The following is a 232,897-nucleotide window of genomic DNA, read 5'->3' as shown; positions in this document are numbered from 1 at the left end:
TATAAACCGTTTTACTAGTAATTTGTCCCATTTATGGTTTATGCAAATTTGCCATTGTTTATGCAAATTTACCATTGTATCTCCAGACATAATAGTAACTATACTTTACTTTATAACTAAGAAGGGATTAATACTAATAATTTTATTGTCACAAGTGGGCTTACATTAACGCTACAATGAAGTTACTGTGAAAATTCCCCAGTCGCCACACTCGGTGCCTGTTGTAAGGTGCTTTGAGGTACTAATTGGCTTATTCAAATATTAAGAGTGCAGAAAAGACTTGAATAATTGGTTCCACAGAAGAGGAACTTAAGGTAGATTAATAGATTGGAGAAGCTGGGGCTGGTTTTAGAAAAGAGAAGTTTGCAAGGCGATTTGATATAAGTGTTCAAATGAAACGAGGAAAAGCAAGAACTGGGGGATTTAACTGACACATTAGAGGACCAGACAATAGGAAATTACATCAGCAAATGACCATCACCCGTAAGAAATCAATCAGAAACTGATCATGCACCATATAAACCAATCAGACTGCTTTCCAGCTGCCAGCAGAAGGTCACAGAAACAATTGGGAGAGAGACCACATGTCACCTTGCACCCTAGGCTGAACGTGGAAGCAAGAACCACATTAAACCAATAAAGTCTCTGCCTAGCTTTGTTAAACCTTTTCTTGATTAATAAATATTTCCTGAGTTGTGTCACTAAATTGTTATTGCTTGAATGGTTAAAGTTTCAAAAGACTGAGTAAATACAGACTCCATGGGCGGGATTCTCCACTCCCGCGCCGAAGTGCCCGCGCCGTCGTGAACGCCGTCGAGGTTCACGACGGCGCGAAACGGCCCCGAACCCGACCGATTCAGGCCCCGACAATGGGCTAGGATCAGGGGCGCGTTATCGACATGCGCCAGGTCTTGTCGCCGCGTAAAGGCGGCGCCGCATAGATGACGCAGCCGGCGCCGCATAACTGCCGTCACCCGCGCATGCGTGGTTGCCGTCCTCTCTGAGTCCGCCCCGCAAGAAGATGGCGGACGGATCTTGCGGGGCTGCAGAAGGAAGGAGGTCCTCCTTCAGAGAGGACGGCCCAACGATCGGGCACCGATCGCGGGCCATGCCACATTTGAGGTACCCCCCGGTGCAGGATCCCCCCCCCCCCTTGCAGGCCGCCCCCCCCAGCATTCCCACGCTGTTCCCGACGGCAGCGACCAGGTATGGACGGCGCCGGGGGGGAACCCGCCGTTTTGGGCCCATCCGGGCCTGAGAATAGCGGGGGTGCTGGAGGATCGCCATTTTGGGTGTCTCCGCCGATTCTCCGGCCTGTGACCCACGGAACGCGAATGGGCCGTTCCCGCCGCTTGGGAGAATTGCGGGAGGGCGTCGGACCGGCGTCCCGGGAAATTTTGGCGGCCCAGGCGATTCTCCCAACTGGCGCGTGAGTGGAGATTCTCACCCCATATTTCCCATCATTCAATAAATACTATGATCTATCTTAGATTAAAGTGGACATCACCCATTCCAACATTGTACTCCATACACATCTATTAATGATTTATTTTTTAAAGTTTTCTAAAGTTTTAAATTTAAAGGGTTCAGTCATGGCAGGGGAGTTCAAATTGGTGGTTTGTTCCTCCTGCTCTATGTGAGAAGCTGAGCACCAGCAAGTGTGCAGGAATTGTGTCCGGCTGCAGCTCCTGGAATCTCGGGTTTCAGAGCTAGAACGGCAGTGGGAGACACTGTGGAGCATCTGTGAGTATGAGAGCATCGCGGATAGCGTGTTTAGAGAGGTGGTTGCCACACAGCTGAAGGGACTAGAGGGAGGAAGGGAATGGGTGACCACCAGGCAGTACAAGAGAAACAGGCAGGTAGTTCAGAGGTCCCCTTGGGTCCCACTCGCATATTGGTATTCCATTTTGGAGGCTGGTTCCTCCAGGGAGTACAGACAGCGCCAAGCTTCTGGCACCACAAGTAGTCTGCCAATACAGGAGGGGAGGAAACGAGAAAGAACAATAGTAATAGGAGATTCTATAGTCAGGGGAACAGATAGGTGCCATTGTGGCTGTCAACATGATTCCAGGATGGCATGTAGCCTGGTGCCAGGGTCAGGGATGTCACCGAATGGCTTCAGGGAATCTTGAAGGGGGAGGGTGGTAAGGCAGAGTCATGGTATATGTTGGCACCAATGACATATGTAGAAAGAGGGATGAGGTCTTGCATCAGGAATTCAGGGAGCTAGGCAGTAGACTAAAAAGCAGGACCTCTCAGGTTGGAATCTCTCGATTACTCCCGGCGCCACATGCTGGCAAGCTTAGAAACAGGAGAGTAGCACAGATGAATTAAGAGTTGGTGCAGGAGGGAGGGTTTTAGATGCCTGGATCACTGGGACTTTCTGGGGAAGGTGGGACCTGTACAAGTGGGACGGTCTACATCTGAACCAGAGCTGGATCAACATCCTTGCTGGCAGTTTTGGTGGTGGGAGGAGTTTCAATTATTTCAGCAGGGGAAGGGGATGCAGACTATTAGCAGAATAGGGACACAGCTTAATACAATAAAGCAATCAAGTCAGAGGGACTACAGCTGTATTAAGTTTCGAGGGAGTAAGGCTAGGCTGGATGGCCTCTACTTTATGCCAGGAGTATTACAGGTAAAACGGGTGAGTTAAGTACAAAGATTGACACGTGGAACTATGATATAGTAGCCATCATAGAGATTTGGCAGAGGGAGGGGCAGGACCGGCAGCTCAATATTCTGGGATATAGAATCTTCAGGCAAGACCGGAGGGGGTAAAAGAGGAAGAGGCTATCCATTATTACCTAAGGAGTCAGAGTGGTAACAAATTATATCTTGGATGGGAAATGGAATGAAACTTTGTGGGTGGAGCAAAGAAATAAAAAAGGACAGCCACATTGCCCAGTATTTATTACAGACCCCCTGATAGCCAATGGGAAATTGAGCAAATATGTGCACAATTCAAAGAGGTGTGTAACAATAATAACAATATTAGGTGATTTCAACTTTCCCAACATTGATTGGGATAGTCATAGTGTTAAAGGATTAGATGGAGTGGATTTCTTAAAATGTATTAAGGAGGCTTCCGGTGACGGGGATGTGCATCGTACATTGGGTAGCTCTCCTCTGAAGGACAGAATAATAGGCACTTTTAGCCCTCACCCTTAACGACAAGAAATATAGCAAGAATACCAGAGAGCAGCAGCTCAATAGGCAGCAGGGACACCAGAATCTGCGGCAAGGGAGAGCGGCGAGCAAGCGGATCAGCATACCCACGAGGCAAAGGGTTCCTGGCCACCCCCGAGAGAGTGGGACTGGTGACCTGAAAAGCAAACTCCCTCACCCCCCCACCAGGTGATGGATGGAGTGCATTCCTCACCAGGGAACTGAAGGAGATGAAGGACGATATCAAGGCCAAAATAAAGGCAGCAGTCAAGGTGGGATGCGCCACGGCCCCCCTCCTTAGCTCATACCACCTGGCACCAGCTTTTCCACTAGTGTGGTGGCCCCTCTCCTGGGATCATCTGACCACCTTCTATGCCCGCTCCACTGGTATCCCTTCTATCTCCTCTTCACCATCTCCTGTGGTCTGCTGTACTCTCGCCCTCCTTTCTACGAACTGGTTCCGCTGTTCATAACAAAGCGATGCAGTCCCACACAAAATTGTCCACTGGTTTTCCTCTGCCTCCTCTGTGTCTTTATTGTTGTGTCCCTTGCTGCCTGTTTAGACTGTTCTTTTGGACAAACTCATCCGCTTTTGCAGGGGCAGTAATATCCCTTGCCCTAGTATGTTACCCAGAATGGAGGCTCTATTGATGTTGGCTTTGAACAGGTCTTTTAGTGTTGGTGAAGCCAACTTTGTGGAAGCCATCCTCTGACCCCGGATAGCGAATTTGATCTTTTCCAGGTGAAGAAATTCCGAAAGGTCTGCGCAGGAGGCGATTGCACGGGCTCTGACCCAAATTTGTAATTCCTCTCTGGCCACGGCGGAGGTGTCGGAAAATTGGAGAACAGCTAATGTGGTTCCACTGTTTAAGAAGACTTTTAGATATAAGCCAGGGCACTACAGACAAGTTGTAGGGAATCTATTGAAGAAAATTCTGAAGGAAGGAATCTATTTCTACTTGGAGAGGCAAAGTTTGGTCAGGGATAGACAGCATGGTTTTGTCAGAAGGAGGTCATACCTAACAAATTTAATTACATTTTTTGAGGTGATAACCAAGTGTGTAGATGAGGGTAGGAAAGTTGATATAGTTTATATGGATTTCAGCAAAGCCTTTGACAAGGTCCGACATGGGAGACTTATGAAGAAGTGTTACCTGGTCAGCCCTCAACAATGGCTAAGATACTGAACCAGATGTGTTTATTAAGTTTTAAGACTGTGATCGATTTGTTCCAGGAATGAAAATATAAGAAAAAGGGCTTTGATATTTTATAAAGAAAACTTCATTACATCAAAAGAAAAGAAAACAATATTTAAACTTTTACTTCACAGTTCTAACACTAACAGATTACATGCGGTTTCTTAACCTTAACACGAGTTAGTTCCCATTAAACATCACTCTAAATAACATGCAGCTCACTTTCCACTGACATAAACAGGCAAAGATGGTTCTTGTATTTACAAAGCAGTTTTCTGCTATAAGTCAAGTTCCTTCAGAACCCTTTTTCAAAGTCTGTAATCTGGAACAGCTTCCTTAGTCGTTTGACGTTTGGCGATCGGCCGGAGAATGCCTGTTTGTGCCAAAATCAGGGACGGCACCGCTTTTGCGATGTCACCCCCTCCAAAACTGCGTACTCTGTGAGTACGCCGGACGCTGTCAGGACGGCCTCAGGACGTCACTTGAGGCTCTCCCCCGATGCTCGGCCCCCGGTATGCCGAGTTCCCAACGGCGTGGAACACTTAACCTATTTTTCTTTGTGAACCCAGCGTGGCGGCTTTGGACTGAGTCCAGTGCCGCCACAATCAGGTGGGAGCCGTTCCTCAGGCAGCGGGGCTTTGGCGGGGACTAGGGGCACTGGTGGGCGGTAGTCTGGGGGTGGCGAGCCTGGTCAAAGTGGGGCAGTTTTTGGCAAGCCGGGTCCTTGATGTCATACTTTGCCAAATTCTGCCTTGCTATCAAGGCTGTCACTCTAACTTCACCTCCAGAAAGCAGGGGCTGGATTCTCCGCCCGCCTCATTTCTACATCCTCACCGGCAGGGTGCTCCGTTACGCCGGCTAATCAATGGGGTTTCCCATTGTGGGGCTGCACCACGCCGTTGGAAAACTCCTGGGCTGCCGGCATAACGGAGCATCCCGCCGGCGGAGAATCCAGCCCCAGTCTTTTGTCTATGTTTGAACCAAGGTTGTAATAATAATAACCTTTATTATTGTCACAAGTAGGCTTACATTAACAATGCAATGAAGTTACTGTGAAATCACCTCGTCGGCACACTCCGTCGCCTATTCGGATACACTGAGGGAGAATTCAGAATGTCCAATTCACCTGACAAGCGCATCTTTTGGGACTTGTGGGAGGAAACCGGAGCTCCCGGAGGAAACCCACGCAGACACGGGGAGAACATGCAGACTCCACACAGACAGGGACCCAAGCAGGAATCGAACCTGGGTCCCTGGCACTGTAAAGCAACAGTGCTAATCACTGTGCTACCGTGCCGCCCATCTCAGAGCATACCTCAGATCCCAAATGAACATTGTAATAAATGTTATGGGTTGAATATTGCTGTAGAAATAACAGTGAAAATAATAGTGATCACTGTTATTAAATTGTAATTACAAAGCAACTTCTGGTGACTACATCTGCACAGATAAATTTAATAGAATTTTTTTTATTTCATAGAATTTACAGTGCAGAAGGAGGCCATTCGGCCCATCGAGTGTAGGAGGCTTAGGGGTGATCTTATAGAGGTCTATAAAATAATGAGGGGCATAGATAAGGTAGATAGTCAACATCTTTTCCCAAAGGTAGGGGAGTCTAAAACTAGAGGGCATAGGTTTAAGGTGAGAGGGGAGAGATTCAGAAGGGCCTAGAGGGACAATTTCTTCACTCAGAGGGTAGTGAGTGTCTGGAATGGGCTGCCAGAGGTAGTAGTAGAGGCGGGTACAATTGTGTCTTTTAAAAAGCATTTAGATAGTTACATGGGTAAGATGGGTATAGAGGGTTATGGGCCAAGTGCGGGCAACTGGGACTAGCTTAATGGTAAAAACTGGGCGGCATGGACTGGTTGGGCCGAAGGGCCTGTTTCCATGCTGTAAACTTCTATGATTCTATGAGTCTGCACCGACTCTTGGAAAGAGCACCCTACCCAAGGTCCACACCTCCACCCTATCCCCATAACCCAGTAACCCCAGCCAACACTAAGGGCAATTTTGGACACTAAGGGCAATTTATCGAGGCCAATCCACCTACCTGCACATCTTTGGACTGTGGGAGGAAACCGGAGCACCTGGAGGAAACCCACGCACACACGGGCAGGATGTGCAGACTCCGCACAGACAGTGACCCAAGCCAGAATCGAACCTGGGACCCTGGAGCTGTGAAGCAATTGTGCTATCCACAATGCTACCATGCTGCCCTCGTGATGTAATAAATGTGGGAGTCAGGAAGTTTGAGTTGTCCTTCCCCTCCAATAGGTGCACTGTAACATTATCCCACCGAGCAACTCACTATTCAAACAGCATTAAGCTGCTGTCTTGTGTGATATATGTTTGTTTTATTTGCCAGAAATATTTAGGTCTTGTTCAGTCCAGTGTGGGTCATTTTTTTAATGCTATAAGTTTTTTAAAAACTGCATTTTATTCCAAACATATTCAAAAATACAAAAACATAAATAATCTGGGGAACATTCTCCCCAAGTCACAATTTTAGACTTTTTCCCCTTTCTCCCCCCCGCCCCGGCAAATGATGAACAATTCCTCAAACATGGTCACGATTAATGCTATAAGTCTTAATAACTGCAAACCTCTCTGGAAGTGAAAGGTCATAAGTGTGAAGTTTCAATCCTTCAGATTTTAATTATTGTTGGAAATTTCAAAAAGAATGTTTTTTAATATTTTCTGTCTCTTGTTTCTCTATCTTAATCCCACCTTTCTTTCCCTCTCGTATTTTGTTTTCTGTCTTGATTTAACATCAAATTAAATAGTAGAACACCTCCTGGTTTAGGTTTTGCACTGCTCATTAACTATTCTCTGATTGGTTGGATATACAAAATCACTTGTCCTGATCACATCGGTCCCAGATCCCCCATAGAGGGCACTACACAGCTTTGACCTTCTAAATTATAGCAAGTTCCAGTTACAAATTCCATAGAAATTGTGTGGACAAATACAAATTTAATGAAAGCTGATACAGTATGTACACCACTAAAAGCAAAATGATGTCCAATTAATCTAGTCTTGGGCTATGTGCTACTGCTGCCATTGTACTAGACAGAATTATCATAGAATTATCGATGAGGGGCTGGTTTAGCACACCGCAGGTGGATCGCTCCAGGTCAAAGTAGTTGGTGCCGATTGGTATGGCAAAGATATTGTCTGCATTTATGGAGGAGACAAGGGGGCGAGGGGGGCAGAGCCATAGCGGTTTGTGCATTCTGGGGAGAAGGAGTTCTCATTTTTTTCCCCTTGGTACACAAGGTGTATTCAAAGATTGATTATTTTATTATGAGTCAGACTCTTCTCATTGGGGAGAAGAAAGCTGTGGACTCAGCAGGGGTTATTTCAGACCATGTTCCACATTGGGTGGATCTGGTGTTGGAGTGGGTCGGAAGTAGCAAACGGGGTGGCAGTTAGATGTAGGCCTGCTGTAGGACTTGGGTTCTGTGTGAGGATTTCGAAGGCCATACGGAACAGAACGATAACGGGATGGTCTCGCCTTCAACTTTGGGAGGCGCTGAAGGAGGTGATCAGAGGAGTGATCATAGCAGAAGGCAAATGTTGATGGGGAGGCAAGGGTGGAGTGACAGAACCCGGTGGATGAGATTCTAGGGGGGGTATCGTAGATATGCAAGGGACCCGACCCCAGAGCTCTTGGTGTGCAGGAAAAAACGCAAATGCAGTTTGACCTGTTGTTAACGGACAGGGCAGTACACCAACTGAGGCAGGCAAGAGGGGCGTATGGGGAGAAGGCCAGTCATCTCTTGGCTCACCAATTAAGTTGGCAGGAGGTAGTCAGGGAGATTGTTCAGGTTGGAAATTCAGAAGGTAGGCTGGTCTCCGTCGCGGAGAAGGCGAATGAAGTGTTTTAGGGCGTTTTCATAGAATTTGAAAATCATAGAATTTACAGGGCACCGGTCCTTACAAAGAGCAACTTACTCAAGCCCACGTATCTACCATTTCCCCGTAACCCAGCAACCCCCATTTAACCTTTCTGGACACTGAGGGCAATTTAGCATGGTCCCTATTCTTTTTCAGGAGCAGAAAGGTGGATGCCTCCCCTTTCATCTCCAGGAGGGCGCCCAGTGCAAGAGTCACTAAACATTCCACAGGAAAACCATCCAGCCCTGGTGTCTTTCCTACCTGCATGTGCTGCAACGCAAATTTAATCTCCTCCTGCATGCCTCCACTACCTTGGGAAACTCCAAACCCCCCAGGAACTCCGCTTTCCCAGATCATTCTCCAGCAGTCCCAACAGATACAGCCTCTCATAAGGTATGGAGTGAGGCGCTACAGAGGGCAATTGCCATGTCATCATGTACAAAACTAAGCCTGATCCAGCTAAAGATAGTGTTCCCAACACACCTGAGGCTAGGATGAGTAATTTCTTCAGGGGGCTTTTGTTTCTTGGATTGATGGATCATTTTTGGGGTTTGCTTTTTTGTAATTTTGTATAAAATGTCAAAACTTTAATGAAAGGGCAGCACGATGGCGCAGTGGTTAGCACTGCTGCCTCACTGCGCCAAGGTCCCAGGTTCGATCTCGGCTCTGGGTCACTGTCCATGTGGAGTTTGCACATTCTTCCCGTGTTTGCGTGGGTTTCACCCCCACAACCCAAAGATGTGCAGGGTAGGTAGATTGGTCACACTAAATTGCCCCTTAATTGGAAAAAAATGAATTGGTTACTCTAAATTTATAAAAGGGGAAAAAAACTTTAATAAAAACATTTTCAACAAAAAAAGCGTGCCAATTGGTTGGCAAATGGACTCTAATTGCTAGAGGCAGTGCCATGGAGAATGCACCAGTTAATGGTGACTGATAAGTAACTACCAAGCATTGTTTGAAATTTAAATCAAGCAGCTTGACTCTGATTGGTGTCATGCGAGAGTGCCTTTAAGAACTGGATGTTTAAGCAATGTACCTTTAAGAAAACAGCGATGTCATAGAGTGGGTGGAGCTCAGGTCAGCCATTTTGCAGTTTAGTTTTGCAGAGTTTTGAAAAAGAGCTGGGGCGTCATTCTCCGACCCCCCGCCGGGTCGGAGAATGGCCGTTGGCCGCCGTGAATCCCGCCCCCGCCCCCGCCGAAGTCTCCGCTCCCGGAGATTGGGCGGGGGCGGGAATCCGGCCGCGCCGGTTGGCGGGACCCCCCCCGCTGGATTCTCCGGCCCGAATGGGCCGAAGTCCCGCCCAGGAATTGCCTGTCCCGCCGGCGTAAATCAAACCTGGTATTTACCGGCGGGACCAGGCGGCGTGGGCGGGCTCCGGGGTCCTGGGGGGGGGGCGCGGGGCGATCTGACCCCGGGGGGCGCCCCCACGGTGGCCTGGCCCGCGATCGGGGCCCACCGATCCGCGGGCGGGCCTGTGCCGTGGGGGCACTCTTTCCCTTCCGCCTCCGCTACAGCCTCCACCATGGCGGAAGCGGAAGAGACTCTCCCCACTGCGCATGCGCGGGAAACTGACAGCGGCTGCTGACGCTCCCGCGCATGTGCCGCATTTCCGCGCCAGCTGGCGGGGCAACAAACGCCATTTCCGCCAGCTGGCGGGGCGGAAATCCCTCCGGCGTCGGCCTAGCCCCTCAATGTTGGGGCTAGGCCGCCAAAGATGCGGAGACTTCCGCACCTTTTTGCCGGCGCGATGCCCGTCTGATTGGCGCCGGCTTTGGCGCCAGTCGGCGGGCATCCCGCCGTTGGGGGAGAATTTCGCCCCTGGTGTTTGTCTGTGTGTTTCCAGAGAGCTGCAGTTAGTTTGAAAAGAGCTTTGCAGTGAGCTGGATTTGCTGTGCTGTCTGCCACAAAACACCATCTCTGGATCATTTGGTTGATTTAAACTCATAATTGTAAAGCCTTTAACCTAATGTGATTTTGTTTAAAGGTGTTAAGTCTCTTGGAAGTTTGAAGGAACAGTTTAAGGAGTTATTTACTGTTGCAATATTTTCTGAGTTATCTTTGAAGTAAGGGGTGTTAAGAGATCCAATGTTTATTTAAGATGTTAAGTTGAGTTCATGAAATAAACAGTGTTTTGTTTTTAAAAACCTACGTGTCCATAATTGTAATCCCACACCTAGGGAAAAAGCCATGTGCTAGGAAAAGCAACAAATACATTAAAGGGGGAGGTTGGTTGAACTCCATAATACATTTTGGGGTTCTGAAAAGCCTTGCCCATAACATTGGTCACGACTTTCCCTGAGGAACGAACCAGCGAATGGCTATCATTTATTTTGTTTTGCTAAAACAGATGCAACGTATACATATTCTTTCTGTTTGCAAAGAACAGGACCGTGTGTATTAAAAATGTAGCTTCCAGGGACTTCCGGGTGCGGCGATGACCAGCTGAGTCGCACGTTTCGGCAGCTCCCGGTGAAACGGACTTTTGGGCTCTTGATAGGAGCCCCAACGGCAATTTTGACGGCTAAAAACACTGTGCGGTAAACCAGAAGGGAATCCCCCCTGGATACGGATGAAAAATGGAGAAAGTGGCCGGATTGCAGTGGATCCTTTAGAACAGAGGCAAGGAAGGCAAGCAAAAACCAAGATGGCGTCGGAAGGTGGAAGTTTAACATGGGGCCCTGAACAACAAGAGTTCTTGAAATGCTGTGTGGAAGAGCTCAAAAAGGAAATTAAGAAAGAGCTGTTGGCCCCGATACTACAGGCGATCGAAGGGCTAAAGGAGGAACAAAAGGCCCAGGAGCGGGAGCTTCGGGTCGTGAAGGCAAAGGCAGCCGAGAATGAGGACGACATACAGGGCCTGGTGGTGAAGACGGAGATGCATGAGGCACATCAGAAACGATGTGTGGAAAGGTTGGAGGCACTGGAGAACAACGCAAGGAGGAACAACCTGAGGATTCTTGGTCTTCCTGAAGGTGCGGAGGGAGCGGACGTCGGGGCATATGTGAGCACGATGCTGCACTCGTTAATGGGAGCGGAGGCCCCGGCGGGTCCGTTGGAGGTGGAGGGAGCATACCGAGTGATGGCGCGAGGACCGAGAGCAGGAGAAATTCCCAGAGCCATAGTGGTGAGATTCCTCCGTTTTAAGGATAGAGAAATGGTCCTTAGATGGGCAAAGAAAACTCGGAGCAGTAAATGGGAGAACGCGGTGATCCGCGTTTATCAAGACTGGAGTGCGGAGGTGGCGAGAAGGAGGGCGAGCTTTAATCGGGCCAAGGCGGTGCTTCATAAAAAGAAGATAAAATTTGGAATGCTGCAACCGGCAAGACTGTGGGTCACATATCGAGGGAGGCACCACTACTTTGAGACGGCAGATGAAGTGTGGACTTTTATTGTGGAAGAAAAACTGGAATGAGCGGGTTATTAAAAAGAACGTTTGAACAAAGTGGTGGGGCGAATGTGGGGGGCGAAGAGGGGGGTTAAAAAGGGGGGAAAAGAGGAGTTTTATGTACTAATCCTGCGATGTGGTAACTTTTCTCTCTTCCACAGGTGGTGATGGGGGGAGGAGGGGAGGTGGAGGAGATGGGGCGTTGGCCATTGGGGGCGGGGCCAAGGGAGAAGCGCGGGCTTGGTTCCCACGCTATGATAATCATGGCGGGAATAGAGAAGCAGGAAGGAGGGGGCGTCGCACGGTGTGAGCCGAGGTCACGGGGGGAAGCCGAGGTCGGCCAGAGTTTGCTGACTTCTGGGAGCAACATGGGGGGAGTAATTACGCTAGCGGGGGATCTAGCGGGGGGGGGGAATTACTGGGTTGCTGCTGCTGGGGAGAGGGGGGAGCTGGTATGGGAGGGGATGGGCGGGGGGGCACCGCCTGGGGGTGATACAGCTGCGTGGGAACCGGGTGAGGAGCTGGAAAAAGGGGATGGCTAATCGACAAGGGGGGGGTAGGAAGCCCCCCAACCCGGCTGATCACGTGGAACGTGAGAGGGCTGAACGGGCCGATAAAGAGGGCACGGGTACTCGCACACCTTAAGAAACTTAAGGCAGATGTGGTTATGTTACAGGAAACGCACCTGAAACTGATAGACCAGGTTAGACTACGCAAAGGATGGGTGGGGCAGGTGTTCCATTCGGGGCTAGATGCGAAAAACAGGGGGGTGGCTATATTAGTGGGGAAGCGGGTAATGTTCGAGGCAAAGACTATAGTGGTGGATAACGGGGGCAGATACGTGATGGTGAGTGGCAAACTACAGGGGGAGACGGTGGTTTTCGTAAACGTATATGCCCCGAACTGGGATGATGCCAATTTTATGAGGCGGATGCTAGGACGCATTCCGGATCTAGAGATGGGAAAGCTGATAATGGGGGGAGATTTTAATACGGTGTTGGAACCAGGGCTGGATAGGTCGAAGTCCAGGACTGGAAGGAGGCCGGCAGCAGCCAAGGTACTTAAAGATTTTATGGAGCAGATGGGAGGTGTAGATCCGTGGAGATTTAGCAGACCTAGGAGTAAGGAGTTCTCGTTTTTCTCCTATGTCCATAAAGTCTACTCGCGAATAGACTTTTTTGTGCTGGGAAGGGCGTTGATCCCGAAGGTGAGGGGAACGGAGAATACGGCTATAGCCATTTCGGATCACGCTCTACACTGGGTAGACTTGGAGATAGGGGAGGAAACAGGAGGGCGCCCACCCTGGAGAATGGACATGGGACTAATGGCAGATGAGGGGGTGTGTCTAAGGGTGAGGGGGTGCATTGAAAAGTACTTGGAACTCAATGATAATGGGGAGGTCCAGGTGGGAGTGGTCTGGGAGGCGCTGAAGGCGGTGGTTAGAGGGGAGCTGATATCAATAAGGGCACATAAAGGGAAGCAGGAAAGTAAGGAACGGGAGCGGTTGCTGCAAGAACTTTTGAGGGTGGACAGACAATATGCGGAAGCACCGGAGGAGGGACTGTACAGGGAAAGGCAAAGGCTACATGTAGAATTTGACTTGCTGACTACGGGCACTGCAGAGGCACAATGGAGGAAGGCACAGGGTGTACAGTACGAATATGGGGAGAAGGCGAGCAGGTTGCTGGCACACCAATTGAGGAAAAGGGGAGCAGCGAGGGAAATAGGGGGAGTGAGGGATGAGGAAGGAGAGATGGAGCGGGGAGCGGAGAGAGTGAATGGAGTGTTCAAGACATTTTATAAAAAATTATATGAAGCTCAACCCCCGGATGGGAGGGAGAGAATGACGGGCTTTTTGGATCGGCTGGAATTTCCCAAGGTGGAAGAGCAGGAAAGGGTGGGACTGGGAGCACAGATCGAGGTAGAAGAAGTGGTGAAAGGAATTAGGAGCATGCAGGCGGGAAAGGCCCCGGGACTGGATGGATTCCCAGTCGAATTCTATAGAAAATATGTGGACTTGCTCGCCCCGGTATTGACGAGGACCTTTAATGAGGCAAAGGAAAGGGGACAACTGCCCCCGACTATGTCTGAAGCAACGATACCGCTTCTCTTAAAGAAGGAAAAGGACCCGCTACAATGCGGGTCCTATAGACCTATTTCCCTCCTAAATGTAGATGCCAAGATCCTGGCCAAGGTAATGGCAATGAGAATAGAGGAATGTGTCCCGGGGGTGGTCCACAAGGACCAAACTGGGTTTGTGAAGGGGAGACAGCTGAACACGAATATACGGAGGCTGTTAGGGGTAATGATGATGCCCCCACCAGAGGGGGAAACGGAGATAGTAGTGGCGATGGATGCCGAGAAAGCATTTGATAGAGTGGAGTGGGATTATTTGTGGGAGGTATTGAGGAGATTTGGTTTTGGAGAGGGGTATGTTAGATGGGTGCAGCTGTTGTATAAGGGCCCCGATGGCGAGCGTGGTCACGAACGGACGGGGATCTGCATATTTTCGGCTCCATAGAGGGACAAGGCAGGGATGCCCTCTATCCCCATTATTGTTTGCACTGGCGATTGAGCCCCTGGCGATAGCGTTGAGGGGTTCCAAGAAGTGGAGGGGAGTACTTAGAGGAGGAGAAGAACACCGGGTATCTTTGTATGCGGACGATTTGTTACTATATGTGGCGGACCCGGCGGAGGGGATGCCAGAAATAATGCGGATACTTGGGGAGTTTGGGGATTTTTCAGGGTATAAATTGAACGTGGGGAAAAGTGAGTTGTTTGTGGTGCATCCAGGGGAGCAGAGTAGAGAAATAGAGGACCTACCATTGAGGAAGGTAACAAGGGACTTTCGTTACCTGGGGATCCAGATAGCCAAGAATTGGGGCACATTGCATAGGTTAAATTTAACGCGGTTGGTGGAACAAATGGAGGAGGATTTCAAGAGATGGTATATGGTATCCCTGTCACTGGCAGGGAGGGTGCAGGCGGTTAAGATGGTGGTCCTCCCGAGATTCCTCTTTGTGTTTCAGTGCCTCCCGGTGGTGATCACGAAGGCTTTTTTTAAAAGGATTGGAAAGAGCATCATGGGTTTTGTGTGGGCCGGGAAGACCCCGAGAGTGAGGAAGGGATTCTTACAGCGTAGCAGGGATGGGGGGGGCTGGCACTACCGAGCCTAAGTGAGCATTATTGGGCAGCTAATATTTCAATGGTGAGTAAGTGGATGGGAGAGGAGGAGGGAGCGGCGTGGAAGAGATTAGAGAGGGCGTCCTGTAGGGGGACTAGCCTACAGGCTATGGTGACAGCCCCATTGCCGTTCTCACCGAGGAACTACACCACAAGCCCGGTGGTGGTGGCTACACTGAAGATTTGGGGACAGTGGAGACGGCATAGGGGAAAGACTGGAGCCTTGGGGGGGGGGGGTCCCCGATAAGAAACAACCATAGGTTTGCCCCGGGGGAATGGATGGGGGATATGGAATGTGGCAAAGAGCAGGAATAACGCAACTGAAAGATCTGTTTGTGGATGGGAAGTTCGCGAGTCTGGGAGCGCTGACCGAGAAATATGGGTTGCCCCAAGGGAATGCATTCAGGTATATGCAACTGAGGGCTTTTGCGAGGCAACAGGTGAGGGAATTCCCGCAGCTCCCGACACAAGAGGTGCAAGACAGAGTGATCTCAAAGACATGGGTGGGGGATGGTAAGGTGTCAGATATATATAGGGAAATGAGGGACGAAGGGGAGACTATGGTAGATGAACTAAAAGGGAAATGGGAAGAAGAGCTGGGGGAGGAGATCGAGGAGAGGCTGTGGGCAGATGCCCTAAGCAGGGTAAACTCGTCGTCCTCGTGTGCCAGGCTAAGCCTGATTCAGTTTAAGGTATTACACAGGGCGCATATGACTGGAGCACGGCTCAGTAAATTTTTTGGGGTGGAGGATAGGTGTGCGAGGTGCTCGAGAAGCCCAGCGAATCATACCCATATGTTTTGGTCATGCCCGGCACTACAGGGGTTTTGGATGGGGGTGACAAAGGTGCTTTCAAAAGTAGTGGGGGTCCGGGTCGAACCAAGCTGGGGGTTGGCTATATTTGGGGTTGCACAAGAGCTGGGAGTGCAGGAGGCGAGAGAGGCCGATGTTTTGGCCTTTGCGTCCCTAGTAGCCCGGCGCAGGATATTGCTAATGTGGAAAGAAGCCAAGCCCCCGGGGGTGGAGACCTGGATAAATGACATGGCAGGGTTTATAAAGCTAGAGCGGATTAAGTTCGTTCTAAGGGGGTCGGCTCAAGGGTTCACCAGGCGGTGGCAACCGTTCGTCGAATACCTCGCAGAAAGATAGATGGAATGGAAAAAAGAAGGCAGCAGCAGCCGCCCAGGATCGGGGGGGGGGGGGGGGGGGGGGGGCGAGGAGGAACCAGAAGGACTCTCAGGGTTGTTAATATATACTGTATAATATGTATAGGTCGTTGCTACAGATAATTATATATTGGACTGTTAAATTATATTTTTGGAGAGTGTTACTTGTGATAAGGCAGTTGCCAATTAGGGTTAGTTTTCATTTTTGTTATTTATTATTTATTCATTTTCTGTTTATAAAATAGGTCATTGTTATTTGTGTTGTTATAATATTGTGTAAAGGATGCACAATGTACTGTGTTGGTTGACCAAAAATTTTCAATAAAATATATATATTTTTTAAATGTAGCTTCCAGTATATACAAAGTTATCGCCACACTGTGAGCACGACAAACGATCTTAAATTGGTCATCATCATAATTCTTAGCACTCTGAGCATTATTTAGTAAATGTTGCCAAATCGCAGAATCACATCTAATGCTGGACACTATGTTTTGCATTTCATCAGCTTGGGCTGGTTAGCTACGGTCTGCACCATGCCCATTATGAAGAGCTGCTAGATCCGCAGTTTGATACAATTCACCAGTCTTTGGGACGTACAGCCTACACATCTAGCATCATACTGACAAAAATTAATATACCACATTACTTATTTGTGTGATAGGCAGAATGTCTTTATTGCTTGATAGCAGCATCCGGTCAGTGGCCAATACCATTCATGTTGTTACTTCATAGTAGCAGTGTGAACATCGAGCTTCATCTGTTGCTCAAACGTTTGAGATATGGGACTTCCAATCGTGGCCATGAGCTGAGCGGTCTCACGAAAGGTGGCTCTCGTGTACGATCTTCGATTACGGCCGTTTAACCCCAGGAAATGGGCACCAAAAGTACTTCCAATCCCCCACCCCAACCCCCATGAACTGTACTGCCAAGCAAAATGGGGAAAAGTCAGCCACCAAGTTGAAAGGGCAGCAGAGACGAGGGGAGGGAAACATCCGTCTTGGAGCCTGCAGCCACACGGAGGTACAGAACGGGGGAGAGCCGACCCCGCAGAGCTCCCAGTGCAGACCCAGTGAGTGACAGAGAGGCCGATGGGCTGCCTCACCTCCAAGCTCCAGAGACACAGGGAGGAGATGAGGAGAGACCTCCAAGCAGCCGTTGTAAGGGCAGTGGAAGCTGCAACTGCCCCCATGAGGGAGGCGATGGTCAATATGGCCCAGGAGAAGATGACAAGGGACTGTAAGGCCACCATGGCCCAAGGGGACCAGATTGCGGCTCTCAAGGCCGAGGTGGCGAGCATGGTCAGAACCCAGAAGGGGCTAAAAGACAAAATCGATGACCAGGAGAACAGGTTGCATTGGCAGAATTTGAGAATCGTGGGGCTGCCAGAGGGAATGGAGGGGAGAAACCACACAGAGTACAGGCAGCGATGTTCAGGAGGCTGCTCGGCCAGGAGAGCTTTGCCAAGCCCCCAGAGGTAGAGTATGCCCACAGGACATTTCAGCAGTAGCCCAAGGCGGGGGATCCACCGTGGGTGATAATCGTGAGGCTCCACAGGTATCAAAATAAAGAGCTGATCCTGAGGCGAATGAAGAGCGCAAGAGGGTGCAAGTGGGGAAGGCATTCCATCCAGGACACTGGTGCAGACCTGGCCAAGCGCAGGGCCAAATTAAACAAAACCAAATCCGTCCTGTATAAGAGTGGGGTGCGGTTTGGCATCTCTACCCTGCCAAGCTATGGGTGACACACCAAGGCAAGGAGCACTACTTTGATGCCCCTTTGGAAGCCAACAGGTTTATCCAGGAAAATGGACTGGCCAAACAATAATGGCCTCAACGCGGAATGCAAAATGATGAGGGAGGCAGGGGCGAACACAGGCGAATGCGCAAAGAAAGTGGGGATAGGAGGGGAGAGAGGTAGATAGGGGTTAAAGAAGGGAATCTGACTAATAGGGGAGCCACTACACTAGCGGGTAGCCTGGTGTATGAGAGGACAGTGATAGAGGAGGCCGTGGTCCACCTCCGGGGGGGGGGGGGGCTGGTAGAGAGGGTTCTGGAGCCAGGAGGGATGGGGGAGGGGGGGGGGGGACTAGGAGAGGGGGTACAGGTGTAGAAACATAGGGGGGGGGGGGAAATAGGAGGTTAGAGCGCTGGTTGCAGCAGACATGTGGAGATGGCGAAAAAGAGGAAGTAATCCCAGACCTGGGTCACTGTCAGTGTGGAGTTTGCACATTCGCCCAGTGTCTGCCTGGATCTCATCCCCACAACCCAAAGATGTGCAGGGTAGGTGGATTGGCCGCGCTAAATTGCCCCTTAATTGGAAAAAAATAATTGGGTACTCTAAATTTAAAACAAAAAGAGTATTTTTGACATTTGGGGGCTAGTTTAGCAAAGTTAGCCAGACAGCTGGTTTGTGATGCAGAGCAAGGCCAGCAGCACGGGTTCAATTCCAGAACGGCTGAGGTTATTCACGAACGCCCCACCTTCTCAACCTTGCCCCTCACCTTGGATGTGGTGCTCCTCAGGTTAGAGGCTGTGGAGGTTCAACCACCCAAGATAAAATGAAATCCTCTTCTTCTCCCACATGGACAAGGCCTACTCGCACATAGATTTTTTTATCATAGGGAAAATGGTGGATACAGGGGTAACAAAGGCAGAATACCACGCACCATATTACATGGACATGCGGTTGGAGAAGGGAACGGGCACAAGGCCCCCCATGGAGGCTGGATGCAGCGCTCCTTGCCACAGGGGCTGGTTTAACACACTGGGCTAAATCGCTGGCTTTTAAAGCAGATCAAGGCAGGCCAGCAGCACGGTTCAATTCCCGTACCAGCTTCCCTGAACAGGCACCGGAATGTGGCGACTAGGGGCTTTTCACAGTAACTTCATTTGAAACCTACTTGTGACAATAAGCGATTTATTTCATTTCATTTCATTTCAATAAGGAATTCTGTCCAAAATTATCCCAAGCCATCGATGGTTATATATCCTGCAACCAGAACGGGGAAGTTTCACCCTCCACGTTCTGGGAGGCACTAAAGGTGGAGATCAGGGGGAAACCATAGCTTATAGGGCCCTTTGGGACAGGAAAGAAAGGGCAGCCAAGCAGCGACTGCTCGATTCCATAGTGGAGGTGGATCGGCGATACTCTACAGCCTCAACCGTGGAAGTATTGGCAGAGAGGAAAAGGCTATAGGTGGAATTTGACTGCTGCAGGCAGTCCACCAGCTCCACCAGGCACAGGGGACCTTCTATGAACATGGAGTCAAGGCCAGCCACATGCTGGCACCAGTTGAGAAAACAGGCAGCTGCCAAAGAGATAGCACAAGCTCGGGACAGAAATGGTAGGATGGTAGCAGACTCAAATGAGACTTTTACAAACTTTTATTGTGGGCTACACACCTCCGAACCCCCGGAGGGGGACTCAGGGATGGAACAGTTCTTCGACAGAGGATATATCGGTGATGGGTGGCATGGTAACACAGTGGTTAGCACTGTTGCTTCACAGCACCAGGGATCCGGGTTCAATTCCCTGTTTGAGTCACTGTCTGTGCAGTCTGCATGTTCTACCCGTGTCTGCGTGGGATTCCTCCGGGTGCTCCGGTTTCCTCCCACAAGTCCTGAAAGACGTGCTGCTGGGTTAATTAGACATTCTGAATTCTCCCTCAGTGTACCCGAACAAGCGCCGGAGTGTGACAACTAGAGGATTTTCACAGTAACTTCATTGCAGTGTTAATATAAGCCTACTTGTGACACTAATAAAGAATATTATTAGGAGAGGACAGGAAATAGGGCTGGGCAAAATTATGGAATGCATTAATTCTATGCAGTCAGGGAAAGCGCCGGAACAGGCTGGGTTCCCGGTAGGCTTTTACAAAAAACCTCTCAGCAGCGCCTGCCCTGCACCTGCAGATGTTCAACGACTCACTGTCAAAGGGGGCCCTGCTGCCCACACCTCAATCTCATTGATCCCCCAAAAGGACAAAGACCCGACAGAGGTGGATCATACAGGCCCATCTCTCCTAACTACTGATGCAAAAGCCCTTGTGAAAGCTCTGGCCAGGCACCTGGAGAGCTGCCTGCCAGAAGTGATTGCCGAAGATCAGACTGGGGTTGTCAAAGGCAGACAATGAACAGTGAACATCAGAAACCTGCCGAATGTAATGATGACCCCGGGGCAAAACACCAGAGGTGAACGTCTCCCTGGATGCCGAGAAAGCCTTTAATCGAGTAGAATACAGGTACCTCATGGAGGTGCTTTAATGGTTTGAGTTTGGGGCAAGGTTCATCACGTGGGTGAAGCTCCTGTAACGGACAAACGGCACCAGCTCCGAATACTTTTGGCAGCACAGGGCAACGAAGCAAGGGTGCCCGTTGTCACCGCTCCTGTTTGCACTGGCAATTAAACCACTGGTTATCACCCTTAGATCGGCGGACTGGTGAACAGGCATTCAGAGAGGGGGCAGAGAGCATAGAGTCTTGCTCTATGTGGATGACCTGCTCCTCTATATCAAACCCGCTGGTCAGCATGGGAAAGATAACATGACTCCTGAGGGAGCTCGGCCCTTTTTCAGGTTACAAACCCAACCTGGAAAGCAAAACCTTCCTGGTGAACTGCCGAGAGGGAGGGGTGGAGCTGGAGGAACTACTGTTTAAAATGACCCAAACCAAGTTCAGGTACCTGGGCATCCAAGCGACCCACACCTGGAAGAGGCTCCATAAATGGAACCTCACCAGCCTGGTGGAAGAGGGACCTGCAAAGATGGGACTCACTGCCCTTTCGCTAGATGGTCAAAATGAATGGGCTGCCTACGTTCCTCTTTGTATTTAGATCACATCCCCAAATCCATCCCCCGATCTTCATCCCCAAATCCTTCTTCACCAGAGTAACTAGTTAATTCAGCTGGGGGCGGAAAGTGTAAGAGTCCCTAAGATATGCAAGTGGGGAGACACGTGGGAGGCCTGGCCCTACTGAACCGCCTATTCTACCACTGGACAGCAAATGCGGAAAGGGTGATGGGGTGGCTAAGGGTACCGGAGGCAGACTGGGTCCAAATGGAGGAGGCCTCCTGCACGGAGATATCTCTCCAAGAGCTGGCCACTGCACCGCTCTTTCTCCCCCCCCCCCCCCCCCCCCCCAACCATACACTCTCCAGTTGCCTGGTGGTAGTTGCTACCCTAAGGACATGGAATCAGTTCAGACCTCACTTCAAACTCGGCTACATGTCCAACGGAGCCCCCATCTGCAACAACCACAGGTTCACAATGGTGAGAATAGATGTCACATTTGGGCCATGGACGGAGGGACAGTAAGAGTAGAGGACAGTAGACTGGTGACCCTGGGGGAACTCTCAGAGATGCTCTAACTCCTGACAGGGAATGAGTTTGGGTACCTGCAGCTGCATGACTTTCTCTGTAAGGAGACAAAAACGTTCGCCGGAGGTCCGGATACAAATTTCAGGAAACAATGGTAGGGCTGGACTAGGTAGGGTATGGCAAATGTGGCAACATCTACGGACGACTCCTGGAAAAGGTCAGGACTGCTGCCTCACATCTCCAGGGACCCAGGTTCAATTCCAACCTCAGGTGACTGTGTGGAATTCTCCCAATGTGTGTGTGGGTTTCCTCCAGGTGCTGCAGTTTCCTCCCACTGTCCAAAAATGTGGTTAGGTGGATTGGCTATGCTAAATTGCCCCTGGTCCTGCCCCAGATTTGGGGTTTTGGATGGACCTTTTTGAGGCTATGCCCAAGGTGGCAGAGGTCAAGATGGAGCCATGCTTGTTTGTGGTCGTCTTTGGGGTGTCAGAGCACCCAGAGCTCAGGACAGGAAAGGGGGCGGATGCTCTGGCCTTCGCCTCACTGATGGCAAGGCGGAGAGTTCTGCTAGGTTGGATGTCTGCAGCGCCACACCGGGCCTCAGAATAACTTGCCGACCTGGCCGAGTTCCTGAGACTGAAGCAAAACAAAGACGTTCTACAGACGAGGTGAAGGGTCCTGGTAATGGATGTAAATATGTGAGTAAAGCGTGTAACTCTTGCCACTAAGCAATGAGTCCCAGTAGGAACCCTTCAAAAAACGTCATAATACACACGAACACTGATGTAAATAATGCAGGATAGAACTGGGACCCCTGTCACAGACACGGTGACAGGTTGGGGCTCGTGTTGTCATTACTATTGTGTTGATTATTACTATTGTTTCTGTAAATTTCTGTATGCAAAATGCCAATAAAAATATTTATATTTAAAAAATTTGAGATACCATGCCCTTCCAGGTTAATGTGGTAGACTGGAAACTTTTTTGCGCCGAAAATGAGCATGAGGCCCATTCAGGAGTTTGCACAATACACAGCACAAAATGCAGCCTAATCAGTGGAGCCATTATCCCACAGGATGTTTTTGATGCACCCTATTTACAAGCGTGCCAATGAGGCCAATCTTATAGCATGTGTAACTATAAGAATCCCAATGTGTGTATTGACCAGTGAAGGTAGGTTTGCGGTATACCATGGTACAGAATACCCTGGCAGATTTCTCAACTAGTAGGTTGATAGAAATCAGCTTTTCTAGTTAGCTATAGATGAGATAGATAAAAGGTTTAATTGAGAACTCATTAAGAATAATTAACTGAAAATCATATTAAGCATTAATTCAACTATAGCTGGGAATTAATCAGATAAGACTCTCGATTTTCTCATTTTGCAGACTGCGAGGACAAATAGCTAAAAGACCCTATTGTGTTATAAAGAACTGGGCTGAGGTCCCAGTTCTGTTTCTATGTTAACAACCAGTCCATGGTGATAAGTCGTAGCAGAAAATGTGTTTTTCTCAGGCATGGTATGAGAAAAATGGTATGAGAAAATCAGACCTATACATTTAAATACATATCTCTCTCAAAATTGACAGACACTTTGGTCGAAATGAGTGAATTATAAATTAGTTAAAGCAAATCATGGATGAAAAGAAGGCAATACTTTAAGATAATAATCTCCTTAAAAATCACTTGTTGGGATGAAAAAAATCCCATTCCACAATCAATCTACTTCTTTCTGAAACTTATTTTCTATGCTTGCTTTTGCTAAATCGGCATCTTTCTTTTGTTTAAATCAATCAGTAATTTTGTACTGTGCATCATGATTTGAAGAATAACCAAGATTTGTAATTGAATGAAAACTCAACTACTAAAGACAATCAATCTGAACTAAGTTTGTATCGTAACCAAAGTTTACCAGTAGACATAGCTGACAAATAAAATTCAACGAAACTTTGCCAACAAGCACAGCCTGAATCTGTTATTTGGGAACTAAGAATGAATAACGCATATTCAGGGTTCCGAATAGACACAGAGATCCATCATAGGTCAAAGAAAGGGATATCATTTGACAGCTCCATTTCAAAGGTGAATTTCAGAACAGGATGGAGCCCATTAAGACATGTAAGGAAATTATTACATACTGCCATGGATCTACATATCGGATATATGCAAGAAGTAGGAAGTTAGATGTAAATCATTCAAAGACACGTTTCTCATGGATCCCAACAAACATGTTGAATTAGGCCTTGAGGGGATCCCATGACAATTCACTTTTATGTGCATACATGGTGTGTTAAGACTGAACTCAACTGCGCAAGTCACCAAGTTCATAAGCTCAATGGATACTGATTCACACAATGGTGGTGGGTCTCGATTGTCATGATACAGTATCAATGGCTTTCCTATGACCACATAGACACAACATTGCTATTGAAATGCAAGTCCTGTATGGTCTTTGCAAATGTGAAGTTGCAAATTTAGCAAGCTGCTTTGTCTTGGATGTCGATGAGCTTCTAGATATGTCGTTGTGGAAGCTACAATCATCCAGTCAAGTGGACAATATTCCATCACACTCCTTACTTGTGCCTTGTTGATGACGGACAAACTTTTGGGACAAGCCTGGAATTAGCATAACTAAACAGCATCACAATACATTTATCAACACTGAATGCACCTGCCACACCCGCACCACTCTCTTACTGTATCGTGGCTGTATATATCTGTCATCAGGTTTCTCTTGGAAAGGAAGGAAGGAATTAGACAATGAAATCCTAGGATCCTCGGTATTTGACAGCTCATAATCCAGTTTGCCTAAACTCCTAACTCACTCTCTCTGTAGCCACCTGGGTTGGCCAACTCCCGACGTAAAATGGGGAACAGCAAAGGCTGCAGGGAAATTCAGCCAACACAGGCAGAAACTAGCAGGTGCAAGTTTACTGTGTATTAAACTCTGCAAAGCCCAGACAGAATCGATACAAGCAGCTATCTGCATAATAATGTAGCAGCCATCTACATACTAATGAGCGATCCCCAGGTACAATCGAAACATTTGGGATAAACAAAGCCAAGCCAGACTCCCTGGCGCCAGCAGGAGCCAACACAAAAAAGGTTAACGGACACCTCAAGACCGCCCATCGATCAGGGAACCGCTCCAGTATTGGAGAAATCGAACCAAGCGATTGGAACGAAGTCCAATCACTTGGAACCAGGTACAGGGTCCGCCCCGAAAGGCGGGAAGCCCCTGGGGACTATAAAGTTAAGCCCCCAAGTTCGAATCGTTCTTCTTAACCGGGTCACTCAGCAACGCGAACCAACCCTTGACAGTGACCGGTGCAGCTGCCACCGATATCCAGTAAGTCTTAAGTCAACGCTCGCTACGAGATAGGTGCTCCTAGCTACCAATTCGTACCAACTTCGAATCCCGCAGACTCAGAACCCGAACAAAAGGCCTTTTGTTCCCCAGACCTGGTGGGCCAGTCCGAAGCTAAGTATAGGCCTGTTAGTTGTAGAAGTAGCTTAGAAGTAGAATTTATGCATGAGTAGCGATTACTGTGTATAATAAATGTGCTTTGATTTGAATCTTACTAATTGCTGTATTGAGTTATTGATCATTACTTGAACTTGAACCTCATGGCGGTATCATAAAGATACCTGGCGACTCGAGAGCAGAGGTTATAAAACAGAGCCAATTGAACCAACCAAAAGTTAGCAACATCTCATCTTAATCTGATCATGAAATCTGCATTCTTGATGCCTTCATCCAAATCAGGATAGGTTAGTGAAGAGAAAAGGTGCTAACATGGATCTCTACAAAACATTTAACATCGCTGCCTGCAATTCAGCAACAACTTAAAAATGAAGACCATTTCATCCATTAATGTTCACTTTCTACCTGCACAAATCTATATGAATATACAAGTTCAACCAATCTGCAATTCTGTTTAAATTTTGACCAAACGGCTGGAAAGTAATTTCACTCAAGGATACAACAGTGAAAAGAGCATGGAATGAGCAGTAAATAGATTTCTGAAATACATCCATTACAATTAGACATACTTATAATAGAAAGGTGAAATACTCAATCCTTCCTGTGAAATAAATTAACATAACATATACATGTAAAAAAATGACAATACCTGAGGCAGGCATTATAACTAATATGCAACACTGAAAATTAAACTACTGAGATGCTGTAAATATGACGAAGTGGGATATTTCATGATATGTAAATTTTATTACATAATACTGGAGTACTGTATAGGTGTGATATACAGGGGAAAATACATTCTTTAATGATAAAATAACACAAATTCACTATGTGTTTCCCAAAACACTGTGCTGTAAAAAATATCATTAGTTCTCAAGAAATTGAAGTATTGATGTAGACATTACTTCACTATATAACTACTTCACTAGAACATACAAGTGGGTAATTACAGAACTGACATTTGAGATGAACTTGTTTTCAGATTTTACCTCATCTCAATACTTAGCACCAGCATTTATTACAAGAATTAAGAAATATGCTCAACTGCATCAAAACTGATAGAAAAGTTACTAAATACAATTAGTATGTCCAGGAATTGGGGACTTACATTAAATTAAACTTGATAAAATGCTACAAAAACTTGCATCTTTTCCTCATGGTTTGTAAAGTACCATCTATGCTGAACAGTAATGTGCAAGAATGTCATCATCTGGTCATAGATGTTCTTCAGACATGGCTATCCAAGTGTTTCTTTAGCAATTAAGAATTTTCTCCAAACAATTTGTTATACTTTCCACAAACCATTATTATAAATGTAGCAGTTGATCAATTTTATTTTCAAGTATATGTAGGGAAATTATAGCGCATATTCTTTTTAAGTGTTGCATTACAGTATCTATCATGCTAAATATATTAGGAAAAGCAATACATACTGAAATTAATTTACAGAATTTTAAAAATAGGTCATGCAAACACAGCTATTTCTGTCAAAACCAACTACTGCAGCTGTCATGGTGTCTTCCTATTGAAAACATGAATGAAAGGTGAGAATTCAAGGACAAATGCATAAATAAGCCACTATATGGCATTTGGTGTAACATCCTCCTTCTTTACCTCATTAGGTGTTGATTTACCTTATTTTTTTTCAAATTTAGAGTATCCAATACTTTTTTTCCCCCAATTAAGGGGCAATTTAGTGTGGTCAATTCACCTACCCTGCACATCTTTTTGGGTTGTGGGGGTAAGACCCATGCAGACACAGGGAGAATGTGCAAACTCCACACGGACAGTGACCCAGGGCCGGGATTGAACTCAGGTCCTCAGCGCCGTGAGGCAGCAGTGCTAACAACTGCGCCACCATGTCACCCTATTGTTTTACTTTTATCATTGTACTTTTTAAAATTAGACCCTCCAAGTATATAATCTATGTTTTTGTTTGAAAGCTGGTCACTTAACTAACAAACTTTCCTACATAATTTACTTTTATTTGCCAATGACAGAGCTTACAATCAACACCTTATAGCAGTTACAAACTGTACAAAAATAGTAGAGGTTTATGCATATATCATTAGAATATATATTGAAATAAACCGATCATTGGAATTGTGACGGAATGTGGAACAAAATTTTGGTTTTCTTTGCATCACTTGTTAAGTGACTCTAACTCCATATAATAATTTACAATGGGAGAGAAAAAAGCATTGACTTTATTATTTTCTGTAGTGTAAGCTTGGAGTGAAGCAGATTAAGTAAAATATATTGTAATATTAAGCGTTGTGATACTTCTAACCCAGAGCATTTTTGATAGTATTAAGCTTATACGGATATAATTTGGCAAACTCTTGGTTACTACGAGTGAGCAGATTATATGTTAATTCTCTCTGTTGTAATGGATTTGAACAAAATCATTGTCACTTTTCACTTGTTAGATGTGCAGATGGAGACTTAATAGCATGTACCAAAACATTTCTGAAAATGCAATAAAGTAGTACCATTTTAGAGTAAAAGAAATACGATTCACCACTTTTAGATGGTACTCTGCTATAGCATGTTAACTTACTGCCAAGCTGTCAAGAGTAGTGTGATTCAGGTTCTCCAAGTGACTGCACACAGTCAGGCCATTAATAAGGCACTTCCCCATTGGAAGGGGGAGGGTACAATGTACAAAAAATAGTTTCCGTTTGAATCACAATACTGCTCTTGCATAACTCCTAGGGAGCTGTTGAGAGCAACAAAAGGACAATAAAGAAATAAGTCATCTATGCGTTTAGTCGGCCAAGGTATATTTGTGTGGCATCACAAGGTGAGGGGGCAAAGATTTTCAAATAGGGAATACTTTTTATATAAAGTTGAACAAATGGAACTGTCACTGTTAGGTTAAGGTAAAATCTAGATTTCTTCTTTCCAAAACTAATTTTCAGTGGTAACTTCACGTGCATGGAATTTTGCCCCACAACAAAGTTTGAATTAAGAAGAACTAGTTTACAAATTGACAGTAAAACTGAAGTAGATTCCTATTTCCGTCCTGCACTTTCAGCCAGTTTCTTCAGTCTTTTTTTCAGCTCCAGAGGAAATTTCTCATAGCATTTCTTACAAACTGGCTTCATGTCAAACTCTACAAACTTGTTTCTATGGAACAAAAAAAAAGAACAATATCTTACTTCCACTCAATGAAAACCGTACGGACATGTTGTGTCAAAAGGACACTTTCCATGCAGTTTTAGTTTTTAAATGCAACCATAACAGATGGAATGGAACACCATATAAATTTGGGCAGTAGTTTTCAATATTTTCTACCAAATCCAGGAAAAAAAGTTTTAAATTGCACTAAAATCTAAATCAAATGGGAATATAACAAGAACCATTACCAAAATGTAATCATCAAATATAGTTGTAACATATCTGAAATGTCAGTTCATATGTTAAAAGGTAACCCTTTAATACTACTGAGATGAACATGGCAAGGAAAAATCTGCAGTACTTCAACAGACTAACTTTCATTATTTAGCCACCTGATTTAGTTTGTATTTTGAATACTTGAATTCAACAACTTCAGATGATTAGCTCTACCCCACCTCGACCCCTTTGTTTTCATCCCATTTCATTTTAACCGTCTTTTACCATTTCTTTCTAGTATTTCTTTATATATATTTAACCCCCCCCTATCTTAGCCCTTAACTTTTCTCCCCTTTGCTGCCCCCTTCCCCCACATCTACATCTGTCACAGTTTACCATCTGATGTTAGCTTATCTGCTGTTTGGCCTTTCACACCTTATTCTCCCTATTCTCTTGGTTTCTGTGTCTATGCCTCCTCGGTCATTCTCTCACTTCACAGTATAAATATTCCCCACTTTCTCTGTCTTTTAGCAAGGGTCACCTGGACTCGAAACGTTATCTCTTTCTCTCCTTACAGATGCTGCCAGACCTGCTGAAATTTTGCAGCATTTTATCTTTGGTTTTGAATACTTGACATGTTTTAAAATCCCGGCTGTGTAATGCAATGAAGGCAAAAATGAAAATAAATGTACAAAATCAAGAGAACTGCTCTTTTTTGGATGGTGTTGAGCTTTTTGTGTGTTGTCTAAAATATTCCAATGAAATGTACTTGGTGTAGAGCCCAAGCTATGTGAGAGGGAGTTGTATAGTGGTATTGTCACTGGGCCAGTAATCCTGAGATCCAGGATAAATGTCTGAGGACACAGGTTCGAATCCCATCAGGGCAGATCACGAAACTTGAATTCAATAAAAATTGGGAATTAAAACTCTATTGATGACCATGAAAGCATTGTTGTAAAAACCTACCTGGTTCACTAATGTCCCTTAGGGAAGGATCTGCCATCCTTACCTGATCATGCCTACATGTGACTCTAGACCCACAGCAATGTGGTTGACTGTTAACTGCCCCTTCAAGGGCAATTAGTGATGTACAATAAATGCAGGGCCAGCTGGCGATGGCAACATCCCATGATCAAATACATTTTTTTTTAAATGACCATGGACAAAAGTTTGGTCTTGTCCAGGGGCGAATCGGTGATGTAGCTCCTGAACTTTATTACTACCTTCATCATCGTCATTCAATGCTTTTGTGTCATGTCAAAAACAATTTGCATTTATATGGAGTTTTTAACATTGATCTTACAAAGTATACTTCACAGGAGTGTAATCAGACAAAAATTGTTGCATAGCCAAAGAAGGAATCATTAAGATAGGTACTCGAATTAGAGACGGTTGCATTGACTTTTATATGGCTTAAGACTTACCAATTCAATTTACAAACAATGTAATCTTTTTACAAATATACCTCTGCCATAATAAAAGTCTTTTGACTTGCTGAGAGAATGGAACACATTTAAAAAATATATAAATTTAGAATACCCAATTCATTTTTTTTCCAATTAAGAACAATTTAGTGTGGCCAATCCACCTACCCTGCACATCGTTTTGGTTGTGGGGGCGAAACCCACGCAAACATGGGGAGAATGTGCAAACTCCACACAGACAGTGACTCAGAACCAGGATCGAACCTGGGACATTGGTGCAGTGAGGCTGCAGTGCTAACCACTGCGCCACCGTGGTGCCCTTGAACACTTTTATACATAAGAACCATATAGTTACTGATGGTGCAGAAACTAATGTAGGTACAGTCGGTAGAATAATCATCTTATATTCTGAAATTTCTGAGTTGATGAAAACTTACATTTAAACATCAGCTTTAAAGTGGTAAATATACACAAAGATACTTCATTGGCGAGTTATCAGACAAAATTCAACATGGAGACACATGAAGAAATATCAGGATAAGTAACCAAACATTTGGTCAAAGAGGTTATTTTAAAGGTGTGCCTTAAAGGAGAAGAGATGGGTAGAGCATTGGAGAGGTTTATGGATGGAATTCCAGTGCTAGTGGTGGAAGCAGCTGAAGGCATGATGGAGTGCTGAAAATTTGGGATGTGACAGGTCAGAATTGGAGGAGTGCAGAAATCCTAGAAGGGTGTAGGGTTGTAAGAAGTTACAGAGATAGAAAGGGCAAGTTCATGGAGGGTTTTGAAAATAAGGGTGAGAATTTTAAATTTGAGGTGTTAATGGAAGGAGAGCTAATGTAGGTTCGCAAGCACAGGGTTGACGGGTGAACAGAACTTTATGAGAGTTAATGCGCAGGCCAACAGAGTTTTGAATGAGCTCAAGTGCATAAAGAGTGGAAGATGGGAGGGTTAGGAGAGCATTGGCTCACAAAATGTGAAGGAGGGTCTAACCAGTAGATGGGTAGAGGCTGGAAGCAGAGATGGATGATAATACATTGATGGAAGTAGGTGAAACAATACAAGGATGCAACAATACAGAATGAGTCGTTTAGAACACAAGACGGACAGAAATTGAAGGTACTAACCAAGGACAGAAGAGAAGAACTAGGCATTCCTTACAGACAGATATCCATCAGTTTTTTCTTTTTCTGTTTATCTTTTGCATCTCTTTCCCGTTTAGCAAGTCTCCGTTTTAAATCTTCAGGCAATCGTTCATAACAGTGTTTACAGACTGGTTTCAGATCAATTTCAACAAATTTGTCTCTTCACAGAATGAATAGTGGACAGAAAAGGATAGAACACAGACAGTGTAATGTATGAAACAAGGAAAGTATAGAACCACATAGAAAGAAATTAAACACGTTAAAAGTTTATGAGTTGAAAGCGCATTGTGGATTACCAGGACTTAAACTACTTACTTGAGTGTCAGCTTGGTGTTGCAAGTGGAACAGGAAAAGCAGTTAACACACCAGGCCTTGTTCAAAGCAGATACAACTGTACAGGAAACATATGTTGAGATATCCAGTTAATCACAGCACTAATATTATATTTATTTGTATTTACCCACTTGGCTTACTTGAGGTGAATTAGATTCAGGTTTAAAATTGATGTTTCAACATTTAACAGCAGTTTGCAAAATTCAACGGCATGAATAAGGAATTCTGAAATTCTACCAAACTTTTAAAGTAGGCTGGTTGGTTTGTTTGAAAGTTGGGAAGAATAAATAGAAATAGTTAATATAATGTAGAAAATGTTTGAAACTATTTTATTTGCTACATTTTAAAATCAGGAAATTCCTGTTTCTGGATGGTACTGTTCCACTGAAATTCCTGATGCTTCTCCTTTACATGTAAATGTTATGTACATTCCGTCACAAACACTCCAATCAAAGTACTTTCAAATTTATCTTCTCCTGGGATGAGAAGGGGATGAAGACACTAAAAGATTTGTTTCTTGGGGGTCGGTTCGCAGGATTGAAGAAGCTGGGAGCGAAGTATGGGTTGGAGCAGGGGGAAATGTTTAGATACATGCAGGTTCGGGATTTTGACACAAAGGAGATAGAGCTTCCCGGTGGAGCCAGCCTCCACATTGCTGGAGGAGGTGCTGACAGGGGGACTGGAGAAGGGCGTAGTATCGGTGGTGTACGGGACTATTTTGGGGAAAGGCACCGCTGGAGGATCAAGGCAAAGTGGGAGAATGAGTTGAGAGGGTATGGAGGAGGGGTTCTAGTGTGACGTGCTCCGGAGAGTGAATGCCTCCACCTCGTGCACGAGGATGGGCTGATACAGCTGAAAGCGCTATACAGAGCACACCTCAAGGGCAAGGATGAGCCTGCTCTTTGAGGGGTTAGAAGATGTGTGATGTGTGTGAACGATGTTTGGGGGGGGGGGGGGTGCAATGCAAACCACGTTCATATGTTTTATATGTTTTGGTTCTGTCCAAAGCTGGAGGATTACTGGAAGGAGGTTTTTTAGGGTAATCTCTAAAGTGGTGCACGCGAAACTGGACCCGGGCCATATTCAGGGTGTCACACCAATCGTGGTTGGAAACGGGTGCGGAGGCAGATGTTGTTGGGATGGAGATCAACCTCTCCACCCTGTGCCCTGGCATGGCGGGGTGACCTGCTGGAATTCTTGAGTCTTGAGAAGGTCAAATTTGAACTGAGGGGAAGGATGGAGGGGTTCTACAATTCATGGGTGTTATTCATTATGCACTTTCAAGAATTGGATAACATCGAACATTAGGGGGGGGTTGGGGGGAGGGAGATTGTATGTGTTAGTGGTGACTATGGGTGATTCCTGATTCCTTTTTGTTATTTGTTTATGTTAACATGCGGGCTGCTGTTTAGGAGTTTGGCGGGAGGATGGGATCGTTATTACTGATATGGAGATTGACACTGTATTCGTTACTGGGTATTGTTTATTGTTGGTGGGTGTAAATTTGGGAGAAAATGTGAAAAAGAGAATAATAATATTTAAAAAAAAACTTACCATCTCCTTCAATCACACGGTTACAGTGGTAGCAAACATCACCAAACAGCTGAAATAATAGATAATTGTAAGAATTACAACGTGTGTGTATGTTATATACCAGTACACATCAAAAGTTCTAAATTCAGGATAAAAATGTTTCCTTCAGAAATCTTTTGAGACAATTTTTTCCCTTTTACCACAAAGATCAAAACTATTATGAAAGAATCAACTTGGCTCAAATTTCCAAATTAGCACTTATCTCTAGGATTTAAACATTTCACCTTGGTGCATTGTCACAGCTACTGTTCATTAGGAATGTTAAACTGAGGCAAATTCTGTCGTGTGGACAAAGAAGGTTTTGTGGGAACACTTGAAGAGCCCTTCCAATATCATAGCCAATATTCATTTTGCAGTCAACACCTCCAAAAGCAGAGTCAATTACCTCATTGCTGTTTGTGGTACATTGTTATCGGCATGTTTCTTGCTAAGTGACTGTACTTCTCACCCCACATATTAATAGGTCCTTTCTGTGGTGATATCATGGTTGTGTTGTAATTCACCAACTGACCACTAGGAGTATCATTAGTATATAAGTGAATGTTAGAGTCAGGTGACCTCAGTCGGACAGGAGAGCTGGAAGTGAGAGTTTGCTTGTGCATGCTAATACTGTTACTCATCTGTTGTTTTGTATATAGTTGACCCACAGTTAATGTTAATAAATCATTTATAGCTTTAGCTATAAAAAATCTTGTAAAATAAATCAAGCCACCAACAAGAGCATTACGTTCTTTCGAACAAATCTGTTCTGAATAAATGCTGGATTGCAACATAGTATTTAAATCTAGCTGATACAGATGTTCTGTATAAATTTAAAAAAAAATATGCAACAGTTAAACTTCCAATTAAAGACAAAACAAGGATAAGCAACACACACAAGGCTGGCTGTTTCAAATATATTAGCCCACTGAAATAAAAAGGTTGGACTCTGGGCGACACAGCTGCTAGCACTGCTGCCGCAGTGCCAGGGACCTGGATTCAATTCCAACCACAAGTCGGTGACTGTGTGGAGTTTGTACGTTCTCTCAATCTCTGCGTGAGTTACCTCCGGGTGCTCCAATTTCCTCCCACAGTCCAAAGGTGTCCAAAGGATTGATCATGATAAATTGCCTCTAAGTGTCCAAAGATTAGATGGGATAACGGGGGTAGGGTGGGAGAGTGTGCCTACATAGGCTGTTCTTTCAGAGGGCTGGTGTGGACTTGATGGGCCAAATAGTCATGATGAACATGTTCACAAAAAGCATCTAAAAAAGTATGATATACTTCCTATTGCAATTAAAAATGCCAGATGCAAAATCAAATAATGTTTCCATCCTTTAGTAATGATGACCATCAATTCAGTCGAGACAGTTTGTGCCAAAGAACAGTGGCTTTAATCAACCAGTTGTGTGCCAACCTGTAGCTTCTCCCGCACTGAGAGCCTGTCTCAGATCGGCCGGTTATATACCTCCTCAGAGGGGCGGAGCCAACAGCAGCATCAGCACAATAATTCAACAGCAACAGTAACAGCAACAACAGTAAGTATATACAACAGTGGATGTCGATGACAATAGTAATAATAGAACAACAGTGAGTATATACAATAGCCATACGTGGTTCAACCCCTGTTAAGAAGAAAAAGTCCGGCGGGGGTGAAGCGGGCTCATAGGTTAAGTCTCACAGGAGCCTGTATCGTCCGCTGCGAACGCCGCAGCCCCGGCTGCGGTGTGGGCCCAGGTGTCGAGACCATGTCATCCTCACAACAGGGCCCCGGACAGGTCGATGGCGCAGGGGCGGAGCTAAGGGACCCAGGGAAGGATATTGGTGTAGATGGGGAGGTAGATGGAAGGGGCGCAGTGGTGGTGGGCGCGGGGGTACCCGCGGGAGCCACGTCCTGGAGGGAGACTGTGTCCTGCCGTCCGTCGCGGTATGCCACGTAGGCATACTGAGGGTTTGCATGGAGGAGCTGGACCCTCTCACCAGGGGGTCGGCCTTATGGCTCCTCACGTGTTTCCAGAGGAGGACAGGCCCAGGTGTTGTTAGCCAGGACGGAAGCGAGACCCTGGAGATCGACGTCCTGGGAAAGACAAATAGCCGGTCGTGAGGGGTCTCATTAGTTGCAGTACACAAGAGTGACCAGATGGAGTGGAGCGCATCGGGGAGGACCTCCTGCCAGCGGGAGACTTCTAGATCGTAGGGCCAGAAGGACGGCCTTCCAGACCTCCCTCTCCCTCTCCACCTGCCCGTTTCCCCGGGGGTTGTAGCTGGTAGTCCTGCTCGAGGCGATGCACCTTACTGAGCAGGTACTGACGCAGCTCATCACTCATAAAAGAGGCGCCCCGATCACTATGTATGTAGGTAGGGAAACCGAACAGGGTGAAGATGCTGCGCAGGGCCTTGATGACTGTGGCAGAGGTCATGTCAAGGCATGGGATGGCAAAGGGAAAACGTGAGTACTCATCAACAACGTTGAGAAAGTACACGTTACGGACAGTGGAGGGGAGGGGCCCTTTGAAATCCATGCTGAGGCGTTCGAAGGGGCGGAAGCCTCCACCAGGTGGGCCTTGTCTGGCCGATAGAAGTGCGGTTTGCATTCTGCGCAGATTTGGCAGTCCCTGGTCATGGCCCTGACCTCCTCAGTGGAGTAGGGCAGGTTGCGGGCCTTGACGAAATGGAGAAGCCGGATGACAGAGGTCATTGTGGATAGCCCGTAATCGGTCTGCTTGCGTGTTGGCGCAGATACCGCGGGCAGGGCATCTGGGGGCTCATTGAGCTTCCCAGGATGATACAAGATCTCGTAGTTATAGGTGGAGAGCTCGATCCTTCACCGCAAAGTCTTGTCGTTCTTAATTTTGGCCCGCTGGGGGTTGTTAAACATGAAGGCAATCGACCGTTGGTCTGTGAAGAGAGTGAATCTCCTGCCGGCCAGGGAATGCCTCCAGTGTCGCACAGCTTCTACAATGGCTTGCGCCTCCTTTTCGACAGAGGAGTGTCGAATCTCAGAGGCTTGGAGGGTACACGAAAAAAAGGCGACAGGCCTCCCTGCCTGGTTAAGAGTGGCTGCCAAGGCAAAGTCTGACGCATCGCTCTCCACTTGGAACGGGATGGATTTGTCCACAGCGTGCATCATGGCCTTGGCAATGTCGGTTCTGATACGGTTGAAGGCCAGGCGGGCCTCAGCCGTCAGGGGAAAAGTAGTGGACTTAATAAGTGGGCGGGCCTTGTCCGCGTAATTGGGGACCCACTGGGCATAGTAAGAAAAGAACCCCACGCATCTCTTCAGGGCCTTGGGGCAGTGGGGAAAGGGGAGCTGCAGGAGGGGCGCATGCGGTCGGGGTCGGGCCCTAGGACTTCGTTTTCCACAACGTTGCCAAGGATGGCTAGCCGGGTTGTGCGGAAAACACATTTCTCCTTATTGTACGTCAAGTTAAGGAGTCGGGCGATGCAGAGGAATTTTCTAAGGTTGGCGTCGTGGTCCTGCAGGTCACGGCCGCAGATGGTGACATTATCCAAGTACGGGAACGTGGCCCACAGCCCGTACTGGTCGACCATTCGGTCCATCGTTCATTGGAAGACCGAAACCCCATTAGTGACGCCGAAGGGAACCCTGAGGAAATGGAAGAGGCGGCCATCTGCCTCAAATGCAGTGTATTGTCGGTCCTCTGGGCGGATAGGGAGCTGGCGGTACGCAGACTTCAAGTCTACTGTGGAAAAGACTCGGTAATGCGCAATCTGATTGACCATGTCAGATATGCGGGGGAGAAGGTACGCATCGAGCTGCGTGTACCGGTTGATCGTCTGACTGTAATCAACTACCATCCGGTTCTTCTCCCCGGTCCTGACGACCACCACTTGTGCTCTCCAGGGGCTGTTACCGGCCTCAATGATCCCTTCCTTTAGGAGCCGCTGGACCTCTGACCTGCTGAAGGCCTTGTCTTGAGCACTGTACCGTCTGCTCCGGGTGGCGACGGGCTTACAGTCTGGGGTGAGGTTCGCGAAGAGCGAGGGAGGGGCGACCTTCAGGGTCGTGAGGCTGCAGACGGTGAGAGGGGGCAGGAGTCCCTTGAACTTTAAGGTCAGGCTTCGGAGGTTGCATTGAAAGTCTAAACCTAGTAGCAGCGGGGCGCAGAGATGGGGGGAGGACGTAAAGCTTGAAATCGGCGTACTCGACGCCCTGTATCGCAAGGTTAGCGATGCAATATCCCCGGATCTGCACGGTGTGAGATCCGGAAGCAAGGGAGGTGGTTTAGGAGACGGGGAGGACCCGGAGCGTGCAGCGCGCCTTACCACATCCGGGTGGATGAAGCTATCTGTGCTCCCGGAGTCGAAGAGGCAGGACGTCTCCTGTCCATCGAGTCGGACGGTCATCATGGAGTTTTGAAGGTGATAAGGCCGGACTGGTCGAGCTGAATCGAGCAGAGTTGCGGGTGACCGGTAGCGGCAGTGGCGGGATGGTCCCAACATGGCGACCCCGCTGAGACGCACATGGCGGGCGTCGTCGAGGATGTCGGCCAAAATGGCGGCCCCCACCGGTCGCACGTGGCGTCGAAGGTGGCGACCAAGATGGCTGCCCCCACTGGTCGCACGAGGCGGACGACGCGTCAGAAGAGGGCAGGCCCGGCAGGCACGATGCCACGCTGCGGGGTCTGTGAGCCTCAGGCTGGGCCTGGCAGGCTTTTAATTTTTGGACTTTAGGTCAGGCCAGGCATACCTTAGCAAAGTGCCCTTTCTTGCCACACTCGTTGCAGGTCGCGTTTCGAGCTGGGGCAACGCTGCCTGGAGTGTTGGCCCTGCCCGCAGAAGTAACAATACGGCCCTCTGGAGCTGGCAGGCTGCTGTGTGGTGCAGGTATGGGACACGCCCGGGTCGGGTGATGGCTGCGCCTCGGACGCCCCCGAGGATGCCGCGTGGTCGGATGGAAAGGCCTCCATGCTCTGGAAGGCCACTTCCAGCGAGGAAGCTAGTTTCACCGTCTCCTCGAGGTCGAGGGACCCTTTCTCGAGAAGCCATTGCAGGATGTAGCTGGACCTGACACCTGCCACATAGGTGTCTCGGATCATCAGCTCTGCGTGCTGTACTGCCGTGACCGACTGGCAGTTACAACTCCGGATGAGTACCCTCAGTTCGCGCAGATATTCAGCCAGCGACTCACCCTGGCACTGACACCGCGTGGTCAGGAGGTGTCGAGCGAGTACCTCGTTCACTGGCCTCACAAACTGTCCGTTGAGCAGCTCCACTGCCTCCGTGTACGAGGCCGCATCCCTGATTAGCCGAAAAATCCTGTGGCTCACCCGGGCGTTGAAGAGATGCTGTTTGAGTACCGGGGAGACCACGGCGGCTGAGGAGTCGAGGTAGGCCTCAAAGCAAATGAGCCAATGCTCGAAGATAGCTGTAGCTTCAGCTGCCTGCGGGTCGAGTTCAAGACGATCAGGTTTCAGAGCAGCGTCCATTGTGAAAAAAACTAGTTGATTAAATTGATGACCATCAATTCAGTCGAGACAATTTGTACCAAAGAACAGTGGCTTTAATCAACTAGATGTGTGCCAACCTGTAGCTTCTCTCGCACTGAGAGCCTGTCTCAGATCGGCCGGTTATACACCTCCTCAGAGGGGCGGAGCCACAGGCGGAGCCAACAGCAGCATCAACACAATTCAACAGCAACAACAGTAAGTATATACAATCGTGGATGTCGATGACAATAGTAATAATAGAACAACAGTGAGTATATACAATAGCCATACATGGCTCACCACAAGTAAAACAAAACAAAATTGTTACTAAATTAAGTGTTATCGAGTATGCAGTATTACCTGATTATAGTGAGTTTCACAGTAAGCCAATCCCTTCCTTTCATAGTGACGATGACCCAGAAAAGGTTTCTCACATTTGGCACACACAAAATGCTGAAATTAGAATTGTAGCAGTTTCAGTTTGATCATCGCTATTTCAACAAATAAAGTCACTAGCTGCAACCACTGTGACTGTTCAGTCAAGTGTATGATCAAATGGTCAGGAAAAAGACTAAAGAGGGCATGAAATTGTTCAGAGCAAAGCATAACCAACAGGTACATGTTGTACTTCCTTTAACCCTATATCCAATAATTGTTGTTCTTATGAAGTAACAATTTTATAAACCCACAACAAAACTGTTGGACAGGGACAAATGTACATAAAGAAAAACAGAAGAGGCTCAGGTGCTGATTTCAATTATCCGATCTTTCCTGAGTAATGCAAGGAAAGACACTAAAATACATAAAGGCACTAGAAACCTTTGCTGTTACTTTTGCCTTTTCATTTAGTTCCTTCGGACAATACACAGGCAAACTGCTCGTAGATCTGTTTTGATGGGTGGGTGGGAGGAAAAGAAAGACATCAGAGGCAGAAATCTTGCCTGCCATCCATCCCACTCTCTATCTAACTGATAGTTTGTCCATTCTGAAACTTAAAGCCGACTCCTGTCCTTATGTGCTCTTGTCTACGTTTTGGATAAAAGTTAAATCAGTACTAAAAGCTCAGTTCATGGTAACAAATTGAGATATGTGCAGTTATGAAACCAAAGCTTTGTGCTGGAGAATATTTCTTAAAAAGTCAAAATAGCATATTTAAAACAATTACACTTAATGTTTAGTCTGGCAACACCAAACATCCCAATCTGCGGCACCAAACGCTAAGCCAATGGATGTTCAAGGACTCACAGCTTTGAATCCCATTTTAATACATTACAAAACATATTTCATGTAATTTTTGGAAATGTGGTGAGAGGAATCCTTTTATAACCTGCAATACATCTTAAATTTATATCCCTCTTGTTTTCGCATTCAACAATGAAGTACAATGGGATTGAAGCAATGCAACATGCATGGATCATCAACATGTGCTGCTATGGAGATGTAAGGCACATAATCCTCCACAGCCTAGGTCACATTGTCATGGGAAAGAGCACAATAGCTGCTTGTCATGTCTTGCAAGAAGAGGAAAATGTTTTAAAAAGCTTCAGTTGGACATCATCAACAAGTTGCTTATTAGTGGCTAGTTAAGGATGGTAGTAGAGATACAAAAGCAGATAAATTGCTCAGTCATTGTTCTTCCCAACATTTGGGCTACAGAGAAAAACGAGTCAGAGCAGGGAAAGACAGCAAGAGCAGTGGGGCACAAGGAGCAGAGAAGGAAGGTGAGAACTGTTTGAGCGGGAAAAATCAGTGGAAGCAGCAGAACTACAAAGAGCAGAGAAGGAAGATAAGAGCTCAGTTCGAGCAGGGAGAATCAGTGGAAGCAGCAGTGCTACAAAGAACGGAGAGAGGGAAGGTGAGAGCTCAGTTTTTTTGACGCGGGAATCATTGAGAACAGTGGGTCTGGGCAGTTTCCAGTCAGAATGCCGATTCGGGAAAAGCTAGGTGACTAGTTGGTGAGTATTTCTGATCTAAACTAGGGAATAACTGGGTGAGTTTCATAATTTGTTATAAAGTAGGGTTTAATATGACTAATAAGTTGCATGAAGTATTAGTATGAATCATAAATATTAGTAACATTAATTGATATTGGCAAGGTTTATTGATATATCATAAGGTTTATTACCAGTAGTAAAATGAAGTATTGGTAGGAATTATGAACATTATGCAAAGGCATATTAATAGTAGTAAGTTTTACTAGTGTTGGTAAAGCTTTATTAATATTGGTAACATTTATTACCATTAGGAAGGTTTAATCATAGCAACGCGTGTATCAATTAATGAATAGGAGAATGGCAGGGCTGCTCAAACCTCTAGCGTGTTCATCCCATGTTATGTGAGGACTCCAGGATGCTTCCCATGTTCTCAGTAACGATTTGTGCAGGAAATGTCGTAAGTTACAGCAGCTGCTGTCACTATGAAGTATGCATGAGGTTCAGAGTTATGTGAATAGCACGCAAGAAACATGAGACATATAGGATTCTCAGGGGACTTGGCAGGGTAAATGCTGAGAGGTTGCTTCCCCTTGTGGGAGAGTCTACGACCAGAGGGCATAATCTCAGGGTAAGGGCTCGCCCATTTAAAACAGAGATGAAGAGAAATTTATTCTCTCAGATGGTAGTGAATCTGCAGGATTCTTTACCAGCTGGGTCTTTAAGTATGTTCAAGGTAGGGGCAGCACGGTGGCGCAGTGGTTAGCCACTGAGGACCGGCTTCGAATCCCGGCCCTGGGTCACTGTCCGTATGGAATGTGCACATTCTCCCCATGTCTGCGTGGGTTTCAACTCCACAACCCAAAGGTGTGCAGGTTAGGTGGATTGGCCACGCTAAATTGTCCCTTAATTAGAAAAAAATATAATTGGGTACTCTAAATTTATTTTAAAAAACAAAGAAAAAAGAAGTATGTTCAAGGCCAAGATAGACAGATTTTTTTCTTTAGAGGACCGAAGGCTGATAGGGATTTGATGGAGTTACTGAAAATCAAGGAGGGATCTGGGCAGAGTAGTTAGGGAGAAACTATTCTACTCATGAAAGGATCGAGAACAAAAGCTCACAGATTTAAAGTAATTAGTAAAAGAACATAAGAACTAGGAACAGGAGTAGGCCATCTGGCTCCTCGAGCCTGCTCCGCCATTTAATGAGATCATGGCTGATCTTTGTGGACTCAGCTCCACTCTCCGGCCCGTACACCATATCCCCGAATCCCTTTATTCTTTAGAAAGGCATCTATCTTTTTCTTAAAAACGTTTAAATAAGGAGCCTCAACTGCTTCACTGGGCAAGGAATTCCAGAGATTCACAACCCTTTGGGTGAAGAGGTTCCTCCTACACTCCGTCCTAAATCTATCTCCCCTTATTTTGAGGCTATGCCCCCTAGTTCTGCTTTCCCCGACCAGTGGAAACAACCTGCCCGCATCTATCCTATCTATTCCCTTCATAATTTTATATGTCTCAATAAGATCCCCCCGCATCCTTCTAAACTTCAATGAGTACAGTCCCAGTCTACTCAACCTCTCGTCATAATCTAATCCCCTCAACTCTGGGATCAACCTAGTGAATCTCCTCTGCACTCCCTCCAGTGCCAATATGTCCTTTCTCAGGTAAGGAGACCAAAACTGAACACAATACTCCAGATGCGGCCTCACCAACACCCGATAAAAGAAGCAAATGTGATATGACGAGAACATAGAACATAGAACATAGAACAATACAGCGCAGTACAGGCCCTTCGGCCCACGATGTTGCACCGAAACAAAAGCCATCCAACCTACACTATGCCATTATCATCCATATGTTTATCCAATAAACTTTTAAATGCCCTCAATGTTGGCGAGTTCACCACTGTAGCAGGTAGGGCATTCCACGGCCTCACTACTCTTTGCGTAAAGAACCTACCTCTGACCTCTGTCCTATATCTATTACCCCTCAGTTTAAAGTTATGTCCCCTCGTGCCAGCCATATCCATCCGTGGGAGAAGGCTCTCACTGTCCACCCTATCCAACCCCCTGATCATTTTGTATGCCTCTATTAAGTCTCCTCTTAACCTTCTTCTCTCCAACGAAAACAACCTCAAGTCCATCAGCCTTTCCTCATAAGATTTTCCCTCCATACCAGGCAACATCCTGGTAAATCTCCTCTGCACCCGCTCCAAAGCCTCCACGTCCTTCCTATAATGCGGTGACCAGAACTGTACGCAATACTCCAAATGCGGCCGTACCAGAGTTCTGTACAGCTGCAACATGACCTCCCGACTCCGGAACTCAATCCCTCTACCAATAAAGGCCAACACTCCATAGGCCTTCTTCACAACCCTATCAACCTGGGTGGCAACTTTCAGGGATCTATGTACATGGACACCTAGATCCCTCTGCTCATCCACACTTTCAAGAACTTTACCATTAGCCAAATATTCCGCATTCCTGTTATTCCTTCCAAAGTGAATCACCTCACACTTCTCTACATTAAACTCCATTTGCCACCTCTCGGCCCAGCTCTGCAGCTTATCTATATCCCTCTGTAATCTGCTACATCCTTCCACACTATCGACAACACCACCGACTTTAGTATCGTCTGCAAATTTACTCACCCACCCTTCTGCGCCTTCCTCTAGGTCATTGATAAAAATGACAAACAGCAACGGCCCCAGAACAGATCCTTGTGGTACTCCACTTGTGACTGTACTCCATTCTGAACATTTCCCATCAACCACCACCCTCTGTCTTCTTTCAGCTAGCCAATTTCTGATCCACATCTCTAAATCACCCTCAATCCCCAGCCTCCGTATTTTTTGCAATAGCCTACCGTGGGGAACCTTATCAAACGCTTTGCTGAAATCCATATACACCACATCAACTGCTCTACCCTCGTCTACCTGTTCAGTCACCTTATCAAAGAACTCAATAAGGTTTGTGAGGCATGACCTACCCTTCACAAAGCCATGCTGACTATCCCTGATCATATTATTCCTATCTAGATGATTATAAATCTTGTCTCTTATAATCCCCTCCAAGACTTTACCCACTACAGACGTGAGGCTCACCGGCCTATAGTTGCCGGGGTTGTCTCTGCTCCCCTTTTTGAACAAAGGGACCACATTTGCTGTCCTCCAGTCCTCTGGCACTATTCCTGTAGCCAATGATGACATAAAAATCAAAGCCAAAGGTCCAGCAATCTCTTCCCTGGCCTCCCATAGAATCCTAGGATAAATCCCATCAGGTCCCGGGGACTTATCTATTTTCAGCCTGTCCAGAATTGCCAACACCTCTTCCCTACGTACCTCAATGCCATCTATTCTATTAGCCTGGGGCTCAGCATTCTCCTCCACAACATTATCTTTTTCCTGAGTGAATACTGACGAAAAATATTCATTTAGTATCTCGCCTATCTCTTCAGACTCCACACACAATTTCCCATCCCTGTCCTTGACTGGTCCTACTCTTTCCCTAGTCATTCGCTTATTCCTGACATACCTATAGAAAGCTTTTGGGTTTTCCTTGATCCTTCCTGCCAAATACTTCTCATGTCCCCTCCTTGCTCGTCTTAGCTCTCTCTTTAGATCCTTCCTCGCTACCTTGTAACTATCCATCGCCCCAACCGAAACTTCACACTTCATCTTCACATAGGCCTCCTTCTTCCTCTTAACAAGAGATTCCACTTCCTTGGTAAACCACGGTTCCCTCGCTCGACGCCTTCCTCCCTGTCTGACCGGTACATACTTATCAAGAACACGCAGTAGCTGATCCTTGAACAAGCCCCACTTATCCAGTGTGCCCAACACTTGCAGCCTACTTCTCCACCTTATCCCCCCCAAGTCACGTCTAATGGCATCATAATTGCCCTTCCCCCAGCTATAACTCTTGCCCTGCGGTGTATACTTATCCCTTTCCATCATTAACGTAAACGTCACCGAATTGTGGTCACTGTCCCCAAAGTGCTCTCCTACCTCCAAATCCAACACCTGGCCTGGTTCATTACCCAAAACCAAATCCAACGTGGCCTCGCCTCTTGGTGGCCTGTCAACATATTGTTTCAGGAAACCCTCCTGCACACACTGTACAAAAAACGACCCATCTATTGTACTCGAACTATATCTTTTCCAGTCAATATTTGGAAAGTTAAAATCTCCCATAATAACTACCCTGTTACTTTCGCTCATATCCAGAATCATCTTCGCCATCCTTTCCTCTACATCCCTAGAACTATTAGGAGGCCTATAAAAAACTCCCAACAGGGTGACCTCTCCTTTCCTGTTTCTAACTTCAGCCCATACTACCTCGGCAGAAGAGTCCCCATCTAGCATCCTCTCCGCCACCGTAATACTGCTCTTGACTAGCAGCGCCACACCTCCCCCTCTTTTGCCTCCTTCTCTGAGCTTACTAAAACACCTAAACCCCGGAACCTGCAACATCCATTCCTGTCCCTGCTCTATCCATGTCTCCGAAATGGCCACAACATCGAAGTCCCAGGTACCAACCCACGCTGCCAGTTCCCCTACCTTGTTTCGTATACTCCTGGCATTGAAGTAGACACACTTCAAACCACCTACCTGAACACTGGCCCCCTCCTGCGATGTCAAATCTGTGCTCCTGACCTCTATACTCTCATTCTCCCTTACCCTAAAACTACAATCCAGGTTCCCATGCCCCTGCTGCATTAGTTTAAACCCCCCCAAAGAGCACTAACAAATCTCCCCCCCAGGATATTTGTGCCCCTCAGGTTCAGATGTAGACCATCCTGTCTGTAGAGGTCCCATCTTCCCCAGAAAGAGCCCCAGTTATCCAAAAATCTGAATCCCTCCCGCCTGCACCATCCCTGTAGCCACGTGTTTAAATGCTCTCTCTCCTTATTCCTCATCTCACTATCACGTGGCACGGGCAACAACCCAGAGATAACAACTCTGTTTGTTCTAGTTCTGAGCTTCCATCCTAGCTCCCTGAAAGCCTGCCTGACATCCTTGTCCCCTTTCCTACCTATGTCGTTGGTGCCAATGTGGACCACGACTTGGGGCTGCTCCCCCTCCCCCCCCAAGGACCCGGAAAACACGATCCGAGACATCACGTACCCTTGCACCTGGGAGGCAACATACCAAACGTGAGTCTCTCACGCTCCCACAAAATCTCCTATCTGTGCCCCTGACTATAGAGTCCCCAATTACTAATGCTCTGCTCCTCTCCCCCCTTCCCTTCTGAGCAACAGGGACAGACTCCGTGCTAGAGGCCCGTACCCCATGGCTTACCCCTGGTAAGTCCCCCCCCCCCACAAGTATCCAAAGCGGTATACTTGTTTCTCAGGGGTACGACCGCAGGGGATCCCTGCACTGACTGCTTTTTCCCAGTCCCTCTTACAGTTACCCACCTATCTCCAATCTTTGGTGTAACTAATTCCCTGAAGCTGCTATCTATGACCCCTTCTGCCTCCCGAATGATCCGAAGTTCTTCCAACTCCAGCTCCAGTTCCCTAACTCGGTCTTGGAGGAGCTGGAGATGGCAGCACTTCCTGCAGGTAAAATCAGCAGGGACACTAACTGCATCCCTCACCTCAAACATCCTGCAGGAGGAACATTGCACTCCCTTCCCTGCCATTCCTCTAACTTTCTACCAAGATCTGGCTAAAAAATAATAATAATATAATAAAATATGGTACTTACCTCAGACCAATGGGTTTTATTATTAGGTTAGAGGAGGAGGGTGGGTGGGAGACACTACACGTGTAGTGTCTCGGGTTTCCTCTCCACCAGAATTTATTGGGGAGGGTCTTCCCAGACGTCCGCGGGTCGACTTCCTGTTCCCGCCTAAAAAACTAATTTAAAATTTAAAAAAAGAAAAATTCTCAGCTCCTGCTGAAATTGACTAACCAGCCAGCTGTTCTCACGCCGCCGAAATCGACTGGCCTGCCCCTGCAAAGACAAGTGCTTTTAAAGGCTGACTTACCTCCCAGCAACCTCCTTCCGCAATGCTCCCGCTGAAACTGACTCACCACTCACCAGCTGTTCTCACTCCGCCGAAATCGACTGAAACCTTTTTTAAAAATGCAGCGAGTGGTTAAGGTTTAGAATGCACTGGCGTAGAGTGTGGTGGAGGCAGGTTCAATCGAGGCATTCCAAAGGGAATCAGACTGTTATCTGAAAGGGTTACAGGCAGAAGGCAGGCGGATACCAAATGGCTTCCTTCTGCACCTTGACAATGTAACAATTCTGTGATTGAAAAGTAAAAGCAGCATAAAGCATAAAAATATGCATTTAGTTCCAAAGGTGTCCTCCTTTACAACCTCTCTGTACTCGGCTTATGTCTCAAGTTAAATATTTACAAATTGATCAGAAAAACTCTGCACCCTCCAGTTTCCTAATTCCTGACAAGCAAAATATCAGATGCTAAGTATTCCATCCATTTTTGTGGGACTTCAATTGGTCTGAGTGTATTAGTGATCACTACATGATCAAAGTGTTTTAATTGAAAACAGCAGAGAATGAAAAACAAATTGAGGGGGAAAAGCACAATCAAATACTGTTCATTCACAAGAATTAGCCTTTCAGACAATGCTGTTCTCTTCTGTACAAATGAGGAATATATTAATCAATTAATTATTGGTATGAAAAAAACTGAAACAGCATGAGATAATAAAGATTCTGTAAAAATTGAATTTACAATCCCAATATGCCTTACTGTCAAGAAATAAGAAGAATGGCTGAAAATAGAATTTCACCCAGACCAAAGACATGCAATTAATACTTTTCAAACCAGGCTGACACTGTTATGGTTTGAGCTGCGGAGGTAAGGAAATCACTGGGCATGTTGAGTGCTGTCTAAGCAACAAAAGATAACTGGGAAAGGAAGGAAAACTGTCTGTGAAAACAAACAGCCTGCAAGATATTTTAAGCCTTTTGAAGCAGTCTTGAGCTGCTGCAAAGCTAGATTATGATGCAGCTTGTTGCAAGGCCAAGAGGGTTACAAGAAATAAAATGGTAACAATGGGTTCTGTTCAACCACAGGAGACTGCAGTTACGTAAAAAATGATCTAAAATAATTTTTTTCTGTTGGCTAAATTGAGTCATCAACCATTAATAGGAGTTCCACTGGGGCAGTGCTAATGATGGATAACTCTGGTGCTACCAGAGAAACCTCAAAGAAGCATTACACTGAAAAACTACCACGAAAGATGCCAGATGTCAGAAACGTCCAACCGGAAAGGAGATTTTCCACTGCCACCTGGTCTAACTAATATTCAACTCCAAATGCACTGAGCAACTGGGACAACACAAGAACAATTAAAGAACAGTTTGGTACCTGGAAGTCTAGAATAACAGGCTGCCCAGAACAATGCAAAGTTGCCTAAAATAGGTCAGATTTCCGGCATACAGCTGATGAGGAAGTTTAGACACGGATTGGAAAGCTTCTGGATGTTCTCACTTTAAGAAGCCAGGTATGGGAAATACACGTTCATTAACCTAGTGGTCAGCAGTATCCACTACAGCACTGCAGAGAGGCCAACCAGTGGATGGAGTAGTTTGTGTTCATGCTGTTGGCAGAAATATAGTGGAGGGGACTTCTGTTGACAGCATGTAGGCGGAGGTCGCACGGTGGGTGGCTCCTGCTAGAGGGTCTGGCTTTTGACCTTTAATGCCCAGATTCACGGGCAGCTTTTGAAAGAGCTGGTGCAGGACGGTATAAGGAAAGCAGGGGATGTCGAAGACCCAGAAGACGGCCACTGGAAAGAAGGTGGTGAGTGCAAGTTTGTCGTCGAGTGAATGGGTGAGCCTGGCAGGAGTAAAGATGGCGGTGGCTGGATCGCAGGGTGGGGCCGCTGCCCTCATATGTGGAAACTCTGATCGAGGTGATGGCCGGAGAATTTGAGAGGCAGTTCACTAAGTACATGGAGGTGCTGTGGAGGGAGATGATGGCTGTGATGAAAGAGTGGGTGTATGCAGTGATTGCCCCAGTGAAGGCAACAATGTCAAAGACATCGGCTGAGGTATGGGAGCTCGGACAGAAGTTGAAGGGGGTGGAGGAAGCTCTGTCGCAGCACACTGACCAGTTTATCTCCATGGGTGAGAAGCTGCAGAGGGTGGCAGAGGCGAACAAAGGGCTCAGAGGCAAGGTGGAGGATCTGGAGAACAGGCCGAGGCGGCAAAACGTACAGATCTTGGGCCTGCCTGAGTGGGTGGAGGACCTGAGCGTGACCGAGTACTTTGCAAAGATTTTGGCAGAGCTGTGGGAACCCTCCCAATAAGAGTAGGACGGGACAAATTGGTCGTTCAGGCCCAAGCCGAAAACAAACAAGCCACAAAAGGCAGTTATAATTTGCCACCATAAGTTTCAGGTTAAGGAAAGCAAAGGCGTGAGGGGAAGTGGGAAGGAGTTAGTATTCAAATATACCAAGACTTGACAGTGGATCTGGCGAGAATGCAGGTGGCCTTCGGACAGGTGACGGCGGCACTGTATAGCAACGGCATGAGGTTTGGTGTGGTCTATAATTCGAGGGATTTCTATTTTGAGATGGTGGAGGCCGAAGGGCTGGAACTGAAATGAGATGGGACTGAGATTGGGACTTTGATGGAGGGGACTGTGCTTAGCCTTTATCTCTCTTTTTGGTTGTTTCTTGTTATGTATTTGTGAGGGGGACCAGCTGGGGTTTTGGGCTGTTTGAACGTTGGGGAAGTTGGTTTACCTTTGTTTACAGTCGGTCACAATTATACTAGGTTTTGGAGTTATGGCGGTTCTCTGGGGCACGGTATTGCACTGTTTTTCAGGGACTGGGTCATGGAGGAGGGGATTAGGAGGTGGGGATCCTGGTTGGGGCCTCCAAACTAGCACGCAAAGGTGTGGTGCGGAAGGGGCTGCGGTCGTTGGAACCTGTTCAAACAGGTTTTGATGGGCCTGGGGAGTGTGAAAGGTGGGGGGGATGGGTTCGTAAGAGTAGGTAGATGGGGGGATTCTGGGAGGAGGGGGGTGGGGGGGGGGGAGGTAAAGAACAGACAGGGAGTGTCAGGCCTGAAGGACAGGGCCTGAAATATGGTGATGGTGGACAGGAGAAGGGGGAGGGAAAGAGAGAGAGACACCCCAGAGTTGTGATGCGAGGGGGTTAGGGGGACCGGTGAAGAGATCAAGGGTTTAACACACTTGAAGAGCTTAAAAGCTGATATGGTGATGTTGCAGGAGACCCATCTGAGGGTGAGGGATCAGGTGAGACATAGGAAGGGTTGGGTGTCAGGTTTCCCACTCGGGGTTCGTTAGCAGGGCGCGGGGGGTGGGACCTGATGGGCACGAGGGCGAGGCTTCAGTTTGAGACGGTGGTGGTGGACCAGACGTGATAGTGGCAGGGACGGTAGAGGAGAAATTGGCTTAATTGGTGAGCTATTTGGCCCCAACTGGGATGATGCGGGGTTTGTGAAGAGGGTGCTGGGTGCCATCCTGGATCGGAATACGCTGGAGTTGAAAGTAGGGGGGGGATTGGAACATGATGCAGGAACCCAAGGTGGACAGGTCCCGAGGGGGGTAAGGCGTTATTGGCTGGAGTTAGGAGGTTGGAGTACTCAGCAATTGCGATTTCGGACTATGTTCTGCATTGGTTGGATGTGGTTTTCAAGAACGGGGGTGGCTCAGAGGCTGGAGTGAATGGATGTGGAACTGTTAGTGGACCAGAGCTTTTGTGATAAGACTGGGAAGATGATTGAGAAATCGAGGAATATGTGGGGTTCAATTGCATGGGGAAGGCTTTGCAGTCAGTAATTTGGGAGGCTCTGAAGGCAGTCGTGAAGGGGGAGGTGATTTTGTTTAAAGCTAAAGGTGGTTAAGGAGGAGGGCGAGGAATGCCAAAAACCCATAGAGGAGATTCTGGAAGTGGATGGGAAGTATGCAGGGGACCTGGACCTAGTTCTCTTGGTCAAGAGGAAGGAGTTGCAGGTGACGTTCGATCACGGGGTGGCACAGTTGCACAGTGGTTAGCACTGCTGCCTCACAGCTCCAGGGACCCGGGTTCAATTCCGGCCTCGGGTGACTGTCTGTGTGGAGTTTCACTTTCTCCCCGTGTCAGCGTGGGTTTCCTCTGGCTGCTCTGGTTTCCTCCCACAGTCCAAAGATGTGCAGGTTAGGTGGATTGGCCATGCTAAATTGCCCCTTAGTGTCTAAAAAGGTTAGGTGGGGTTACTGGTTTACGGGGATAGGGTAGAGGCTTGGACTTAAGTAGTGTGCTCTTTCGAAGGACCGGTGCTGCCTCGATGGGCTGAATGGCCTCTTTCTGCACTGTAAATTCTATAATTGTCCACAAGGAAAGCGGTGCGCCAGTTGAGAAGGACAAGACGGGCTGTCTAGGAGCACGGGGAGAACCCACAACCCAAATTCTGATCGGCCAGCTCTGGAGGGAGGCGGCGATAGAGACAGTTTGAGTACGGGATAAGATGGGGAAGAGTGGGGTTATTTGATGGCGGTATTGGAGAGATTTGGAACTGGGCCGAGTTTTGTGGCGTGGATGTGGCTTTTGTGTAAGGAACTGATGGAGAATGTTGGAACAGCATGAACTTAGAGTATTTTGCACTGCGCCGGGGTACGAGTCAGAGGTGCCCCAGCCGGGGGGGTTGGGGGGGGCGTGTCAGACCGCCCAAACGTGCTGTATTATTACTGGGAATAATGTGGAGAAGGTGCGGGGTTGGAGCAAGGAGGGGGAGGTGGGGTTCTGTGGGCAAAGATGGAGGCGGATTTTAAAAATGGAATATGGAGGAAATATATTTGACCATTTTATGATTCATTGTGCTGTTGGCCATGCTACTTGTGAGGAGAATCTATTAAATGTCCTGCTCAAGCATACATCGGACAGTTGTCAAAGAGCCAACTTGCCACTTTCGCCCTCTGGTAATGGGGTAATAAAAGATAGAACACGACAGAGTGTCTTTTCTTAAAAGGGCAGCTCTCGGCGTAGAGTCTGGAACAAAGTACAGGTGGTTTGGCAGACAGGTATTATCATCTTTTATTCGGCACAATGGTGCAGTGGTTAGCACTGCTGCCTCATGGCACTGAGGTCCCAGGTTTGATCCCGGCCCTGGGTCACTCTCCGTGTGGAGTTTGCACATTCTCCCCGTGTTTGCGTGGGTCTCACCCCCACAAAGATGTGCAGACTGGGCGGACTGGCCACTCTTTTAAGGTCCACCAACAAAACAGAAGAAAGGAAAACAAACTGAGGGACAAAGCAAAAAAGGGCCGCTCCTGTTAGGGGCACTGCCCAAACATAACAAAGATCTGGGTGGACTGGCCACACTAAATTGCCCCTTAATTGGGGAAAAAAAAATAATTGGGTACTCTAAATTTAAAAAAAAAAAAGAGTATTGTTGACATTTTGGGGCTGGTTTAGCCAAGTTGGCCAGACAGCTGGTTTGTGATGCAGAGCAAGGCCAGCAGCGGAGGTTATTCATGAAGGCATCGCCTTCTCAACCTTGCCCCTTGCCTGAGATGTGGTGATCCTCAGGTTAAATCACCATGAGTCAGCTCTCCCCCTCAAAGGGGAAAGCAGCCTCTGGTCACCTGGGACTATGGTGTCTTTACTTACTTACTTATTATTGTCGACATTTGACTAGCCAGTTTACCTTATAGAGCATGGGGTGGATTCTTCCCACTCAACTCCAGAACACTCTTCCTTCAATACCCAAGTGGCTCTTGATGGACAGCATAGCAGGTTTGTCCCACCTTTTGCTCAGGAAGCCACATCTGCACATTTTTGTCACTCAAGGGACCAATGAGCAAATTTCAGAAGATAAGGTCTAACACACCAATAAATTGAACTTCAAAACAAAGTTCAGGTTTTAAGGAAAAACGCAACTGCTGAGCAAAAGTTCAGCAATGTCATAGTAATAAATTGTTACATTAAAAAAGAATACGCAATAAAAATGACCATGAGATGGAAGGGATGATTACCTCGTTTATATGGGGAGGGAAGGTGGCCAGAATTAGAAAGGCGCTACTACAGAGAAGAAGGCAGGCAGGGAGTTTGGGTCTTCCGAACCAGATGTATTATTACTGGGCGGCAAATATGGAGAAGGTACGGAGCTCGGTCAGAGGAGTTGACTCCCAGTGGGTCAGAGTGGAGGAGAATTTCTGTAGAGGGTCGGGATTGAAGGCACCAGCAACAGCGCCGCTCCCGACGGCCCCGGGGAAATACTCAGGGAGTCCGGTAGTAATAGCTTTGTTGCAAATTTGGAGGCAGTTTCGCAAACACTTCGGATTAGGAGCAGGTTCAAGCGAAATGCCGATTTGGGGAACCATAGATTTGAGCCTGGGCAGTGGGAATGGAGATTTTCCGAGATGGGAGGAGAAAGGACACTAAAAGATTTGTTTCTTGGGGGTTGGTTTGCAGGATTGAAGGAGCTGGCAGCGAAGTAAGGGCTGGAGCAGGGGGAAACATTTAGATACATTTTAAGTAATGGGTTAAGAGACATTGCAATTAGTTGTCTCATTTATGTTAATTATCCATTAATTGACACTGATATGTAAAGGGGCTTCAGGTGGCCTCTGTCAGGTGGTGTGTTGTTAAGAGTTTTGTGCAGAGGCTGTGGAAGTGAAATAAATGGTGTTTGGTGAAAAGGAACAAGAACTTTAGACTCTTCATTTCACAGCAACTTAAACGTCTAACAATGGTAGCAGAGGATGGTTGCTGTGCAAATGTGAAGGTTTGAAAGATACAACTTTTCCTAATCAAACCAAGGAGTGAGAAGGAAAAAAAAAAAGATACATGGCTGAACCCAGGATAAAGATGGCTGGATATGACTATCCTCCCTTATTTTCTGAAAGGGAATCGTACGACCAATGGAGAAGTGCAGTAGTTATGTGGACTAAAGTAACTGCTTTGGGAAAGAGAAAACAAGGTATGGCATTGGCTCTTTCTCTACCATATGGCAGTAAAATCCGAAACAAAGTGCTTTCTGAGCTGGAATTGGAAGAGTTAGACTCAGAAGAAGGTCTGGAGACTTTATTACATTATATGGATAAGATTTATAAGAAAGATGACTTGTTAAGTGCGTATGAAGCATGGTCAGATGGATTTTGATAAGTTCCGGAAAATGGAGGATATCTCCATGGAAGACTATATAATGGAATTTGGCAGACTATATAAAAGGCTGCAGAAACACAATCTGGAATTTCCACAGTCTGTGTTGGCCTTTAAATTATTTGACTGTGCTAGAGTGAGCAACATGGTTAGGCTCCTGGTTTTGACAGGAGTTCAGTTTACTGATAAGGATACCTTATTCGAACAGATGACAAAAGCTTTACAAAAGTTTCTGGGGAAACATTCGATTCCGATAGGTCAGCCTGCAATAAGGCAGAATATGGGTGATACACTAGTAACAGGATGGCGAAATCGTATGGCTACGAACAGGGCTCAAGAATATAGACGGAGACCGAGACAAGGAAATTATGAAGACAGAAACCCAGTTACAACTTACAATAGGAAGATGAACCCCAGAAATGCACGGGGCATGATAAATCGATGTTTTTGATGTGACTCTCAATACCATTATCCTTTCAACTGTCCAACTTGTTATGATAGTGTTTGAAGCGACACATGACACGGAAGAATCAGAAGAGGAAAAAGATAGTGACCAGAAAGAAGGCATTGTCCTATTGACAAGCAGTTTTACGCCAGTAATGAGGGTGTTGGTTGCAGAATCCTTCAACTGTGCTGTATTGGACAGTGGCTGCACATCTACGGTGTGTGGAATTGACTGGTTAAAATGTTTCCTGGACTCTTTGAATGCTGAAAATCGTAACAAGGTTAAGGAATTTCAAAGTTCCACAAGTTTCAGGTTTGGGGATGCTAATACTCTGAAGTCGCTGAAATATTGCAATATTGCCAGAGTGAATCATTTCATTAGCATGGATGTTGTATCAAGTGAGATACCTTTGCTTCTGAGCAGACCATCGATGAAGAAAGCACACATGAAACTGGATATGGAACAGGATAAGGCAACAGTTTTTGGAAAGACGGTGGACTTACAATTTACACAGTCGGGACACTATTGTATTCCATTACTGACAAATAATATTTCAAGTAGAGTGGTTAAGGATGTGTTAATGGCAGTTGGAAATGGGAATTTAGCTGATAAAAAGCTTGTGGTATTAAAACTGCATAGGCAATTTACACATCAGTCTCCTCGGAGGCTGAAAAATTTATTAAAGGATGCAGGGGTAAGGGATGACGACTATACTAAACTAATAGAACAGGTTAGTGACCGCTGTGAAGTTTGTAGGAAGTACAGAAGAACACCAGCACGACCGATAGTAACCCTACCTTTGGTAAGGGATTTTAACGACATTGTGGCCATGGACCTTAAGATCTGGGATAAAGCAAATAATATATTTATTTTGCATTTTGTAGATTTAGCAACCAGATTTAGTCAATCAACGATTGTACGAAGTAAAGAAAAGAGAGTAATTCTGGATCAAATCGTGGAAAAATGGATAGGGACAGGAATGGGTCCACCGGCAAAATTCCTTACGGACAAGGGGGGAGAATTTGCTAATGATGAGTTTAGGGATATGTGTGAAAACATGAATATCAGAGTTATGAATAACGGCTGTAGAAAGCCCATTTAGTAATGGTGTCTGTGAAAGAAATCATGCCGTCATCGATGACATGCTTCGGAAAATTTTGGCAGATCAACCAAATTGCAGGCTAAATTCAGCTTTAGCATGGGCAGTACGTGCAAAGAATTCATTGCAGATGGTTGGGGGCTATAGTCCTTATCAATTAGTGTTTGGTAGAAATCCTAAAATTCCGTCCATTTTGGATGACTAGCCTCCAGCTTGGGAGGGGACTACAATTATCTCTGGTTTTGCTGAACATTTAAATGCATTACATATAAGATGAATTGATAGAGTAGACAGTCAGATACTTTTTCCCCGGGTGGAACAAACCATTACAAGGTGACATAAATTTAAAGGTGAATGGTGGAAGATATAGGGGGGATGTCAGAGGTAGGTTCTTTACCCAGAGAGTAGTGGGGGCATGGAATGCACTGCCTGTGGAAGTAGTTGAGTCGGAAACATTAGGGACCTTCAAGCGGCTATTGGATAGGTACATGGATTACGGTTGAATGATGGGGTGTAGATTAATTTGTTCTTAATCTAGGACAAAAGTTCGGCACAACATCGTGGGCCGAAGGGCCTGTTCTGTGCTGTATTGTTCTATGTTCTATAGCAGTAGAAAAGCTTTTTTGGAAGCAGAAGTCTCTGAAATAATTCACAGAGCTTTAAGACATAATGTACGGCCATCAGATGCCGTTTTTTAGCAAGGAGGCATGGTAGACTACAAGAGAGACAATTCTAATGAATGGAAAGGCCCAGGGAAGATCATAGGCATAGATGGCAAAACAATTATTTTGCAACATGGTAATCAAACTGTTAGGGTACATTCATCAAGGATAATGGGTACAGATTACAAATTTTCAAATTTAGACAGAGCAGACAGACATGACGAGGAACCAGAGTCATCTGGTACGCATGTGTTACAGAACTATGAGGACCAATCAACTGATATAGACAGGGTTTCTGTGGAGGAACACAACACTTCTGGTGAATTAAAACAGGCCATTTTTCCGAAAAGGCAACTGCCAAAAGTTGGTACAAAAGTGACATACTTACCTGAAGGGTCCAGTCAATGGAAGGATGCAACTGTTATTAGTAGAGCAGGGAAGGCCACTGGAAAGTATAAATATTGGTTGAATGTACAGCATTCAGGGGAAGGAGGGTTGGGACTAGTGATTTTGAAGCTATTGTAATCTCTGGTTTGAGGAAAGAATTCAGGGTTGGAAGTCAGGCTTCCGGTGCATTAAAATATATTGGACTGGAAATTGGACAGACTAAGTTAGGGACAACTTTACGTCAGCAATCTTATTTGGAAAGCATTACCCCAATAGCAATTAATCATGGCCGAGTTTCACAAAAAGACGCAATGGTTTCAAAGATAGAAAAAGAGCAACTGCGGAGTTTAATTGGGCAACTGAACTGGTTAGGTAGACAGACTAGACCGGACTTGAGTTTTGACGTCTTAGAGTTGAGTACACAATGAATGATCCCAAAGTGGAAGACATAATAAGAGCAAATAAAGCGTTGGCCAAACTAAAAATGCAGGAGTGTGTTTTGAAGTTCCCGGTTTTAGGCGACCGTAAGCACTTGAAACTCATAGTTTATAGTGATGCGTCCTACGCAAATTTATGTGATGGGGTTTCAAGCGCAGGAGGTTTTATAATTTTCCTTTTGGGGAACAATGGTAAATGTTGCCCACTTGTGTGGGAAACAAAGAAAATAAGGAGAGTGGTAAAAAGCACTTTGGCTGCTGAGATGTTAAGCCTTGTAGAGGCGGTGGATATGGCTTTTTGTATAAGTATGATATTGACAGAAATTTTGGGATTAGGGGATTTGGGTAATATACCTATTGACTGTCACATTGACAATAAATCCCTGTGGGAAAATGTGCACTCTACAAAAAGTGTCAATGAAAAGAGATTACGGATAGACATGCAAGTTTGAAGCAGATGTTGGACAGAGGGGAAATAACAAAAATTAAATGGGTCGACAGGAGTTATCAACTGTCAGACTGTTTCATGAAAAGAGGGGCGAGTTCACAGAAACTTTTGGATATTGTTAATGAAGGGCGCTTGTTTCTGTGACTGTTTTTTTTTCTTTCTCGTCCAAACAAAAAAAAAGGGGGGGGGATATCATGTGTGTGTTGAATTTCTTGAAATTTTGTTTTCACCTAATTTTTTTTTTCTCCAAGGAAGGGGAGACTGTTAAGTAATGGGTTAAGAGACATTGCAATTCGTTGTCTCATTTATGTTAAGTATCCATTAATTGACACTGATATGTAAAGGGGCTTCAGGAGGCCTCTGTCAGGTGGTGTGTTGTTAAGGGTTTTGTGCAGAGGCTGTGGAAGTGAAATAAATGGTGTTTGGTGAAAAGGAACAAGAACTTTAGACTCTTCATTTCACAGCAACTAAAACGTCTAACAATACATGCAGGTTCGAGACTTTACCAGAAAGGAGATACAGAGCTTCCCGGTAGAGCCGGTCTCCACATTGCTGGAGGAGGTTCTGACGACTGAACTGGAGAAGGGGGCAGTGTTGGCGGTTTACGGGGCTATTTTGGAAGAGGAGAAGGCACTGCTGGATGGGATTAAGGCAAAGTGGGAGGAAGAGTTGGGAGAGGGTATGGAGGAGGGGTTCTGGTGTGAGGTGCTACAGAGAGTGAACGCCTCCACCTCGTGCACGAGGTTGGGGCTGGTGCAGCTGAAGGTGGTATATAGAGCACACCTCACAAGGGCAAGGATGAGCCGACTCTTTGAGGGGGTAGAAGATATGTGTGAGCATTGCAATGGGGGCCCCCGCAAACCACGTTCATATGTTTTGGTCCTGTCCAAAGCAGGGGGATTACTGGAAGGAGGTTTTTAGGATAATCTCTAAAGTGATGCACGTGAAACTGGAGGAGGGCCCTCGGGAGGCCATATTCGGGGTGTTTGACTAGCCAGGGTTGGAAACGGGCGCGGAGGCAGATGTTGTAGTCTTTGCCTCGTTGATTGCCCGAAGGCGGATCCTGTTGGGATGGAGATCAACCTCTCCACCCATGCCCTGTCGATGGTTAAATTTGAACTGAGGGGGAAGGATGGAGGGGTTCTACAATTCATGGGCCTTATTCATTATGCACTTTCAAGAACTGGATAACATTGAACATTAGCGGAGGGTTGGGGCGGACTGCATGTGTTAATGGTGACTATGGGTGATTCCTGATTCCTTTTTGTTATTTGTTTATGTTAACATGCGGAATGCGGTTTGGGGGTTTAGTGGGAGGATGGGAATGTTGTTATTGATATGGGGATTGACATTGCATTTGTTATTGATTATTGTTTATTGTTGGTGGGTGTAAATATGGGAGAAAATGTGAAAAAGGAGGAGAATAAAAATATTTTAAAAATAAGAATAAAAATGACCAGCGTGTGAGAATGTCAGTGTTTGTGGGTGAGCGAGTGCGAGTGGGTAAGCGCGTATGGGTTAGCGTGTGGTGGTGAGAGTGAGTGAAAAACCCAAGACTGAGCATAATGCAGACTCTAACTCATTCCCACACACTTACTCAGTTACTCACTCTAGATTTTCCAGTAATTTGGTGAATCTTAAGGATGGTGGCAGGGTGGCAGGTTTCCACATATGTTGAACACCCAGCAGTTAGACTCAAAAATATATTGGTTAGATAATCAGATTTACATTGGAATTTCCTTGTGCGCCACCACTCTGTACCTAATTCCAGCATCAAACCAGGGTGACATATATGTTAGAAGAAAATTCACTGGTAAAACTGATGTTGCAATTTCTCACGTAATCATACCATCTCTGTCCAACTCTTGCTCAGGCCATTTTTGTGTTAGGAGTTTGCATGTATTGGTTATGGAGAGATGCAGGCCAAAGTCAGCTCATTCATCAGTTGCACTTAGGTGACTTTAATCCTCTCCCCTCTGGGTTAGGTTTAAATCCATCTGCCAGTGCTGAAAATGACTTTATCGCATTATATTGAAACTAAAAACACATATTTTCTTATAGTGACAAGCCAATATACTGGGAAAAAGTGCAATAATTTCAGTTGCAAATTTATGTTAAAAACATGCAGAAAATTCTTGCATTTGCACTCATTATTGTACTGAGAAAAATAATAATAAAGTTGAAACAGTAATTTGACTAGATATTAATTAGTTTACCTCCACATGCCATTGCTTGCCCATTGCATTAACTACACGTCCTTCTATTGGCCGTCGGCAGGCACCACAAATAGGAACACCCATTTTATCGTGACAAGGCAAGCAATATAATTCTCCTTTCAGCTCACGAGCTTCAGCAGTCAACTCTTTTCTGGTCAGAATGAAATATCAAAAACATACTAAATAACCGTATGTGTATATAATCTGACACAAGTAATGAGAGACTTGCTTTGAAGAAAGGTTTTTTACAGTTCCTCCTCATATTTCATGTTTTTAGTTTAATTTACTGAGCAAGGAAGTGCTCAATATTTTTGCTCAGTAGATACAATGTAAAATACAATAAAGGTTTGGTAACTTTGAGTTACAAGTTAATTTGTGTGCATTTTTTAAATCTCAACTTAGTGATGTGGAGACGAGGGTAGGGGCTCTTTTTCAGTCACTGGCATATAACCATTACATCTGCATTTAAAGCACTGAAATTACTTATTTTGTCAGAAGGAAATCTGCATTAATAATTATTACTTTAAAATGGACCATGTAGATTTGTTGTCTTTATGCAAAAAACCTGTGCTTAAATCTATTATGTTTTTTAAATTATAAAACTTAACTTAAAAATCATTCAAGTATTTTAGCGAGTGTAATACTTGTTTAATTTCCCCAAGTAGCTTTTCAATTCTTCATTGCGATTTGCCACAAATTGGATATTTTTGTTACGAATGAATTAAATAGAATTTGTCTCTTGTTCCCGTCATTTAGAACAACTCCAGAATAACCACTAAATCCAGAATGCCCATGCATCATACAATATACAGAATAAAAGTAAAGTAGGGGTAGCATGGTGGCGCAGTGGTTAGCATTGCTGCCTCCGGCACTGAGGACCGAGGGTTGAATCCCGGCCCTGTATTATAAAGGATATTACAAAGATGTGCAGGATAGGTGGATTGGCCATGTTAAATTGCCCCTTAATTGGAAAAAATAATTGGGTACTCTAAATTTATTAAAAAATAAATAAAAGTAAAGTAACATACAGAAAGATAGATGCAATTGTGGCGCAGGGGACCGGGATTTGAGGCATAAGCCAGATGTGCTAGGGATACAGTCATTCTACAAGAACTTCAAATGGCAGTGAGTGCTGACAGATGTGCAAGTTCACCCCACACCTACCCACTTCAAAGTGCTGAATGTATGCAAATAACAGGATAACAAGAGCAAAAACCGCTGTCTTAGAAATGCTGCTATTTACATCAGTGTTCAATTTAAGTTTGTATGATGTAAATGACATATATAATTTGTCAAACACAAAGCAATTGCATTGACAGGTACTGTATGTCTACAATCCTATGTCTGGATCATCAGGTTTAACTGAAGTGATACTAAAAATGTTTTCTTAGCTGTGTTCTTAATAAAGCATTCTGAAAATGGCCATTCAGCAATTTCAGACAGGAAAAACTTTTGCTCTCCACCCTTATACCACGGATTTCTTACCATGGGATTAACTGTGGTCATTTCCCTATTTTTCCGTACCAGAGGTAGGACAGGATCAGGAAATAACAGAGGTGTACAGGATACGGCTGGACCTTATCTAGAGAATACCTATCTAGGATGTAACCTTTCACCAGAGTCCACAGACTTCACTGCTCCCTTGGTGTTTCAGACCGTGTCTACTTAAGAACACGACTCACTAAAAATACATAGAATAACTATGTCCTGTTGAAAAGTAACCTCAAATGAGTCTCTCAAACATATAGAACAGACTTCTAAAGTGCACTGTTTGAAAATATCAGTTTTGAAACAAGGCCGGGACTATCAGTATTTAGACTTGAGCTTTGTGCTATCTTTTCACAACTGTATTTATCTCGTAACTGGCTCCCGAACTGCAGGAAAAAAAAAGGCCACAAAAGCTAAATATGGTGTAACATAGATTTTGATATTTAGATTAGAAGAAAAATATTACTGTGTATTGAAAGAAACTGTTGGAAGTTTAATTAATTCCCCCCCCCCCGCGCAACTCTGCAGTGTACATTTGCTTTTAAATAAAATCCGATTAAGGGAATTTAGAGTGGCCAATCCACCTAGCCTACACATCTTTGGGTTGTGGGGGTGAGATCCAGGCAGACACAGCGGGAATGGTGCAAACTCCACACAGACAGTGACCCGGGGCTGTCACCAGACCCGGGTCCTCGGCGCCATGTAGCAGCAGTGTTAAGCACTGCACCAATGTGCTGCCTCTGGATACACATTTGTGAGGGCATTATGGGCTCCCAGTATATCATACAAGTGCCATACTGCTTAAGTGAACAATGAATATTGGCAAGTATGTTTATGCTTCCTAAAGTACAAAACTGACTCAAATGTAGCTTTTGATGGAAATCATAAATTATGCAGTAATTCAGGGACGGCATGGTGTCATAGAATTTACATAGAATTTACAGTGCAGAAGGAGGCCATTCGGCCCATCGAGTCTGCACCGGCTCTTGGAAAGAGCACCCTACCCAAGGTCAACACCTCCACCCTATCCCCATAACCCATTAACCCCACCCAACACTAAGGGCAATTTTGGACACTAAGGGCAATTTATCATGGCCAATCCACCTAACCTGCACATCTTTTGGACTGTGGGAGGAAACCGGAGCACCCGGAGGAAACCCACACACACACGGGGAGGATGTGCAGACTCCGCACAGAGACCCAAGCCGGAATCGAACCTGGGACCCTGGAGCTGTGAAGCAATTGTGCTATCCACAATGCTACCGTGTCGCAGTGGTTAGCACTGCTGCCTCATGACACCGAAGACCCGGGTTCGATCCTGGCCCCGGGTCACTGTCCGTGTGAAGTTTACACATTCTCCCAGTGTTTGCGGATCTCACCCCCGCAACCCAAAGATGTACAGGGAAGGTGGATTGGCCATGCTAAATTGCCCCTTAATTGGAAAAAAATAATTGGGTACTCTAAAAATGTTTTTTAAATGATTCAGTAATTCTGTTTTGCCTTGACATAATCGATCCATGTTGCACTAATTTAGCACATACAACATGTTCAGATAATTATATCAGCTACATTGAATGGGCTAAAGAGTTTTGGAAAGTTTGAAATGCATAATAATCAGCTGAGTTAGCAGCAAGAATGCCACTATTAGCACCAACAGCCCAGGCAAGGCAAGTACATATGAGTTACAATTTCCTGATTATCCAAAAACATCTTTAGTCAACCTTTAAATAAGCAAAGATCACCAGCGGTGATGCTCATTCCATGATGCAATAGTTTTTCAATAGTCAATGAACATAGTCACGTAATAACAGTTATTTAAACATGTACTAGCATTGCAGTACATCAATGGGGTTTGGGGTTAATGGAGATAGTGGGTGAAAGAAAGAGAGAGAGAGAGAGAGAATGAGAAATACACACATATACAGAGACGGAAACGAAAAGGGGAAAAAAAGAGGGAGAAAGAAAATAAAATATAAAAGCAATGAGGCAGAGATAAAAGAGAGACAGACTAAGATGGATTGAGAGGGAGCAAATATTTATTGCCCAATTATTAATTATGGAGCAGCCTACCTCTTAGCACTTAAACTTAAATCATTTCTATCGTGGATGATAATTTTTCTAACAGATATAACCCTGTCTTAGATCCACTCTTATGCACATATACTGCATGAATATGTAATATAAAATAGAATATTCCTCACCCACAGTTTACACAGTTGAAATGATCAGGGTGGTAGGGATCATTCTTGAATATAAGGGGCTGTTCATCAATGATGGCATGACATTTCTGACAGATATATTTCCCCAGACCTCTGGCCTTTTCACGGTTATGGCAAGGACGGCAGAGATGCCTGAAGGCGAAAAGTTTAAATTATTCATGGAACAAAATATTTTCTACTCATTCTTCAATAGCAAATGTGCACTCTTAAAATTGAATAAAATGGTGATGCTGGAAGAATTTAAGTCTTTAAAACACATTAATTGTATTCTTCTGATGCTTCAGTGATTTAGTGAGGGACGGAAGCATTAGAAGATGCAGTCTATGCTGGGTTAGTTGATCTCCACTAAGGCTGTGTTACGGTGCAACACTAAGACTGGATGATGGGGAGGGGTGGGGGAACAAATGGGCCAAGAGTTTTACTCCTGACCATTATCCAGTGTCCTAGATACTTCCATCACAAGTGAATAGCACTTCTGATATTTACTGCAGCAATGTGTCCACAGCTTCAGGGAAGAAGAAAGAATTTGCAATGTGAATGCACACATCACAAACATGTGATAAATCCAATTAAATGAACAATACTGAAAACAATACATTTTTCACAGGGCCAGAGAATGTTTTCAAATAAATGAAGCAGAATAGGTAAGTACTGAAGTTTGGTAACATCCATCTGCACCAAGATCAAGTCAGAATATGATAACACGCAGTAAACATCAGATATCGGAACTGTTACATCAGACAAACACAAAATCACAATCTACAGCTGATCCACATCAGCACAGGTACATATTAGTAATAGCTTAATTAAAACTAATAACTTTAATTCAAAATTCTAATAAAATATTCAAAATGTTGATTAGTTCAAAGAATATTTAAGTCTGAATTTTGTGACACTTTCTTGATACAGGATTTTGCAGATGGGAAACGGTGCAAATCAAAAAATCGGTGCAAAGATCTCGTGAGCTGATCTTAAGAGATTTGAATCAAGGTATGCTGACTTCCAGGCTTAATCCTCTATCTCTATAGCTGCTGAAAGACACCACATGGCTGGAGCAAGTCTTAAAACATTAACGTCATACATTAACACTTCAATCATGCACGATAGCCTAAGATGCAGATTAGGACACAAGATAGTTCACTTAGCAAATGCACATGTTTATTCCAGGATTGTTTGCGAAATAATCAAATTGTAGTTTTGAGAAATAATTTAATGAACTTTAGTTTGTGTGTTCTGTCTTTCATTTCAATATTTTCAGGACCTTTTTCCTCGTTTCATTTCTCAAAATTAATAAAACCAGAAGAAATCTTGAGGGATTCACACACAGGACTTGGTTTGTCAGGAATTTGAACCTTGTTTTAGTTATGGTCTTTATTAAAACAAATTCCAAATGTTCATCTTAATAAACATATTACATATAATTAATATTTATTGTAGCCAACAGGAACCCCAGTTTATTACGAAGCTTTATTTGGTACCACAGGAAAAAGAAAAGAAAGGAAATATGTTGTAAAATACATGCTCTCAAATTGCTAAAGGATACAGTCTATAGTTAGGAAAAGGAAGTTTCTATTTGAGACTTTTGATGGAGATGCTATTCCTTACGGGAAGACATCACTACATGGAACGGTGTTCCCAGAGGAAGTGCTTCCTGCATAATCAACACTGTTGATGTAAAGCAGATTTTAAAATGTGGTATTGAAACTGCTTCCTTAAATATAGTAGACGGAATTCATAGTCAGCGCAGCAACTCACAGCTGCTACATACCTTGACACTGCTGCATAAAGGGACAGAGTTATATTCACAAAATAGGGCAGGAGTTGTATTGGACTGATCGCTCTTCGAAAAGTTGTAGATTACACCCAACAAACTGTGAGTACTATATGCCGCAACTGGGAAAAGTTTAAGTCTGCCTATTGTCAAATGTGTAAAAAGTAACCTTTGTTCTTCAGTGATCATTTTTGTATCTAATTATAGATTTTCAATAATTATAGATTTTCAATAGCTTTGCATATGAAAATATGAATATCTATCATTATAAGTTTTTAATCTTCGTTTGGTTCTTCTTCCATTTCTGCAGAATTTAATGCTCATGTATAAAGCACTAGAGGAAGAAAGTTTTTAAGTTTAAAAAAAAAATGAAAATGCACAGATTTTGAAGATCTTTCCAGGTGGAGAAATAACCTTGTTCTTAATTACAATCTACAACAGTTGGAAAGAATCATGGCTCATGATTCTCTGCACTGGAAGAACACTACTACAGCGACCACAAAGTTACAGCTGGCAATGGAACCCAATTTCAATCTAACAGTTGCAGCAGCTGAAAGACTGATTTACATTGTTATCTACAGCACTGTATTTACAGCTGGGTTAATTCAGAATAGCATCTCTGTGTGGGTCTTCTGCAGTCGTATGAAAACCAAAACTATAACCAGCATTTATATGTTGAATCTTGCAGTTGCTGACCTATGCCTCATTCTGACTTTACCGTTACGCATTACCTATCATATACTTCAAAGCCACTGGCCATTTGGGGAGATAGCCTGCAGAATCACTGGCTTTCTTTTTCACCTCGATTTGTACAGCAGTGTCTACTTCCTGACCTGCATCAGTATTGATCGTTACCTGGCAATTGTGCACCCTGTGCGATCTCTCAACTTTCGAAAAGTTCGCTATGCAAAAATAATCAGTGCAACCGTGTGGGTAACTGCTGTATTAGGAACCTTTCAGCTTGCAGTGACCACTCAAACTGTACAGGCACAAGAGAACACTACTGTGTGCTTGCAATTGTATAGGGAGAAGCCATCACTTTATGCTTCTGGTGCTCTGGTAGTTGGATTTCTTTTTCCATTTCTAGTCATTATCTGTTGCTATATATGCATAATCAGACATCTTCAGTCATACAGGCGACTTGACCACAAGCACAAAGCCTCCAGAATGATTTTCACTGTATTAACGGTCTTTCTAGTTTGCTTCTTACCATATCATGTTGCACGTTTACTGTACATTATTATGGCAAATCAACAACTGGAGTCTACACCCACAATTCAGAGCCTTGCCATCATCAACCGTGCATTCTTTTGTCTGGCCAGCATTAACTGCTGCTTAGATCCAGTGGTTTACTTTTTTGTAGGAGAAAATTTTAAGGAGTCTCTTTGCAGAGAGAAAGTGTGGAAGACCAGAACTGAATATAATGGCCAAGAAACTCACCCCAGTGTCAACACGACGACCATAGATGGTATATAAAGTACAATATTTGATAAGGAATGAAGAACTCAAGAGTCAGCTGTATTGTATAATTTTGAATTATTTCTCGTTTGTTATCTCACCAAATACCTAGCTCTATAACAGCAGCTGTCCTGCCAAAAATAAAATCAAATTAGCAATATCACTGAACAGGGTAGCTATGTGGTAAATTAAAATCACCTGAAACCACCAGTAATTTATCCCACTCCAAATTGTTTTCTTTCCTGAGATTCCTACTGGTCTACCTTTCAACCAAAAGATCAAGCAAATGAACCTGCCCCTCAGCCGAGGAACCTAATATTTTTGTGGCTTTCATTGATGGCATAGTTCTGAACCTGCATCCTACATTTGTAACAGATTAAACATGAACTAACTCACAAAATGGCTTTCAAAAGGAAACAGAAAACTATGGACCGAATTAATCTTGGGATAATATGAAGAGACGGCTTTGGTCTCATTTATATTGTTACTTTTTTGCTGAATTATGAATAATGCCCTTGCACAGCTAAAAATATTAACATTAAAACAATATTTTCTGATATTCATTTTCTGTCCTCTTACATTTTGTGATCAACTGTGATAATTTGTTAATACATGTCATATTTATCATGAAGTTTTAGGATTTGGACTTATGCAATAGAGTGTGTAGGGTTTAACAAATTAGAATCATAAAAAGGAAACAGCCAGAAGACTGATAAGAGTAAAATAGAAAAGGAACATGGAATCAGAAATGTAAACTAAACATATATGATGTAAATTGACATGGACAATCAGATTTTATACTAAATCAATTTTGAACTCACAAACACATTGGAAAAATACAACAATTGTTTTTCTCTCAATGAAGTACTGGCTATTGTTATATTAAGCCACAGAAAACAATCCCAGATTTATTTTCCAATTTGTACAGTTAGGCATTTGAATTAGAGTTCTCTGATTCGCCACTTCGATTAGTTCAATAAAAAACACATTCACACAGCCCTGATTCCCAGGGAGAATGATAACTTTAAAAAATAAATTTGAAGAATGTGTTGCTGCGATTCTTGTTCTTGTTTGAAGGCCTGCTGGTCTTTTTGCCCAAGGCGTTTTTTTAGGGGGTTGGACAGGCTAATCTCCGCATTTCTCTGGGTGGGGAAGGTGGCTAGGATTAGGAGATGATACTGCAGAGGGGTTTGCCTCCTAAATTCAATGTATTATTATTGGGTGGTAAATGCAGAGGAAATTCAAGGATGGAGCAGGGAGGGGGGACTTTGTGGCTCAGGATAGAGGTGGGCTCTTGCAGGGGGTCAGGGTTGCAGGGGCTGGCAATGGCTCCACCCCCGATAGCCCCAGGGTAGTATTTGGTCAGTTCAGTAGTGTGTCATGTGAGAGTACCTTTAAGAAATGGGTGTTTATAAATGGGTATGTACAAGTATCTGTAGTGAGAGTACCTTCAAGAAATGGATGTTTATTACGGCAGTGATGTCAGAGAGTGGGTGGAGCTGGGCTGTCTGTCAGCTTTTTACTTTCATTTTAGGCTGTTTGCTGCAGGGTGTGTTTTAGTTTCGTTTTCAGAGCTGGATAGCTGCAGTCACAGCCAGAAGGTGTATTAGAGCCTCTCTCTAAACTAAAGACTGTAAATCGATCCTGTTGATTTAAAACTAATAACAGTAGTGACTTTAACCTGATGTGCTTCTGGTAAAAGGTGTTTTAAGTCTTATGGATGTGAAAAGGAAAGCTTAAAGGATTCCTTAGTGTTGTATTCTTGGGGGTTGTATTTGAATTAATGGTTGCTAAGATATTCACTGTTTGTTTTAAAAAGGTTAACTTGAGTTCATAGAATAAACATTGTTTTGCTTTGAAACATACTTTTCCATTTCTGCTGTACCACACCTGTAGAATGGGCCGTGTGCTCCCCATACCACAATCTAGTCAAGGTTGTGGGTCAGGTGAACTCTATGATACACTTTGGGGTTCTCTAAACCCTGGCCTATAACACATGGTTGCCATGTTGAAGATCTGGAGGCAGTTCAGGCAGCATTTAAGGTTGGGAGCTTGGTCCGGGGAGATGCCGATTAGAGGAAATCATGGGTATGAGCTGACAAGGATGGACGCAAGGTTCCGGCAAAGGGAAGAGAGGTGGTTTAAGGAAATGAAGGATCTGTTTCGGGGAGGGGGGGGGGGGGGGTGCAATAAGTGAGTTTGGAGGAGTTGGGCAAGAAGTTTGTGCTGGCGTGGGCGTACATTTCAGGTATATGAAGGAGCAGGACTTTGCGAAATAAGTCTTCCCATTAGCACCTGCTTGATCGTTTCTGGAGGCAGAGGTGCGGGGGGGGGGGGGGGGGGGGGGGAGGGTTGGCTCAGTGATTTACAAGAGGATTTTGAAGGAGGATGAAGTGTCCATGGAGGGGGTTAAGTTGAAGTGGAAGGAAGAGTTGGGGGTGGTGCTGGAGGAGTGTCTGTGGTGAGGTGCTGTGGAGGATAAATGCCTTGACTTTGTGCATGAGGCTGGGACTGATACAACTGAAGGTAGTGTACAGGGCGCACTTCACAAAGTCTAGGATGATCCAGCTGTTCGAAGGGGTAGAGGATGTCTTGTGAGTGATTTGGGAAAAGCCCTGTGAACCATTTACATATGTTTTGGGCCTGCCCGAAGCTGGGAATGTTTTGGAGTCAGTGTTCAGCACCATCTTGGGGTGTGGATGTGGAACCCGGTCCCCTAGAAGTCATATTCGGGGTGTCAGACCGGCCGGAGCTGCAGGAGGGGGGCAGATGTTTTAGCCTTCACCTCGCTGATTGCTCATAGGTGAATCTTGTTGGGGAGGAGGTCAGCTTCGCCATCCCGTGCCTCGGCGTGGCGGGGGGACCTGCTGGAGTTTCTAACCCTGGAAAAGGTGTAATTTGCTCTCAGGGGGAACGAGTGATGGGTTCTACAATTGTTGGGGTATGTTTATCATGCACTGTCAGGTGTTGGTTACCGTTGACTGTTGGGGGGGGGGTTGGTGGACTGGGGGATTTTGGGGGTGTTTTTGTCAATCTGCACCGACCCTACGATAAAGCACCCTACCTAGGCCCACAACCCATCCAATCCCTATAACCCAGTAACTGCACTTAACCTTTTTGGACACTAAAGGCAACTTATGGCCAATCCACCTAACCTGCACATCTCTGGACTGTGAGAGAAAACCGGGAGGACCCAGAGGAGACCCACGCAGACATGGGGAGAAGGTGCAAACTCCACACAGTCACCCGAGGCCGGAATTGAACTCTGGCAACTGTGACACCGAGTGCTAACCACCGTGACACCATGCAACCCATGATAATCTCCAACCAGAGAGAATCTAACCATTTGCCCTTGACATTGAACAGCCTTGCCACCATTGAATTAATCCCCCACTGTCAACATCCAGGGAAGTTCCCATTGACCAAAACATAACTGGACCACCCATGTAAACACTGTGACTAAAAGAGCAGGTCAAAGGTTTGGAATTCTGTGGCAGGTACTCACTTTCTGACTACTCAAAACCTGTTCACCATCTGCAAAGCATAAGTCATGGGTGTGATGGAGTACGTTCCCTTGCCTCAATGAGCTCACCTCCAACAACACTGAAGAAGCTCTGCATCATCCAAGACAAAGCAGCCACTTGATTGGCACCCCATCCACCAACTTGTACATTCATTCCCTCCACTGATACACAGTGGCAGTAATGTATACCATCCACAACATACACTGCAACAACTCATCAAGCCTCCTTCAACAACATCTTCCAAACCCTCAACTTTTACCATCTAGAAGGACAGGTGCATGAGAACACCAACACCTGCAAGCCCCCTTTCAAGCCATGCACCAACCTGACTTGGAACTAGATCACCACGCCTTCACTCTCACTGGGTCAAAATATTGGAGCCCCCTTCCCAAAAAGCAGGATGTGCCAACACAATGCGGACTACAGGGTTTAAAAAATATATACTGTGTATATACTGTGCATATATGGGCGTTGCTGGCTAGGCAAGCATTTATTGCCCATCACTAATTACCCCTGTGAAAATGTTGGTTAGCTGCCTTCTTGAATTGCTGCAGTCCATGTGGTGTAGGTACACCCACAGTACTGCGAGGAAGTGAGCTCCAGGATTTTGACACACTGACAAAGAATGAATGTGATATAGTTGCAAATCAGGAAATAGTGTGAGACTTAAGATGGAAACTTGTAAATAATGGTGTTCCCACACATCTGCTGCCCTTTTCTTTCTAGGTGCTCAAGTTTGGGTGCTTGAAAGGTGCTGTCTAAGGAGCCTTTGTGAGTTCTTGCAGTACATCATGTAGATGGCCCTTACTGCTGCCACTGTATGTCAGGTCGGATGCCAATCATGCAGCCTGCTTTGTCCTGGGCGGTGAGAGCTTCTGGAGTGTAATTGGGGCTGCATTCACCCAGACAAATGGAGAATGTTCCATCACACCCCTGACTTATGCCCAAGATGGTGGACAGGCTTGGGAAGTCAGGAGGTAAATGGTGTGCCGCAGGTTTCCTAGTCTCTGACCTGCTCTTATAGCCACAGTATTTATGTTGCTAGTCAAGTTCAGTTTCTGGCCAATAGTAACCCCCAGGATGTTGATAATGGGGGATCCAGTGACTGTAATGCCATTGAATGTCACAGGGGGATGGCCACTGCCTGACAAGTGTGTGGCGCAAATTTACTTGCCACCTATCAGCCCAAGCCTGAATGTTGTCCAAGTCTCACTACATTCAATGTCTGAGTCGCCGCAAATGGTGCTTAATATTGTGCATTCATCAGTGAACATCCCCATTTCTAAGTTTATGATGGAGGGATGGAGGGAAGGTAACTGATGAAGCAAGCAGCTGAAGATGATTGGGCCTCGGACATTACACTGAAGATTCCTGCAACAACACCCTGGGACTGAGTGGATTGATCCCCAACAACCACAACAATCTTCCTTTGTTCAGGCATGATTCCAACCAGTGGAGAGTTTTCACCTGATTCCAGTTTTGCAAGGGCTCGTTGATGTCACACTCCATCAAGATATTGCCTTGATGTTAAGAGCAGTCACTCTCTCTTCACCTCTTTTGTCCATGCTTGGAGCAAGGCTGTAATGAGAGCAGGGGCTGAGGGTTGGACAAACAACTAAGAGAACGCCCATTCATTTTTTCAAATAGTGCCGTGGTATATTTTATAGGAGGCAAGCAGGGCTTTGGTTTAACATTTGATCTGGATTAAAACTCCTCTGACAATGAAACATTCCCTCAGCAGTGCACAAAGTGTTCTCCTAGATTGTATGTTTCAAGTCCCTGGTGTGGGACATGAATCTATTGTTAAATGCTTGTTGATTGCAGTCAGGTGGTGGTTATCAGCTGGAAATTCACTTCTGTTCATACAAATGGAAACAGATTAACATTTTGGTTGTTGGGTTTGTAATGTGTATCTCTATAAAGGTGTGTAAAGACTGGCTTCAGTTCTATTCTTACCATCAAGCTTTCTGAAATAGAACATTAATGATCTTCTGTCTCAGAGGGGAGTGTGCGATCCCTGAGCCAAGGCTATTAACTATTTAAAGCAGGGAAAGATACTGAGCAGACAATGAGGACAAATCAACAAGATTACGTTTGGAATGTTCGAGAAAATACAGACATGATGAGCCAAGTGATCTTCTCTTGTAAAATATTGTAGCTCTATCACAAAATGCAAGTGAGTTATACACAGCGGACCCTCAGGTAGGCAAACTATCCTGTACTCATAATAAAAGGACGACCAAATATACAAACCTGCCAGCATTCTTCACAAATCCAATATCCGCAAGAATCTGCTGGCAGAGGTCACAGCAAAAACATTCTGGGTGCCAGCTGTTGTTCATAGCTTTAATCACTCGGCCAATAATGAACTCACCTGCAATGAAATACAGAACTTTTAAAAAACAATTACTCTCAGGCAACATTCTTCCCTCACCCCAAGCTTGCTTTTTTGACTATACTAATGGTGTTCGCGATTAAACTATGTCGTGAAGATCATCAACATCAACCAAGCTTTAGAGATATAGGATCTTGGCATGATCCAGTTTGCTGGACTGCAAACTTTGTTAAAGGGGGCACAATGTTTCCTGTAGTACATGAATCAAACTTTATTAGAATTTTGAAGATAGGTTGACCTGCAATGTTAACTCTGTTTTGCTGCCCACAAATGCTGCCTGTCCAGCTGGGTATTTCCAACATTTATGACGTTTCACATTTCAGAATCTGCAGTATTTGCTGGTGTCAAACTTTATTACAATTGTAACAGGGTTAGAAGGCTCAAGGTTTGGTTGCCTTGTTCCTGCCCTCAGTAAGTCACCACCTCACAGGATAGAGGCATGCCGAAAAACCCATCATAAAAATTACAGGATTGAAGCGATGATGCCAGGAATTCAAATAATTCAGCTGAACATTAGAAATAATAGATATGGTGCAATTTTGAAGCATCCATAACAGCTGGTGTGGCAACTGGGAAATTAATCATTAGCAGGCTGCACTCCTGTGGTTATGACGAGAGATAATTCCTGGACTGGGAAGGGCAATGTGGCAGCAAATTAGCAGCTGGGGACCTGAATTTGAGACAAACTGGATTGTTCCGGGCCAGCGGAAATCCTGTAACTTTTGTGGATCCACAATTGGGTATATTACAAATTTAAAAATTGGGTATATTACTATGAATGAAAAAGCAGTAATATGGGTGAAGGGATAGGGAAGTGGAAAATTAAAAATGCAGAACATGCCGAAGAGGACCATTTGTCCTTAATTATTGTAGACTTATATTAACTAGTTGATCATTGGGCAAGAGTACAAGAGAGCTTGAGAATTTGCGAGAGAGAGAACATGATTCTGAACAGTGTATGTGGGAGAAAACACCAGGAGGAAAGCAGGAGAGAATATATGTGACTGAGTGAGTGTGCGGGAGAGAACACGTGGGTGAGGGAGTATGCAGGAGAGGACGCGTGGGTGAGTGAGTGTGCGGGAGAGGACGCGTGGGTGAGTGAGTATGCGGGAGAGGACGCGTGGGTGAGTGAGTATGCAGGAGAGGACGCGTGGGTGAGTGAGTATGCAGGAGAGGACGCGTGGGTGAGGGAGTATGCAGGAGAGGACGCGTGGGTGAGGGAGTATGCAGGAGCGGACACGTGGGTGAGTGTGCGGGAAAAACGCGTGGGTGAGGGAGTATGTGGGAGAGGACGCGTGGGTGAGGGAGTATGCGGGAAAAACGCGTGGGTGAATGAGTATGCAGGAGAGGACGCGTGGGTGAGTGAGTATGCAGGAGAGGACGCGTGGGTGAGTGAGTATGTGGGAGAGGAAGCGTGGGTGAGGGAGTATGCGGGAAAAACGCGTGGGTGAATGAGTATGCAGGAGAGGACGCGTGGGTGAGTGAGTATGTGGGAGAGAACGCGTGGGTGAGTGAGTATGTGGGAGAGAACGCGTGGGTGAGTGAGTGTGCGGGAAAAACGCGTGGGTGAGTGTGCGGGAAAAACGCGTGGGTGAGTGAGTGTGCGGGAAAAACGCGTGGGTGAGTGAGTGTGCGGGAAAAACGCGTGGGTGAGTGAGTGTGCGGGAGAGAACACGTGGGTGAGTGAGTGTGCGGGAGAGAACACGTGGGTGAGGGAGTATGCGGGAGAGAACACGTGGGTGAGTGAGTATGCGGGAAAGAACACGTGGCTGAGTGAGTATGAGGGAGAGAACACGTGGGTGAGGGAGTATGCGGGAGAGAACACGTGGGTGAGGGAGTATGCGGGAGAGAACACGTGGGTGAGGGAGTATGCGGGAAAAACGCGTGGGTGAGTGAGTATGCGGGAAAGAACACGTGGGTGAGTGTGAGGGAGAGGACGCGTGGGTGAGTGAGTGAGCGGGAAACAACGGGCGGGATTCTCCACTCCCGCGCCGAAGTGCCCACGCCGTCGTGAACGCCGTCGAGGTTCACAACGGCGCGAAACGGCCCCTATCCTGACCGATTCAGGGCCCCGATAATGGGCTAGGAGCGGGGCCGCGTAATCTACAAGCGCCAGGCCTTGTCGCCATGTAAAGGCGGCGCCGCATACATGACGCGGCCAGCACCGCATAACTGGGGTCACCCGCGCATGCGTGGTTGCCGTCCTCTCCGAGTCCGCCCCGCAGGAAGGTGGCGGACGGATTGTGCGGCCGCGGAAGGAAGGAGGTCCTCCTTCAGAGAGGACGGCCCGACGATCGGTGGGCACTGATCGCGGGCCATCCCACATTTGAGGTACCCCCCGGTGCAGGATCCCCCCCCCCCCCCCCCCCCCCGCAGGCCGCCCCCCCCAGCGTTCCCGCGCTGTTCCCGACGGCAGCGACCAGGTGTGGACGGCGCCGGGGGGAACCCGCCTGGCCGCTCGGCCCATCCGGGCCTGAGAATAGCAGGAGTGCCGGAGAATCGCTATTTTGGGTGTCTCGGGCGATTCTCCGGCCTGCGGCCCGCGGAACTCAACGGGACCGTTCCCGCCGCTTGGGAGAATCACGGGAGCGCGTCGGACCGGCGTCGCTGGAAAGTTTGGCGGCCCAAGCGATTCTCCTAACCGGCGCGGGAGTGGAGAATCTCGCCCAACACGTGGGTGAGTAAATGTGCAGGAAACAACACGTGGGAATGTGAAAGTCCTGGAGACAATGCGGTTGTGTGAGAGAGATGGCAGAAGAGAACATGTGCAAGAGAGAGAGAGCGTGCAAGGGACAGGGGAAGAGGGAGGAAGAACACGAGGGAGAGAGCATGGGAGGGAGTGTGGGAGAGAGAGCAATGATGAGAGTGTGACACAAACAAGGTGCAATGGAGAGAACATACGATGGATAGAACACAAGAGCATGCGCTAGGGAGACATGAACGGTGAGAGAACGGGAGAAAACAAAGTGTGGGGCAGGAGAGCGAGAGAGAATTGAAGAGTGCACAGAGATGGAGTGAGCAAACCAAATGCAGAAGGATTATTTAATTGGAGTGTCCAGGGAAGCAGGGAAGTAGTAAGAGGGACAAGATTATGGGGCAGGAGGAATGGAGGATGTTAATAGTGTTGTTTCACTGATTAACATGGCTGCATTGGAGGGGGGGGGGGGGGTTGATTTGATGCCCTGGGAGAACAATGTGAGGGATAATTTTCCTGCTCAGCTATGGGTGTGGAGCATTGAGCAAGTGTTGTAAAACTGCTCACCTTCAGACAGGGAAAGGTGGGCACTAGAATGCTGCTCTGCAGTGGGCAGCCACCAGATGTGGTAAAACTGGCGGGTGCATTCATAATCATGTATGAAAACAAACTAGTCTGGGGAGTAAGCAAACAAGCTATACTCCAGGCGGTGTGAGATTAGGTTTCCTGCGGAACATAGAAATGTCAGTGGTAGGAAGTATATTGTAGCTGTAAGAATGTACCAGATTTCCTTCCACTGAAATATTTACTTCTAACACGAATTACTCACCTCCTTTAATCACTGAACTTGCTGATATTTAACATATGCTACTCCTCACTGACACTTTTGTGCCCAAGGGAGAATCCATTTATATTAGGGTCCATTTTATATCAAGCTCGATAATTAAAAGCATAACCTTATAACCCTGAAAATGTAGCCGATAAACAATATCTGTAGAATATCAACAAATCTATAAAATTGTAACTGTCACCAAATAAAAAGGCCTTGCATAATTATAATCTTTGCAACAATACATCTATGTTTATATTCTCAGTAAACTCCAAATTTTCAAGCCCCGCCATGGATTTGCCCCATTCAATTTCTAACTTCCTTTAGCCCACAGAGATCCCTATACTCCTTCAAATTAGTTATGAATAGGTTAGTAACATTTAGCCCTTAATAAACAGCAAGTGTTCGATTCTTAATCTCAGATTCTTGTCTATTAAGACAAGAAACTCCTTGCTTTCGTCATGTTATCACAAAATCACTTTTTATACTACAGAGTATTGCAGGTATCACAGGACGTGGTACGTGCGCACACATTTAAAATAGGAAATTCCATATGGAGGGTATGCTTACATATAATTTTTCAATGGAAGATGTGACTGGGTACTATTGTTAATGATCATTTAAATTGCACAAGTAAATGAACAGTATTCAGGGCTGATTAGGAACAGATTGTAGTAATTACAAACATGACTCTGTACATCAAAACCAAATATTCCTGCCCGAACACTGAAAATAGATGCACTCTGTTTTAGTTAAAACACCACTAAGGAGTTAATCCTGCAGGAGTCTTCTTGCCACAGAGCCAAATTGCATCTTCACCTCTTCATGGGTCTCAGGCACAGCTGCCTAATAAATTCTATCATTCCACAATGTTTGACTGCTTTGACCCGTGTCAAAGGATTTCAGTGACATGTTTCTTGATCCCATGAAGGCATGTCAGAACAAAATACATCAGCAAACTAACTGTATCTGATTGCTAGCTTGGTTCCCATTTCATTGTAAATAGATGGCCGATAATCGAGGAACAAACTTTCAAATATTGTAAAGACCGAGATGAAAATCCTGGCTAGAAACCTGGCAATATATAATGATGACCACATAAATGTGCTATGTACAATATTATCCCCCCCCCCCTCTATATAGATAGCTTATTCAAATTTAGCTGTTCGGTTTTAAAAATAACTGGATTCATGAACCTACATTTTTGCCTCTCAGGCACTGTTACTGTTAGTAAAAGGAATTTGTTAAATCTAATGGAAGAAAAAGATTTTCATTGTTGCAGCACCAAACAAATTCTGCAGCTACAGCTTGAAGATTAGTAATGTGATACAACTGAAATATTATTGAGGTAATGTAGTAAAGCCAGGATTAAAGCAGCGAGAACAAGGCAACAGAGTTAGAACTACATAAATGAGAATAAGGAGGGTTTATTCTTGGCACAAAAATATACAATTTGTTAATTAATGTTGAAAACTCACCACATTGATGACAACAGGGGGCAAAAAGCATTTGAAAATCATGCTCACAATATTTTCGTCCTTCAAACTGCAAAAAAAAGCAATGACTTTTAAGTAATTATTTTACACCACATTTACTAATTTTAAAAGCATATTTAAAAATTTAAACCTTGGTCTGACTGTTTGACACAGATGGCAAGTTTAAATGAGAAAACATTGAGAAAAGTAACAAAAAGACTTCCAATTATATATCACCTTTAACAAATACCAGATGTCCAAAAGCACTTCGGAGCTAAAGCACTTAAGTGCACTCAATGATGTAATGTGAGACAGTGAAAGAACATCAATATAGTCCCAAGTCAGGATGGTGTGTGGCCTGGAGGGGAACTTGTAGATGGCGATGCTCCCATGAACCTACTGCCCTTGTCCTTCTAGGTGGTAAAGATCACATGTTTAGAACCATAAGACATAGAAGCGGAATCAGGCCATTCGGCCCTCGAGCTTGCTCCGCCAATCAATCATGGCTGATATGGTTCTCATCCCCATTCTCCTGCCTTCTCCTCATCCCCTTATTAAATCAAGAACCTATCTATCTCTGTCTTAAAGACACTCAGTGATTTGGCCTCTACAGCACTTATGCGGCAATGAGTTCCACAGATTCAACACCCTCTGGCTGAAGAAATTCCTTCTCATCTCTGTTTTAAAGGATCGTCCCTTCAGTCTGAGGCTGTGCCCTCGGGTTCTAGTTTCTCCAACTAGTGGAAACATCCTCTCCAGATACTCTGAAGGAGCTGCAGTACATTTTGTAGATGGCACATACTGCTGCCACTGTGCATTGAGGTTGGATGAAGTGAATGTTTAAAGTGGCCGTGGTAGGGGTGCCAATCAGGGAGCTGCTGTGTCTGAGAAGGTGTCAAGCTTTTTGAGTGTTGTTGGAGTCACACTCATCCAGGTAAGTGGAGCATACTCTATCGTAGTCCTGTTTGTGCCTTATAGATGGTGGTCAGATTTTGGGGAGACAGAAGGGAATTACTTGTAGAATTCCCAACTCTGACCTGCTCTCGTAGCCACAGTATTTATATGGCTGGCCCAGTTCTGATTATGCTCGATGGCAACCCCGAGCATGCGGATAATGGGGCATTCAGAGATGTAAATGCTGTTGAATATTAAGCATCATTGGGAGATGGTTAGATTCTCCCTTGTTGGAGATGGCCATTGCCTGGCACTTGGGTGAAATAAATTTTACTTGTCACTTCATCATTGCAAAGTGTGTTGTCCAGGTCTTGATGCATATGGACAAGGACTGCTTCAGTATCTGAAAGGTTGCAAATGATGCTGAACATTGTGCAATCATCAAGGAACATCCCCAATTCAGGCTTTATGATGGAGGGAAGGTCATTGATGAAGCAGCTGAAGATGGTTTGGCCAAAGATGCTACCCTGATGAACTCAACCTGAATTCCCACCCCGTCCCAGTCAGGTTAGCACCATTGACACTACCTTCCATCATTGCTGATGCTCGAGAGTAAAGTGATGGGGTGGTAGTTGGCCAGATTGGATTTGTCTTTTTTATGGACAGGACACGCCTGGGCAATTTTCCACATTGTCACGTAGATGTCAGTATTGTAACTGGACTGCAACAGCTTTGCGAGAGGCGCAGTCTTCAGTACAATTGACAGAATGTTGTCAGGGCCCATAGACTTAGCAATATCCTTCAGCCATTTATTGATATCATGTGGAGTGAATCACATCATCTGGAAACTAGAATTTGTGATGCTGGGGAGCACAGGAAGAGGTCAAGATGGATCATTCACTCGGCACTCCTGCCTGAAATTGGTTGCAAGTGCTTCAGCCTGATCTTGCATTTGTTAATTGCTTAATTGTCCATTAGTCACAACTGGATGTGTGGCAGGACTGCAGTCCTTTAATTAGATCCGATGATTGTGGAATCACTTTGCTCTATTTATAGCTTTTCGCTTCTGTTGTTTGACACCCAGTGCTGTAGTCCTGTGTAGTAGCTTCACCAGATTGACACCTCATTTTTAGGTATGGCTGGTGTTCCTGATATGCTGGCCTTCATTCTTCATTGAACCATGGTTCGTTCCTTAGCTTTATGGTAATGATACAGTGAGAGATAGCTGAGCCATGAGGTTGCAGATTGTGGCTGATTACAATTCTGCTATAGCTGATGGCCCACAGCACCTCATGGATACCAAGTTTTAAGCTGCTGTTATGCAACAGAATGGAAATTATCCTCAATATGAAGTCGCAACTTTGTCTTCACGAGGACTCTGTAGTGGTCACAAGCACAGTAATGGACAGATGCTGCTGCGACAGGTAGATTAGTGAGGGCAAGGTATGGTCAGTTCTTCCCTCTTGTCTAACAACTAATATAAAAGGGCACCTAAAGTAATTTTTTAAGAAAATAGTAAATGTGTCGACAAAGAAAACATGAGACAATTTGGAACCTAAAAACAGATCATCTTGTCGTGTTGGGAGATTGAGAGATCAAGGTGCCATAATGGCACAGTTCTTCAGTGCAGGAAATGAAGGTAAGTGCGGCCCGAAAAACCTGTTTGATAGCGGGGTTGGTCCCGGCGCTACAAGTGTCGGGAAGTACCCCGCTCAATCCGACCACAGTGGGGCTGTTTTTTTTCCCCTGTTAAATCACGCCCCAAGTGTCACAAAATGGGGAAGTCACAAGTCATCATCTGCTAAAATGGTTACAAAGCAGAAAATGATCTTCAGCATTGAGAAACTCATTTATCAAAGATTTAATGGACTGTGCAGTTGTCCCACAAGTATCTACTCACCTCATAGAAGAGACCCTCTGGGAATTGTTGGAAGCACTGAGCGCATACAAAACACTGTTCATGATACAGCTCTCCATTACTGTTCACAATTCTCTCAGCAGGTGCAAAGCCACTTTTGCATCGCTCGCACATGGCATTAGCCAGAGCATTTGCCATATTGCTGCAAGAAAAAAAAAAAGATAATATATTAAGAGTTAAACTGTTATTGTGCACCACTGCCCAGATACAAATTAACTTGCAAACATGTGGTTTTAAAATAGATTTAGGATTGAACCTGAATGACCCATGTTCTTATTTAAATTATTCTTTCATCCCCCTCCACCAAAAGAAAACAGACAAGTGTCCAGGAATTTACATATTTTTAAAGGAATCACCATTAATGTTCTAACAGCATACTGCATTGGTAGTTTAAAACACAACTGATGAGCTGGTGAGCAGCAATCAGGAACATAGCCCTGCATCTAAAGAATCAGTTTTTAAAAGCTCCATGATGCAGATTGTTAGATCAAAATCTAATATACGCAAAACATCTGGATTCTCCGCACCCAGACGGCAAAATCGCATTCGGCGATGGGGTGGAGAATCCGTTTTTGAGCACAAAATCGCAACCGGCGGCGGTTTCGCTATTCTCCGCCCCCCCGAAAATCGGCGTCGCCGAGTATCCACTGCTTCAGGCCATTGCCTGAGGCCCGCCCCTCTATTCTCCGTCCCCGACCGGCCGAATTCCCGACGGCATGGTTCTAACATGGTCTTGACTTTCGTGAACCTCACCGTGGCGGCTGTGGACTCAGTCTGGGGCCGCCACAGTCGGGGGAGGGCCGATCGAAGGTCAGGGGCGCTTCATTCGGGACTACGTGTGTGGGTGGTCGGGGGCAGGCGAGCGGCCGATGCAGGACACTATTTTTGCGGTCCAGATCCGCGGGCTGAGTCCGCCTTAGAGTATAGTCCCAAAAACGGAGAATCCAGCCCCTGATCTCCTGTAACATTGTTTACATGTAGAATGAGATTTTGAGTACAGTTCGAATATTTAGCTACTAAGATGGCCAAGACCACTCGCCAACTCTCACCATTTGGACTGTTAGGCTAATTAGGTCTTGAGGTCAATAGAAGTTAATTATTGTCACTGGAGTTTGCTCTAAATGGACAGATGCTTGGCTTCTCTCCTCGAGGGAGGGCTGCTTATCTATCACTTGAAAGTAAGATTCTGTCACTTTGGTGTAAGATAGTATAAAACAATCAATGAATCACAAGTGGATTGTGAGAGCTTTCTGGAATAAGATGGACATTCCAATTAAAAAAAAAATACAGCCATACGTGATAGAAATGACAATATAATGAGAGAGTAAACACAACATAGTTTGAAGACGTTCCACAGATTCTGCCATGGAAACATTTACAGGTGACTTTTTCCAAAAGGTTGTTTTTGGTCTTTATCATCTGGACATTAGCAACACTTGGGTTATAGCATAAGGATAAATTAGTAGGGAGGATAGCACTTTGTAGAACTCACTGGATTTTACTTCCATTCATTTTAATGCAAAGAAAATCATATCAGTTGTATTTTCAGTGTGTGATTTTCTTTTCTACAGTCTGCCAGGAAATGCTTAAACCAGGCAGTAAAAATAAAATTCTCCCCCAGTATCCCTTTTTGAGGGAAAAATACGCATCAAAATTGGTGAAAATTTGACTGAGGTGACAAGGTAAATGGATGAAGCCAAAAGGATGCCCATTTTTATTGTTTAGAATGAAGGAAATCTATTTTGCAGTGTTCTGTCAGGTGGTGCAGCCTCCAGCAGACAGAGAGCTACTCGTACGAATTTACCTCAACATCTTCCCTCCTTCATCAAAAATACTGTCAAACACATCCTTCAGTCACCTCTTCCTTACTTCTCCCTTTCCAATTGGCAGCCATTTGCTCTTTTTCACCCATCCGTAAAGCGCTTCAAGTTTTTTTAAAACATTGGAGGTTTCACATAAACAAGTTGTCTTTCCCAACACAACAATGTCCCAACTCCAGTTCAGAGCAGTACTGAAAATATTTGGAAACTCTCACACAGACAGTCCTTTGGTTTTGCATTAATCAGATATCAGCGTAGCAACAATATTAGAATCATTGGCAGTACATGGTGGAAGAGATCCAAAATTCCAACCACTCCTCATTTCCTCAAAGTTGCAACAGCCTCAAACACAGCAGCAAATTCATTATTTTCCAGGCCAGGATTCTTGGTCTATTCGATCAAATTGTTTTTGAATGTCTCCAGTCTCTTGGCAACCACTGGTAGTGTTCATTTTAATACAATTTGAACAACCAGATCAGATTTGTGATGTTTACAGCAAAAACACCAGTTTATACAGAACAATTGACAGCATGCTCCAGTGCGAACCTCCTGTTACCACAATAAAGTATCACATTTATTGTCAAAATGTTATGTGAATTTGCAGGGCTGTGTAAAAATCTCAACGCAATGTTGCATTGAAAAACAGCCATCAAAAACATTCAATGAACAAAAACACACAGCAACAGATAACAAGACGTCAAAAAACCATAATATGGAAAACAACTTACAATCTGGCGTAAAAGTCACAGAACTCCTTATATATTTTTATATCACTCCGTCTTCTTTGTAACTTAGCCACAGCTTTCTGATTTTCATTGCTTTCAATGGTTTCTGGGCCACCATTGATGGTAGTGTGGAGGACTACTTCAGTCTCTGGAAGTAGGTAGGTCAATGTTTTTTCTTCAGGATCCATAGTATATTGTTAAAATGGTCCAAACACAAATACTTTCTGTCGCTGAAGATAACCTGAGCAAACACAATGTGCTGCGCAATTTACAAAAAATTGCCTAATGACTGCTGCAACACGTTCTTCCGAAGCTGTGTAAACTTTTCCAACTCTCAGACAGAGGAGAGTCAGCATAACCTTCTGGGGATATGTTACAGCTTCAAATTAAGAGTTCTGCCAAGAGAAAAGGTCAGAATGCCATTGATGTGATTCATGGGATCTCAATGCAAAGTTGTGAAACAGCACTGCTCAGCTTGGTATAGCTGTTTTAACAACTTTATGAGAAAATGGCTGTCACATTGATTCAATAATCATTCAGAAGGTCTGAAAGATGGATTTCTTAATTCATAAAAATATAAAATAATTATGGTTTCTGTCACCATCAATGTTTATCATCCCTTTGAGGACTAAGGCAGCGTTTCTGTACAAAAAAAACTCTCATTTTAATTTACTCCAAAAGGTACAGTGAATAAAATAAATAGCCTTTTACTTCACTTATTTCTTTCATTGATATATTATGTAGAGAGAGAAAATATTTTCAGTACGCACAGAAATAATGATCTTGTATTTTCTCTGGTAAAATGGTGATTACTCCATTAAAATGGACAGCAACTTCTGGAGTCTTCACATGTGCAGACTAACACAGAAATGTAGAAGTGCCCATCAGTGGGTTTCTGCTCATCCACAGGATTCACTGTATCCATAGGATGCAAACTCCAACAGAGGGTGGTACTGAAAAGCATTGGGAGAAATCAGTGCAGTCACCGCAACTTGGAAGGGGATTGGGGAGAAGGACCCTTGCACTCAACAGGAGGAACAACATCCACCAGAGGGTAGTACTGAGAAGCATTCTGGGAGAAATCAGCGCAGTCACCGCAATTTGGAAGGAGATTGAGGACCTACCACCGAAGAACAGAATAAGCCCAAACATTTATTGCTGTAGTGTTTCCATCCCTCCCTCCTCCTCAAACTTAAAAAAAGAGAGACAGTACTTCAGGAGAGTACCAGACATGTGAGGGACAGTGTGTGGATTTAAGAAGGCAGCTGATTGGTGAATATGTCCTTGTGAGTTCAATCTATTAAAGTAATTTAATATTTAACAGAGGATTAGTCATGGCAGTTGGTGGGGCTTGGTGTTCCGCCTGCGGCATGTGGACAATCATGAATGCTGACAGCATCTCTGACAATTACATCTGCAAGAAGTGTATAGCTGCACTTGCTGACTGAACGAATGGATCGATTTGAGCAGCAGCTGGGCATACTAAGGAACAACCAAATGGCGGAAAGTGTCATAGATAGATGTTATAGAGACGTGGTCACACCCACGCTACAGGAAGATAAATGGGTGACCGCTAGATGGGGCAGTCAGTGCAGGAGCCTCCTCTCTAACAAGTATGCCCTTTTGGATACCAATGAGGGGGATGGCCCATCATGTGACAGCAACAGCAGTAGCCAGAGATCTGGCACCACGACTCGCCCTGCTGTACAGAGGAGGGGGGCAAAGCATCAGAGAGCAATACTAATTGTGGATTTGATAGTCAGGGGCTCAGATAGGCGTTTCTGTGGTCATGAAAGAGACTTCAGGATGATGTGTTGCCTCCCGTGTGCCAGATTCATGGATGTCTGAGAGGGTACAGGGCATCCTGAAATGAGAGGTCAAACAGACAGATATCATTGTCCACATTGGTACAAATGACATAGGCAGGAAGAACAGCAAGGTACTGCAAAGACAATACAGGGAGTTAGGTAGTAAGCTAAAAAGCAGGACCTCTAGGGTAGTAATTTTAGGATTCCTTCCCATGCCACGTGCTAGTGAGGCTAGGAACAGAGAGGTACTACAGTTGAACACGTGGCTGAAGAGCTGGTTGAAGGGGGAGGGTGTCAGGTAACGTGGGTCATTGGGTTGTCTTCCAGGTAAGATGGAACCTGTACAAGGACGACGGATTGCACATAAACTGGAGGGGCACCAATATCCTGGTTGGGAGGTTTGCTAATGTGGTTCGTAAGAGTTTGAACGAGTATGGCAGGGGAGTGAGAACTGAAGCAGCAGGCCAGCAAGTGTAGAGACTGGGGAAGAGCTTGAGATTAAGACAAACATAGCTAAGAGGGAGAGCAGCCAGCGGAAAGCTGCTGATCTCAGTGGGTCTGGAGTCGGTTTGCTTCAATGCAAGTATAACAGGTAACATGGATGAACTTAAGAGCTTGAATTAATGTGGGGAATTATGATATTGTTGCTATTACGCATGCATGGCTAAAGGAGGGACAGGACTGGCAGTTTAACATTCTGCGATAGCGATGTTTTAGACGAGATAGAGGGGGTAGCAGAATTGGTGGGGGAGTTGCATTACTGGTTAGGGAACATATCACAGCTGTGATGACGGAGTACATCTTGGAGGGACCCTGCAGTGAAGCATTATGGGTAGAGCTAACAAATAGGAAGGATTTAATCATAATGTTGGGGTTGTACTATAGGCCTCCCAACAGCCAGCGCGATACCAAGGAACAAATGTGTAGGGGCAGCACGGTGGCACAGTGGTTAGCACGGCTGCCTCGCAGCTGCAGAAGCGGCTGTTTGAGGGGAAAACCACATTTGATATGGGGGTCTTTTAAAGACCAGTTGATTAGAGTGCAGGGCAGGCATGTCCTTGCGAAAATGAAGGACAGAAATGGCAGGATTAGGGAACCATGAGGCCAGAATTGAACCCGGGCTTCTACACCTCATGACTGTGTGGAGTTTGCACGTTCTCCCTGTTTCTGCGTGGGTTTGTTCCGGGTGCTCCAGTTTCCCCCCCACAGTCCAAAGATGTGCAAGGTAGGTGGAGTGGTCATGCTAAATTGCATTTTAGTGTCCAAAAAGTTGGTTGTGGTTACTGTGTTATGGGGATAGGGTAGAGGCGTAGGTTTAAGTAGAGTGCTCCTTCCAAGGGCTAGTGCAGACTCGATGGGCCGAATGTCCCCCTTCTGCACTGTAGATTCTATGATCTATGATCTAGTCAGATTCTGGAAAGATGTGAAAATAGCTGGATTGTTGTGGGTGATTTTAATTTCCCCCATATTGACTGGGACTCCCTTAGTGCCAGGGGTAGGATGGGGAGCCCAGGAGGGTTTTTTGAAATAGTATGTTGATATCCAACCAGGGAGGGGTCCTTACTGGACCTGGTATTGGGGAATGAGCTTGGCCAGGTGACCAAAGTTTCAATAGAGGAACATTTTGGGAATAGTGATCATAATTCCATAAGTTTTCGAATACTCATGGATAAAGACAAGTGTGGTCCTGGAGAGAGGTTGCTAAATTGGGGAAAGCCAACTACAACAGAATTCGGGAAAAGCTGGAGAATGTGGATTGGGAGCGGCTGTTTGAGGGGAAAACCACATTTGATATGGGGGTCTTTTAAAGACCAGTTGATTAGAGTGCAGGGCAGGCAGGTCCTTGCGAAAATGAAGGACAGAAATGGCAGGATTAGGGAACCATGGATAACAGGGGAAATTGTGAGACTAGTGAAAAAGAAAAAGGAAGCATACATAAGGTCTAGGCAACTAAAGACAGACAAAGCCTTTGAAGAATAACGGGAAAGTAGGAACAAACTCAAACGGGGAGTTAGGAGGGCTAAAAGGAAATGACATTGGCAAGCAAAGTCAAGGAAAATCCCAAGGCCTTTTATGTATATATAAGGAGCAAGAGGATAGCTAGGGAAAGGGTAGGCCCACTCAAGGGCAAAGGAGGGATGTTATGGGTGGAGCCAGAGGAAGTGGGTGAAATCCTTAATGAGTACTTTGCATTGGTATTCACTAAGGAGAGGGCCATGACGGATGTTGAGGTTAGGGATGGGTGTGTGAATACTCTAGGACATGTCAGCGTAATGAAGGAGGATGTGTTGAATATCTTAAAATGCATTAAAGTAGACAAGTCCCCTGGGGCGGATGGGATATATCCCAGGGTACTGTGGGAGGCAAGAGAGGAAATAATTGGGGGCTTAACAGATATCTTTGCATCATCTTTGACCACAGACAAGGTTCTAGAGGACTGGAGAATAGCCAATGTTGTTTTGTTTAAGAAGGGAAGCAGGGGTAATCCAGGTAATTATAGGTTGGCGAGCCTGACGTCAGTGGTGGGGAAGTTGTTGGAGAAGATACTGAGGGACAGGATTTATTCACCTTTGGAAGCGAATGAACTTGTTAGTGATAGGCAACATGGTTTTGTGCGGGGAAGGTCATGTCTTACCAACTTGATAAAGAGTTTTTTGAAGTGGTGAAAAAACATATTGATCAGGGAAATGTTGTGAATGTTGCCCACATGGACGTTAGTACGGCTTTTGACAAGATCCCTCATAGCAGACTGGTCCAAAAGCTAAAGTCGCATGGGATTCGGGGTGTGCTAGCTAGATGGATAAAGAACTGGCTTGGCAACAGGAGACAGAGAGTAGCAGTGGAAGAGAGTTTTTCAGAAAGGACATCTGTAACTAGTGGTGTCCCACAGGGATCAGTGCTGGGACCACTGTTGTTTGGAATATATATATACACACACATGATCTGGAGGAAAATGCAGATGGTCTGATTAGCAAGTTTGCAGATGATACTAAGATAGTGGAATTGCAGATAGTTAAGGGGACTGTCAGAGAATACAGCAGAACATAGATAGATTGTAGAGTTGGGCAGAGAAATGGCAGATGGAGTTCAATCCGGACAAATGTCAGGTGATGCATTTTGGAAGATCAAATTCAGGTGTGAATTATACAGTAAATGATACAACTGTTAGGAGCATTGGCATAGAGAGGGATCTGGGTGTTCAGGTCCATAGTTCCATGAAAGTGGCAATGCAGGTGGATAAGGTGGTCAAGAATGCCTTCAGTGGCCAAGGCATTGAGTACAAGAGTTGGCAGGTCATGTACAGTTATACAAAACTTTAGGTTTGGCCACATTTGGAATTTATGTGCAGTTCTGGTTGCCACACTACCAGAAGGACGTGGATGCTTTGGACAGAGTGCAAAGAAGGTTTACCAGGATTCTGCCTGGTCTGGAGGGTGTTAGCTATGAGGAGAGGTTGAATAAACGTGGACTGTTTTCATTGGAAAGACGGAGGCTGAGGGAGACCTGACTGAGGTCTACAAAATTAAGAGAGACAGGGGTAATAGTTAGAAGCTTTTTTCCCAGGGTGGAAGACTCAATTACAAGGGGGCACAGAATCAAGGTGAAAGGGGGAAAGTTTAGGAGAGATGTGCGGGTGGTGGGTGCCTGGAACATGTTGCCAGTGGAGGTGGTGGAGGCAGACACGAAAGCAACATTTAAGATGCATCTTGATAAGACACATGAACGGGGAGGAATGGAGGGATACAGATCGTTTGGGCAATAAGTAGCAGGTCAAAATAAGGAATCTGGATCGGCGCAATCTTGGTGGACCAAAGGGTCTGTTCCTGCGCTGTAATGTTCATTGTTTTTTGTCCCATTGCAATCATGATCTGACAAAAACTTTTGACAGTAAATCTTGCTGTAAAAACCCATGAAAAAGTACACCTTGTTGAATGAGGTGTAACTGGATTTTTTATGTTTCACTAACTTCAGACCCCTTGTTAAACTCTCTTACTGGAATTTCAATTTCCCCCATAATGCTAACAAAAACATTTTTTCCCCCTTTGCCTAAAGTGTAGCTTCCATCTCACCACTGAAAAATGTAAATGAAACGTGCTTTTAATTTTCTAGTTTGATGTTGTGAATCCCCATTAGATCATTATTTGCTTGGTGGCAACATTGCTGCTGTATGGTACGACATCCCCTCGCCTTGGTGTCAGATTCAAACTGATTCAGGAAAGGGGGAATCCCACTTGAAAAGATTGTTAGGTCTTTGTGGGCATATTTGTTTGAGGACATTGGCAAGCACCCTTGCTTCATCTCGAACCACAAATCCAAACTAATCTATCTTTAAAGTCATAGTGTATTCAGTTCTCCAAAGCTTGGAAATTTTGTTTAATCTCCAAAATATTCCTCAGCAAGTTTGAAACATTAATTTGGGATTGATAGAAGGGAATAAAATAATTCAAAAATCTGTCGAACATTGGATGAAATTAAATTTGACTCCAAGTAATGACCATTATTTTGCACAGGAAATTTGGTGATTTAACAGAAATGGATACTGTTTATAAGCGTTATTAGACAATAATGTGCAACAAAACTAAGAAAAAATTCATATCTACAAGTTTAATATAATCTCTTCTGATACAAAGAAATGTTTTACAGCTCTCATTAATCACCTACATAGCATAAAGTTACAATTTGGTCTCCAAATATTGCCGTTACTCATTTGTATACTCTACCCGAGGAGGACTTTTACACAGTAAAGCACATTAGCAGTGATGCATTCTGAATATTTTCTGCAGTTCCACAAATAGACACACATGGTAATCACATTTCCAAACTAGGCGCTTGGTGACAACAGCTGCTTAAATGGTTTCATCTGGAAATACCCTGTCTCATGGTTTGATTTAAACAGGATATTTGCAGATATGGTGTCATTATAGTAGAATAGAATTACAGTACAATACCAATCCAATGATTCTTTACTGGGAAATTGTCTTTTTCAATGCTTACTCTTTACAATAGCCATCGGCAACGAACCAATTATCATTAAATATACATAAAAAATTAGTAGCTTCCCCCCTCCCTAACATTATTAGATTAATTGCACAACAGGCCAGGCCATGAGGGGAATACTAAAGCAGTACTGTAATATCAAAGGTGTGGTCCATCAGACAAGACATTATACATTGTAATTCCTCAACTAGTTCAATGGTATGCCATAGAAAATATAGCTAATTATGTCTTGCAAAGATATATAACAAAAAAGCCATCTTAGTACAATAAATAAGTACATCAATTCAACCTCCTTAGGACATGGGTAGTGATTCAACAGCACACGCTTGACCATAGCCCTACCTCCTTTGAGTCTAAATCAGTGGTGGGCAACCTACGGCCTGCAGACCACCTGTGGTACATCGGAGTTCGGAGTACGGCCCACAAGGCACAGAGTTTTAAAAATAAATTTAGTGTACCCAATTCTTTTTTTCCAATTAAGGGGCAATTTAGCGTGGCCAATTGACCTAGTCTGCACATCTTTTTGGGTTGTGGGGGTTGGACCCATGCAGACATGGGGAGAATGTGTAAACTCCACATGGACAGTGACCGGGATCAAACCGAGGTCCTCAGTGCTGTGAGACTGCAGTGGTAACCAGTGCGCCACCATGCTGCCCCTACCCACACACAGTTGCCACATTCCATTAGTTTCCATCCATGTGGCTTTTTCTCCACCAGTATATGCATATGAAGTGATACACATGTAAAGCAAGGGCACATAAGTGAGGTGTGTGCTGATTGCACACAACATTGGCTGAGAGCCATGGGGCCTTTGGGCCCAGTCAAGCATAAATATTTATTTTGTTTTTCCACTTGAACAGTTCTATTAATAGAATGATTATTCACTTCTACAACTTATGAAATATGAATAATGTGTATTAAATATATTCAATCTTATTCAAGGGTCATTAGTTAGTGAACATGCCCAAATTCAATCTTACGGCCCACTGAGATAAAGGAGGGACACTCATATGGCCCACCCACTAGCCTAGGTTGCCTATCACTGGTCTAAACAGCTTACTTCATTAGCATAGGAAATGTTTTGTGGAGGTTAACTATTCACCTGTGTTCCGTACCTGCATAATGTCAATTGCCACTTTCAGTAATATTATAATTGGCTCGGGGGCAATTTAGCTCAGTTGGTTGTAAAGCTGGTTCGTGATGCTGAGCGTGACCAGCAGTGCGGGTTCAATATCTGTACCGACTGAAGTTAATCATGAAGGCTCCACCTTCTCAACCTTGCCCCTCACCTGGGGTGTGGTGATCCTCAGGTTAAATCACCACGAGTCAGCTTTCCCCCTCAAAAGGGGAAAGCACCCTATGGCGACTTTACCTTACCTAATTAGCTATTTCAGTTGGTTATAATCATACAAGGGTAACAAATGAAGAAGCTGCAGTCAGGGGGTTTTCAAAGTGCAGGTTATGACTCCCGGGAGGGTGTCAGGAGACATCGGTTGCGGCGTTCCCCCAGGATCGGTACAAGCATCCGTACCAACATTTTTATTGAGAATGACGGCCGCTGCCAGCTTTTAAATCAGAAGGAAATGAGGTTACGTGCAGTCTTCTAGCCTTAAGCGGCAGCAATGAGCAGGTCATTCACCCTGAATGTACACTTGACATCAAGCACCCTCTATTTATGTGCTGATCAAGAATGGGCGCTCCTTCCATTTTCTAGCTGCTGGCAAGCAAGGCAAGAGGACTGTGAAGATGAATCGTGTTACAAGGAAGAGAAGACCAGAGACCCAAATGGCCAGGATCTCACATCTGAATCTGGAGATGCTCAGAGGAATCTATGACAGGACAGAGCAGTGCTGGTGTTAGCTCTGTACTGAGCTCCAGTGCCTCTGGTTAACAGCCTTCAACATTTAAACTCAGGAATGAAGCAATAGAAAGATGATTCCTTGAGGTATGGCTTGATCAACTGAGTTTTATATGCAGGAAAATACTGGCAAATGAGAGAAGTTTCAGATTTTGAAAGAAAAATGGTGGGTGAAAAATTCTTTTTGAGTTTGAGACTCCAGAGTCAGTTATTAACTTACAGCTGACTCCAAATGAAAATACTTCGCTTCTGCACCCAACTTTCAATGGCATGTCAAAAACACGACAAAGGTCCATAAAGCTGTCAGCATTCGGAGGTAGCATCTCTCAGAAGTATTCAGTGCTGAGTAAAACAAACATTCTGTTGCTATTGCCCTTCACGATGACCTACATATGTGAGGTTGAAGATGAAGGCGGCATAAAGGATCTGGCTGAAGTCTGCACCTGATATGCACGTTGCCTTTTCCTCCTGTGAACCTGATGGAGTGAGATCATGAAGATAAAGCAGGCTCACCCTTCATATTAAAGGTTAGCGAAAGTGGCACGTGTTGCGAAGGTCGGCCGGAGTGAGCCGCGATGATCAGCCAGTGTGGCTTGCAAAGGTCGGCCAGCGTAGGTCCCGAAGGTTGGCCAGTTGGCAAAAGTGGGTCCCCGGAAAAAAAGTTTGAATAACACTGCTCCAGTCAATACAACGTATGGTGTGGCAGCAAATCAGATCACAGAGGGGAGGACGGAAGCTATTGAGCGGGAGTGGGGTAGCGGCCGTTGTTGAGCAGTTCCCAATGACTGTCCATAACCAAATGCTCTGAAGGGGCCTCGGAGCCAAGGCTCATGTACACGCATGTAATGGCGCCTTGGCACCAAATCGCAAGACTGTTCCACCAGAATCTCTGCTCAATAGTCTTGGGGCTCACAACCCCAAACAATTGACCCACGGCCCGATTTTGGGGGGGGGGGGGGGGGGGCAGGGTGTTTGATTGATTGATATTTATTGTCACATGTACCGAAGTATAGTGAAAAGTATTTTTCCGCCACCAAGGGAACGTACAAAGAATGTAGATAGTAGACAAAAGAATAATCGACAGAGTACATTGACAAATGGTACATCACCAAATAGTGATTCGTTACAGTTCGGATAAGAGATAAAAGAAAAGGATCTGGTTGAGTGAGCTCGCACAGAGTTGCCATGCTCCTGCACCATCTTGGAATCACCACCTTGGTGTAACACATGGTTCGAGAACCCCTAACGTATGTGCTGCCATCACCACTGGATGGTCTTGTCATGTGCTGAAAGGGTAGCACATGATAATTAAAGTTTGATAATCAGGATCAAATCGCTATTTCACTATCGAAAATGTGCATGATCTTAGGACTTTCTCTGATGTTGGAAAGCTATCTATAAGTAGGTAAGCAAACTATTTGTATTTTTAAAATTATTTCATGTCATTATCAAAGTAACATGCTGTAATCAAGCATTTTATCCTGCCATCTCTCTCAGCTTACCTGGAAGCTCCTCTAAACCAGCTACCTATCTGCGGGAAAACCTGGGAGGAAAGTTTGTGTGCAGCTTCCTTATGCACATATTCCAGAGGGTTTGCTTGCAGCCACGAGCTGCTTCCACACCCGCCATTTGTGAAGTTGCACTGGTATTGGCGGGAACTACTGGAGTTGTACAAGCCAAGAGATGTTGAGGCATAAGAACGGTTAGAAAAAGAGCTGCTGTGGAATGAAAAGTGGGAGGAAGGAATGGAGTGGAGGTACAATGATTTTGATGAGGATTTCAAGACCTCAGCTGGGAGTGTCTGCAGCTAAATCAATTTAAGTAGAAAAAAAATCTTTGTGCAGTGCATGCATAGTGGAGCAGGTCAACTGGTAAATACCTACCTGACGTCTGCCTTTTACAGGTTCTCTATGATTATCTGTAAGATCATTAAAAAAATAAAAGGAGTAGGCCATTTGGCCCCTTGAGCCTGCTCCGTAATCTTGAACCTAGTGAACGATCCTTCTGTGGTCAAGAAGATCTGGAGTCGGTCTCAAATCCAGAGCCTTCTGGCTCAGAGGCTGGATTGTTACCAAACTGAGCCACATAGACTCCACATTTAGGTAGGAATTGTTTTTTTAAAAAAAGGTGCAAGAGAAAAGAATGGGGGAAAAGGGGGGAGCAAGCACACATGAAGAAAGTAAATTGGGTGGAAAAGTGAAGGTGATTGTCAAAATTTATAATAATAGGAGACAGAAGATTACAGAATTAAAACACATATGAGTGCAGAGAGTGTGCTAATTGTTAAAGCACGTCAGTTAAATTAGAAAGGGCTAGAATGGGAACTTGGCAACCATCTCCTGTTACGTGCATAATCAAGTTAACAGCACATGGTTTGTTCTTTTCTTGTGTACCTTGTTCCTTCCCCCACCACCCTACCTCTCCCTTGCTCTGTTAAAGTAGATCAAGCAGAAAATGTTTGTGTGCAAAGGCACTCAACTACAGGCAAACTGACATTTACAAGGTGGCTACAATAACATTTGCAAATTGCAGTAATTGATGTAACATCAACCCAACAAGATACTGTCCAGCCAGAGTTAGTAAACCTGTTTGATCAAACACTAGATTTGATTTCTAATGATGGAAATTCTAATTGTAAGAGGTCAATGCAAGACACCCAGTTTGGAGCTCTGTTGTGGCTTGATGGTTCTCTGAGAAGCACTTCTATGCACTTGTATTCCAAGCCAGCTGGGCCCATAGGATTGGTTTTGGGAATTAGCAGTGAAGCAACGCACTCATTGCTGACCTCGGAAAAGCGGTCTACAAATATCTCAATTTCTGTGGTGTGGACGTTCCCTTCCCAACATTGGTGTTAAATCAAAAGAGATTTCCAGGTGTCCAGCAAAAGTGATGTCATCAAGCAAGGTAAAGATCCAATCACACCGAAGCATTCTCATGATCAGGAACCCACTGAATCCCTTCACCGTTATTTCTTAAAAATGAATATAAGATTACTTTGTTCTTAAATGTGTAACTTATCATAATGGAGAAATCTGACATTCGACAAATATAAAATTACTCTTTCTAGGTCAGTGAGGCTGTTTAGCGGTAATTATTAACTTAGCACACTTAAATCCAAGTACATCACATTCAACATGTAACTTTTACTAGTGTTCTTACAGGCTGACTAAGAGGATAAGCGTGGAACTTTCAATTCACTTATTCCCAATTGGCTGTTGTCTGAGGGGACCTCAGCACACCTTCTGGGGAAACACAGGATTATTAAAGTAACTTCTGGATTTCTCTGCAATTCTGCACGTGTGGATTCAAAACATTGCTGTCATCTTAGAGGCATAATGGCAGCAAATATTGACAGTCCCATTGTTATTACTACCACAAAATCCAAGCCTTTATAATATGCTCAGCAATTCGAGCAATCATTGTAAATTCCCTGAACATAAATTAATGGATTGCTGTAGTTTAGTAACAATAAATTTACACTAGAGTACAAAATGTGATAGGTTTTCTACTCGAAAGTAAATGTGAATAATCAAAACGGGTTTGACATGAATCAGGTGAACACGATTTTTCCCTCTGGCACAATTATTAGAAAAGGAACCAGCCAAATGTAGTACTATAAAGAGACTTGTTGATGTTTCCAATATTCTGTCACTATGTAAAAGCTTAAAATAAATTTGAAGTGGGTTAACTCAGTATTGATGGCATGCAACAGTAGAGATAATATGAACTCTACAACCTTCACAGACAGTGAAGGAAGAATGAATGAAGACATAAATTTATCTTGGATTACAGAAATATACACCACACAACACCAGCCTGCCCATCATGTCAATGCTGGTCGAAAAACAGCTAACCAGCCTAAACTCACTTTCTAACTCTTGGTCCACAGCCGAATTGTAATGACACTGTCATAATCATCTGGTTCATGTCAATGTATTATGTTAGGAATGGGTTAAGAGACATTCCAATTAGATATCTTGTTGATGTTAAGTATCCAATAATTGACACTGATATGTAAAGGAGTTGCAGGTGGCACTTGTTTGGTGTGTGGTGATAAAGTTTTGTATAGAGTGTATTCAAGGAAAATAAACATGTCTTGGGAAAGGAGCAGAACTCGTGACTCTTTATTCAACAGCAGCCAGAAGCTAACATATTAGAGCAATTTTTAGTTTTGGGAAGATTGAATTTGAATGGGTATGATAATTAAAATGCTTCAAGATTGACAGAACATTGCAAGACCTGGTTACAGTGGCCATCCCCACTGCAACAACGCACCTAGCTTCTCCAAACACTGCCCCCACCCACCTTTGCTGGGGCCTGCCTAACTGGCAGTATCCCCAGACCACTCTTAGCTGGTTGTGATTGTGCAAGCCCAGCAATCCACCCTCCTCCTCTAGATGCAGCAGCAGCGGGGCCACCACAGCTGGCAGCACTGCTATGTTGCCAGCTCTCTAATGGGTCTGCAGTCCTTGGGGGCTGGTGCGCGGAAGCAACCATCCTGAATAACTAATTGGCTGCCACTGGCAAGATGTGTCCCTGGATACCGATGACGCCCTGTCCCCCCCCAACCCCACATCCAGCACGAAATTCCCCCCATACTTTTTCAATCCTCTCAAAAACAGCAACCATATTGCAAGGCTTAGAAAATAGAAAGAGATTGGGATGAATTGGAAAGATCAAGAAGGACTCGGCACATGCATAATGAAGATAAAAGGTTTCCTACTGTGGTATATTATTTTTATGACTAATTAACATATGCTCAGATAAGATTAGATATGAATTATTAATGCACTGCATTAAGTGAACGTTCAGGAAAAAAGTTATCAGACACAGTTTTGTGGACAGCACAGTAGTGAGGAATTGAACTGAAGAAAAGAGCATTAGACTGGGATGACCAGTTAGAATGGTGCATTATGGACATTAATTCAGGTTGCAGGGAGTGAACAAAGAGATGGGCAAAACATGGCGTGAGGGGGAGGGATGGCTATCAGGACTGGCTCATTGCACAAAGGATGCTACAAAGGATGCTGGGAGGCAGAGGCACAGAGGAAGGGAAGGAATGTGTAATGAGCCTATCAGAATCAGTGGCAGTTAGATTATATGACCAGGTCAAGGAAAGGGCCTATCGGAATCTTGTATTCGTGTATGTGGAACTTGATACTGCATGAATGTATACGAGACCACGTGTGTTGCCTTCCTCTGTCTCGCTCGCTCTGGGAGTTTCAAGAGACATGGGTCTCCTGCCTTCATCAGAGGGAGTGTAAGCTTGCAAGCTATTTAAAATAAACGAAAGGAATTTCTAAATCCGAACTCAGCTTTTGATTGAGACCAGACGGGACAGAAATAACTCAATTTCTTCATTTGGTGGCAGCGGAGGGATTTCTACAGGCGACCACCGGTCATCTGCGAAATTAGAATGAAACTGATCTCGGACGGCGAAAGAGGAAATGGGCCCACAACGCGAGTAGCTGGAAAATGACCATGTCTGTCTTCCTCTGTCTCGTAGTCTGATGAAGTTTAATCACTCGCACATAGTCAGGTAAGGTCATCTCGATGAAATCAAAGGTCTGTCTGGCGGATTAGAAAACTAATTTCAATCGATACAAGTACGATTGAGGGCTATTAAACTGAGGGAATTCGAGGGGACAATTCAGCTAGGGCCTGAGGGAATGTGCCTCATAATTCAGTTTGCATGTTGTAAATTAAAATTGGTTGTATTGAATTACACTATAATTCAGTTAAGTTCTTTAACGGGTTGAGGGAATGTTATAGACAATTCAGTTAAGACCACTGAGGGAATGTTCTGGAGACAATTCAATGCCGTACAATTAGAATTGATTAAAGTTGGATTTTGTTAGGGGGAGATATGTCTTAGGAGTGAAAACGTTGGGAGATGAATGGCCACTAGGGGGAACCAGAGACTTGGAAAATTCAGAACCGTATCGGAAAAGAGGAGGCTTCAGGAATGTTTAAATTTACTTTACAGTTTTGAAGAAGGGAAAAAACGTGCAAATTCAAAGTTTTATTGTCCAGTTGGTTGAGATGAATGAAAGTATGCTGCTTTGAATTCCTTTCGTTTGAGTGGAGATCTTGGTGGATGAATGAGTGTGTGTGTTTAATAAGAATTTGTGAACTTCCTCTGGTGTTCCTAGTTTTTAAAATGTTGTGTTTTGCAAAACAAAGTTGTACATCAATTAGGAGGTATATACGGCAGTTAAAGTGAGATTTAAAATGGGGTAAGCATTTGAAAGTTCTTTGGAAAATCAGTAATAATGATTAACATTGTGGAAGTTATTTAGAACACAATTCTCAGGAAGTAAACAAAAAGCAAAATCAAAATGTATAAATTGGGATTTGTAAATGATTAGTTGAATTCGGCATAGTCTTGGTTGGTTAAAAAAGAAAAAGGGGAAGAGAACAAAGGAATCTAAAATTGAAATGTGAAGACTAGGCATTCGGTGAATTGAGTCCATGTGCTCCTTTATTAGAGGCAGCCATGATGTACCTACATTTAAAAATTTTGTTCGGTGAGTTCCCAATTGTAGAGATTTCAGTATTTTCTCTGTAAACTCACTACACATCAAATTTAAGATTTGGGGATTTTCATATAGCAAAGACTATGGATTTTTAAACTTTATTTTAAGATTACACAGGGGGAAAGGAAGATCCCAGTAGAAAGGAAGGCGGCCATTTTAGAGATGCCCAAACCCCCAAATCAGTTAAAGAGGGGTTAGGCAAGTTCTGGGGATTATTCGTCTACTGTAGGGCCTTGGTGTATAAGCACTCAGAATTTGAGGGGACGCTGTAAGCACTGACCCCAGGGGAGTAGGCAGTCCCGAGAGCAGGTAGAATGGGGACTGTAGCAGGATATCACTTTCAAGAAAAAAGTAATTAAAACATGCCCTCGCGTTATATTGGGATAGTGGAAAGGGGCATTGTGGCAGTAAGGGTCTAGAAACACAGGGACCAATGAGACCAGTATTAGGAGGTAGTCGGTGGAAGTGATATGGCACAGCTCCACTGGGTCCTAGTGCCCGCTGAGTTGCAAGAAAGTCACTCGCAGAAGAAATGAAGTTTAGAATGTTAACTACATTGCAGTCAGAGCTTTAGGGAATAAAGATATGGGACCGGAGCTTAGATTAGGAGTATTACTTGCAATATCAGGAAATGAGAATCTGATGGCAGGGAAAGATTAATAAAAATAGATGCAGAAATTTTAAAAATTTAAGATATTAAAACCAATTGATAACGTAAAGGAAATAAGGAAAGCAAACCTAGCAATAGAAAGAATGATTCAGGGTTAATCAGCACACAATCCAGGGAGACAATACAGGCCGTAAAAGAAATAGCCCTTGACCCGAGGTGCCAAATGCGAGCTGGAGATAATGATCAAAGAATTAGAACAGCACGGAATCATTCAAGAAGTCACATATGCATCGACGAATAGACCACTTCAGGTAGTTAGCAAGCCTGCTGGCACATTTAGAATGGTAACGAATTACAAAGCATTAAATAAGGTTACAAAAAGAAAAAAAGAGAAGAATAAACGGTATTTAATAAATCCACAAACTACATTGGAGAAGGTGGCAGGCAAAATTTATTTAACTAGTATAGATTTAGCCAACGGATTCGGGAGTGTTCCGTTAGACCCAGACAGCAGGGAAAAGACAGCATTTACCTTTTGGCACTAATCATTACGTATACTGTAAATTGCCACAAGGATATGTTAATTCCCCAGACCACTTTCAGGCAATAGTAAGGGAGTTGATTAAAGATGATTTGGCTTTAGTATATATTGATGATGTGTTAATTAGAGATGATGATCAGGGGGACACATGTTGAAAGAATGACCAAAATTATTAAAACGCTTAATGGAGCAGGGTTTAAGATAGGGCTAAAGAAATGCCAGATTGGCAGGAGCGAAGTCGATTATCTAGGTAGTCAGTGTCAAGGGCAGGTGGGGAAGTCAGTGTTGGGATGAGAGAGAAAGCAGTGCCTGTTTCACGAGACGGGGGTAAGCAAATCATGGGAATTTTGGGGTATTGGAGACCAGTAGTGGAAGACTTTGGTCTTTATGCTAGATCCATTTATGAAACTTTAAAAGGGGGTTTTAGGTGGACCAGTGAAGAACAAAGAAAATTACAGCACAGGAACAGGCCCTTCGGCCCTCCCAGCCTGCACCGCCAGATCCTTTATCTAAACCAGTCACCTATTTTACAAGGATCTACTTCCCTCTGTTCCCCGCTGTTTATATATCTGTCTAGATGCATCTTAAATGATGCTATTGAGCCCACCTCTACCACCTCCGCTGGCAAAGTGTTCCAGACACCCACCACCCTCTGCATAAAAACTTTCCACGCACATCTCCCTTAAACTTTCCCCCTCTCACCTTGAAATCGTGACCCCCTTGTAATTGACACCCCCACTCTTGGAAAAAGTTTGTTGCTATCCACCCTGTCCATATCTCTCGAGATTTGTCCTACTTTCCCGATATTGCTCCAAAGCTTCATCAGTTTTAAGTCGCCTAGATCTTATGTATGCTTCCTTTTTCATCTTAGCTAGTCTCACAATTCCACCCGTCTATCCCCGATTTTCTCAGGGACACGTCTGTCCTGCACTCTAATCAACCTTTCCTTAAAAGACTCCCACATTTCAAATGTGGATTTACCCTTAAACAGCTGCTCCCAATCCACATTCCCTAGCTCCTGCCGAAGAGGAGGTTGGACCAGTTAAAAACAGCTGTAGCAACATCCGGGCCATTAGAGGAGAGACTTGAAGAGGACGATTTGAGCATTGAATTTGATCTGTATGCAAATGGATATGGTATGGTGCTTGTTAATCATAGCACTCAGACACCTATCAAACATTGACAGGAAATTGGTCAAGGGCTGAACAAAAGTTTTCGGACATTGCAAAATGTTTGGCAGCCATAACAAAAAGGACAGCAGAGATTGAAAAATTTTCAGCCGGAAAGAAAATTTATGTCACAAGTGAATTTTTAAAATTGACAAGAGTTGACCAAGAGACAGGGTTGCCAGCAAGGCGCGAATACAGCTCGATGGGAAACCATTCTTTTAAACCCTGCCTTAATGTTTATTCATAACATTAAAAAGGGACAGAAACTTGATAAATCAGTTAGCAGAACAGAGTTGGTAAATGCTTGGGTCGTATATACGGATGGTAGTAAAGTTAAGGAGGACGAGTGACAAGCCAGGGGGGCATCCATTTTTTAAAAAAATTCAGGAAAGAAAATGGAGAAACAGAGAGTAAAGAAACAGGGAGTGGCATAGAAAAAGCTGAGACACCGATGGAAGAATGGTCACTAGAGTATGCAGGCCCTCTTTTTCCTAGGAGCAACAAAAGTAATTTGCACTTTTTAAATCAAAGCTGACAGCAGCAAGGGGGACGTTGAAGTAGAGAATCAGTGGCATCTGGAGCAAAGGAAATTGTATCAGAACTAAAACATCCGACCCAATTAAATGATAAAAGAGGGATTATTATAATCCATAGGCAACCTATGGGCAGCAAACGAAGAAACATAATTAGTAAGGAATTGAGAATATGGGATGACAGATCAAGGGCTGTTATTAATGGACCCCAGTTAAAATGATTCATTGTGAACATAACGAAACATCGTGTTAAGGATGTGGCACATTCTGTAGCCCAGTAGTTTGGACAGGGAGTAATCATATGAAACCTAGGAGAATGGCAGATATAGCATTCAGGTGAGTTGATATTGCATTTAGAACGACAGAAATGGGGAAATGCTTCGGCTCCCAGGGAAAATTGGGGAATTCAGTTGTCAGGATTGTTTTGTGAAACATCAGGCAACACTGATGATCGAAGTTTATGACCTCATGATAGCTTTTGACCATGGGATGGTGTGATAATGATAAATTGTAATTACTGCAGAGAAAACCAAGCTGACGACGGAGTGATTGGGAAAGGATGTGCAGGATTGTGAAGAAGTGATAAACTTGTGGTACCAATTAGTGTGGGAGTACGTAGTTTAAGAGATGTTGGGATGACCCGGGGACGTAAAATTAGCCTGACAGTGTTTAGAGACTGTATCACTGCAATGATGCTGTTATAACCGGCCTGCTTACCATTGGCTGGGGACTAATGACAATCCCACAATCCTGTGGGAGTATGAGCTTCCCCAATGAGGGGGGCAGAGAAGCCATTAGTAAACTGCATGTATAAATAAAGCTGGCCAGTTTGGAACCAGCAGGAAGGAGTGTGCAGCAAGGGAAGTTGCTGCTGCTGTTATAAATATATATGTTATTGTAAATAAATGTTATTTACTTTGTATCCTTAAAACTCGTGCTGGATTCTTCGTGGCCCTCACAAAAGATGCCGTGCCACAGGATAGATCATATCCCCAAACCGCTCGGACAAGGGAAAAGGAATGTTTGGTTGTGAGTGGCAGGGGATAACTGCACTTACTAGTATAATGGAATCAGTGGAGCGGGATGCCAGGGAATTGAAACCTGTTAGCAACATCGATAGGACAGATGATAAAGTGAAAATGTCATGATTGGAAATTACTTTCATAAAAATCCGATCGTAATCAAAATGAAATCAATTAAAGTACATGTAGTAGCAATATCCGACATGTATCAGGGAAAGTTTTGACCCGCTTGAATCACTGAGTTAGTAAAAGAGGAGTTTGAGAATCTTCGAGTCTCACTCAGGGCTGCAACGATAGGAGAAGGGGGCTTAACAGGCCTTAATCGTATGATGTACGTCAAGGATGAGAAGGGAATTAAATGGAAATCCGGAAGTCCTGTAGAGGGCACTTCTGGAACATCCAAACAAGAATAGAAAGATACAAATTAAGAAATAGGGCCCTCTCCACCTTTGACCTGTTCATTTGGTTTTCAGATGAAGCAAAAATAACACAGACGAAGAACGAGAACTACACTCCAGAGAAGAATGTTTTAGACAGTATGGGGGGGGGGGGGGGGGGGAACTAATGATACAATTGGCTACATATTTGAGGGAAGTAAATGACAGAGCCCAGAAGGAAAACCTTACGGGTTAGAAACAAATCAAAATATCAAATTATTCCTCAATAGTGAAACCTCCGGTCAGACATCTCGAAGTGCACGTTAGCTGATGGATGATCTGTGGTCTCCATGGGGTATGTACTACGCGGTGGAGTTATTCAGGGTCTTGGCAGACAGCAACGACTGACGAGGAACCCCCGCATTTTCAATGACAATAGTTTAGGAATTTTGGCAGCTTGATGCCACGGCGGGAAATTTGTAACCAACGCAGCAAACAATATTGCATTGGAGAGTAATAGTTTTTACGGATGAAATGTCCTGTAAGTTGTTAGGGACTGTTATGTATGGATTCAATTGGGTTGTAACCCCAAAAGTTGACTGTATTGAATGTGCAAGTGGTGTTATTGCAAAGTAGACAAACAAACAAACAAATAATGGCAAGTATGCACTCCATGCTGTAAGGAAAATGATAACGGACAAAAGGGATTTGAAGAAAACTGAGTATTATCTCATGTAAACCGGGGCTGGCAGACTACATGGTTCAGTACAATGTTAGACATTAGTGTGAGGAAGTCAGGATAGTACATGATATCATAATTTACCATTCCAATGCGAAACGGAAAGCACTTCCTAAAAAAAAAAAAATACCAGTGAGGGATGAAAACCTTTTTGGTCGCTGATGGGACTGAGTTGTGTGCTGTTTCTAAGGGACATGAGGAAGCTTTTACGGTGCTGCTACCCCAAGGTAATCAGATGCCTTGGAGGTAGTGGAACTCACGTATATAGCTATTGTGTTACCTTCCTGAGTAGCGACAGCTATGGTTCACGGTGATTGGACTGGAGGCAAGAACAATACAAAGAGTCTATCGCCACTGGTCTGCGGGATGGATGAATTTACAGTTGATTTCCGTACACAGTTTACAAATCACGACATGTACACACACATGACAAGGATCGGGGATACCCGCTAGTCAGTACGACTAGAAGGGGGATATAAACCCTACAGTAGGATTCAGCTCAGAGTTAGCTCTCATAGCTCGGTCATGGGCGTTTACCTGATGCATGGATTGATGATACTTGTTATTATAATTGTATAATCATTGGATGCCTTAATATGTGTTGATGTGGAGATGCCGGCGTTGGACTGGGGTGAGCACAGTAAAAAGTCTTACAACACCAGGTTAAAGTCCAACAGGTTTGTTTTGATATCACTAGCTTTCGGAGCGCTGCTCCTTCCTCAGGTGAATCATTCACCTGAGGAAGGAGCAGCGCTCCGAAAGCTAGTGATATCGAAACAAACCTGTTGGACTTTAACCTGGTGTTGTAAGACTTCTTAATATGTGTTGTAAGATGACTATGGCTCGGATGATGCCGATAGGCTCGGCCCATCACCACTCACCAAGATGACATCCCGTTACTGGCGACCATCAAACCAGAAGGAACCTGGACGGAGAGCCAGTGGCTGTAAAAATGCGATGAGGTGTTGATGTACGGAACGTAATGAATTGCGGGACGGTCTTTCAGACCAGACATTGATGCAGGTTATTAACCCGGGGATGTTTATAATGGACACTGGGAGTTGTATGCCTAACCAAACTTCATATTTGGACCGAGACAGCAACAGGAATATTGTTGGTCTGACGAATTGTTAGCACACTTTTTGACCATAAGGGGAAATACCTACCACACATTTCTCTAGCGATAGAGACCCTCGTGGCAGAGGTGAAAGAACATATTACATGTCTGTTTTCCACCTGCATGGAATGAAGGTGTAGCGTAACCCAGACGTCAGGCCAATGCACCTGCCACAATGCCACCGGTGTCCATTTGTCGGCGGGTAACAGAAGGGAATGTTGGTTAGGAGGCATAGTAGTTATTATAGAATGATAAAAGGAGAGAATGAAGAATTGAACTAAAGAAAAGAGCATTAGACTGGGATGACCAGTTAGAATAGTGCATTATGGACATTAGTTCAGGTTGCAGGGAGTGAACAAAGAGATGGGTAAAGCATGGCGAGAGGGGGAGGGGTAGCTATCAGGACTGGCTCTTTGCACAAAGAATGCTACAAAGGATGCTGGGAGGCAGAGGCCCAGAGGAAGGAAAGGAATGTGTAATGAGCCGATCAGAATCAGTTAGATTATATGACCAAGTCAAGGAAAGGGCCTATCGGAATCTTGTATTCGTGTATGTGGAACTTGATACTGCATGAATGTAGATGAGACCACGTGTGTTGCCTTCCTTTGTCTCACTCGCTCTGGGAGTTTCAAGAGACATGGGTCTCCTGCCTTTATCAGAGGGAGTGTGAGCTTGCAAGCTATTTAAAATAAACTAAAGGAATTTCTAAATCCGAACTCGGCTTTTGATTGAGACCAGACTGGACAGAAATAACTCAATTTCTTCAGTAGCACAGTGGTTAGCACTGTTGCTTCACAGCTCCAGGGACCCAGGTTCGATTCCCGGCTTGGGTCACTGTCTGTGCGGAGTCTGCACCTTCTCCCAGTGTGTGTGTGGGTTTTCTCCGGGGGCTCTGGTTTCCTCCCACAATTCAAAGATGTGCGGGTTAGGTGGATTGGCCCTCTAAAGTGCCCTTAGTATCCAAAAAGATTAGGTGGGGTTACTGGGTTACAGGAATAGGTTGGAAGTGTGGGCTTAAATGGGATGCTCTTTCCAAGGGCTGGTGCAGACTTGATGGGCTGAATGGCCTCCTTCTGCCCTTTAAATTCGATGATGCTATGAATTACAACTCGTCAGGCAAAATAATGAACACATTACCCTTCCCCATATTAACCTTTCTTGTCTTCCGCAAAATAACTTCCAACTACTTTTCTGTATTTTAATATTCTCACAGCCATTGCTAATTCTGCTGTTGTTTCATCTTTCCATTTTAAAAACCTGATCTGCTCCGATTTTTAAATCCTCGTGTTCACAACCCTAGGGCTGGGCCGTGCCAGTCACTCTCAGCTGAACATCGGAGACCAGGGATCGGGGACCACCAGATAGGTATCAGATATCATAACCCCATCCCGCAATATAATTAAAAGAGCAAGCCATCAAAATTATAACCATAATTCCTTTTTTAAAATCAATTTAGAGTACCCAATTCTTTTTTCAATTAAGAGGCAGTTTAGCATGCACATCTTTTTGGGTTGTGGGGGTGAGGCCCACGCAGACAGGGGAGAATGTGCGAACTCGACGCGGACAGTGGCCCGGGGCTGGGATCGAAACTGGGTCCTCGGCATCGTGAGGCAGCAGTGCTAACCACAATTCCTACTGTATCTAACCCGCTCACATGTTTTAATATTCTATCCAAAAATGATGGAATTGTGAAACTTCTCAAATTATAAAGTGATCAAACTGAAGTTTTGACAGCACACCCATGCCCAGGGGTTTCCAGGCGGCGTGGGGTGGCCACAATGGGGAATCCCATTGGCCGGCTGCGAGATTGGAGAATCCCACTGTTGGCGGGGGCGTGCGGTGCCGGAAAACGCGGCTGACAGACCAGATAATCCCACCCATTGTGTTTTACCATCAACAGATTTCAATGTGTTCACTCAAACACATCAGCTTCTTTTCATATCTCATTCATGGAGTTTGTTTAGTGGAGGCTGAGCACATTTTCACGTGTCACCTGAGCTTGTGACTGCAATTCCAAATTTAATGCGCTAAAGTAAATGGAAAATGTGAGCATAAGCAAATAGTTTCGTAATTGAATTATAACCACTTAACTTTCATGTCGTCAATTTTGAGAACATGTTCAATTTTAATCGGACTATGTACCCATTTTGCACATATTCCTCGAATCCTCTTGATTGATTGATATTTGTCACATGTACCGGAGTACAGCAAAAAGTATTTTTCTGCGGCCAAGGAAACGTACATAGTAGACAAACGAATAACGACAGAGTACATTGACAATGGTGCATCACCAAATAGTGATTGGTTACAGTGCGAAACAAGGCCAAACAAGTTCACTGTATTTAATTTATTTCAAAGTTTATGGTAACTGAAAGTCTACAATGCATTTCAAGTGTGGTCTCAATGAGTCACAAAATGAATTACCTGTAATTGAGTACCAAGTACCCCTGTGCTCGATCAGCACCAGCACGCTGACAGCTGTTGATTACAATCAAATCTTTGATACACTGTCGAAGAAACTAAGAGTATAATTTTAGTACTGAAGATCCTTTAACAAATTTTGCAATATGGAATGCCTTTCATTGGCTATATCTGAGCTCATCTGCTAGTTTATCCCATCACTTTCGATTTGCCTCTCTACATTCAAAATCGGCTTATTAGAATCATAGAATTTATAGTACAGAAGGAGGCCATTCGGCCCATCAAATCTATACCAGCCCCTGAAAGAGCACCCTACCTCCACCCACACCTCCACCCTAGCCTCATAACCCAGCAATCCCACCTAACAGTTGGACACTACGGGGTAATTTAGCGTGACTAATCCACCTAACTCGCACATCTTTGGACTGTGGGAGGAAACTGGAGCACCCAAAAGAAACCCACGTAAACACGGGGATAACGTGGAGACTCCCTCCGCACAGTGACCCAAGCCATGAATCGAACCCAGGTCCCTGGCGCCGTGCAGGAACAGTGTTAACCACTGTGTTACCGTGCTGCCCCTGTTTTTTTCAGTTGTAAAATGCCCAATGTGGATTGCAACATACCTAATTTGAGAGGTTAACAATCTTGGTCTGTTTTGTGGCAAAATAATTTTTACTCCTGATGGATATTATTGGTTTATTTCTTGCTGACCACACGATTAATATTTAAGGTTCAAACAAAGGAGATGTGTAGAATCCAATGAAAGTGACGCAAGAATACAGGGTAGGATAAAATGAACTCTGGTTTATTTCAGTCTACACAATAAACACTACCAACAACTCCTTATCCCAAGGGTCATCCTCCTCAACCTGCACCCAACTCGGGGTTTTTATACAGTCCTTTTACCAGGGACTTTCTATTCATAGGGAACCAGATAGAGCATAGCCCGTTGTCCCCGAGGGGGATCGTAACAGATAGCACAAAAACTATTTCATATATTCTATATTTTGTTCATATATTCTAGATTCAAAGACAAGTTATTGTTTGATGTAGATAGTTGGATCACGTAAATTTGTAAATTGTCACCTGTAACTGCTTATCTGGTGCATTTTGGTCCAAACATAATTACCGGGAGATGTCAAACGTATTCTTCCAGCAATAGTCAAGTGGACCAGGATAATTTGTATCCGTATATGGTGCAGCCATTTGGCTCAACCACAATGGGAAGTATTTATGAATTATACTCTTGGGCAGTTGCATGGGCAAAAAGTGTTTTGAATTTCTTAAATTCCTGGAAATCAAGTGAAGACTTGAATCAAATTAGGAAAGGGGGGGGGGGGGGTGAGGACAAGAGAATGTGATAATGGGGTAATTTCTTCTAATTAACAGCCCATTCTATAGCTGGGAGGTGTAGGTTTATATTGTTAAAATATAGTGATAAGGGATACACCTCCGACGAATAATATTTATCTAGATTTTGGGATGGTGAAGGTAAACTCAAATCATCGGGAAAAAGGTTTAGAAGTTTCATCTGTGAAAATCATTCATTGCTACAAAAGAACCGTAGAATATAATAGATTTCAAGGATCATTAGTCACTATGTATATAATTAATTGCAAAATAATGGCAAAAGGGACTTGAAATATATAAACTGTTAGTTAAACAGGCAACATTATTGCATGTCCACCACTTAGAAGCTTACAAAGGTTGTAACTTGTGCTTCAGTAAAAATATGAGTGTAATAAACATCCTTGATCTGTGATCCCACTGTATATTTTGAGCAATCTATATTTAACAAGGGTGTTATGTTCTATTAGTGTTGTAGCTTGTGCTACTTGTATCTATTCTGGCAAGCTTTCATCCTTCATCCACACCATCAAGTGTTTTACAATCTACAGCTACCTCCCATGCCAAGTAATCGTTACCTCAGATCCTCTCTCCTCCAAAGAGATCGCAACCAAAAATCAAATTTAAAAAGTCACTTCTCCCTTGCCAATCCACCCTCTCTCCTTCCTTGAAGCACTTCAAGGCACTCTTCTGATTGGAAAGAATCAATTTTAACATAGTTGTGCGTGATTTTTGGTGGATCAACTGCCCACAGAGCTCCCTATATGAATTTAGGCTCAACGAGGTGATTATAGAAATCACCTAGAAACACTTGATTTTCAAAGATGTTGGAAAAAGTTATCCTAAAAAAAAGGAAATTTTCCTGGCAATCACAAAAGATTCTTTTAATAATTTTCTCTGTTGATCTTGATATAGCTACAGCTTGTGACAGCTTTTATGATACAAGCAGTTCCAGGAGTCAACTTTTCTAATCTCATCTTAATCACTTTCTCAATTGGTATGTTCCCCTTTTCCCCCTTATCCTCACTACCATCATTTCCCTTACTAGAGCATTTCACGAGTGTGTTTATTAACAGCAAGCACAGGACAGAATTAGAGGAGCAGTGAGCAGCGGGAAAGTTAAATGACAGCACATGAGGCGGAGCACCTGCATGGTGGCGATTCAAGAGCAACAGCGACTGGTTCAAACCCTGTTCATGTGGGAGGTCAGGAGACTCCTGGGTGGACACGGTATGCCTGGCTGAGTCAGTCACGTTGGTGGAAACCATCTCACCAGGGTGCATAGGAATGAGTGGGGGTTTGGTAAGAGGGGCTGCTTAGTGATCAGTGCAAATTATTATAGACATAGTGCTGGATTCTCCGATCCCCCAGCCATATGTTTCTTGGCCACACGCCTTTCGCTGGCGGCGGGATTCTATCTTTCCACCACTTGTCAATGGGTTTTACCATTGTAACCACCTCACGCCTCCAGGAAAACCGCTGGTGGGGGTGCGCTGCCAACGGAAAACGAAAATTCCAACAACCAGAGAATTCCAGCTATAATATGTAATTCTAATGATTTACAAAAATAGGTAAGTGAAGAGGTGGGTAAAAAAGAAAATGCCTGTAGGGGTACACAAAAAGTCAGTAAATCTAAATAGGGGTACATTCCAAAAAGGTTTGGGAACCAGTGATATAGAGAATAGCTCAGTTAACAACTAGCTATGTACTTTAAGTAACTAAATTAAGCATAGCAGTGACAAAACATGCTGCCTGCCTGTACCCTCTCTTTTATTAGTTTCCATGAGGTACAACATTCTGCAAAAAATTAAACTGATTACAAATTGAGCAGGTCAACATGAATCTAAGCAATTTATTGCTCTCTTCCTCCGGGCCAGTTGCCACCCTTTAAAGGTGAGAGGATTGAATCATTGTTCCAATTCACAGCCGTGAAATGTGCGAATGCCCAGCTATTTCCTCTCTGTCACTGCACATGGAATACTGCGTGAAAGCAATGTTGCCAAAAACAAACAAAACCCCCGGATCTGAGTAAGACAGCAATGAACCATAGGGGCTGGTTTAGCACACTGGGCTAAATCGCTGGCTTTTAAAGCAGACCAAGGCAGGCCAGCAGCACGGTTTGATTCCCATAACAGCCTCCCCAAACAGGCGCCGGAATGTGGTGACTAGGGGCTTTTCACAGTAACTTCATTTGAAGCCTACTTGTGACAATAAGCGATTTTCATTTCATTTCATTTTCATGTCAGACAATGTGGATTTGAGTTAAGAGCTAAAGTTGTTTGAGATCAAGCTGAGAGCAGACTTTACAATGCTCATCTTTAGAGGTATCAAAATCCAAAACTAGTTTTTGAAAAAAATCAGGAAACAAATAGATGTCAGCAGCTCACTCAAAAGAAATGGAACAATTTTCCCCTCAGGGCACACCCAGCATAATAACTCAGCCTCATTCCAAACAGTCACAGTCATTAGAGTGAAAAAGCTAACAAAACAGTGATGAGAACAGTTCAGTTCTTCTAGCCCTGGTGATAACCATCAGGCTCCTGTTAAAATGACAACTACCTGAAAAATTCATTCTGGAACATTCCACAGCTCAGTGCCCCATCCCAAATACATTCCTTTGACAGGATTTAGATTGGAATCCACAGCCCAAAGATTCTGCTTTGAAACAATTTACAACATATTCATACAATCGAACAAGTGGTCAAAGTACATGACGCTACTTGTTTTAATGCAAAATGCATTTTTCAGTCAACATACTGAAATTACAAATTTAGTTTTCTGATATTTTAAAAATAAATTTAGAGTACCCAATTCAGTTTTCCAATTAAGGGGCAATTTAGCGTGACCAATCCACCTACCCAGCACATCTTTGGGTTGTGGGGGCGAAACTCACGCAAACACGGGGAGAATGTGCAAACTCCACATGGACAGTGACCCAGAGCGGATCGAACCTGGGACCTCGTCATCATGAGGCTGCAGTGCTAACCACTACGCCACCGTGCTGCCCCGTTTTCTGATATTCTAAAGGGTCCTGCATATTAATGCTCATCAGCAATTTTCCAATCACCAGCACGTGCACGGTTAAAATAGAGTCCATTCAAATTAGTTGCATTACATTCCTCATTCCGAACAGGCGCTGGAATGTGGCGACTAGGGGCTTTTCACAGTAACTTCCTTTGAAGCCTACTTGTGACAATAAGTGATTTTCATTTTCATTTCATTTCATTCTGTGTTAAAATTACAGAAATATGAACGGGAACATGAACTGACAGGCTGAATACTAAAATATGGATATGGAACATAACTGGACAATAGAAAAATGTACCGAATTATTAGAAAGATAGATACTGGCTTTATATACTGGACATATTCTGCTGTGTATTAGTACTGCACATACAAGATTTAAAGATTGATAGATCCCAGTACAAGTCAAATCCTAGATGTAAGGATTTAGCTCCGACAATTCCAAATAATATAAGAGTTACATAACAACCATGTGACACTACATCATCATAGATAATCACAGGTTTGAACAGAGGGGTAGCGAGGGTGGATGAAACACTTTTACCAGAAGATTAGACAATTTACAAACCTTAATTTGCTAACAAGTAAAACAAGAATGAGAGAGAAAATAATTTCATTGTCCCCTTGCATAATCTGTACAAATTCATAGTAAAATGTTACCTGCCATGTATCTCTTTAAAAGGTGGTTAAAAATTAGAATTTTCAACATGTCAGGCCCAGGAGTCAAAATATACCCCCCCCCCCCACACAAGACATTTCTTGAGACCCCCCCCCCCCCCCACCCAGCAGGACATTTCTTGAGATTTTCACAAGGACTACTTTTTGGGGGTTTTCGGGGTTCCTTTTCACACAAGAAGTTCAAGATAATATTCTTCCTTAGTTCCTTGGTATTTTCTCTCTAATTTGGATTTTAAATGCAATTCCTAACTTACAATGATAAACCGAGATCAGATTAATCTCAAATTCTAACTATTTAACACAATGGAAGAGAAATTACAGGGCTACAAAGGGTGTGGGTGTAAAATTAGAGAAAACATTTAACATAATGAAGGAGAATTAATGTTGTAATTAAATCAAAAATGTTAATTGTAAGCCAATTGAATCGCTGGCTTTGAAAGCAAACCAAGGCAGGCCAGCAGCACGGTTCGATTCCCATGCCAGCCTCCCCGAACAGGCGCCGGAATGTGGCGACTAGGGGCTTTTCACAGTAACTTCATTTGAAGCCTACTTGTGACAATAAGCGATTTTCATTTCATTTCATTACTGACAACTTTGCGGAGTGTTTCCCCATTGTACAGAATATGTAGAGAATAAGTAACATCCTTGCAACTCAATTCTGGTTTATGTCACCTTGTTATAAATAAAACAGAAACATTTGATAATGCTCTATCACTTCTCTCTACATCCCCACTGGAGGGGGGGGGGGCAAGAGGGGAGTCATAAGAGCGGGCAGCACGGTAGCACACGTGGCTAGCACTGTGGCTTCACAGCAACAGAGTCCCAGGTTTGATTCCCCTCTGGGTCACTGCAGAGTCTGCACGTTCTCCCAGTGTCTGCGTGGGTTTCCTCTAGATGCTCCGGTTTCCTCCCACAGTCCAAAGACGTGCAGGTTAGGTGGATTGGTCATGCTAAATTGCCCTTACTGTCCAAAAAGGTTAGGAGGGGCTATTGGGTTACGGGGATAGGGTGGAAGTGAGGGCTTGAATGGATCGGTGCAGACTCGATGGGCCGAATGGCCTCCTTCTGCACTGTATGTTCGCTGTATCTATGGTATAACTGGGCTGCTGCCCACCAATGTCAGCTACCCCAAAGTGTAAATACAGCCTCAGTTGAAGCCAGGCCTGCTTTTTGGTGTATTCCCCCGGAGCCAGAGTCCAGCAAGCCTCAGTCGGTAGGGAAACAAACAAGAGACAGAGTGGTAGCTCTTCAATTTTGCACCCCCTTTAAATGACTTTTCTGGGTCTATTCGAGAGGTTTCCAGGCCAAATTCGCCTGCCGGTCCCATGCATTTCTGAACCCTGGTTGGGCCTTTTACTTTGACTGAAAGATGCAATAATTGTCCTCCGATCCTTACTTTCAATTAACTTCTTCCTGATCTTAAGGGAAGTCATTGTTTGCCCGTCAATATAGAGGACAGCCAGAATATGATATTGTTTTTGCAGCAGGTTCATGGATGACTGATGGGATCGATTTTTTCTTCAGAATGAGAAGATGCAGACTGTACAGTGGATCCCATATCTATCAGGTTGGCAACTGTAATACCTCAGTTCGTATTTGTATTCAGCATCAGCAACATCACAGGCCTTATCGTAGGATGTGCCTTCATGGGTGGTGCTTTGAAATGCAAGAGGACGTACACTGCAAAGGTGTGCGAGTAGGACCGGGGGAAAAGCATCTCTCACTCCACTACACAATAATTCATGGTTCAGACCTTCAGATAATAAAAACATTGCAAGAACAACTATTCTACTCCTCCCACCTCCAATGAAAACTGACTACATTAAGTTCTGCAATGATTTTTAACCAAATTAATAATGTAATTCTATGATGTGCAGCCTTCAAAGGAACACCATTTCCAAAGCAAAAGTACCTGGTCAGTCCACAAAGGGAGCACATGACCACAGGCCATAGATTCTGTGTATGTTTAGCTTTCATATTAGCTAATGAAGGTATCAACTTTGAATTCATGAATACATGTTATGTCACTAATATTGGTAACTAAGAACTGCAGATAATGAAATAGAAATATATGTTGGAAATACCAAGACCATCAAGCAGCATTTGTAGAGAGAGAAGTAAAGTTCATAGGCTGGATTTTATGTGCCCCTGCCAGGCATGTTTTCAGCAGGAGGCACTTAGGGCAGGTGTCAAACAACCACCTTACCATCCAACCTGGGCTCACCCCATAATGTGGGGGGGGGGTGCGCGAGGGTGCCAAAATTGGCAGCCCACCTGCCAAATTTAAAACAAACAATCAAGAGTCAATTAAGCCTGTCAACAAGCAAACTGACCCAAATGGTAGGCTGCCCACAGCATTAAACAGTTGGCTTGGGCAGTCAGGCAGGGGTGGTCAGACTGTCTTTTTAAAAGGGCAGGAAGGAAATTGGGTACTATCTGTGGGTGTGCTCTTTGTGCATTGGGGGCAGCCCCCGCTAAGGTAGTATCCCTTCCCTTTCAATATAGAAATAATAATAATAATCCTCCTCGATGTTGGGAAGTCTAAATGCAGTTTGGGTAACTGTTTTACAAATACTTCTATCCATGTGAGCCCAAATGCCTGGTCTCTTGTCATTTTAATTTTCCACTCACTTCCACCTTGATATCTTTACATCGTTCCAATGAAGCTCAGCATTATTTCCAGAAACAGTATCTAACCTTTTGATGAGTAACTTTACAGCCTTCCAAACTCATAATAGAGTTGAATGTAATTTCTGCCCCTAATTATTGTGTTTTTGGATGACAGTTGATGGTAATGAATCTGCTTTTACCATTTACACTTCCACTAAACTAACATTTTGTATTACTTTTACCATCTACTTTGCCCGTGCACCATCATCCCAATCTCTCTTGCATCGCACCCCAAACTCCCCCTTTTGTTTTTGCCCACTACCTCCAGCCTACCATATTTGCTTAAAGCCAACTTGAATCTTTCAATTCTGAAAAATGATCAATCATTCCAGAATGTTAACTTCAGTTTCGTGTCTTACGGTTCTGTGTTCCAACAGTTATGAAGTTAGTTGTTAAATGTTCAAAATCATCACAGCATTATCCCCACTAATAGAAGGTAAAAAGTTATAAAATCCAATGTTAACTAAGAGAGAGGATTGTCATCTCAGGAACCTATTCACAAATTTGGGAGAGATTATGTCAATCACTTTACTTCAATAATGCTTCGGACGAAATGCTCATTCGTGTCTCAACTTGATTATTCCAACACACTCCTGGCTGCTCTCACACATTCCACCCTATATAAAATTGAGGTCATTTCAAACTTTTGCCGCTCATGGGTTGAATTTTATGGCACCCACTGACATATTTGAAGTCGATGGGGGAGGCTCATAAAATAAAACTGGTGAGGGGATAAGGCGTCAGGCCATCTGCTCACCCTTTTGTGACCAATTAATGGATGATTAAGGGCCGCATTCCGTCTCTGCTGCTATAATGTGCGTGACAGAAGGCAAGCAAGGCGGGCAGCCTGGCAGCTTTCATTGCTGCTGGGCAAGAAGGGGGGTCCTATGTGCCCATTGGAGGCATCATCACTCCCACAAGATCACACTGTCTCTTCGCCCCCTCAGATGGGAATGAATGTCCCACTGACTCAATTAAGGCTGCTCGAATTGTAATATCATTGTGGGGCAGTTGGACTTTGGGTGAGTGACTAACCATATACCCGACCAAAAAGTGAGGAGAATGCACATGGTGGTACATTTCATTATGGTAGAGGCACAATATCAATTGTTGTTATTGCTCTTATGCTCTAATTGAAGGATTCTTTTAAACCTCAATTTCTGTTGTAAATATCTTCCATTAATTGTTTTTTTTTCTCCAGAACTAGTCCCCTACAACCTGTTATAGAAATTCAAGTTGAATTTGACCTTTTTCTTTATGAACCTAGAAGTCCAGAAATAGCTGCTCATTTGTAAAAGGTTGTTAAAATCATCTGTGAATAACTTAGCTTCAATTACATTGACACACAAAAAAAAGACATCTATAATTATATCCTTTCTACTTGTATGGGAAGGACACAATAGAAATAAAACAAGCAACACATGAATCCTGGGGAACAAGCGTTTTCTAAGACCCTCAAATGTGTGATTGACACAGTTATAAAAAAAACAAAATTGAAATGTGTTTTGTATTCTGGGTGACTTGTCAGTTTTATTTATTTGTTCTCATAATATTAAGTAAGTTCTTTACATTATGAACATCTCTACATAAACTCTGTTCCTTGATCAGAAGAAATCTTCTAATTAATTAATATCAGACAGTGATCAGCTAATTGAATTTCCTACAACTTATCTTCATAAACCTACACCTGGTTGTCAAAAAAAAAAAGAGGACCTTTCACCAATAGCCACTTTTAAACACTTGTAAAGGACCACAGAGTCTCACCTGATGTGTTGGGTGTTCTGGATCACAAACAGGTCACCAACACTTGAAGTGGTGCAATTCTATTTTAATTCAAGGTTAACTATTTAAACATACTTGAACTGTGATGTTCCCCGGGGGGGAGCCCATACATCTCCTCCAGCTCCCCCAGGCTCGCGAACTTCCCGTCCACAAACCGGTCCCCCAACCTTCCTATCCCAGCCCTATGCCACCCCGAAAACCCTCCACCTGTTCTCCCTAGGACAAACCGGTGGTTCCCCCGTATTGGGGTCCACACCGAGGCCCCAACTTCCCCCCCCCCCCCCTGTGCCGCCTCCACTGCCCCCAGATTTTAAGGGTAGCCGCCACTACCGGGCTCGTGGTATACCTCATTGGAGGGAGCAGCAGCGGCACCGTTGCCAGCGCCTCCAGACTCGTACCCTCACAAGACGCCGTCTCCAGCCTCTTCCATGCAGCCCCCTCCATCATCCACTTGCGCACCATGGCCGCATTGGCGGCCCAGTAGTACCCGCAGAGGTTGGGCAGCGCCAGCCCACCCCTATCCCTACTCCGCTCCAGGAACACCCTTCTCACCCTCGGAGTACCTCGCGCCCACACAAACCCCGTTATGCTCCTGTTGACCCGCCTAAAAAAGGCCTTCGGGATAAACACGGGGAGGCACTGGAACAGGAACAAAAACCTTGGGAGCACCGTCACCTTAACTGACTGCACCCTACCCGCCAAGGACAGCTGCAACGCATCCCACCTCTTGAACTCCTCCTCCATTTGCTCCACCAGCCTTGTGAAATTAAGTCTATGCAGGGCCACCCAGCTCCTAGCCACCTGGACCCCCAAATACCTGAAACTCCTCTCCGCCCTTTTTAGTGGGAGCGCGTCAATCCCCCTCTCCTGGTCCCCTGGGTGAACCACGAACAACTCGTTCTTCCCCATATTGAGCGAAGAGTAGGGGGGACAGGGGGGACCTCTGCCTTGTCCCTCGATGCAACCGAAAGTACTCAGACCTCCTCTTGTTCGTGGCCATTTTATTACAAGGTTAACTATTTGAACATACTTGAACTGTGGGTAAATACGATACCAGCTTTAACTATAGATCTTTGCCCATTCCTAACCAGTTGATGCACTCAGCACATGGTGAATGTCTGTGTTGCAGGCTGCGAGCTCTGTGCTCTTTGCTGGCTGTTACTCGAATGAGCGGGAACTCTGATGTCCCTTGTCTTTATAGTGCGTGTGCTCTCACTGGTGATTGTCTGCGGTGTTGTGTATGTTGATTGGTCCCACTGTGTGTCCATCAGTGTGTGTCTGCACCATGATATACTGGTGTATATTATGACATCATCAAGGACCAAATCCATCCAGTGCTATTAGGTACTTGGCTTATGAAATAGACAGTGACTTCTTTACCTACTAATAGAAAAGAAAACTAAAAAGAGCGGGAGCTGCGAGTCGGAGCGGAGATTTATAAAGAGCAGGAGCTGCGAGTTGGAGCGGAGATTTAAAAAGAGCAGGAGCTGCGAGTTGGAGCGGAGATTTAAAAAGAGCAGGAGCTGCGAGTTGGAGCGGAGATTTAAAAAGAGCAGGAGCTGCGAGTTGGAGCGGAGATTTAAAAAGAGCGGGAGGTGCGAGTCGGAGCGGAGATTTAAAAAGCGCGGGAGGTGCGAGTCGGAGCGGAGATTTAAAAAGAGCGGGAGGTGCGAGTCGGAGCGGAGATTTAAAAAGCGCGGGAGCTGTGAGTCGGAGCGGAGATTTAAAAAGCGCGGGAGCTGCGAGTCGGAGCGGAGATTTAAAAAGCGCCGGAGCTGCGAGTCGGGGCAGAGATTTAAAAAGAGCGGGAGCTGCGAGTCGGAGCGGAGATTTAAAAAGATCGCGGCCTAGTTTCGGGAGCCGTTCGGAGGAAGAGGAGCAGTCTCTGTCAGGGAGAGAACCTGAGAACATCTGAGACCCTCAGAAGGTAAGTAAGTGATTTTTACTTTTATTACCTTTTCAAATTCTGTGTGGTGGGGGGGGGGGGGGGGGGGAGAGAACTGAAGTGACATCACAGAAAAGCTGTGACCCGAGTGGCTGGTTGGGAATCTACACTAAATTAAAAAAATTAAGCATTGGTAACTAATTAAACATAATTACTTAATTATAATTTAGAGGGGTATCTAAGCCAGAGATCGGAGAGTACTATATTTAGCTTTCACATTTATAGTAGAAATCTAGTGCTAGGAAACAGGGGCGTCATTCTCCGCCGGCGGGAGTCTCCGTTTTGCCGGCGCCCGGGGGTTTCCCGACGGCGTGGGGCTGCCCCACAATGGGAAACCCCATTGACCGGCCGGTGTTACGGAGACTCCCGCCGGCTGGTCGGGGCAGAAATGTGGCGGGGCGGGTAGGAGAATTTCGCCCCAGATAGTTAACAGTAACTTAAAATTTAAAAAAAAACAAAAAACTTTTAATTTGAATTTACTAATTAATTGACGCAATGTCAGTTAGAGGGGTGCAGTGCTCTGACTGTGAGATGTGGCAGGTCCGGGAGGCTTCCAGTATCCCGGATGGCTTCATCTGCAGAAAGTGCACCCAACTGGAGCTTCTCACAGACCGCATGGTTCGGTTGGAGCAGCAATTGGATGCACTTAGGAGCATGCAGGTGGCGGAAAGCGTCATAGATAGCAGTTATATAAATGTGGTCACACCCAAGGTGCAGGCAGAGAAATGGGTGACCACCAGAAAGGGCAGGCAGTCAGTGCAGGAATCCCCTGTGGTTGTCCCCCTCTCGAACAGGTATACCCCTTTGGATACTGTCGGGGGGTTAGCCTATCAGGGGAAAACAGCAGCAGCCAGAGCAGTGGCACCACGCTAGCTCTGATGTTCAGAAGGGAGGGTCAAAGCGCAGAAGAGCAATAGTAGTAGGGGACTCTATAGTCAGGGGCACAGATAGGTGCTTCTGTGGACGTGAAAGAGACTCCAGGATGGTATGTTGCCTCCCTGGTGCCAGGGTCCAGGATGTCTCCGAACGGGTAGAGGGCATCCTGAAGGGGGAGGGCAAACAGGCAGAGGTCGCTGTACATATTGGTACTAACGACATAGGCAGGAAGGGGCATGAGGTCCTGCAGCAGGAGTTCAGGGAGCTAGGCAGAAAGTTAAAAGACAGGACCTCTAGGGTTGTAATCTCGGGATTACTCCCTGTGCCACATGCCAGTGAGGCTAGAAATAGGAAGATAGAGTAGCTAAACAGCTGGTGTAGGAGGGAGGGTTTCCGTTATCTGGACCACTGGGAGCTCTTCCGGGGCAGGTGTGACCTATATAAGGATGGGTTGCATCTAAACTGGAGACGCATAAATATCCTGGCCGCGAGGTTTGCTAGTGTCACACGGGAGGGTTTAAACTAGTATGGCAGGGGGGTGGGCACGGGAGCAATAGGTCAGAAGGTGAGAGCATTGCGGGAGAATGAGGGAATAGGGACAGTGTGGCTCTGAGGCAGAGCAGACAGGGAGAAGTTGCTGAACACAGCGGGTCTGGTGGCCTGAAGTGCATATGTTTTAATGGAAGAAGTATTACGGGTAAGGCAGATGAACCTAGAGCTTGGATTAGTACTTGGAACCATGATGTTGTTGCCATTACAGAGACCTGGTTGAGGGAAGGGCAGGATTGGCAGCTAAACGTTCCAGGATTTAGATGTTTCAGGTGGGATAGAGGGGGATGTAAAAGGGGTGGCGGAGTTGAGCTACTGGTTAGGGAGGATATCACAGCTGTACTACGGGAGAAGGCCTCAGAGGGCAGTGCGGCTATATGGGTAGAGATCAGCAATAAGAAGGGTGCAGTCACAATGTTGGGGGTTTACTACAGGCCTCCCAACAGCCAGCGGGAGATAGAGGAGCAGATAGGTAGACAGATTTTGGAAAAGAGTAAAAACAACAGGGTTGTGGTGATGGGAGACTTCAACTTCCCCAATATTGACTGGGACTCACTTAGTGCCAGGGGCTTAGACGGGGCAGAGTTTGTAAGGAGCATCCAGGAGGGCTTCTTAAAACAATATGTAGACAGTCCAACTAGGGAAGGGGCGGTACTGGACCTGGTATTGGGGAATGAGCCCGGCCAGGTGGTAGAAGTTTCAGTAGGGGAGCATTTTGGGAACAGTGACCACAATTCAGTAAGTTTTAAAGTGCTGGTAGACAAGGATAAGAGTGGTACTAGGGTGAATGTGCTAAATTGGGGGAAGGCTAATTATAACAATATTAGGCGGGAACTGAAGAACCTAGATTGGGGGCGGATGTTTGAGGGCAAATCAACATCTGACATGTGGGAGGCTTTCAAGTGTCAGTTGAAAGGAATTCAGGACCGGCATGTTCCTGTGAGGAAGAAGGATAAATACGGCAATTTTCGGGAACCTTGGATAACGAGAGATTTTGTAGGCCTCGTTAAAAAGAAAAAGGAGGCATTTGTCAGGGCTAAAAGGCTGGGAACAGACGAAGCCTGTGTGGAATATAAGGAAAGTAGGAAGGAACTTAAGCAAGGAGTCAGGAGGGCTAGAAGGGGTCACGAAAAGTCATTGGCAAATAGGGTTAAGGAAAATCCCAAGGCTTTTTACACGTACATAAAAAGCAAGAGGGTAGCCAGGGAAAGGGTTGGCCCACTGAAGGATAGGCAAGGGAATCTATGTTTGGAGCCAGAGGAAATGGGCGAGGTTCTAAATGAATACTTTGCATCAGTATTCACCAAAGAGAAGGAATTGGTAGATGTTGAGTCTGGAGAAGGGTGTGAAGATAGCCTGGGTCACATTGAGATCCAAAAAGACGAGGTGTTGGGCGTCTTAAAAAATATTAAGGTAGATAAGTCCCCAGGGCCTGATGGGATCTACCCCAGAATACTGAAGGAGGCTGGAGAGGAAATTGCTGAGGCCTTGACAGAAATCTTTGGATCCTCACTGTCTTCAGGTGATGTCCCGGAGGACTGGAGAATAGCCAATGTTGTTCCTCTGTTTAAGAAGGGTAGCAAGGATAATCCAGGGAACTACAGGCCGGTGAGCCTTACTTCAGTGGTAGGGAAATTACTGGAGAGAATTCTTCAAGACAGGATCTACTCCCATTTGGAAGCAAATGGACGTATTAGTGAGAGGCAGCATGGTTTTGTGAAGGGTAGGTCGTGTCTCACTATCTTGATAGAGTTTTTCGAGGAGGTCACAAAGATGATTGATGCAGGTAGGGCAGTGGATGTTGTCTATATGGACTTCGGTAAGGCCTTTGACAAGGTCCCTCATCGTAGACTGGTACAAAAGGTGAAGTCACATGGGATCAGGGGTGAGCTGGCAAGGTGGATACAGAACTGGCTAGGTCATAGAAGGCAGAGTAGCAATGGAAGGATGCTTTTCTAATTGGAGGGCTGTGAGCAGTGGTGTTCCGCAAGGATCAGTGCTGGGACCGTTGCTGTTTGTAGTATATATAAATGATTTGGAGGAAAATGTAACTGGTCTGATTAGTAAGTTTGCAGACGACACAAAGGTTAGTGGAATTGCGGATAGCGATGAGGACTGTCAGAGGATACAGCAGGATTTAGATTGTTTGGAGACTTGGGCGGAGAGATGGCAGATGGAGTTTACATACATACATACATAGAACATACAGTGCAGAAGGAGGCCATTCGGCCCATCGAGTCTGCACCGACCCACATTAATCCCTCACTTCCACCTTATCCCCGCAACCCAATAACCCCTCCCAACCCTTATGGACACTACGGGTAATTTAGCATGGCCAATCCACCTAACCTAATCCGGACAAATGTGAGGTAATGCATTTTGGAAGGTCTAATGCAGGTAGGGAATATACAGTGAATGGTAGAACCCTCAAGAGTATTGAAAATCAGAGAGATCTAGGAGTACAGGTCCACAGGTCACTGAAAGGGGCAACACAGGTGAGAAGGAGTCAAGAAGGCATACGGCATGCTTGCCTTCATTGGCCGGGGCATTGAGTATAAGAATTGGCAAGTCATGTTGCAGCTGTATAGAACCTTAGTTAGGCCACACTTGGAGTATAGTGTTCAATTCTGGTCGCCACACTACCAGAAGATGTGGAGGCTTTAGAGAGGGTGTAGAAGAGATTTACCAGAATGTTGCCTGGTATGGAGGGCATTAGCTATGAGGAGCAGTTGAATAAACTCGGTTTGTTCTCACTGGAACGGCGGAGGTTGAGGGGCGACCTGATAGAGGTCTACAAAATTATGAGGGGCATAGACAGAGTGGATAATGAGAGGCTTTTCCCCAGGGTAGAGGGGTCAACTACTAGGGGGCATAGTTTTAAGGTGAGAGGGGCAAGGTTTAGAGTAGATGTACGAGGCAAGTTTTTTTTACACAGAGGGTAGTGGGTGCCTGGAACTCGCTACCGGAGGAGATGGTGGAAGCAGGGACGATAGTGACATTTAAGGGGCATCTCGACAAATACATGAATATGATGGGAATAGAGGGATACGGACCCAGGAAGTGTAGAAGATTGTAGTTTAGTCAGGCAGCATGGTCGGCACGGGCTTGGAGGGCCGAAGGGCCTGCTCCTGTGCTGTACATTTCTTTGTTCTTTGTACACACAACTCTTCCATTCCTGCAGGCACACTCCACAGTAGACCTCAAACAATGACATCTGCAGAATGTATACATTCAAGAAATGTCTCCAGGGAGACGCTGAGTAGTATTTATAATAGAAACTAAACGAACAACAAAGGCGGAGAGACTCATTACACTGAAAGCACTCCTGCCATCAAACAGATTTCTATCTTTCACTCTCTGTAGTGCTCCTTCAAAAGGCACGAGGTAGATTTCCATTCTGCTCACTTTCACAAGATACATTTCAGCTCACTAAACCCCAACACGACATGACAAAAGTCAATGAAAACTATAATGGAAAATCTAAATTTGTACCAATCACCTTACATTAATTTTTATGATTTTGAGAAAATTGGAATTAATGTGCACATCAAGTATTTTACCAACATTACAAGAGGCACCACTGCTTGAAATTCTCTGTACAAGTTTACTGTCAGTCTAATATCAAGCTTAATGTCATGTTAGTTCTTGATGACTGACAGCAAACTGGTTATAAGTAGTATATTTCAAGACCTGTACACCTTTTGAAAAGAAATACACCTGCATTTGCTTTACAGTTACATGACTTTTGTATATTTTAAAAGTCTGCTCAAGGCAAGAATTCCATCAATTCCTGATTAGCTGCATCAATGCAAGTAGGAATGTTTTGAGAAATTCCTCTATGTAGTTCATACATGCCAGGTGCAGTTAATAACTAAGTTAATCTACGTACCTTAACCTCTTCTTCTCTAAACCTGCAGATCCAAAGCTGTCATGACGCTCTTGACGCCGTCGATACAGATCAGACTGAGAAAGTTCTTTCAACTGCAGCAAATTCATAGTCAGCCCTGATGGGTGCAGGAAGTGTGGCAGTTATGGCAGATTTCTGTGGTTTTTAAAAAAACCCACCAGTTCTCGTAGCCCACCCCAACAAATAGCAACTCTGGTCGGCGTCTACACCTGCAGTACTGTTGACACACTTTACAGTGCAATCTGTTGCTGGGTTACTTCCCGATTGTCATATAAATACACCCTTCTGAAACTTTTTTTTTCTTAAACTACAGGGCTCAGCGGTATCAATTTAACCAATGAATGCACATGTGGCCGATTTGTGCACAAAACAGATAACACAACTGAATTATAAACTGTACAGTCTTAGATGGTGACTTCCCCACACTCTCTCTCAATCCCAATAAAGTTACAAAGAACATAAGTCCCCACCCTCGCTACAAGTTACCTATCAGTACATGGTTCTCTTGCCCCGCCCTTCCCAAATGGAAACGTATAAAAGTTCAAATGCGTCACAATTGGCAAGCATTTGATCTGTAAACAGTCTTAGAAGAACACCTTTGCGCAAGACCATTGTGCAACTTTGAATCTCCTTTACGTCCTGTTCTCAGCTCCTCTATGTTCGTCTTAGCAAGGTTAAACCAATTGAAATAAGATAACACACAAGACTGAACAAGTTAATCCTCGATTTTGCGTAACACTTTGCCAAGGTATGTTGTACACCCTGTTTAACTCTTTGCTTACCAAGAAGAATTTTCAACATTTAACAAGACATACGAACACATTCTGTATATATATATATATATATATATATATATATATAAATAAACAAATCTTGTTTTTAATAAAAGGGCGAAGACGAGCAGAATAACTATTTATTAAAGATAATGCTTTCAACCATCCAAATATAATAATTTAAAACTAGGAGACTGTTGGTAAAGTTGGAAGAACTGTCCCACAGTTCAGCAACAGCCTAACAGTCATATGTCCAGAATCACACCCAACGTCAATTCCCCAGACCCCTCAATCGCCATCACTAGGTACGTCCGGTGTTAAATATGGGGAGAAATTATGAAAAAAATGAAATAGGGATAAAATTTAAAAAATTTAAATTGATAAGGGCAAGCTGCCTGAAGGCATTTTGATATGCAAATTAGCATTTCAGTGAGAAAAACAAGCACTTACCTATGTGACTGCAGGGGGAAATAGGATATAGAAGAGGTAACTTCAAAAGTGGAGAGATAAGGAAATTGACACATATATGCAAAAAGCTAGATCCACAGGGTGGGTAATATCAAAGGGAAAGCATTTATGGTAAACCACTGTTGCACCTGTATTAGGTGATGTACGGTAGGACCTGTACTACAGGTTCGCCGGTAGTCCCTGCCTGTATAAATATGCGTGTCCTACAGCCAGCAGCCATTTCGCCAGCTGCTGTGGGAGGCCACACATCTGATAGCAATAAAGCCTCAGTTGGATTCAACTATCGTCTTTGTCCAATTGATCGTGCCTCAGCATATTAACTGGAAAGACGCAGTACCAGCTACCATCACAGCCATACCCAGATGCAGAAACAGCAGCCCGAAAACACGTTATTGCTAAACGGGCAACCGGTTAAGATCCAAAACTCGAACTGAGAACATTTTGCCTACACTGCAACTGAAGAGAGTTTATCCAAAACGTGGCCAAATAAGCTACACGTGATAATTATCTGCAGGATTTTGCTCATAGAGTTAAATAATACTGGACATAGTTTGAGAACAAAGGAGCATTTCTAAGTTCAGATCGACCGGTTGGATAATCCCGTCCCACGCTGGCAGATGGTTTTTCAGCGATGAGGGGTGCAGTCACCAAGAATTCCCGATGCCAAAGGCAGAGTTGGTAAATCCTGCTGGCGGGTCACCTCCACCACCGAAAAACACGCAGCGGGTTAATCGGTAAATCCTGCCCATAGGTAATTGGGAACCAAGGGATAATTTAATGTGTGTGTATAGCCATCAGTGTAATTAAGTGTACTTGTCTGGTGTTTTTTTTCTTTAAAGTTAATAAATATTCTTTATTAATTGATCACACAACAACTGGACTATTCCTCGCTGGTTTTACACATCTTTTCTCACAGTATACAAAATTGAAGATATATACCGCCAAGAACCGGTGTTCAAAGTTACCTTTCTGGGTTTTGGAATACCCTTGCATTTAACATTAATCGCATTTGGGCAGCACGGTAGCACAATAGCACAGTGGTTAGCACTCTTGCCTCACAGCACCAGGATCCCAAGTTCGATTCCCGCTTGGGTCACTGTCTGTGCGGAGTCTGCACGTTCTCCCAGTGTCTGCGTGGGATTCCTCCGGGCACTCCAGCTTCCTCACACAAGTCCCCAAAAATGTGCTAGTTCGGTGAATTGGACATTCTGAATTCTCCGTCTGTGTATCCGAACAGGTGCCGGAGTGGCGACTAGGGGATTTTTACAGGAACTTCATTGCAGTGTTAATGGAAGCCTACTTGTGACAATAATAATGATTATAACATCAGCAGTGTTTTTAACACTTGTACCAGCAAGACAGACCCACCACAAGTTGGAGCAAAGTGACATACAATTCAATAAGAATGACCTTGGATGTTCTCAGCATCGACTCTGGACCTCATCGTGTAATGCTGCTTCATGTCAAGTATAAGCATGTACCAATTATTGTTCTCATCTGTTAAATCAATACCCCTCCATATTGAACATCACTTGGGAAGCAGAGTAGCAAGGGCACAAAATGTTCTCTGGATGCCCTTCTTCAGGAGTGGATTGGTTGTACCACCACTAATTAAGTCCTGAAGGACATAGTTGCCAAATTTGGTTCATTACCTGTCTCAAACTGAAGATCATGAGATAATAATTTACCTTCCCTTATCCTCACCAGGCTGCGTGGCCACATCCGTATTGACTGAAGAGACTGCCACATAGTCCTTGTGTTGATATTTCCACATTGAGGACACCTCAACAGCCATCACAGTATCTGAGGTTATGACATGCCAGATACATGTGGCGAATGGCTCACAGACTCGTCTTCTCAACTCGACCTGAACCTAGTCCTCGATCTCAAGCAAAGATACTCCTTCTGATCCGCTAGATGGGGCCGTGAGTATTCATCAGATCTGTTGGATCACCCCCAGCAACGGATAGATAGCCCTGACCAAGTCCTTAATGATTTTCCAAAAAAGTCAGCATTGGCGTAAAGTCGTCCAGGTTGGGCTCTGTACACCTCTCATCCAGACAAAGCCAAGATGGAATTGTCACAAAGTGTGCTGGCAACAGTTCACTGAGCAGCTGGAGACACCTGTTGCCTGCACCCCGATCAAACAGATCCCAATCGACGAGGCATACACACGCATCACCAAGGACATCTTTAAAACTGACAAACCAAGCATTCCGCTCAACATACATTCCTTAACTCGACTGTGAATGTCAAGAACTCCTCAAAGAAACTGAAGAATCTGCCAATCCAGATATTGCCAATTATCTCATCAAAACACCAGACAGTGCTGCATTCGCTGAGAAGAGTTCACAAGCAACCTGGACTGCACCAGTTCCAACCGGAAAGACTGGAGACTGATCCAGCAACTAGTTGCTGGGATACACCCTGCAACTTCCAACAGGAGCCGTGTCCCGCTGAATGCAGTGGTCAGCCCCTTGTCAAATGGAGATCCTTTAAAAGGGAAAAGAATTCAAGACCAGGCCAAATAGCCAAAGCCATAAACAAAGATGAGGTGCAGCAGCAGACTGAAACCTGGCAAAGCTGCGGGATATGACCAAATCGACATTGAATTCCTTCAACACCTTGGCCCCGTGGCGACAAGATGGTTATCTGTATTCCTGACCAGAATCATCTAGGAGAAGCAAAATCTGTCAGAAAGCTAAGATCATTACAAACCCCAAGTCTGGCAAGGATCCTAAAGAACCTTCCAGTCACACACCAATTTCTCTTCCATCCATGTGTTATAAACTGCTAGAGAAGATCATCTTGCACCGTTAACTGAGGATACACTATCCATAGACCAAGCTAGATCCTGTAAGGAGCACCCCTAACCAAGCAGCTACAACACTGGCTTCTACCCAGCAATGTGGAAAATTGTCCAGGTATGTCCTGTACACAAAAAGCAGCACAAATCCAACGCAGCCAAATGCCACCTACTCTCAATCATCAGTAAAATGATGGAAGGGGTCATCAACAATGCTATCAAGCAGCACTTAATTAGCAATTTCTTGCTCAGTGATGCTCAATTTGGGTTCTGCCAGGGTCACTCAGCCCTGACCTAATTATAGCTTGGTTCAAACATGGACAAAAAGAGCTGAACTCCAGAGTGAGGGGGAGTGACTGCCATTGACATCAAGGCAGCATTTCATCGAGAATAGCATCAAAAAGCCCAAGCAAAACGGAGTCCATGGGAATCGGGGGAAACTCTCGACTAGTTGGAGTCACACTTAGCACAAACGAACATGGTGGTGGCTGTTGGAAGTCAGTCATCTTAGTCCTGGGACATCACGGGCAGGAGTTGGTCAGGGTAGTGTCTTCGGCCCAACCATCTTCAGCTGCTTTATCAATGACCTTCCTTCCAATATAAGGTCAGATGTGGGGATGTTCGCTGATCATTACACAATATTCAGCACCATTTACGACTCTTCAGACACAGAAGTAGTCCACGTGAAAATACAGCAAGACCTGGGCAATATCCAGGCTAGGGCTGACAAGTAGCAAGTTACATTCGCGCCACAGAATGAACATCTCCAATAAGAGAGAACCAAACAATTACCCCATGACATTCAATGCTGGGGGTTACCATTGACCAGAAACTGAACTGGACTGGTCATAAAAATGCTGAGCTACAACAGCAGGTCAGCGGCGAGGAATTATGCGGCGAGTGACTCACCTCCTGAATCCCCAAAGCCTGCCCGCCACCTACAAAGGCAAAAGTCAGGAGTGTGAGTGAATACACCCCACATGCCTGGATGAAAGTCGCTCCAACAACACTCAACAAGCTCAACACCATCCAAGACAAAGCAGCCCGCACAAACATTCACTCCCTTCACCAGCGACTCATATAGCAGCAGTGTGTACCATCTACAGGAACTCACCAAGAGTCAGCAGAATCTTAAAACCTAAGACAACTACTATCTAGAAGGACAAGAGCAGCAGATACATGGGAATATCACCACCACCTGGAAGACCCCCTCCAACTCACTCACCATCCTGACTTGGAAATATATCACCATTGCTTCACTGTTGCTGAGTCAAGATCCTAGAACTCCCTCCCCAATAGCACAATGAATGTACCTACACCACAAAGACGGCAGCGGTTCAAGAAGGCAGCTCACGACTTCCGACGGCGATCGCGAACGGAGCGGCCGCAGCAAAGACGCTCCCGCACAGCCACAAAATCATGGCTTGTTTGGGGGGGTTTCCCCAGGGAATTAAAAAAAAAATATATATTCTTTAGGCCCCGCGAATTCGGCCCTGCCCAGGCACCAAAGCTCCGATCCACGGAGCTGGAGAGGGAGAGAAAAAAAAAAGGAGACTGGTCCCGGTGAGCTGCACGTGGAGGAGGAGTGGGGATCACTCAGAAACAGCCTGAAAGGCGGAGCACGGAGAGAATCACAAGAACAAAATAAGTTTTTTTTAAATTCAGCCTTCCTTGTTCCTCTCCTGCAAATTTTTTTTTAAAAAAAAGAAAAACTTTTTTAAAGTGAAAAAAAAGCTTTCAAAAAAAAAAAAAAAAAAATCCCTTTTTATTAAAAAAGAAATTTAAAAAAAAAAAAAAAATCGCTTTTAAAAGGATTAAACAAGGGGTTTTTTTTTTCTTTGGGGGGGAAACAATAAAAACATTTTTAAAAAAAATTTTCACACCAAAACCCAGGAAAAAAAGAGAAAGGCACAGACAGAAATATGTCTCCAAATAATAAATTTGGGGGACGGCGAGATGTAAGAAGGAACAGCAGCGAAGGCGAAGGAAAAAAGCAGGAGCTGCGGCCGCGCAGGCAGAGGACCCCACGGGGAGAGGCGGAGGTTCAGGCGAATCAGGAAGCGGAAAAGCTGGCGAGCCGAACAGCGGAGCAGGAACAAGGCGCAGCGACCATCCGCCACCCCCCCCCCCCCGCCCCAGGCACAGGGGGAGGAATGGAGAAGCGTGCTGAAAACGGAAATAAACGCCATGAAGGAGAAGATAAAAACGGAGATAAACGCCACGAAGGAGGCACGCAGGACGGAGCTCCACACAATGATGAAGGAGATGCTGGCAGAGACAACAGAAAAAATGCAGCAAACCATCAACGGCCTGGAAAATAGGTCCAGACGGCAGAATGTTAAAATAGTGGGTCTGCCAGAGGGGATGGAGGGCAGAGATCCAACAGGCTACGTCACCCAAATGCTGGGCAAGCTAGTGGGAAGGGAGAAGTTTCCAAACCCCCCAGAAATCGATAGGGCGCACAGGTCGCACCGACCCAGGCCCAAAGCTGGGGAGCAGCCCAGAGCGATTATCGTGAAGCTGCACAGGTTCCAAGACAGGGAAAAATCCTAAAGTGGGCCCGGCAGACGAAAGCGAGCACGTGGGAAGGGAAGACCATAAGGGTGTACCAGGACATTGGGGCGGACCTGGCCAAAAGAAATGCTGAATTTAACAGGGCCAAATCAGCACTCTACAAAAGTAATGTGAAATTTGGGATGTTATTCCCGGCCAAACTCTGGGTAACATTTGAGGGGAAGGAGCTGTTTTTTAAACACCCCAGCGGCAGCGGAGGAGTTCGTTAGAGTGAACAAACTGGGGGAGGGACAGCCGTTGTGGCCAACATGAAAGCGACGGGGATGGAAAAGAAAGAATCGGAACAAAGAGCAGCGGGCAGACCGCAAACAGAGACAATACAATCACGAACTGTACACACGTGTTTGAGGCACTGTGCGGGACTGTGCTGACTCGTTCCTGAGCTCATTCCACCTCTCAATGCAATGGGGGGGGAGCGAAACAAGGTAAATGAGGGTGAAAAAGGCAGACAGGAGGGCGAGACAAGGGCTAGCAAAAGGAAGGTAAAGCAGGACCAGAGCAGGGCAAGTGCTGGGAGGGGGGCCACCGTGCTAGCGAGGAGGGCTAACATGGGAGGGCAGGAAGAAAGGAGGGTCGCGGCGCGCTTCTCAGGGGAGCGGGAGCTCCTGGCACAAAGAGAAGGGGGGCAGGGCAGAAGGGGGGGTGGGGGGGGAAGAACACAGGGGGGGGGGGGAGACAGAGGAACAGGGACTAAAGGGGGGGGGGAAAAAGAGGAGTCAGGGGAGAGCGCAGATCAAAAGAGAAGCAAAGGGAAGGGTGAGGTAGTAACCAGCACGAACACAGGCCTCGGCAGGCATGGAGCAGGGCGAGGAACCAAGATGGTGCCACAAACAGCCATTCGGGAGGACTTTAGGACAAAGGGAGACCCTGGAGTGCAGGGGCGCAGCCACATGGCGCACACACAGCTAGCAGCCATGGTGGGTGCCCCTGGACAAAAGGAAACTGCGGAGCCCTGGGGCCCGAGCTCATGGTGAGAGCAGTGACCGTGGCCATTTTGTACGGCATCCTAACAAAGGGAAACCCTGGAGGGCAGGGGCGCACCCACCAGGTAAGTATGGGTGACCCCGCAGGACCGGGGGATCAAAAACCCCTCACCAGGATTGTTACTTGGAACGTAAGGGGACTCAACGGCCCGGTCAAAAGATCCAGAGTCTTCACCCACCTAAGAAGCCTGAAAGCAGACATAATCTACCTACAAGAGACGCACCTGAGGGAGAAGGACCAACGGCTGGTAAGGAAGTGCTGGGTGGGACAGACGTACCACTCATGCTAGGGACGAGGGCTAGGGGAGTAGCAATATTAATTAGTGAGAGGACGAGGTTTACGGAAACCAAGATAGTTACGGACCCAGGGGGACGGTACGTCATGATCAGCGGCATCCTGGAAGGGGCACCGGTCGTACTGGTAAATGTGTACGCTCCCAACTGGGATGACACAGAATTCATAAAGAAGACAATGGCAGAAATACCCGACCTTGACACACACCGTCTGATCATGGGGGGCGACTTCAACTGTGTACAGGACCCACTGACCGACCGATCAAACCCCAGAGCAGGGAAAAAGACTGGCATGGCTACGGAACTAGGAGCATTTATGGAGCAGATGGGGGCCGTGGACCCATGGAGGTTCCTGCACCCGGGAGAGAAGGAATTTTCATACTTCTCACAAGTACACAAGGTTTATACTCGTATCGACTTCTTTGCAGTGGGGAAGTCGGTGCTTCCAGGGATCACGGGAACGGAGTACTCCGCGATCGTTATCTCTGACCACGCTCCACACTATATGGATGTGAGGTTGGAGACCGGCCGTGCCCAGCGCCCCACATGGAGGCTGGACACGGACTTTCTGGCCGACAAGGCCTTCTGTCAGAAAATATCGCGGGCCATAGGCGATTACGTTAGTAACAACCAAAACCGGGAGGTCTCACCCTCCACGTTCTGGGAGGCACTGAAGGCCGTGATTAGAGGAGAGATCATAGCCTACAAGGCAAGCAGAGATAGGGAAGAGAGGGTGGCCAGGCAACAACTGGTGGACTCCATCCTGGAAGTCGACAGAAAATACTCCGAGGCCCTGACCGTAGGGCCGCAGATGGAGAGGAAAAAGCTGCAAATGGACTTTAACCTGCCATCCACTAGGAAAGCAGTGTACCAACTCCGTCAGACACGGGGGACCTTCTATGAACACGGAGACAAGGCTGGCCACCTATTGGCTCACCAGCTGAGAAAGCAGGCAGCCACAAGGGAAATAGCGCAGGTAAAGGATAGCAGAGGCAGACTGGTAACAGAACCAAAGGAGGTCAATCGGGCATTTGAGACCTTCTACCGGGGACTGTACACCTCCGAGCCCCCCAACAGGGATGCGGGGATGAAACTGTTCCTAGACGGACTGGAACTACCAGTTGTGGGGGAAGACAGATGGGCTGAGCTGGAAGCACCAATAGACCTGGGAGAAATCATGGAGAGGATCAGCTCCATGCAGGCGGGGAAGGCACCAGGACCCGATGGGTTCCCGGAGGACTTCTACAAAAAATTTGCACCAGTCCTAGCCCCACACCTAAGGGACATGTTCGCGGACTCACTGGCAAGGGGCACCCTGCCCCCAACGCTAGCGCAGGCCGCAATTTCACTGATACCCAAAAAAGATAAAGACCTGACGGAATGCGGATCATACAGACCCATTTCACTGCTGAACGTGGATGCGAAAATACTCGCAAAAGGTCCTGGCCAAAAGGCTGGAGGGCTGTGTACCAGAGGTGGTCGCAGAGAATCAAACCGGCTTTGTCAAGGGTAGACAGCTCACAGCGAACATCAGGCGGCTGCTGAACGTAATAATGACCCCCCCCCAGGGAGAGAACACCAGAGGTGATCGTCTCCCTGGACGCAGAAAAGGCCTTCGACAGAATCGAATGGAAATACCTCCTCGAGGTACTGGAACGGTTTGGGCTAGGAGCGGGGTTTACCGCCTGGGTGAGGCTCCTGTACAATGCTCCCAAAGCGAGCGTCCGAACTAACACTACCAGCTCTAAATACTTCCAGCTGCAGAGAGGAACAAGACAGGGCTGCCCTCTGTCCCCTCTTGTTCACGCTAGCCATCGAACCCCTGGCGATAGCCCTGCGGGACGCGAAAAGCTGGAAGGGAATCCGGGGAGGAGACAGAGAGCACAGAGTCTCACTCTATGCAGGTGACCTTCTCCTCTTTGTCTCGAAGCCACAGGAAGAACTGAAGGCAATACTGCAAATACTGAAAGAGTTTGGAACCTTCTCAGGCTACAAACTTAACCTGGGCAAAAGCGAGGCATTCCCAGTGAACCCAAACGGATGAGGGAGAGAGCTGGAGGGGCTCCCGTTCAAAACAGTCCAGAACAGATTCCGCTGCCAGGGGATCCAGATAGCCAGAGACTGAACACAGATCCACAAGTGGAATCTGCCCAGCCTGGTGGAGGAAGTAAGAAAAGACCTTCAAAGGTGGGGCTCACTCCCACTCTTCCTGGCGGGGGGGAGTGCAGACGATCAAGATGAACGTACTGCCAAGATTCCTCTTCCTGTTTAGATCCATTCCGATCTTCATCCCCAAGGCCTTTTTCCAAAACATAGACAGTCTAATCATGGCATTTGTGTGTGTGTGTGTGTGTGTGTGTGTGTGTGGGGGGGGGGGAGAACCTGAGAATCCCAAAGCAGACACTGCAAAGAAAGAAAATCAAAGGGGGCTTGGCCTTACAAAACCTACAATACTGCCACTGGGCAGCAACGGTAGAAAGAGTGAGGGGATGGGTACAAGAACCTGACACAGATTGGGTACAAATGGAGGAGGCATCCTGTAAAGGAACGAGGCTCCGGGCCCGGGCCACAGCAGCACTCCCATCCCCCTCAACAAGATACATAACAAGCCCAGTGGTAGCGGCCACGCTGAGAACATGGACCCAGCTCAGACAACACTTCGGGATAACTAAAATGTCCCCCATGGCCCCCCATCTGCGGCAATCACAGATTCCCCCCAGCCATGCTAGATACCACCTTCAAAAGATGGAGACGGGACGGGGGCACATTGACGGTCGGGGAGTTCTACGTAGGGCACAGACTGGCGACACTAGACGAACTGACGATGAACTGGAGGCTAGCAAAAGGACAGGAAATGAGACACCTCCAAATAAAACACTTCCTCCGCAAAGAGACAGTGGGGTACCCTGGGGCCCCAGAAAGCACACTACTAGAGGACCTGATAGCCCCCCCTTCTCGTTGCTTGTGCCTATGTGGGAAAATATACGGACAGTTACTGGACAGAGCCCGGACTCCACTGGACGAGATCAGACAAAAATGGGAGGACGAACTGGGGTCAGAGGTAGGATGGGGACTCTGGAGCGAAGCACTGAGCAGGGTGAACTCCACCTCCTCCTGCGCAAGGCCAAGCCTAATGCAGCTCAAAGTGGTGCACAGAGTGCACCTGACCAGAACCCGAATGAGCAGGTTCTTCTGGGAGGCGGAGGACAAATGTGAGCGGTGCCAGAGGGGCCCGGCCAACCACACCCACATGTTTTGGGCTTGCCCCAAGCTTGCTGGGTTCTGGACAGCCTTCTCCGAGGCAATGTCCAAGGTTGTGGGGGTGAGGGTGAAGCTGTGCCCAATATGTGGCAGTCTTCAGGGTATCGGAGCAGCCAGAGTTACACATGGGGAAGGGGGCCAACGCCCTTGCTTTCACTTCCCTAATCGCACGCCGGAGAATCCTGCTCGGCTGACGATCGGCAGCAGCACCCACAGCTGCAGACTGGCTCGCTGACCTCTCGGAATTTCTCCACCTGGAAAAGATTAAGTACACCACCCGAGGGTCAGAGGAAGGCTTCCTGGATACTTGGGGGCAGTTTGTCGGTCTGTTCCAAAACCCGTTTGAGGCCAACAATGAGGAGTGACCTAATAAGAATGGTTTAATTTTCTAAAACACCAAGGGGGGGGGGGTTTGAACGGGGAAGAGGGAGGAACCATAGACCGATCCAGAGGGCAATGAAAGGCACGTAGGGTCAGTTAAACGTAGGACAAACTAAACTGCTGTATAATAAAGGAAATTAGCACAGGCGAGAAAAATGTGATGTGTATACATACAACAGTTTATAAATATGAGAAATGCCAATAAAAAGATTTTTTTTAAAAAGACAGCTCACCACCACCTTTTCAAAGGAAAATAGGGATGGGCAACAAATGGTGGCCGAGCCAGCGAAGCCCACATTCCATAAAAATGAATTTTTTAAAAGCACACAAGACCACTTGTCTCACCACCGACATTTAAAATGGCTTTTAAAAGCACCAGAAAACTGGAGTAACATATCTAATCTCTCTACAGCTTACGACAGTGTGTGGCACAAAGGCCTACTGGTCAAGCTTTCTAGGGTCCGACCACCCAGGGTTGTTGATACATTTGCTTCTCTTCTTCAAAACAGACTGTTCCGAGTCCATAGGGGGCCCAAAGGCAGCACGGGGAAGAGGCAACAAAATGGCTTACCCCAAGGATCGGCACTGGCCCCCACCCTGTCCTACCTGTATATGAATGGCCTGCCTGCTACATGCAGCTGCATGTTCATCTACACAGATGACATCTGCTGTGCTTACAAAGCGAGGAATTTCAAGGACATTAACAGTACTCTTAATGATTACCTTAGTAAACTCTGACTCCTGTCAAACCTGGTGCCTCAAACCAAGTGCTGCTAAATCTGTATCATGCATCTACCACCTTGACAATGCAATACCAAGAATTTGACCTTTACCTAAATGGCTGTCGCATCCACCAGCCTACACCTACTTATCTTGGTGTTGTTTTGGACCACATACTGACATTCTATAGATATGTCAGGAATAAAAGAATGACGAGGGTAAGAGTAGGGCCAGTCAAGGACAGTAGCGGGAAGTTGTGCTTGGAGTCCGAGGAGATAGGAGAGGTGCTAAATGAATATTTTTCGTCAGTATGCACACAGGAAAAAGAGAACATTGTCGAGGAGAATACTGAGATTCAGGCTACTAGACTAGAAGGGCTTGAGGTTCATAAGGAGGAGGTGTTAACAATTCTGGAAAGGGTGAAAATAGAGAAGTCCCCTGGGCCGGATGGGATTTATCCTAGGATTCTCTGAGAAGCTAGGGAGGAGATTGCTGAGCCTTTGGCTTTGATCTTTAAGTCATCTTTGAATAGTGCCAGAAGACTGGAGGACAGCAAATGTTGTCCCCTTGTTCAAGAAGGGGAGGTAGAGACAACCCCGGTAACTATAGACCAGTGAGCCTTACTTCTGTTGTGGGCAAAATCTTGGAAAGGTTTATAAGAGATAGGGTGTATAATCATCTGGAAAGGAATAATTTGATTAGACATCGTCAACACGGTTTCGTGAAGGGTAGGTCGTGCCTCACAAACCTTATTGAGTTCTTTGAGAAGGTGACCAAACAGGTGGATGAGGGTAAAGCAGTTGATGTGGTGTATATGGATTTCAGTAAAGCATTTGATAAGGTTCCCCACGGTAGGCTACTGCAGAAAATACAGAAGCATGGGATTCAGGGAGATTTAGCAGTTTGGATCAGAAATTGGCTAGCTGGAAGAAGACAAAGGGTGGTGGTTGATGGGAAGTGTTCAGACTGGAGTCCAGTTACTAGTGGTGTACCACAAGGATCTGTTTTGGGGCCACTGTTGTTTGTCATTTTTATAAATGACCTGGAGGAGGGCGTAGAAGGATGGGTGAGTAAATTTGCAGATGACACTAAAGTCGGTGGAGTCGAGGACAGTGCGGAAGGATGTTACAAGTTACAGAGGGACATAGATAAGCTGCAGCGCTGGGCTGAGAGGTGGCAAATGGAGTTTAATGCAGAAAAGTGTGAGGTGATTCATTTTGGACGGAATAACAAGAAGACAGAGTACTGGGCTAATGGTAAGATTCTTGGCAGTGTGGATGAGCAGAGAGATCTCGGTGTCCATGTACATAGATCCCTGAAAGTTGCCACTCCGGTTGAGAGGGTTGTTAAGAAGGCATACGGTGTGTTAACTTTTATTGGTAGAGGGATTGAGTTTTGGAGCCATGAGGTCATGTTGCAGCTGTACAAAACTCTAGTGCGGCCGCATTTGGAGTATTGAGTGCAATTCTGGTCGCCGCATTATAGGAAGGATGTGGAAGCATTGGAAAGGGTGCAGAGGAGATTTACCAGAATGTTGCCTGGTATGGAGGGAAGATCTTATGAGGAAAGGCTGAGGGACTTGAGGCTGTTTTCGTTAGAGAGAAGGTTAAGAGGGGGCTTAATTGAGGCATACAGGATGATCAGAGGATTGGATAGGGTGGACAGTGAGAGCCTTTTTCCTCGGATGGTGATGTCTAGCACGAGGGGACATAGCTTTAAATTGAGGGGTGATAGATATGACAGATGTCAGAGGTAGGTTCCTTACTCAGAGAGTAGTAAGGGTGTGGAATGTCCTGCCTGCAACAGTAGTGGACTTGCCAACACTAAGGGTATTCAAATGGTCATTGGATAGACATATGGACGATAAGGGAATAGTGTAGATGGGCTTTAGAGTGTTTTCACAGGTCGGCGCAACATCGAGGGCCGAAGGGCCTGTACTGCGCTGTAATGTTCTATGTTCTATGTTCAAGCCACATCTCCAGAATGTCTCAGCTAAACTGAAAACTCACAATAATCTCATCACCACACTAGCAGGAAGCTCTTGGGGAGCCAACACCAGAGCTTTATGAACCGCCTCTTTAGCTCTCTGCTACTCAGTAGCTGAGTACTGCACTTCCGTCTGGAAGAACCCGGTGCACCGCAAACCTGAGCTGAATGAGACCATGAGGAATATCTCAGGAGTAATCATGTCAACAAACAGAAATTGGCTACCTGTGCTCTGCAAGATTGCGTCATCACAAATCAGTCATGTAGTTAGCACAGCTGCTAGAAATTGTGCACAAAAATCTTTATCTGCCATTGGTCGAAGACATCACCTACCTACCCAACAAAGTCCAGAATCAGCACTTGGTTGATGATCCTGCATTATAAATCTCAGGCTTTGACTTCCCATGCGGCGAATGGGTCAAACTGAACAAGTTTCACACTGGAGTCGAACCCTGCCGCAACAACCTCTTCCATTGAGGACATCGTGACTCTACCCTTTGCAACTGTGGCAAAGTTCAAACCGTGGTGCACAGAATCGATAAGTGTTCCAACCTGTGTTTCAGTGGCGGTCTCACTACGCTACATCAGGCTGATGAGGCTGCTGCCAACTGGCTGAATAATTTCAAATTTGACATTCAGGTGTGCATACTATAGCAGTAGTTGAGGACACTGCCTCGTGTTTGGCATTATGGCCACGCTGAATTGGTTAGATTCAGAACTAACAGTTCAAAATCTGTCTTTCAGTGGGTGCGGTGGATAATTAGCTGCAGTTTTGTATTGCACCGGTTACGAGAGGGAGATATTAGGAAATTGGGTCCAGAAATGGGATCAAAGATGTAGCAGGCAATTTAGGGGTTAAATAAACTGAAGAAAAAACTGCTAGCATGGAGTCAGAGGCATACAACCATACCTGGCTGAGTTACACTGTCCCATTCAGGCATAAACACATTAGTGGGAGAATACAGGATGGCCCTGTCCAACAAAGGTGAGTCACTCGAGATCCATTATCCTTCGGGACACTTCTGTCTGACCAGCTATTAACCCATTAGAGAGTGTAATGGCCTCTTTCTCTGGCAATGGGAGGTTAGTAGCATATCAATAGCACGGCTCTGTTCAACAAGGAGGTAGTTCAAGAAGGTGGCCCACAATTTTCTTAAAGACAACCAGGGATGGGCAATAAATGTTGACCTTGCCAGGGATGCCCAAATTCCAGGTGTGAACAGTTTAAAGGTTCACGAGTCGCATGTTGAAGAAACCATTGTATCAAAGATTTCTGGACATATAAGAGTAAACATACAGGGCCTCAAATTTAAGAATCATAGAATCCCTGCTGTGCAGAAGAAGGTGGCCATTTCGACCATCGAGTCTGTACTGACCCTTTGAAAGAGCCCCCCACCTAGTCCTGCCCTATCCCCATAATCCCACCTAACCTTTGGGCACTAAGGGGTCATTTAGCGTGGCTAATCCACCCAAGAGGTCCAACTCTATCAGTGGGACGTGTTGGATGTTGGAACCTATGCTTGTCTAAACACAACGGCACAAACCCCATCCCACTCTTGGATTTATTTATATTCAAGGTGGGTGTGCAAGAGGGCACTTCAGTGGCACTTGCCAAAGTATATAATAGTGAGATGAGGTGGCCCAGAGCCCTTCCAGGGCCAAATAGCTGCAGCTGGTAAAGAAATTCTGGTCTGAAGTTCGCCATTTGCAGACACAGCAGACATGCACAGATTGCCGTTAGACACTGCAGACTTGCGCAGGTTTGGGGCCCAAATGGCCTACTTCTGCTTCCTTCTTCATTTGTTCGTATGACCCACCAGTGTCAAATTCCCACAAGAAAACCAGCAGCACTGTCAATCCAAAGGATCTAACCCAAAGCCTACTGCCACGGCCCATCCCATTACTGCAAAAGAAATCCGCAATAAACTTACTTTGGTTCTGTCTTCAGAAATGAGGACACAAATCAGATACCAGAAATGTTGGGGAACGTAGACTTGAGAAGGAGATCAATATTAGTAGAGAATTGGTGTTGGGGAAATTGATGGAATTGAAAGCTGATAAATTCCCAGGACCTGATAATCTACATCCAAGAGTACTTAGGAAGTGGCTCTAGAAATAATGGATGCATTGTTACGTCATCTTCCAGCATTCTACAGACTCTGGAACAGTTCCTGTAGATTGGAGGGCAGCTGATGTAACCCCACTATTTAAAAAGGGAGGTAGCGAGGAAACAAGGAATTACAGACCAGTAAGCCTGATGTCAGTAGAGGGGAAACTCTAGAATCCATTATCAAAGATTTTATAGCAGAATACTTTCAACAAAATAGTGGCAGGATTGGACAGAGTCAGCATGGTTTTATGAAGGGGAAATCATGCTTGAAAAATTTACTGGAATTCTTCAAGGATGTAACTAGTAGAGTTGACGAGGGGGAAGCCAGTGGATGTGGTATATTTGGACTTTCAGAAAGCTTTTGACAAAGGAATGCGGAAGAGAGTAGCGTGTAAAATTAAAGTGAATGGGATTGGGTAGTGTATTGATATGGAAAGAAAACAGATGGGCAGACAGGAAACAAAGTAGGAATTAACGGGTCCTTTCCAAATTGGCAGGCAGAGACTAGTGGGGTGCCGCAGGGATCGGTGCTAGGACCCCAGCTATTTACAATATATATTATTGATTTAGAGGGAACAAAATGTAATATCTCCAAATTTGCAGATAGCACCAAGTTGTGTGGGAGGGTAAGCTGTGAGGAGGATGCAGAGATCCTTCAATGTGATTTGGACAAGTTGAGTGAGTGGGCAAATGAATGGCAGATGCACCATAATTTGGAGAAATGCGAGGTTATCCACTTTGATAGCAAAAAAATGAGACGGCAGACTATTATCTGAATAGCCACAAATTCGGAGAGGGGAATGTGCAACGAGACCTAGATGTCATCGTATACCAGTCACTAAAGGTAAGCATGCAGGTACAGCAGATGGTAAAGAAGGCAAATGGTATGTTGGATTCTAGTATAGGAGCAGGGATGTCTTGCTGCAATTATACAGGGCCTTGGTGAGACCACACCTAGAATATTGTGTGCACTTTCAGTCTCCTTGTCTATTGAAGGATAGAGTCAGAGGTTTGCAGCATAGAAACAGGCCCTTCGGCCCAACTTATCCATGCCGCCCAGTTTTTACCACAAAGCTAGTCCCAGTTGCCCGCATTTGGCCCATTTCCTTCCATACCCATATAACGGTCTAAAATAGGTGTTTTGCTCTAAAGGGAGTGTAGAAAAGGTTTACCAGACTGATTCTTGGGATGCAGGACTGATGTATGAGGAGAGATTGTATCGGTTAGAATTGTTTTCGCTGGAGTTCAGAAGAATGAGGGAGGATCTCATAGAAACATATAAAATTCTAACAGGACTAGACAGGGTAGATGCAGGAAGAATGTTCCCGATGATGGGGTGTCCAAAACATGGGGTCACAGTCTGAGGATACGGGGTAGACCATTTAGGATAGAGAGTGGTTGGCCTGTGGAATTCATTACCATAGGAATTAGTTGAAGCTAAAACATTGTTTTCAAGAAGCAGTTAGATATTGCACTGGGGCGAAGGGGATCAAAAGATATAGGTGGAAAGTAGGATTAGGCTATTGAGTTGGATGATCAGCCATGATCATAATGAATGGCGGAGCAGACTCGAAGGGCCAAATGGCCTCCACCTACTCCTATTTTCTATGTTTCTAACTCCCTGCCCCTTAGTTCAATTTGTGCTTTTCCTAACCCTTCTGCTGACATATACTGAATAAAGTGTGCCCGAAATCAACTATAAATTAGCACTATATATTAAAATAAGAAAGCATGCAAACCTGGTTACTGGAAAGGCTGATTTAAGAATCCTAGATCGGAGATCAGCCTTGCAACCTTTGAAGTTCTACAGTACCAAGCGAGATTGGACAACAGCGATCACTGATTATAGGAGATCATAGCGCTTTTTTTTTTAAATCAAAGAGTTTTTGTTGCATTGGTGGTCAGGTTTTAAGCTCTCTTCAGGGATGTGGCGAGCCAGCTGGCTGGGCATGATGGTGACTCGCTTGGCATGGACAGCACACAGGTTTGTGTCCTCAAAAAGCCCCACCAGGTAAGCCTCAGTAGCCTCCTAAGTCATGATGGCTGAGCTCTGAAATCATAGGTGCACCTTGAAGTGCTGAGTGATCTCTTGAGCCAGGTGCTGGAACGGCAGTTCTGGAAGGACTTTCTGGAAGCTGCGGATCTCCCTCAGAGGCAAAGTGCCGAGTCTGTGATGATGAGGCTTCTTCCCTTCGCTGTGGCTGAAGTGTTCTGTTGGGGAGCTCCATCAGGGACCGCCCCAACCAGTAACTTGCTAGTACCAAGCAGCTTTAAACAAAACTCTGATGACCCATAATACTGGAAACTACTCGAGCAATTGACTGATCTTTAATTCTTCATCAATTTTAAAAAGCTTGCCATTTGCAGTACAGGAAAGGTTGCTTTTATTCTGCACGTTAATGTGATCAATCAGAAATATTCACAATCTCAATTGCTGTTTCGGTGACCTCAATTCGGTCCACAACCCACAGTTCTGGAAGCACTGAGCTAGAGTTTAACTAGCTAAACTTCCACTACTTACCAGTACAGGGTGCTGCTAAACTTCTTGCTTCTTTCCTATTATTGCTACTTTATGAATTGGTTATTTGCTTGTACAGTTTGCTAGAGCGAAATATGAAGAATCACGCTTTCCAGTCACAGGCCTACATCTCCAGGTCACATGATTAGGCCTAGCTGCCTGTTCAATTGACTGACCCTGGACCTGAATAGACCGCTGCAGAGGATCTCACATTTCTAATCTCTCATTGCAAAACCAGGTTCCAGGAAAAAAACATAAGACAGGTCCAGATTCTTCTTCTTGTCTCAAAGAGAAACACCAGCTTGTCTTCCTAAGCAGTAATAATCAAATGCATTGCTATTAGCTTGCTGATCGCTGAGATCATCCTTTATAATGGCTAAAGTAGGATAGGCAACAGAGGATAAAATGTTGGTTTACTTCACTTGAAATAGATAGGTTCAGTCTCCCATTGAGCCTCTTGATAATTTTCATCCTGCCTGTGCGGAGTCTGCACATCCTCCCAGTGTGTGCGTGGGTTTCCTCCGGGTGCTCCAGTTTCCTCCCACAGTCCAAAGATGTGCAGGTTAGGTGGATTGGCCATGCTAAATTGCCCTTAGTGTCCAAAATTGCCCTTAGTGTTGGGTGGGGTTGCTGGGTTATGTGGATAGGATGGAGGTGTTGACCTTGGGTAGGGTGCTCTTTCCAGGAGCCGGTGCTGACTCGACGGGCCGAATGGCCTCCTTCTGCACTATAAATTCTATGATAATCTATGATAATATATATTATACACACATTTCTCCCTCAGGAATTCAAAAATAGCCATTGGGGACAAAGGAGGAAGATTTAAAGAATATTTCTTGATTGACTTTTTAAAAAATGTGCCCTTAAAAATAGATTCAGTGAACTGTATATTTGTTTCCGATGTGAAAATCCGTTTGCTCCATTATGGTCATCTAATTCTAATAAACTGAATAATTTTCCTCTTTCATTTGACTCCATCAGCATGCCAAGTATGAAGCTTTAGGTTTCCTTGAGAAAATAACTATATAAAGTGTTCATTTATAAAGGTGCTGGTGCAGTGGATTCCTCTAAAACTGCATCAAACAGACCTGGGATTGAGATTGCCTCAACACATTTCACTCAGCACCCTTCCAGTGAACAGATGGAATTTAATTCCATCAATGCTGATCATTATCAAAGTAGATAATGGAGTCAAGCACAGCATTCAGTAGGCTCACTTGCAGGCTTTGGAAACAGCACAGAGTTTGTCTGAAAACAAAGATCAAAGTCTACCTGCAAGCAGTTCTGACATTACTTCTCTATGGCTTTCAGTGGTGGATCACCCACTGGCATCAAAGTAACTAGGAGCATTCCACACTCAATGCTCAGGATCTATCTGCAGTATCATGTGGCAGGACAAAATTCCTAACACCAAAGTTCGTACAAGGTGCCTTGCACCTGGTATCGACAGCATGCTCAGGGCTCAGCTTCACTGGATTGGCTATGTGGTCCGCACGGAGGATTCCAGAACACCGAAGGTAGTATTCTACAGACAGCTGGACATGAGAACCCACACCATAGAAAGCTCCAAACATTATTTTGAAAGAAATTATGAAAGCCAATCTCAGATCTTGCAAGTTGGATCCCACTACATGTGAAAAAACGACCTTGGAACAATCCAAATGGGTAAATCTCTGTTATCAAGCAATCTCAACATTTGAAGAGAATAGCAATAAATCTCTACAGGCTAAGGAAGCACACAGCCAGTGTCTTCACCCATTTTGCTATCAGTGACATCATATGTAATATTTGTAATCAGATCTGCAAATCAAGATTTTGTTAACATCACATCCGAGATGTCACCAACCTAGACAGTGAACACTTGGTCCCCTTGCTGAGTACTCATCATACAACTGAGTGAAACACACCGTCACCTAGACTAACATCTGGGACACTTATTGTATTTTTCGCAACTGTTCAAATGTTTCCCTGTTTTTTGCTGTCTTGTACATGCATCATTCTCTTGTTGCAGGAGTGAGAACATTGCCTGGTCTCCCCACAACCTTATGCCAGTGCCATTCTGGAGCATGTCGCTTGGAAGTGCCCAAAACATAGCGAAAATATTTTTTTCCCCATAAAAATATACTTCATTTGTAAAATATCTGATAGAACATTGCAGGTATTTCAAAATGGCCATTACAGAAAGTACAATGATATTCAAGTTTTCTACATAGATCTCATTGCACTCTTCACGTTTCAATACAATCAAAGGAACATTGCAGACATTTCAAAATGGTCATTGTCATAATATACATCAGTATATCATGGTGCAGACACACACTGATGGACACACAGTTGGGAACACACAGTTGGAGACACACAGTTGGAGACACACAGTGGGACCAATCAACACACACAACACCGCAGCCAATCACCAGTTAGAGCACACGCACTATAAAGATAGGGGCATCAGAGTTCCCGCTCATTCGAGCTGCAGCTAGGAGGACAGAGCTCACAGCCTGCAGCACAGACATTCACCATGTGCTGAGTGCATCGACTGGTTAGGACAAGGCAAAGGTCTTTAGTTAAAGCTAGTATCGTGTAAACCCAGTCAGAGTATGTTAAACAGTTAATGATTCAATAAAATAGTGTTGCACTATTTCAAGTGTTGGTGACCTGTATGTGTTCCACGGATCCAGAGCACCCAACACAACAGTCATTACAAAGGATGCAATGGTATTTACGTTGAAGTCATACATAATGTTGCACTCTTGAGATGCTTCAACACAATTGTGATACATGTAATATTCCCCGTATACATTCAATGAGAGTCATACAGCTCAAGGGGTTCTATGCAATTCTGCTTCCCTCAGTACACTATGGCTGAAAGGTCTGACTCAGCGACCTTTCTTATAATTCTGCTCAATTCCTCTTCTGAAACAACAGTTAAGACCAAAAATGTAAGTAGTAAATTATGACCCCTCGTGTCCTGCCACTTTTAAATGGTGCTGCACAGAATACATTTGCAACGATTGATATTACTTCTCGCGACAGTTTAAGATGCATCATTACACAGCAATTATTTGTCACTTGCCCTGCTACTCAACATACATGTTACGTTGCCCATACTCATGCAAAGTAGTTAAACAGTAGTTCAATGTTTATATTTGAGGTTAACCTCTTCAAATGGATAGCAAAACTCCAATTCACTCAGTTAAACTGTTTGACTGTACTGTATGATCCCATGTTTATTATTGCTTTTCAGCTGAAGTATCACTGGAAACATATGTTCCTATATACAGGGACGATGCGGGGTTTGTGAAGAGGGTGTTGGGTGCCATCCCGGATCTGGACACCCATAGTAGGGGGGATTGGAACGTGGTGTTGGAACCGAAGGTGGACAGGTCCCAGCGATGCTCACGGACCCAGTCGGGGGGAGGGGGGGTTGGGGAAGTCATTGACTGTGCTCTTGAGGGAGATGGGAGGAGTGGCCCAGTGGAGGTTCTTGCATCCGAGGGAACGGGAGTATTTGGTTTTTTTCTCCGGTACACAAGGTGTATTCGAGGATTGACTTTTTTGTGGTGGGAAAGGCTGGGGTTAAGAAGTCAAAGTACTCAACACTCGTGACTCAGAACACATTTCACATTGGAGGGATGTGGTTTTGGAGAAGGGGGTAGTGCAGAGGCCGGGGTGGAGAATGGATGTGGGGTTGTTAGCAGCCCGGGGCTTCTGTAACAAGATTGGGACGGTGATCAAGCAGCATGTGGGGTTTATTTGCATGGGGGATGTCTTGCGTTCAGTGGTTTGGGAGGCTCTGAAAGCAGTAGTGATCTCTGGATTCCAAAAAGTATGGGACCCCTATCTCAAATACTCTGGCTCCATAGTGTCTGGCTTATTCCTGTAAGATTTTCCGTAGGTTATGTAGTTCCACGACTAATATACTAACCAAGAGGGTGTGCACCATTTTTATTTTTAAAAAATTTAAGAGTACCCAATTTTTTTTTTCCCAATTAAGGGGCAATTTAGCGTGGCCAATCCACCTAACCTGCACATCTTTGGGTTGTGGGGGTAAAACCCATGCAGACACGGGGGCAATGTGCAAACGCCACAAGGACAGTGATCCAGGGCCTGGATTCAAACCCGAATCCTCAGCGCCGTAGTCCCAGTGCTAACCACTGTGTCCCATGCCGCCCTGGGTGTGCAGTATTTTGTCATGTCTTCATGCTCCCCCACCCTAATACTTATCCTCTCTACTTTATGTAAAAGTGGAAGCGCCAGGTTTACTAAATCAACTTTATTGGTTTCCTCCCGACATTGATCACACTGTACTGTATCAGTTTTGAGGGTGTGTCGTATTGTCTGTAAAAATGGAAAAACTCTTAAGAAAAATATATTGCAAAGAAGCAGGCTTCCCAAAGTACAAGCTAGAATCCTGATGACCAGCGAATTGGGAGACAGCGAAATCGCTGGCTTTTAAAGCAGACCAAGGCAGGCCAGCAGCACGGTTCGATTCCCGTACCAGCCTCCCCGAACAGGCGTCAGAATGTGGCGACTAGGGGCTTTTCACAGTAACTTCATTTGAAGCCTACTTGTGACAATAAGCGATTTTCATTTCATTTCATTTCATGAAGTTAAGAGAAAAGAGACCAAGATACCAATCAGAAGAATTCATGCAAGAGTTAACAAAGTGTTCTGAGCTAAAGAGACAATCGCAGTAACTACATTAAAAAAAAAATTCAGCCATAGAATCATAGAATTTACAGTGCAGAAGGAGGCCATTCGGCCCATCGAGTCTGCACCGGCTCTTGGAAAGAGCACCCTACCCAAGGTCAACAGCTCCACCCTATCCCCATAACCCAGTAACCAAGCCCAACACGAAGGCCAATTTTGGACACTAAGGGCAATTTAGAATGGCCAATCCACCTAACCTGCACATCTTTGGACTGTGGGAGGAAACTGGAGCACCCGGAGGAAACCCACGCACACGCTGGGAGGATGTGCAGACTCCGCACAGACAGTGACCCAAGCCGGAATCGAACCTGGGACCCTGGAGCTCTGAAGTAATTGTGCTATCCACAATGCTACCGTGCTGCCCGCATTTGCTGGGCCAGCACTTATTGTCCATCCTCCTCGGAGGGCAGTTAAGAGTTAACCACATTGCTGTGGAACTGGAGTCACATGTAAGTCAGTCCAGGTAAGGATGACAGATTTCCTTCCCTCAAGGACATTAGTGAACCAGATGGGGTTTTATGACAATAGAAATCATAGAATTTACAGTGCAGGAGACCATTCAGCCCATCGAGTCTGCAACGGTCCTTGGAAGGAACACCCTACTTAATCCCACAGCTCCACCCTATCCCCGTAACCCCACCTAACATTTTTGGACACTAAGGACAATTTAGCATGGCCAATCCACCTAACCTGCACATCTTTGGACTGCGGGAGGAAACCGGAGCACCCGTAGGAAACCCACACAGACACGGGGAGAACGTGCAGACTCCGCACAGACAGTGACCCAAGACGGGAATCGAACCCAGGTCCCTGGTGCTGAGAAGCAACAGTACGAAATTCTGTGCTACCGTGACGCCCATTTTAAAAAGTTTTTAAAATAAATGGTTCTACTAAACCGTAACCTATTGTAAACCATTTTTAAAATAAATTTTTGAATTAAGGAGCAATTTAGCATGACCAATCCATCTACCCTGCACATCTTTGGGTTGTGGGGGTGAGACCCATGTAGATACGGGAGAATATGCAAATAGTTCAGCATAAAAGGAGGCCATTAGGCCCATCAAGTTTGTGCTGACTCTGTTGAACAGCAACCCATTTAGTCTCAGATCCTTACTTTCCTTGTTAGCCTGCAATATTTTTCTTCTTCAAATATTTATCCAATTCCCTTTTGCTAAATTGGGATCCATCACCCATCATCAGCATTGAAATGATTTTCTTAATGTCACCTCTGGATCTTCTGAGGATTACCGTAATCTGTTCCTTCTAGCTATCGAACCGTTATCCACTGGAAAGTTTTGCTTGATTTACTCTAAACGCTTCATTTAATTAATAATCTTTATTGTCACAAGTAGGCTTACATTAACACTGCGTTGAAGTTACTGTGAAAAGCCCAGAGTCATCCCACTCCGGCACCTGTTTGGGTTATAACCCCACCTGTAAAATGACCGTTTAGTCTTCTCTGCTCTAGCTTCTCCACCTAGTTTGAATTTCTTATTCCCAGGACCATTCTAATCTGTACTCCCTCCTCAGCCTTTATGCCCTCCCTGTCGTATAGTGGCCAGAATTTGCCAGCTGAGGCTGAACTAGCGTTTTAGCACAACTTTCTGGCCACTGTATTCTCTTCCTTTGAGTACTTTGAGTACTTTGTCATGTGGCTATTCTTTGTGACTGAGGATGGATTCATTGGCTGTTGCAATTTTGCCAAAACTTCTTGTATTTGACATCCATGTAACCTAATTTTCCAGTAGAGGTTAGGACCTGACACATGACAAGGGCAGGTGTTGCATCCTGTCTGCTTTAAGCTGTTGACATAAGGGGAGTGAGTGATATGGGGTGATTGGACAGTAGGTCAAATATTGCAAATCAAATGCTCCCTTTGGAGTACTGAAAGCAATGGATAGGAGGGTTGGAAGTAATCGCAGAGGATGATCCATTGAGTGTGGATGCTGATGGGGTAGAAGGTGAGGATAAAGGGAACACTGGTCATAGTTCTGGGAGGGAGGGAAAGTGTGACAGAATTGCAAGAAATGCAATGGACCCATTTCAGGATTTCAAGGCTCCATCAATGTAGTGGAGGGAGAGGGGAAAGGAAAACACATCAGAAACACTGGTGTGGAAGATGGCATCATTAGATCAGATTCATAGATATGAAGAATGGAATAAATTCCTCAGAGGAAACTGTGGAAGGAAGCGTACTTAAGGAAGTTGCGGGAGGCAGTGGGTTTCTGGTTGGTATTGGTCGATAGTCAATCCCTGAGACAGAAAGGTCGAGGAAGGGAAAAGGTGGAGAATATGCAAGCAAGTGAAGTGTGGAAGATAGAAGTGATGCTGATGAACTTTTTTAGTTCAGGGCGAGAACAGGAAACAGAATCAATACAGTCATAAATATACTGGAAGAGTATATTAGTAGGGCTAATTAGAAGAGTACCTTAGTAGGGCTGAGCAAAATGTTTGACATAGCTCACAAAAAAGCATAGCCAGGAACAATGATCCTTCTACATTTCCATTACACTGGGAGAATTCTTCTGAGTATTCTTATCTTGTCCATGGGCAGTTTATATTTCTAAAAAGAATGTTTGCGCGACTGGTTTATTTAAATGCACGATATACTCCACACCTACCAGCATCTTAGAGGGAACACTTTTCCCATGTGCCCTCTCTTCGCAAGTCCAATTACACCCTCCACCGCTCGCTGGTTCCATTCTTCCCCTCCTCACATGTCCCAATCTAGATTTTGGCTCCTTGGTTGTGTCCCTCCCCTCACACACCCTATTCGACCCCACTTCGTAACTGTCCCATTCTATCTCTCCTTGCACACCCTACACCTGGGCTGTTAGCTCCCCTTTCCAGACTCAAAACTTCACTTTCAGTGGACAAAATGCCAAAGGAGCGGGGAGAATTCACACACCCGGAATGTCTGGCCTTAGATCAAAAAACCTCAATATTACATTCATACAATGAAATTAAACTCAATTATTCACCATTAAGCGTGACAGCTTTAATTAACCTGCCAGTTCCAGTTTGGTATATGTGGCACAGTCAGTTCTGAAAGTAGATGTACATTGGCCATGCTCATATATGATCAATCACCGACCATAAACTCACCCATCAGAAAGTATTAAGTGCTTATTGAATCTAATTCCATTCATCAATTTCAACGATGGCCATGCACACGAGGCTTATGATTTCTGTTGTCGTGGGCCTTTCTGGGCTATAAGGCTCTAGATTAAGCCCTGGACCATTGAGCTGCTGTTGCATGGGAAGGACTCCCAAATCCCCACCAGTGTACCACCTGCAATGTGTGCCTGCATAGCTGTGGCCATGCGGCAATCTGAAAAGCTTTGCATGTTGAATTTAACTGTTGGGACGAGGGATGGGGTGCTGAGCATCAAGTCACAAGTGGTTGTCGAGACAGCAGGAAAAACTACAGTTGTATTTTATTTCATGACTTTCAACAGGATGGGGGAGGGTGAATCTCGAACGGGTCCAGAAGTGAGCTGTTGCAGTGAGAAGGGCTGGAGACAGGAAATTGGACAAAGCCTCAGAGCCCCAGGACCTGCACATTCTTTAGTAATTGTTTTGGCAAGGAGAGAGATTCGGGGAGGATGAGGAACCAAACACATCATGGCGTCTCCACTTTTACTAAGCTGAGCCGCTCCAGTCACTTCACAGGCTGACCTACATTCCCAATCTTTCTTCTTGCTACAATGCTTAAACAACCTTGCCCATTAGTGGCAATTTTTGGGGTTTGCTTGTGCTGAAACTCGAGGCAGGGGCATACATCCTGGCCTTTGCCTCACTGCTGGCAATGAGACGGATCCTCGGAGGTCGACTACACTGCCAAGAGCCTCAACGTGGCTGGGTGACTTGTTCATTTTCAGAACAGGTTTAGCCTGGCAGAAGCGGGTGGTGATGGATAGCGACTGGCTGGAACTCTGACCAAGGAGAAAAATGGAGTACCCCTCAGGTAGTAATGGACAGTGGATAAAATAAATGTCCATGGATGTCATTAGAGTTATGTGAAGCTGAAGTCCATGAAATCGAAGACAAATTTATGACCTGATTAACTGCAACTTCAAATCCAACAATAAACTTCAAATCCGATTTTGAAAAAATGGATGCTTCAAAATGGTGCAGCACAGAGCCACATGGAATGTGGTAAAGAGTTATCGAGGAAAGATAGCCTGATCATTTTAAATTATATTTAATGTTTTATTTCATGACCTAAGTGTGTAAATTGTAATAATGCTTTTTTGGTATTTTCTCATATTCCAGCAGTACTGAAATATTTTGTGTTGTGTACGACCTTAGACATTGCTTCTTGTATAGCTACTCACTTGTCTGTCTTTCTTCTTCTATCTTCACTTTCTCATCCTTGTGCTAGAGAGTCCTTACAGGAAGTGGGATGCAAGGAGCGTAGTCAAGATACCTGTGGGAGTTGGTGAGCATATGTTGTAAAATGGCTGACAGTTTATCCCCAGAAAAGGAGACACATGTCAGGGAAAGGAACAGACAAAAATGGATCTCTAAAGGCCAGTGCAGCTTTTGCCTTTTTGATTATTTTCTGTACCTGTTCATCTTGGTATTCTGTACCTGACGTTTGTAGCCATGTACCTGGACCCGCAAAACTCTTTAAACCTCTGCTGTTTCGAGCTTTTCACCAATTTGAAAGTACCTCATTAGGTCCAAATTATCTCTGGAGACACAAAAGTCTGAGAACATAGATTAATTTCATAGTAACTTCCTTGCAGTGTTGATGCAAGCCTACTTATGACACTAATAAAAGATTATTATTACAAAAACAACTTCTTCCCTGCTGTTACCAGACTCCTGAATGACCCTCTTATGGACCGATCTGATGACGTCACATATCTTCTCTACGGAGTAGTACTGCGTTGCTGTATGCTTCACCCGATGCCGGTGTTTGTGTATTAATGTGTATTTATGTATGCCCTATGTTTTTTTTCATGTATGGAATGATCTGTATAGTCTGTACGCAGAACAATATTTTTCACTGTACCTTGGTACACGTAACAATAAAACAAATCCAAATTCAAAGTGTGCAATAGCAGATGTCATTACTTAAACTCAGCCTGATCAACTGATCAAGAGAAAGGTTTTCAGAAAACCATTACATAATAGACTGTGACATAGTGCCCTCTGCTGTTTGGTTCACAGTATTTCTGTTCCCAACAGCATTACAATTGTAAATGCAGTGTGTTTAACTTCAATGGGGCAGACTTGCTTTGAAAAACTATGCCATCTTAACAATATGCCCTGTTAAGTTCAAAGTGTTAAACAGATACGCGCAAATGGTAAATCTCCAGAAATTACTGTCTCTCAACCATTTGCTTTGCACAATCAACATCTCGACTTTAGCATTACCTTTATTTTTCAGAACTTGATGTATTTGCATATAAATTGCCTGTTAAACTCACCATAACAATTCAAGTCCTGTGACTAGGAGTGCAAATACCCTTTAATGACATGATAATGGTTAACGCAATGCCAGTTGACAGTAATTTCCAAACAGGTGACCTCTGCCACCTAAAAAGGCAAGTACAACAGATGCACGGGGACACCACCGCCTGCAAGGTTCCCTCCAAGCCAAATACCATTCAGACTTGGAATTCTAACACTGTTCCTTCACTGTCGCTGGTTCAACCACCTGGAACACCCGAACATCACTGTGGGTTTACCTGCACCACATGGACTATAGCGGTTCAAGAGGGAGCTCACCTTTTTACCTTCTAAAGGACAATTTGTGGTGGGCAATAAATGCTGGCCTTGCCAGTGACGCCCACATCGTTTGAAAAAAAACCAATCCATCGAGCCCAGATGGGAACAACTTAAATTGTTCAATTTCATGCTTTCACATAAACCTCTTAAATCTCATTGATTGAGATACATTCGTCCCACCTTACACAGTGGTCTCAGACACCGTTGCTCTCACCACATCATCAGTTCCAGAAAACTGTACTGCAAAGAATTTGCACTCAAGGGTGCTGAAAAAGTCAAACAGCACACATTGTGACATGCCTCACTCCAGCAGGATTCAGACCAATAGGAAAACAGACCAAAAACGTACAATGGATCACAGCCAATGCAGCAAGATTGACTGCACGGCAAAGAGTAATTCATTTGACATTAAGTTTTTTGGGGTGGGCAGACAATGTAATAAGGCACCAAAGAAACTTGTTTTTGTTTCCTTTCTCATGCCCACATGTCCGTCCTAGGCCTGCTCCAGTGATTCCCGATGTAAACTTGAAAAACGCCTCATCTTTAGGCACATTATAGCCTTCCGGGCCCAACATGAGTTCAAAACTTTAGACTGTGAATTTTCCCCTCCATCTCGATACCCTGTGGTAGCATGGTCCCTTTAAGGGGCGATACTTTGCGGGCCACATGACAGGCCTTGAGCACATGGGAAAGGAATGCGCGAACGTTAACCCAATGGGTGTTTAGGCTCGGTTCTGGCTGTTGGGGGTTCATCAATTTAGCCTGGAAGTCGATAATAAATAAATATATTATATAATATATATATTTATTTATTACATCCATCTAGTTTGTCTCAGTTAAATAAATCACTGTTGATTGCCTCGTATCACAACATTGGCGACAAGAATAAATCAAGCCAGTCGAAGGAGACTTGTCAAAAATTGGAGGGGGGGGGGGGATGGGAACAGAAGAGTGGCCTCGGAGTCCCAAAAAGGTAAAAGATCATTAGCAGTAGAATAGCTGTGCCACTATTCGGGAAAATTACTCGGTTTGATCCAGAGATTGTAAGTTGGGGCCAATATGTCAAAAGGCTTGGATACTTTTCGATGTCAATGTTCCCTTAACATGTTCCCTTAAGGGAACAACAACTGTTCCCTTAACACTGCATATTCTCACTATCTCCCAGGCTTGAAAAGAAGCCGTCACTCCAGGAAGCGTGGAAAACGTGCAGGCCTGCAGGTGAGAGTGAAACAACGCGGCCTCAAAGCCCCTCTGCCTAGCCTACTTCTAGCTAATGTCCAATCTCTAGAAAACAAGCTCGACGAACTTAAAGCCAGACTCACTTTTCAAAGAGAACTAAGGGACTGCTGTGTACTCTGTTTCACGGAGACATGGCTCACTCCTGCTTCACCGGACTGTGCCCTACAACCAGAGGGCTTCTCAATCCGCCGAATGGACCGTACGGCAGCCTCAGGCAAAGCAAGGGGAGGTGGGGTCTGCCTCCTAATCAACACCCCCTGGTGCCTAGATGTAGCAACACTGGCGAGTTTCTGCTCGCCGGACCCAGAATACCGGACGCTAAAATGCCGCCACTACTACCTTCCGCTGGAGTTCAGCTCCGTTATCCTGACGGCAGTTATCCCACCCCACGCGAACATAAAAATCGCACTGGACGAAATATTCACCACCACAAATAGCCTTGAAACGAAACATCCCGAGGCCTTGTTCATTGTAGCTGGGGACTTCAATCAGGCCAAGCTCAAGAGCGTATTACCAAGTTACAACCAACATGTCACCTGTTCCACCAGAGGCCCAAACATTCTGGACCACTGCTACACAAATATCAAACATGCCTACCGCTCTATCGCCCGTCCACACTTTGGCAAATCTGACCACAAGGCTGTGCTACTGCCCCCGGCTTTTAAGCTAAAACTGAAGCAGGAGAATCTGTCAAAGAAAGTCTGATCTCCTACAGGACTGCTTCAAGTCAGTGGACTGGTCAGTATTTAAAAATTCTGCGACCAGCCTGAACGAGTACGCCACTACAGTAACAGACTTCATTAGTAAGTGTGTAGAAGACTGTGCCAAAGAAACAAATCCATGTGTTTCCCAACCGGAAACCCTGGATGAACAGGGACATCCACTGCTTGCTGAAGTCTAGCTCTAAGGCGTTCAAGTCAGGTGACCCTGACCTCTACAAGAAAGCCAGATATGATCTAAAGAAATCCATCAAAGATGCCAAAAGTCATTACCAGACCAAGCTCAAATCCCAGGCTAGCCATACGGATACCCACCGTCTATGGCAAGGTCTGCAAGATATAACGGGCTACAAGATGAAGGCAAGTAAAATCGTCAGCTCCAACGCACCCCTCCCTGATGAGCTCAACGCATTCTATGCCCGCTTTGAACAAGAGGTCAGCGAGAGCGAGCCCTCCACCCCAGAAGCCGTGGATGAACTTGTATCTGAAATCACCACTGCAGATGTCAGAGCAGCCTTCTCGAAGGTCAACCCACAGAAAGCCACTGGCCCGGATCAGCACTCAGGTCTTGTGCGGATCAGCTGGCGGGGGTATTCGCAGGCATCTTCAAGCTTTCTTTACAACAATCCGAGGTCCCTATCTGCTTCAAGACGACGACCATCAACCCTGTACCAAAAAAAGCCAAGCAGCGTGCCTTAATGACTATCGTCCAGTGGCTCTGATATCCATCATCATGAAGTGCTTCGAAAGGTTAGTCATGGCATGAATCAACTCCAGCCTCCCGGATTGCCTTGATCCACTACAGTTCACCTACCGCTGCAACAGGTCCACAGCAGACGCCATCTCCATGGCCCTGCACTCTACCCTGGAACGCCTAGATAACAAAGACACCTATGTCAGACTCCTATTTATCAACTACAGCTCAGCCTTCAACACCATCATTCCTACAAAACTCATCTCCAAACTCCGTGGCCTTGGCCTCGGCTCCTCCCTCTGCGACTGGATCCTGAACTTTCTAACCCACAGACCACAATCAGTAAAGATAGGTAACAGCACCTCCTCCACGATCATCCTCAACACCGGTGCCCCACAAGGCTACTACTACACTCCTTATACACCTATAACTGTGTGGCCAAATTCCCCTCCAACTCGATTTTCAACTTTGCTGATGACACCACCGTAGTGGGTCGGATTTTAAACAATGATGAGACATAGTACAGGAATGAGATAGAGAATCTGGTGAACTGGTGCAACGACAATAATCTCTCCCTCAATGTCAACAAAACGAAGGAGATTGTCATTGACTTCAGGAAGCGTAGTGGAGAACATGCCCCTGTCTACATCAATGGGAACAAAGTAGAAAGGGTCGAGAGCTTCAAGTTTTTAGGTGTCCAGATCACCAACAACCTGTCCTGGTCCCCACATGCTGACACTATAGTTAAGAAAGCCCACCAACGACTCTACTTTCTCAGAACACTAAGGAAATTTGGCATGTCAACTACGAACTTCTACAGATGCGCCATGGAAAGCATTCTTTCTGGTTGTATCACAGCTTGGTATGGAGCCTGCTCGGCCCAAGACCGCAGGAAACTACAAAAGGTTGTGAATGTAGCCCAATCCATCACGCAAACCAGCCTCCCATCCATTGACTCTATCTATAATTCCCGCTGCCTCAGAAAGGCAGCCAGCATAATTAAGGACCCCACACACCCCGGACATACTCTCTTCCACCTTCTTCCATCAGGAAAAAGATACCAAAGTTTGAGGTCACGTACCAACCGACTCAAGAACAGCTTCTTCCCTGCTGCCATCAGACTTGAATGGACCTACCTTGTGTTAAGTTGATCTTTTCTCTACACCTTGCTATAACTGTAACATTATATTCTGCAGTCTCTCCTTCCCTATGTACGGTATGCATTGTTTGTACAGCATGCAAGAAACAATACTTTTCACTGTACACTAATACATGTGACAATAATAAATCAAATCAATGAAATCACGCCAGAAGACAAAAAAGCAGCTGGTCTGTTCAGACAGACAGGCCAAAACAAAACACAACACCTGAGCTATTTGGCAAACAATATCCATGGCTGGAATGAATTATGATCTTGCTTCAAAGCATGCAAAGCAAGGTGAATCAGTTATGGCAGGAAGCAGGGCTGCTCAAGGTTCCTGAAGCGAGGGAGCAGCAGAGCCAGAAAAGAAGAAAAAGTGACCAGCAGTCACAAGGGTTGGAGGCTTGTTACCATTGTGGGGGAGAGCATTCCAAAGACAGACACAAGAATAAGGATTTCAGCTGCTCAGATGTAATTAAAAAGGTCATCATCAAGCCAGATGCAGAGTCAGACAATCTACTACAAGTTCCCAGAAAGAAAACAACGGCAACTCTCCCCTCCCCCGCACGGAGATTGTCCTCGTCATCAACGGCCGTCTACTTAAAATGGAGGTCGATACAGGGGCAGCCACCACAGCTGTGGGTGAGCAGATGTTTAAGTATCTGCAGCTTCTGAATCTCAGCAATATATCGGCAATCAATGCTGGAGAGGCACTGAAGATATTGGATTGGCATCCATATCAGTACCATACCAACAGCCCAGCTGTTGTGAAGTGAAAAAAGCCAAGCCTCATGGGACGGGATTGGCAGAAGCTTCTGCGGAAATAGCACGCGGTCTTCCAGAGAGTTAGGATGCATCAGAGCAATGAAAGGAAAGATTTATGTCGAGCCAGAAGCAACACCAAAAGTGTTTCACACCAGACAGGTGCCTTATGCTCTATAACAAAACGTGTAGGTGGAGTTAAAGCGTCTGGAAAACCTGGGGGTAATTACTCCAGTATAGTTTTCAAAATGGGCAGCACCAATCGCCCCAGTGTTGAAGCCAGAGCTTCAATAGTGATTTTAAGATGATGGTGAACAGGGCTGTTAAAGTATCATGGAATCACAGAATTTCTTTTTGCAGGAGGCCATTCGGTCCATCGGATCTGCACTGACCCCCTGAAAGAGCATCCCAACCCAGGCCCAATCCCCCACACTATCCCTGAAACCCCACCTAGGGACAATTTAGCATATCCAATCCACCTAACCTGCACATCTTTGGACTGTGGGAGGAAACCGGAGCACTTGAAGGAAACCCACGCAGACATGGGAAGAATGTGCAAACTCCATACAGACAGTTGCCAGAGGTCGGAATCGAACCCTGGTCCTGGCGTAGCAGTACTAACCACTGTGCCATCATGCAGTAGATAAAAGATTTATATGCCAAGTAGGCAGGAGGACTCAATACACCAAATTGGATTCAAGCCGTGCGTACCAGCAGTTTGAGCTGGAAGATGAGTCAAGAGAGCTTGTTACCATAAATACCATAAAGGCTTGCTGAAATATACCAGATTGCCTTTCGGTATTTCATCAGCCTGTGCTCAATGGAGAGCATTCCCACCACCCTCCTGGGAGTCTACTGCTGTGACAGAGTTCCAAGTAGAACAGTTGCTTCAGGTGTCTGATGTTATAAATACAAGTTGCTGTAGTAGAAACAAGCTTATACTAATTGACACTGAAAAAACAATGAACTGTTTCATGATCACATGTTTACTTTTTCTACCTTTCCTGTGGTCAGTTTCATCTTATAATTCTCTAGAACTAAGACTTTTTGGATCGTTCCAATATTTGCTCAGTGCCATGGAAAAATCTCGAGTTTGTGTATTTAATTAAATTGTTTAATTACAGTAGACAAAGCATTTTTATGCTCCCCTTAGCAAAACCTGAACTCAGTTGAAAAGTTACTATTCAAAACTTTAGATATTTTGTTTAACTTCTCAATAATGCACCAGCTCCATATGCTCATTTTCCGGTTCTGAATTCACTCTGCATTATTGGGGGATTGTGGTTTCATTTATCAGAGAAAACTGCGAGTCATGGTAAACAGTTGATTTTATTTTAGGACTTCATGAATAAAAGTAGTGAGAACAAAGTTATACTGAGCCTTAAGTTCTAGCTAGGCCACAGCTAGAATATGGAGCCCAGTTCTGGTCACCATACATTTGGAAGAATGCGAGGGTCCTTGAAAGGGTTCAAAGACAAAAAGAATCCAGCTGCAACGCTAGCTTGGAGAAGCACCTACACAGTAAGTGGCAATAATCTAGACTTTTCTGTCTACAAAGACAGAGTAAGCAAAGAAGATTAATGATTTTTTTAAAAAAGAAAATTGGATGGGTATTTGAGGGAAAACAACTCACAGGATCATGGGAATACACCAGGGGAATGCAGCTGACTGGTTGCTCCACAGAGAGCCAGCACAGGTTTGATATACTGAATGGCCTCCTTCTGTATCTTAATGACTCCATGTCCTTTTGGAATTCTAGAATATGCATCAAAAGGCTTTCCTCCTTCCCAAAATCAATTTAGGAGAGCATTATTTCATCAATGTTCATCAGATTAATCAGACTGGATGGACCAACTCTTTCCGAAATCCCCAAAGTTAGAGATTAGATTACAATTTTAAAAAAATTAAGTAATATATTCAGTATTCAGAGCAGGGTGTTCAATTACCCATTTTTTAATGGATCACAATTAATTGCATTATTGTTGCTTTTCTAGCCCCTGTCGCCACCTGGGTTGGCCAACTCCCGACGTAAAATGGAGAACAGCAAAGGCTGCAGGGAAATTCAGCCACCAGAGGCAGAAACTAGCAGGTGCAAGTTTACTGTGTATTAAATTCTGCAAAAGCCCAGACAGCATCGATACAAGCAGCCATCTGCATAATAATGTAGCAGCCATCTACATACGAATGAGCGATCCCCGGGAACAATCAAAACATTTTGGATAAACAAAGCCACGCCAGACTCCTCGGCGCCAGCAGGAGCCAACACAAAAAAGGTTAACGGACACCTCAAGACCGCCCATCGATCAGGGAACCGCTCCAGTATTGGAGAAATCGAACCAAGCGATTGGAACGAAGTCCAATCACTTGGAACCAGGTACAGGGTCCGCCCTGAAAGGCGGGAAGCCCTTGGGGGCTATAAAGTTAAGCCCCCCAAGTTCAAATCGTTCTTCTTGACCGGGTCACTCAGCAACGCGAACCAACCTTGACCGTGACCGGTTCAACTGCCACCGAGATCCAGTAAGTCTTAAGTCAACGCTCACTACGAGATAGGCGCTCCTAGCTACCAGTCCGTACCAACTTTGAATCCCGCAGACTCAGAACCCGAACGAAAGGCCATTTGTTCCCCTGACCTGGTGGGCCAGTCCGAAGCTAAGTATAGGCCTGTTAGTTGTAGAAGTAGCTTAGAAGTAGAATTTATGCATGAGTAGCGATTACTGTGTATAATAAATGTGCTTTGATTTGAATCTTACTAATTGGTGTATTGAGTTATTGATCATTACTTGAACTTGAACCTCATGGCGGTATCATAAAGATACCTGGCGACTCGAGAGCAAAGGTTATAAAACAGAGCCAATTGAACCAACCAAAAGTTAGCAACATCCCATAACGGCAAATACTTCAAAGCTGACAATGAGCAGAGATGCAATGAGGATCTTGACTGTTGGTATGATACTGAGATGGATGCCGATCCAATATCTTTGTGACACTGCTGGAGTATCAATTCAGGAGTGCAGTGCAGACATCCAGATATCTTGGGCGATAACCAGAAACTTAAGATATGGGTTGTTATTAGAGATGCTTGGCAAGAAAATGTGGCTAAAAATGTGCACTGATATTTGGGAGGATAATGAAGAATGTCTGTTGGCATTGGGATACCAGGGATGTGTCTCTGAAGGTCATGTGTGTTAGTAGTGTAAAGATTCTTTGCATACTTAGGGAGGTCAAAACAATTTAGGCAAATACAATGATTTGTACTTCAGTATAACAAAAAAATAACTTCGCTGCATGTGGTAGAAATTATTAATGAAACAGCACTATGAAATGCACACGACAGACAGATGGAAAATTCTGGAATCCTATATTCCAGGGGTGATAGATTTAAGGTGCTAGGTAGAAGGATTAGGGGGGACATGAGGAAACTTTTTTCACCCAGAGAGTGGTGAGTGTCTAGAATTCACTACCTAAGCAGGTGGTTGAGACTGAAACGCTCGACTCATTTAAAAGATACCTGGATCTGCATCTAAAGTGCTGTAATCTGCAAGGCCGTTGTCCAGGTGCTGGAAAGTGGGATTAAAATGAACAGCTAGTTTCTTTTTTCTCTTTTTCGGCCGATGCAGAGACAATGGGCCGAATGGCCACCTTCCGCACCGTGACTTTTCTGTGGTTCTGTGATGTAGAAAATGGTGGAGGGGAACAGCAAACCAGCCTATATCTGGTCTAAAAGTATACATGGCAACGGTCTTTAGCAGATGCTGAGCATTTGCAGCCAGAGAACCCAACAATTATGCAGATTAGATTTACAAAATATTTAATGAGCCAGTTCCAGGAGCAAGGGAATTTTAAATCCCACACTGACTGTAAAAAGAGTTACAACAACAAATAAAATAGTTAAAATCTTATCAAAAACAATCTTTTCAAATAAGAGGATTTCCTCTCGTGGACATGGTGCTCTTGCAATTACAAGCAAAATTAACTTCCTGTTTTAAGTGGTGAGAAGTAGAAATTGCAATAAGCGACTAGGAAAGATCTCGCAAATGTTCAAACACAGTACAGATTCCTTCTTCTTGATGGATTATCCCAGGATTCACTCCAAGCAACACATAAACCTTATACTAGTCAATAAGGCAAAAGCTGGGCAGCACGGTGGCACAGTGGTTAGCATTGCTGCCTCACGGCACCAAGGTCCCAGGTTCAATCCCGGCTCTGGGTCACTGTCCGTGTGGAGTTTGCACATTCTCCCAGTGTTTGCATGGGTTTCGCCCCCATAAGCCAAAGATAAAGATATGCAGGATAGGTGTATTGGCCACGCTAAATTGCTCCTTAATTGGAAAAATTGAATTAGGAACTCAAAATTTATATTAAAAAAATAAGGCAAAAGCTGCTTGCTTCTAGACCTCTTCCTTTTTATGATCAAAGACATAAGGATGTGGTCCAGGATTCATCATTCTTAAATGTTCCTTCTAGTCTGCAGAAAAGGGCAGACCATGGGCCTAGTTCCTTCTGCTAATTAAAATTGGAAACAAAGAATCATGGGACAGGAATTCTCATCTCACAAGAATATTATCCTAACATGATCCAATAGTTTGGGGGCGGGGTGGCTGGAAAGCCTGAATAGATGCACCCATACTACGCAAACACACAGAGATCACAAATATACAACTCGACTGCAAACACTAATTTTGTTGCACATTTAATGTGATTACTGTACTGATTGGATAGACATGTCAGATGAAAATTTTAACATTACTTACTATCCGAAGAGCAGCTTCAAGTTTCATCAGTAGAATTCCTGACTGGATGATGATTGCACCAATACTTGCAACAGCAAAACTACTTGCATGTTGTATCTGGAGACTTGTAATAGTAATTTTGTAAAACCTTGACTGATGACACGGCAAACCACTTCCTATTTCACTGGGCACTGCCTCCTGTGTCATTACCACCTAATATGGAAAGGGTCAACCAGTATCTACTTTTGAAAATTGCTCTCCACCTTCCCTTCAAATTTACTTTAAAAAATGATACTGCTGCTGCCAAAGAACACAAGCTAATCGAATAATGTTCTACCTTCCGGACTAAATCATCTTCTAATCATAAATATGCTTATCCACAGCAACAGCTTCTTCCTGTTCTGCATTTTCCCCAGTCTGAATGCTGGACAGTAATACATGCAACATTTTGCAGGAATGATCATACAAGCTTTTCTTTAATTTAAAGTTCAAGAGCTTTTATTTCATAATTCTGATTTACGAGGTTCTGTAAAATTACATCTTGGTTCACATTCCCTAACTTTGACATAATTTAAACAAATGTATGAAGACACTTCTTCATTTCTCTTTATGGTGGTAACATACTTCTCGCAGAACCGTATCACCATGTTTGGTTTTGTTGCAGCTGCCTGTACAGACTCTATATTTCCACAAACACACAGGACTGACTAGCTGGCAATTACTGGCAGACCAGCCATTTAGTGGCACGACATTTGTGGGAGAGCAACAGTTGTATTTAGATCATTTCTTAAATTCAAGTACTTGCATTGAAATTTACTGCAACTAATGGTCAAAATGTTGAAAAATAAATTACCTGTTGGCACAATTTTTTCAAAAGCAACGCTCCAAATTCAGTGGAAAAACCTATGTGCAGATTATTCTTGTAGAATATCACTCTTGCTAGAAACTCTTTATTTCAAGCGTAATAGTTTTGTGTGTGCGTATGTGTATATATTAAAGCAAATCATCCAGTACATAAAAACCCATGTCCCTACTTTAGCAGTATTTAATTCTATTATTTAATTTGTAAATATATCTTATTTTAGTTGGATAAGGCTGCATCAATCCCTTTTAGATTAGTATCTACATTATACCCATGATGAACGGTTACCGCCTTGTCATCATGTAAGGTGATGTCCCCTTTAAAACCGGGCTTGGAACCCTGGGGACTCCACATCTGGCTCCGCCCATCTGTGAACCATTTATAAGGGGCTGCCTTGTGGGCTGTGCAGCGGTTAGCACATGTCTCAGCTCTAGCATAGTTCTTAGTGTATTAAAGCCTTCTTTACAGTTTACACTCTAAGCGTCGTTATTGACGGTACCTCATTACCTATGCCTGGTTTGGAGTGTGTTGATTAGCGTATTTTCGTTATTAAGTAGTTAACAAGTAATTACCCATTTGTTCATACGTCTCCCATTATAAAGTAGTTGGGAACTGGGCGCAAAGGTTTTCTTTTGTAACAATCTGCATAGTTATTGGCTGGGCGAAAGAGAGAAAAGACTGTTTCGCCATTCTCTAGAACATTCGGCTTAGATTCTCATCTCTCCTCGCCACCCTCTTGCAACATGCTGTCAGTAGTAGCTGAGGGCGATATTCTGAAGGGTCATGTGATCCACTCAACCAAATCGGTATTAGTACGCGGGATCACAGAGCACAGGCGTTTTCTTTGTTAGATCCTAGAGACATGACTGAAAGCACTGAATCTGCATCACCCTGTAAATAGTTGCTGTGCTCATAAACAATTTGTTCATTCACAACCGGTGGAGTCAAGTTACTACACAGTCAGATACCATTGCCTTTGCGCTGTAACAATTTGTCCCTCCCTTCCCCGACTTACAGGCTGCTCTTCACCCCAGTCCTGCACTGAAGACCCAAGGATAATCAACAAAATATTTGGGAAAAAGCAACCTGGGTGGATGAGTTCCAATACACTGAAGAGTAAGTGCAGATTTGTGGCCACATCCACTCACATTTCAAGTAATGGCTAGAATTTTTTTCTGTATTTTGGATTACATTGTGGGACAAGGCAGGGATGTCCGCTCTCCCCATTGCTTTTTGTCTTGGCAATAGAGCCACTGGCAATGGCGCTTAGAGTGTCAAGGAGTTGGAAAGGGGTAATGCGGGGGGGGGGGGGGGGGGGGGGTGAGAGCATAGGGTTTTGTTATACGTGGACAACTTGCTACTTTACATTTCGGACCCATTGGGTGGCATTAGGGGGAATTACGAACATTTTGGGTGAGTTCGGCCGGTTTTTCGGGTATAAATTAAACATGGGGAAGATTGAAGTTTTTCCGATTCAAGCAAGGGGACAGGAGGGGAGGCTGGGTGCGCTACCGTTTAAAGTGGTGGGGACAACCGTTAGGTACTTGGGCATTCAGGTGGCGCGGGGATGGGAACATTTGCACAAATTGAACTTGGTGCAGTTGGTTGAGCAGATGAAGGGGGATTTTAAGAGGTGGGATGTGCTCCCGCTGTCGTTTGTGGGGCGGGTGCAAACCGTGAAAATGACGGTGCTCCCGTGATTCCTATTCGTTTTTCAGAACCTCCCAATTTTTATCCCAAAGGCCTTTTTTAGGAAAGTTGACACCCTGATTTCAGGATTTGTTTAGGCAGGGAAATCCCCCCCCCGGGAAAAGAAGATGCTGCTGGAGCGGGGACGTTTGGGGGGGGGCAGCCAAAGTTAATGAACTACTACTGGGCAGCAAATATAGCCATGGTCAGGATGTGGGTAGTAGGAGAGAGGTTGGTGAGAGAGCGGATGGAGGCAGCTTCTTGTAAGCGCACTAGCTTAGGGGTACTGTTGACGGCAGCTCAGCCGTTCTCACCGGCTAGGTACTCTACGAGCCCGGTGGTGGTGGCGGCACTGAGTGTGTGGGAACAGAGGCAGCAGCACCTGGGGCTGGAGGGTGCCTCGGTTTGGGCGCCGAATTGTGGGAACCACAGTTTTGCCCAGGGAAGCTGGATGAGAGGTTTTGGGTGAGGCGGCGGGTGGGGATCGAACGGTTCAGGGACTTATTTGTGGGGGACAGCTTTCCGAGCTTAAAGGAACTGGAAGAGGAGCATGAGCTGCCCAGCGGGAATGCGTATTTACACGTATGGGATTATGTCAGGAAGCAGGTATCTTCCTTTCCCGACCGGCCACCCCCGGGGCTGCAGGACAAGGTGGTGTCAAAAACAGGAGTTGGTGAAGGTAGGGTGTCGGAGATTTATAAGGAATTGATGGATTGGGATGGAGCCCCAACAGGAGAAGTTAAGCGGATGTGGGAGGAAGTGTTGGGGGAGTGGTGGTGGTGGTGGTGGGGGGGGGGGGGGGGGGGAGGAGAGAGAGATAGAGGCTGTGTTATGGGAGGAGGCTCTAAGGGGAGTGAACGCACCCTCGTCGTTTGCAAGGCTTGGCCTCATTCAATTTGAAGTAGTCCATAGGGCACACATGACAGTGGCCAGAATGAGCACGTTCTTTGTGGGGGCAGAGGATAGGTGGGGGTATGCTGTATGCTGACTTAGGTATTGAAGGTTCTCCCGAGTCCAGGGGGCAAGAGAGGCCGTTGTCTTAGCATTTGCCTCCCTGGAACCAGGAGACGGATCTTGTTGGAATGGAGGGACTCAGGGCCGCCAAAACCGGGGTGTGGGTAAGCAACCTCGCGGATCACTTCCGGGTGCGGCTATGCAGAGCTAGGTCGCATATCCGGCAGCTCCCGCTTGGAACGGACTTTTGGGCTCTTTTACAGGGCCCCCCCGGCATGTGTTTGACATTTCCCAGTGTGGGAAGAAGACTGCAATATTCCCCCGACAGTGTCCCCCAGGAAGGGTATGTCTCTGGGTTGCCAGACACGGCAGAAACAGTAAAAGATTTGGCTTTGGCTGCAGGTTTAGACAAAAGCCTCTTCCAGCATGCAGGTGGGGGAAGGGCAAGCTTAAAGCTGCAATCTGACTTGACTCTATCAAAGGTGAATTCTAGCAGCAGAGGGAACAACTGTGAAAAGATCTACCAAGGCCATTGAAGAAGCAGGGACGAGGCTTCCGGTGGCGGCCATGGAGGAGTAGGTCGCGCAGTCGGCAGCTCCCGTCTGGAACCGACTCTCAGACCTTTTTCAGGAGTTTCCATAGACTTTTTGGGGCAGACTGGTGAAGCAAACACTGCCAACTTCTATGAAACGGACCAGAAGTGTAACGGCCAAAGGAGTGGCACTGGAGCAACGGGAGAAGCGAGGGAAAGAAAAAAAAATGGCTGCGGCCAGGGACAAAGGGGAGCTGCAGGAGTTCATCAAGCGCTGCTTCGAGGAGCAGCGCGAGGAGATGCGCAAAGAGATGTTGGCGCCTATGCTTTCGGCAATTGAAGGACCCGGGATCACGCAGAAGGCCCACGAAGCTAAGATCCAGGAGGTACAGAAAAGAGTCAGTCAGAATGAGGACGAGCTCATGGGCCTGGCGGTGAGAGTGGAGCAGAACGAGGCGCTACACAAGAGGTGGGCGGGAAGACTCGAAGACCTGGAGAACAGGTCGAGGAGAAAGAATCTGCGAATCCTGGGTCTCCCTGAGGGAGTGGAGGGGGCTGATGCCAGGGCATACGCGAGCACGATGCTCGAGGCGATGATGGGCACGAAGTTGGACGGGGCACATCGGGTGCTGGTGAAGAAGCCCCAGGCAAATGAGCCGCCAAGGACGATGGTGGTGAGGTTCCACTGGTTCACGGACAGAGAGTGGGTCCTGAGATGGGCCAAGAAGGAGCGGAGCAGTAAGTGGGACAATGCAGAGATCCGTATATACCCGGACTGGAGCACTGAGGTTGCAAAGCGGAGAGCAGGTTTCAACCGGGCCAAAGCGGCGTTGTACCGGAAAGAAGTGAAATTCGGAATGCTGCAGCCAGCGCGACTGTGGGTCACATACAAGGGCCAACACTATTACTTTGAAACGCCTGAAGAGGCGTGGACCTTTGTACAAGCCAAAAAGTTGGACTCTAACTGAGGGTTTGAGAGGGTGGGGGGGATGTTTTGGGGTTTGATGTGTGATGGTTGTTGTATATAGGGGGTCAATCATGCGCAGGAAATGTTACATGGGCTGGGGGGAGAGAGACAAGGCCGCGACAGGAGCTGCGCCAGAGGGGGCGGAGCGGGCTTTGGAAAGCGCGGGGTGTTTTCCCGCGTGCGGGAAGGGGAACGAAGGAATGCATATGGATTGGGAGACTCCCACGCGGGGAGGTCAATGGGACGGCGGGGGAAGCCGGGGTCAGCAGGCGTCAGCTGACTTACGGGAGTGACATGGGGGGGGGGGAGCAAATAAGCTAGGCAGGGGTCTAGTGGGGGGAGGGGAGGGAGGGGAAAAAGGGTTGCTGCTGCACTGGCCGAAAGGGAATGGGACATAGAAGAATTGGTCGGGACGGGGGAACCCCCTCTGGAGGACTGGAGGGTGAGGGAGGTGTGGACACGGGACAGACCCAGAAAAGGAGATGGCTAGTCGGCGGGGCGTTGGGGGGGGGGGGGGGGGGGGCGGTGAGAGCCCCTCCAAAGTGGCTGATAACGTGGAATGTGAGGGGCCTGAATGGGCCGGTGAAGAGGGCTCGAGTGTTCGCGCACTTAAAGGGACTGAAGGCGGACGTGGCCATGCTCCAAGAGACACATCTGAAGGTGGCGGACCAGGTCAGGTTAAGAAAGGGATGGGTAGGACAGGTATTCCACTCAGGACTGGACGCGAAGAATAGAGGGGTGGCAATATTGGTGGGAAAGCGGGTGTCATTTGAGGCCAAGACTATTGTAGCGGACAATGGAGGGCGATATGTAATGGTGAGCGGTAGCTGCAAGGGACGTGGGTGGTGTTGGTAAACGTATACGCCCCGAACTGGGATGATGCAGGATTCATGAAGCACATGTTGGGGCGCATTCCGGACCTGGAGATAGGAGGCCTGATAATGGGAGGGGACTTCAATACAGTGTTGGATCCAGCACTGGTCCGCTCCAAATCAAGGACTGGAAAGAGGCCGGCGGTGGCCAAGGTACTTAGGGGGTTTATGGATCAGATGGGGTAAGTGGACCCATGGCGGTTTGCAAGGCCGCAGGCCAGGGAATTTTCTTTCTTCTCCCATGTACACAAAGCCTACTCCCGTATAGATTTCTTTGTTCTGGTTAGGGCGCTCATCCCGAGGGTGGAGGGGACGGAGTATTCGGTTATAGCCGTTTCGGACCATGCCCCGCACTGGGTGGAACTGGAGCTGGGAGAGGAGAGGGACCAACGCCCATTGTGGCGGCTGGATGTGGGACTGCTGGCGGACGAGGTGGTGTGTGGGAAGGTGAGAGGGTGTATCGAAAGGTACTTGGAGGCCAACGACAACGGGGAGGTGCAGGTGGGGGTGGTATGGGAGGCGTTGAAGGCGGTGATCAGGGGAGAGCTAATTTCCATTAGGGCTCATAGGGAGAAGACAGAGTGTACGGAAAAGGAGGATAGTGGGGGAGATTTTGAGAGTGGACAGGAGATACGCAGAGGCCCCGGAGGAAAGATTACTTGGGGAAAGACGACGGCTCCAGACGGAGTTTGACCTGTTGACCACAGGGAAGGCACAGTGGAGGAAAGCGCAGGGGGCGACCTACGAGTATGGGGAAAAGGCTAGTCGGATGCTGGCACACCAGCTCCGTAAGAGGATGGCAGCGAGGGAAATAGGGGGAGTCAAAGATGGAAGGGGAGCCACGGTTCGGAGTGTGACGAAAATAAACGAGGTATTCAAGGTCTTTTATGAAGAGCTGTACAGATCCCAGCCCCCAGCGGGGGAAGGGGGGATGAGACGATTCCTAGATCAGCTGAGATTCCCGAGGGTGGAGGAGCAAGAGGTGGCTGGTTTGGGGGCACCAATTGGGTTGGAGGAGCTGAGCAAGAGTTTGGGGAGCATGCAGGCGGGGAAGACCCTGGGACCGGACAGATTCCCGGTGGAGTTCTACAGGATGTACGCAGACCTGTTGGCCCCGCTACTGGTGAGGACCTTTAATGAGGCAAGAGAGGAGGGGACCCTGCCCCCGACAATGTCGGAAGCGACAATTTCTTTGATCCTAAAGCGGGACAAGGACCCACTGCAATGCGGATCGTACAGGCCGATCTCGCTCCTCAATGTGGATGCAAAGTTGCTGGCAAAAGTGCTGGCCACGAGGATCGAGGACTGTGTCCCGGGGGTAATCCACGAGGACCAGACGGGATTTGTAAAGGGCAGGCAACTAAACACCAATGTGCGGCAGCTCTTAAACGTGATAATGATGCCATCGGAGGAGGGAGAGGCGGAGATAGTGGCAGCTATGGACGCGGAAAAGGCCTTTGACCGAGTAGAGTGGGAGTACCTCTGGGAGGTGCTGCGTAGGTTTGGGTTCGGGGTAGGGTTTATCAAATGGGTTAAGCTCCTTTACAGAGCCCTGATGGCGAGTGTAGTGACAAACCGGCGGAGGTCGGAGTACTTTCGGCTGTACCGAGGGACGAGGCAGGGGTGCCCCCTGTTGTTCGCATTGGCGATCGAACCATTGGCCATGTCATTGAGGGAGTCTAATAAATGGAGGGGGGTGGTCCGAGGGGGAGAAGAGCATCGGGTGTCGCTATATGCGGATGACCTGTTGCTGTACGTGGCGGACCCAATGGAGGGGATGGTGGAGGTCATGCAGACTCCAAGGGAGTTTTCGGGCTATAAGCTCAATGTAGGGAAGAGTGAGCTCTTTGTATTACAGGCGGGGGACCAAGAAAGAGGGATAGGGGACCTACCGCTGAAGAGGGCGGAGGGGAGCTTTCAGTATCTGGGGATCCAGATAGCCAGGAGTTGGGGGACCCTACATAAACTGAATCTGACGAGGTTGGTGGAGCAAATGGCGGAGGATTTCAAAAGATGGGACATGTTACCGCTCTCGCTGGCGGGTAGAGCGCAGTCGGTCAAAATGGTGGTCCTTCCGAGGTTTCTGTTTGTGTTTCAGTGCCTTCCCATCGTGATCACAAAGGCCTTTTTTAAGAGAGTAGGCAGGAGTATTATGGGGTTTGTGTGGGCGAATAAGACCCCAAGAGTAAGGAGAGGGTTCCTGGAACGCAATAGGGACCGAGGAGGGTTGGCGCTGCCAAACCTGGGGAGCTACTACTGGGCAGCAAATGTGGCGATGATCCGCAAGTGGGTTATGGAGGGAGAGGGGGCGGCATGGAAGAGGATGGAGATGGCGTCCTGTAAAGGAACGAGCCTGGGGGCGTTGGTGACGGCACCGCTGCTGCTCTCGCCGACAAAGTATACCACGAGCCCGGTGGTGGCGGCAATGCTAAGGATCTGGGGCCAGTGGAGACGGCACCAGGGTGCAATGGGAGCATCGGTGTGGTCCCCGATCAGGGGTAACCACCGGTTTGTCCCGGTGAAGATGGACGGGGGGTTCCAGAGCTGGCATCGGGCGGGGATTGGAAGAATGGGGGACTTGTTCATTGACGGGACGTTTGCGAGCCTAGGGGCACTGGAGGAGAAGTTCGAGTTACCCCCGGGAAATGCCTTTAGATATATGCAGGTGAGGGCTTTTGTGAGGCGACAGGTGAGGGAATTCCCGTTGCTCCCGGCACAAGAGGTTCAAGACAGGGTGATCTCGGGTGCATGGGTCGGGGAGGGCAAGGTGTCGGAAATACACCAGGAGTTGCAAGAAGAGGGGGAAGCGCTGGTAGAAGAGTTGAAGGGTAAATGGGAGGAGGAGCTGGAGGAGGATATCGAGGAAGGTCTGTGGGCTGATGCCCTAGGTAGGGTTAATTCCTCCTCCTCATGTGACAGGCTCAGCCTGATACAATTTAAGGTGGTCCACAGAGCGCACTTGACGGGGGTGAGGTTGAGTAGGTTCTTCGGGGTAGAGGACAGATGTGGAAGGTGCTCAGGGAGCCCGGCGAACCATGTCCATATGTTTTGGTCATGCCCGACACTGGAGGGGTTCTGGAGAGGAGTGGCGGGAGCAATATCTCAGGTGGTTAAAGTCCGGGTCAAGCCAAGCTGGGGGCTAGCAATATTTGGAGTAGTGGACGAACCGGGAGTGCAGGAGGCGAAAGAGGCCGGCATTCTGGCCTTTGCGTCCCTAGTAGCCCGGCGAAGGATCTTGCTAATGTGGAAGGAGGCGAAGGCCCCCAGCCTGGATAAATGATATGGCTGGGTTCATATGGAGAGGATTAAGTTCGCCTTGAGGGTCTGCGCAGGGGTTCAACAGGCGGTGGCAACCATTCCTAGACTATCTCGCGGAGCGGTAGAGGAAGGTCGGTCAGCAGCAGCAGCAACCTTGGGAGGGGGGGGGGGGGGGTTGTGGAGGGGACGTCCTGGGAGGGGGGGGGGGGGGGAAAGAGAGGGGGAGGGGAAAGGGGGGACTGCCTGGGAGGGTGGATGAGCAAGAGATAACATGAAGGGTTGGGAAAACTGGCACGTACGGGTGAGGGCCAGTGTACAAAGCTGTGTAAATATATCATTTTGCCATGTATATATCTTGCTCTGCGCGATTTCTCTCTTTTCTTTTGTTACGGGGGGGGGGGTAATTGTTTGTAAGGGAGAAAAATTGTGTTAAAAAACTTTAATAAATATATTTTTTTAAAAAGCAACCTCGCGGAATTCCCGAAGTTGGAAAGGATTACGTTCTCATTGAGAGGGTCTGTGGGAGGGGTTTGTCCGGAGATGGAAGCAGTTTATTGACTTCTTCTAGGATAGTTAAGACGACAGCAGAAAGGGGGGGGGTTATTTATTGGCTACATGATTTCCTGTTTATTCTCTTTTCTTGGTTTTGGATTGTGTTTTATGTATATATTTGTAAATGCCTTAATAAAAATATTTGTAAAAAAAAAAAAATCTTTACTTCTCAGAACATGTACAGATGGATCCACACCGAGGGCTCTACATGTTCCACGGCAACAGTGCTGCCAGCCCACTCGGACTCTCAGTTGGACGGCTCACATTTTCTCAGATTGGAAAGTGCGGCCCCAGGGAGTCAACTTTGATCACCAACACCATATTCTGGATTTCTCGGTGCTCGCTGAAGTATTCAATAGCTTCTAACATGATGGTGAAGCAGAGCATCAGGAGAAAAACGGTGCTGACCAGCGCTTTCATCAACTGAAGAGCAGGAAAAAGAGGTCATCAATGTTCTGATCAGCGGCATATGTAGAAGCAGCGACCTCTGGCTGAATAATCGATTACAGAGAAATCAGGAAAATAAAGCCGCTCACTTTGGCTCTTTGACACATCACTGGGGCTACATTGTATTTTCTTTCGTTTATTATTGAGCCTGAAAATCGGTGGGTTGGGAACACAACTCCTGATATTACATATATTTAAATAGGTAAACTTGCTTCAATATCAGTTACAATTTAAGTAGGTGTTCCCAGGAGCATATCCACCACTTAAAATGGGATATTCCTGTATGGCAACTAGCTTAACTGTTACTCATACTTTGAAAGCAATGTAATGCCAGATCATATTGTCCCACCTTAATTCATTGGTCCAGAAAGGGAGTACAGTCCACCTATTGCTGCAATTAAATATTTCTTAAATGGTTTGGGGGTGTTTGGCTCACTACTTCTAACCAGCTCTAACCACTGTTCCAAATATTGATCACAATGTGTATGATGAGGAACGTCTTCATATCCATCTTAAATTTACTTACCACTATTTTGAACCGCTGCCTTCCTGTCTCTCTAATATTAACTTCAACACATTCTGGATTTATCATATATTGATGCCTTTATAAGGTCACCTTTCAGACATTTCATTTCTAGACTAAAAAACAGAATTTCTCCAGTATTTGCTCATCAATGGAGTAGACACCAGCTTTCGCTCTTCCTTGCAGCACCTCTGGTATTTCCTTTGTTTCTCAACTCAATGGGTATAGCTGCTGGATCATACCTGGCATGCCCCACTTACAGGGGCTGCTGTGAGTGTACTGAAGGAAAGCATATAGTACTTTAAAAATTTGGATTTTAAGACTAATATAGTCTCAATCAACATTTTGGACAAGGTCGGCATGATGGAGCAATGTTCAGAAGTGTCCACAGCTGTTGAAAACCCTCCTGGAAACCAGCCCCCAATTCCCATCTCCAAGAGAGAGCAGAACAAATATCAGATAAAACTAAAACTCAGCAACCACCCATAAGAGGTCTCTATAAGGGACCAGAACTTCGACAAAGAAATAATCAATAAGAATGTGAAAGAGGACTGCTAAACAGTTTTAAATTGAAACTAATGTGCTACATAACCAAATAACATAACAAGAAATTTCTGATCATTTGTTTCTGAGGCATGAACTTTAAGACCTGCACAATTGCACAAATCAGTAATTGGAATTCACAACATACTGCCCCACACCTAACAAACACATCCACTCCCTTGACGAGCCAATAGGGAGAAATATGGTATGTTGGCAGTAAAACATATACTTGTATGTGCATGTGTGCCTAAGACAAACAATCTAATATAGGACTTGCGCAAACACAATTATCAAATGCCTTGAATGGATGCTATATTCAGATAACCAAAGGCTAACCTTGTAAAGAAATAATTTTCAAAGTAATATAATACTGATTCCCATCAGTGCAGATTTTGCATAATAAGAGAGAGCAACAAGTTCAAACACAGGGTACGATGGGAAAAAGAGTCTGATCATTGATGTTCTGGGACAAACCATAGAATTCCTACAGTGCAGAAAAGGGTAATTCGGCCCGTTGAATCTTCACCGACCAAACAGCATCCTACTAGGTCCTCTCCTTCGCCCTAACCCCATAATCCCACCTCAGCTACATATCCTTGGAGAGTAGGGGGAAATTTAGCATGGCCAATCCACCTAACCGGCACATCTTAGGACTGTGGGAGGAAACAGGAGCACTCAGAGGAAACCCATGCAGACACGGGGAGAACGTGCAGACTTCACCCAAGGCCGGAATTGAATCCGGGTCCCTAGCACTGAGGCAGCAGCTCTAACCACTGTGCCACCTTGCAGCCCCAAATGGTTTAAGTCATCTACAAAGAGACTCATTGTTTCTAAAATCATTTTTGGTTGTGTCATATTCTACACACAAATTGAAAAAGGCTAAACAGGATGGCAATCTATGCAGCCAATGGAAGACATATTGGCTTATAAGGTTTTTATCAAAATAATGGTGTAGCTAATAACACAAACATCACAGTGACTGAGGGCATGATCATGGAAATCTTAAATGTTTTTCCTCAGAGATGTACCATATTAGATTTACAAAAAACGCATTTCACTATCCAACTCATTTCACCATGAAAATCCATTGAATATATATAGACACAAACTAAACTTTTAAAAATAAATTTAGAGTACCCAATTCATTTTTCATTCCCAATTAAGGGGCAATTTAACGTGGTCAATCCACCTACCCTGCACAACTTTGGGTTGTGGGGGTGAGGCCCATGCAGACACGGGGAGAATGTGTAAACTCCACACGGACAGTGACCCCGGGCCAGGTTCGCACCCGGGTCCTCAGCGCCGTGAGGCAGCAGTGCTAACCACTGCCCCACCGTGCCACCCACAAACTAAAATTACATAAAGTTAGACCCAGCCTGATTTGGAGCTATATTAAAGGTGCATAAATAATTAATTACAGCTGGATATTTTCAACAATTTGATTTTAATTAGCACCAATGAACCTCTTTAGCATCTGAAAATGAATACTTGCTGTGTCTCACTCTTGCAGGTTTTAATTATAGTTGGGAGATTTTTTTTTTTTTTAAACTTTAAATTTTAAAAGAAAACTTGTGTTTCAAAACTTCTCTTTCTCTCAATCCAATTTTTTCCCCTTTTTCGAATTTCCACATTTCCTTCTTAGTCCTTTATTTCACAGTCCTTCAGTCTAGTGAGTAAGGAAAAACTCCAATCCCAAATAATCAGTTTCTCTTGCTGCACTGTTCTCAGTTTGCACTTCCAGAAACCGGTGTTGCAAAATATCACCAAAATGAAATGGGCATGGGCAAGTCACTTTCACAACAAATTATAGCCCAATGAGAATGCACAGTCTGTAATTTGTAATTCGCTCCATTATACAATGTCTAAAAGAATAATTTCGATCACATTGTATTCTCACCAATATTACCCCCTGTTCCCAGTCACACATCCTTCTATGCGGTTGGTGGCACGTTATCCTCACTGAATTGGTGATCAAGATGAAATAGCAAAGACATATTTCCTGCATACCATGTGCAGAGCACCACAAACCCTGGTGTACACGTTGCACCTGGTCTATGTTAATATTTAGAAGTACAAGGGGCACAAACAGTACAATGTCTTGGCTGAAAAAAAGGAAGTTTCATAAACAGCTGTAGGCTTTCCTCTAGCTTAAAATTAACATGTTTTCAATTGTGGTTTAGCAGTCTGTCAGTCAGAAAACAGACTGAATTTCCAAAATGCAGACCAAATGGAAATAAAATTGGAATAGGAAAACTAGATTTCACCTGAAATTGTAAAATAATTCGTCAACAGCTTGCAAGATAATTGATGGGCAACTATGTAAAACAGCCTACAACTTGGTACAAGCACAAAACACCGATGCTGAACAAATACAAAGATCGGTCTGATTTATTAAACAGTCAGAATGGTATGTTCAACTCTGTTTCCAGGGGGGTTGTGCAGAGCACAATGCTGTAACCAACAACGATATGTTGTACCATTGAGACTAGAAAGCTAAAAATTAAGAAATGACATGTTGGTGCAGTGGGCGTTATGCATCACTAAAAAAAGTAACATCTTTAATTAGCGTGAGAAGCGACTTCTGACCATCTCCTGCAACTCTGCCACATCAGGATTGTTGGCCACTACTGGCATTGCAGGAGGCCTGGAAAAAAAGAGGAACTATGGATGCCCTCAAACCTAGGTAAGTCAGAGATAATAAGGGCTCTCTTCTTTGTGGGTGAACAGGCGCATCCATTGTGATTGTTCAGCTGGCAGAATCTGAGGAGTTAGCTATGTGCAGAATAGGTTAAGAAAGGGTTAATGAGATTAGCCCCTGCACTAAGCGTACAAGGCAAGTAGCTCTGAGCAAGGAGCCTAGTATTACTGGAGCTTTCTGCTCACAGGAAAGCCTTGATGGGTTTGGCAGTGCAGGAAAAAAAAGGTCAGAGCTGAAGGTTTATCAGAGCGGGATTCAAGCCTGAGATGGTAGCAAGAGTACGAAGAAACAATGATGACTTGGGATACAGTTGAAGGAAACAAAATACCTAAAGGAAGGAATAGATGCTAGCATCTTATGAAATGGCAGGGAGAGAATGAAATAGGAGAGAAGGGCCAGGTGGGGTTGAGGGGGAATTGTGGTGGCATTGATAGAGGTAATGAATTTATTTCAAGAGCAGGAGCTAAACAGCCATGAATGGACAGAGGGAATTCAGGTTACACACACACACACACACACAAAGGTTAAGGATAAACATTGCCTCGCTTTAAACCGAGGTAAAAGATGGTATGACAGATGGCGAAGTCTGAGGTTCAGTTGGTAGACAGGGTGGTGTCCATACTTTATTGCAGCACTCAGGAACCTTCTGCAGAACAGGATCCAAACAACCACTCCAGTCACATGCAGATAATTTTACAGCATTTACAGCAGTTGGAACAGCATTGAGATTATGTATTTATAACTAATTGAGACATTAATTAGATTGTGTAACTTCAGCTCAACAGAAGTGGAGAGAAAAAAGTTGACTCTTTTTTATTTACAGAATATTGTAAGTATTTCACAATAGTCCACGGGCAGATGTAATTTCAATGCTCAGAGTACAATTTTCACAGAAATAAATGTGAATCTTATTGTTAACTCACATTGCGAGAAGCACATCACAATCCAATCAAAGAAAAAATTGGGGAATATTTAATACCCATAAGAGAACATTTGAAAGATCAAATTCCTCCAAACAATGTGTATATCTGTTTTTGTAAAATTATTTTTTTATAAATGCATGTAGCTACATACATATATGATGTAACCTATGATGTAACACAAAATGGCATATTTCCTGAAATTTGGAAAGTGAAAAATATTGAGGGGAACAGATAGGGTAGATAGGTATAAAAAAAACTATTTTCATTGTTTGGAGGAGTATAAGACTGGGAACATGTCTAAAAATTAGAGTAAGACCTTTCAGTTGGTGAAATTAGTGAACAATTCTGCACACAAATGGTATAGGGAACATCTGGAACTGTCTTCCCCAAACAGCATGTAGCTACTTAGTTCGGTATTTGTATTTTGATATCCCATAAGAACATGTTACAACCATAATAAATCCTGAGTACGTCTTGAGCATTAATGATGATTATAGCCTACTACATTTAAGTGTGGAAGACAATAGTTTGAAATGAAACGGTCTGGACAAAATTTTGCACTGTTTCCTAAACCTTTCCTGAAGATTTTCAAAACATATTTCAGCTTGAAAATTCCACATAGCCAGATTTTAAAAAGGTGTGATTAGAGATCCAACCAACTTGGTAGATGTAACAAAAGTCCATACATTAAATTCAATAAATCTTTGTTTGGAATTAGATTTCAGCAGAATCAAGTTACTTTTCATCATCATTGATTTTTAGATTTTAGTCTTAGATTTTTAAAAATAAATTTAGAGTCCCCAATTTTTTTTTTCCCAGTAAAGGGGCAATTTAGCGTGGCCAATCCACCCAACCTGCACATCTTTGGATCGTGGGGGTGAAACCCACGCAGACATGGGGAGAATGTGCAAACTCCACACGGTCAGTGACCCAGGACCGGGATTCGAACCCGGGTCCTCAGCGCCGCAGATGTCTTAGAATTTAACACAGCCCTATTAACTAACATCTTTATAATTGATGAAGCAATATACAATTAGTGCAGCAGGAAACAAAAACTACATCAACATGGAACATTGGAGACCTGTTTGTATTGCCCAAATTTGAAATGGTTTAAAATTATAATTAGTTATATATTTAACCCATGATCATATTCTTATTTAGGTAATACAGCTACAAAGCATTACTTACACTACTATATCCCCATGCAATAGAAACACTCTCACAAAACAAAACTTCAAATTGGAGTTCCTTCATTTGAGATGGTGTTCAGTATCATAATGTGAAAAGAATTTACCCCATTTTTGCAGACTCCCAAGATCTCACCCACATATGCATGCATGCATGAGGGTGAATCAGTCAACAGGACCCACCCCCTGGATCAGATGGTTTCCATCCTAGGATTCAAAATGGGAGTATGTGAGAACAGTGCAGATACCCTAACCATAATCTTCCCACATCTGGGAACTATTCCTTTAGATTGGAAAATTGTGCATGTCACTCCACTAAAAAAAAAAAAGGGGGGGGGGTGGAGTTGAATAATCTGATTTTCTTTTTAACAAGAGGTAACCAAAGTAGTCGACAAGGGGACATTGATGGATGCTTTATAAAATTTAAGAGGCTGGAATCTGTTCATGGAATTGGAGACCAATTATTGGCCTGGTTAGTGCAGTAGCAGCACACAAGGATTAAGGGTAATGGGCAGAATAGAACTGGTGGTGTCCTGCAAGGATCTGTGTTAGTCTCAATTATTCGTCATATTTATCAGCGACTTAGATGATGAGATAAAAAGCCATATACCCACTGGATGATACTTTAATAAATCCTTGGACCCCCACTGTTTTTACCTTTCCACCAATTAGGAAGGAATTGACACAAAGAAAGGTTACATCATAGGCAACGTAGATAGAACCAGAATTCCTAAAAGATTAAGTGAGAGGGCAGAAATGTGGCAATGGATTTGAATGTAGGCAATGCTGATGATTAAAAAAAACCCAGTATACTTCATAATTTGGTGGAAAGCTAAAATAGTGGGTTCAAAGAGACTTGGGGTTCATATACATACATTATTAAAATATCATGGACAGGTACAGAAAAAAGTAAATAAAATGCTTGCCTTTATATCTAGAAGACGTGGGGTGGGATTCTTCCCTACCCGGCGGGACGGAGTGGCGTGTACCACTCCAGCGTCGGGCCGCTCCAAATGTGCAGAATTCTCCACACCTTCAGGGGCTAGGCCTGCCCCGGAATGGTATGCGCCTCTCGGCCGGCGGGAAAAGGGCTTTTCACCATGCCAACCAGCACCGGAGCCTCCGCCGGCCAGCGCGAGTTGGTGCATGCGCAGGAGCGCCAGTGCGTGTTGGCGTCATCCCCGCGCATGCGCAGAGGGCTTCATTTCCGTACCGGGAATGGCGGACCGGTACAGCCTCTGGTGCGGAAGGATAGAGTGCCCCCACGGCACAGGCCCGCCCGCGGATCGGTGGACCCCGATCGCGGGCCAGGTCATCGTGGGGGCACCTCCCAGGGCAAGATCCCCCCGCGCCCCCCAAGAACCCCAGAGGCCGCCCGCACCGCCAGGTCCCGCCGTTAAGGGACCTACTCCAATTTACACCAGCGGGACTGGCAAAAGACGGGCGGGACTTCGGCCCATCGCGGGCCGGAGAATTCGTGCAGCCCCGGGCGCCCATTGAGTCGTGCCGGAGCCAGCCATTCTCCGAGGCGGGTGGCGCGACTCACTCCAGGCCGTTTTTGGGGGGCCGGAGAATTAGGAGGACGGCGGGGGCGGGATTCACGCCGACCCCTAGCGATTCTCCGACCCGGCCAGGGGGTCGGAGAATCCCGCCCTAGATCACAAGGAGATAGAAGATGTGATTCAGCCACATAAAACCTTGACTAAACCAGACGTGACCTACTGTGTGTAGTTCTCGGTACCACATTAGGAAGGATACATTGACTTTAGAGGGAGTAGAATGGATTTTGCCAGAATCATAGCTGGTCGCCAAAGAGTTAAATTACAAAGCGATGTTACACAAAATGGCATATTTCCTGGAATTTGGAAAGTGAAGGATATTGAGGGGACCAGATAGGGTAGATAGATAAAAACTATTTTCATTGTTTGGAGGAGTGTAAGACTGGGAACATGTTCTAAAAATTAGAGTAAGACCTTTCAGTTGGTGAAATTAGGAAACAATTCTGCATACAAATGGTATAGGGAACATCTGGAACTGTCTTCCCCAAACAGCAGTTGATGGCAGGCTAATTGTTAACTTTGAACCAGAGATTGATAAATTCTTGTGAACCAAAGGTATTATGGGATATGAGACAATGGCAGGGGTGTGGAGATGGCACAACAGCTATGGTTTCTCAGAATGGAAGGACAGGTTGAAAGGGCTAAATGACCTACTCCTGTTCTATATCCCCATAATTTGTGTCAATGCCACTACTTGACCAGTTTTAGGGTGGTGGAGATACCCAAGTGAAAACGGGTGGGACATGATTACTCGCCTATTGATTCCATTGGATTAGGGCTATTATGGGACCGGGAGAGGAGTGTGCAGTTAATTCTAGTCCCACTACTCTACAGATCGCAACATAGCATAAATGTTTAATTCACTCAGCAAAATGACCAATTGTTCATCTTTGCTACTTCTATCAGCAATATAAAATAGACTTTAACCAGGCCCCTAGCACGCAGATGCATACATGCAACTTGAAGTCCCTCTGGACTTCAGGCATTACAAGAGGAGGGAGCAAAACGGTCTTCCTTCACTGTCTTCTTCCAAGGGTCACACACACTGACTTTAAAATAAATGTCCAGAGAGCACATCTCCCAGGCTGGGTGTTTTCAGCCAATTGGTAGGCATCCAAGGCCTGGCATCAGCAGGGTTTTATGTTAAATCAAGTAACAAAATAACTTTTCTCTCACCAGGTGTCCCACTGGACAGCTAGCAGAAGACATGTGATTTCTTGGGGGGAAAATAGCCTGCTTACAGACCGAAATGAACTTGTAGCATTAAAACAGCTCAGGAGGAAGCATGCCCAAAATTCAATGTCCTTCCTATTTTCCAAAAAGAATATTCGTCATAGAACTTCAATTTACACATTGATGTAAGCAGCAGGAACAAGTTATTCAACAAAGCAAGGATAAGTGTATCAGGTAAACCCAGTATTAGTTTGTGCCAAAGCATGTGGATAGCACATCACTAAGGCAAGCGAACAAATATTTTGTAACATTTCCTTCACCAATATACTCTACACTAAATGCAAGAATTGTCAAAGCAAGTGCAGACTTCAGCAGATGGGAATGAAGAGCCGTAAGTCCCCCGACCAAAATGAGAGTCTACAGAGCGATAGCCATACCCAATATATGTGAGACATGGGATATTGCCATGCCAGGATGCTCAACCAGTTCCACTTGTCTTCAGACGCTTCTGAGTATCAGATGACAGGACAAAATACCAGACATTGAGGTGCTCAGCCAAGCTGGCGTGCCAAGCATCCACACCACATTGAGATGATCACAACTCTGTTGGGCTGCTCTTGCATAATGCCTGACAGTGGTTTACTATACTGAATATTTTATGGATAACTAGACTCTGGTTGGGCTCAATGGCAATTAAAGGAAATGCAATAAGGTAACCTTGAAGGCTTCATTTGGGATTTTTGATTTCGACTTTGAGTCCTGGGAGAAGCTTCACCTGGCACAATCAAATAAAAAAGGATGCAGCCTCCGTTGAAAACAAGTGTAGATCAGAAACGGAGAGGAGGACTTCCGGGTGCGGTGATGACCAGCTAAGTCGCACGTTTCGGCAGCTCCCGGTGGAAAGGACTTTTGGGCTCTTGATAGGAGCCCCAACGGCAATTTTAACGGCTAAAAACACTGTGCAGTAAACCAGAAGGGAATCCCCCCTGGACACGGATGGAAAAAGGAGGGGAAAGTGGCCGGATTGCGGTGGATCCTCTAGAGCAGCGGCAAGGAAGGCAAGCACAAAGCAAGATGGCGTCGGAAGGAGACAGTTTAATATGGGGCCCTGACCAACAAGAGTTCCTGCGGCGTTGCGTGGAAGAACTTAAAAAGGAGATGAAGAAGGAGCTGTTGGCCCTGATATTACAGGCAATTGAAGGGCTAAAGGAGGAGCAAAAGACCCAGGAGCAGGAGCTTCGGGTCGTGAAGGCAAAGGCTGCTGAGAATGAGGACGACATACAGGGCCTGGTGGTGAAGACAGAGATGCACGAGGCACAACACAAAAGGTGTGCAGAAAGGCTGGAGGTGCTGGAGAATAATGCGAGGAGGAAGAATTTAAGGATTCTTGGTCTTCCCGAAGGTGCAGAAGGGGCGGACGTCGGGGCATATGTGAGCACGATGCTGCACTCGTTAATGGGATCGGAGGCCCCGACGGGCCCGTTGGAGGTGGAGGGAGCCTATCAAGTTATGGTGCGAAGACCGAGGGCTGGAGAAATTCCTCGAGCCATAGTGGTGAGATTTCTCCGATATAAGGACAGAGAGATGGTCCTCAGATGGGCAAAGAAAACTCGGAGCAGTAGGTGGGAGAACGCGGTGATCCGCGTATATCAAGATTGGAGTGCGGAGGTGGCGAGAAGGAGGGCAGGCTTTAATCGGGCCAAGGCGGTGCTGCACAAAAGGAAGGTTAAATTTGGAATGCTGCAGCCGGCAAGACTGTGGGTCACACATCAAGGGAAACACCACTACTTTGAAACGGCAGAAGTGGCGTGGACATTTATTGTCGAGGAGAAACTGGAAGAAGCGGGTTAGAAAAAGAACGTTTGGGACAAAGTGGTGGGGCGAATATGTGGGGTGAAGAGGGGGGGGAAAAAATGGGGAAGAGATGATTTCCCAAGTTGTTAATCCTGCGACCCTGTAACTTTTCTCTCTTCCCCATGCCGTGGGTGAGGGGGAGGGAGGATGAGGAGCTGGGGGCGCCGGCCATTGGGAGCGGGGCCAAATGGGAAGTGCGGGCTTTGTTCCCGCGCTATGGTAATCATGGCGGGAACAGGGAAGCAGGAAGGAGGGGGCCTCGCACAGTGGGAGCCGAGGTCACGGGGGGAAGCCGAGGTCGGCCAGAGTTCGCTGACTTCTGGGAGCAACATGGGGGTGCAATTACGCTAGTGAGTGATCTAGCGGGGGTGGGTGGGGGGGGGGGTTAACTGGGTTGCTGCTGCTGGGGAGAAGGGGGAGCTGGTATGGGGTGGGGTGGTCGGGGCGGGAGGGCGCCGTTGGGGGGAGATACGGCTACGTGGGAACCGGGTGAGGAGCTGGATTGAAAAAGGAGATGGCTAGTCGACAAGGGGGGGGGGTAAAGAGCCCCCCCAACCCGGCTGATCACGTGGAATGTGAGAGGGCTGAACGGGCCGATAAAGAGGGCACGGGTACTCGCACACCTTAAGAAACTTAAGGCAGATGTGGTTATGTTACAGGAGACGCATTTGAAACTGATAGACCAGGTTAGACTACGCAAAGGATGGGTGGGGCAGGTGTTTCATTCGGGGCTAGACGCAAAAAACAGGGGGGTGGCTATACTAGTGGGGAAGCGGGTAATGTTTGAGGCAAAGACCATAGTGGCGGATAGTGGGGGCAGATACGTGATGGTGAGTGGCAAATTGCAAGGGGAGGCGGTGGTCTTAGTGAACGCATATGCCCCGAACTGGGATGATGCCAACTTTATGAGGCGTATGTTAGGACGTATCCCGGACCTAGAGGTGGGGAAGTTGGTAATGGGTGGAGATTTTAATACGGTGCTGGACCCAGGGCTGGACAGATCGAGGTCCAGGACCGGAAGGAGGCCGGCTGCAGCTAGGGTGCTTAAGGACTTTGTGGAGCAGATGGGAGGAGTAGACCCCTGGAGATTTAGTAGACCTAGGAGTAAGGAGTTTTCGTTTTTCTCCTATGTCCACAAAGTTTATTCACGGATAGACTTTTTTGTTTTGGGAAGGGCACTGATCCCGAAGGTGACAGGGACGGAGTACACGGCTATAGCTATTTCGGATCACACTCCACATTGGGTCGACCTGGAGATAGGGGAGGAAAAAGAACAGCGTCCACCCTGGAGAATGGACGTGGGATTATTGGCAGATGAGGGGGGGGTGTTTAAGGGTGAGGGGGTGTATTGAAAGGTACTTGGCACTCAATGATAATGGGGAGGTCCAGGTGGGAGTGGTCTGGGAGGCACTGAAGGCAGTGGTTAGAGGGGAGCTGATATCTATTAGGGCACATAAAGGAAAGCAGGAGGGTAGGGAAAGGGAGCGGCTGTTGAAAGAACTTCTGAGGGTGGACAGACAATATGCGGAGGCACCGGAGGTGGGACTGTACAGGGAAAGGCAAAGGCTACATGTAGAATTTGACTTGTTGACTACGGGTAATGCAGAGGCACAATGGAGGAAGGCACAGGGTGTACAGTACGAATATGGGGAGAAGGCGAGCAGGTTGCTGGCCCACCAACTGAGGAAAAGGGGAGCAGCGAGAGAGATAGGGGGGTGAGAGATGAGGAGGGAGAGATGGAGCGGGCAGCGGAGAGAGTGAATGGAGTGTTCAAGGCATTTTATGAAAGATTATATGAAGCTCAGCCCCCAGATGGGAAGGAGAGAATGATGTACTTTCTGGATCAGCTGGAATTCCCTAAGGTGGAGGAGCAGGAGAGAGCGGGACTGGGAGCACAGATTGAGACGGAGGAAGTAGTGAAAGGGATTGGGAGCATGCAGGCGGGGAAGGCCCCGGGACCAGACGGATTCCCAGTTGAATTCTATCGGAAATATATGGACTTGCTGGCCCCGCTACTGATGAGAACCTTTAATGAGGCGAGGGAAAGGGGGCAGCTGCCCCCGACTATGTCAGAGGCAACGATATCGCTCCTCCTAAAGAAGGAAAAAGACCCGCTGCAATGCGGGTCCTATAGGCCTATTTCCCTCCTGAATGTGGACGCTAAGATTCTGGCCAAGGTAGTGGCAACGAGGATAGAGGATTGTGTCCCGGGGGTGGTTCATGAGGACCAAACTGGGTTTGTGAAGGGGAGACAGCTGAATACAAATATACGGAGGCTGCTAGGGGTAATGATGATGCCCCCACCAGAGGGGGAAGCGGAGATAGTGGTGGCGATGGATGCCGAGAAAGCATTTGATAGAGTGGAGTGGGATTATTTGTGGGAGGTGCTGAGGAGATTTGGCTTTGGAGATGGGTATATCAGATGGGTACAGTTGCTGTATAGGGCCCCGATGGCGAGCGTGGTCACGAATGGACGGGGATCTGATTATTTTCGGCTCCATAGAGGGACGAGGCAGGGATGTCCTCTGTCCCCGTTACTGTTTGCACTGGCGATTGAGCCCCTGGCCATAGCATTGAGGGGCTCCAGGAAGTGGAGGGGAGTACTCAGGAGAGGAGAAGAACACCGGGTATCTCTGTATGCGGATGATTTGTTGCTATATGTGGCGGACCCGGCGGAGGGGATGCCAGAGATAATGCGGATACTTGGAGAGTTTGGGGATTTTTCAGGGTATAAATTGAACATGGGGAAAAGTGAGTTGTTTGTGGTGCATCCAGGGGAGCAGAGCAGAGAAATAGAGGATTTACCGTTGAGGAAGGTAACAAGGGACTTTCGGTACTTGGGGATCCAGATAGCCAAGAATTGGGGTACATTACATAGGCTTAATTTAACGCGGTTGGTGGAACAGATGGAGGAGGACTTTAAGAGATGGGACATGGTGTCCCTGTCACTGGCAGGTAGGGTGCAGGCGGTTAAAATGGTGGCCCTCCCGAGATTCCTTTTTGTGTTTCAGTGCCTCCCGGTGGTGGTCACGAAGGCTTTTTTCAAAAGAATCGAGAAGAGTATTATGAGTTTTGTGTGGGTCGGGAAGACCCCGAGAGTGAGGAGGGGATTTTTGCAGCGCAGTAGGGACAGGGGGGGGCTGGCACTACCGAGCCTAAGTGAGTACTACTGGGCCGCCAATATTTCAATGGTGTGTAAGTGGATGGGAGAAGAGGAGGGAGCGGCGTGGAAGAGATTGGAGAGGGCGTCCTGCAGGGGGACTAGCCTACAAGCTATGGTGACGGCACCGTTGCCGTTCTCACCGAAGAAATACACCACAAGCCCGGTGGTGGTGGATACATTGGAAATTTGGGGGCAGTGGAGAGGGCATAGGGGAGGGACGGGAGCTTCGGTGCGGTCCCCTATAAGAAATAGCCATAGGTTTGTTCCGGGGAGAATGGATGAGGGATTTGGAGCATGGCAAAGAGCAGGCGTAGCACAATTGAGAGATCTGTTCGTAGATGGGATGTTTGCGAGTCTGGGAGCGCTGACGGAAAAATATGGGTTGCCCCAAGGGAATGCATTTCGGTATATGCAACTGAGGGCTTTTGCGAGGCAACAGGTGAGGGAATTCCCGCAGCTCCCGACGCAGGAGGTGCAGGATAGAGTGATCTCAGAGACATGGGTGGGGGATGGTAAGGTGTCGGACATATATAGGGAAATGAGGGACGAGGGGGAGATCATGGTAGATGAGCTGAAAGGGAAATGGGAAGAAGAGCTGGGGGAGGAGATTGAGGAGGGGCTGTGGGCTGATGCCCTATGTAGGGTAAACTCATCGTCCTCGTGTGCCAGGCTAAGCCTGATACAATTTAAGGTGTTACACAGGGCGCATATGACTGGAGCACAGCTCAGTGAATTTTTTGGGGTAGAGGATAGGTGTGCGAGATGCTCGAGAAGCCCAGAGAATCACACCCACATGTTCTGGTCATGCCCGGCACTACAGGGGTTTTGGGTGGGGGTGGCAAAGGTGCTTTCGAAGGTGGTGGGGGTCCAGGTCGAACCAAGCTGGGGGTTGGCTATATTTGGGGTTGCAGAGGAGCCGGGAGTGCAGGAGGCGAGAGAGGCTGATGTTTTGGCCTTTGCGTCCCTAGTAGCCCGGCGCAGGATATTGTTAATGTGGAAGGAAGCCAAACCCCCGGGTGTGGAGACCTGGTTAAACGACATGGCAGGGTTTATAAAGTTAGAACGGATTAAGTTCGTACTAAGGGGTTCGGCTCAAGGGTTCACCAGGCGGTGGCAACCGTTCGTCGACAGAAAGATAGAGGGAATGGAAAAGAAGAAGACAACAGCAGCAACCCGGGGGGGGGGGGGGGGAGGGGGGAAGGAATCGGACAGACTCTCAGGGATGTTATTGTATGTGTATAGGCACTTGTTTTAGGTAATGTATATTGGACTGTTAGATTGTATCTTTGGAGAGTATTTATTTTTGACAAGGCAGTTGCCATTTAGTTTGGTTTTTGTTTCTGTTCATATATTATTTGTTTATTTGTTTAAAACTGGCCACTGTTATTTATACTGCTTTATTGTTGTTTAAAAGAAACACTACGTACTGTTATGTTTGGCCAAAAAATCTTGAATAAAATATATTAAAAAATAAAAATAAATAAAAGAAACGGAGAGGAAATCCCAAGCCAGCAACAGGTCCAAAACGCAATAGTCTGTGGTATCATGTCCTATTTTCAGCAGATCCCTCCAGGCACAGATCGGCTTTCGCACTCACCTACATTCCCAGTGGAACTTTGCCAAACACCACAGATGATGAACATAGTCATCTTTGCCTCGAAGGTTGAGTAAGATATATTAACTTAACATGCTTTAAGCCAAATGGAGAAAATAGATTGTCTTGTGCCAACACTGTCTTGTGCCAACACTGCATGAAAATTGCTCAGTAACTGACCTGTTTAATCATGCCTCCCATTTAACTATATAAAAGAATGCACTCAGATACTTCACACTTCACACATTGTACTTCATTAGTCAAATGCAGAAACAAAATCAAACTCACTCCAATTTATGTCTATTAGAATTATTCAAAATGATGGATGTTGAAATTGAATGAAAGTAGACGACCTGAAAAGGGTTCACAGTCTAAATAGATCAAAGACAGTCCTTTTAGTCATTTGATTTTATAAATGGCAGTTTCGCAAAATTTCTGTTGAAATGTTATCACTTGGGTGCTGGACAGTACTATCTATTGTTTAGTTGAAATATTCATCTTTAAATAGCCATGTTTTAATTATCCGATTCTGGCTGTAAGCCATAATCCAGTCAATAATGTCAGCTCCATGTTTTATTTTCCTCAGGCTACATTCTGTGTAATTGTGACCATGAAAGCATAAAGCATGATGATTGTAAACACAGCTTTTGTTTCTCCAGGAAATGGCTATATTTTTAGCCTGGCTAGAGACACCTTTGCAAAATGACCTTGATTAAATGGACTAATTTAACAGTTTAAATTACCAATTGGAAATACTTTTATTACTATGGTACAGTCTTGGAAATGTCAATTGCCACTCTTGGTATTTGAATGCATGTAAAAGAACATGTAATCATTTAATTTTTTAAATATATATTTGTATAGATTTTTTTTACAATATCGCCACAAACAATAAAAGAAAATAGTTATCAATGCAAAATAGGCACAGTACAGAACAAGAATTATTGCAAACACAAGAACAACCAAGACAGGATGAATTTAGAACAACAGACTTAAGGAACTAGTGCCTCCAATTTTGATACCAGATCAATCCAAAAACAGATTCAGATTAAGGGGGAAAAGGAGGATAAGGCCATACAAATATGAAAGGATATCAGTTCAGGCTGCACACCTTTATGTATTGCGAGATCAAAAGCCGTTCACCTGCTCTCAGTGTAGGAAGGGAGTCGCTCAATTATCCAGCCTTCGAAGACACCATGGCTCATGGAAAACCCAACAAGAGCAAGTCAGATAAGGTGGAGCCTATAAATTTAAGATCCCATATGTTATGGGCGAGGCGTTTTCAGAACCCCAAAATGTATCATGGAGTTCAACCAACCTCCCCCTTTAATGTATTTGTTGCTGTTCCTAGCATACGGCTTTTTCCCTAGGTGTGGGATTACAATTATGGACACGTGGGTTTTTAAACACAAAACACTGTTTATTCCATGAACTCAACTTAACATCTTAAATAAACATTGGATCTCTTAACACCCATTACTTCAAAGATAACTCAGAAAATATTGCAATACTTCCTTAAAATGTTCCTTCAAACTTCCAAGAGACTTAACACCTTTAAAACAGTATCTCATCAGGTTAAAGGATATATATATTTTCTGTAGAATGGCAGAGATATATTAGCTTGGGTGACTTCAGCTCCAGCACCTTGCTTTCTTCATGCAGCTCTCTGGAAACCCAGACACACCCACGCTGCTTTCTCAAACCTGGCTTTCTCCCTTCTAAGCAGATCACAGCAAAACAGAACTTCTCAAGCTGCTGTCTCAAACTGGCTTTCTACTTTTAAACTGCTCACAGCAAAACAGCCAGGCACTTTTAAAACTGCAAAACCAAACTGAGCGGAGTTCCACCCTCTCTATGACATCACTGTTGACTTAAAAGGTACATTGCTTAAACATCCAGTTCTTAAAGGCACTCTCGCATGACACACACTTTATGGATTGCAATGGACCTAGAGCAGATCTCAGGGGTGGGATTCTCCCAGCCCTGGCCGGGCCAGAGAATCCCCGCGAAGGGGCCACACCGCCCAGACGCCGGCATGCGATTCTCCACAGAGCGGAGAATCAATGCCATTGTCGCAGGCGTGGTTGGCGCGATGCCGGTTGCGTGCCGCTCTAAGCAGCCTGCCCGCCGATTCTCCGGCCTGGATGGGCCGAGCGGCCGTAAAGAGCAGAGTCCCGTTGGCGCCGTTCTAACCTGCTCTGGGCCGGCGGAACCTCGACATGGATGGGTCAGGTGGCTGCCTGGTTGGGGGGTGTCTCCGATGTGGCCTGGCCCGCAATCGGGGCCCACCAATTGGCAGGCCAGCCTCTGTGGCTGGGGGCCTCCTTTCCTACGCGCCGGCTCCTGTAAGCCTGCGCCATGTTGTGTCAGGGCCAGCGCATTGAAGGAGGCCACTGCGCATGTCCTCGTTGGCGTCGGCGCAACTGCGCATGCGTGGATCCCGCATCGCACAGTTCACGTCGGGATCGGCAGCTGGAGTGGCGCGAACTGCTCCAGTGCCTTGCTGGCCCCCTGTAGGGGCCAGAATTAGTCCTGGGAGCAGCCCGTTCACGCCGTCGTAAAACGTGGACACTCTGCTGCGGGATTGGAGAATCCCGCCCCAGATGTCAGGAATTCCACAGGAATACATTCCATTACTATTCCATGCCAGTTTTGAATTGATGGAAATTTGTGGGTGACCCAGGAGCATCGGATAGTTGTATAAGCTGCAAATGTTAGGATATTGTACAGCCTTTCTTCATCAGTATCAGTAGTACAGTGGGTAGCACTGTTGCTTCACAGAGCCAGGGACCCGGGTTCGATTTCCGTATTGGGTCACTGTCTGTGCAGAGTCTGCACGTTATTCTCAAGTCTGCGTGCGTTTCCTGCAGGTGCTCTGGTTTCCTCTCACAAGTCCCGAAAGACGTGCTTGTTAGGTGAATTGGACATTCGGAATTCTCCCTCAGTCTACCTGAACAGGCGCCGCCGGAGTGTGGCGACTCGAGGATTTTTGCATCAACTGCGTTGCAGTGTTAATATAAGCCTACTTGTGACACTAATAAAGATTATTAATTCTCCCATCTGGAAGACCCAGAATTAGGAACACAAGGTTAAATTTGAATGCTCTGACAAAGATCCTGTCCAACTCTTTGACTACACCAGACCAATAGGATTGAATCTTCACACAGGTCCATGCGCAGTACATACAATTACCTTGAGTAACAGGCATTTTAGGCATATCGGGACATAGCAGAATCAAACCGGTGTCTAAGACTAGGCGAGATAAGCAAGCATTGCAGTATCTTAAATAGAGAATTTTAAGGCATAATCCCACACTGCCCCATGTCTCTTCATCAAGAATAGTTGCCAAGTCTTTTTCTCCAAGACTGCAAGGTACCCAATGTACTAACACAGGATCTAGAACATAAGGTATCATAAGACTTGCTGATTAACTGTTTAGGCTCCAGAGAATTCAGGATTTTTTCCACCAGGAAAATAGAGGAGTTAAGTTACAAAGTTGTTGTATTCAGGATAAAGTCTTTAAGTTGTAAATACTTTAAAAAGGAGTGTCTCGATGTCATGATATGCACTCATGCACATAATGAGATACAGACAGGCAGTGACAGACACCAAGTACAGCCAATCAACACAGGACAGATCACAACCAATCACCAGGCAGAACACTAGAAGATGGTCTCGCACTATAAAAAGAAAGGAGGCATCAACACTCTGCCTCTTTCCACTGGTGACAACTGTAGTGACAGTCAGGGTGTATATAACAGTTAGCACCTTCTACACGTGGCTCAGAGCTAGTCTAGTCTAGTTAGTTACAGTAAGCACGCTTGGATTAATAGAGTGTCAAACCCACAGCGAATTGTGTGCACTGCTCAACAAGTTTAATAAAGCATATTGAACTAACATCAAAGTTTGGAGTCTACTTTCAAGTACAACTGCATCCAGTTGCAGTCCATGTTACCCCAGGGTGATTAATACGACATGGTACCAGTAGTCTACTTTCTCTAAGTGGTTTACCTCGAGTGATTCCGTGATGACCAGCAAGTGCCTTCCAGCGGCATGGAGAAGATCCAGGCCCCTCCACAGCTACGGATCTTCGGCAATCTCGGCGCCAACTGGCGGTTCCTTCTCTACATCGAGGTCTATTTCGAGGATGCGTCCGATGCCAGAAAAATCGTGCTGCTCCTATCAACTGCGGGGTACCAAGCCATCCAGATTTTCAATTCGCTTAATTTTACCGACGGCCAGGACAAGAACTTTTTGGAGACGTTCGACAGTCACGGTGAAGTCGAAACAAATGAGACCTTTGAGCGCTATATCTTCCAGCAACGCCTTCAGGGTAAGGATGAACCTTTCCAATCCTTTCTAACTCATCTCCGTATATTAGCGCAGTCCTGCAATTATGGTGCAATCGCTGATTCCATGATCAGGGATCAGATCGTGTTTGGGGTGCACTCCGATTCCTTGAGGGAGCAACTCCTCAAAATTAAGCATATGACCCTGCCAGTCGCAATCGAGACGTGCATAAGCATGCGAAAAATCGGTACTCCCGTTTCAAATCGGCAGAATACGAAAAACTTGCCTCGCACGAGGCAGAGTGTGTACAGGCCATCGCCCGGATGTAGCGCCTCAGTATTGATGAAAGCGGTCATTTTGCAAGCTTTTCCCAGGGTCCCACGCATGCGCAACATGAACGGGAGAAAGAAGCGGCCGAAAACCAAACTGCGCAGGTGCGAATGTCGGCTGACCGCACTGCGCTTGTGCGACGACGCACGGAGCGTAACGACGTCAACGTCATGACATGCCCGAACTGCAGGACCGCCCACTTAAAGCGGCAATGCCCTGCAAAAGGCAGGCAATGTTTAAATTGCGGGAAGCCTGGACATTATGCAGGTCTGCAGTCAAGGGCCAGCGATCCCAATTTCAACGCAAGCGCGTTCGATGTGTACAGCAAGATTTACTGGATTCGGATCCTGGTAGCACTACGGATCCAGAGGATGACTGCCTGGAGTCCCCCTAGCGTGTGGGCATCATCACTACATGCGAGTATGCCTCCTCAAATTCAGCAAGTCGCCCATCTATCCTGAATGTAGATTCTGCGGACGAATGGCGTGCTGTCATACACGTAAATCAATGCAGCATCCAGTTCAAGCTGGACACTGGTGCTTCTGCCAATCTCATCTCTCAAGCTGATTGTGACCGCATTAAAAAGCAACCCAAAATTCTTCTGCCAGCCTGCCAGCTCCTCGATTATAATGGCAATGCCATAACTGCACTCGGATCTTGTCATCTATTTGTCTCCAACAATGTCATCAATGTCACACTGCGATTCGAAATCGTCAAGCCTGATAAGGCATCCCTGCTTGATACCCATGCATGCAAGCTACTCAACCTCGTACAGCGACCCATGCCATGTCTTCTTCCAATGTGGATCTTCAGGCTGACATTGATGACATCCTTGCTCAATACCCGGATGCGCTTGATGGAATGGGCACTCTGCCAAACTGCTACAAGATCTTACTCAGGCCTGATGCCACGCCTGTAATCCATGCACCACGCAGGGTGCCGGCTCCTCTGAAGGACCGTTTAAAGGCACAGCTACAGGAGCTCCAAGACAAGGGCATCATCTCCAAAGTGGCGGAACTGACTGACTGGGTCAGCTCGATGGTCTGTGAGAAGAAGCCCTCAGGAGAGTTTCGGATATGCATAGATCCTAAAGATCTTAACCAGAACACAATGTGGGAACACTACCCAATCCCAAAGCGGGAGGAACTGACCAGTGAGATGTCACACGCCAAATTCTTCACGAAGCTAGATGCTCGCGTGGTTTCTGGCAGATACAACTGGACAAGTTCAGCAGGAAGCTCTGCACGTTCAACACACCATTTGGCAGATACTGTTATAACCGTATGCCGTTCGGCATTGACTCAGCCTCTGAATTCTTCCACAGGATCATGGAGCAGATGATGGAGGGCATTGAGGTTGTGCGTGGCTACGTAGATGACGTATTCATATGGTCCACGACCCCCGAGGAACACATATCTCGTCTCAAACAAGTCTTTCGATGTGTCCATGCAAACAGCCTCAAGCTGAACAAGGCCAAGTGCTCCTTTGGCATGTCATCCATCAAGTTCTTGGACGACCAGATATCCCAGCAGGGTGTGCGACCAGATTAGGACAAGGTCAAGGCCATTAACGCCATGAAGACCCCGAAAGACAAGAAGGTGGTACTACGCTTCCTCGGAATGGTGAACTTCTTGGGACAATTCATTCCCAACATGGCCTCACACACCACGGCTCTCGGGCATCTGGAGAAGAAGTCCACTGCATTCCAGTAGCTACCCACACATCAAGCAGAGTGGCTCGAGCTCAAAGCAAAACTCACCACTGCTCCGATACTAATGTTTTTTCACCCGGACAGGGAAACAAAAATCTCCACGGACGCAAGCCAGGACAGCATTGGTGCGGTGCTCCTCCAGAGGAATAACTCCTCATCCTGGGCTCCAGTTGCGTATGCGTCAAGGGCCGTGACTCCTACTGAATAGAGGTACGCCCAGATAGAAAAAAAAAGTGCCTGGGCCTCCTAACCGGCCTTGTAAAGTTCCATGATTACGACTACGGTCTACCAACATTCACAGTGGAGACTGACCACAGACCCTTGGTCCATATCAGAGACCCTCCTTCTGCACTGTAAATTCTATGATATTCTATGATATCATTCATAAGGACTTGAATGACATGACGCCCAGGCTTCAGCGCATTCTCCTTCGACTCCGCAGGTATGATTTTGAGTTAGTATACACACCAGACAAGAAGCTGATAATTGCGGATGCCCTGTCCCGCTCCATCACCTCGCCCTGTGAACAGGTTGACTTCATCCGCCAGATTGAGGCACAGGTGCAGCTGTGTGCCAGCAACCTCCCGGCCTCAGATGAAAGAGTGATCAGCATTCGTGAAGAGACTGCCAAGGACCCTCTTCTGCAGCGTGTCTTGCACCACCTTGCAAATGGTTGGCAAAAAGGGCAATGCCCTCAGTTCTTTAATGTGAAGGACGACCCGACAGTCGTCGCACGGATCCTCCTCAAGCTAGATCGTATCGTTATTCCTCACAGTATGCAGAGCTTAGTGCTCAAACAAATCCACGAGGGACACCTAGGTGTCGAAAAGTGTAGGCGCAGGGCCCGGCAGGCTGTCTATTGGCCTGGAATCAGCCAGGACATATCCAACATGGTCCTCAATTGTGCAACCTGCCAGCGTTTCCAGCCTGCTCAAACAAAAGAAACACTCCAGCAACACAAGATCGTGACCTCTCCGTGGTCCAAGGTGGGAATCAACCTTTTTCATGCCAATGGGCGTGACTATGTGCTCATCATAGATTACTTCTCAAATTACCCGGAAGTTGTGAAGCTGTCAGACCTCACATCAACGACAGTCATCAAGGCCTGCAAGGAGACATTTGCCAGGCATGGTATTCCGCTCACTGTCATGAGTGACAATGGTCCCTGCTTCCACAGCCAAGAGTGGTCCAATTTCGCCAAGTCGTACCAATTCAACCACATTACCTCAAGCCCACACTACCCGCAGTCCAACGGGAAGGTTGAGAAAGGGGTCCATATAGTGAAGCAACGGCTCTGCAAGGCTGCGGACTCTGCTTCGGACTTCAACCTTGCGCTGTTGGCGTACAGAGCAATCCCTCTGTCCACCGGTCTGTCTCCGGCTCAACTCCTCATGAATAGAGACTTGCGGACGACTGTTCCAGCCATACACTTACCAGACCTGGATCACCTCCCAGTGCTGCAAAAGGTGCAGCAACTCAGGAACCGGCAAAAGCTGACGTACGATGCTCATGCTACCGATTTACCTGCGCTATCTCCGGAAGATGCGGTTCGGATCAAGCTACCTGATGGAGGCTGGTCAACTCCAGCTGTTGTTGTTCGACAGGCTGCTCCCAGATTGTTTGTAGTTCGTATGGCTGATGGCTCCATTGTCAGGCGCAACAGAAGGGCACTGCGCAAAGTTGCCTACCCACCACCAGATCCTACTTTTCCATATGTTGTTGTGCCTCCTCCGGACACCTCGCACCACGAGGCCACCAATCTGGCAGCAATCCCACCTGTCAAGGCCCCGTCGTCCCCACCTCCACCTCTCAGGCGGTCGACAAGGATCAGACGCAAGCCCCAAAGATTGGACTTATAGACACTTCTCTTGTAAATGTTGTTCTGTATCTGCATGCTAGACACCTCTCATGTATATATTCATCCACTCGCTTTCATCCACTCGTTCTGCCTGGACTGTAAGCAGGACAATATTTCTCACTGTACCTCGGCACACGTGACAATAAATCTAAATCAAATCAAACCTCCCCTAGCCCCTGGGAGTTGGAGCTTGATAAATTTGGGTGAGGCTTCATCTTGTTTCAAATGAATGAATTGATCATTCTAGTGATCTCCTTCAAACCTCTTGCTGACAAAAATTGTCAACATCTGTCGAGGGTATTACAATCTGAGCAACACAATTAATTTTAATCAAGATAATCCGGCCCAGCCATGAAGCCGGCAGGGATGACCAACGAGCCAAGTCCCACCTAATAACAGCAATCAACTGGGGTAAATTGGGGCAGCACGGTGGCGCAGTGGGTTAGCCCTGTTGCCTCACAGCGTCGAGGTCCCAGGTTCGATCCCGGTTCTGAGTCACTGTCCGTGTGGAGTTTGCACATTCTCCCTGTGTTTGCGTGGGTTTCGCCCCCGCAACCCAAAGATGTGCAGGCTAGGTGGATTGGCCATGCTAAATTGCCCCTTACTTGGAAAAAGTGAATTGGGTACACTAAATTTATTTTTAAAAACTGGGGGAAATTGGCCCCATATAAAAAGGGGCAATTGTGACACCCAGGTACCTAAACTGCAATGGGGACCACCTAAAGGGGAAAATAGCCCCCTAGTGTCTAAAGGTCAGATGGGGTTATGGGGATAGGGTGGGGAAAGTGGGCCTAGGTAAGGCGTTCTTTCGGGAGGTTCGGTGCAGACTCGATGGGTTGCATGGCCTCCTTCTGCACAGTAGGGTATCTATGAACTACAATCTATAACTATAAACATAAAGACAAAAGCAATCCCATGTTCAACATGTCATTTTCAACTTGCAGAAATGCTGAGCACATAATTTCCACCACAGTAACTTTTTATTGAGTTTAAATGGACACCAGTAAAATCGTGATTGCTATATTTTGCAACAAAGTATGCCATGGGATTCCACTCGGCAAAAAGTTCACGAAGGAACACAATGCAGGACTAAACCCTAAACATGTGACAGGAGGGCCACAATAATGGCCACTGTTTAGGCACCATCATGGGAATGATGGACATGTCTTATTTATTGTCTTGCTGACACACAGTTTAGTGATATCTAAAATTCTGAAATACTTAATAAAAGGCACAAAGTGCTCCTCAAATTCATTTTTAAACAAACTACAAAAGTTATGTCTTCAAATGCATAAGAAATCAATTGTCTATTTTAAGCTATTTCAGCAATTAACAAAAATTCAAGAATTGATCTCAAAGTTTATCATGTGGACAAGCGATGGCGATCCGTAGGTTTCCAGTTTTGATGTCCAACAGGTGCAGAATAGGTAAATCAGTCCTGGAATGTAACCATTGACATCCCATTCATAATTGCTGTGTAATTAGCCCTGCTCTTTTTGACAAGTGCTGGATTGGGCTTGGCAATTATTCTCTTATGAATAACAACCATTTGATGAAAGGTTCCTCCTGTGGCCTAGTGGTATAGGTCATTGTACTGGTAAACCACAAACCTAGGCTTGCATCCCACCACTGCAGATGGTAGAAATCCTCCTGTGGCAGGCATGGATGAGGTGACCCCCCCCCCCCCCACCCTCCCCCCTCCCCCTCCATCATGCCCACAGAGAACGTGGCTCCTCTAACCCAGAAAAGAATCAATCTGGCTTTAAGAGAGGAGGGGAGAAAATTGGTAACAAAAAGTAGAGGAACAAAAAACAACAGTTTCTTGCACAGATCAATTCTTCAAGCAGTGCAGTCATGCTTCATTCCCCTCTGGAAATCAACATCCTTGTGAAGGCACAGCCTATTCATAACTTCAAATATGGAATGTGTTTGTATGAAAGCTCATGTAACAATCTTTCAGTTTTCAAAATGACTTTGATGACTGCCAAAAGTCACTTAACCTTTACAACTTCAACAGACAATCTTAAACTTTCAGAGAATTGAATCACCCTGGGTGGGGGCTTCCCCTTTGAATGAACATACCCAGAGAGCACACATCTGTGGAATTCACACCTACCATTATTTGCGATTAATTCAAAATCAATGGACTTCCAGACTTCATGGGCGTCATTCTCCGCCGGCGGGAGTCTCCGTTTTGCCGGCGCCCGGGGGTTTCCCGACGGCGTGGGGCTGCCCCACAATGGGAAACCCCATTGACCGGCCGGTGTTACGGAGACTCCCGCCGGCGGGTTGGGGCAGAAATGTGGCGGGGCGGGTAGGAGAATTTCGCCCCATGTCTCCAAGTTTGCAAATTCACAAATAGATATGAATGACAATCATCTTTCTCCATTGTATAGCAATGGCTTTCAGAGTTAAACCATTCTGGGTGGACAACAGATGATCATCTGACCAGAACTGGCTTCTGATATCAAAAACGTATTATTATTCCAAAAACGAGAGACACAGGCAGTTTGCAAAGAATATCATTGCAGAATATCAGCTGACTGACCAAGGCACGAACTTCGAAGCTTTTACCCTGCTGTATCTTAAAAGCCTCCCAGCCTAATTCCTATTCCAAGTCCATCTCGAAAGGATCCTGACCTCCTGATTAGAAAATATACAAGTGACTAACTTTGCGATCTGCTGAACCTCCTTCTCTTTGACGGAATCCTGCAATAATCCTAATGTACTACTCCAACTATTGAAACTGCCTCAACTACAGATCGTGGAGGGGACGTGGGCAGATGCCCGAGGGAGGGTGAACTCTTCCTCTTCGTGCTCGAGGCTCAGCCTCATACAGTTTAAAGTGCTGAACAGGGCACACATGACCGGGACAAGGATGAGCCGGTTTTTTTGGGGTAAGGACAGGTGTATTAGGTGCTCAGGGAGCCCAGCAAACCACACCCATATGTTCTGGGCATGCCCAGCGCTGGAGGAATTTTGGAAGGGCGTAGCGAGGACGGTGTCAAGGGTGGTAGGATCCAGGGTCAAACCGGGCCGGAGGCTCGCAATATTTGGGGTTGCAGAGGAGCCGGGAGTGCAGGAGGCGAAAGAGGCCGGTATTCTGGCCTTTGCGTCCCTGGTAGCCCGGCGAAGGATTCTTCTTCAGTGGAAGGATGCAAGGCCCCCAAGCGTGGAATCCTGGATCAACGATATGGCAGGCTTTATTAAATTGGAGAGGGTGAAATTTGCCTTAAGGGGATTGGTGCAAGGGTTTTTCAGGCGGTGGCAACCATTCTTAGACTTCCTGGCAGAGCGGTAGACAATGGTCTGCAGCAGCCCGGGGGGGGGGGAATAATCTATTTTATTTTTGTTTGTCTATACTGGGGGATCTGAGGGGGTGTATATATTTGCTATGTGTTTCGGCGGGTGTTAATTTATTATTTATGTATAGGGGGGAGGGGGGCACTGGGTTCTGGGTTGTTTTGTATTTAATTCTATTGGGTTCCTTTTACATTTTGCTGTTGATGTTTTGTAAAAACTTTAATAAAAATTATTTTTTTTAAAAAAGAAACTGCCTCAACTACTCTTTCAGAGTGAAACGCCTCGATTACTCTTTCAGAGTGAAACGCCTCGATTACTCTTTCAGAGTGAAACGCCTCGATTACTCTTTCAGAGTGAAACGCCTCGATTACTCTTTCAGAGTGAAACGCCTCGATTACTCTTTCAGAGTGAAACGCCTCGATTACTCTTTCAGAGTGAAACGCCTCGATTACTCTTTCAGAGTGAAACGCCTCGATTACTCTTTCAGAGTGAAACGCCTCGATTACTCTTTCAGAGTGAAACGCCTCGATTACTCTTTCAGAGTGAAACGCCTCGATTACTCTTTCAGAGTGAAACGCCTCGATTACTCTTTCAGAGTGAAACGCCTCGATTACTCTTTCAGAGTGAAACGCCTCGATTACTCTTTCAGAGTGAAACGCCTCGATTACTCTTTCAGAGTGAAACGCCTCGATTACTCTTTCAGAGTGAAACGCCTCGATTACTCTTTCAGAGTGAAACGCCTCGATTACTCTTTCAGAGTGAAACGCCTCGATTACTCTTTCAGAGTGAAACGCCTCGATTACTCTTTCAGAGTGAAACGCCTCGATTACTCTTTCAGAGTGAAACGCCTCGATTACTCTTTCAGAGTGAAATGCCTCGATTACTCTTTCAGAGTGAAACGCCTCGATTACTCTTTCAGAGTGAAAGACCTCATTACCGGGTTCACAATGACCGTTTTTCCTATGATATATCAAAAATGTAAAATATGAACTGTTCTTTTGTTTACAACTTGAAAAAGTACATTAATCGCTTTAAGTGTATATTTTGTATGGCGGCACGGTGGCACAGTGTTTAGCACTGCTGCCTCACCGTGCTGAGGACCTGGGTTCGATCCTGGCTCCAGGTCTGTGTGGAGTTTGCACACTCTCCCCATGTTTGCTTGGGTCTCACCATCACAACCCAAAGATGTGAAGGCTAGGTGGATTGGCGACGCTAAATTGCCCCATTACTGGAAAAAAAAAGAATTGGATACTCTAAATTTATTTTTTAAAAACTGTACATTTTGAGTGTGTGTGAGAACGATGGTTTTCGGGCTGAATGTGTGAATAAACAATGATCTTTATTTCAACCCACGAAAGCTTGCTGCTCTGATTAAAATTGACTGCACACTTGGGCATCAAGTGAGAGCATTCATCTTCTAAAAACATACTGCTTACGGACAGCAAGAGAAAAGATACAAATGTTTTAGTCCTTTCCAAACCCTCTCCATATCACTGTTACATGGAAAATAAAATGTGGCCGACAATGAAATTATTTTTGTCTTGAAGCTCATGTTAATGTTTATCAAGTGAACAAAAACCATGTTCTTCTTCATTGTACTGGCAAGACCATTACTTATTGTACACCATAGCATCCCATGTCTACATGTGAGGCTTACCTCAGCATTTAAAACTTTGGCACAAGAGAGTCAGGCCTCTATGGATGATAGCATTTGGCAACATGGTATCCTGCAATACTGGAGAACTGTTCCTACTGACATAGTTTTGACAATATGCTGAAATTTTAGATAATCAGAAATCTACCCCATTTTCATTGTGCCATGCATGATAGCACCAACAGAAAAGTGGTTGCGGAGACCTCCGGTGGTGGCCAGGGAGTGAGTGGCTGCACACAAGATAACTCCGGCTTGAAGGAATTGGTTTGGGCATTTTATACCCGTTAGTGGGGTAGAAGATGTAGAGGGAGAGGTTGTCCCCAAGATTGGCATGTCTGCTGGCTACAAGGCCCAGCAAAAAATAGTTAAAGACCTGGCTAAGGAATTGAAGGGGCCCTGTGGCGCAGCAACAATTGCAAAAATGGAGGAGGGGAAAGGGTCGTCGCCAGTGGGAAAGGCTCAGATGGAGCAGGTGATGGCCTTCATCAGAGGCGGATTTTGCCAGCAAAGGAAGGTGATGCATGGTGATTGGTCGAAGGCCATTGAGGGAGCAGTAGCACCTCTGAGGATCGATGGACCATTTAGAGAAGTGCCTTGAGGCACAAGGGGTGAAGATACGAGAGGTAAAGGGATGGTGGTGTCCCACCAGAGTGATCGGATCGTGTCCTTGGAGGCGGAGGTCCCAAGGAACCTGTGCAAGTTGTTGAGGGTAAAGGTGGAGGAGCAGGAAAAATAGGTCCACGCGGCAGAGCCTACGGATTATGAGGCTGCCAGAGGGTGTGGAAGGAATGAGCGCCATGAAATATATGTGTCAAAGATATTGGCCGGGCTGGTGGAGGAAGAGATGCTAGACAAGGCCCTTAGAGTGGACAGGGCCCACAGGTCTATAAGGCAGGGGCCAAGAAGGAGGGAGCCACCGCGGGCGGTGATTTTGCGGTTGCACAAATTTATTGAGAAGGGAAAGAATTTACGATGGGCCAGAGAGTGGGAGACTGTGAATGGGAGGTGAATCATGTCTGAATATATCAAGATATAATAATCTTATAATCTTTATTAGTGTCGCACGTATGCTTACATTAACATTGCAGTGAAGTTAATGTGAAAAGCCCCTAATCGCCACACTCGGGTGCCTGTTCGGGTACACTGAGGGAGAATTCAGAATGTCCGATTCACGTAACAGCACGTCTTTCGAGACTTGTGGGAGGAAGCTGCTGGAGGGGAAGGGGACTGGTGTTGTGGCATTGGCCTCTCTAATCGCCGAGTGAAGGATCTTGCTGAATTGGAGGTCGGATGAGCCGCCAGGGGTGGCGGCCTGGCTGGGGGACCTGTACAACTTTCTTCGTTGGAAAAGGTCAAATTTGAGTTGAGGGGGTTAGCGGAAGGCTGCGGGACACGGTGGGGGGAGTTCATGACAATGTTTGAGGAACTTTTCATCGTGGGGATGGGGAATAATTGCGCAAACTGTGGATTGTGAGGTTGTGGAGTGTGTTGTTATAAATGTTACTGTTTTTTCAACATGTAAGGAATACATTAAAAAAACGAAACGTGGTTGCTACACATAGTGGTCACAGAATCATAGAATTTACAGTGCAGAAGGAGGCCATTCGGTCCATCGAGTCTGCACCTGCTCTTTCAAAGAGCACCCTACCCAAACCTCCATCCCATCTCCGTAATCCAGCAACCCCATCTAACCCAAACGCAATTTAGCATGGCCAATCCACCTAACCTGCGCATTTTTGGACTGTGGGAGGAAACCGGAGCACCTGGAGGAAACTAACGCAGACCTGAGTGGGACCTCAATTCTGCCAAGCAAAGGGAGCCAAATGAACTCCCCTTCTGATAAAGTTCCATGTTCCCATACATTTATATGTAGGGCAGCACGGTGGCATGGTGGTTAGCACAATTGCTTCACAGCTCCAGGGTCCCAGGTTCGATTCCCCGCTGGGTCACTGTCTGTGCGGAGTTTGCACGTTCTCTCCCTGTTTCCGTGGGTTTCCTCCGGGTGCTCCGGTTTCCTCCCACAGTCCAAAGACGTGCAGGTTAGGTGGATTGACCAAGCTAAATTGCCCTTAGTGTCCAAAATTGCCCTTAGTGCTGGGTGGGGTTACTGGGTTATGGGGATAGGGTGGAGGTGTGGACTTGGGTAGGGTGCTCTTTCCAAGAGCCGGTGCAGACCCGATGGGCCGAATGGCCTCCTTCTGCACTGTAAATTCTATGTATATTTCCCATACTTCTCTCTCACATTTCCTCCCCCTCCCAGAACCTCAATAGAGATTCCCTTGTCCTCACTTTCCACCCCATCAACTTCCATATTCAAAGAATCATCTACTGCCACTTCCAGCATGATGTCACCACAAAACATCACTTTCCCTCCATTCTAACAGCATTCCAAAGGGACCAATCTCTCTGCAACACCCTGGTCCACTCAATCAACCCAAACACCTCATCCTCTTCCCACAGGACCTTCCCATGCAACCGCCTTTTACCTCTTCTCTCTTCACCATCCCAGGCCTCAAACACTCCTTCCAGGTGAAGCAGTGGTTTATTTGTACTTCTTCCCATTTAGTTTACGGTCTTTGCTGTTCACAATGCAGTCTTGCTACTTTAGGGTGTCCAAGAACAGACTGGGTGACTGCTTTGCAGAACACCTCTGTTAACTCTGCAAGCACGGCCACAACTTTCCGATTAGGTGTTTTCAGGACCCCAAAATGTATTATGGAGTTCAACCTTTAACGGATTGTTGCTTTTGCAGCACACGGCTTGTTCCCCAGGTGTAGTATTACAATTATGGACACGTGGTTTTTAAAACAAAACAATGTTTATTCCATGAACTGAAATTAACCTTTTAAATAAACATTGGATCTCTTAATGAAATGAAATGAAATGAATGAAATGAAAATCGCTTATTGTCACAAGTAGGCTTCAAATGAAGTTACTGTGAAAAGCCCCTAGTCGCCACATTCCGGCGCCTGTTTGGGGAGGCTGTTACGGGAATTGAACCATGCTGCTGGCCTGCCTTGGTCTGCTTTCAAAGCCAGCGATTTAGCCCTGTGCTAAACAGCCCGTAACAACCCTTACTTCAAAGATAACCCTGAAAATAATACACTACCCAATCCTGCAAACTGTTCCTTTACACATCTAAAAGACATAACAAATCCTTCAAACAGAAGCACATTAGATTTATATTCAATACTGAGACCTTTTTACAATTTTGATTTCACCAAATGATTAAGAGATAGTCCTTCATGGCAGAGATCACCAGCAATGCAGCTCACAGCCACACCCATGCTTTCTTCAAACTGAAACTAAAACTCCCAAAAACAGAAGTGAGTACCCCCCCCCCCGCCCTGTGACATCACTTCAGTAATATGATCAGCTTCATTTCTTAAAGGTACATTTCTTAAACATCCAATTCTTAAAGCCAATCTCATATTATACCTGCCATTTTAATTATCACCTTGCTTCACGCTCATATTTCTCCTGAGTGCTGCAGTGTTCAGGTGAAGTTCAATGCAAGCTCAAGGAGCAGCACCTCGTCTTCCGATTAGGCACTTTAAAGCCTTCTGGACTCAACAGTGAGTTTAACAGTTTCAGACAATAAACATTGTTCCTCATTTTGATTCTATTTTTTTGCCATGTGCCAGTTGCAATCCTATTTTTCATGTTTTTGTTTCTGAACAGAGCTGGTCATTATTCTGCCATTCACACTCACTCTGAACAAATACTTTGTTTCTTTACTACAACCATTACCACTCCGTTTGCATTTATTCCATGACATTGTGGCATCTAGCGTTTCTTGCCCTTTATTCCGTGCCTGATCCCGAACGTTCCCTTTTGTTTTTCCTCATCCTACCCCCAACCTTCAATGGCATAAAGCACTTAACCTGCCTTCAATTCTGAAGAGTCATATTTGATTTAAAACTTTTAAGTCTATTTCTGTCTTCGCAGTTGCTGTCAGACCCGAGTAATTCCAGCAACTCCTGTTTTTATTTCAGATTTCCAGCATCATCAGTATTTTGCTTTTATATCACTCATTGGTGTCTCATGAAAAGCAGTGTCATTTTTCTCATCAATTCAGATGAATTTCTTTGGAGGGCAGGCAAAAGCAGGTTGGGTGGGACTTGTTTGTGGTCTGCGACATCTTTTGCCACAGCCAAGTTTCGATGCATGGTTAAAAAAAACACATTAGCACATTCAACTACACTAAAGAATTAACCTTCATGTTAAAAATAAATTCTGAGATCATTTGAAAGTTCATCAAGATCAGCGCAAGTACACAAAGATCAGTTATTTAAAAAATATAATAGCTTCTCCAGCTTCAAACAGCAGAAAAACTTGCACTCTCATATATAAAATCAAACACACCAAAATGGGAAGTAAATATGAAAACAACAGCAAATTAAAATGCTTCATATGCGCATAACAATAGTTTAAATAAGACTATATATTGAGGAATGGTGATTTACAAGAATACATTACTTGCACAGATCTGACTTGCGACATTCAAATTAAATGTTAGTGCCACTCAACTGTTAGTTTTCACAACAATCCTCTGTATAGGACAATTTCACCAACAACTTATTGAATGCAAATACAAAACATTGCAAACGGAGTTATTTTTGCTCCAGTGAGGCAAGCACTTATATGTATGAGCTGGATGAGTCCACCACAGTTCTATATGTTTTTCCACACCTAACTGCAGCCTGATCCTATTTTCCAGCAAACAGCCACAGTGATGGCTCATTATTATGTAGCTCACTCACACTGAACTGGAGAGGGGGTGGAGGAAAACTGGATTAGTGGAAATGTACTGTAATTGTTTAAAGGTCTTAGAAAGACACTCTTTGAAAGAGCAAGGCAACAGAAAGACGTTGTCAAAATAAAGACAAACAAGGCATATGGCAGAACTTCTTTCAATAATAGAGAGAAGCAGATATTAGTGCATTGTCATGTTTAATTTTAGAAGGATAGCTGTAAAAACCCTCAGCGCTCAGTAGGGAGAGCCATCCAAACTCACAGGTATTAAGGATAACATTTTGGATCTAATGCATCAGAACGTTTATGTAAATGAATTGAAATATTAGTCAAACTGATAGCCAGTTAACGAGTCCAGCAGGCATACTCTGGCTCCCAAGGGCAGCATGGTTAGTGTTAGCAGTGGTTAGCATTGCTGCCTCAGAGCGCCGAGGTCCCAGGTTCGATCCCGGCTCTGGGTCACTGTCCGAGTGAAGTTTGCACATTCTCCCTGTGTTTGTGTGGGTTTTGCCCCCACAACTCAAAGATGTGCAGGGTAGGTGGATTGGCCATTCTAAATTGCCCCTTAATTGGAAAAAATGAATTTGGTACTCTAAATTTTTTTTTTTTAATTTTAAATAAATACTCTGGCTCCCAGTGACTGTCGAAAATCCTTGGATCACCAGCTGGTACCCAATAAGTGCAATATAAATAAAGCTTAAGGGTTGATTTGTCCCAAACTTTTAATCTCCATAGTAGATTATTGAGTCTCAGCATTTTATTTGCCCTGAGCTCACCTTCCAACTCCTCATCCTCTCCATCACATCCATGCTGTAAACTGTGTGTCATTCCAGTCAATTCCACCTCTTCAGTGTTACATCTCTCTGGCTTCGCCTCATCCCATCCTCTGCTGAAACTCTCATTCATGCTTTTGTTGCCCCCAGACTCAAATATACTCTGCCTCCCATTCTTCCATCATCTTAAACTCATTTAAGATTCTTCTACCCAACTTTTAACCAAAACCAAGTCAAATTCACATATCAACTGTTATGCTTGTTGACCCACACTGTCTCTTTTAGAACATAAGAACTAGGAGCAGGAATAGGCCATCTGGCCCTTCAAGCCTGCTCTGCTATTCAATGAGATCATGGCTGATCTTTTGTGGACTCAGCTCCACTTTCCTGCCTGATCACCATAACCCTTTATTCTTCAAAAAACTATCTTTATTTTGAAAACATTTTGCTTCACAGGGCAGGGAATGCCATAGATTCACAACCATTTGGATGAAGAGGTTCCTCCTAAACTCAGTCCTAAATCTACTTCCCCTTTTTGAGGCTATGCCTAGTTCTGCTTTCACCTGTCAGTGGAAACAACCTCCCCATCTATCCTATCTATTCTCTCCATAATTTTATACGTTTCTATAAGATCCTCCCGCATCTTCCAAATTCCAACGAGTACTGTCCCAGTCTACTTAACCTCTCCTCGTAATCCAACCCCCTCAACTCTGGGATTAATCTAGTGAATCTCCTCTGCACACCCTCCAGCGCCAATACGTCCTTTCTCAGGTAAGGAGACCAAAACTGAACAAAATACAGCTGCAGCATAACCTCCCTAGTCTTAAACTCCATCCCTCTAGCAATGAAGGACAAAACTCCATTCGCCTTCTTAATTACCTGTTGCACCTGTAAACCAACTTTTTGCGACTCATGCACAAAGACACCCAGGTCCCTCTGCAGAGCAGCATGTTTTAATATTTTATCATTTAAATAATAATCCCTTTTGCTGTTATTCCTACCAAAATGGATAACCTCATATTTGTCGACATTGTATTCCATCTGCTAGACCTTAGTCCATTCACTTAACCTATCCAAATTCCTCTGCAGACTTCCAGCATCCTCTGCACTTTTTGCTTTACCACTCATCTTAGTGTCGTCTGCAAACTTGGACACATTGAACTTGGTCCCCAACTCCAAATCATCTATGTAAATTGTGAACAATTGTGGGTGGAACACTGATCCCGGAGGGATACCACTAGCTACTGATTGCCAACCAGAGAAACACCCATTAATCCCCACTCTTTGTTTTCTATTAATTAACCAATCCTCTATCCATGCTACTTTACCCTTAATGCCATGCATCTTTATCTCATGCAGCAACCTCTTGTATGGCACCTTGTCAAAAGCATTCTGTAAATCCAGATATACCACATCCATTGGCTCCCCGCACTGGTAACGTCCTCAGAAGATTCCACTAAATTAGTTAGGCATGATCTGCCCTTTATGAACCCATACTGCGTCTGTCCAATGGGACAATTTCCATCCAGATGCCTCGCTATTTCTTCCTTGATGATAGATTCCAGCATCTTCCCTATTACAGAAGTTTAGCCAACTGGCCTATAATTACCCATTTTCTGCCTACCTCCTTTTTTAAACGTTTACTAATTTACAATCTGCCGGGACCAGTGAATTTTGGTGAATTATCATGAATGCATTGGCAATTCCCCTAGCCATCTCTTTTACTACCCTGGGATGCATTCCATCAGGGCCAGGAGACATGTCTACCTTTAGCCCCATTAGCTTGCCCATCACTACCTCCTTAGTGATAACAATTGTCTCAAGGTCCTCACCTGTCATAGCCTCATTTCCATCAGTCACTGGCATGTTATTTATGTCTTCCACTGTGAAGACCAACCCAAAAAACCTGTTCAGTTCCTCAGCCATTTCCTCATCTCCCATTATTAAATCTCCCTTCTCATCCTCTAAAGGACCAATATTTACAGTAACTTCATTGCAGTATTCATGTAAGCCTAGTTTTGACAATAAAGATTATTTTTAAAAACTCCTCATCCTCATTCAAATCCTTACATGCCCTTACTGCTCCAGCCCGCCAACCAATGGAAGAAAGGCCCTGGATTCCTCCAACTCCAGCCCCTTGTGCACTCCCCAGTTGGCTGTTGTGCCTTCGGTCCTCTGGACTTTGAGATCTGGAATTTCCACCACAGAACACTCCGCATCATGCAAGATCTTCCTGAAAACCTATTCCTCATTAATGTCTCCTTTAATGGATTGGTGTAACTTTTAAAAAATTTGATTTGAGTCTTACTCAATTAAAGACGAACTGTTGTTGAAATTGAACCCATGTTGAAATTGAACCCAAAACATCAATAGGCAATCATTTAACCGGGTTTCAAGTTTTGTTGCTACAATTGGAATTTATCCATCGCGAATCATACATGACATTTTTAAAAGCTTAATAAATCAAAAATGCTCATTATAAATCTTCCTTCACATGGTCACTTTGAGAATAGATTAACGCTTTAAAATTAAATGCCTCATGCGGGCGAGGGGAATACGGATCCCCTTCAAAACGGGGCATATCCCAAATGTTAGCCGGAAATGAAATTGAGCGTTCTTATATGGGCAGGATTTTCTTTCTAGTTCAGTCTTCACTGTGACTGCACTGCTAGCAACTCGATGAGTAATCTCTTGGCTTCATGTTGTGTAGCCCTCTCCGCCCCCGTACTGAATTCACTTCCTAGTTTCACGTCTGTACTTTGGTAGATAGCTTTCTGCAGAAAATAACCGCGGATTCCTCGCTGGTGCCCTTTGTACTCGATGTCTACACCAGTTTAGGCCTCGAGTTACACAATTTGATACACTGTGGTTTTAGTTTAACTCTGATTGACTAACCTGGTATTTTAGGGTGGGGTGACCCTAAATCCAAGAGCTCGGGCCAACTTTCAGCAATCCCCAGCTCGCAGAGTTACAACCAACTCACTCAAAATTAACTTTTAATTTTCAACTACCAAGCTAACAGGGCTCGAACTTGCAGCTTAATATTAAACAGAAGGGAGGGAGGGGGGATTTTTTTCCGCCCTTCTCCTCTCCCACTGAATGAAGAGAGCCAAAGTGCAAAAAACAAAACCACCGAGAAGGATTAAAATGAAGTGGTGGAGCGGAGCTGGGGTTGGCGGGTGGATGCAGCTCGAATGCTTTCAGCTTTCTTTTTTTGCCCCTCAAGGCGATGGGAAAACACATGGAGATGGATAAAAGCTGATTGTTCCTTCAAAGTGTTTCTTTTTACCTTCCGGTCATTCCAGCGACGGCGAACATCACCCGCTCGGGCACTGCTCGGTTTGATTCACTGTCCGCCGCCTCAGTGGTCAGTGCTGTCCGCCGCCTCAGTGGTCAGTGCTGTCCGCGCGCCAGGGGCCGGAGCAATGGCGATGCTGCAGCTCTGCCTCCTTCTCCCGGAGCCGGCCTCTGTCAATCACTCACTCACTCATTCTCAGGCTCGCTTACTCCCACCGCTTGCATCGCTCATGTGAATGCGGGAGAAGCAGAGAGACTGCGATTGGTGAATTCTGTGACCGTACGCGAAAGCAAACACACAGGAGGCGGAGTAGCAATGAGTAAATCACTAAACACAGCCATATCGGGAAGGGGGCATTATATCTGGACAGTGATGCCGAGCGAGAAGTTCAGTGAATGAGCACCGTGTGCTACTGATGCTCAGCGAGAAGTTGCAGTTTTATTTTTTTATATTGGTTAAACTGACTGGAAAATGAGTGCTTGTCAGGGTGGTATTAGTCATAATGGATGGTATGTAGTAACAAGTCATACTTATCAGAATATCAGTTATTTACCTGAACACTCAAGGATGTTAACAACTATATGTACAAAGTGGAGATCTACGTGATGCAAATTAATCAGTTTCAGTTTATGCCATCACGTCTCCAGACAAAGGATATGTAAACCTAGATTTTGCAACTGGTATGCAGCTTTAGGAAAGCTGACGTCGTGTTGAAAAGGACAAATTAAAAGACGGCCTTATATGGACACATATATCACGAAAATGGCACTTCCACCCACTGTGCTGATGATCACCACAGCTCTAGGATCCCAGGTTCGATTCCCGGCTTGGGTCACTGTCTGTGCGGAGTCTGAACGTTCTCCCCGTGTCTGCGTGGGTTTCCTCCGGGTGCTCCGGTTTCCTCCCACAGTTCAAAGAGGAGCAGGTTAGGTGGATTGGCCAAGCTACATTGCCCTTAGTGTCCAAATAGGTTGGGTGGGGCTACTGAGTTACAGGGCTAGGGTGGAGGGCTTGGGTGCAGAATATCAATGGGCCGAATGGCCTCCTTCTGCATTGTAAATTCTATGAAATCCCAAATAATAGATAGTAATCCACGGTTAAATGACGCAATTGTAAATTATTCCGTTTATATAACATTTCTGAAATAAACATTAGATTATATATCCGTATAATATCTCCTAAGTTACTACAGCTCTTTAAAAATACATATTTGACTGGAAAGCCCTTTGGGATGTTCTGTAGTCATGAAATGAACTTTGTAAATGCAAGTTTATATGAAGAACAAAATTAGTCAATAAATTACAATTAAGGGATTGTTTTGATTTTGTTAACTCCATTCTTAATATCAAAGAGCAAGTTTAATAATAATCATTATTGTCACAAGTAGGCTTACATTAACACTGCAATGAAGTTAGTGTAAAAAAAACCCTAGTCGCCACACTCAGGCACCTGTTCGGGTAGACTGAGGGAGAATTCAGAATGTCCAATTCACCTAACAAGCACGTCTTTCGAGACTTGTGGGAGGAAACCGGAGCACCCGGAGGAAACTCATGCAGACACAGGGAGAACATGCAGACTCCGCACAGAGAGTGACCCAAGCTGGGAATCAAACCTGGGACCCTGGCACTGTGAAGCCATAGTGCTAACCATTATGCTACCAAGCTGCCCGGCTTGTTAAACATTTTACAGAGAATAGCTTTAACTTTAGTACACTCTAGCTTCTGCTTGTTATTCAAATTATTTTTATGTATTATCCCCCCCCCCCCCCCAAGCCCCATGCTAATTTCTGACTAAGATGTCCACTTTTTATCCTCCCTCCGCCTCAGCATGAAGTTTTTCATCACCTTCATGACTTTGACCAACACCTGGGGCGAGATTCTCCGACCCCCCGCTGGGTCAGAGAATCGCCGGGGGCTGGCGTGAATCCCGCCCCCGCCGGTTGCTGAATTCTCCGGCACCGGAGATTCGGCGGGGGCGGGAATCACGCCGCGGCGGTTGGCAGGCCGCCCCCAGCGATTCTCTGGCCATTCTGCTGGAATGCCTGTCCCGCCGGCGTGGATTAAACCACCTCACTTACCGGCGGGACAAGGCAGCGCGGGCGGGCTCCGGGGTCCTGGGGGGGGGGGGGCGCGGGGCGATCTGGCCCCAGGGGGTGCCCCCACAGCGGTCTGGCCCGCGCTCGGGACCCACCGATCCGCGGGCGGGCCTGTGCCGTGGGGGCATTCTTTTCCTTCCGCCTTCGCCACGGTCTCCACCATGGTGGAGGCGGAAGAGACTCCCTCCACTGCGCATGCGCGGGGATGCCGTGAGCGGCCGCTGACGCTCCCGCGCATGCGCCGCCCGGCAATGTCATTTCCACGCCAGCTGGCGGGGCACCAAAGGCCTTTCCCGCCAGCTGGCGGGGCGGAAATCAGTCCGGCGCTGGCCTAGCCCCTCAAGGTTAGGGCTCGGCCGGTCAAGATGCGGAGGATTCCGCACCTTTGGGGCGGTGCGATGCCGGACTGATTTGCGCCGTTTTTGGCGCCGGTCGGCGGACATCGCGCCAATTACGGAGAATTTCGCCCCTGAACTCCTTTATCTTCCTTTTGTCTGATTATTTTCTGCCGTCCTAACACTCATTTAATCTCTCCACATAGACTACACAATCCTTACCAGCAGCCACAATCTCAACCGTACCATCACATGTGACCTCCCTCTCCCTAAGGCCTTGGTTAGCAATCAGGTAGTGCTGACCTTTTTCTCATCTCCTTTGTCAAGCAACTCCCATCTTCCTGGTCTTGAAAAGAAAACATAAATTCTGCTCTGGGACCTGCTTAACTGTTCTCTTTCTGCGTTTCATGCCAAAATTCTTCCCATATATTCATCACCCCTCACTGCTGTCATTCCTTCTGATATAATGTACATCTTTGTTCCTGATCCCAGACCCTAAACTAGAACTTGTCAAAACTTGAACAATACTGCAACACATTGCAGCTCAAACCAAGCCCGACAAAAACAGTATCCAGCTTATTTCATCCTTACAATCCCAAAACCAATAAACATCCAAATGAATGGCTATAAGTTAAAGCACCGCCCAATTCCAACACAGTTTAGAGTGACCTTAGATAGGACACTGACCTTCCGGGAATATCTAAAACCAACTGCAGCCAAGGTCAAGTCAAGAAACAACTCGATTAGCAACTAGCTGGCTCAATGTGTGGTGCTGCTACCACACCTTCTGAACCTCAGCATTCGCACTCTCATATTCAATAGCAGAATACTGTGCCCCAGTTTGGTCAAGGTCATCGCACATACACAGAGTTTACACCCAGCTGAATGCTACCATCCATATCATTGATGGGACACTGCGCTCAACACCACACCCTTGGCTCCCTGTCCAGGCAAATGTCACTCCGTCACATATCCACTGACTTGTAACAACCCATAAAAAGATTGAAAAAGTTTGGAATGCCCCCCATCTGCCACTTCATGCTGATTTATTCAGCCCACCCAAGGTACAACTCCGATCTGGAGAAATCCTCCCATACAGGACTCCAACGTAAATTCCATCTGGACAAATGAATAGGAATCATTGGAGATGACAATCAAATATCCGGTCTCAAACCCAACCCAACATTTGCCTGGTTTCCGCCTTCCAAACAAAGAATGGTCCACCTTTAACAGGTTCAGGACCGGCCACGGCCCCTACATAGCGGACCTCCTAGATGGGGCAGCAGTGGAAGCCCCCTATGTGTCTATGGAAGAGAGCAAAACATCCATTATTTCATAGAAGAATGTCAAATCCACAGACTCAGCGGAAGTCTATTCGTACTCACACAGCAGGACTGGAAGAAAGTGATTGCTTAGGGACTTTGCGTACACTAAATAAAATGTATTTGTTCCTTCAGATCATTAGTGAACTCTAATCTTGAATGCATCTGGCACACACCTGGTCTAGTCAATCATTACAAGATTTGGCTCAATCACATCAAGCATTTTTATGGCCCTATCTTCAGTCAAAACCATCCACTGCTCCTGAAGCATATTTGAGGGGAAGGCTAACTCACTGATGTTCTTTTCTCCCCAAAGCTAACCACTCTCGCCACTTTCATATTTCAGAATTCATAGATTTGTTCCATTCTGAGAACATGGGCGGAAATTACTGAAACCACCCCCACCCTCATTCCCATGCGTGTTTGGTGGCTGGATGGCATTTAATTGTGTGGAAGGATGGGAGCGGAGATCCTGTTGCCTTCCCTCCTCTTACAATTAAGTCCAGAGTGGGATGACTCATAGACAACGACTATTCTATATGGACAGTGACTATTCTATATCTGAAAGAATTGAAACTCGTGCTCCGCTGTCTAATTTGAAGTTTGCTTTATGTCCATTGACCATAATGTCTGTGCTTCAAAGTTCACATTCAATCCTGTAATTTCTCCCCAAAATAGCACTTCATTGGCCATGATTCTCCCCAAAAAATGACTCAGGGCATGATTCTTGGGAAAGATTTCTAAGTGTGGTAGCCATAAGAACAAAGAACAAAGAAATGTACAGCACAGGAACAGGCCCTTCGGCCCTCCAAGCCCGTGCCGACAATGCTGCCCGACTAAACTACAATCTTCTACACTTCCTGGGTCCGTATCCCTCTATTCCCATCCTATTCATGTATTTGTCAAGATGCCCATTAAATGTCACTATCGTCCCTGCTTCCACCACCTCCTCCGGTAGCGAGTTCCAGGCACCCACTACCCTCTGCCTAAAAAACTTGCCTCGTACATCTACTCTAAACCTTGCCCCTCTCACCTTAAAACTATGCCCCCTAGTAATTGACCCCTCTACCCCGGGGAAAAGCCTCTGACTATCCACTCTGTCTATGCCCCTCATAATTTTGTAGACCTCTATCAGGTCGCCCCTCAACCTCCTTCGTTCCAGTGAGAAAAAACCGAGTTTATTCAACCGCTCCTCATAGCTAATGCCCTCCATACCAGGCAACATTCTGGTAAATCTCTTCTGCACCCTCTCTAAAGCCTCCACATCCTTCTGGTAGTGTGGCGACCAGAATTGAACACTATACTCCAAGTGTGGCCTAACTAAGGTTCTATACAGCTGCAACATGACTTGCCAATTCTTATACTCAATGCCCCAGCCAATGAAGGCAAGCATGCCGTAAGCCTTCTTGACTACCTTCTCCACCTGTGTTGCCCCTTTCAGTGACCTGTGGACCTGTACTCCTAGATCTCTTTGACTTTCAATACTCTTGAGGGTTCTACCATTCACTGTATATTCCCTACCTGCATTAGACCTTCCAAAATGCATTACCTCACATTTGTCCGGATTAAACTCCATCTGCCATCTCTCCGCCCAAGTCTCCAAACAATCTAAATCCTGCTGTATCCTCTGACAGTCCTCATCGCTATCCGCAATTCCACCAACCTTTGTGTCGTCTGCAAACTTACTAATCAGACCAGTTACATTTTCCTCCAAATCATTTATATATACTACAAACAGCAAAGGTCCCAGCACTGATCCCTGTGGAACACCACTGGTCACAGCCCTCCAATTAGAAAAGCATCCTTCCATTGCTACTCTCTGCCTTCTATGACCTAGCCAGTTCTGTATCCACCTTGCCAGCTCACCCCTGATCCCGTGTGACTTCACCTTTTGTACTAGTCTACCATGAGGGACCTTGTCAAAGGCCTTACTGAAGTCCATATAGACAACATCCACTGCCCTACCTGCATCAATCATCTTAGTGACCTCCTCGAAAAACTCTATCAAGTTAGTGAGACACGACCTCCCCTTCACAAAACCATGCTGCCTCTCACTAATACGTCCATTTGCTTCCAAATGGCCCAGCGAGGCCAGCAATGCCATTCAATGTTAATTGGTCCACTTAACGAGGTCCCACAGCTTCTCGCCGCAAATGAAGGCTTGCCAGCCGATTTACCGGCACCGCGCTCGCTAGTCCCCCGATAACAAGGTCATGCAACATTTACACATCACTTGTTCAGCCAACTCCAGCCAGCTCGCAACAATGGCGTCCAGGATACTGGTCCCAAGATTTGGGGATGCAGATCTGGGGAGGCTCCTAGACTCAGTGGAAGCCATGAGAGATCTCTTGTTCCCCCGAAGGCCAGCCACATGGCAGCCATTGTTGCCTGGGACAAGGTGGAGGTGGTCGTGAACTCCGGGAGTGTGACCAGGAGGACTGGCTTGCAGTGCCTACGCCGAGCAGCATGACCGAGTAGACACCAAACCCCCCACCCCCGAGGCCTTTCTACCCCCACGTGAGTATCGCTCCCCGATGAATGTAACAAGTTCTATGCCCGCTTTGAATAGTCAGCCAATACATCAGTGCCACCCGTTCCAACAGCCTTGGACACAACATTACCCATTATTACAGCCTCGGAGGTAAGAGCTTCCTTCTTGAAAGTAAACCCGCGGAAAGCGACGGTCCCCGACGGAGTCCATGGGTGAGCACTCAGAGCCTGCGCTGACCAGCTGGCGAGTGTGTTCGCAGATATCTTCAACGCCTCACTCCTCTGCTCCGAGGTCCCTACCTGCTTCAAGAAGACCATCATAATACCAGTACCCAATGAAGAACAAGGTAGCCTGCCTCAACGACTACCGACCAGTGGCCCTGACGTCTGTTATCATGAAATGCTTCGAGCAGCTAGTCACGAGACGGATCAACTCCAGCGTCCCAGGTGGTGTCGATCTATTGCAGTTCGCCTACTGCGGCAACCAATCCACAGCAGATGCTATCCTATCTCTCTGGCCCTACAATCAACTCTCGAACACCTCGACACCAAGGACATCTACATCAGACTGCTCTTCATAGATACAGCTCCGCCTTCAACACCATTATCCCAACAAGACTAATAACCAAACTCTGCAATCTTGGACTTGACCCCTCCCTGTGCAGCTGGATCCTTGACTTCCTCACCAACAGACCGCGATCTGCCAGGATAGGGAACAACACCTCCTCCACAATAATCCTCAACACTGGTGCCCCGCAAGGATGTGTGTTCAGTCCTCTACTGCACTCCCTATACACATACGATTCAACTCCAATTCAATCTATAAGTTTGCAGATGATACGACCGTGGTGGGTCGTATCTCAAACATCGACGAATCAGACTACAAAAGGAAGATAGATCACTTGGTTGCATTGTTTACCGAAAACAACCTCTCTCTAAATGGTGGAAAGACCAAGTAACTGATCATCGACTTCAGGAAGCGTAGCACGACACCCCACCCCCCCTGCATGAATGGCTCCGAAGTAGAGATGGTTACTCCCCTAGCCCTCGTCCCATAGTGGTACGTCTGTCCCACCCAGCCCTTTCTTACCAGCAGTCTGTCCTTTTCCCTCAGTGTCTCCTGCAGGAAGATTATGTTGGCCTTTACACTTCTTAAGTGGGTGAAGACTCTGGATCTTTTCACTGGGCCGTTAAGTCCCCTCACATTCTCGGTGACTATCTTGGTGGGAAGCTTCTGATCCCCCGTTCCTGCGAGATCAACCATACTTACCTGGTGGACATGCCCCTTGTGGTAGTCAGTATTAGAGGTATTACGGTACTCTGTAATGCCTGAAGACCATTGGTGTAGAAGGTACTCTGTTCTCATTGGTTAAGCCTGTCTGCTGGCTCTGCCCAGCAAGGCGGGGTGTAAGAGCCCGTGTTGCCCCAGCAGCTGCCTTTTGTACCTGCGCTGCTGGGGGAAACATCTAGTGTAATAAAGCCTTCAATTGTCTCCAATCTCGTTTCTGGAGTTATTGATCGAGCATCACCCCTGCACTCCAGTGTTTCCCGTCCAAAATGGCCAGTCACCGTTCCCACCATGAGGTCCGGCCCCTGCATTCCGGGGTTTCCCTTTGTCCAGAGGGCACCCAACATGGCCGCCAACTGTGGTCCGCCATGTGGGTGCATCCCTGCCCTCCGGGGTTTCCCTTTGTTTAGGGACCCTCCAAAGTGACTGCTTGTGACACCCTCTTGTTTCCTCAGCCTGCTCCCTACTTGCCCAAGCCAATCCAGTTGCCAACTCTTTTCCCCCGTTGTGTACCCTGTGTGTTCCGTGCCCCCCCCCTTGTGTTCCCCCTCCCTGCCTCTGTGCCTCCCCTCCCCTCCGGGCCAGGCGCTCCCTCTTTGCCGAGAGATGCACCGCGGCCCCCCTTACTGCCTGTCTTCCCGTGCTAGCCCTCCCTGCTAGTACAGTGGCCCCCCCTCCAAGGGCTGATGTAGCTCTTTGCCTGTGTTCTCTGACTGCCTGTATTCCCCTCTCCACCCCCTCACCTGCTTTCCCTGTCCTCGATCTCTCCTGTACCTGGTCTTTCTGTTCAGAACGAGGCAGTACAGTCCCGCACAAACACATAGTCCAGACTATAGTCTTTGGTTCTGTCTCTTTTCAGCGATCCTTCCCCGACATGCCTTCATCGCTGCTGTGCCTGTTCTCTGTCCAGGCCGTTCGTCCGCACAAAGTCGTTTGCCTCTGCCGGGGTATTGAAGTAATATTCTTTACTCTGGTACGTGACCCAGAGTCTGGCTGGGAATAACATGCCAAATCACACCCCACCTTTGTAGAGCGCTGACTTTGCCTTGTTAAACTCGGCCCTTTTCTTCGCTAGGTCTGCCCCAGTGTCCTGATAGACCCGGATTCTATGGCCTTTCCACAAGCTTGTTTTTGTTTGTCTGACCCATCGCAGGATCCTTTCCCAATCCTGGTATCGGTGCAGCTTTGCTATAATCGCTCACGGTTGCTTCCCTGCTTTAGACTTCGGCCTGTGCGACCTGTGTGCCCTGTCGAGTTCTGGGGAGTTGAGTAACTGTTTCTCCCGAATAGGTTGCCCAGCATTTGGGCGATATAGTCTGTCGGGTCACTGCCCTCAATGCCTTCCGGCTGGCCCACAATCCGAATGTTCTGCCGACGGGACCTGTTCTCCTGCTTCTCGACCTTCCCCTTCAGACTTCCCTGGGCCGCCACCTTTTCACCAACCTTTTACCTCTGCCTCCAGAGCAACAATCCTGTCGCTCTGGTCTGTTGAGGCTCTCTCAAAGTCCTGGATCGTTTTTCCTACACCTCCACTTTCTTCCCCAGATGTTTTGGGCCTGTCCCAAACTTGTAGGGTTGTGGACAGGCTTCTCCGAGGCAACGTCCAAGGTTATGGGGGTGAGGGTGGAGCTGTGCCCGAGAGTGGCAGTCTTCGGGGTATCTGAACAGCCAGAGCTACACATGGAGAAGGGGGCCGAAGCCCTAACTTTCACTTCCCTAATCGCACGCCGGAGAATCCTGCTCGGCTGGCGATCAGCAGCACCACCCACAGCTGCAGACTGGCTGGCAGACCTGGTGGAATTTCTCCATTTAGAGAATATCAAATACACCATCCAAGGGTCGCAAGAAAGCTTCCTCAAAGCATGGGGTCAATTCAGGGATGAAACAGTTCCTCGATGGCCTGTTCCAAGACCTGTTCGAAGCGAACAGCAATTAGGGGATTATATGGGAGATGGGCTAAACTTCTGTAAACAACTCAACACACAATGACAACCAGTGCTACGCCAGAGGCTGCTACAAATAAAAAAAACCAAGATACATCACCGTGTCCTAAAAATTAAGAGAAAAAAGAGAAGACTGGGAGAACTACCTCATCCCACCAACCAACCAAGTAGAAAGCAACATCATGCAAGAAAGCGGAAGAGAAAGCGACAGGTAACACAAGCATGGCAGTCTTGGACACAGGCCTTTCAAAGTGCAAGAGAAGCAAAACGCCGGCAAGTAAACCAGTTTCCGACAAGGTGGGCAACAATTCGAAACAATGAGAGCTGTAAAAAGGAAATGCACACTTTAAAAAAAAACATTTTGAGTACCCAAGTCATTTTTTCCAATTAAGGGGCAATTTAGCATGGCCAATCCACCTACCCTGTACATCTTTTGGGTTGTGGGGGCGAAACCCACGCAGACATGGGAGAATGTGCAAACTCCACACTGACAGTGACCCAGAGCCGGGAACAAATCTGGGACCTCGGCGCCGTGAGGCATCGGTGCTAACCATTGCGCAGCCGTGCTGCCCTAGGAAATGGATACTTGTCAGGCACAGGATGTTTATGGACACTTTAGTAAAAATTGTTCACTTTACCAGCAACATATAATGAATGTATAAAGTTTAATGTTTAATATTACCTGTAAAAAAAATTATCTTAATGTTTTGTGAGGAAGGTGGATGTGGTTTCATAGTTTTCATAGAATTTACTGTGCAGAAGGAGGCCATTCGGCCCATCGAGTCTGCACCAGCTCTTGGAAAGAGCACCCCACCCAAGGTCGACACCACCACCCTATCCCCATAACCCAGTAACCCCACCCAACACTAAGGGCAATTTTGGACACTAAGGGCAATTTATCATGCCCAATTCACCTAACCTGCACATCTTTGGACTGTGGGAGGAAACCGGAGCACCCGGAGGAAACCCACGCACACACGGGGAGGATGTGCAGACTCCGCACAGCCAGTGACCCAAGCCGGAATCGAACCTGGGACCCTGGAGCTGTGAAGCAATTGCGCTATCCACAATGCTACCGTGCTGCCCGGTGATATGCCTATGGGCTATATCATAGTTGGAAGATGTGCAACCTCCAACCAGCAGGTGGCAGTACAGTCACATCATGCGGTGTCTTGACCAAGGTCATGTGACCTGTGACTCCACTGTAAGGGGGGGACACATGTGGCCATCTTCAGAAGAAGATTGAGAGGTCAGTGCTAGGTGCAGATTCCAGAGGAGTAATAAGCAGACTCTATGATAATGTGCACTGTAACAGATTGCTATCTTACCACACGAGACTCAATAAAAGATTCTAGTTTGGACAAGTTGCAGTGTTTGGTGGATTCCTTTGTGAAGTACACAGGACCAAACACAACAATGCAGAGTGAGGCCAACAGCATGAGTTCAATTCCTGTATTGGCTGGGGTTATTCATGAAGGCCCCACCTTCTCACCTTGCCCTTCGCTTGGGGTGTGGCGATCCTCTGGTTAAATCATCACCAGTCAGCTTCCCCTCATCAAAGGAAAAAGCTTCCTATGCTTATCTGGGACTATGCTGACTTTACTTTTGTTTAACATTGCTTTAAACTTGTGTTGCTGTCTTTCACATGAAACTTTATCAATGACTTTCTGGACATCTAGGCATACTTGTATCATTGGCTTTTGCAATGTCCATTTAGAATATTACTTCCTCAAGATATCAGCGGTCAGTCAGGGGAGATTTGTTCTTTCTGAAGCCATATTGGAATATAGATAATATTCAATGTTGTTCCCAGTGATGAGTTCCTTTATTTTGCAAACCTTGTAGTAGCCCAACTTTGTTTTCATGGATTTTTTTGAAAATAGGTATAATATTAGTTTGCTTTCAATTTAGTAGGAGTAGAAATTAATATTGATCATTGAGAATTTATAATTCGGAAATCTTTAAGCCAGGCCTCTCCAACATTTTTGTGTTGGGGTCACATTTCCATTTTTATCTCACTCAAGGGGCTGATGTGCAGATCTCAGATCAAAGAAAGTGGAGTATGAAGAAAAAAACTTGCTGAGTAAAAATAAAACAACGTTAAAGCAATAAATTGATAAATTTAAAATAAGAGTAATTAATACAAATGACCATTAGCGTGTAAGAGGGTGAGAGAATGTGTTTCTGACTCAGTCCTTGTCTCATGGTGTTTACTCACACATCCTCAACTATTGTGAGAATGGGTGAGTGCGTGTGGGAATGAGGGTGATTGAGAATCCTGAGTCTGGGCGTGAGCCAGACAAACAATCAGACACAAACTTTCCTTCTCTCTCTTACACATATGCTCACTCTCCCTGTCTCACACACAATTTCACCCTCCACCTGCCACACACACACTCATTCACTTTCTCCCTCTTTCTCTCACACAGATACACACACTATCCCTCGCACACACCCCCCCATTGGTGAGTCTCTTCACACTCATCCCCAACCCAGGCCCCACAGCCGCTCTCCACAGCCCGGCCGCTTCTTTATCACTCGAGTACTGCAACATCTCCACGTATGCCATTGCACATTCTCTCTCTCTTCCTGGGCCCTTCAGCACATTTTCTCCCCAGGCCCCCCAGAACAACTTCTCTCTCTTCCCCCCCCCCCTGAAATCCTCTTTCCCCAGCATTCCTACCACTGCCGGTGATCACTGCTTGTCCAAGCAGAGACTGTCTCTCTCGCACATTTGCTGCTGCTGCTCTATACAGTTCCATTTGAGGAGCAGCCTCTTGCTGAATCTTTTTGACTCCACTTCCCCATCCGACCAGTGTTTTGAACAATTGCTCTGGATGCCATACGCAATAGTTTTGGGGGCCACAATCCAGCCCATGGACTGTGGGTTGGACAAGTCTGCTTTAAGTCTCAATAGTATGTAAATAAAGCTGATTTTAAAATCTGTTCAACGTGTGCGAACATCACTGGCACACTCTGCATTTGTTGCCCATTTCTAATTGATCTTGAGAATGGGGTGGTTAGTTGTCTTCTTGAACCATTGAAATGCATATGAGTTAGGTACACTCTCTGTGCTGTTAGGGAGCTTCATGATTTTGACCCAGCAACAATTAAAGAACGGTAGTATATTTCTAAATCAGGATGTTATGTGGCTTGGAGGGAGACATGTAGGTAGCGGTGTTCTCACGTACAAGAACACTTGTAGCTAAAGCTATAAATGATTTATTAACATTAACTGTGGGTCAAATATATACAAAACAACAGATGAATAAAAGTATGAACATGCACAAGTAACCACTCTCCATCAGCTCTCCAGTCAGTCTGAGGTCATCGGACTCTAACATTCACTTATACACTAATGAGACTCCTAGTGGTCAGTTGGTGAATTACAACACAGCTATGATATCACTACTTTCCCTTTCCTTTGAAGGAATAAATTAATACATTATCATCAGTACATTGACATGTGATATTATTAGCCTGTGAGTCTAACATTATTAATGGTTTTCTTTACACACAAGAACAGCAAGCATAGTATGTACAAATAGTCCAAATCTACAAATTGAGTCGATCAGCTTTTCTTCTGACTCTGGTTGATCTTCTCAAAGTTTGACCTTGCTGCTCAGAACTTGTAGATTCAATGTTCTCCATGACATTCTCATGCTCAGGAACTGCTGAACTATCCAACACTGCAACTGACGTGGATTCTGACGTAGATTCGCCATCCATCAGGTTGTTGTGAAAGTCTTCTCTGGTTTTCAAGAGTGCGTGACGATTTCTTCTTTAAACCAACCTTCCTTTATCTGTACATTGTCGGAATGAGGTGCTACTTCTTCAAGTACAATGACTTCTCTCAACCAATTGCCTGAATCTGTTATTTTCACAATGTCATCGCTACTCAGAGGTGGTAAAGTTCTACCACTGTCATAGAACTGCTTTTGTTTTGCTTTAATGTTTTGTATTTCCTGCAGTACCACTGCATTCTCCTCCTTCTTTTCCGAGTGTGGAAGTGTGGTACGCAATCTTCTATTCATGAGTAACTTTGCTGGCGATCTACTATGTGACAGTAGTGCTGCTTTGTAACTTGATTTCGCGAGATATAGATCAAATTGGCTGTCCATTGCTTTCTGGAAAGATTGTTTTACAATCTACACAATATGGAGAGGCAGTGATATAGTTGTATTGTCGTTGGACTAGTAATCCAGAGACCCAGGATAACCACCTGGGGACCTGGGTTCAAATCCCACCATGGCAGGTGATGGAATTCAAACTCAATAAAATATCTGGAATTTAAAAGTGTAACGATGACCATGAAATCATTGTCGTAAAAACCTATCTGGTTCACTAATGTCCTTTAGAGAAGGAAATCTGCCATCCTTAATTGGTCTGGCCTACATGTGACTCCAGACCCACAGCAATGTGGTTGATTCTTAACTGCCCCCACAAGGGCAATTAGGGATGGGCAATAAATGCTGGTACAGCTGTGATGCACATGTCCCATGAACGAACAAAAAAAAAGTTTTTTCGTTAAGATCGAGCATCACCTGGACAAGCATCACCATTTTTTTGTTTCACTTGTACTATGGAATTTATTCCATTGGTGTGTTCTTCTATCTTCTTGATGACTTGCCGTTTCATACGAGTGGTATGGGTGGTGGGGTAGAAATGAGATGGACATGCAGATCTACATCTTCAGCAATATCACTACTAATAGTTTGTGTCGGTGCTTTGGATAATGCATCTTCTTTAAATTATATCTTGTTGGCGAATGGTACTAAAATCAGTGAACACATCGCTAAATTTGCTGATAATGTTCTCAGAATTATTGGAATGTTGATCCAATCCTTTGTGGATGCTATATACCAACTGTACTTGGCCCAATTCTTCACAGGACTGATCATCTAATAATGAATCCAAGACCTCGGATACAATACAGAATGGGACAGAATAAGCTGTGTTCTTCACCACCACATTCAAGTCACAAGCACCATAACATTTAATGCTTGAACCATTATAATCAGTCAGAGATATTTTCTGATTCTTTTCTAATCGGCTGAATTTTTAGATTTTTTAAATCAGTCATGCTGATTAAATTGGCCTTTGCACCAGTATCTAATTTTAATTGGACCACTGTACCATTCAAGTGGTAGCAGCCATTTGTCCGCATCAACTGCATTTATTTTAAAATGGAGCATCAATTTGCATTTTTTTCAGTGCTGGAGAATTTCTTTTGTCTCCAAAAAAATCCTTCTCTGTTATTACTCCAACAAACAATGATGTTTCATCACTGGAGACTTTGGCCGGGATTCTCCACAATCCCGACTAAGTGTTGACGCCGGCGTAAACACCGGATTGTTTTACACCGGCGTCAACGGGCCTCTTGGCCCAGTGATTCAGTGGCCCACAGGGGGCCAGCATGGAGCCGGAGTGCTCCACACAGCTCCGGCGCCGATACGCGTCCCTGCACTGCCAGTGCGGGTCCACGCGGCGGCTGTTTCCATGCCGGAGCATGCGTGTGGTGGCGGTTTCCACGCTGGCGCCACGCAACATGGCGTTGCGACACAGCGGGCCCGCACGGAAGAAGGTAGGCCCCCTCCGAAATCGCGTGTGCCCGCCGATCGGTTGCTTCCTGTCGTGGAGGCCTCCCTGGAGTCTGATCCCTCCGCCCCCACCCCCCACCAGGACAGCCACCGCGGCCGTGAGTCCGAGCTCACGCCAGGTGCTACCATATGTGAACCACGCCGGCAGAACTCGGCCGGTCGACCGCAGAGAATCGCAGTGGGGGCCTCTTTCAACAGCCCCTGACCGGCGCCATGTCGACCACACGCGACTGGCATGGATTCTCCGGTGGCTAGGGAATTGCATCCTGGCGTCGGAGTGGCGTGGCGAAAATTTTCGGTGTGAACAGCGATTCTCCGACCCGTCGCGGGCTCGGAGAATCCTGGCCTGTGTCTTTCACTCTGCTGACTGATCTGGGGTTGAGCTTAGAGTAACAATTCTGAGCAAAATGATTTTTTTCCTTTGCATCTGGAACAAAACTGGCCAAATTCTGGACACTGCCTTAATTTGAGCCTTTGACCACATCTTTTACACAGAAATACTTTGTCCTGATCTTTAACCTGTTTGTTGATGTGCGGGGAGCTGCAGGAACTTTCCTGCCTTTTTTTCAGAAGTTTCCCGCCGTTTTGGAAAAAGGGCAGCAACTGGAGTGCTTTCCCCAAGAAGACGCCGCCATTATTGAGAAACATTTTAGAATGCTGTGCTGCTAGCTTGTGAGCCTGACAATTCTGAACAGTTTGTTCCAAAGACAGCTCCGATTCTCTCAGCAACCGCTCCCTCAGCTTATTTTCATTCACACCAAACACAATTTGTTCCCAAATCATGGAAGATGCCACCGGAGAAAAAATACAGGTTTTAGCTTTGAACCTAAAATCAGTGATGAAATGATCTATGGATCTTCTTTCTTCTGTAAATGTAATCTGAACACATAGAGTTACCAAATTCTACTCTTTCTGGTGGTGCAAAGTTCATCAAATCTTCAAATTACTTTGTTAAAATTTTTACTACCTTCATTGTTTGCAAATTTAAACGTATTAAACACAACAATTGCTTTGGGCCCTGCCTCTGTTCGAAGCATTGCTACCTTACACAAATTTGATTGATCTCCTAAATTTAGTGCAGTAAGAAACAAATTAAATTGTTGTTTAAACACACGCCAGTTGCCGTCCACATTACCATGAAATCTGAGACTCGCTGATGGCTTCAACCTTGTGGTTCATTCTTGCAGTCTGCAAAATCTTCAAATCTCTGTGGACCTTGTGGCAGGCTGATTGTTTCAGTACTTAATACCATCCAACCCTCATACCATGTAATGTTCTTGACAGATGGTCTGATTTATATTACAAGAACACTTGTAACTAAAGCTATAAACAATGTATTAACATTAACTGTGGGTCAAAAATATACAGAACAACAGGTGAATAACAGCAAAATCATGCACAAGCAATCACTCTCCCAGTTCTCCAGTCAGTCTGAGGTCACTTGACTCTAACATTCATTTATATACTAATGAGACTCCTAGTGGTCATTTGGTGAATTACAACACAAACATGATATCACTACAGATGTCATGAGTTTAGAAGGAGGGTTGGTGAGTGGCTGCAGTGTATTTTAAAACTGATACACACTGCTGCCATTATGCAACTATGAAAAATGAAAATGAAATGAAAATCGCTTAGTCACAAGTAGGCTTCAAATGAAGTTACTGTGAAAAGCCCCGAGTCGCCTCATTCCGGCGCCTGTTCGGGGAGGCTGGTATGGGAATTAAACCGTGCTGCTGGCCTGTCTTCAAAGCCAGCGATTTAGCACTGTGCTAAATCAGCCCCTAATAATAATCACTTATTGTCACAAGTAGGCTTCAATGAAGTTACTGTGAAAAGTCCCTAGTTGCCACATTCTGGCACCTGTTTGGGGAGGCTGTTATGGGAATTGAACCCGTGCTGCTGCCTTGTTCTGCATTACAAGCCAGCTATTTAGCCCAGTGTGCTAAACAGTCAAACAACAATGGTGGAGTGAGTGAATGTTTGTGGAGTGCCGGTCGAGTGGACTGCTTTGTTGTGTATGGTGCTGGGGTTGGAGCTGAAACCAAGGCATTACATTTCTGTGGCACCTCTTATGCACCTTCTCAACATGCTGCTAAAGTCTTCGCTGATGGTTATTTCCAGGAAATAACCATTTAGTGTGTCTTTTAAAATTCATTCTCATTCAACTTTATTTCTCCATTATTTTTTATACCAAGTGTTATTTTTTTATAAAATGAACTTTTTAATTAACCAGCTTGAAGATGAAATTTTTCTTACAATTTTCTCAGCTTTCTTATTCATGAATGCAGTAATCCCTTGTCCGGGCCACAGTTCCACAATGCTTTCCAGTCATCAGGCTTTTTGAATCAGAGACATCGTGACCAAGCTGCACTTTATCATCAAACACACATCACATACTTGCAGCATAGTTTGAAAAGCAGGCAGCTGAATAGGTGGGCAGAGGCTAAAAGTAGAACTCTTGACATGCATTGGTAGGGCTGTCATGTGAAAGTACCTTTAAGAAATGTGTGTTTAAGAAATGTACCTTTAAGAAATGGAGCTGCTCATGTTACTGGAGTGATGTCAGAGTGTGGGTGAGCTGAGCTCTACTTCTGCTTTTTAGTTTCAGTTTGAGAAAAAGCTTGGGTGTGTCTGCGTTTTTCAGTGAGCTGCGTCTGAAGTCTGCCATCCAAAGACTATCTTAATTATTTGGTGAATTCAGAATTATAAATGATTTCAGTATTGAATGTAAACCCTGATCTGCTTCTGTTTAGAGGTTTGTTAAGTATTTTGGATGTTAAAAGAACAACATACAGATTACTTAGTGTTGTATTTTTTGGGGGTTGTATTTGAATTAATGGTTGCTAAGATATTCAACTGTTTGATTTAAAAAGGTTAACTTGAGTTCATAGAATAAACATTGTTTTGTTTTTAAAAATACTCGTCCATTTCTGCTGTGCCATACCTGTAGAATGAGCCGTGTGCTCCCCATACAATCTATTAAAAGTTGTGGGTCAGGTGAACTCCATGATACACTTTGGGATTCTCCAAACCCTGACCCATAACAATTGGGGGCTCGTCCAGGATAAAAGTCTATCTATTGGATTGGCTTAGTGAACTTAAAGACAATGAGGGGTGAGCATATTGTGGTTGCTTTTCAGGTGTGGTATTTTAGTTTAAGTGGGGAGTGTGTTGTGGACAATGGCTCTTTCAGAGGCTCATACATTTTTGGGGGTGGAGACTGTCACATGCAGTACCTTACGGATAGACTCAAAGCAGACTGTTAGATTTGGCAAAAACATTGCAGTTAACATTACCTGACAAAATGCGAAAATATGAGGTAATTATGGCGGTGGCTAAGTATTTAAAGTTGCCTGAGATACAGTTTGACTAATTGGAAATGGCAAAAATTCAGTTGCAAATTAAACAAATGGAACATGAGAAAGGATTAAAGCAGCTTGAATACGAAAGAGAGAGAAGAAAGGAGAATAGAAAAAATAGCCCTAGCAGAACAAAAAGAAAAAGAAAGGGAGATACTGATCAGGGAAAAGGATAAAGAGAGAGAGTTTGAACTTCAGAAAATGGTCATGAAACATGACAGTCAGTTAAAATTGGCAGATGTAAAGGGAAATGTACAGTTGGATGATAGTGATGAGGGTAGTGAGAAAGAGTGTCAAAGTCGAAGGCTTGGTGGGAATCTATTTAAATATGTCCAAGGTTTGATGAGAAGGAGGTGGAAGCCTTTTTCATTTCGTTTGAGAAGGTAGCTAAACAAATGAAATGGCCTCAGGACATGTGTGTATTACTGATTCAAACAAAGCTGGTAGGTAGAGCTAGTGAAGTGTTTGCATCACGACTAGAGGAGGTATCTGGGATGTATGAGGAGGTGAAAAAATCCATCTTGGGTGCATATGAACTAGTGCCTGAAGCTTACAGACAAAGGTTTAGAAATTTAAGGAAAGAATTTGGTCAAACCTACATGGAGTTTGAAAGGATCAAACAGAGTAATTTAAAAAGAAATTATATATTTATTCAAAATTTTCAACAAACTTTCAACAAACCTCCCCGCCCCCCGCCAACAAGAAGAAAGAAACAAGAACACAACAATCAAAAATTATACATTGGGTTTTCCCCATATACAATAACCCCCCATATAACATTTAAAAAACACAAATAGGGAAAAAAAAACACCTTCACCCAAACTCCACCCCAAAAGAATCCCCCCTCCCCCCCCCCAACCCCCGCCCTTGGGCTGCTGTTGCTGCTGACCTTCTCCTAATGCTCCGTGAGATAGTCTAGGAACGGTTGCCACTGCCTGAGGAACCCTTGCACAGACCCTCGCAAGGCAAACTTTATCCTCTCCAGCTTGATGAACCCTGCCATGTCATTGATCCAAGCTTCCACACTAGGGGGCTTCGCATCTTTCCACAGTAACAAAATCCTCCGCCGGGCTACCAGGGATGCAAAGGCCGGAAGACCGGCCTCTTTCGCCTCCTGCACTCCCGCCTCGGCTTGACCTGGGCGTTCACCACCTTGGACATAGTCCTCGCAAAACCCCTCCAAAACCCATTCCGCATCGGGCACGACCAGAACATATGGGCATGGTTTGCCGGGCTCCCCGAGCACCTCCCACATCTGTCCTCCACCCCAAAGAACCTACTCAACCTCGCCCCTGTCATATGCGCTCTGTGAGTAACTTTGAACTGAATTAGGCTGAGCCTGGCGCAAGAGGAGGAAGAATTAACCCTACTTAGGGCATCAGCCCACAGGCCCTCATCAATCTCCTCCCCAAGCTCCTCCTCCCACTTGCCCTTTAACTCCTCTATCGAGGCCTCCTCCTCTTCCTGCAGCTCCTGGTAAATCGCCGAAACGTTGCCTTCTCCAACCCATACACCCGAAATCACCCTATCCTGAATCCCACGTGCCGGAAACAGCGGGAATTCCCTCACCTGTCGCCTCACAAATGCCCTCACTTGCATGTACCTGAAAGCGTTTCCCGGGGGTATCCCAAACTTCTCCTCCAGCGCCCCCAGGCTCGCAAACGTCCCATCGATGAACAGGTCCCCCATTCTTCTGATCCCCGCCGGATGCCATCTCCGAAACCCCCCATCCATCCTTCCCGGGACGAACCAATGGTTCTCCCGAATCGATGACCAAACCGAGGCTCCCACCTCGCCCCTGTGTCACCTCCACTGCCCTCAGATCTTCAGCGTCGCCGCCACCACCGGACTCGTGGTGTACCTTGTCGGCGAGAGCGGCAGCGGTGCCGTCACCAGCGCCCTCAGGCTCGTGCCCACACAGGACGCCATCTCTAGAGTCTTCCATGCCGCCCCCTCTCCCTCCATTACCCACTTACAGATCATCGCCACATTGGCTGCCCAATAATAGCCACACAAATTCGGCAGCGCCAGCCCCCCCCTGTCCCTGCTACGCTCCAGAAACACTCTCTTCACCCTCGGGGTCTTATTCGCCCACACAAATCCCATGATGCTCCTGCTTACCCATTTGAAAAAGGCCTTGGGGATCAAAATGGGAAGGCACTGGAACACAAAGACAAACCTCGGGAGGATCGTCATTTTGACCGACTGCACCCTACCCGCTAGTGAGAGTGGCAGCATATCCCATCTTTTAAAATCCTCCTCCACCTGCTCCACCAACCGCGTCAAATTGAGCTTGTGCAGGGCCCCCCAACTCCTGGCTACTTGGATCCTGAGGTACCGAAAGCTCCTTTCCGCCCTGTTCAGCGGTAGCTCGTCTATCCCCCTTCCCTGGTCCCCTGAATGCACCACAAAGAGCTCACTCTTCCCTACGTTGAGTTTATACCCCGAAAAGTCCCCAAACTCCCTAAGGATCCGCATGACCTCTGCCATCCCCTCCACTGGATCCGCAACATACAACAACAGGTCATCGGCATACAACGACACCCGGTGTTCCTCTCCCCCCGGACGAATCCCCTCCGTTTCCTGGACTCCCTCAGTGCCATGGCCAGCGGCTCAATTGCCAGTGCAAACAACAAGGGGGATAAGGGGCATCCCTGCCTCGTCCCCCGGTAGAGCCAAAAGTACTTTGACCTCCGCCGGTTCGTAGCCACATCGCCACCGGGGCTCTATATTGCAGCCTGACCCAACTGATGAACCCCTCCACGAACCCAAACCGACGCAACACTTCCCAAAGATACTCCCACTCCACCCGAACAAAGGCCTTCTCCGTATCCATCGCTGCCACTACCTCCGCTTCCCCCTCCACCGAGGGCATCATAATCACATTGAGGAGCCTCCGCACATTTGTATTTAGCTGCCTACCCTTCACAAATCCCGTCTGGTCCTCATGAATCACCCCCGGGACACAGTCCTCAATTCTCGTAGCCAGCACCTTCGCCAGCAACTTAGCGTCAACATTGAGGAGCGAGATCGGTCTATACGACCCATTTTGCAATGGATCCTTGTCTCGCTTCAAGATCAAAGAAATCAGCGCCCTGGACATTGCCGGGGGCAAGGTCACTCCCCTCCCTCGCCTTATTAAAAGTCCTCACTAGCAACGGGCCCAGCAGGTCCACGTATTTCCTGTAAAATCCAACCGGGAACCCATCCGGCCCCAGAGCCTTCCCCGCCTGCATGCTCCCCAATCCTTTAACCAGCTCCTCCAGCCCAATCGGCGCCCCCTATCCAGCCACCTCCTCCTCCTCCACCCTCGGGAACCTCAGCTGATCCAGGAATCGTCGCATCCCCTCCTCTCCCGCTGGGGGATCAGACCTGCACAGATCCCCATAGAAGTCCCTAAATATCTTGTTTATTCTCACCGCACTCCGCACCGTATTCCCCCCTCTATCCTTGACTCCACCTATCTCCCTCGCTGCCTCCCTCTTACGAAGCAGATGTGCCAGCATCCGACTCGCCTTCTCCCCATACTCATACGTCGCCCCCTGCGCTTTCCTCCACTGTGCCTCTGCTTTCCCCAGTGGCCAACAGGTCGAATTCCGTCTGGAGGTTCCGTCGCTCCCTAAGTAGCCTCTCCTCGGGGGCCTCTGCATACCTCCTGTCCACCCTTAAAATCTCCCCCAACAGCCTCTCCCTCTCCCTCCCCCCTCTCTTCTCCCTGTGGGCCCTAATGGAGATTAGCTCTCCCCTGACCACCGCCTTCAACGCCTCCTAGACTACCCCCACCTGCACCTCCCCGTTGTCGTTGGCCTCCAAATATCTTTCAATATGCCCCCGCACCTGCCCGCACCCCTCCCCCATCTGCCAACAGTCCCACATCGAGGCGCCACAGCGGGCGCTGGTCCCTCTCCTCCCCAACTCCAGCTCCACCCAATGCGGGGCGTGGTCCGAGATGGCTACGGCCGAATACTCCGTTCCCTCCACTTTTGGGATTAGCACCCTACTCAAAATGAAAAAATCTATCCGAGAGTAGGCTCTATGGACATGGGAAAAGAAGGAAAATTCCCTGGCGAGCGGCCTGGCACACCTCCATGGATCCACTCCCCCCATCTGGTCCATAAACCCCCTGAGCACCTTGGCCACAGCCAGCCTCTTACCCATCCTGGACCTAGAACGGTCCAGTGCTGGGTCCAGCACCGTGTTGAAGTTGCCCCCCATTATCAAGCTTCCTACCTCCAGATCCGGAATCCGACCCAGCATGCGTTTCATAAAGCCGGCATCATCCCAATTCGAGGCATATACGTTCACCAGTACCGCACCCCCTGCAACCTACCGCTCACCATCACATATCAACCTCCATTATCCACTACAATATTCAGTGCCTCGAACGACACCCGCTTCCCCACCAGTATTGCAACCCCTCTGTTCTTCGCATCCAGTGCTGAATGAAAGACCTGCTGATCTGCCACCTTCAGATGTGTCTCCTGGAGCATAACCACGTCTGCCTTCAGTCCTTTTAAGTGCACGAACACCCGGGCCCTCTTGACTAGTCCGTTCAGGCCCCTCGCATTCCAAGTTATCAGCCGGATCGGGGGGCTACTCGTCCCCCCCTGCCGACTAGCCATCTCCTTTTCTAGGCCAGCCATGTGCCCGCGCCTCCCGCACCCTCCTGTCCCCCAGGCGGCAGACTCCCGTCCCGACTACCTCTCCTACTTCCAGCTCCCCTTTGGCCAATGCAGCAGCAACCCAGTCCCCCCCCCCCTCCCCGCTAGATCCTAATCTTGCCATTTTGCTCCCCCCATGACGCTCCCGTAAGTCAGCTGACTCCTGCTGACCCCGGCCTCTCCCACCATTCCATCGACCCCCCAGTGTGAGAATCTCCCCACCCCTTGGCAGTCAGTGTGCGCTCCTCTCCAGCACCGCCCTTCCCCCCCGGCCCCGCCCCCATCCTTCCCTAACACGGGAAAAAGCCCGCGCTTTCCTGAGCCGGCCCCACCCCCTCTGGCACAGCTCCTTTTTGCGGCCTTACCCCCAACATCCCATCCCTGGGCCTCCACCCCCCCCTTTCTCCGCGGGGCCCTGCCCCTCCAACACCGTCGCCCACACTCTCCCACAGTCTCCCCATCAAATCCCTTCACCCATCTCCACCCAGCACCAAAACAAAAAGAACATTCCCCAAATGCAGTAAACACAGTAAACATCCCCCCACGACAAACCCTCAGTTTGAGTCCAACTTTTCAGTCTGGATAAAAGTTCCATGCCTCATCAGGCGTTTCGAAATAGTGGTGCCGATCCTGGAACGTGACCCACAATCGCGCTGGCTGCAACATCCCGAACTTCACCCCCTTCCGATGGAGCACCGCCTTAGCCCGGTTAAAACCAGCCCTCTTCTTAGCCACCTCCACACTCCAGTCCTGGTAAATTCGGATCTCCGTGTTCTCCCACCTGCTGCTCCGCTCTTTTTTGGCACATCTCAGGACACACTCTCTGTCCATAAAGCGGTGGAACCTCACCACTACAGCCCTTGGCGGCTCATTGGCTTTGGGTCTCCTTGCCAGGACCCGATGAGCCCCATCCAGCTCCAGGTGCCTCGAGAAAGCTCCCGCGGCCATCAGCGAATTGAGCATCGTGCTCATATATGCCCCGGCATCGGGTCCCTCCACTCCTTCAGGGAGACCCAGAATCCGAAGATTCTTCCTCCTCGACCTATTCTCCAGGTCCTCAAATTTTTCCGCCCACCTCTTGTGCAGCGCCTCGTGCGCCTCCACATTCACCACCATGCCCAAAATCTCGTCCTCGTTCTCCGAGGCTTTTTGCCGCACCTCTCGGATCGGCTCCCCTTGGGCCTTCTGAGTCTCCACAAGCTTCTCAATCGCCATCTTCATTGGCGCCAGCATTTCTGTCCTCAGCTCCTCAAAGCAGCGTTTGAGAAACTCCTGCTGCTCCTGCGACCACTGCACCACGCTGCTTGGTCTCCACCCACCGCCATCTTGCTTTTTCTCCCTCGCACTTTCCGCTGCACCAGGATCACTTTT

General features: G+C 45.7%; 2 protein-coding genes across 10 annotated transcripts; one reads left to right on the top strand and one right to left on the bottom strand.

The window, feature by feature from the left end:
- Positions 1–25,529: 25,529 nt before the first annotated feature.
- On the bottom strand, positions 25,530–208,670 carry LOC140391802 (LIM and senescent cell antigen-like-containing domain protein 1). Of its 8 annotated transcripts, XM_072476691.1 has the most exons (12): positions 208,422–208,670; positions 122,483–122,597; positions 79,431–79,590; positions 76,640–76,706; positions 71,496–71,616; positions 62,472–62,621; positions 58,783–58,933; positions 38,423–38,515; positions 32,595–32,643; positions 31,023–31,098; positions 30,690–30,867; positions 25,530–27,931 (listed from the first exon to the last, which is right to left on the bottom strand). In XM_072476691.1, exons 2-11 carry the CDS (start codon positions 122,587–122,589, stop codon positions 30,720–30,722), a joined length of 1,122 nt encoding a protein of 373 aa, XP_072332792.1. In that variant the 5' UTR covers positions 122,590–122,597; positions 208,422–208,670; the 3' UTR covers positions 25,530–27,931; positions 30,690–30,719. The 8 variants fall into 8 exon arrangements, with proteins under 8 accessions (XP_072332792.1, XP_072332794.1, XP_072332795.1 ...); XM_072476693.1 differs by lacking the exon at positions 122,483–122,597 and having other exon boundaries at positions 208,422–208,669; XM_072476694.1 differs by lacking the exons at positions 122,483–122,597; positions 208,422–208,670 and adding an exon at positions 161,130–161,152.
- LOC140391801 (uracil nucleotide/cysteinyl leukotriene receptor-like) lies at positions 63,799–66,281 on the top strand. 2 transcript variants are annotated; one of them, XM_072476686.1, is made up of 2 exons: positions 63,799–64,362; positions 64,702–66,281. In XM_072476686.1, exon 2 carries the CDS (start codon positions 64,714–64,716, stop codon positions 65,734–65,736), a length of 1,023 nt encoding a protein of 340 aa, XP_072332787.1. In that variant the 5' UTR covers positions 63,799–64,362; positions 64,702–64,713; the 3' UTR covers positions 65,737–66,281. The 2 variants fall into 2 exon arrangements, with proteins under 2 accessions (XP_072332787.1, XP_072332786.1); XM_072476685.1 differs by having other exon boundaries at positions 63,801–64,362; positions 64,571–66,281.
- Positions 208,671–232,897: the final 24,227 nt, after the last annotated feature.

This window comes from Scyliorhinus torazame, chromosome 15, assembly GCF_047496885.1.
Source record: "Scyliorhinus torazame isolate Kashiwa2021f chromosome 15, sScyTor2.1, whole genome shotgun sequence".
Lineage (NCBI taxonomy): Eukaryota > Metazoa > Chordata > Chondrichthyes > Carcharhiniformes > Scyliorhinidae > Scyliorhinus > Scyliorhinus torazame.
Note: the sequence above shows the minus strand (reverse complement) of the source record. Positions and strands in the feature narration are given on the sequence as shown.

Coding starts and splice junctions, on each gene's coding strand:
- LOC140391802 (XM_072476695.1), bottom strand. CDS start 82,181: ATGGATCCTGAAGAAAAAACATTGACCTACCTACTTCCAGAGACTGAA. Junction 71,617..76,639: donor CCCCTGTTGTCATCAATGTG/GTGAGTTTTCAA, acceptor ATTTCATTGCAG/GTGAGTTCATTATTGGCCGA. Junction 38,516..58,782: donor GCAAGCAATGGCATGTGGAG/GTAAACTAATTA, acceptor TTCTAATTTCAG/CATTTTGTGTGTGCCAAATG.
- LOC140391801 (XM_072476686.1), top strand. CDS start 64,714: ATGGCTCATGATTCTCTGCACTGGAAGAACACTACTACAGCGACCACA.